General features: G+C 52.9%; 5 protein-coding genes across 8 annotated transcripts; all 5 read right to left on the reverse strand.

Moving 5' to 3' along the window:
* Positions 1 to 27,881: 27,881 nt before the first annotated feature.
* Positions 27,882 to 156,730, reverse strand: EPHB2 (EPH receptor B2). Of its 2 annotated transcripts, none has more exons than XM_021533759.3 (16): positions 156,575 to 156,730; positions 116,757 to 116,821; positions 111,898 to 112,582; positions 72,402 to 72,557; positions 71,735 to 72,070; positions 51,799 to 51,923; positions 45,179 to 45,341; positions 44,495 to 44,603; positions 44,241 to 44,305; positions 42,042 to 42,164; positions 41,421 to 41,668; positions 39,926 to 40,141; positions 37,182 to 37,331; positions 33,138 to 33,331; positions 32,177 to 32,332; positions 27,882 to 29,178 (listed from the first exon to the last, which is right to left on the reverse strand). In XM_021533759.3, the coding sequence occupies exons 1-16, from the start codon at positions 156,657 to 156,659 to the stop codon at positions 29,070 to 29,072; spliced, it is 2,985 nt and encodes a 994-aa protein (XP_021389434.1). In that variant the 5' UTR covers positions 156,660 to 156,730; the 3' UTR covers positions 27,882 to 29,069. The 2 variants fall into 2 exon arrangements, with proteins under 2 accessions (XP_021389434.1, XP_021389432.1); XM_021533757.2 differs by having other exon boundaries at positions 44,241 to 44,308.
* Positions 156,731 to 185,771: 29,041 nt separating this feature from the next.
* Positions 185,772 to 188,189, reverse strand: C1QB (complement C1q B chain). 2 transcript variants are annotated; one of them, XM_021533796.3, is made up of 3 exons: positions 188,100 to 188,189; positions 186,788 to 186,947; positions 185,772 to 186,476 (listed from the first exon to the last, which is right to left on the reverse strand). In XM_021533796.3, exons 1-3 carry the CDS (start codon positions 188,115 to 188,117, stop codon positions 185,908 to 185,910), a joined length of 747 nt encoding a protein of 248 aa, XP_021389471.2. In that variant the 5' UTR covers positions 188,118 to 188,189; the 3' UTR covers positions 185,772 to 185,907. The 2 variants fall into 2 exon arrangements, with proteins under 2 accessions (XP_021389471.2, XP_077644341.1); XM_077788215.1 differs by having other exon boundaries at positions 186,788 to 187,034; positions 188,100 to 188,161.
* Positions 188,190 to 189,094: 905 nt separating this feature from the next.
* C1QC (complement C1q C chain) lies at positions 189,095 to 191,220 on the reverse strand. Of its 2 annotated transcripts, XM_021533795.2 has the most exons (3): positions 191,096 to 191,220; positions 190,264 to 190,453; positions 189,095 to 190,048 (listed from the first exon to the last, which is right to left on the reverse strand). In XM_021533795.2, exons 2-3 carry the CDS (start codon positions 190,442 to 190,444, stop codon positions 189,495 to 189,497), a joined length of 735 nt encoding a protein of 244 aa, XP_021389470.1. In that variant the 5' UTR covers positions 190,445 to 190,453; positions 191,096 to 191,220; the 3' UTR covers positions 189,095 to 189,494. The 2 variants fall into 2 exon arrangements, with proteins under 2 accessions (XP_021389470.1, XP_031362504.1); XM_031506644.2 differs by lacking the exon at positions 191,096 to 191,220 and having other exon boundaries at positions 190,264 to 190,462.
* A 1,002-nt stretch (positions 191,221 to 192,222) lies between these two features.
* C1QA (complement C1q A chain) lies at positions 192,223 to 194,320 on the reverse strand. The gene is given in 4 exon segments (XM_021533794.2): positions 192,223 to 193,199; positions 193,323 to 193,493; positions 194,213 to 194,222; positions 194,225 to 194,320. Coding segments are annotated over 4 exon segments (843 nt in total). The 3' UTR covers positions 192,223 to 192,633.
* Positions 194,321 to 245,837: 51,517 nt separating this feature from the next.
* On the reverse strand, positions 245,838 to 276,256 carry EPHA8 (EPH receptor A8). The gene is made up of 15 exons (XM_031506637.2): positions 275,596 to 276,256; positions 262,966 to 263,121; positions 261,342 to 261,677; positions 258,446 to 258,570; positions 258,159 to 258,321; positions 257,302 to 257,398; positions 256,584 to 256,651; positions 255,990 to 256,115; positions 254,994 to 255,179; positions 254,330 to 254,391; positions 253,754 to 253,963; positions 251,088 to 251,237; positions 249,717 to 249,907; positions 248,586 to 248,741; positions 245,838 to 247,281 (listed from the first exon to the last, which is right to left on the reverse strand). Exons 1-15 carry the CDS (start codon positions 276,239 to 276,241, stop codon positions 247,167 to 247,169), a joined length of 2,787 nt encoding a protein of 928 aa, XP_031362497.2. The 5' UTR covers positions 276,242 to 276,256; the 3' UTR covers positions 245,838 to 247,166.
* Positions 276,257 to 283,893: the final 7,637 nt, after the last annotated feature.

A 283,893-nucleotide genomic window follows, 5' to 3' on the forward strand; every position in this document is an offset into this window, starting at 1 on the left:
GCTCCTCCTGAGGGGACCTGGCAGCAATCCTGCAATACCTGTGCCCTGTGGCATACAGATGGTTTGGTGTCCCTTCCCTCTGCATCTCTTGGTCCTTCTGCTCACCTGCCTCATGTGGAACAATTAGTGCTTTTTTTAATGAATCACAGTCCTGTGGCTCAGTCATCCTCTGTGACACACATGATACCAGGGAAGCAAAGCTCCTGGTGGAGCTGCTGGCAAAGATGGAATAAAACCCATTCCTTTTGATCCTGGAGCATTTTCTGAAGCTTTTATAATTCACCATTGCTGTGACACTGCTACAGGAGCTGCTCTGCTCAGCCCATCAACCTGGAGAAAGTGCTTTTCCCTCTTGAGTCACATTTAGTGTCATGAAGCAGGAGCAAATGTTTGAGTGAAAATGCTCACAGTAATAGAAAGGCATTTTATCTACTAGAAAGAGGTACAAGGTGGTTAGGCCATTATCAAGTTCTTAATGTAAAAAATGCTTTAGATAGAGGGAAACTGGCAAAAATGGGAAAATTACTCTTTATCGAGATTATGAAATGCTTTCCATTAACTGGATCCAACATATGCTCCTTGTTCTACACAATCTATCAGATTTAAAGGAAGATTTCTTCTAAAGCTAATAAAACCATTTTTGAAATATTCACTCTTTGCTCATTTGCATTTGCTTACAGAAAATTGTGTCTACTATAAAGACAGCAAAGCAGTAATTATTTAAATTAGTTTGATAGATGTTTAGTAATGCTTTAATTAAAATATCAATTTTAGATACCAGTAAGTTTGTGAAAAGCAGAGCGTTTAAATGATAATGAACTTTTCTTCAAGAAACAGTTTCATTCTGCACAAATGATTTGGAATGAAAAGCTCTTTTCATATAAAAATTTCAGGCACTCAAACAATGGAACCAGAGCAGAACTGAGGTCAATCTGGTGACCCAGCTGGATCATTATAAGACAGAAAAGGGGCCCATCTCTGTCAGATGAAATATGGGTGGCTCCCCCTCCACAAGAGAAGGGTTTTATTGTGTGGGTGATGCCCAAGTAACACAAACGTGCCTGGAAAATCCCGTAGGACTGACAGACTTTTCTCAGGGATGAAGCTGAAGGTCACTGGCAAAAGGCAAAGACAAACCAACACATCCCTGGGAGCATTTCCTCTCCCAGGCTGCCCCAGGCTCCTGCTCCAGCCTGCAAGGGGTTGGTGAGCCCCGGAATCAGAGCAGGAATTTGCAGGGAGCTGCAGCCTGTTCGTCCAGCTCTGCACATTCATCTCCCCGGATAAATATTCATCTAATCTCTCCATCATAATTTTCCACAATCTCCCTGCTGACTCTGACCTAAATCCTGTTATGCAAATGAAACTGAGTCGTTTCTGTCCTATCCATAATGGGTTTGGAACCCAGGCTATTTGTGTAAATCAGCTCTTCTCTGGATAAACATCTCAAATCCTTTTTCCCACTCTTGTAGCTCTCTATCCAACTGGTCTGCCTGCCCCCCAGCTCTCTAAACTGGCAGTATCATTCCCACTGTGATCCTTCCCTTTCTGAGCACAACACCGTGATCCCTGCACTGCTGAGAGAAAGGCAGAGAGGTATTTACCCAGAGCAGCTGGGGCTGCCCCTGGTCCCTGGAATTGTCCCAGGCCAGGCTGGATGGGGCTTGGAGAAAGCTGGGATAGTGGGAGGTGGCCCTGCCCATAGCTGGGAGTGAAATGAGATGGATTTTAATTTCTTTTCCAGCCCAAACCACTGTGGGATTCTATGGTTCCATGATTTTATGATACATAAAATGTTTTTTTTTCCCTGTGTTCTCATGTTCATGCACCTTAGGATGCATTACTGCTTTCAAGGTCTCCTCTACACCTACATTTCTGGGGGCTTTTCTCATCTTCTCAGGGTTTTGCTGAATTTTAAGCTTTTTTCCCCACCTTCAGAAGTAGTGGTCAGAGGAAGAAGACATGGTGACACTGGGTAGCTAAAGATAAATTCTCATTTGGAAAATGTAAGGTTTTGGTGGGAGATTTGAACTGTAAATGAGCAGCCAGGGGTAGATTTGGTCTCGGATTAAAATGATTATGATTTGAAGTTCAGAAATGTTGAGGATGACAAACCAGGAGTGACCCCCTCCTCCCACCTGGCAATTACTTTAATGTAGAGGGACACAAGCCCTGTTACCTATTGCAGCCTGAGGAGTCATCCTGGGAGCAGTAAAATAGATGTGGAGCTGGCCAGAAAAACAGGATTTCTATCTTTTCTCTATAAACTGTGCTTCTGAGACAATAAATTCCTGAGCGAACAGGAGCAGTAAAGGTGATGGAGGTGTCTGCTGCACTAATGAGCAGCATGCAGGCTCTGTGCCATGATCATGAACCCCGGCAGGGGTGCACCATGTCCTCACCAGAGATTTCGTGCAGCAAGCCTCAGATCCTCCTAAGCAAAACCCAAAATGGAAATATTTAGAGCTTAGTAGAGGATTTTTTGCTAACGAGACTTCATTTAATTAGCAAATCTGTGAGCAGGGCTGATCAGCTATGAGAAAATCCCGTTTGGCTCTCACTGTGCTGATGTTTGCTGTTGGGTAGGAACACCAGGGAAGTGAAGCAAGCCCACAGCCAAGCTGCAGTAATCGCTGAAAACTGTCTGGAAAACTGTCTTTGCCTGAGAAAAAGATGGGGAAATGAAATTCAGCAGTCTCCCACGCCAGCTTTCAAGTGAGGCTGAGCAACGTTTCACTGTTTGATCTTCCACAAACCAGCACCTCCAATATTTCTTTCACTGCACAGCTAAAGGCGACCTTGCTGCATCAGATTGCACCAAACAATTGTGAAACAGAGAGAAGCAGACAGATGCTAAAAATGAAGATAATTCAGCAACAGTAAAGCCATTCCCATTGCCATGAGCTCGTCGTGAACCATTGGGAATTTGTGCCAGCACCTCATGTCTGCACAGTTCCAACCACAGCAGAGTGAGTCTCAAAAGCCATTTAGGGGAAATACCTTTATGCTGATAAAGGGCAGATTTAGATGGGATATTGCTAAGGAATTCTTCCCTGTGTGGGTGGGGAGGCCCTGGCACAGGGTGCCCAGAGCAGCTGTGGCTGCCCCTGGATCTCTGAAGTGTCCAAGGCCAGGCTGGACAGGGCTGGGAGCAGCCCGGGCTATGGAACACGTCCCTGTCCTGGCAGGGGGCTGGAAGGAGATGAGCTTTAAGGTCCCTTTCAACCCAAACCATTCTGTGTAAGAGACGTCAGTGCTACACCATCCTCACAAATGGCATCATCATGGAAAGTGGTAAGGGATTAATCACTGCTGTGTCTCAGAGATCAGCTCCTACTGAGCTGTCCTGTTTTTATTTTCCTAGTGAGCTTTGCATTCTCCAGAAAGATCTGTGCAACTATTTTATGACCAAATCCACAGTCTCTTGTTTCAGCTGTTGTTTGCAAGAGACAAATTGGCTAACAGGCTCATTATCACAGCTGAGGAGAGGAAAGAAAGTCCAGCTGCTGATGGTGGAGCAAGACAACATATCTCCTCTTGACCTTCAGCCCCCTTCACCCCTCCACCCTCTGTCCCTGGAAAAATCCCCACCCCATCGTGCCATGGTGTGAATCAGCACCTTTCTTTGGAGCTCTCCAATTAAGATTCAGCAGCGCTTGGAGAGCAGCAGTCGGCCCACACTGGACTAATTAATTTTTCCTGCCTGAGTAATTACAGTCCAGAGGTGACCATGAAAGCCAAGCAAATCAATTTGTGTTTTACTGAGATCCTCATCAGTCACGGAGCACTAACCAAGAAGAAAAAAATGACCAGGGACAGACCTGGCCCCTGAACAGCAACCAAACAAAGTTGCTCTGAAACTGCTAAACTTCATTGCTGGCAAATGCAGTCTTCAAAACATTTTTGTTTTGTTCTGTTTGGGTTTTTTTTGGCCCAATCACTCTGCTGCTCAAAAATTTAAAATCCATCTCCTTCACTGGCACTCACATTCCCTGCAACTGGCTCATTCCAGCCAAAAATCCTTCAGAGCTCCGTTTATGAAGATGAGTGCAATCATTCTGCAAATGTCTCAGCAAGTGTTGGGAGTGAGTTTCCCACTTTCCAAACAGAGGCAATCTGCTGCTCTGCTGAGCCAGTGCAGTACCACCATCAGCTGAACCTATCTCCCAGGAAAAGCTTTCCCAAATGTGCCAGGGATGCAAGCAGACAGCTGTCTCCACACACCACGTGTTGATATCCTTGTGAAATGTCCTGCTCAGCCATAACAGAGAACATCCCAGAGAAATCTTGTCTCCTAAAGCCAAAGATTCCCATCAGAATTTTTCCAAGGAGTTTATGCAGTCCTAGGTGAGTGGTTTGATTGGTGGTACGATGGAGAAAATCAAGTTTTTCCTACACTGCAAAGAACTAGGACAGAGAGCTCTTCCAGGGGGTGTGAGGATTTGTGGACAGGGCCTGCCTCACCTGGAATGGTGCAGGTGGAGTGGAAGTGCCAGCTAAGAATGACCTTTAAGGTCCCTTCCAACTCAAACCATTTCATGATTCTGTAATAGGATTGTGGCATTCCTCTGCCCAAGCCAAAGCAGGTGGAGGAATCCAATGGGGTGCACATGTCCCAGAGTCACTCTGGAACATCCACTTGTTGTAAATGCAGGCGAACCCAATGGGAACAAATGGCAATGTCTGACTCAATTCAGAAGGCTGAATGATTTCTTTTTTATAACTATGCTAAAATACATCAATATACTATATAGAAGGAGGATACTAAAACTACATACTACTTTCTCTGATTCTAACACAACTCGTGACCCCCTCTGAGAGCCCAGCCCCAGGTGGGTTGGATTGGCTATGGGGCTCAAACAATCCTCACCAAATCCAACCAAGCACTCACTCCAGGTAAGCAATTCTCCAAACACATTCCACATGGGAAAAGCAAGGAGCAGAAATAGAAATTGTTTTCTCTTTCATTTCTCTCTGTGCACCTCTATGAAAAAATCCTGAGAGGGAGAGAAATGTGCTTGCCACATCCACTCAATCTGTGTTTTCATGGCCAGCTGTGGCAAGGACAGTCCTGCTAACGCTGCGTGTTTGGGCTGTCCTGAGGTCTGTCCATGATGGAGGCAAGGAAGGAGTAACACCAGCTTATGCAGGGAGAGTCGCTGTGGAAGTCAAATGTTCCAGATGAAGCCTCAGCAAACACAGAAACAGCATCCAACCAGGGCCCTTTTCCTGAAACACCTGGGCACCAGCAGATACCTGCAGACCCTCCCATGAGCATTGTTGCCAAAAGATTCATATCAAGGGAGACGTGAACGCCCCTGGGGAGTCACACGATGCTGTGCTGGAGCCCATGACTGGGCCAGATCCAAGCAACTTGTCGAGCCCAGAAAGGGCTGGGAGGGCTCTCTGAGGCACGTCACAAAGACAGCAAACACAGAGGAGGGAGCAGGAGCCACCCTTTTTGTCCTGGGGAAGATTTGGGTCTGCCTGGCTGCAGAGGTGTTCTTGGTGGTCTGACAGGAGCTGAGGTGCTGCCCAAACAACTGTTCCTGTTGGTGTCCCTGTTGCTGTCACTGGAGGAGGGTTTGTTTGCAGGTATTATGACCTGGAAGTGGAAATTTAGGAATGTGTCATCCCTAAGGAGCAGCACAGTCTCTTCCTGTGCAGTAAAGAACACTCACAAGAGAGGAAATGATTTAGATGAGCACAAGGAAGCTGCTCGTAGTCAGAACTCTGTGACATGTGGATGGTACTGCAAAGAGCCCAGCAGAAATCCCAATTTCCAGCACAGTGGTCCAGGCATGTTCACCTGGGTCCAGAGGATACTGCTGGTGTGTTAAAGAAGATCTGACAGAAGAATAGACCACAGACTGCAGAGATAACCAAGTTAGAGATACAAGGTCTGGGTGTTTGCATAGGATGGCATTAGGGAAGTTAAAAAGAGAAGTGCAGAACAGAAGATGAGATGAAATGGTAAATTTGAGAAATGTGGTGTTCTGGAGTTTTCAGGGAGAAAGAGGGGATAACAATGGGAGTCAAAGTGTTGGAAGGGAGTGGCAGGACAGTTTTGCCACACCACATTTATGAGTAGCCAGAGGAAGATTTTAATGATCTAAGTTTTCCCCTGTCACTGGGGTGAGGCCCCACCCGCAGTGCAGTAGAGTGCACTGCTACTGGTGTCCAAGGTGAACCAATATTTGGCTACTGCCCCTTGCTGTGTTGTTTAGCAGCGCTGAGAACTGGGCTCCATCCTCTCTGTAACAGCCTTGGGGTTACTGCAGCTGCTCCTTGGAGTCCTCCTGGTTAACCCAACCCATCTCTGTACCTGCCTGTGGACCTGGAATGTGGGTCTGTCCCTTTTCATCATCCTCTGGCTTCTCTCTTTTTTCTCCACATCCCTCTGGAAGCTGGAGACAGTTCCTAAAACTGAGAGGAAATTACTTTCCTTAATCAGCTGGGCAAAGCTCTCTGATGTTGCCAGACCATGGTTTGCCTCATCTGCAATGGGATCAAGCTCTTGGCAGACATCTCACACAAAATCCACAGCTCCCTCAGCAGGACCTGTGACCTTTCAGCAAGACTGAGAGAATCCAACCCTGTCAGAACAGGGAGCTGGCCTGATTCATCCTCTGCGATGTTACAGTGCATGGACAGACCTGAGCAAGTGGAGAAGGCTGCTCAAGGGCATCTGGCTTTACCTTCCCCTTCCAAATAAATGCGTGTGCCTGCAAACACATCTGTGGTGGTGTGGCATGAGCCTCACTCGCAGCCCCTCATGCAGGGGCAGATGGTGGTCTCTGCCACTTACTTCAAGGTTTTGAGGGTGCTCAGATGTGGATCACTGCATGTTGTATTTGAGTGCAGAGTGCCTTTGGAGCTGTTGTGCACAGAGGACAATGCAATTGCTGCCAAAGGCTTCCCACGATGCTCCTGTCACGAACACTCCTGCTTCAGCCACTTCCATCAGGACTCATCACAGGTCAATGGCAGGGGTCCCAAAGCCAGGATCAGTCAGGAGGAGAGCAGGATGGAGTGGGCAGAACACTTCTGCCCCAATACTGACCTCCACATTCCCTTGTCCAACAGGTATTGGGCAATGGGGCAACATTGCCCTGACAGATATCACTACACAAAACCACCCTGCTACACCTGCACACGGAGTGGTCCATGGAGAAAATGTCATTGTCTGGGGAGGGGCCTGGGGTTTGTTGCTGAGGTCCCATAATGAGACTAGATGATGATCAAAGAGACCATCAGGGGTTCTCTGCCCAGATTTGCAACTGGGCACTATCCCAGGGCAACCTGGGATAGTGACAGGCGTCCCTGCCCATGGCAGGGGTAGAACAAGATGGGCTTTAAAGTCCCTTTCCTTTTTCCCTCAAACTGGGATTCTATGATTCTGCTTAAGTCCATGGCCCATCATCCAGAGAAGCCACCTTCTATAAAAAGCTGATCCTATTAACGACACTGCAATTGGCATGTGGGCTTTTTGTTGGGTTTTTTCCCTCCTCATGCACGGAAGCTGCTTGAGGTTTTATTTGGCCACCCAAAATGATGGCTTTTTTCCAGAATGGACTTTTCCTGCCAACACATTTATTTTTAGACATAATTGCTCTTCAGCTCCTCCCGATGAGCGTGCTTTGAGGAAACGCTGCTTTTGGAAAGGCCCAAGCCCCAAGTTCAGCAAGAATGTACAGAGAGGGACGGAATTGTTGGGATTTTTCGCTATGCTCTTTCTCCATGCTTCCTTCCATCATGCCCGCTGCTGTCAAGGCAAAGACTTTGTTGTTTTGTCTCTACCAACCTCAGCAAAGCGCAGCCGGAGGGACCCCGAGGCGCTCTTACCGCAATGAATGGCGCACCAAGAGCTCTTTGTCCTTCAACGCAAGCGACTCTGAGCATGGCAAACCCACCCCGTGGGTCATGGAGGATGATAAAAACATGACAAATAATTCATCAACAAAGTCATGCGAAATTGGTGGTGACAATTACCAAACTGGCACCCCAGAATAATTATCTCTCACTGTAAGACAAAAATCTCCCCAAAATTCGCCCGCCCCTCACGCAATGGCGCTAAGAAGATGATTTCTCTTGACGCGCTGAACTTTTGAACCCGATGAAAAAATTTTTTTTTTTTTACAAGAGAGTCATTGAAAGTTCATTGCCCTTTCTCACATTTGCACCACCAAAGGGACATAAGGAAAAACATCAAGTGTAATATCCGTCAATGTTAGCGAGGCATTCAGAATATATCACCGATGCATAAATAACCCCCATGAAACTCCAGTGGCAGGGGGAGGTTCTGGAAGAATGGAGATACACAACAATATTTAATTATAAATTGTATCAAAATGATTGTCTTTACTCATCAAAGGGTGTCTCACAAGCATTCCTTTGGTTCAGATGTGAGCCTGAAATCCTGGATGCCCCCATCGAAAAGCTCAGAATTTTTCTTGGTTGACTGGCTACTTTTTCCTGCCAAAGCTCATAAAAATCCAGACACCAATTTACTTAACACAAGGGGTGTGAAATCCCCACTTAGGGAAGGTGAATTTAATTGGAAAAGAAAAAAAATCATAAATCCAGGCCACTGAGCAGTTTGAATTGGCGAACTCTCTTGTGACCTTGATTTGTTGTGGTTTTATTTTCCTGAAATGTTGTTCCCAACACATGTTGGGTGGAAAAATCCACTGGAATCACCAAACATTGGGTTTTCCTACCTTTTGTACAGAGCAGCGGGTTTGTACTCTTTGTCCAAGGCAAAGGCTGATGGAAAAATCTTCCTGGTAGGAGCAGAAGGAAGAAGTGGGTAGGAGGAATCCCAACCCTCTCTAGGGATTAAAGATTTGGAAGCCTTTTGTTCTCTTCAAAGTAACATTTCCCACTGTCTTTTCTTGACTTGAGGCTGACAGGGTTGACGGAACCCAGGCCTGGGTCGAGGGTGGCTCCGTGTGGTGGAAAAGTCTCTCCTCCCACCTGAGCTTCCAAAGAAAGGCTCAGCAGTCTCTGTTGTTTGGTCTCAAGGCAGTTTATTGCAAGTTATCTAAAAGATTTTCTTTTGGGGCTGCTGTGGTTTGCTCCCAGCTCAGGCAGAGGCACACACACACCCTGACATCCTCTCTGACCCCGACTGCTTCTTCTCTCCCACCCAGGGTTGCTGCTGTCTTTTATATGGTACATTACGTGTTACATGGTTACAGTTTTCCCCAATGCCTATTACCTATATTAAATGGTGCTTTTCTATCTTTTATATGGTACATTACGTGTTACATGTTTACAGTTTTTCCCCAATGCCTATTACCTATATTAAATGGTGCTTTTCTACTCTAAACCAATCTGTGAGTGCCAACATCACCAAGAACATGGAGGTGAGGAAGGAGAAAGAGGAAGGACAGGGCAGGCCCAGATCCCTCCATCTTAAAACCTCTGACCCCCATGTACAAAACAGAAACCCCCCTGTACAGGTGTTAAACCCCCCCTGTACAGCACTCAAAAATTCTTCCCTCTACTTTGTGACTACTTCTACTATAATATCTAAACTTTTGTGACTTCTTGTTCTTCCTGCAAGGTTGATAAATTGTTCCATGGTTCAAACCCAAAATCACAGCTGTTTCCAGCTGCCTGCCAGGGTCTCAAATGCTTCTGACCTGGACCCAGAACCTCCAAAAATGTCTGAGGGACATTTTGAGTTCCAGCAAAGGTCATCTGATCCTTAGTGCAAGACCAGTCCATGGTCAACATCCTCCTGTGCTCCCCTCAGCCTTCCTGGCGCTGCGTCTGGAATCTGTGCCCCGTTGGGGTCTCTGTGGTGTGGATTCACAGAGTGGTCTGAGGGGACCTTAAAGATCCTCAATCCTTTCCATCCATGGCTCCATGGGCCACATCCCTGCAGCAGTTTTGTCTGAAAGTCTCCGAAGTGTCCCACCACAGACAACGCTGGCACCCAGGGTGTCGAGCACTGCTGCTGCCAATACCTGTGCAAAGAAAATCCTCTGGAGCACTTCCACTGCTATTCCAGGAATTCTGTCAGGGATGAGCCACAATGTGTGCAAGGAAGAAGTTCAGGCTCGCAGGCCCAGTGCTGTCTGTGGTGGGAGACCCGAGAGACTCTCTGACAAAACTGCTGCCCAAAGGCTCTGGATGGAGTGGAAATTGTGATCTTTTAGGTCCCTTCCAACTCAAACCCCTCTAACCCTACAGCACAGACACCCCAGCAGGGCAGAGATTCAAGTCACAGACAGTGCTGTGGAGGCTGAGGGAAGCCCAGGAGGATGCTGACTGTGGTCTTGCACTGAGATCACTCTGACAGCCTCAGGTCTCAAACAGAGTGTGGGAGATGTTAATTGAAGAAAGCTAAAGGCTTCCTAGTCTTCAGTCCCTAGAGAGACACTTGTATGCCTTTCAAACACACACACACATTAAACAATGTGGGTGAAGCAACATCTCATGGAACTTGGAGAAAGCTGGAATTACTGCATCCCCCATTTCTGTAGCACTGCTTGGGCTGTTTGGTGAGGGACCCCTTCAGTGCTTCCACGCACTCACTGCCAGCAACAGCTCCTGCTCTGCCTGCTGAAAATGCACATTTGCTCTTTGCACAACCAATTCCCTCCCATGAGCCTGTGTGGGAATACAGAGGGAGAGGGAAAGGAGGAAAGGAACTGTCCCAGCTGGACAGAGTCTCACGTTGCTGCCTTGTTGCCAGACCCAGCTCCCAAGTCTTGTCAAAATACACCTGGATGGGGACCATGAAACTCAGCGTGGAAATCTTACCCACAAGGTGTGAACATTCTGCACTCCGGGAGTCAGCCACCAGCTCCACAGCTTTCGGAGGGAGTGTCTGTAAGAGGGGCAGGGAGAGCTCCGGGCAACGTTTCCTGTGGGGGTATCGACGTGCTGGCCTGAGGATGGGAGCAGAAACTGTCTGGGGTAATTAAACCCCCTCATCCCGAGCTTTGTGTCAGTCTGACGAGGATCTGCTCTGCGAGAGGGGCCACCCGCACATTCACAGAATCAGCCTGGGGTACCCAGCTGACAGTCACAGCTCCATAATGAAGATAGGCAGTGGAAAAAAGGAAAATGGATACAAATGCAGCAGAAAGAAAGCTGAGCCTCAGTGTGGGACACTGAATTATTAGAAAATGATCTGGCAGATATGCACCAAGCAAAATACTGAAATGGAGATGCTGTACTTGCATAGGAAAGTAGAGCAGAAGGGAAAGGTCACACAGAGCTTTGAATAAACTTTATATTTTGATATAAAGAGCAAGACACCTTAAACCATTATATCTGATTGAGAGTGGCAAAACAACTGAGCAGGAGATTTCCAAGAGGAAAGATCAACTTCTTTCTGAGTGATACAGAATGCAACACCTTTTTTGGTGTTTTGAGAAGTTGCATAATTTAAGTTAGGGAGGAAATAAAGTCAGAGCAACATCTCCAAACACAAAGGCAGCAGAAAAAAACAGAAATGCACACAAATAATTATTTCCTATCTTCAGATATTTTAGACATCTTTTGTTTACTGAAAACCAAGTGCAAACTCAAACTTTCTTTGTACCAGTGAAGAAATAAATTAGGTTTACATCTTTCTAGTGAAAGAAATTAATTATTGTTTAATCTTCCTCCTCTTTCCCCCCTCCCCAATAAATAGCTATTTAAAGGACATTTTAATCTGAGCAAAAGGGTTTCCCATATTTAGTCCCTCCTGCCATTTTCACTCCGCCAGGCTGTGCTGTCCATGTGGATTTATTGTCACGCCACAGCTCACTGAGACTGGCTGGCTGTTACCAGGGTTTGGAGCTTGTTTTCTTTGTAATAATCCACTGCCATTTTCTACACCATCCTGGATTTATGACATTATTTATTCTCTATAAATTCCCATTGCTTTTTTTTTTTTAACGGCAATTTCACCCTTTGTTTCCCCCCAGCAGTCACCAGAACTGCGGGCTGGGGGTGCAGGACTGGGGGCTTGTTGCACTCAGTAAATTAAATTATAGACACGCCCCAGCACACACACATCCATATGTGTCCAGATTTGCTGCTAAAAACACATTTGCAAAGGAAAAAGGAAGAGCTCAGGAAGGATGGAAATCAGTAAAAAAATCGCATTGTTTGGTGAATCTTTTCAACCAGAAAAAAGAGAATTTTTTTGAAGTCCAACCAATCCTCCTTCAACCATTGCACAGAGAATCATCTGCCTGACCAGTCAGACCAGTGACTTGTGACATTTTCACATGAAATGATCTTGCCTTTTATTCAGAATAACATCTGTATTTTAGAGATGATATTTACATTTGGAAAACAAGGAGAAGAAATTGCACTTGGAATTTTTATTTTATTCTACTCTTACTCGTGGGATACATGCATTTGTGGAAGAAAAAAGGATCCTTTTCACCTTGTTAAATTCCTCAGAGATGGTATGCATGGTTTTATTTTTAATTTTTATTTAACAAAACCAACAAAACCCAGCCAAAAAAAAAAAATTAATTTTGATTTGAGCATCCTGCCCTCTCCCCTTGGTTTGGAAAATGAACAATTGATTATTCCCTTTCCACTGCATGACCACTGACACTGCATTTATTTCCCTCTCTGCAAATCTTCCCATTGAGAGCATTCTCAGCTCCATAAATTCTCATGAATAATGTACTAACCAGCATAAACGTGACACTTTCATATATGTGGCCTGATCTGATTAATTGAGAACCACAACATCCTATTATCTATGTTATCTCATCCTGGCAGTTTATATCTATTAGATTGACCTGAAATACACTTTTAATTGATTTTTATCAACAAATCCAAAGAGCTGTGGTTTGATTTTACTGTGCTTGTAGTGAGCCTGGATCTTCACTTAAGTCTGGCTTCATTTCATACTTTGATGGATTTTCCATTAAGATCGCAAGAAAGAACCTTATTTAGACATTAAAATGTTAAACAAAACATGGCATAAAGGACTAAGAGAGGAGAATGCAAACCAATACTGCTAAAATTCTTACCAAAATAAATACACAGTGACTGTAGAAGAAGTTTGATACAATAGAAAATAAAATTAATAATAATTAATTTTAATATTTTAATATTAATAAAATAAAATAAATAATTGTCAGAACTGGGAAACAGCTTGACTAGGAATTTAAAAAAAAAACAAGGAAAAAAGTCCAATTCAGTGCTAATATTCAGTGATAGTGTCGAAGGAGGTAGTTTGAGAGAACACTACAATTCTTCATTTGTAGTCCCTCTGAAGAATAATATTTATCTCTATTTATGTGAAGGATGATGGCCAAGGAGTGAAGCCACAGAATGTCTGGTTGGAGTTGGGAAAGGGGCATTTCTGAGGGGTGCTGCAGCCCCAGGGAGGGGGGGATGTCCCCACTGGGGCTCCCAGACTCACCTGCACAAAGACACGACTGCCCCGCTCCCATGGGAGGCCTGGAACATGTGGGGATTCATCTTCAGGAGGAGGAGATTGCAGATCTGAGCTATTGATGATTCTGAGGTTGTAGAAAGTCTCTGTCTGTCAGCCCCGCTGCCAAAGCAGAAGCCATAATTGGTCTGTGCTGGTTTCCAGGTTGTTTATTCTGTTTATCTCTCACATGTTCTGCTGCCCTGCCCAGCTCTGTCCTGCAGGGCAGCGTGTGGGGCTCTGCCCTCAGTGGGATGTGACAAACATTCAATACCAGAAACTCCCTGGGCTGCATTTACAAGAACGTGCCAATATCTGTCACCTATGTTGGACAGTGTGTCCCCAGCCTGAACCAACAGAAAAATGCCAACACCACAGTGAGACATGGAGGGCATGAAGAAGGAGAAAAAGGACAAGGCACACCCAATTTCCTCCAGCTTGTCCCCTTTGGACCCCTCATCTAGAATCCTAAAATTTTACTTTTGCACCCGTGCCACACTTAATTATTACTTCTATCAAACCCTCAGAGCTTGTAATTCATCCTGTAAGGTTGAAAACTCTTTTCCATGGCCAGAGATCACAGCCAGTGTCTCTGGGGGCTCTGTCCAGGGGGGTTCCTGACCCCTGCCAGGGTCCCAGGGCAGCCAGAGGGAAGCCCTGGATTCCCACAGATTCCCTTGCAAATACATCTGGGAAGACCTGAGGAGTCAAAGCTTTTATTGTGTTTTGCCACCAAAAGTTCACTGGAAAGCAGTTACAGCCCCTAAGGCTGCTGGAGGCTGCAGGGAATTCACGTGCTCTTGGTCTGTCTCTGAGCAAAAACATCATGAAAAGGGGCAGCTCGTGGTGGACACGGCCCAACAATGAGCCAAGATGTTCCTGGTATTTGGTTTGGCTACTGAATGCCCTGAAAGCAAAGAATAAAGGATAAAAAAGCCTTGATGAGAACAACCGAGGCCTTGACGAGAAGAACTGAGGCTCTCAGTGACTTCTCTTGGTGGCAGGAGGATGATGGAGGCTGGTGAGCACAAGATAAAGGGGTGCAGACCCAGAGGAAATGGGAGAAAATATGAAAATATTGGAGGTTAGAAAGGAATTCCTATTCCTGTGAGGGTGGCAGGCCCTGGCACAGGTGCCCAGAGCAGCCGTGGCTGCTCCTGGACCCCTGGCAGTGCCCAGGGCCAGGCTGGATGGGGTTTGGAGCAGCTGGGACAGGGGAAGGTGTCCCTGCCATGGCAGGGGTGGCACTGGGTGATCTTTAAGGTCCCTTCCAACCCAAACCAGTCTGGGACTCTATGCAGCACAAAAGTGTCAAAACTCTGAAAAGCAAATCAGAAAATATACAAGAGGGGAGATAAATATGCAAAGAAGGAACACTGCAGACAATGGATAAGCTGCCTTAAGAAAATTGCCCTGTATCTAATAATCATTGGAAAATCAACTGTTATACAGGAGTCTGCAGACCAGAAAAAGCCAAGGAAAGAAAGAACAATAGAAGCAGTGCCTCAAAATATCAGATTTTATACATTTATGACACCAGCACATTCCAAAAAGGCAGACATATTTTCTTTTACAGCTCTGACTTGCACCAGATAAGGAAAAAAACTGGCAGAGGAACACAAACAAGCAGGAAATTGCATGGGAAGTCAACATCAATGCTCTGTGAACGAGCAGAGCTACAAAGGCTTCACTGCATTGTGCTGAGGGAGAAAGCAAACCCAGAGCTAAGCAAAGAGAAATTAAAATTTCATGCAGGGTCTAAGGCAATGTAAGACACAAACACACCAGAAAGGATATTTATCGGCCAAACAACACAGGAATCGTTACTTTCAGCAGTAAATTAAAGGAATGCTGACATAAAATAAGAGAGAAATATTCCATACAAACCCACAGGAGTGAAGTGGGTAAGCAAACATAAAATATTCAGTCAGGATGATGCATCTACAGCAAGGGGGAAATTGTTTCTGCTACCCAGAACTGCAGATATTGGTGTAACTTCAGAGACAAGAGTTCCAAAATGGAACTGACCTCCCACATTTCCTTTTGCACAGAGAGGAACCTGAATGAGGCTGTGGGAACCTGGACCTGGCAGGAATTGATGTCACAGTGAGCATCAACCACAGCAGCTGGGGCAGAGGGGGCTGGGAAGCCCCCCAGGAGCTTTGTTGGGATCTTTTCAGGGAACAGTGGAGCTGGGAAAGCGCTGAGAGAGGTGCCCAGGGAGGTGGTGGCTGCCCCAGGTCCTGGGAGTGTCCAAGGCCAGGCTGGACGGGGCTGGGAGCAATCTGGGACAGCGGATGGTCATGGCAGGGAGTGGATCAAGATGGGCTTTGGAGTTCCTTTCCAGCCCAAGCCACTCTGGCATTCTCTGACCCGTGGTTATTCTGTGACTCCCCATCTCAGCACAGATACCAGCACTAGAGGGGTCACTGCTGGCGTTGCAGTGAGAGCAAACTCATCACCACATCCCCGTGATGGGAAACTGAGTCGGGAGTCCAGGCAAACCACTCCAACCTGGAGGCTGACCCTCGGGGGGACTTGGTTATGAAAGGTAAAACTGACCCCAGCAGTGGCCACCAGGCTTCATACTGGGTGGAGCTGAAGTCTGGTAAACCAAGGCCCTCCTGGGGCAGAAATCTGGGTGCTTAAAAGACTGCACAGTTTTGGGGATCATGACTTAGCCCCTTGGGGCCTGAGCTCACCTGCGGGTCTCAAGCAGGGATTGCTGAGACCTAGAGCTGCATCCCTTTCAAATTCACTCTTTAGGTCTCCATGACTTCTGGAAATTGCAGCCCTACACTCCCAGGATAGATTCTGATTACACAGCAGTTCCCTCTCAGTGTTTTTCCACTGATTCCCACTGAGTTCTGCCTGACTTGCATCAGTGTGATGGGAGGGAATTCTCAGCTACTCAGCACTCACTGCTGTGTCTTCCTGGGGTGTAGCAGAGAAGCTTGGGGGGGATTTGGGGCTGCTATTGGCACTCTTTTCAAAGTAGATCAATTACTGGGGAATGGATGGTAGGGGCCAGAACAGCACTGTGCTGTCACCTTCCCTTCCTGGAACAGGAAAGGAAAAGCTTACAGCTTGGGAAGTTAAAGTTTTTACACCAGACCCATCCAGCTGAGATTCCTTTTTTAACAGTTTGCTCTGGGAGCAGGGAAGCAGTCTGGAAACAGCCCAGGCACCACGGAACCATGGAATCTTCAGAGCTGGGATGGACCAACAAGGACCACAGAGCCCAGCTCCTGACCCTGCACAAGACAAGCCAATGATCCCACCCTGTGCCCAAGAGCTTTGTCCAAACACTCCTTGATCTCTGTGCCAGATATTTTGCCTGTAGCTACATGAAAGATCCATTGCTCTGTTTTTATTGCCAGCTTCGAGTACAAGTGTTCCACCTCCCAGAATATCTGCAGAGTGTCACTTCTATCAGGTTTGCCAAATGGTTCTGGGCTCAGGAGCCTCCCTGAATTGTTTGCAGGTTCTTTCCCCACTTGGTGCAGATGGAAGAAGGCGTGCAGGACCTCGCAGCACTGGGCATTACCTGGGGAGAGCTGACCAGGTGCTCACCTAGGGCTGGGAGGAGAAACGGGGAGCTGAGAGGGCTCATGGTCCAAAGGGAGAGCCAGGAGGAATTGCCTGCCCCAGGCATCACTACTGCAGAATATGTGGCTTCCTTGGGAAGCATTTCAGGTGTGCCCAGAGAAGTCCTTGGGAGCTGATCCTGACCCCATCATCTGTTCAATAGATTTACAACAGAGATCAGGTCTTACTCCAGATGAAGACAACACTGTTCTCTCATAAACTGACGTGACCAGTAGGGTGGGAGGTGAAGCTTTAATTTAATTTATGGCAATGAGAGCCTTTACTGCCTTCCTAGACCCTCCTCTGTGCTTGCTCTGCTTGTGGACTCGGGGTCGGTGTCAGGATGGGTGAGCACCAGCTGCACCCACTTCCCTACAGCTCAGAACGACCTGGTCCCTCTCAGGGATCCTTTCTCCCAGTCCTTGTACCTGGTACCCCTTGCTGCTCACCAAGGGCTCTGGGGAAGAGCTGTCCCTGCAGGAATCAGGCTCCCTCTCTCCCCAGAACCTTTAGGGCCTTTCCAGGACCCCGTGAAGAAGGAAAAGCTCGTGCCCTGCTCAGCTGCTCACAGCTGTGTGGGGCCAGGAGGACTGGGGCTGCTTCACAACAGATCAAAGCCTCGCTGGGCTCACTGGTTTCGGGCCAAGGCTCCCCTTGCCTTTCCTGCTGACATTTGGGGGCTCTGTGGCTGGTCCTGAGCAGAGGTAAGAGCTGGCAGGTTCAGGCTCTGACCCAGAGACCAGGAGGACCTCCAGTTCCAGCTGTACAGAAGTGCCCTACCACTGCAGAAATATTTGCCTCAATTGCAAAATCACTCAAGCTTCTTCTGACAAATCCATGCAGAAATTCATTTTCCCTTTGGAAAAGAAGTAGGTGGGTGACAGAACCAGACACACGGATCTGTGACTATAAACTAAATTATTGATGTTCTCTTCTTATGAGTCAAACTCTTTATTGCAGCTGAATGTTGGATTATGACAGCCAATGGTCTGTGCAGACTGTTCACTGCATTATTTATATCAATCATCTGAGATACACCTTGTTCTCTTGATGGGGGCTCTTTCAGGGTTGAAAGATCATTGCAGAGAAGAATTTGTGGATAGTAATTAAAATAAAATAAATTTCCATAGGACTTGATCTTTTCACTGATTTACAATAATCCCCTATATATGTGATTTTCCTTCTTGAATTTTTTTGTGGTTTTTTTTTCTTTGTTTTTGCACACAGAATTGTCAAGGGATCAAGATTCCCATGAAAACAGCTGTGATTTACTCCCAACACAGAGTTCAAGCTGGGGGTTGGTTGCTTAGACACTGAAATGCCTTGAATTTCCTTCTCCTCTTTACAATTGCTTGTCAATCCATTGGGCACTGATGCCTCTATGAATAATGAAGAAAAGGAAGATCACCACTGAAGTTCTAAGCTAAAATACTCAAACACGTGCACATATAAATTTGCAATGTTCTTTAACTAAAGAACAATTTAGTGACAAACACAGTGGGTAATTTATTGCTACACTTGAGGGTTAATTATTCAGATTAAATGTTTTAAGCAGGGTAACAATGGTATCTGTTTATCTTGCAGTCATTTACCAGGCACTAAACAAATTATGGGCATGTTTTCTCACTTTTAAGTAATCAATATCGCTCTTCTTTCTTTACCTTCATATTTACATCCAAGCAGAATTATTGGGAAGGGGAACGGTTGGATAAAGCACCTAGAAAGGAAAGCCACAAGCAAATGCTTCAAACTTTACAATTCACATTTATTTTGAAAAAATGTTTTGTTAAAAATACTCCTACAAAGACATTGGAGCAGCAGGTTTCTGTTTCCTTTATAAATACATCTGATTTATTTATTTATTTATTTATTCTCAGTAACATCGAAAGACATCTGACAAAGCCAGGGAAGCCCTGGGCTGAATGGAAGACACATCCCTGTGTAACAAGGACCTGCACATGATCTCCCCATTCACAATTAAAAAAAATACAAATACTGTCATGAAAAGTGTTCTGTTGTCCTCAGGGTCACGGCCAACAGGCAGAAAGAGCAGGAAGCCAGGGCTGGGACACCGTGGAGCCCAGAGATGGGTCCTGGGACTGGTGGCAGGGAGGACAGGACACCGTGCTGACACTCTTGTCTTTGGGTGGCTGAAGGACTCCCCCCATTTCCCCATCCCACTCTGCAGTTCCTTCCAGAGCCACGACCACGAGGTCAGAGCCTGGCAAAGCCTCCTCTCCCTGCAAACCTCCCTGTGCCAGCAGCAGCTCCTCCACAACTCTGCCAAGGAAGGACATTTCACAGCAGATGTGTCACACCGTGTCCTGCGGGAGGACCCCAGCAGCAGACCCCAGCAGCCAGGGCCCTGATGGACAATTCCCTGCCACCTCACTGCCACCTCACTGCCACCTCAGTGTCACCCCCCCCTTCCCCCTGGGACCTTCTTGGGATTTGGTACCTGAGCCAGAAAAAAATCTTCCCTGCAAGGAATCTTTTGGAAAGGGAGCACAGGCAGCTGTGTTGGCTCTCCAGTTCCTCAGAAGGCCGTGGGTGGATGATGGCACAGGAAGGATGTTTGGGTACCTGTGCCCAGCTCATCCTGAGAGATCTCTGAGCTCCCAAACTCCTCTTTCCTGCTCCCCAATGCTCTCAGACCACAGCTTGGAGAGTGAGAAGGGTCATGCGTTTATTTGGGATGTTTTTGGAAGAACCAGGCTCATTTATCCAGCAAGAACTGTGACTCCTCAGCTCTGGCTTCAGGGGCAGAACACCCCCAGGCTGCCCAAACTTAAACCAGGGCCTCAAAGCACTCCCTGGGTAGGCTGAGTTCACATCAATGCAAGCAGCATGGCAGGGAGTGACACAAGGTCAGCAAACCCCTTCCAAAGCAAACCTGGAAATACAAATTGTGTTCTAACTCTGATGGATGTGCTCCTTCTCCTGTGGCAAGAGGCAGGGCTGGAGCCTTTTCCCTGAGCTGCCCTAGGGAGCACTGGCCAGGGATCCTGGCACACCAGATCTGCCTTCATACAACCTTCTACTGCTTTATCCAGGAAGATCTGTGAGGTGAGGGGGATGCTTCCAGAAAGAAAGGGAGACAAAGGGGGGATTTTTTTAATGGGAAGGAATGTAGCTAAACAGAGGTTCCCTGCAGAGACGTGCTGAGCCAGCTCCAAGGAAGGAGCTGTGGCCCAAACCTGAACAAACCACCCAGCCCTTCCATACTGGGGAGGGGACAGAGGGCAAAGAAACAGCAGAGAGAGAGAGAGAGCTGAAGCTGGAGGACAAGCAATGACAAAGAAATGGGTGCAGGAGTCACAGGCTGAAAAATGAATAGAGAAGTCACTGGAGGAGGGCACCCAACAGAAATCTCCAATGCAGGGGCTGTGGATCCACAAAAGAAGAAGCAGATGCAAGTCCCTATCTCTGATCCTTAATTTCTCCCCCTCTGTCTCCAGCAGGATGGCAGGGGATGTGCTGTGATGCGGGGTCTTGGAGGATCATCCTAAGAGGGGAAGAGCAAAGCCAGGGCCTGGGCAGGAGAGCCTGGGGGACCAGGAGGGCGCCCACAGCCCGGCACCAGCACTGCTCTCCTTGTCAGGACATCCACAGGCTGCAGCTCCTGCTTAGTGTCTCCAACTCTCTCACCCTCCAAGGAGGCTTTCCTTCCTCCCCTGCTCAAACCAGGCTTTTCACTGCTCAGATCCCACTCTTGCATTGGACGGGAATGACCACACTTGTCTGTCTGTCCCTCTGCCCATGGCCAATCCCGGGCAGGGGGAGCTGGGCTGTTCCACTTGCCTCCACTGTTGAACAGCTTGAAAGAAAACTCTGGAGCTTGAAGGATGGTGAGTGCTTCTACAGACCTGAGGGACCCAGCCACACCTGACAGCCTCACTCTGAGCAAGTCCTCACTCCAGAACCCGGGAGGATTTTGGGATCTCCTGCAATCTGAACTGTGTTTCTCTGTACTTCAGAGAATGGCCAACATGAAACCTACAGCCCTGAACCTTGGCCACCTCACATGAGAGCTGCACCGTCCTTCACTAAAACCAGGAATTTTCCTATGATCCCAATGCTTCCGGGATCCTAGACACAGAAGCTGGGATTTTTAGAGGGAAAAAGAACCATCAGAGAGCTCATAAACCATCCATTCCTCCTGGAGACCAGAGCTCAGGTGGGGCCAGGCAAGAAGCACTGGTGCACCTAACCTGCCCCTTGCCTGGTCCCCTGCAGCTCACAAGGGTCTGCAAGGGCCAGGAAGACACACTCAGGGACCCTTCAGCTCCAGCCTGACCCTTCTCCCAAATTCCTGGGCTGCTCTGCAGAGGGATAAAAATCCCTGCCCGTGCCAAAGACCTTTTCACTCGTGCTATCAAGGCAGATTGAGCAATGAAGGGTTTTAACGTCCAGATCTAAGTTCTCCCTGGGACATAAAGAACAAATTCATCTTCAGAGCTTGGCCAGCACTCAAAACCAAACCTTGCACTTAATCCCTGCCTGCATCTTATCCTGGAGTCATCAACACTCAATGCCTGCTCTGGGACCCCTCTGGGACTTCCCTGCACTCCCCCAGCCCAGCCCTGAATTGCTCCATTGCACCAAGAGCTTTTTGCCCATTTTAGAAGCTTGTCCCAGTCTCCTTCCCTGCATTTTACTTTGAGGCAGCTCTGACACATCCATTTGGACTCATGGCCAGATTCCCAAACAACCAGCAGGTCACAAGGCAGAGCCAGCCAATGCAGAGGAACAAATCTCACTGTCAGAAACCTCTCTAGAGCAGAGGAAAGGAAGGACAGGGATCTCTCATACCCAGAACTCCTAAGGTTCTCCAGGTCATGAAAGGAGGTTTGAGGTAAGAATGCTTCCACAGAGAGCTTCCACATCCAACACATGATGGATCACCCAGTCAATCTCTCTTTTTGGGCTTTTCCAGTTGTTTGAGGCACTGATGTCCCACTGCATCCCTGAGCCCCAGGGATGCCTCAGGATACACAAGAAATTGGGAGGAAGCAAGTGGTTTCCTCTGACATGGGAAGCCCTCTGGCTCCACACAGAAATCCTTCCCCAGAGTGAAAATGGAAAATCAAAGATGCTTGATGGAGTGTTTGGGCTTTTAAGAGATGTGTCAGTAGAATGTGTCAGTCCCAAGAATACGATTGAATAAAAGAATTTTTGCAGGAATCTTGTTATACACCCTGTGCCCCCAGGCATCTGTGACCCAGAGAAATTGGAAGAGGTATTTTTGTGTCAAGATTAATCTTTTAGAAGTTCATCCAGTCACTTTTTGAATCTCAGAACATTTTGGGTTGGACAGGACCTTAAAGCTCATCCAGTCCCACCCCCTGCCATGGGCAGGGACATCTTTCCCTGTCCCAGGCTGCTCCCAGCCCTGTCCAACCTGGCCTTGGGCACTGCCAGGGATCCAGGGGCAGCCCCAGCTGCTCTGGGCACCTGTGCCAGGGCCTCCCTACCTCATAGGGAAGAATTTCTTCCTAAAATCCAATCTAAACTTATGCTCCTTTAGCTTAAAGTCATCTCTCCTTTTCCTATCAATCCATTTAGTGGTGGTCATCCATGTTCAGCCATGAGTTTCACCCTCCAGCCACTGTGCTCTGTGCCAAGAATATTCTGCTTCCCCTGCCTTCGAGATGCTACTGTCAGAAACAGTGACTGCTGCTTTCTTACCTTTCTCACATCTTTTCTGATTTAAGGGCATGAAATTTTTATCATTGTGGTTTACCTTTGCCAAAACCAAGAATAAAATCTATTTATCTTTTATACCTCCCACAGAGTTCTGGTTGTTACAGAAGCCCTGATCTGGCTGCACCTATCTGTATATTTATTCCTTCATTTCTGTGTGGAGGAGGACAAAAGCACCTCCAGCATTTGCAGAGCCAGCACATTAAAAATTCACCAGCTCGTAACCTTGTGTGAAGGCTCCTGAATGCCAGTATTTGCTAGCAATCAGAGATTTCACATTTATTCTCCACCAGCAAAGGCCAAGCCAGGCTGTGGGTTTGTCACACCATCTGTCCCAGACTGGTGATTTTATCAACCTCTATCTCCCAACCCAGCCCACTCAGCCTGGGGTCAGTGAGCTGAAGTTCAGACCAAAGACCATTTGGGGAAAAGGGGGCTCTGGCTGCCAGCTTCATCCTCAGGCAGAGTAATGCACTTCCCCCAGTCCTCATGGAATCCTGGGATGCTTTGGGTTGGAAAGGACCTTAAAGATCATCTTGTTCCAACTCCCTGCCATGGGCAGGGCTCCTCCTTGAACCCCTTCCATTAATTTTTCTTAACACAGCTGTTTGGCTCTTAAAGACAAAATTTATTCCTTCCCTCCCCAGCTTAGTTGGAATAACCAAAGGATATGGCATGACATCTGTACAAGAGCTCCAGACCGACCCCAGAGGTAGAAGTTGAAGCTACAGTTGCAAGTGAACAATTCCTGAAGTTTACTGGAACAAAAGAGCTGGAAAAGGATCAGCCAAGTGTTTGTTGTTCTTTTTTTCATGAAGGCAAAATGGAGTTGCTGACAAAAAATGAGGCACGCAAGGCTGAGTTGTGGTTTGTTTGCAGGGGTGGCAGTGGGGCACTGGGATGTCCCAGTGGAATCGGACCAGGAGACAGAGTGGCACTGCTGCTGCACTCCTGCAGAGCTCACAGGGGGATTTCTCGCAGAATGTAAGAAGGAGAAAAATGGGAGACATACTGCTGAATGAGTGTTAAGAGAGCAGGAATGCAGATTCAGGAAAAGATTTGTGGGGAGAGAGGACTTCTTGCTTCCAGTCCCAAATTTCTGCAAATAACATTTGTCAGTGGAGCTGGCAGGAGTTTACACAGGGACAGCAAGGAGGTAAATTCCAGGAAATATTTGGAAAGTGCAGGGAGTTTTCTAGGAGAGCAGTGGAAGATTGGAACACATATGGAAGCAAACACAGGCCAAGGTTGTGTCCTGGGAAGGGCAAAGAACTACAAGAAGCACAGACGTCCTGAATAAGTTTAAATAAAAAAGGCCAAGATGTGACTGTAGATAAAAAAAGTTGAATCCTGTATGTGAAGGACTTGCAAATATGTAACATTTTTGAGGATGGAAAAAGACCTACATTAAATCAGCCTCGAGTTAGACATACAGGAAAGAAGATGATTTACATTAAAACAAAAAACTCCACTAAACCAAACCAGACAGCAGTGACACTTCCAGTACTCTGTTGTACATCCAAGGCAGTCCCAGATTTATTGCATCATCAGAGGATACAACTGTTAACGATGCAGCAGAGTTCAAGCCCTGACTCCAGGATTAATATAAATCAGCCTGGCAAATATAACAAGAAGTTTCCTCAGCTGCTCAAACCCTCCAAGAGGTTCTCTCTACAGGCCACCGCTAATCCAGAGCCTGGGTGATGATTCCTGGGGAAGAACCTTTCCTTTAACCCAATTCCAAACCAGCTCCAGGGAGTGTGGGAAAAGCCCTGTAGTGCAGGCAGCAGCTGGTGCTGATGAGGATCCCTCTGCTCAGCTCGGGCCAGGCCACAGGGAGCAGCTCCAGGCAGTGAAGGGAGCAGCGTCCTGGCTTGGGGACGGGGCTCACAGCAGCCAGCACTCCTGATCCTGCCGGGCACAGCTCACAGGGATGAAGCTCTGCTGGGTGCCCAGTCCTCCAGCCCCTGCCCTCACCCTGGCGTGGTGCCCATGGCTGGCCCTGCTGTACAGCTGCAGTGCAGCCATGGGATGGGTCCCTGGGATTAGAGCACTGCAGGAAGCCTGCAGCAGTGGGATACCCTGGGACAGCCCCGTTTATCTGGATCACACGGAAGCCCCAGCACGGACTGCTGCCTTTGGAAGCTGCTGCTGGGCAGGGAGAGTGTCAGGGAGAGGAGGAGCGCCTCAGCTGCTGAAAAGCACAAAACCCCACTAATTCATGAAAGGCAGTTCTGACGTTTACTGGGGAGGAAAGCAGATCCTTTGGGGAGGGGATGTGCAGCTCACAGTGCCCTGTTTTGTGTCCCCACGGCCACTAGGACAAGTGATTCCTCATGGCAGTGCTGTATCTTACAGGTCTGTTCTTCCTTTCTTCTTCACACCCCTGGGCTGTTATTCCAGCAAATGGGCTGGTGGCAACAGCTGGAAGTGACCTACAAAACATATTTTAACTTTTTACTGTCCACATATGCTTTGCTTCCTCTGCTCTGCCCTGTGATGCTCTGCAAGATTTGAACCAACTGAGAACATCCAACCTGCTGAGCATTCCCACCAAACACCCTCCACAGGCTGATCCTCAGCAGGAAGTGGGAATGGGAGAAGGGAAGGGCTGGGAGGTAGCTTGAAAGGTAAAGAGGAAATGTGAAAATTGCAACAAGCTGCCTGAAAATCTCCATGTGATGATTTTGTTACGTACCCACACATGCACACATGCACAAGCACAACAGCATTTCACAGTGTCAATGTTAGCAAGTGCCTTTTCCCCTTGCAACACACTGAGTTTTCCATTAGACTCCCAATTCGTAGCAGTACATTGGGGAGCCATGAAATAAATCTGTTATTGTCACTCCAGTGCCTCTGCCCCCACTCTGCAGCATGTGCCAGAGGCGTTTACAACCAAAGCACTTGACAGGAACTTGGTTGCTCGTGCTCCCAGGAGAGCTGAAGGATGCAAAAACTGCAGAGTTTTCTGGACCATGCCTATTTTAGTCCAGCTCTTCATTAGTCCTACACAGCCAAACACAGTGTCACAGCCATGTCTGGTATAACAGATGGGAAGGTGTTACTTTTAGTACCACCACCACCATGTGATTTTTGGTCAGAAGAAGAGACAAGGATGGGCTTTCTCTGTCCTGCAGATGGCTGCCACAGCTCTGGGGGCTGTGCCACTGGGGCCTGTCCTTCACAGTGGGCTGGGTCTGGCAGGTAGATGTGTCTGCAGCAGCCAGCGAGGAGATTCAGTGCATTGAGACAAAATGTCTCCAGATGAAGAAGACCTGAAGTGCCCTTCCAAGGCCTGGGTGGCTCTGCAGGGAGGCTGCCTGGGCATTGCTCCTCCTCAGTGTCTGCAGGAATGTCGGGGGTGGCAGAGAACAGTCAGGAACTGTCTGGGGAGGACAAGTGAGGGGCATCATGTGCTCCTTCCACATGGCTGCCCCACAGGAATCTGCTGGTGAGTTTTGTAGGCAGAGCTCTCCTGGCAGAGCTCTGGGGCACGAGGTCACTCCTGGCTGTGGCTGGACAGCTGGCACAGCACCATCCTGCCCTCAGAGAGCTTCATGTGCCTTTGGCACACAGTGACAAGTGCTCCTTGTCAAAGCACAGTGGCCACCACGTGGGACAGACTCACCAGGGGAGGCTCCCGCACCACACTGGGGCTGGGCACGCCTGGGAGCCCCTGGCTTCCCTGTGTGCCCTCTGCAAACACCTCCAGGGATCTTTTATGTCCTTTCACAGCTGAGCCCATCACCTGAGCAGGAGCAAGAGCTGTTTGGGTGCAAAGGCATTCCAAGTATCCCTTTGAATACACAGGCTAAACCAGGCTGGATTTAGGGCAGAGCTGCCCCTCCAGGTTGCACCTGCACACCCCATGCCTACACACTCCGTGCCACCTGCCAGCCACGCTGGGGCTGTCACAGGTGATGCCCCGTGGGCACCGAGCTCAGGACAGGACCCTGGCACCCAGCACACACCTCCTGGGTGCCAACACTACAGACAAGTCCAGAGCTGCAAACCCAGGGCTGGATGCAAACACAAGCACAACACTGCACTAGAGATTTTGGATTAACAGGGGCTGGAGGGACAGTTCCTCCACTGAAAGCCCCTGCTGCTGGAGCAGCAAACCCTGGGACAGGGCAAGAGCTCAGGAGAGGAGTCTTGCTGGCAGGGACTGCTCTGATGCCACTCACAAGGGCTTTGTTGTTGGATCTGGCCTGGCAGTAGAAAATGCTAGAAGTATTTAATAAAGGACCTCATATTTTACAAGCAGTCTGGGGAGATGGTGTCTGGCCACAGAGGTCTAGACAGCTTGGGATTTTCATCCACAGCAGACACACTTCCTCTTGGATTCAGCTCCTGGAAAATACAGCCAGGCAGCTCCCAGTGAACGTGCCTTCAACACTCCTTACTGCCAAAAACAAGAGGGGGAGCCCAGGAACGACATGGCAATGGCAGACGAGGAGTTGTGAATGCCAGTCCTGAGGCCACGACCAGGAGAGGGGTGGGAAAATGCCATGAGTGGAATGCTTCAAAGGAGGCAAGGTGGTGTTGGGCACAGAGAACAACCAGGTTCTCATCTGCACCTCCCTGCACTTAGCTCGTGGCATTCACACATCCCAAAGACCTGGTCAGTAACTAAACAATTTTTTTTCAGTTATTTACAAACCCACTGATTGACCATTCAGCTTCACCCACAGCATTTTGCCTCCCAAGAGCTGGGATTGGAGCTGTTGCTGTCCCAGGCTCTCTTTGACATGAGGGGCTGAGCCTGAAGCTGCATCACCCAGAGAAGGGACAGAGTCCCCAAGGCACAGAGCCCATCTGCACAGCCTGGCACCTGCAGGGACCCATCCCCACCTGGAGAGAACACAATCCCCACTCCAAAATCCTGTGCCACGAGCTCCTCTGAGAGGACTGGGCTTGCCCTGCATTTCCCATGCACCAATCCAACCTTCCTCAGCAGCCAGACACTTCCAGAGGGCTCTGAAGCCAGCTGTGGAGTCATCATTCCCTCACAAAACCCATCCACCTCCCCCCTTTCCCTCCCAACCCCCCTGTGATGCTGCTCACCCCCAGGTTGAGCTGGTGGCCATTTCACTTTGGCAAACACCTGGAAACCCAACAGCCACAAACATCTGTCGTGCCACGACCAATTGGAAAGAACAAATAAGCAAACAGGAGGAAATGTGCATATAAAAAACCTTTTTCTCCTGGCATGTGGTCAATAAGCTGCAATTTTTCCTTCCACAGGGAAGGGATTTAACTTCTTGGATGATATGATGCTTGGAGATGTCATTTCTTTTTCATTAAAAAAAACCAAACCCCCAACCAACCGAAAATTTCCAACCCCAAACTCACAAACTGATGTTAACAAAACAATGTAAAAGGACAAATCTCCCAACAATGACAACTGAAAAATAAAGGTACACGTCAGCATTTGTAATCAAAAACTACTACATACTGTACTTGGGAAGTCTTCTGGGAAAAGATCATTGGCATCTAGAAAGGACATCACTAAAAGTCTTGAGCAATGATATGTATGAGACATGATGCCATTGGAGGGTGGATGGACGGACCCTTAGGAAACTGTCACTCACAAAACTGTTCCATGACAAGAGAAAATAAGAGATGTAAAAAGGATTGGTTTTCCCCATCCCCACCCCCCCAGGCATTACAGATTCCTTCTCATTTGTTGGAAACAGCCTCCTCTAGTCTTAGTTTATTTGTTGTGTTTTTTGTTGTTTTTTTTTTAAAAAAAAGAAGTCTTCAGCTTTTGAAGGAGTCCATCAGTTTCTGAGATGCACTTGGTTTCACAGCACCAAAGAGCTTCAGCTCTCCCTGTCTGATGTGCTGACAGGGGCTCTGGGGAGGGGCCTGGCTCATGGCATTCCCAGAGCCCACGGGAGGAAGAGATGTGCTTCTCGTGGCCTCTCCTTGCATTCCTCTTCCTGGGGAAGTCCCACTGCTCCAGAGGTGCCTGGGTCCAGCTGCAGCAGCCTTGTGCAAGAGGAAACATGAAGCTGCTCTTTTCTCTTCCTTTGGAGACTCCCATTGGTCTTGGAGCCCTTTTCAAGAATGCAATTGCTTTATTATTATTTAAAAATATTTTGTAGTTTGTTCGTTTGTTTTTTTTTTTTCAAAATAATTGTCCTTTTTTATTTTTTTTTTTTGTTCCCTTTTTCCATTGCTTAAATTCTAGAAGCTCTTGGCAACTTCTCATTGCTGAGGACAGGGTGTTCCCTCCTGCTGCTGTGATCCTCAGAGCAGCTGCCTGCCTCTGGTCCATGCAGAACACTCAGGAACTGGAGCTTGGACACACAGGGGCAAAGGGGAGCAGGGCCTCGAGGAGGAGGAGCAGGAGGACAGGCAGCTATCAAACCTCCACAGACTGGATTTGGTTCATCTGTGCTCTCATCACCTGGATACTGTTCAGAATTTTCTTCTGGTGTCCTGCTAAAGTGACCCCGACTCGCAGAATGTCCCTTTGGGAGGAAAGGAAACAAACACAAATATCAGGAGGCATTTTCTCACAGTAGAACAAGATCACAGATGGTATTTAAAATTATCTTTAAGGCTTCTTTCAACCCAAACCATTCTGCAATTCTATGATTCTATGATTCCCTGATTCTCTGAGTCCATGAGAATGGTATTTAGAGAGCTGAAGTATCCACAGATTTCTTTCATGAATGCAATAAACAGATGCAAACCTTGTGAAACCTCTCCTCTTTCACTTTTTCTTGCTTACTGTCCAATCTTTGCAATTTCAACCTACCTGCAGCACCCTCAGAGTCCTGAACCTCAACAGAGAGTGTGAAACCAAATGCCACAGGCTCTGCTCTCTGCTTGTGAGCCAATTTGTCTTACATTTTTTGCCCATGTACTGTTTTGGATTTTGGGTTTTCTTTAGTTTTGTGACACACTAACCCATTTTTTCTACCCCTGGAGACACAGGACAGGGATATGCTGCCCCTCCTCAGTGTAGATCTGACCTCCATATGCAGATGATGCTGTTCTTGATGCTTTTCCTTTGAGAAAAGGAAAGGTAAGACCATGAAGTGATCAATTTTTGCACTTAGCCTTTTGTTAAATCATTACAATCTCATTTTTGGACAGCTTCTATTTTTCATAGACATCTGAGAGAAATAAAAGTCATGCCACAAGCATGAGTGTGGCTCTAAATTGGTCCTATCTGTGTCTCCAGCTGAGTTTGCTCTCAGCTCCCCCTTGGTGAATAAATCTGCCATGAACCTTTAGATCTTCTTCTTCCCATCAGCGGATGGGAGGCCAAACCTGACTTGAAGGAATTTCTGGTGCCTTTTGTCCTTGAGTGTTAGGAACAAATGTTTAAGGGGAAGAGTGGCAAAACCTTTGCCATGTTTAGAGTGGAGGTTATTGGGCAAAGAAGGGTAAAGAGGAGCTCCAAAGGGTGGAAAAAACTCTTCACTCATGTGTTTAAACCAGAATAAGACTGTGGCTCTGCACAACCCTGCGATTCCAAGCTTTCTGCCCTGGACATGAAATATTTGATTGGATATTGGGAAGGCATTCTTTGCTCAGAGGGTGGTGAGTCCCTGGCTCACGATGTCCAGAGAAGCTGTGGCTGCCCCTTTCCTAGAAGTGTCCAAGGCCAGGCTGGATGGGGCTTGGAGCAAGCTGGGATGGTGGAAAGTGTCTTAAAGCCCATGGCTTTAAGATGAGCTTTAAGGTCCCTTCCAACTCCAATGGTTCTGTGGCCCTTGAAAGGTAAGTTGGAGTGCCAGGTGTCCCAGCCTGCAGACAAACCAGTGAGAACCCTTTCCAGAAGGTCAGTGTTGAGACCATGTGGGTTTGGTGAACTGAGTCACCAAATCCACATTTCAGGAAACATTCACACTTTGCTGGCTCTCCAAATCTGGATGAACCAGCAGCTCCACTGACATTCCCATCAACTTCTGCAAAGGTCAGTGAACATCAGGGGGTGGTGTCAAGTCCTGTTACACCACAATTTTCCAAGAACAAAGGACTTGGGCCGTCCTCTCAATTGTACACCCAGCCAAGCAGGTGAGGAATGTGGAAAGGAAGTTTGCCAAAACTAGTGGGACATGAGCTGAGGATGCCCTTGGAATTGTGGTGAAGGCTCTTGGAGAGGGACTTGAGGGACATGGTAAGAGACTGGGAGAACTGGCATTTAAGGGACACTGAGGATGTGAAAGAACAGCCAGTATTAGCTGGATTGTCTGCATCCTGCTTGCTGTCAGATACTGCAAATAGCAGAACTCAGGGTTTTAGTCTGATACCTCTCTTTGGTCAAAGTTCTTCCCTACCCTTCAGATTTTGTGGACTCTCTCTGTTGTATAAACACAGCCAATACTGTGCTAAAATCATCCCCAGGGGCTTGGGATTGTACCACAGATGTCCCAAAACAGTCAGGACTACCACGGGAACCTCCCAGCAGCAATAAGAACAAAAAGCCAGAGAAAGTCACAGTGGCTGTTTGAGTGAATGGATTCTGACTCACTTAGATTTAAGATCTGGATTTAAACACAAATCAAAAAACCTCCCTGGCCACCAGGCTCAGAGACATTGCAGCCCTTACAGATAGCTCTAATGCTTGGCCCTTTCTGAGGGTTTCTACAGATACCTGCAGACAGCCACAAATCTTTCAGCAGAAGCATCAAAGTCCCAGCCAGCCCCAAGGGATTTCAAAACCCACCAGCAGTGGGATTTCAGCTGCCTGATTTCTCTGGAAAACTTGTGAAGAATCAGGGGTGCTGACTGTCACTTGTCAATTGTCACTGCAGGATGATTTTTGTAGGTGCAGGACAAAGTTGAAACCACCCCCCCACAAGGAGATCTTATCGGGGTGTGTGAGGGGATGTGGCAGAGGCTGGAGCTCTGGCAGAGCAACAGGATGAGAGGCAATGGGAAGAAATCCATGCCCAGAAAGATCCACCAGAACATGAGGAAGAACTTCTCTACTGTGTGGGCAGAACAGACTTCCCAGAGAGGGTGTGAAATCTCTTCCACAGGCATCATCCTGCGTGAGGAGCTCTAGAAGCTGAGCAGGAAGGTTGGACTGGGTGATCTCCAGTGGTCCCTTTCAACTGTAACCACTCTGTGATTCTGCCTTTCTTAGGCAAAACGTTGCACCACGCTTGTCTCCATCAATACATCAGCCATCCAAGAGGAGTGCAGAGCTCAGAAGTGCTCTGGAGAATTGTCTGATGCCAGCCTGAAATCTGTTTGTCCCATGCAGGGGTTTGGACACCCTTGGTGGGGGTGTTAATTTTCACAGAGTGGTAATGGGGAGAGGAATTCTGTAGGTGCAGAGTGACAGACATATGGTCTGGAAACTGAATAGATTAGAAGTGGCAACACAAAGCAGCAATTCTATACAAGTAAAACTACATCATATGAAAATAAAATCTAATTCAATACCAATTTTGGCAAAACTGCTGGGAATTTCTCTTGTGCTTTGGGACTCAAAGCCTGGGCACTTACTCTACAGTCATCTGAGATACTACATCAAAAGTGGTGAAGCCAGCACTGGCAAAGCTCTCCTTGTACTGGCTCATCTTGATGGCATCCAGCCATTCATCCACAGTGTTGAAGCTGGTGTAATCCGGGATTGTGCGGTCAAGGAGGGGGAGGTTCATCCTGAAACACAGAAGTGAGCAATGACAGACCAAGAGCTGCAAGCACAACTGCTCCTGCACCCTGCAGCAGCTGGAAGCACAGGATCAGCATCATTCACAGTACAGGCACTGGCCTGCATTGTGGAATTCCACCCGGAAATCACTGTTCTGCCAAGGGAAGGACTGTGAAGAGCATGAGGGAAGCCTTTCTGGACCAGTTCATGCAGGAGAGGCAGGAGGCATCAGAGATGATGGGATGCAGCTTTAAATCCTGGCTGCTCATGGGGAGAAAGCTCGTTCTCATATAGGAGCAGTGCTACCCACAAGCTGGTGCAACCCACCCAGCCCAGGGAAAACCCCACACTGCCTCCGGGGCTTTATCTGCTTCCAGTGCAGGGGACTGGAACACCACAACAATCCCACCACACCAGCATCCCCACGCACACAAAACCAAGGTGCTCCTCTGTGTGCAGAGTGCACTGTCCAAGAGCTGCCCAAGGAGAGGGACCTTGGCATCTGTATCCCTGCTCTGTGGATGCCCCAAGGCTGGAAGTGTCCAAGGCCAGCTTGGATGGGGCTTGGAGCAACCTGGGATAGTGGAAGGTGTCCCTGCCCGTGGCAGGGGGTGGAATGAGATGGGCTTTAAGGTCTCTTCCACCTCAAACTGTGATTCCATTATCTTTTAATGCTCTCCCTATAAGGGATCAAACACAGGCCAGGCTCTAAAGTAGCTCCTGAGAGGTGCAGGGATGGTGCCACCAGGGCCCAGAGGACAACCAGACCTGTTCAGAGGAGCCAAAGAACAAGAGGAGGACAGAGACACATACCCAGAGGAGAGAGGTGCCATGGCTTTCAGGCTGTTGGGATTTCGGATCATTTTATCCAAGGTGTTGACAATTTGCCCAAATTTGGGCCTGTGGTTCCGATCCTTCTGCCAACAGTCAAGCATCAGCTGGTGAAGGGCATTTGGGCAATCCATGGGTGGTGGCAGCCGATAGTCCTGCTCGATGGCATTTATCACCTGCAGGAAGAGAGAGAGGCATCAATACAGCTGTGATAAAACCTATTTAATTCATAATCTGCCTTTTCTTGCATCCTGAGGGTGACTGACGTGACTGATCCTGCAGCCTGTACTGCCTTCCCATCTCATCCCCACCTCACACTGTAACTTCCAGCCCTCAGCAGTCAGGTGAGGTGGGAGGTATCCTGGGAGGTGCCACCAGCTTTGCTCAGCCATTCAGCCTGGGTGGTTGATTGTCATGATCAGCTGAGGAGAGGAGCATCCCTGTTGCCCTGTGATCCCACAGCTGCAGGCAGGGGAGTCAGAGAGAAGGATCCTGCTTCCCTTGCACATAGCAAAACAGCTTGCTGGGAAAACATCCCCATCCAGAGAAGGGAGGTGAGTTACAGCCAGGGAGCCTGTCCCTGTGCTTTCCATCCCCCAGTGGTGCTTTGTGCTCCAGCCCATCCAGGTGACAGGGTGGTGCCATGGCCTGGGTGTGCTCAGTCAGCAGAAACAGCTGGATCATTCTGCAGGTCTGTGTAAGTGCAAAACACCATGGGGAGGACTCAGACCCCAGTCAGCAGAGCCAGGCCCAGGAGAACTTGGTTGCAGTGTGCACAGAGGAGCTGCAGCACAGCTTGCCAAAGCCACGTTGCAGCTCCAGGCTCATCCAAAAAGGCTTTGGTCTCTCCTTACTGCTCCACACAATCCAGGAAAATGTCTGGTCTTGCAATGTCCACAAGGGCTGGAGAAAGGACTGGAGGATCTTCTGGAATGGAACAAGGGCTGGAGGATCTTCTTCAAGGGGAACTCCACCTCCCTGCCGCTCTGTACCTGCAGCCCTCAATCCTCTCCTGGGTGACAAACGAGGATGAAGCTGCTCCACTTCTTCCAGGAACCTCTGTTCCTCTGACAGAGGCATGTACAGGCAAGATTCTCCTGCCTCCTTGGCCACGCACAGCACAGGCACTGAAGGATGAGCAGAAGGAGCCTTCAACACCAGAGATGGGCTCGTGCATGGTGACAAAACCCAGAAGTAAGGACAAAAACCAGAACTGAGGATACTGCAGAGATCAGGAGCAGATCTTGAAATGATGAAGTCTCCATGGGAATGATGGACAAGGGAAGGAAGAGTGCCAGACCTCCCTCAGGGATCCTGAGGAAGAACCTCAGTGTCTGTGGCTATTCTCACCATGGGATCAAGGCTGCCATGGCTTTGTCCAGCCATGTCTTGCACAATTCCAAAGACAGAGATCTTCCTGGTGGGATTCCCTAGGGCTGTGCCCCGATCCTGGGGAAGTCCAGACATACCCATGGTGGTGGACATATTGTTGAGTAGGGAGACTACACAGAGAAAATTAAGTATACTGGGAATGGGAATGGGAGAGAAGCAGAGAAGAGCTGGTGGCTGATCCATGCCAAACAATCCAGAGTGTGAGATGGGCATCTGGCAGGGCCTGAGATGGTCTGTGACTCCAGGCAGGGAATGGATAGGGAGGTGCTGCAGGCACTGTTGTGTGTGGCCAAGGTGCTGGGCAGGCTGACATGAGACACAGGGCTGGCACTGCTGCTGCCAAAATTTGCCAGATGGAGGAGTGCTCTCCCAGTTCTGCTGCCCTGGCTGGACACGGTGGTGGCCCCATGGGGCCCGTAAAGGTCCGACCAGAGCTAAGTCCTCTACAAATCACTGACAGGAGGGTGGAGCCAGGGAGTGTTGGTCTCTTCTCCCAGGTAACAAGTGGCAGGATTAGAGTAAATGGCCTGAAATTGTACCAGGGAAAGTTTAAATTGGATGGAAAATTTTCTTCATGGAAAGGATAGGCAAGGATTGAAACAGGCTGTGCAGGGAAGTGGCGGAGTCACCATCCCTGGAAGGCTCAAAAGGTGTGTGGTTGTGGCCACCTGGGGACACGTTTAGGGTGAATGTGCCAGTGCCGTGTTGATGGTTGGACTCAATGACCTCAGAGCCTTTTTCAGCCTCAAGGATCCCACGGCTACTGATGTGCTTTGTGCAGCTCAGGGAAGCTCCCAAGGGTGCTGAGCCCCAGCCCAGCTCCCTGGGTCCAGCTCTGCCCATCCAGCAGGCGCAGGGCAGGAGCAGCAGCGTGCAGTGCCAGGCGCTGCTCTGCTCCCAGCGAGTCCCGCAGGCAGCCCCAGCTCTCTCCGTGTCCTCCGCCAGCCGCCGCCCCAGGCGCTCACACCCCAGGGTCAGGAGGGTAATCTGCCCTCAATATCCGCACGCTCCTCCACAGCAGGACCAGCTGTGCCTAAGTGCTGACAGCTCCTGGGGCAGCGTGTCCTGCGGCACGGGCAGGAGCAGGGCTGGGGACGGTGCCAGGCACAGGCACGGCTCTGCCAGCCCGGCACGGCAATCGCCGCAGCAGCGCAGCCGGGCAGGAGAAACCAGCCAGGGAAGAGCTCCCGGAGAAGGACAAAGGACTGGGGAGGTACAGGAACACCTGGTGCAGGACATGCTTGAAACTGAGGTGACAACAATGGCTTAACAGGAAGGGAATTGCCCCTGCTGAGAAAGGCAGATCCCTAAGTCCCATCCCTCTGCCTCCAAAAACTGATGGAAACATTTTCCTGGTGTGGCAGAGGCTGGGACAAGGCTGTGAATAGCCAAAGGTTCTAAGGCATCATCCCCCTGCTCCAGGCTTAGGAATTCATATTAATAAATTTCCCACCAGGCATTAGGGGGGAAATAGTCCCACTCTGGAAAAACCTGATGGGGCACAGATGGAGATCTACTGAGATGGGAAAGATCTGATCTGCCATAGGGACAGGAGTCAGGGAGAGACAGGAGGGACAGGGAGCTTGGCTCTTGCTCTCTCCCTGTAAGGCAAGGCCTTAGGAGCCCCACAGGATGGGAGAGATGAAGTGCATTCTGGAGGCTTCCAAGGGACTCCCCAGAGGCTGCTCTGAGACACACTGGAAGTCAGGCAGATACTGCAAGAGCCAGGACAAGCTTTCTCCATCCCCTAGGTCCACCCAGGACCTTGGTGTTACATCCTGAATATTCGTGACGTGAGGAAGGGCAGCTGTTCTGAGAGACAGAGTTAGAAGTGGCCTTCTGACACACACATGCAGGTGCAGCCTCTTCACAGCACTCACTGCCACCAGCCAGATGGGCTTTGAGCCCCAGGTACCTCACCAAGAGGACCAAGGAGAATGGAAATGGCATTGCTGCGCTGAGGGCAGGGACTGCAGCCAGGGGCCATCCTTGCACGAAACATCCCCGGAGCAAGGAGTGCATGGAACTGGTTGACCTGAATTAGAGCAGAGGAATGAAATATTTAAAGTTGAGCATGTTCTGAAGTACCTCGTGGTTTTGGTTTCTAGCTCTGTCTAAATTACTTGGCTTCTTACAGACCACAGTCCAAGCTTCCCAAGGGAGATTTAATGACCATGTAGTGGAAGATGTCCTTGACTATGGCAAGGGGTTGGAAGGAGATGATGTTTAAATGTCTCTTCCAACCCAAGTTATTGTGTGGCTTTGTAACAAACTTTCCTGGAATGTCTGTGATCCCAGCAGATGAAGGTCTACTCCAGAGGCTCTCAGCTCAGGGACATCTCCTTTTCCACCCACCTGCTCCCCTTCCCTTTCTTGGCACCTGCCAGCACCCCTGGGGTGCTCCTCTTAACCTTGTGCTGTGCCATCCCCATCTCTGCCACAGCAGCCACCATGGGGCCAGAATAAATCCCCAAATTATTCTCATTACTGCTTCCAAAGGTGTTGACCATGGTCACATCTGCCACAACAGAGAAGGCTCTGGCCATGCCACAGGCTGGGACAGGCTGTGGACAAGCTTTGGCCTGGCAATGGTCCCCACTGCAGTGTTTCTGGCCCTGGTTTCCAAGGACTCACATCCTGGTTGGTCATGTCCCAGTAGGGCCGCTCTCCGTAGGACATCACCTCCCACATGACTATTCCATAGCTCCACACGTCGCTGGCCGAGGTGAACTTTCGGTACTGAATGGCCTCAGGCGCCGTCCACCGGATCGGGATCTTCCCCCCCTGCAGGACACAGACAGGATGGTAGCAGAGAGAGCAGGAGCAACTGAAAAATAGCAGTGTCCACAATATTTGCCTGTGATATTCTAGTAAAATCCCAGATGGAAGGAAGATAGGACTGTCTATCCCTCAGGGTGGATGTGGATTGTCCAGCTGTACTGGAAGCCTGCAATGATGATGACTCTCCCCATTTGATGACCACCCTCCTGAGCAAGGAGCTTTTCCTGTTGCTCACCTTGAACCTCCCCAGCCATGTTTTTGTCTATGACCGCTTATTGTATCATCTGGTGCCACTGCAGAGTTGGCTCTGTCTCTTCATTACTGCCCTGAAGGTCACTCAGAGGTGTCCCCTCAGTCTCCTTGCCACCATCTTATCCAAAGTCAGCTCCTTCCCCCTGCCTCCTGCTCCAGTGATCCTCAGCATGGCAAAATGCCCATGGTGCTAAGAGGGTCTTTAGTATAAAGTGAATGGCCAGGAAGTAAAAATCCCAAATCAATCTCCCTCCATCCTTTTGCTGTCACCTGGCTATCTCCAGAGCAGAATAAAGAGAATTAGAATATCTTCCTCTTGAGCCTTCTACAGCTTCCACTCTTTAAAGTCAGCCATAGACCATTTCTTGGCTGAGTCGTGGTGGCCCAGTCTGTCTGTGGATCTACACCTGATCCAGTGGGTTCTAATCCTTCAGTATGGGACAGGGGGTCACTGGTGGGAAATGGGATAAGACTGGCTGGGCACTGGGGTGTCTGTCATCCAGCTCTGGAGAAATCAGGATTCTTGACTCCAACTGAGGAGTTAAGCACGGAGTAGCACACACAGATGGGGACACAGGGATTGAGGGCTCTGCATAAGTCCTGCCTGCCTCCTGATTTTCTACCAGGGGTTTTGGATTTGAGCCATCCACTCAAGGGACCTTCTGAAGGGAAAATCTTACCTTGTGCTGAAAAAATAAGCAGAAGTGTCTGTGTTTTGTGGCTGTGAGAAGATTAAAAAACATTATATTTTGTCAATGAACAACTGCCATGTCTTATTAAGGGTCTCCTAAGACTTCATAGTACTCAGCCCCAGTACATCCCAGAATAATGAAAAAAGATAATGTTCCTTAATCTTCTCACAGCCACAAACCTCAGACAAAATATTATGTTTTCCACAAAGGGGAAGATGAAGCAATCCATACCAAACAGGATGTCCTCTCCATCAGGCAGGCTCCTGACAGAACTCCTGGCAAGCAGTGGATTTTAAAAATGGCTAAAAAGAAGTCCTAAAGTAGAAATTAGACTTTGGAGGATTATTGTGGGAACTCACTTCAGTGAGACCTCTCATCTCTGCGGGGTCTGACCTGGAGCTTCACCACTGTGAAGACTTTCCTAAGGTCCAGCACAAACCTCCCAGGCCAAAGCTTGTGGCTTCTGCTCACCCATGGACACAAGGTCACTGGGAGACTGATGGTAAAAACCATTTTGCAGAGGAAGATACTTCTGATACAGTAGGTGCACATAATCTGTCATTATGGATAATAAATACCCTGCTACAGTGGCCACAGTTCAAGGAGATTAAATTAGGGATGATGAATTTATTATTAGAGAGAAAAGCTACAGGCATAAAACCAGGGATAGAGAACAGCAGCAAACACCATGTATTTAGTTAACAAAGGGAAATTTAATTGGCTGTAAGGGACACATGAAAAATAAGTGTTATTAGTGTTGGTAAAAAACATTGATTGCTGTGTGAGATGGACGAGTTGACGTCTGAAGCTACACAGATGAGAATAAATCCACACATTTTTAGGTGTTTGTTAGGTATTTAGCTACTGATAACATTTACTAAGAGCTATGCCAGGCATCTCATCACTGCCAGCTTCAAAAGACCCAGGAGAGGTGATTTCCTACAGGTCATGCCCCAGCACTATCAACACTGATTTCCAAGAATTCCTGTCATGGCCATTGATCCTGATGCACTGTGCAGAGCATTTCTGTGTGGTGTTAATGAGAACTGGCTGAGCTCTCACTGAGCAAAACCAAATAATCCTCTGGTCCTGGAGCACCTTCTGCAGCCTGAGATGAGCCACAAGCTCTTGGTGGCACTTGCGTCTATGGCACCAAGTGCTCCTGGGAAGTCGTTACATGAACATGAAGTCATTTTTAGGAGTGTTTTTCTGTTTAAATTGGATACTCTCTGGAAGATCAGTATCTAGTATCTGGCACCCACCCACACTTCCTACACTTTGGTCTGTCCTTCTTGGGGCTGAGCCAGTGAGATGACATGAGGAAGGACAGCAGGGCAGCATGGCTGGACAGTGATGGTAAGAAACCCAGACTTGCTGCCCCGGCAACAAATCTGTCAGGACAGCGTCGCATCTCGAAGGATGCCAGGTGAATCAAACGGGGAGGGTGCAGGGCATGATCCCAGCCAAGGGCTTTGCAGGGACGTGTGTGTGTTTGCAGACATGAGGAAGGCTCAGCTATCCACAGGAATGACAGGACCTCTGGGACCTTTCCACTGCTGACACCCTGCAAAAGTGCTCCCTGCTGCCAAGGGGAGGTCCCTGCGTGCCTCTCCCAGCCCTCCCTCTGCCCTCCGTGGCTGCAGGCAGCGTTACCAGGGCGCTGGTGTAGGTGGGGTCGGAGGTGTCGTCCTCCAGGAAGCGGGAGAGGCCGAAGTCGGACACCTTGCACACCAGGTTGCTGTTGACCAGGATGTTGCGGGCGGCCAGGTCCCGGTGCACGTAGTTCATGTCCGCCAGGTACTTCATGCCCGCGGCGATGCCCCGCAGCATCCCCACCAGCTGGATCACTGTGAACTGCCCGTCGTTTTGCTGCAGGACACACGGACACGGGTGACAGGAGCAGATTCACAGCCCCCTGTGGCCAGGCAAAAACCAGGAGCCTCTTTCCACGCCCATGGCAGGATATGCCACAAGTACATTCCCTGCCAGGGAGGGTGGGGAGTGCAGAGCTCACAGGGGTTGGGAGTAACCTCACACATCCCAAGGGCAACACTATGGTCCTGTCTCCCCAAAATGCCCCCACCCTGCACAGGAGAGCTCAGAAGGTGTGGGAATGCAGAGCTTCCCTCTGGCTGCCCTGGCAGGTCTGGGACCCTGGCAGGGGTCAGGAACCCCCCTGGACAGAGCCCCCAGAGACACTGGCTGTGATCTCTGTCCATGGAAAAGAGTTTTCAATCTTACAGGATGAATTACCAGCTCTGAGTGTTTGATAGAAGTAATAATTAAGTGTGGCACGGGTGCAAAAGTAAAATTTTAGAACTCTAGATGAGGGGTCCAAAGGGGACAAGATGGAGGAAATTGGGTGTGCCTTGTCCTTTTTCTCCTTCTTCATGTCCTCCATGTTTCACTGTGGTGTTGGCATTTTTCTGTTGGCTCAGGCTGGGGACACACTGTCCAACGTAGGTGACAGATATTGGCACGTTCTTGTAAATCCAGCCCAGGGAGTTTCTGGTATTTAATGTTTGTAACATCCCACTGAGGGCAGAGCCCCACACGCTGCCCTGCAGGACAGAGCTGGGCAGGGCAGCAGAACATGTGAGAGATAAACAGAATAAACAACCTTGGAACCAGCACAGACCAATTATGACTTCTGCTTTGGCAGCGGGGCTGACAGACAGAGATTTTCTACAATCTCAGAATCATCAATACCTCAGATTCCGACAAGAAGGCACAATCTATTCCTATTGACCAGGTTACTTCCCTTCAACAGAGTCAATTACCCACTTCAAACCCATAATGAGAAATATCTAGATAGAGCAGCTGGAGGTGGGGTCCTGCTGGGTTAAAGCTGGGTCGGGCTGTCCCTCCATGGGTGTCCATGGGTCAGTCTGGATGTGCACCTGTGAGCAGGCAGGCACCTGAGAAGCAGGCAGTCTCTCACTAGGATGAGTGGACAGACACAACAGAAATGACAGCCCTGGTGCTGTCAGCCCCAGCTCTGTTCCCAAAACACAGACTTCTGGACTATGCAGCAGCTGCCCCAGTGACAGGGAACACCAGGCAGGGAAGGTGACTGGAAAGAGAACCTTCCCCCAAATCCCTCTGTGCTAGCACAGCCTCTAAAGCTACACACTCCCAGATCTCATACCCGCAGGAAGGAGTCCAGTGAGCCATTCTCCATGAACTCAGTGATGATCATGACTGGAGAGCTCTTGGTGACCACCCCCTCCAGGTGGATGACGTTGGGGTGGTCGAACTGCCCCATGATGCTGGCCTCACTCAGGAAGTCTCGCCTCTGCTTCTCCGTGTAGCCAGATTTGAGGGTCTTGATGGCCACAAAGATCTCTCTTTTGCCTGGAAGCTTGAGATGCCCACTGCACACCTCACCAAACTCCCCTGTGAACACAAGGTAGGGTGTTTGAACCTCCCTCACCTCTGCTGTGCCCCCCTAGGGACCCCTGGCCCCAGCTGTGCCCACCCTGCCTGTCCCTGAGCTGAGCACACCCCTCCTGAGCCGTGCTCTCTCCCTCTCCAGCCCTCCAGCTGCACTCATCCATGAGGAGCACTGCACGTGGGATTATGTGCACATGCAACTGATGGTCTTGCTTCTCCCACACTGGACTCCCCTGCTCCTTCTAGTCCAGCCTGGGGCTAAGCAAGAGCTTAGTGGCATCAGTCCTAGTGGCATCAGGCTAAATCCTCCCAAATCCTGGCACCATGAAGGGGCCTGTGCTGCTGCAGGCCAGCCAGCCATTCCCAGGTCACCTACCTGCCCCAATCACCTGCTCAATTTTGACACAAGAGATATCGATTTCTTTTGCAAATTCCCTGACAGCCTCATTGGGATCTTCGTAGGTGAAAGGATCAATATAAATCTTCATCCCTGGAGTCACTGCATAAAGGGAGGGAGAGAGTCAGACAGATGGATGCAACTGGAATGGTTGGCATCAAGGAAAAGAGAAAACTGAGTGATGGTCTTTTTACCTCAGCAAGTTGCATAATCAAAGCATGAAGCAGAGAGAAACAGTTTGAGAAAGAACATGCAGAGCCATGTTTCACATGACTGTTAAAACTGATTTTAATGAACTCTGGCCCACAGGTCATTGTTGGGGCAGTAGGGAGCTACACTGTGAGCCTGGATTAGAAACTGCAGACTCCTCCCTGGGGGATCTGTGACCCTTCCAGGAGCTGTGCAAGCAGGAGGGACAGTCCAGTCTGCCCTGCTCTCCTGTCTGGCACCCCTGCCCATGGCTGGGTTCCCTCCTGGGAGCCCCAAGAGATGTAGTGGGACACACTAGGGAAATCACAAGACAGGTTCCTCTTGCTAGGCTGAGCAGGGGACACAGTGACACGTCGTGGGACAGGCAGTGGCCGAGGGACCTGGTGAGGCTGGACTGCTGCCTCCACATCCCAGCCCAGCCACCTGCACTGTGGGACAGCCCTCACCTGTGCTTTTCCCCTTTCTGTACTCATTTTCTGGCCCCTGGCTCATTCCAAAATGTGCTATTTGGAGAGCAGAGCTCACAGCTCCCTGAATAAGGAAGATTATTTATACGGAGCCCCACCCAGCACCAGACGCTGACTCCCAGCCCAGGATGCTGGTTGCATTCAGGGGGTTCTGCAGGGCTCACAGGCTCCCTGGGCCTTGGCAATTTGCTGCAGTGTCTGCACAGCAATCACTGCTGGGGGCTGAGCAGGGACTGAGCCCTGGCCAGGTGAGATGGGTGAGGAAGGGGCTAAAAGGCACGCAGGCTGTATCAGCTCTGCTGCATCCCATGCAACCAGGCCTGTTCCAAGTGGTGCAGGCACAGGATGAAACCCATCCCAGCATGGAGCTGTCACATCCCACACCAGGCCCCGGGAGAACGTGTGAATGTGTGTTTGCAGCCCAGACTGACAAACAACTGAGAGCTGCATTTACATAATGTCTCCTGAAAAGTGTCATTTTTCCTGGTAAGTGAAAGTGAGGCAGCCAGCACAGGCTGCTGGGGCACAGGGCTGTAGCTCTGCCTTTTGGGATGTGTTGCCCAGGTAAAAGCTGGAGCAACAGTGAGTGCTGAGTGGAAACACTACTGGTATTTTCCATGCTCTGACCAAGGCCTGGATTTGTACAGGAGTAAGGTATTAAAAGAGCAGAAATCCTGAAGCTGCAAGTAGAACATGAGGAAAATCACAACTGAGATTAGGATAAAGCAAGATTAGAGCAAGAGGTCTCTAGTGAGGGGGAGAGAAAGGAATTTCAGAGACATAAAGGCAGGGGTTAATCATAGAATCATGGAATGGTTTGGGTTGGAAGGAATCTTAAATGGCCTCATCTCATTCCACCCCCTGCCATGGGCAAGGACACCTTCCACTATCCCAGGTTGCTCCAAGCCCCATCCAAGCTGGCCTTGGACACTTCCAGGGATGGGGGAAGAAGGATGCACTGGGGTGAGGCAGGGTGTGCAGCAAGGCTGAGCAGGAATGCTGGATGTGAGGGAGTGCCTTGCACAGGGATGTTGGGAGAGGAAGGCTACAAGAGAGGGAATGTTAGGTATTGTATTATATACCTATCTATAGACATATATCATATCTGCTGGGAATCTAGGAGCACTGGGATGGGCTCTGGCAAAGGTCTGTGGGTTCCTGCAGGGGGAGAGCACTCTGCAGGACAGGGACAGGTCAGGGAAGGGGTCTCACTGCTGCCCAGGAGATGGACCAAGCTCAGGAGCTGGAGGAGCAAGACGCAGAGTGGTGGCAGATGCTGCAGCACAGAAGACAGCGATGCTTCAGGGGGTGCTGGCTGTCACAGAGGCCTGGAGGAGATGCCCAGACACCTGATAGCGTGCAGGGCTGAGAGCAGGGCAGGGGTCGGGCTGGGGGACTCCGGAGCTGCCCTGCCCGCACACACATGCACACCCCGAGAGAACAGGAGCACAAACCGAGCAGCGAGCAGCCCCCCAGGGCCGGGGGGGCCCCCGGTACCTACTGTGGCCACTGGTGTAGTGCTGCAGCTTGTCCGTGTACTCGGAGTCAGCCCGCTCGAAGCCCCGTCTTCTGGAAGGGAAGGGAGAGCTGAGCACAGCACGGGCCCTCGGGGCGGGGGCTGCGCTGTGGGGGCACCTCTGTCCCCTCCCCGTGCCCTCCCCTGTGCCCGGCCCGGCCTGCGGTTCCCGGCCTGCGGTTCCCGGCCTGCGGTTCCCGGCCTGCGGTTCCCAGCCTGCGGTTCCCAGCCTGCCCTACCTGCTGCACACGATGCCGATGACCACCACGGCGATGAGGAACACCAGCCCTGCCGCCGAGGAGCCGACGATGAGTGGCAGCTTCTCCTGCACGCTGGTCTGGTACTCGGCTGGCACACGGGGAAAAAGGAACAGGTTACCATGGCACGGGATGTGCCACCCTCACAAGGTCACCGAAGTCAGAGGACGGCTCTGAGCACAGGCCGTGTTTGATTCCTGGCACGGCTTCGGTCCTGGACGGTCAGGACTCCCCCCTGGCTGGGCGATGTGTCCCAGAAGGGAGGTTGGATGGAGCTATTCCTTTTGGGAGGAAGGTTTAGTCCTGTGGATGTGTGCTGTGCCTTGTCCTTGGCCCCGGGGCCAGAAAACTGGCTTGGTCTGCTTAGCAGCACAAATTTAGAAAAATAAGACATGGCTCTGTGTTTGTCATCAGCAGTTGTGCAGGTAGAAAACAAAAATTTTGCTTCCTCTGCATCCAGCTGAGCAGACACATCCCCACAACAGAAAAGCTGGGCAGAAACTGGGGCTTTCCCTGCATGGAACGAGCACCCAGGCCTCTCTCCAGGTCTCGAGTATGATTTGTCAACACACCCTGGAAGGGACTGCCAGCAAGGAGCCAGCTGCTTGTCCATCCCCACATGTCTCCAGACCCTGAGTCACCTCTACAGAGCAGCTGCAGACTCACCTTCGGTCATGGTCTGGAAATACATCTTGCCACTGTAGCGGCCGTAGCCGGCCACGGTGCGCGCCCGCACCTGGAACACGTAGATGGTGCCAGCCTTGAGGTTCTGCACTGCCACCGTGTTGGTGGGGCTCTTCACTGTGGTGGAGTTCAACTCGCTCAGATCCTGCCAGGAAAACACAAAGACATCATCAGAACAATCAGTCTGGAATCAGGTGTAGTGCTCCCGGGAGGGGGAAGGGCAGGAGATCAGGGTGGAGAAAGCACCAAGGTCTGAACAAAGAGCTCTTTGCTCCTGGCAGGGAGACACAGACTCAGACATGTGAGTAAGGATATTCCTGGGCTATTCACCACCTCTCAGGAAAGGCTCTACACAAGAGAGTAGCTACAAAACTCACACTACTTCTCTAAGCCTTGAGGTCAATGGAGATGGAAACGTCTCTCTTCTGTGCCTTTCTCTTAGCACTTTCCTCCTCCCCTGCCCCCTCCTGCTGTGCCTTATCCAGCCTCAGCACAGCTCTTCCCCCACTCCCATCTCCCTTTGCCAGGAGGTAAAGCCCACCTGAACACTGGGTTTTAGACCTCAGGAGAAGTTCTGCTTCCACCCCACTGCTCAGAGCCTGCTTCTCCAGGGGCCACGGCCAAGTTTCCAAGGCTGGAGACCCCAAGAGCATATTTCAACGTGATAATGAGACTATTTCCAAACTTTTGTTCTGCCTCTTATCTGCAGTTTTTTAGCTGAGGACTTCTGCAGTAGAGTGCTGATGGACAGAGGGCAATGAAGGGGCAATCAGGCAGAAGAAAGATCCCACAGAATCATTAAGGTCAGAAAATTCCTTCAAAATCATCAAGTCCAATCTTTGACTGATCCCTACATCATCACCAGCCCATAGCACTGAGTGCCATGTCCAGTAATTTCTTGAACACCTCTGGGGTGGGGATTCCACTGCCTCCTTGGGCAGCCCCTTCTAATGTCTGAGCACCCTTTCCATGAAGAAATTCTTCCCCTGGCACAGCTTGAGACTATATCCTCTTGTCCTTTTGCTTTTTCCCTGGAAGAAGACACTGACACCCACCTGGCTGCACCTTCCTGTCAGGGATCTCATGGTCACAGAATCATGGAACGGTTTCAGCTGGAAGGGGACTTTAAAGCTCATCCAGTTCCACTCCCTGCCACAGGCAGGGACACCATCCACTAGACCAAGCATCCATCCTGGCCTTGAACACTTCCAGGGATGAGGCAGCCACAGCTTCTCTGGGCACCCAGTGCCAGGGCCTCCCCACACCACCCAGCCTGGCCTTGTATAGAGGTAATTTCGTGTCTCAAGCTGTTGGTTGAGCAGTGCTCTGGTGTGGGTGCTGGTAAGAGAGGGGCCTGGCAGGAATGTGTTTCTTCAAGTGTGGGACCAAAACCAAGGGGTGGAGATGCTGATGGCAAATTGCTCTGCAGGGAGTGCAGGGGAACTCTGTGTTCCATGTGGGGCATGGAGGAATAGGGCAAGGGGGAATGGCTTTAGACTGAAAGAGAGCAGGCTCAGAGGAGATATTGGGGAGAAATTTCTCTCTGTGATGAGGGCCTGGCACAGGGTGCCCAGAGAAGCTGTGGCTGCCCCTGGATCCCTGTCAGTATCCAAGGCCATGGATGGGATTTGCAGCACCCTGGGCTATGGAAGGTGTCCCTGTCCATGGCAGGGGGTGGAATGAGATCAGCTTTGAGGTCATGTCTAGCCCAACCATCCTATGATTCTGTGAAACACCTGGGAGACCTCCACTGTTAACACTATTCAGGAACACTTTTCCCTTCTAAAAACTACAATATCTGTTTTATGCATCTGGACTTGATGCTGAAGGTTCCTGTTTGTCACTGGGGTCTGGTAATTAGACTGATGACAGTGAAACGCTCAATTACAGATACACACAGACCAAGGAAAGATGATCCCACAGAAAACTCTTGGCCTCGTCTGTCTGATCAGGCCTCAGCACTCCCTTGGACCTTTCCCAAGCAGGCAAGGAGAGAAACAGGTCAGGAAATGTTCATAGTTTTAGAGCTCAAGGGCTTGGATGAATCCTCCCAGGCCCTTGGAGGGCACTAACAACACAGTTGTTTTAAAATCATTTGTCCAACTCTTTTGGAGAACCTCATCCCTGCTCCTGGAGGACTTTAAATGGAATGTAATGGCCAAGGTGATTGATAGCCTGGGAAATTGATGTCTGCCTTGCTGAGGAAGGTGTGCTTGTGATGTGCTCCCCTCTAAAGCCAAACCACAAGGAAAAACCATTTACACCTCTCCACCCCCCCTTATCAAACCTGTTCTTTCTCCTTGGCATCACCTCTCCAGAACCTGCCCATTCACCTCAAACACTTCTCCCCTTTACCTCTCTGGACTCCTCCAGCAGGCCAAGTGCATCCCAGGTGGTTTAGAGCCCAAATCCAAGCAGAGGTTTGTGGTGTTTGAGGGTTGTTTTTCCTGCTGATTTTGTTTTGAATTTGGAAATCCTAATTCAAAATAACACACTGATTTGGAGTCTTCATCTGGTTCCCCCTCCCACGAGTCAAAGTGAAGCTGAAACCAAAGTCTGATCAACAAAGAAAGAGTCTCTTGAAACATGGGTAGGCTGTGAGACACCCAAAGGATTTACGAAAACTGCTTCTAAAAAGTCACATTAAAAAAAAATACTGAAAGTGAAAAAGCCAAGAAAAAGATGTCAACTGACTGAATTTGGCAGAGTTCCTGTGAGCCTGCACAGTGACATCTGCCATGGCCCCGGGGACAAAACCAGCAGGACACAGCCACCCAGGGCTGGGTGCCAAAGCATCACACAGCTGCATTTTGGGATGCCCATGTGTGGGAGCAGGGTCCTGCCAGCCACACGGGGCTGCATCTGTGGCATCCAAGCACCTGGACTCTCACAGGGATCCACCACTTGTGGGGACAGCCCAAGATTTGTGTCCCCAGCCAGGTATCCCATCAAGTGGGACAAGGAGAAATGGCCTCAAGTTGTGCCAAGGGAAGTGCAAGCTAGATATAGGGAAACATTTCTTCATTAAAAGAGTTTTCAGGCATTGGCACAGGCTGCCCAGGGCAGTGGTGGAGTCCCCATCCCTGGAAGTGCTCAAGAAATGAGATGCTGCACTTGGCAGTGTGGCTTGGTGTGCATCAAGTGTTGGGTGAAGGTTGGACTGACTCATCTTGGAGGGCTTTTCAACTTTAATTATTCTCTGAGTGTTTGAATACCTCTCCCCAACCCACTGAGCCCTGGACAGTGTCCACTCCCAGTGTGGCCCTGGGCAGGGACTGGGACTGCAAGTAGGGTATCCCAGGGCACCCTGGCAGGGTTTCCTCTCCATGTCCTTGAAGTCCCAGTTTTCCTGGGACAGAGACCCCTGCCAGGATTTGGGCAGCACTGGGTGAAGGGGCAGCCCCACCTCACAACAGATGAGAAGCACCAGGCAGCAGCTTTGGCTCCAGGCTTGGGGTTTCTGGTGTCCAACACTGCAGGACAGACTCCAGAATGTCAGAGATTCATGGAACCCCAGGGTGGTTTGGGTTGGAAGGCACCTTAAAGACCATCTTTTTCCAAAGCCCTGACATGGGCAGGGATGTCCCGAGTGAGCCTGGGACCAGCATCTCCAGCATCCTTGGTCCAAGCTCTGGGGACACCCTGTCCTGGGGTGCTGGGCTCTGGCCAGAAGCTCCTGGGCACCAGCAGAGCTCTACTGCTACCTCCACTTCCATACCCACCTTCACAGGTCCTCTCCCCTGCCCTTCAACCCCCAGCCCGCCCATGCCCCTGCTCCAGCACTGACTGGAGACATCAAAGGGCTCCTTTGCCTCCTAAAATCTTGCACTGGTGACCAAATGGGCCTGAACGTCTTCAAACAATTACAAAATGGGTGACTTTGAGCATCATCAAACCCAATCATTTTGCATAATGAGGAGGGCTAATTACTCTTTGCTGTGCCTGACACTGCAGTGGGTCTCCAGTTCCCACACTTCGGGATGAGTTTAGCAATTTTGGATAAAAACTGCTACACCCTTTCTAAATGAAGACAACACAGATTTTTAAATAAGACAAATGGTGGCAGGTGCCTCTTGGAAGTGAAAAAAACCACATTGAGGCGAGGGCTACAGGGAGCAGCCACGTCAGGCATTGTTTGTGCAACAATCTGAGTGGATGTGCTCCAACTCCACGTGAAAGAAACTCATAATGTTGCCTTTGTACAGGCATTTTTAATGGCATCTAAGAATAGAAGTGTTATAAATAATCTGTGAATGGGAAAAAATTACACCTTTGTTTCAGGTATTGTGAACAGTGCTTTTCTGTCAACGCTAAAATAAATTCTTCTATTTTTTTATTTAATGTCTTTATATAGAAGAGAATCTATTAAAAATGAAGAGCTAAGGTGCTTTTTATACACAATGTGTATTCTTGGTGCTATTCTTCATTCGAGCTATTTTCATGAAAATAAAATATAATTTTCTACCAGGGGAAAATTCCACCAGAAAAAACTTAACCAGCTCCAGAGATCTTTGCTGAGCATACAGAAGCACATGGGACAGTTTGTAATGAAATATTTGGAAGGAAATCACCTCTGCACAGACTGGCAGTGGAGTGAGAACATACCTGGGATGTGCCACACACCACATCCAACTGCTGGATTGATGGGAAGCAGGAGGAGGGCACAGCAGGGCCAAAGCCCTGGCACAGGTGCCCAGAGCAGCTGTGGCTGCCCCTGGATCCCTGGCAGTGCCCAAGGCCAGGCTGGAGAAACCTGGGACAGGGGAAGGTGTCCCTGCCCATGGCAGGGGTGGGACTGGAGGGCTTTAAGGTCCCTTCCACCCCAAACCATCCTGGGATGGTTCTCTGAAATACCAGGACAGGGAGAACATCAGCCCAGCTCTGCCCTCTGTGCCAGGCTTAGAGCTCCATGAACAGCAGTGCCTGAGAGTGGGGCCCTTGTCCCCATCATCAGGGACATGCTGTGCCCCAGCTCTGACAACAGGACAGGCAGATGTGGCTGCCTGCAAAGACTGGCCACCACCACCAGCACCATTTTGTACACAAAATTTCCCTTTATTTACAGCCTCCCCCAGAAAACAGAGGAGAGGGAAGAAAGAAAGAGGGTGAGAGACTAAGAAAAAGTTACGAGGAAGAGAATGTACTCCCTGAGATCTTCTGCCTCTACATTGAGGGTCCCCAGGGAAAGGACCCCTCTTGCTTCCCAGATCTGTCTTGTTATCTACTCATCCATCTTGCCACGTATTCTGGGATAATTTCCAAGGGTCAAAATAAATGGCTGTGATTTATGCAATATAGGTCAGGACCTATTTAACAGCTTACAAAGGAGCCCTCCCTCCTCCCCATTCTCCCTCTGGCTCTTGGTGATGAGAAAATAGGTCACAGGCAGGCAGTGGGGGGGATTAATCATTTCTTCCGGCAACTGCTGGGAAAAATATTTTCAGTTCCATTTAATCATAAAGCTTTTTAATTAGTAAGTTTGCAATTTATAATGTATAGTTTATAAGCTCTTGTGCAAGGGGGCAGATTCCTGGAAGGAGAAGTCTCCTGCTCTCCATCTCCCCTGGGCTGCACAGATGAAGTTCAGCCTGGCAGGGCCTGGGACCAACCTCCACATGCTCCTCAGGTCTCTGAGCAGGCACTGGTGGGATGGACACCCTGGCACAGTCCAGACTGAAATCCCTCTGTCTGCCTGGACAGGGAAGTTATGGAAGGAGCAGGTTCCTCAAGGATCAAAGAGCCAGAGCTGCAGGACCCCTTCACAGACTCCATAGTGCAGCGTGGACCTTCCATGGGAGCATGGGACACCTTCTCCCTGGACAACATCTGGGCTCAGGGTGCTGAAGAGATGCCAAACTCACCTTTGGTGCAAATGCACCTGTGGACAGCACTCCAGAAAATCTCCAGGATTGGACACCCACTGAGCGTGCTCCAGCCTGGGACTGGATGTTCCCTGTCATTCCAATTTCCTAGTGATGCCCCAGTAAATGAAAAGAAAAAAATAGACCCCGGACTTTGGCTACCCTGCTCTCCCTCCAATGGGTCCACTTGCCAACAGTTCCGTGGAGGTGACAGGAGAAGCTCCTGAATGACTGTGGGACTCAGATTCAGTCAAAGAAAGAAACTGAGAGTTTCTAGCCAGGCAGACGCCTGAAAAAGAGCTGGAGAGAATGTAAATAATTCTTTATCTCTCTTGTTATTCACATTGTTTATAGTTAAGTTCTATTACTGTGCACCAAGCACTCTGCACCAATGCTGTGGGTTGTTTTCACTTCAGAACCAATGGAGTTGGTCCTCACGAAGCTCTGTATAAAAGAGCAGTGTGTTTTGAATAAATTGGAGTTTTACTCTCACAGCCTTCTGAGTCAGAATCTATTCATTCCCGTCCTGCCTCGACAGCGACAAATGACCAGTGGATTTTCTACACTTGGGCCACAGTGACCATCACTGGGCCCCAAGGATTGAGGGTCACTGTCACCGCCATGACCAAATGCAGCAAGAGAAGTTTCCTACTGAACAACCATGTGTGCCCTTAAGAGAAGCTCTGCACCCCCTCCTCTCCACAAAAGCTGTGGGTGAACCCCGTGAAGGTCCCTCAGTACCTTCTCGTAATACTGCAGCTCATAGTCCAGGATGACTCCATTGGGCTGGTCAGGCTGGGACCAGGACAGGGTGATGCTGTCCACGGTGCGGCTCACCTGGTGCATGATGGACACAGCAGAAGGGGCTGGAAGAGAGAGAGGAGGAGGAAGGACAGTCAGACATCTGCACAGGTAGGACCCTCACCCCAGCAGGAGGGTTATTGCTGTTTGGAGCTCTGCAATTCACTTCCTACACTGGGAGAGCTGTCCAGAGGTCAGGAGATCCTGAATTTTGCTGTTTGTAGAGAGCAGTGAGGGGAGAAAAAAATGGTCCTGCTGAATTGGTAGTTAGAAAACATGTAGGACAACATTTCAAGCAGGCACCTGGCAAAAGGAGCCCATGGCTGGAGCAAGCACAGCGTTGTCCCACCAGGAAAAGTCCCACCAGCCCCATACCATGCACTCCTCCCTGCCTGCCATGGGGAAATAGATGTTTTTTACTTTTTATTTGCATAGAGCAGCTTCCCAAGGCTGAGGCAGGCTGGGGCTGCAAGCTGCACATGCCAGTCAGAGGAGGCGCATCCAGCAGCCTGAGCAGGCAACACAAAGCTGACCTGACACGCTGACAATGGAGAGCTGCCTGCCCAGGCCCCGCTCATCACAGCGAGCACAAAGGGCCCTGCCAGCCTGCAGACAGCAAGCAGCTGCTGTGGGACAGGGCTGTCCAGCTGCTGTGGGACAGGAGTGTCCAGCTGCTGTGGGACAGGGCTGTCCAGCTGCTGTGGGACAGGGGTGTCCAGCTGCTGTGGGACAGGGCTGTCCAGCTGCTGTGGGACAGGGGTGTCCAGCTGCCACAGGACAGGGGTGTCCAGCTGCCACAGGACAGGGGTGTCCAGCTGCTGTGGGACAGGGGTGTCCAGCTGCCACAGGACAGGGCTGTCCAGCTGCCCTGGGACAGGGGTGTCCAGCTGCCACAGGACAGGGCTGTCCAGCTGCTGTGGGACAGGGGTGTCCAGCTGCCACAGGACAGGGGTGTCCAGCTGCTGTGGGACAGGGGTGTCCAGCTGCCCTGAGACAGGGGTGTCCAGCTGCTGTGGGACAGGGGTGTTCAGCTGCCCTGGGACAGGGGTGCCCAGCTGCTGTGGGACAGGGGTGCCCAGCTGCCCTGGGACAGGGGTGTCCAGCTGCTGTGGGACAGGGTTGTCCAGCTGCTGTGGGACAGGAGTATCCAGCTGCCCTGGGACAGGGGTGTCCAGCTGCCACAGGACAGGGGTGTCCAGCTGCCCTGGGACAGGGGTGCCCAGCTGCCACAGGACAGGGTTGTCCAGCTGCTGTGGGACAGGGGTGTCCAGCTGCCACAGGACAGGGGTGCCCAGCTGCCACAGGACAGGGATGTCCAGCTGCTGTGGGACAGGGGTGTCCAGCTGCTGTGGGACAGGGGTGTCCAGCTGCCACAGGACAGGGGTGTCCAGCTGCCACAGGACAGGGATGTCCAGCTGCTGTGGGACAGGGGTGTCCAGCTGCTGTGGGACAGGGGTGTCCAGCTGCCACAGGACAGGGGTGCCCAGCTGCCCTGGGACAGGGGTGCCCAGCTGCCACAGGACAGGGGTGTCCAGCTGCCCTGGGACAGGGGTGCCCAGCTGCTGCAGCCACAGCTGGACCCTTGGCTGGGCAGACACTGCACTGGCCCAGCCATGCCTGCCCTGGCACAGCTGCCCAGGGAGATGCCCTGATGAGCCCACGGGGCAGGCATTGGAGTGTGGAGCTGCCACCTCCCTGGGAAACTCTGACCGGCTCTAGCCCGGCGTGCTGGGCAGGGGCAGGTGAGCCAACAGCTCGGGCTGCTTCCAGTCCTGCGGGGCAGGAACCTCATCAGAGCCTGCAGCTTCTCCTGGGGGGAGCTCCCATCTCTGCTCTGTGAGCAGGGACAACACCCAGGGAAGGGCTGGAGCTCTGGCAGGGAGTTTAGGTGGATATCAGGAAAGGTTCATCCCCCATAGTGCTGGCACTGCCCAGGCTCCCCAGGGAATGGGCACAGCCCCGAGGCTGCCACAGCCCCAGGAGCATTCAGACAACGCTCTCGGGGATGCCCAGGGTGGGATTGTTGGGGTGTCTGTGCAGAGCCCCAAGTGGGACTCAATGATCCTTGTGGGTCCATTCCAAGTTGGGATATTCTCTGATTGTAGGTGCTGACAGCAGAGCAGCCGACACTCCCCACCCCTGCTGCAGGGCTGACACCCACGGCTGCCTGTGCTGCCGGCTCTCCCTGCATCCCAGAGCAGTGAGACGAGCCCTCCCTGCACCCAGCCTGCTACTGGCACTGCCTGCTGCTGGCACTGCCAGCACATCCACCTCAGTGCAGGGCTACCCAGACCTCACCGAGTGCCAGCCCAGCCCTGAAGAGCTCCAGCTGCTGTGAGCGTTAGCCCTGGCACATCTGCCAGCACAGGCTCACCACTGCAGCAGCTTCAGGGCACAGGGGAAGCCTCAGGGGCAGGAGAGGACTGGAAAGTGGCAGCATGAAAGCTTTTCCATCACTTGCATGCCAGGCCAAATGGATGCAGAGAGGTTTGCACTCAGATGGGCTTTTCCCAAGTCCAACACTTACAATTTTTCATGGAAGAACAACTCATCTGGCAGCTCTGAGAAACAGCCTGGAGAGCAGCACCCAGAGGAAGGCACCTCTCACCCAGCTCCAGGCTGGCTCCCCTCGGCAGCAGGGGCAGTGACAGGAGCTGTGCCAGCTGGGGTTGCAGTGGCAGGACTGCAGTGCTTGGACGAGCATGGCCCCAGCATGTTCCTGCACATCACAATAAATCACCACTGAGCAACTTCTCTCCAACACACCAACAAAAGTCATTTTTCTGATCCACCATCTGCCTCTTCACTGCTGCTTGTCTGGCTCAGAGCACCACTGTTCTCAGGATGCTCAGTGTCTGGATGCCAAGGGGCTGGGTTTGGGTAACACATGATCTGCCACCACACTGCTGCACCATTTTCCTTCACCTGTCTGTGTTTCCCCACTCCTGAAGGAAGCTGTGATGTGGATTAGCCTCAGCAGTGTTGTCGAACTCCAGCTTTGTCCAGAACAAAACTAGAAGGACAGTGGAGAACTTCCATCCCTGGAAGTGTCCCAGGCCAGGCTGGATGGAGCTTGGAGCAACCTGGTCTGGTGGAAGGTGTCCCTGCCCATGGCAGGGGTTGGACCACATAATCTTTAAAGGCCCTTCCAACCCAAACCACACCACGATTCCAACAATCCTGAGGCCAATCCTTCCATCCATTTCTTCTTAAGCAAAGCCCCATTACCCAACAGTATGAAGCCCTCTGTGTCACCTCAGCCCGTCCCTCACTCCGTGGCACTGCTCCCCTCCTGCCTTGATATCCCCATCCTACTGCTTCAGGCCACATCTTTCCAAACTCCTGGGAATAGTTTCTCATGCTGGTGTGAAGATAAAACACAGGTAATGCCTCTGGAGCCTGTCAGCTCTTGCCAGAACTCATGCTTCCTTGTTGAAACAGATTCTGTAGGACATCTGCAATTTTCAAGACAAACATCTCTGTCTCTGGAGACCAGGCTTAGAAGGAAGATGTGCCCGTGCTGCGGATGCCCTGTGGCAGGGATGACACTGGTGTGAGGGAAGCACACAGCCTGTGGTGTCTCTGCCACCTGCTCTGGGAACTGACCCCACATTTACACACCGGGTGTTTCCAGGACAGGGGCCACGTACAGCCAGGGCTGTCCCACAACACCAGGACGTGGCAGCATCCCACAGTTCAGGCACAGGTTCTGCAGCCTTCTGGAGAAGCTCCTCAGCTCCAGGTGCCTGCTGGTAGAAGTGAGGTCTCTGGGATGTTCTTCCAGTTCCATGCACTGCACCCCAGCCTGGCAGTCCAGCACTTCTCCAAGGCATCTCCTGCCTCTCCTGAGGGAGATGCACAAGACAACAGCTACAGCAGGACATGTGTGACTCAGTGCTGCTGGTACCTGGTGAACCTGCTCCTGTTTGGCTCAGCAAAAGACCCAAATGGATGAGGCGGGGCTCATCTAAGGAGCCTAATGAGGCAAATGTGCTGCACGGTGGGAGGAGGCAGGTGAGATGAATGACTACAGCAACCTCAGCACCTTTCCTACACCTGGGGCAAGGGAGTGGCTCCGGAAGAGCAGGAACCTCCCCAGTGCATGTCCTCAGTAACTGCTCCTCTTATCAGACACCAGGGGAGTGTGCAGCAATGAAATCACAGGAAGATCTAGGTTAGAAGTGACCTCTTGATGTTTCTGGTCCCACGGGCTGGCAGAGTAGTTTCAAAATCAGATCATTTTGCTCAGGATTGTGTCCAGATGACACCTAGTGAATCTGATCCCCATGGATGGGGCTCCCATAGGCTCTCTGAGGAGCAGCCCCCAGCTGCCTTGTTCTTTGGGGCAGAAAGTTGCCCTCACATTCCACTGAGATTTTCCTGGCTGTGTCCTGTGGATGTTTGCACCATTCTCTCCCTCAATGCCCCTCAGCCTCCTCCTCTCCAGGCTGACCAGACCCAGCTCCCAGCTGCCCTCACCTCTCATCCTCCAGCCCCAGCCTCAGGCTCCAGTTTGTCCATGACTGTGATATGGGAGCCCCAGAGAGAACACAGGACCCCAGGTGTGGTCCCAAGACTGCAATCCCGAGATGGATTGTTTCCCTCTCCTGGGAAACAATCCCTGTATGGACTTTTTGCTAACAGAGCACAGCACTCTGCAGTGCCACAAAACCTGGTTCTTTGTCACACCCTTCATGCAGCTGAGGGCCTGGGGTGCACAGAGAGGCTCCCAGTCCTGTGAACAGGGATGGGCTGAGCTTGAAACCAGTTTAGAGAAGCCAACCAGACTCAGAGTGACTTTCCCAGGTCTAGTCAGCAGGAACAGCTTCAGCTGGATTCTGACACGATGCCCAGGCAGCTGACTGTGCCCTGTGACACAGAGGAGATCAGATATGGACAGTGCCCACTCTCAGAACCTTGATCACCCTGTGACGTCACCACGAAGGTGTGAACAGAAGTGGATTTATCCCGATGGGGTGTCCAGGGGTACGTTCCTAAAAGTGCAAAAAAACCAAACAGACCTTCCTTCATTCCACAGCTGATGGAAACACTGCTCCTGACTGAATGCCTTAAGCATCAATGTCATTTGATTGCACAGATTTCTCAGAACATTCTGAGTTGGAAAGGATCCACCGAGTCCATCTCTGAAGCCAGTGGTCCATATGGGGATCAAACCCACACCCTTGGCATGATCAGTGCAGGGCACTGAGGCAAACCCAACCACTGCAGTCCTTGAAAGGCACTTTCTGCATCCTCTTGATCAGGGATGGCCTCAGATTCCTCACAGTGGAGCCCTGTGGCTTCTCCGAATTGCTGGAGAAATAAACCACACCAAAACCACCACTGGAGTGTAAAACAAGCTTAATGAAAATCCACTAATGTACAAAGCCAACACGTCCCACACGGTGACCCCTGTGAGGCAGAGGCACGGGAGGGGTGCCAGTGACACTTCCGTGGTCACCACCCCGAGCCCCTGCACGGCCACACAGCACTGGGCACAGCCAGACCCCTGCCCAGGCTGGGCTGGGCGTTTTGGCACTTTATCTTCATGCAGGGACTGAGCAGACTTCTGTGGATCTGCTCTGCAGGATCCGTGTGGGGTGCTGCCTGAGCTCAGGAACTGGAAACACTTGGGCAGGATGGGGTCCAGGAGGTCCCCCCATGCTCAGGTCTTGCCAGCAGAGCTGCATGGCCATCACCCTCCTGAAGGAATCGCCCCTGAGCTTTGCCAGGGCTGGAATGGCACAACACCATCAGTGTCCTGGGCTGATCCCACAGCGTGGGCAGCAGGTCCAGGGAGGGGATTCTGCTCCTCTGCTCAGCTCTGGACAGAACGAGCTGCAATTCTACCTCCAGCCCTGTGGTCCCAGCACAGAAAGGACATGGAGGAGCTGGAGCAAGTCCAGAGGAGATCATGGAGATGCTCCGAGGGCTGGAGCCCCTCTGCTCTGGAGCCAGGCTGGGAGAGCTGGGGGTGCTCACCTGGAGAGGAGAAGGCTCCAGGGAGAGCTCAGAGCCCCTCCAGGGCCTGAAGGGGCTCCAGGGGAGCTGGAGAGGGATTGGGAACCAGGGATGGAGGGACAGGACACAGGGAATGGCTTCCCATTGCTAGAGGGCAAGGATGGATGGAATAGTGGGAAGGAATTGCTCCCTGTGAGGGTGAAGAGGCCCTGGCACAGGTGCCCAGAGCTGCTGTGGCTGCCCCTGGATCCCTGGCAGTGCCCAAGGCCAGGCTGGACAGGGCTGGGAATAACCTAGGATAGGGAAGGTGTCCCTGCCTGTGGCAGGGAATGGAATGGGATGGGCTTTAAGGTCCTTTCCAACCTACACCATTCTGGGATTTGAAGACACTTCAAGATATTGTCCTTTCAAACCAGGCTGGCTCAATGCACCAGGTGGACATAGCCAGGCATAGCTCAAATCCCACTACACAGCACATTTTCCATGAAGGCATCCTTATGGAAAAACTGGGATCTTAACTCCTGCCTGCCTGACTGTCTCCCAGGAAGGCTCAAATACCCACTGGAGAGGAAATGTGTGGTCCCAGTGGGGTTTGGCAAGGGAAGCACCAAAGCCACCAGGCTGTTTTTGGCCTTCTCAAAATTACTGTAGCAGCTTCAGCCTCACACAGGCCAACGCTTCTGGAACCACGAGGTGGGTCTAACCCCTGTCAGGGCAGGTCTGACATATCCTGCTGCTCTAATCCAACAAAAGGGTCACAGCCAAGGAAATGCAGCCCATGCCCTTGGCTTGGTCCCAGAGCTGTGTGTGGAGTGAGTGCCAGCAGGGCAGACACAGCCCAGGCTGTGCTGCTCTGGCCTCTCCCACGGTCACTGTCCATGTCTAGCTGAAGCAGCTGGATAGATGATCGTTGTAGGTCTTTCCAACTGAAATATTCTATATTCCATCCCATTCCACAGACTGTGCTGAGGAAAGGGATGACCCAAGAGGTCACACAGAGCAGGGAAGAGCTGTGAAGGCTGACAGGACTGAGCCCTCCTGTCCCACTGCCCCCTTCAGTTCCCTGGAGCACCAAATCCCAGCAGTGCTGCTGGGATGGGACTCCCAGAGCTTCTGGTCCAACACCACACCAGGGAAGGGAAGCTGTATTAGGTAAATCTTTAAACTTGCAAGGATGGACCTTCCCTCAACAGCCCCTCTGTATCAGCACCCCTTAGTCTATCTGATTAGCTCTAGATAAAATCCCAATTTCTGGTCATAAAACACATTCCTTCTCTGCCCACATCCCTGTAAACGAGCCCCACCACGTCCTGCCTCCCAGGCAGTGTAGCTGAGGCAAATTCAGAATTAAAAAAATGTCTTCTAAAGGAAAAAAAAAAAAGGAGAAGAGATCACAAGTAATGGTCTGAGTCCTGATTATGAATCTGAAGCCACTTCTATGAAAGAGCTTGCTTTTTTTTTGAAAGAGCTTTTGCTAAAGATCCCAACCAGGCACATCTCTCTTTACAGCTTTACATCTTTGACTGAAAGCATGTCCAGGCTTCCCTGTGACAGAGCTGCTCTCTGAGGATGCTGTGACATGAGGATAACACCTCCCAGGGCACAGAACCAGGGAGCTCCCTGGCTCCAGAGCAGCACCTCAAAGCTACTTCAGCAGCCAGTGCTAAGGAAAAGCAAACCCCAGGTGGCACAGATCCATCACACAAAGGCAGCTTAACCTGCCCTGATCCTCCACAAGAGGCTTTGGGTTCTGTAAGTAAGGATTTGCCTGATCTCCTGCAGGGACAAAGGGGGGTGTTGGTTGCACCATGAAACCTCAGGCTTGGCACAGCCAGAATTTGACTTTCATACAAATAGCTGCTTCTTTGGGACTTGCTGGAAGTGATGAAAAGTATTAAGGGAAAGAAGGAAATGGAGAAAACAGGAAGGAACAAAATGTGTTTTCCAGGAAAAACAATCACTTTTTAATCACAGGAAAACCTGAAGAAGGTCACAGCAAACTCAGGGCAGCATGATGAGACAGCACAAGAGCACAGCAATTTAGCAGAGAATTGGGAAAAGCTCCATAACACCCAGGTCTGAACATCTGCACAAACCCAGGCAGAGCTAAAAATAGCTGAAACACTTGTGGTTGACCCCCTGAGTATGCTACAGACACACCCCTGCTTCCTTTGAGGACTTCAGATGATGCTGGGCCTACCATTACCTCTGGGGAGGTTTCCCTCAAGCTCTCTTTGAAAACACACCTTTTATTTTCAGGTTAAAGTTATGGACTTCAGTTTCCAACTGCAGGAACTTTTCTGGGTTTTGTAGCTAAATGAAGGAGGAGTCTAGAAAAATAATATTGTCATCATGGAAGAGCTGAAAGATAATGAAGATATTTCCTTTTTGTCTGTGGAGTGTTGGAATTGGAAGATCTTTAAGGTCCCTTGCAACACAAACCAGTCGATTCCTTTCTGTTTTCCAAGTAGTTTCCTGAGCACTTCACACATTTATCAGCCTGATGATGCCCTCCTCTACCTTTGCAATTTTTGTTAATCTCCTTTTCAAACACAAACCTCAAAACTGAGTTCAGTACCCAGGATCTATCTCTCCAGAGACAGCATCCACCTCCTTGCTGAGGTTTGATATTCCTCTGAGTGTGTCCAAGGTGACACTTCCCTGCCTCAGCTCAGCCCTCCAGAGCTGCTCTTCCCTCTCCCCTGGGCACTTCCACTGGGTATTTTTGGCTGTGCCTCCCAGCTCAGGGAAGGGAGGAAGCTGTTCCTGCATTTCCTATCATCCCAGTTCTGCTGGGAGCTGGGTGAGAGATCCCTGATGCATCCAAAATTCATGTAATTGGTAAAACTCTCTCTAAAGCTCAGGGAAACTCATTAGGAGAAAGCTGACAAAAAGCAGCAGGAGAGCATCACACAATGAAGAATTGTTTTGGGGCAATGAGAAATAAATAGGCCCATTTTCCTCCTTACTTCTATGTCTCTGAGTTGATTTGAGGGTTCTTAGGTAGCTCACGTGTTCTGTCTGTCCAACCCATCCCCACAACACCACAATTCTGAGATGTCCAAGAGCCCCAGGACATCTTCCTCTTTTATTCAACAAGAGCTTCCATCTGGGAGCAGGTCCTTTCTCCCAGGCCTGCTTTTTCAACATCCTGAGCTCACCTCCCTTCTGTCTGACCTCTGTCTGCCTCATCCCTGGCAGAGTCTAAGGCCAGGTTGGGCAGGGCTTGGAGCAACCTGGGATAATGGAAGGTGTCCCTGCCCATGGGAGGGGATGGAATAAAATGATCGTCAAGGTCCCTTTCAACCCAGCCCAGTCTGGGATTCTGTGATTTTATGAGTCAGTGTATTCTGGTTCATCCCATCCCAAAGGACCCATCAGGGCATCCTTGTCAAATAGACTTTGATAGCAGAGGCAAATTTTTTGTGTCAGGTCCTGATTCTTGAGCCACCACGACTGCCAGTGGTTTTTAGGAGGTCTGGTTCCCAGTGAGCCAAGCCCACATTGAGCTTCACACTGGACAAATGTCCATGGCGCTCCAGGGCCACTCTGCAGCCTTGGTGCTGCTGTGAACTGTGGAAGGTCACAGTGTGCAGGCTGGGAAGCTGGACCACTGCTGTAAAGGGAATAAAATGGGAAAAGACACTGCCATCAGGCAGGGCAGCACTGCAGGGAGCAACCCAGGGGCTCAGACTCCACTGGCAGCACCTTCTGGGAGTGTCTGGTGGGACTGTGTGGCTCCAGCCTGCAGGGGCGACACCAGGATCTTTCCACAGCTTCTCCTTCATCATCTTCAGACCCATTTGAAAGGTTGCCATGCAATCTTCCTCCCACTCTGCAGCCAGACCCCATCACCTGCCAGTCCCAAGGCTGAGCCCCTGCTCCTTGCCAGTGGGGCAGGGCTGTCGAGATGCCGGTAAAATCAAAGTGCCCCGTTCCTCTGCTGGCTTAGCTGGGAGAATCAGGTTACAGGCAGCAAACCCCCTATCTCTGATCACTTTAATTCCACTAACCCATGTCATGTCAGACAGAGTCAACATTTGCTCTGGAAAACACTCACGACTCAGAGAGAGCAAAGCCAGCCCAGCCCGTGGCCTCTCCCTGGCAACACTTTGAAATCACCCAGGGGAAAAAGCGAGGTGAACAGCTGGGAGCTTTCCAGCATCTCCTCGGAGCCCTCCTGACAGATCTCGGTCCCTGGAGTGTCAGGTTACTGGAGGGGGGAACTGCTTTTATTATAGGAAGGTCAGCAGGGAATTCTGGCATTTTCAATTACCCTGTGCAGCAGCGGCTGCGGTCGGGGTCAGGATTAACTGCCTGACCCGCGGCTGAAGACAGAGTGGCAGGGAAATGCACCATGATGCTGCAAGGCACCAGCCAGTCCAGAGGCCACGGGACAGGGCAGGGAATGGGGAGATGTGGGGCAGAAGGTTCTGTCAGAGCAGAATTTCTGTCAGAGCATCTGGCAGGGGATGCCTGTGACTGTCCTGCCACTGTGGCGAAGGGGGAGACTTGGAAAACCTTGGGGGAAGGGGGCAAGCTTCCCTCTCACTGCCTTCACCCAGCAACTCAGTCTGAGTGGGTCACCCAGGTAGCTCCAACAGGTGGGGAACAGGATTCCCTGAGGGTCCAGAGCAAGGCATTCCCCAGGACAGCATTCCCTGTGCACACCCTGTGCAGTGAGGCTGGAGGTGATGCTGTGCATCAGCCAGGACAGTGCTGAGGTCAGTCACGGAGCAAGGGCTGTCCTGACCTTCAGTCCACAGGGCTTGGTGACTCTGGGCTGGGGATGCAAGCTCCAGCAGTCTGGAAAGCTGTGTTTGAAGTGGCAGGAGCACACAGGGCCTCTGTGCAAGGCTTCAGGCAGGTGGAGTAGGCACAGGGGTGGGGGTGAGCTCTGTTTCTCCAGCATGGGCAGAGGGGACAGACAGGACAATTGACCCCACATTCAGAGAGCTGGATGTCTCGCACCACTGTCTCACCCACAGGACACCTAATCCAAACCAGCCCTCTCTCCCTGCCCCGCAGAACCCAGTCCCACACAGTCCCCAGCAGGTGACTGCCACTGTACAATGGCCCCACTGTCCCCACTCCAGATCCTACCACTGACCCCCTGTTTTTTGTGCTCCTGTTCAGCTCAGAGTCCAAATGCATTCAGGTATTGAACTGAAAATCAGTTTCTCTGGTTAAAACCTCCCTCATTTTTTGATTTTCTGGGTAAAACTCTCTCTGGCCATTTAAGCACCACAGGCTTTCACATCATGGGCCCCCCTGGAGAATGCATATGAACTCAGATGCCTTCCTCCAACACGAGCACTGATTGCACCACAGTGAGGAAGGGAAGAAGGGAGGATTCTCCTGACCTGCCCTCTCTGGTGACCCTACTTTGCATGGGAGGTTAGGCTGGAGACCTCCAGAAGCCCCTGCACAAGCACTTGTGTGTCTGTGACTCTCCTGATAAAAGGGTTCACTATTCCTTGGACTATTACAACATTTATCCCCCCAGTTCCTTTCCCAGTTCTGCCCCTTTGATGCCATGCTCAGGAGCCACACACTTTTGGAACCAATTCTCTCCAGCAGAAGTTGAGGAAAGCAAGGAATGGCAGATCTTTAACAAGCAACATTTGCCCTTCAAGGAGTAAAACTTCTCCGGTCTGGGATATTCCTGGACTTGCTGGAGCTCTGGAAAATTGGTGTTTCACAGTGTGTGAGGTTTTTGTTCTTGAGGTTCTTGGCAAGGTGGCCCCATCAGACTGGTACCCACGCTGTGTCAAGTGTCTGGAAAACTTCCCAGTGGGCCCAGCCTGCAGCTCCTTGAGTCTGTAACTACAAACCCTGGAAAATCTTAAAAACATGGCAAAGCAGCCCAAAGCTGGTCCTGGCTGCGGCCCCACTTAAATCAAGGCAGGCTTCGGTGTAGATTACAGCCTTTGAAGCAGTTGCTAATGCCACAAGCCCATTGACTTGGCCCGGGCAGCCGAGGGTTTGGCTGTGTTTGAGCTCTTTGTTCAGGGCGTTTGCAGCTCCATCTGCCTGTGTCACCCGGCCTGCAGGGCTTTGTTCCCACACAGAGGAGCTGCTCCAGAGGCTCCTGGCACCCCCCGCACTGCTGCCGGAGCAGCTTTGGCCTCACAAGGTGCCAAGGGTGTCCCCACCTCCTGGACCCCTCTGCATGTGGAAAACTCATCTGCTCCAGATCATGGCATGTCCCCAGCAAACGGCTCTTGGGAAGCAGGGACATGGTGGGATCCACACCCCCCACCTCCAGCCTGCCCCCCAGATTTTCCATAGAAAGATACTTCCCCAAAAAGTGCCAATTAATTGCAAAGATAACTGCCCTTAGGAACAACATGACTTCAAAATTTCAAACACAGAAATCTTAGAGCTGTAGTCCTTGAAAGAGTGATGTCTGCTGCAGAGCACCCATGGAATCACAGAATGGTTCAGGCTGGAAGGGACCTTTCCACCCCCTGCCATGAGCAGGGACACCTTCCACTGTCCCAGGCTGCTCCCAGCCCTGGCCAGCCTGGCCTTGAACAGTGCCAGGGATCCAGGGGCAGCCCCAGCTGCTATGGGCACCTGTGCCAGGGCCTGCCCACCCTCACAGGGAAGAATCCCTCCACAGTATCCCACCCATCCCTGCCCTCTGGCAGTGGAAGCCATTCCCTGTGTCCTGTCCCTCCTGCCCTTCTCCCCAGTCCCTCTCCAGCTCTCCTGGGGCCCCTTTAGGCTCTGGAAAGGCTCTGAGCTCTCCCTGGAGCCTTCTCAAAGTGAACCCCCCCAGCTCTCCCAGCCTGGCTTCAGCCCTTGGAGCATCACTAAGTCTTGCTAATTTGTAACTGAACTTTTTCCCTTGATTTCTTGCCTGGCAATCTCCACCAGTTCCCTGTGTGTAGGGGAAAATTTTGGAAATACCATTTTTTCTTGGGAAGAGCATTCCTTGCCCAGCCCTAGCAATGCAGCTGCCTCCTGCACCCCTGCCAGGGCAGGGATGGCCACGGAGCAGCCCATGGAAGGCCAGGCACTGTGAGCAAATTCCTGCGTGCACAGGGGCACGCAGAGACTCATCCCTTCCCACAGGGACCCCAGTAACCCCCAGGGTCCCCAGGAAGGACTGAAGGACACCCGGCCAGGAGGCTGCAGTAATCCCTTTGCTGTAACAGCCAGCCTTCCCACCTGCCCCAGGGCACTGCCCCGGGGCTGTGTTTGCCAAGGGCAGCAGGAGAGATCAATCAGCCATCTGGAACACAGGAGGACAAGGAGAGCCCTGGAGCCTTCCCATGGGCACAGCACAGAGCAGGGATGGTGGCACTCGGGGGGAGCCCCTGGTTCAGCAGAAGGGACTTTCCACCCCATCCATCATGGACAGACTGTTGTTTTCTGACCAAAGCAGCTCCAGATGCACTGGAATAGCATTCTGAAGCCCCAGGCAGGTGTGGGAAAAATGATCCTCCAACTCGTGATGTAATTTATGCAACAGGGAAGCCTGGGAGTCAGCAGGAGGAGGAGCCCACAGAGATGGTGGCGGGCAGGGAAGGGCATCTGCTCGGGAAGCTCCAGCAGTGCAGCCCATCCCCTGCTCTGCCAACATCCCCCAGCTGCCCACCACAGGAGCGGGAAGAGGCTCCTGAAGAGCCAGCAGCTGACAAAGCTCCTGCCATCTGCTGCAGACAGTCTCCAGTGGCAGAGGAGAAGGGATGTGGGCATGGCAGGATCTCTCCTGGGCACTTGCTGCCAGCTGCTGCAGACTGGGGTGATACAGTGAAGGCAACAGGTTGGGGCAACAAGAGAGGGGAGGAGGGCAGCAAAAGCCAAGCCACGTCACATTTTGGTGGCCATCAGGGTGACGATGGGTGAATGAAGAGGGAGAGAAGATAGATGACGGAATCAGAGGGTGACACGGGTCCATGGAAGGCAAGGTCTGGATCTTAACTGGGGTTAGAGAAGCAGCCATGAGCATGTCAAAGTGTCAGGAGGTTTGGAGTGTGACACCAGGCCAAATCATCACAGAAACACATCCAGGGAAGTCTCCAAAAGATGAAACCTGGGATTTAAGTGACCTCAGGACAGCAGTCCAGCAGACCCTCCAGCTTGCTCTGTCACACAGAGAAACAGGCTTTGTCCTAGTTCCTCCATGTGTGAGATGGCTCCAGAGCTCAGGAAATTTCTGCTTTTCCCCCTTTTGTGTCAGTTTTCTACACAAGAAGTACCCTATCAGGTCTTGAAACATCAAGAAGTATGAAAGTACTTCTGATGGACCTCAGTCACCTCAGCTCAGCTGAGGCTTCCCCACTCAGGTCACTGTGGTCTCCAGTTTACACAGCTCCTGGACAGACCTCACAGAACCACTTCCAACTTGCAGTTTCCCAAATCAAATGTTTTCCTGGTGTCCTGACAGACAGAGTCTCCTGTATTTCCTTGATTTCAAATCAGTGATTTCAAATCAGTGATTTCACTGGGAACACAGGCACGTGTACAAGGGCCTGATGGGCTGCCTGTCTCTTGATGGCTCAAGACTGGTTCTCTTCTGAAAGTGTTTTAGCTAAATCCAGGAATGAACTGGAGAAAAATTCCCATCCCTAGAAGTATCCTAGGCCAGGCTGGACTGGGCTTGGAGCAGCCTGGTCTAGTGAAAGATGTCCCTGCCCATGACAGGGGCTAGAATGAGCTGAGCTTTAAGGTCCCCCCAGCAAAACCGGATTTTGGGATTCTGGGATTTGAACTGGCATTTGGGCTGATCTAAAACATCTCTGGGCTAGAACCTTTGAAACTTAGTCAAATGAAGAGCAATGGCCATAAATCATAGGTTGGGAGGGTCAGGCTGGACACTGGAAGAAGTTCCCTCCCCAGGAGGGTGGTGCAGATCTGAGACAAGTCAGAGGGACCATGGGGAGAGCTCTGCCTTTGGAGATAACCAACCAGTGTCTACCCAAAGCCACGACTTTGTTTATGTACTGCTGGCAGCAGCCCTGCAGTAGTGGGAAGCTGGATGAGGAACCCGAGATATTCAAATGTTAAAACCTCCTGCTTTTTATTCCAGAAGGAAAGTGGAGAGTCAAAATCTTGTTGAAGTTCAAGGCCAGCTTGGATGGGGCTTAGAGCAACCTGTGCTAGTGGAAGGTGGGACTGGGTAATCTTTAAAGTCCCTTCCAACCCAAACCATTCTGGGATTCTATTATAAACAAATACTCAGAGCTTTGAAGCCCTGGAAAGCTCATTCCAGCCCTTTGAGGCAATTTCTGCACTTTCCCAGGTTCTGGTTTCACAGACAATAACTCTTGGCTGCAGCAGGGCCCAGCTGAGCAGCAGGAGAGAGAACAGGAGGAGCCACTACTCCTGCTCGTGTCCGGAGCAGCACGGGCTCTCCTGTGCCTCCCTCACAAGAAGGGAGGCAGACACATTCTCTGATGCACAGTGAAAGTGAGAAGATAAAAGCAAGACTCCCTGTGCCCCAGGCAGTACAACTCTTCTGTCCCTGTCTAGCCAGCAGCATCACTAATGTGACAAGCAAACAGCAGGCTGGCATGGCTGGTGAGCAGGTCTGGTGCTCCCCCCTCATCCCTTCACCTCCCCTGCTCCCCGGCCTCTGCGTGCCCCTGCTGCCTTCGCCAGCACAGCTCCAGGACCATGGCTGCAAGGGAATTGTTTTGATTGAAGGTGAGGGGAAAAATCCTCCTTTCTGGTGCTCTGCACAACCTGGGATCTGTCTTGCCTGTGCTCCATCGCTCACAGATGAATTCCAATAGGATCAGTCTGGGCTCAGTCCAGTGCTAGGAGACCCCAGCAGAGCAGGGCCATGGCCCATGTCCTTGCTTTGGACCGTGGTCACCTGTCCTTGAGCTCATGGGCTCCTCCAAGTCCTGTCAGGACAGCCCTCCCCAAAGACCCTGCGTGGCTGGGACACAACCTGGGCTGTGAGAACCACTGAAATTCAAACCCCACTGATGCCTGGCATGCGCCTGGGACAGAGCTGTGAGCTGCACATCTTCCTGGCCAAGACATCTAGAGAATCATGGAAGATTGGAAAAGACCTCCAAGATCATCAAGTCCAACCTTTGACTGAATGCCACTTTGTCCACTAACCCATATCACCACGTTGTGACATACTGCTGTAAAATGCCACCCAGAATAATGATGCAAATAATCATAACAACTTTTCTGGATCTATAGAGGGGGAGAAATCATCCTGATGGGTTTACTGGGACAATGGATTGGTTTCCTTCACCACACACTCCTTGTATTCCTTCTGTAAGGGCCATTTATGGCTCTCTGTGGCTGTTTGCAGCCAAGAGCCTCTGACATCAGCACTAATCCTCCCTCCTTATCCCCTGTGACAAGAGTTCCTCATAAAAGGGACACATTCCCAAGAGCCTGGATGCTCTCTTACCCCCACCACTGGGAGGTCTTGAATTTGTCTCTGGATACTCCAGAACCTAAGGCTTCTTCCTCCCTCCTCAGATCACAGAAGCCAGTTACCAAGAAGTGCCCATCCCACTGCTATTAACTCATCCCTGACCATGGAGCCTTTTCCTTCAGCTTTCCCAGGGCACTCAGCCTGTCCACAGTGTGCATGGAGCCTGCAAATCCTCACAGCACCGAGGCTCTCCCCACTCCCCACCCCTCCCCAAAGAAAGGCCACAAATTAGTAGGCAGGGGCTGCCAGCAAGAGCTGGTGCCTGGCAAGGCTCTCAATCAGTCAAGTGTTGTTATCCAGAGCCCTGGGCCAGGCTCAGCTCCTTGACCCCTTGGGCTGCTGGCATGGCTCTCAGCCCCACTCTTGGCTCAGACCATTTGTTGAGGAATGGCTGGGAAAAGACTTTTGATGACACCCAGGCTCTGCCATAGTCCCTGCAGACAGGACTGTGGCACCTGGAGAATCCTGGATTTCGCTCCTGAAGGGATGCTGAGCTTGGGGAATGAGGTACTGCTCAGCTGCAGGGTGTGAGAAGCAGGAGTGCAGGTGAGCTAGAGGTGGAGGAGAGCCTGCTGAGAAGAGCAGAGAGAAAACCCAGCCCGGGTCAGAGGTGACAGAAGGTATTGCCCAGGAAGGCAGGTGGATCATGTGTTTTGGGATCCAGTTTGCTGGAAGGGGTCACGTCCATGGGATGATGGTCACCCAACCATCACCCAGCACGTGCCACCCACCTGGCCACACTCAGGACCCTCCTTCCCTCTGGCTGCTCTAAAGGGGTTTTCTTACTCTCACAGGAGATTTTTCCTGGGATCCCAGAATGGTTTGGGTTGCAAGGGATATAAAAGCTCATCACCCCTTCCATGGGCTGGGACAGCTTCTACTATCCCAGGGTGCTCCAAGCCACATCCAGCCTGGTTTTGGGCAATTTCAGGGATGGCACAGCACAGCCACAGCCTCTTCACCTTCTCAAGGCCTCTTCACCTTCTCAGGGGAGAATCCATTCCCAATATTCCATCTAACCCTGCCCTCTGGCAGTGGGGAGCCATCCCCGCTTGTCCTGGCACTCCATGCCCTTATAAAATGTGGGTGCTGAAGAACTGGTGACACCTGAAGATTTTGGATGCTGCTGGTCATGGGGCATGTCTCCTCAGTCCTGCAGCACAGAAGGACCCCAGCACTCACCCTGTGCCCTTTGGGGAACCAGGGGGGTTTTCTTTGCTTCCTGCAGAGCTGCAGGACCCCGAGGGGTGGTGGGCACTTTGCTTTGTCCAGCTGCAGCAGGAGCACAGCCCCATCACACACCCAACAATGGAGCCCCAGCTGGCTCCTCCATTCAGAGCCAAGGCAGAGGGAGGCTCATCCTCCCTCTGCTCCCTCTCCTCTCCCCCAACACCCCCCATTTTCCTATCCCAGCTCTGCCTTCCTGTCTGCAGCTTCTGTTACCAACTGCTAATGATCTACACCAAGGCTGCCAGGCGGTGCCGGTGCGAGTGTAAGCAGAAGAATCCAGAGCCTCTAATTACAGAGGAATTAGCAAGCAGACAGTTAGTGTTTAGTGCTAATGAATAGATACATTAAGGGAGACATCACACGGGCTGAGAAGTGTGAGCCCCGATAATAAAGGAGTGTCAAACCAGGAAAACACAAGGAGGAGCAGGCAGGGGACTGAAAAGGATTTGCCTTTGACTCAGCTCGCTGGTTTTGCTCAGGTGGGAGCAGGCACGGGTGATACATGAAGGTTCAAGCACAGCAGAGAAATGCAAGTACGAAATATGAGCATCAAATGATTAATCCATAGTACAGGACCATGGTGGGAGAGTGCAGAACCCCTTCCCAGCTCCAGGTAGCATTACAGCCACCCCATCTCCATCAGGTAAAGGAAACTGGTCATCCAGACCCGTTCCCCTCTCCTCCCTGGGGCAGACCTGCCTTCAGGGCTTCAAAAACACCCTGGCCCCACTCCCGAGCAAGCTCCAGATCAGTGAGCACCATAATAATTCACCCAGGCATTTTTGCAGGTTCTCTCTGTCCTCACGCTCTGGAAGTGATGCCCAAGTAATGCTCACCTGCCCTACTGCTGTTTTACCCCACCCACCATCCCTGGAAGCCAGAACACACCATGGCCTCCAGGCAATTCACCCATGCCTGCCAAATTCAGCCATGGGGGTCCAGTGTCTCCAGGGCAGCTGCAGAGGGACCAGAATCTCTCCTGCTCCCAAGCAGGGCTGTGCCTCACTGGCATCCTTCCACCTCAATCCCATTAAGCCAAGCCCCAGCCCCGGCCTGTGCCCAGCTCCAGATGGCTTCCAGGTGGGCTGGAATGGCAGTCTCTGGCCAGCAGCTCAGTGGGGCTCCCTGCCCCTGGCACAGCTGCCAGGGCTGCTGGGGACCCTCCCAGGATAGCACTACCAGCCATCCCTCCCCCCAGCAATGCCACCCTGCACAGAGCTGGAGACCCTGACTGAAACCCTCCCAGCTCTGTGCTTCAGCTGCTTCACCAGGTGACCCTGCACGGGAACTGGAGCAGATTCCCAGACTGTTATCCCAAACATTGATCTCCCAGCCCCTCTCCTGTACAGCTCTCCTTTGCTTTCTCAGTCTGTCCTGGCTTTCTCTACAGTCCAAGCAGGGACTGCAGCTCCTATCAAAACGCTGGAGCCACCTCCCCTTCCCTCCCCAGGAGCCAGGAGTGTGTGCAACACTCTGGTGGAGCTGCAATGATGCTTCCAGACACCAGTGTCAGGCCCAGCCACACCCAGTGCTGCAGAGGGATGCTGTGACACCAGGGGACAGTGCCACAAGCTGTTTGCTGCCATGATGGGGAGGCAGCTCTGCCCTGGGGCACGCTCCAGCTTTTCAATGGAATAAGGGATATTTTGACACTCAGGACTTGGGATTCACTCAGGAATTGCCAGGCACTCATCACCACCAATATTATGGAATAAGCAACATCTTACCCCACCTCTTGTCCCCTTCCAAACCACAGAGGCTCAGCCAGCACTGCCCAGAGATGTGCCCACCCCTGATGCCTCAGGTTTTAGCTTTTCTATTTTTCAGATTCTATTCTGCTTTAATGTGTAACTCTAGGCATCATATTAGGGGATAGTAAACTCTCTCCACAGAATAGGTAGATGAAACAATTCCTTCTCTAGCTGGGGACCCAAGGACAGCTGATCCAGATCTCAGGCCCAAGAGCACGAATAAGGTGGACTGAAGAGAGAAAACAAGAAGGATGGGACTGCATGGGCTAAAGCTGGAACTGGACAATGAACTCCAATATGCAAATGGACCAAAACTTATACAAGCGAGAGACCCCGTGACCGGTCGTGCATTTTGTGACCATTTTGGGTTGTGCTGCCCAAGGTGGATCTATTTGAGGCCTTTCAGCAAATCCCTGCTTTATTCTTTAGCTGTGTCAGGCCTCTGCTCTAGCTCCGCCTGCTCAATGCCCGACCCCAGCGCGCGGCGCCGGAGCGCTGCCGGGGCGGGCGCCGGCCTTACCGGCCTGGTTGGTGGTGATGTTGACGGAGGCGAACTGCGGGGAGAAGGGGCTCTGGTCGGTGACGCCGTTGACGGCCTGGATCTCGAAGGTGTACTGCGTGTGTGCCAGCAGGTCGCTGATGTAGATGCGGGGCTCGGTGAGGCCCAGCTGGCGCGGGGCAAACTGCACGTTGTCCCCGCAGCGCGTGCAGGCCCCGCGGCCCGCCCCGCAGCTCTTGCAGATGATGTTGTACACCAGGTCCTCCCGGCCCCCCGAGTCCCGCGGCGGGCTCCACTCCAGCATCAGCGACGTCTCGTTCACGCTGGAGATCACGGCCTGGGGGGCGGACGGGATGGCTGGAAAGGGAACAGACAGGAGTGTGAGACAGCTGCGCCCTCCTCCTCCCCATCCCTGGGCAGCACTCTGTGAGCCCAGCTGGGTGCTTCTCCGGGTGTCAGGGATGCGTGCAGCAAGCTCGGCATCCAAAGGTAAGAGTGGGAGCGAAACCTCTTACCCCAGTCTAATTTGATTGTGTGAAAGTCCTGGAAAAATTTATCAGTTGGTTTGTGTAGCGTCCTTCAAAACCCCACTGGGACAGACACCTTTGTCAAGCATCCCTCAGTGCTCTGACTGAAGCTCATCTCCTGTCCCCACCTGGTCCCCTCCCAGGTGCCCAGACCCACGTACTGGTGCATGGCATGTCCACAGGGTCGGCGTCTGCCCGGTAATATCCATTTCGGCACACGCAGTTTGTGGCCCCTTCCGAGGTTGTCCGGCTGTTGATGGGGCAGTGGACACACCCTTCATCCCCCTGGCTGGCCTTGAATGTTCCCGAGGGGCAGCCTGGAAGAGAAGAGAGCAGTGGTGAGCAGTGAGAGGGGGCTGGGGGATGCCTGGAGCCCAGCACTGCTGCCAGAACAATCCCCGGGGCACTGCAGTCTCCAAAGGAAATCTTGACAACTGCAGGTGAACACCACAGAGAAGGAGCAGCTGGTTGGAAGGCCCTGAGGAGGCACCTGCAGAGATGGATCCCCACACAACACCTCCGTCCCCATTCCCCAGCCATGAGTGCAGAACAGGGATTGTAGAGTGCAGAGGGAATTTTTAGCCACTGCTACAGAAGAAGATGTGAGTGGCTGTACCAGGTCAGACCATGGACACCAGAATCATCTCCCCAACAGTGACTGTCAGAGGGCTTTAGGCTGGATATCAGGGAAAGGCTCTTCCCCCTGAGGGTGCTGGGCACTGCCCAGTCTGCCCAGGGGATGGGCACAGCCCTGAGGCTGCCAGAGCTCCAGGAGCCTTTGGACAAGGCTCCCAGGGATGCACAGGCTGGGACTGTTGGGGTGTCTGTTCAGGGTCAAGGGTTGGATTTGATCCCTGTGGGTCGCTTCCAAGTCAGGATATTCCATGATTCCATGACCACCCAAGGAGCAGGGCATGAACCAGGTGCACGTGCTGCCCACAGCACTTCCCCAGTCCCTTCTAAGATGCAGCTCCTTCCACTCAAGACCCCATGAGGGTGTTTGTCCCACTATGTTACCCCTCATTTTTTATTCCCTGCAAATGTCCTGCACCTGTTTTACCCATAAAGAGCCCTGTGCTGTAACCACACGCTGCAGGAAGAAACTGCTGCTCTCTGCTTCAAAGCCAAGCTGCCATTCTTGATGCCATCCCACATTTCCATTGCTGGTGGACACTCAATCACCATCTGCCTTGTCCACAACCTCTAAAGTTGTCCAAATCTCTGTCATGCTCCACGCTGCTTAACAACATTCATTGGTTTATTCTCTTCTTTTTTCATCAATGCTCACATTATTTTTTAATCACTGACTGTGAAAGCCCCAAGATCTGAGTTGTGAGGGACATTGGGCCAGCTCCTAGCTCATCTCCATGCAGGTGTATGTGAATTGGTCTACTGGAAGATGCCCCTGCCCGTGACAGATGACCTTTAAGGCACCTCCAAACCCAAACCATTCTGTGATTTCACCATTCCATGAACCTGGGGTTGTTTTCTCCCATTTGTATCACCTCAAGTCTTTTGAATTCCAATTGCCTTCTCATTCCCTGGTCCTTTTGCAACTCTCCAGAGACTTTTGTCTTCATGACTTTGTAGATGTGGCACCTGGGGACATGGAAGTGCTGGGTTGATGATCCTACGGGCATTCCCAACCGTAATGATTTTATGACTCAAGTAAATTGTTGGTTCTGCTGAGCAGTAACAGCGGGCTGGGCTCTCCCTCCAGGCTCTGAGCCCTCAGGGGTGAAGAAGATGCTCCATAAGCAACAGCCACTCAACCCCACGTGTGTCCAGCTCCACAGGGTGGGTGAGTGGGACACGGGGGTGTGTGCTGCCTAAAGCAGACAGTGGTGAAGGCTGGACCACACAGTGATCCAGCACTAACAGACTCAGCACTCATGGATAAAAGCTATCAACATCAGAATGTCCCTTCCAAGCCCAGGGATCACCAGTGCCCAAAGAAAGTCTCAGCTCAGACCATTCCTCTGTGGTTACTCCTGTTGTGACTTTCTGTTGCTGTTAATTCTTACACAGCCTGAAGAGCCTGGGGGGAGCAGGTGGTTCCCGTGCTGAAACAAGTTTAACAAACTTCTCCTTGAGTCGCCTGCCAAGGCTCCCAGGAATGAGGCAGGTCAGAAAACAGCCTGGGAGAAACATTCACTGGGGCTGCTGTGAGCAAGAGCCATTGCTAAGAAGTAGGTATTTCTTATTTGGGAGAAAAGGAAGAAAAGAAGGCTGTTTTTTTTCCCTTCAGTTGTCATCTCCTTTCCTCCAGAATTATCCTCAGTTTCCAATGAGAAAAGCTCTACAGAAAAATTCCATCAGCCTTCCTGCTTGCACTGTCCCTCCTCCCTCTTATGGTCAAAGGAGCTGTTGAAAAACAGGATCCTCCTCATGTTCCTGAATCTTTCCATCGATCCCTCACCTGTTCGATTCCATTCCTGACCCACTCCCCTTGGCACCAGCCCATCTCAGAGGGTGTTAAGCTGTTGGGAGAGGTGATGGCTGGGCAGTTCTGCATTCCACAGAAGCAATGGGGACATGATAACAGGCTTCCTGCACTAATACCAATATTTGAGACACACAAAAGACCAAGAGATAAAATTGCTCTCATCTGACAGCCCAGGCGAAATGCAGGGTCATTCCAGCAAGGATAGTTTCAGACAAGGGCCTCTTTCACCTTCCTGAGGTTTATTTTAAAAATAGATACTTTCCTATAATACTTTTTCTGCATCAAGATAGAAAGACATCCAGAAAGTGCCCAGGCTGTGGAGTGTAGTGACTACTCCAAGGGATAAAAACATTCCCCACATTGGCCCTGACACAGGTCAATGGCTGGAGAGAGATAAAAACTGAGGCTCAGTGGTTGTTCCTCAAAAATACCAAGTTGGGACACTGAAACTCTTTCCATGAGACACCAGAACACAGCCAGAAGTTTTGGCAAGCCCCTTCCTCCCCAGCAGGTCCTGCATGGGATAAAATAACCCTGGAAAAATCAGAACTTCTCTGAAGTTAAATGTTCTGAAATCACGTGTAAGACAGGAAAATCATTGAAATTTGATGCAAAGTCCTTTTTTGTTCTTGATTTATTTTTTTTCCAGTAATGACAACCTTCAGAAGTAAAATAAATGAACATTGACTTCAAAACTGATCTGCTCCCTCCAGGTGAGACAACAGATTTTCTTTGGAAATCCACCCAAACTCTTGTTTCCAACATGAACAGCAAATCAAAAGTGAAATCTTCACACAGGGGCTAAAATCCCTCCTGCCTGAACAATGGGAATGTTCTCACCATGTGCTGGAAGCGTCACAGAATATCAGCATCATGGAATATTCTGAGCTGGAAGGGATCCAGAAGGATCATCAGTCCCACTCCCGGTCCTGCACACACCCCAACGATCCCACTCTGTGCCTCAGAGCAGTGTCCAAACACCCCTGGAGCTCTGGCAGCCTCGGGGCTGTGCCCATTCCCTGGGGAGCCTGGGCAGTGCCAGCACCTCTGGGGGAAGAGCCTTTTCCTCATGTCCAGCCTGACACAGACATGAGGACAGCCCAGTTTTCTGCCCTGGGAGGTGACAGCAGCTCTGGGACACTGCTGCTTTTCCTTAGGCTTGCAGCAAGGACATCCCTAGAAATTTGTGATGGGAAAGAGGGAATTGAAACAGTGAAAGCACAGAAATTTCTACTTTATCCAAGCCTCCTTCACCCCTCCAGGACGATTTTGGTGCCAGAGGCTCTGGGCCCACCACTGCAGCAGTTTCCCCCACCCTCAGCACCGATGAGATGCTCCCAGGGGCTCCCAGGGACAGAGGGACCTTTAATGCTTGGCTGCTGCACAGCTCCATGGATGGATGCTCTGGGGGCAGCCTGCAGTACTGGCTGTGGCTCTCTCCAGCAAGGCTGGGAATGCTGAGCAGCACCAGGGGTCCTTGTTTCCCACTCCCTCCCTCCCTCCCAGGGCATGGGAAGGTGCTCGTGCCTGGGGAAGGCATGTGCTTTGGGAATCACAGAACAAACTGAGCTGGAGAGACCCCCAAGATCCTGCCCTCCCTGCAGGGGATGACACCAGCACATGGGAGGCAAGGCCACCTCTGCTGCTGGCACCAAGCCTCCAGCCCTCCTGTCCCAGGGCAGCTCAGCAGGGAAAGGCATCCAATGGCTCAGGGAAAGCCTTTGGCCAAATGTGCAGGAGAGGCCACACAGGGGTTCCCTGTTTCCTTCTCACTGCCTCTCCCTAACCGAATGTTTAATTAATCCAGTGTGAGCTGGGCAGGCTCCAACCAGGCTCCCCTGCATCCCAAACTGCCCTGGCCTTCAGAGTCCACCCCAGGCCCCTCCTGGAAACAGCTCTGAGCAGACACCTTCCTCCTGCAATAAAGTCCCTAAATGGCACCTTCAGCCCATGGTGAGGGCTCTGAGGAAGGAAGGATTCTTCTCACCCCTCCACCTGGCCCTGTTTCTCCTGGCAGCAAGGATCACTGAACTCCAGCAAGGCATTTTTAAAGGCTGATGGAAACCAGGCAGCCCTGGCTGTCAGGATCTGCCAGGAGCCTTAAATCCCCAGCCTTATCTCCCCACTGGCTCCTCTCTCCCTGCGGGGCCGGGGCTGGGGGCTGGCTTTGCAGCTCTCCTGCTGCTGCAGGAGCCAGGGCTTCTCCCCTTGGCCACATCCTGCCTCCTGCCCTCCTCTGTGGGTTTGGGGGCTCCTCTCCATGCTTTTGGGACTCCTCTTCCATGCTCTTGGCGTCCCAGCCCCACAGCCCTCCCTGCTCCCCCTGGCATGCTCATCACCCCACAAACCCTAGGTGGGTGCCTTGGCCCCACACCACAGTGCTGCTCCCACTCTGAGCCCACATAAAACGAGTCCCAAATGAGTCCCACAGATATGCTCTTATGGAGAACAAGGAAAACAATGTCCTGGGCCAAGCCAGGAGGAGCATGGCCAGGACACTGTGGGAGGTGTTTTCCTTTCCTTGCCAGGCACTGGGGATGCTGCCATGGTCAGGCTAGGATTGCCCAGTTCAAGGGTGGTATGGAGAAGCAGGAGAGTCCAGTGGAGAGTCACCAAGACGGTCATCCCGGGGCACAGGGCAGGACAGGTGGGAAGAGCTGGATGGGGGAACTGGGGATCCTGTGGTAAGGGGGGATCAAACTGCACCTGATGAAGATAGGCTCAAACACTTCCAGGCTGCAGACTCTGCCACACAGGACAAGGACATCAAGCTCAGACAGGACATTATGAAAAGCTACTTCTCCAAAAGATGGTGCTGACCTGGGAGAAGGGTGGTAGAGTTCTATCTTTGGGGAAGATTGAGCAGAATTCCATGGCTGCCTTGAGCTCACACTGGTGGCACCTCCAGTGCAAATGGACACTGGACATGAGACCCCAGACCCTCCTTGACCAGCACTTCTGGCTCTTTGCTGTTTGTGGTGTGTGGGGTATTTCCTGGAATCATGGAATGGCAGGACAGTAGGGGTTCTAAGGGACCTTAAAGCTCATCTCAGCTTTGATTACCTTCCACTGTCCCAGGTTGCTCCAGGCCCTGTCCAGTCTGGCCTTGGATACCCACAGCGATGGAGCAGCCACAGCTCCTATGGGTACCAGGGCCTCCCCACCCTCACAGAGAAGAATTCCTTCCTATTATCCCATCTAAATCTACTCTGTTACAGGTTAAAGCCATTTATGATCTGTGCAGAACTATTACGTCTAACCAGCTCTGAATTTCCCCCTTTTTCCTTCCATCAACGATGCCCAGTTTGGAAGCTGAGGTGGGTGCTACAATGACATTGTCACTTCTCCCACATTCTGCTCCATTCTGTCCCTTGCACCTCGACCCTTGTTTTCAATTCTGCACCCAAACAGGTATCACTTTGTCTCACTTGTAGAGCTGTCCCTTCTCTGCTTCTTCCTGTTCACTGTCCCTCACCCGATGGGGTTTGTCCTGTTAGTGAAAGGGTGGCCTTTGGACAGCCCAAAGCAGCAGCACAGCCTTTGGATCTGCCAGAACCCCGGCCTGGTTCAGGGGCTCCATGTGGTGGAAAAGTCTCTCCTCCCACCCGAGCTTCCAAAGAAAGGCTCAGCAGTCTCTGTTGTTTGGTCTCAAGGCAGTTTATTGCAAGTTATCTCAAAGATTTTCTCCTCGGGCTGCTGTGGTTTGCTCCCAGCTCAGGCAGAGGCACACACACACCCTGACATCCTCTCTGACCCCGACTGCTTCTTCTCTCCCTGCCAGGACTGCTGCTCTCTTTTATATGGTACATTACAAGTTACATGGTTACAGTTTTCCCCAATGCCTATTACCTATATTAAATGGTGCTTTTCTATCTTTTATATGGTACATTACGTGTTACATGTTTACAGTTTTTCCCCAATGCCTATTACCTATATTAAATGGTGCTTTTGTACTCTAAACCAATCTGTGAGTGCCAACATCACCAAGAACATGGAGGTGAGGAAGAAGAAAGAGGAGGAACAGAACTGGCCCACATTCCTCCATCTTAAAACTCTGACCCCCATGTACAAAGTAAAAACCCACCTGTAGAGGTGTTAAAACCTCCCTGTACAATATTAAAAAAATTTCCCCTCCACTTTGTGACTACTTCTACTATAATATCTAAACTTTTGTGACTCCTTGTTCCACCTTCAAAGTTGGTAACTCATTCCATGGCCCAAACCCAAAATCACAGCTGTTTCCAGCTGCCTGCCAGGGTCTCAAATGCTTCCGACCTGGACCCAGAACCTCCAAAAATGCCTGAGGCACATTTTGAGTTCCAACAGGTTCCACTTCCAGTTCTGCCCTGGTGTCCCCAGCCTGCAGAGTGCTGCTGGGAAGAGGGGTCAGTCAGCCTTGAGGAGGCAGGGGTGACACCTGAGCCCTTTGGGTCCTGGAGCTGGCTGCTGGCTCGGCAGGGGCGAGGAGCTGGGACCTGCAGTGCCAGCTCTCTGCTCTCTGCCTTCCCGGGGCACACGGCCCCTCTGCTTTCCTCAGGCATAAACTGAATTAGCAGCCTGCACTCTTACCTCATCCTCAGATAAGCAATTAATGCCACTGCCAGGTGCTGTCACTGCCAACAGCTCTGACAGCATTTGGAAAGCAGGGGAGGGAAATACAGGAGGGAAGACAGGGTTAAATGAGATTAACTGGAGGGGAACCTCCATGATGTGGATTACAGAATTGTCAATAAGGGGAATGGTCCCAATGCAAATGTTCCTGTTTAACCTCATCATTCTCCATGGGATGGGAATGGAAGCAAGACAGCAAAGGCTGCAAAAGCATCCTTCTGGCCTACAGACTCATCCCCTCTGACTGAGCCAACACCCTGCACCTCACCAGCAGCTCCAGGAGATCACCTGGGTCCCATCACCTGGCACTGCTGCTCTGACCTCACAGCTGGAGGTGCCAGCACTCCAAACCCCACATTCCCTGCAACAATGCTTCCCACCAGCCACCTCAGCTGCCCCCTGCTCCATCCCAGGCTCCTTCAGACACAACTCCCTCAAAAGTGTCCTGCCACGTGTGCCCTGCCTGTCCACAGCTCATGGTAGTTTAAGAGCTCACATCTTGTTCTCAGCATCATCTCCTCTGTCCCTTGGTCCCTGGGTAGAGGGGCAGTGCTGGGACAGCATGGGGCTGTGACAGGACCTTAGTGCTGGGGTGTCACAGAGCTTTGGAGAGGACAGGGCAGGGCAGAGTGATGCCCTGCTCTGGGAGCTCCCCAGAACAGACCACATTGGAAGGTCTTGCAAGGGCCAAATACACCCTGACCTCTGGCCAGGCCGTGCTTGGCCCAAAGCTCCACAGACCCAGGCCAAGGGCCAAGGATCAAGGCCCAGCCTTTGGACACAATGGGACAAACCAACAGCACTCATCACACACCAAATCCAGGCGGTACAGTTCCCTGCTCTCCTGAGAGCATTCCCAGCCTTGGGCAGGACCAGTCTGATCCCAGCCCTGGCAGCTCCCTCCCAGTGCTGTGCTCCAGCAGCAGCGCTGAGCTCTCACCTGGGAGAAGCTTTGTACCAGGGGCTTCCCAGCAAATTCCCCCTGCAGGTTCCCAGGGTTCACAAGGTCACTCCCTTCCAGCACTGCTCCCAAGTTCAGGCATCTGGTGAGCCCAGCACACCTGTGGGTATCACACCTGGAGTCCCCCTGTCCTGCTGGGGGGAGGGCACATCCATCAGTGCTGATGGGATTTGCTGTCAGAGAGAAATGCCTGGAATTTCCTACCTGCCTGGTCAGCCTGGTTCAGCCTCCCCAGCCTGTCACGGTTCTTAAAGAGAAATGTAAAGTTTTCTGTCCCTGCCTGAGCATGTGGGACTGAGATATCGCCAACATCCTCAGAGTACAGATGGAGAAGACCATAATCCAGCATTTATCCTGTCAGGGCCATCCACATATGGGGAGAGGACTTCCCTGTCCCTGTTTGGGGTCAGTCTCCCCTCCCAAGGAAACAAGCAAAAGAACAAGAGGAAATAGCTTCAAATTGTACCAGAAGAGGTTTAGATTGAATCTTAAGGAAAATTTTGTAATGGAAAATATGGTCAGGTTTTGGCTAGGCTGCCCAGGGCAGTGGTGGAGTCACAATCCTTGGAAGTGCTCAAAAAGCACATGAGAGTGGCAGCTGGGGACATGGGTTAGTGGTGGCCCTGGCAGTGCTGGCTTAATGATTTGATTCAATCTTAGCAAGCTTTTCCAGCCTTAATGATTTCAAGATTCTCTGGTTCTATTCCAAGGAGACGTGGATCTGTGTGTCCATCATGCCACTGTAGACCAGGAGTGGCTGCAGCCCAGGGCCTCAGCTCACTGCACACCTGCAGAAGCCTCCGTGGGAAGCTGAAACCAGGGAGTGAGTTCAGAGCTCAGGAGCACAGTGCTGGTGGCAGCAGATGCCTTCAGACTCCTGGCTTGTGCAGACACCTGAAGAGCAGCCCAGGATGTAGCTGCTCCAAGGCCCAGCTCAGTAGCTCAGTGCTGTCCTGAAGCAGGACATTCCCCACCCCAGGAATGCCAGGTGATGCTGGCCCAGGAGCAGTCCCAGTGCCAGGCATGGGGGGAGCAGGACACTGCCAGGGCCTGCACAGCATCAAGCTCCAGCCCTTGTCTGGGCAGCCTGGCACACACAGAAGGAACCAGAGCTCCAGGAGCTGCACAGAGGCATTGCCTGGGAGCCCTGGGGTGACTTGCATGGAGCAGGGCAGTACTGGGGCACTGCTTTCATCTCTGGGGTCCCAGCACAGAAGGACATGCAGCTGCTGGGCTGAGTCCAGAGAAAGACACAGAGAAGCTCTGAGGGCTGGAGCCCCTCCAGAGCCAGGCTGGGAGAAGTGGGGGTGTTCACCCAGAAAAGAGAAGGCTCCAGGGAGAGCTCAGAGCCCCTTCCATGCCTAAAGGTGGTCCAGGAGGGCTGGAGAGGGACTTGGGACAAGGGATGGAGGGACAGGACACAGAGAATGGCTTCCCACTGCCAGAGGGCAGGGATGGCTGGGATATTGGGAAGGAATCCTTCCCTGTGATGTGGGGAGGCCCTGGCACAGGATATCCAGACAGGCTGTGGCTGCCATTAGATCCCTGGTTGGACAGGGCTTGGAGCAACCATGGGATAGTGGAAGGTGCTCCTGCCTGTGGCAGAGGTGGAATGGGATGGGCTTTAAGCTCCCTTCCAACCCAAACCATTCTGGGAGTCTACAATTTTATATTCTTATTTTAAACATGCTGCTCAGGCCAGCAGCACATCCCTTTTCTCTTGATGTAAACACTGAAGCACTGCAGACTCATGCAGCGACTATTCTGAGCCAGCTTTCTCCAAGAGGTCCCCTGAAGAATTTAGAATCTTCATATTTTGTTACTTTGTTTGGTCTTGTTTAATTGTTTCCCCAAGCTTCTGCCTGGGAGAGTTGTGCCTCAGGAGGGAGGCGACTTTAACCATCACAGGAACGCTTCCCAAGGATTTAATGCAGGGAAAGGAACAAACCAAGCAGGCAAGTGGTGACATCAAAGTTGCACTGATGGAAAACCCCTAATCCTATAAACCCTTCCTGCTTTAATTGGTGTTAAAACAAAGATAATCTTATCTCAGCCCTATAAAAGAAGGGATAGGATGTTCTTTCTAAAAGCCTCTCTAAAAGCCCTCATAAACTTGACAAACATTCCATGTTTCCAGCCCAAGGAGAACGACTTTAATCCTAAAGGAAACAGGAAAGCAAAAAGGGAGCTTTTCCTGGACAAGAGCCCTTCAAGTGTCCCCAGCCCTCTTGGTCCTGGTGCCAATCTGGAGGCACACCCTGGCACTGTGGGGCTGCAGGGGACAGGCACAGAGCCCCCAGGACCAGACCCAGCCTGGGGCACCCGAGCAGGCACGGAACAGGCAGTGTCTGCACACTCCAGGTGTGAGCAGAGCCAGGAGCAGACCCTGCAGGGACAGACTGTGCCTCCCCCTCCAGGTACTCCAGGTGCATCTGGGGCTGCTCAACGTTTGAACCCGGCTCATCTTCACTCCCTTGTCTCAGATGCTGCAGGAGCAGCTTCAGAGCCTGAGATGGGCCTCTGAAGGGATCCCCACTGAGCCAGCAGTCCCACTCCAGTGTGCAGCCAATGGCACTGCTATTCCCAAACTGCCCTGCCTGGGCTTCCCCCAGCAGCAGCAGCTCCCCTCCCCATCTCCAGCAGACCCCCTGTAGGTTCCCTTCCCAGGGCACAACAGCTTTTCCAGGTGGAGCTGGGGATGGCCAGAAAGCCTTGGAATGGAAGTGGACATGTTTAATCATCACATTTTAATGCTCCTTAGCACCCAGTTGGGAAAGTTCAAAGTGCCAGTTGGTGTGGTGCCAGCAGCCACTTTCCAGATGACAACACTGCTCTGTGTCAGCCCTCGGTGCTGAGTGGAACTGGCAGAAGAGTGATTAAAAATGGGCATTATGGCAGGCTAAGTCACTGGAGAAGCTGCACAGAACCTTTCCTTCCTGGCCTGCAGTGAGCAGAGAAGCTGTGGGGAGGCAACGCGGCCTGGGAAGGACAAACACTGTCCACTGTGCTTCCCAAAGTGCCCTGAAGGAGGCCTTTGAAAGGCAAAACCCAAGGAGAACCAGCCTTCCTCCTAAAAGAGCTCCCAAGTGCACTGGCAATGAAGAGCTGTTCCAGTTTGGGCTCCCCAGTACAAGAAAGGACTCGGGGAAGGCCACCAGGATGCTGGAGCACATGGTGGGCAAGGAGAGGCTGAGGATGGATGTGAGCCTGGAAAAGAGAAGGCAAAGGAGAGACCTTGCTGCTGACTGCAGGGTGAAAGGAAGGTGGAGCCAGACCTCAGGAGGGCAAGGCTCTAGCTGGCACTATGGAAAATTCCAGCTTGACACAAGAATGTTTTTCACCATGAGGGATGGTGGAAGAAGGACCAGAAGCACAGGGATCCACATCCTCAGAGACGGTCACAGCCACAGCAGGAACTGAGCTGCTTTTCTGTCACTCCAGCTGCCTACAGCTAATTGAGCTTCCACTTCGCAAGGTCCAGGAATTGTCTGTGGGAAAAAAATTCACTTTTCCCTTAGCTAAAGCAATCCCAGCTGAAGAGAGGCCCCTTCCCCACAGCGGAGCCCCTGGGTGCTGCCATCACCACGGCTCAGGGACTGCAGTGCCAGCCTGTGACTCCAGTTCTGCTCCACAGCTCCATCTGGCCCTGCCACCTTGGATTCCCTCACGTCCCAGCAGCCACATCTCTGGTGCTCAGACGTTTTCAGGGCTTCCCCAGGAACCTGAGCTGCAGCAGCTCCATCCGGCAGCGAGCTGAAATTGGAACACTGTGTTTGTTCTTGCAAAGTGAACTGCAAGTATTCCCCAAAATCGCTGCGTCTGCAGGCACCCATGTGCTAAGAAAGCTGGGGCTCCACTGAAACAGGCCCCTCATGGCTGGGATCATTCAGGCTGGAAAAGCCTTCTGAGATCCTCGAGTCCAGGTGTCAACCCAGCACTGCCAGGGCTGCCACCGAGTGCCACATCCACAGATTCACTGAACAATTCCAGGCATTGTGATTCCACCACTACCCTGGGCAGCCTGTGCCAATGTCTGATCATCCTTTCTGTGAAGAAATTTTCCCTAATGTCCAATGTAAACCTCCCCTGGCACAGCTTGAGGCCATTTCTCCCTGTCCTGACCCTGATTCCCTGGGAGCAGAGCCTGTCCCCCTGGCTGTCCCCTCCTGTCAGGAGCTGTGCAGAGCCACAGGGTCCCCCCTGAGCCTCCTTTTCTCCAGGCTGAGCCCCTTCCCAGCTCCCTCAGCCTCTCCTCTTGAGACTTGCGCTCTAACCCCTTGACCAAGGAAGTCCATGGAAGGAAGACAAATCACTGTAATCAGCACATGAATTTTTGACACAAAACAGGAAATACAATGTGGGGCTGTACAATGAAGTCTGAGAAAACCACTGTCAACTGCAACTCTTCCCAAAGAGCAGCTTGAACCATCCTGCACATGAGAACCACCAGCGTGGCCATGTCAAAATCACCCTGTGCCAGGAGCGTGCATGTAAGGAAAGCTAAACTAGGGATTTTAAACATTATTTCCTAGGAAATCTTTTATAAAGCCTCCCTGTGTTGCATGAGTGTAATGCCTGCCACAATTCATGGCTGAACAAACACCCAGGAGCAATTCCCACTGTCTGCATTCCCTGTGCACTCCATGTGTCATTGGGCTGTAGTGCTCGTGCAGCATTGAGGGCTGTGAGGGATCAACATCAGAGGGAGGAGGCTGAGCCCTTGGTCCCCAGGCCCCCATTCCACTGATAACTTTCTCTAAAAGGATGCTCTGATGAGGGAAAAACATCAGCAAATAATTATCTCTCTAAATCCATCAGGAGCAGTGCTTAATGGAGGGATCTGAGAGCCAAGCATGCCAGAAAACAGATGGGAAGAGGCAATTTTCAACAGCTCATAATTCCCATTATTTGGGTGGGTTTTGCCTGCATCCATCAAAATGCACCTTCCACATCTGAAAGCTTTCTTCCACCAGATTTCATACTTCCAAACCCCTCGACTTTTCTACTCCCACTGGAAGGCAGTGCAAGGAACTTGAGCTGGAAAAGATGTGAGGTCACTTCAAGAGGAGGTTGGGAGATGCTGGCTAGTGTCAGCTGTGTGAAGGTTGAACCAGCCCCTGCCTCTGTGCATTTAGAAATAATTCTCTGTAAATCAGGGTCTTCCCTGCTTCCCAGGGTTCTCCCACTGCTCTCGAGGGCTGGCTGCCAGCCCCAGCATGAGCACGGAACAGGTTCCCAGAGATGCCAACAAGGCCATCAAGGACAGAGAGTACAAATGAACCACTGTGAAGAATAACCAAAATAGCTTCAAATAAAGTTGCTGCTGCCCCCAGGAAAAAGGCAATTCATATTTTTACAATAAAAAATTAATTCTGAACCAAAAATGACAGTGAAGGACTAAAAGTGCATTCTAAAAAGTCATGAACTGGTAGCAGTGGCTTTAAATTAGTCAGCAGAAAATACAGCAGTTGGTAAAAGCAGTGGAAAGAACAGGGCCCTTAAGATTAACAGCAACAAGATGAAAATCCAGAACACAAAAAAAAAAACTAAGCCACAGTCAAGAGATGGGCCTGTACCCAAAATATGAGAAAATCATCCACTATGCTACAGAAGGAAAGGGATATTTAATCATATAGTGTGTGCATAGAGAGGGATTCTTTCATAACTAACGCTTCCCTAAATTTTTCCATTCCTTCTGAAGCAGGAGGAATATCAGCTATGGGCTCTCAGAGCAGGATTAGATAACTGGGACCCAGGAGCTTTCAGGCTCAGCCAAGGAAACTCCGTGATGAGGCTGCTGGAGTTGCTGAAATCCAGCCTTGTGAGGCCACTGCAGGGACACGTGGATCATCCCATGCCAAAGGACCCCCAAGGGCAGGAGTGCTCAGCTCTCCTGGCCAAGCTGATGGCACTGCTCCCAAGGGTGAAAAGTAGAACAAGTGACTTGAAGTGAAGTCCCCTGATACATTTCCTTGGTGTTGTTTGGCCCTGCAGAGTGCACTCAGACACTCGGAGCATCCTCCCAGTCACATTCTACACAACGTGGAGCTTGGCACTGTGTGTCACAGAGAAAGCAGGGTGGGAAACAGCAAGGGGGCTGCAGAGACCATACTGAGTGTGAGAGCCCAGCATGGAGCTGCAGCAACGGATCTCAGATGGAGAGCCCTTTACTCTGCTCTGGTGAGACCCCCACTGAATGCTGCCTCTGGCCCTGGAGTCCCCAGCACAGGAACAATGTGGAGCTTCTGGAGTAAGTCCAAAGGCTGGGGCCCCTCTGCTCTGGAGCCAGGCTGGGAGAACTGGAGAGAAGTGCCTAAAGGGGCTCCAGGAGAGCTGGAGAAGAACTGGGGACAAGGGATGGAGGGACAGGACACAGGGAATGGCTCCCACTGCCAGAGGGCAGGGATAGATGGAATAGTGGAAGGAATTGCACCCTGGCACAGGGTGCCCAGAGCAATTGGGATCCCTGGCAGTGCCCAAGGCCAGGCTGGACAGGCCTTGGAGTAACCTGGGATAGTGGAAGGTGTCCCTGCCCATGGCAGGGGTTTGAATGAGATGAGCTTTAAGGCCCTTTCCTACCCAAACCATTTTGGGTTCTTTGAAGGCAAAGAGTGCCCAACACGTTGGGTCAGGCCTGCATGTGATGTGAGAACTTGCACAGGCAGCATGGCACAACCAATTCCCTCTGCAGCTGTGTGAAAATACAGAGATTTGGGGCTCTTAATCCTCAGCCCAAGCATCAAGCTCACTTGGCTAAGAGAGGTCCCAGCAGTCGCTCTCCAGGGACCTTCACTGCCTTTCCCCAAGGTTAGCCACTCCCAGAGCCCATGGCATGTCTGGGGCTGACACCAGGATTTCCTCTGTCTGCAGAGGAGAAGGGGAAGGCAGCCACGCTGCCTCGCTGGGAAGCAGCTGGGGTATTTGGAAAAGGGGCTGTGGTTGGAGAAGGGTTTTCTTCAAAGCACAAGGCTCCTGGAGCAGTTCCAGGCGGAGCTGGAGCAGGACAGATGGCAGAGCCCCACTAATCCAGATGGGCAAGCCCAGCCCAGCACTGCGCAGCTCCCTGGGACGGGGCCAAGCGCCAGCTCCCGTTTGCAAGGCCCCACTTGCTCGTGCAGATTAACCCAGCCCCGAGAAGGTCCCGATGGGAGACACTCCTGTTTGGGAAGATTTGAGCTCTGATTGATGAAGGATGTGGGACTGGAGCAGAGAGAGGAGAGCAGAGCCAGGCTGGAGCACGGGATGCACATCCCAGCCCTCTCCTGCTGTAATCCTCACCAGCAGAGTGCAAACCCCTGAAACTCCCCGAGCTGACACATCCTCATCCTTCATCCCAGCAGGAGCGTGCTGCAGTGCCAGGATGTTAACAAGGAATTGCCTCATTAGCAGGGGAGGACCTCGTTGTTCTCAACAACTACTTGTAAGGAGGTGGTTGTAAGGTAGGGGTTGGACTCTTGCACCAGTAACAAGTGATGGGACAAGAAGAAATGGCATCAAGTCATGCCAAGGAAGGTTTTGATTGCAGATTGGGAAAAATTTCTTCAAGGAAAGGGTATTGGACCAGGCTGCCCTGGGCAGTGGTGGATTCACCTTCCCTGGAGGTGTTCAAACGAGGTTTAGATGAGGATCCCCCAATGGCAGGGGACAGACTGGGACAGGCTTTAAGGTCCCTTCCAACCCAAACCACTCTGTGATTCTCTGACTGGTCCCTCCAGGCAATGAGAAGCAAATCCAGGCGGGCACAGCTGTGCCAGGGAACCCTGCCTCTCCCTGTGCCCCAGAGCTGGGATACACCAGGCTGCAGGCACAGACCAGCAGGAGAGGCTGCAGGCAGCTCGTGGTGTGTCCCTCCCCCTGCTCCAGCCACACAGCCTGGCTGGGCTGGGGCTGTGCCCCGGGGACTGCTCATCCCGGGGCAGCAGCAGCACACAGAGCACGCCAGGGCCCCTGTGCTGGCCACCACTGCCCTCCAGTCCATCCCAGCACGAGCAGTGCCATGGCACTGGAACCCAGATGCTCCCAGGACTGCTCTCACTGGTCTAGAGCTGGAAATTAAATTAAAACCACGACAGGGACAGTTAATTAAAGCAGATTAGTGCGAGACTAATTAGGGACGCTGACACTGCAACCATCAAGCCCTGTGATGTTAATTAGCTGTTCATTAATGTCAGCTCCCTGCTCAGTACAGAAATATGAACTGCTGATCTCCTGGGCTTCACGTGCAGCAGAGCACATGGGATCACTCAGCCACCTCCTCCAGGGCCACGTCCTGCCTTGTCACCACCCTGCATAGACACTGTCACCAACAACAGTGTCACCCTCACCCCCCTGAGACTCCCACCAGCAGCCAGCACAGAGACACAGCCACCAGTGTGCTGTCCCCAGTCTGTGCCCCGTGGCCAGGGGTTGGTGACAGTGGCCAGTGTTGTTGGTGACAGTGTCTCTGCAGGGTGGTCCCCCACACCACCGTGCACAGCAGGACACCCCAGCACCCCCGGGAGGCCTGGCCGTGTCCCTCACAGACACCATCCCTGTGCCCTGGCAGGAAGCCGAGTGGTGCCCAGCACCCACCCACAGCACTCCCTAAAACTGGCACCCACTGACTTCCATAAGATGGACAAACCTTGTTTCTCCTCATCCTAAGCCTTGAAAAGGTACTAGGAGATAGAATTATGGAATTGTTCAGGTTGGAAAAGCCCTCTAAGATCACTGAGTTCAACTGTCAACCTAGATCTGCCATGTTCACCTCTAACCCATGTCCCCAGGTGCCACATCCACACTGTTTTTGAACACTTCCAGGGGTGGTGACTCCATCACTGCCCTGGGTAGCCTATGCCAACACATGATCACCCGTATCATGAAGGAATTTTTCCAATATCCAGCCTGAATTTCCCCCAGAGCAGTTTGAGGCCATTGCCTCTCCTCCTGGGAAGAGGAAATGTTCCCTGGGAGCAGAGCCCGACCTCCCCCAGCTGTCCCCTCCTGTCAGGGAGTTGTGCAGCATGAGAAAGTCCCCCCTGAGCCTCCTTGTCTCCAGGCTGAGCCCCTTCCCAGCTCCTTCAGCTGCTCCTGTAGCTCCAGACCCTTCCTCACTCCATTTCTTTCCCTGGACACGCTCCCATCCCACCACTGTGGCCAGAGCTGAGACAGAGAGAAAGGCTGAAGGAGATTGGAAAAGCACAGAGATCCTTGGTAGGGATGACACTCAGGACTGCAGGGAGCACAGCGGGTGCCCCAGGGAGCACAGCCTGGGCACAGGGAACGTGCACAGCACCTGCTGGGGGAACACACACATGGGGAGGAATCTAAACACAGGAGCTCGAGGCAGGCAGAGGGTTCCAGGGGACACAAAAGGCTACTGGGAGCTGCAGAGAGCACCCACAGCAGGAACTCCACACATGCTTGTAAGGGCTCTACACATGGCTGTAGGAACTTCACACACAGCTGTAAGGACTCTACATGTGGCTATAGGAATGCCATACATGGTTGTAGAGACCCCAAAAATTGGGCTGTGTGGGGCAAAGCAGGGATGTGTGGGGCACAACAGGGCTGTGTGGGGCACACACAGTAGCAGTAGGAAGCACAGAGGCTTTGGGAAGCACACACAGACTGTAGGGAGCACAGACAGGGGTAAAGAGAGCACGGTGTAGGGAGCAGAGGATGTAGAGATACACAGAAGTGTAGGGATATCACAGAGGGTGTAGGGATAACAAACACAGGGTGTAGGGATAACACACACAGGGTGTAGGGATAACACACACAGGGTGTAGGGACAACACACACAGGGTGTAGGGATAACACACACAGGGTGTAGGGATAACACACACAGGGTCCAGGGATAACACACACAGGGTGTAGGGATAACACACACAGGGTGTAGGGATATCACACACAGGGTCCAGGGATAACACACACAGGGTGTAGGGATAACACACACAGGGTGTAGGGATAACACACAGGGGTGTAGGGATAACACACACAGGGTGTAGGGATAACAAACACAGGGTGTAGGGATATCACACACAACTTGTAGGATAAGAGAGGCTGATGGGAGCTCACGCAGGGGCTGAGGGAGCCCACCAGTCGCTCTCAGCTGCTCCCCCTCACAGAGCAGCATAAGCCATGGGTACCATGCACTCCACTGCACCCCAGCCTGCTGACTTCAGCCCTCTGTGAGCTCTTTGGCTGCCTGGTGTCACCCCAGGCACAGGGCCTGCCTGCCCCTCACAGCCCCTAGCAGGGTTATGGGGACACAAGAGTGCTCCTGTGCCCAGTGACAGTCACAGTGTTGAGTGCTAAGCTGTCACCCAGGGGAAATGCAGCTGCAATGGAGCATCTCCGAAAGATACTCCAGCTGCTGGGCTGTACCAGCCCCCACACCTTGTACATCCCTCAAATACAGCCACCACACACCCAGAACCAAGCTACATCTTCACATCTCATATTGAAAAACCAAGGAAGGTGCTCACACCTTCTCTAACCTGTATCCTACTCCAGCACCATGAGAATCTCTTTGGATGATGCATCCAACATCAGCACCCCAGGCTGCTGGAGGCTGTCCTTGCCATGGCAGTGGGTGGAACAAGATGAGATTTAAGGTCCCTTCCAACCAAAACCATGCTGTGATTCTGAGTTTTAGCCAGCTCTGGAGGAAAAAGGCATCTCCTGTGGCTGTGCAAACTGGTGATGGGTGGGAGCCAAGAGGGTCCTAATGGGAAGCAATCAGACTCCACTGCTCCTCCTCCCCCAGAGCGTATTTTCAGAAAGAAACAAAACTTGTTTATCTTAACGCTAATCAATTTATAGCAATCAAAATAAAACCCATTAGGAGCCATTCTCCATTTGAATTTCAAAGAGGCTTCTGACCCCAGGAGGCTCCCAGCTGATTGATTAGAAATTTCTGACACTAATGTGTGTCTTCGAAGGGTCCAGTGTGGCTTTAATTCCTCTCTCCTGAGACACTGATCGTGTGTTAACATCTGTCAGCCCCTTCCTGCACTTAGGGGAGGGGAAATTCATGAGCACATGGAGTTGCCTGGCACAGCTGGGGAGAAGGCAGCATTTGCTGGCTTAAACAGCTTCCAGGAATCCCTTGGGGCAAATTATTTGCATGATCTTTTTCTCCTTGGGCAAAAAAAGAGCTGAAGTGCACCAAGAAATGAAAAGCAGTGATGCAGAGCGGCGGCACAGTGGAGGGTTGGAGCTCAGGGCTGGTATTTGGCTTTTGCATCCCAGCTTTGCCCCTGACTCCTTGCATCTCTTAAAGCCATAGGAAACATAGGATGGGTTGGGTTGGAAGGAACCTTAAAGATTCCAACTCCCCTGCCATGGACAGGAACACCTTCCAGTCATCCCTGGCTTCCTCCAGAAAAACCACAGATGGCACAAGGGAAAGACAAATCTCAAACCCAAGACACATTCACATTGTTCCCAGGCTTTTCTTTTTAACCATATTCCTAGTTTGGAAACTGCAGCCTTCACTTTTGGTGGGCAGGAATTCATATCCTTCAAGGGTATTCCATGTCCCAAAGTGGACTAGGATCAGTCCTGAGCAATCCTGCTCCCCCTCTCTGGAGAGGAAACAGGGGAACAGCAATGAAACATGCAGAAGAGGTAATTTTTATCTGGAGAGGTGATTTCTGTCTGGAGATAGATGTAGAGAGCAGCCTTCATCCTCAAGGACGGAGCAGACTTGGTCCACCAGTGGTTTGTAAAGTGGAGATGGACCTGTCCCCATTTAGGAACAAACTTAAAGCACAGAGCTCCTGGTCCTGGCATGGGGTCCTGCCCAGCCGGGGAACATTTCCCGCATGTGCAGGCACCGATGCTGCCCTGCCAGACCTCCTGCCTTGAGGGCACCACCCTGCTGACCACAGACCTGGCTGGGCAAGAAAGGGCATTTTTTTGATGGGGAGACTGAAATAATTGACCCAACAAGGGAGGGATTTGACCCATTACCCCACACCTCTTTGTCTGATGCAGAAAAGCTGAGGGTGGTCGAACACTCAGGCTCGGGCTCTATCCATGGAGGGAATCCATGGGGGGACAGCACTGGAACAGCATAATCCCTCAAATGCTTTTTCATCTGCACAAAGGAGAGGGGTGGAGAAAGGGTGGGAGGAGAAGGGGTAAATCTGTCCCTGCAAGGGGAAGCAGTGAGAGCAGCAGGCAGAGGCTCCCGGCTGCCTCCCCACTCCCACCCATCCCCACCCATCCCCACCCATGCCCTGCTGGGGCTCCAGGCGGCACGGAGCATCTCTCCCTCTCAGCAGATTAAAGCAGCTAATCTGCTTAATGAAGGCAAAGCAGCACGGCGCTGCTCTTTCTTCCCGCAGTAGGGAGGAGGGACAGGAGGCACCGGGGGCTGCAGGAGCCACTGGGGGCTGCAGGAGCCACTGGGGGCTGCAGGAGGCACCGGGGGCTGCAGGAGCCACCGGGGGCTGCAGGAGCCACCGGGGGCTGCAGGAGGCACCGGGGGCTGCAGGAGCCACTGGGGGCTGCAGGAGCCACCGGGGGCTGCAGGAGCCACCGGGGGCTGCAGGAGGCACCGGGGGCTGCAGGAGCCTTCGGCCTCGCCCCACGCCGCCCTGCCGGCCCTGCTGCGCCTGGGACACGGAGAACTGCGGTGGGGCGGCCGCAGCGGTGCAGGGATGCACGGCAGGGCTGCAGGAAGCCGGGGCTGTCCTGGGATGTTGCTGTGCACCTGCATTACAAATGGCACCAGAGCAAGAACCAGATGAGCTTCACAGGTCCCCTCCAGCCCAAACCAGTCCGTGATGGGAAGGATGCTGCGCTGGGGACGTGCTGTCCTCGGGCCCTCCGCGGCCCAGCAGGCAGCAGAGGAGAACATCTCTCCAGCCTGACACCAGAGGCAGGAACCACTGCTGCCAGGGCTGTCGCTCCTGCTCATGGACACCTCCCTCCTTCTCCACCAGGATCACCAGCTGGGCATCCCGGTGCCTGACGGAGCCCAAGGCTGGACCTGGAACCTCCAAAAATGTCTGAGGGACATTTTGAGTTCCAACAAGTGCCTGCGATGTCAGTGGGATGGGGAGGCACGGAAGGGCTGCTGGCAGTATCTGCACAAAGGTGCCCTCAGTGGGTGCTGCCAGCAGGAGCAGGGCAGAGGACACTACCCGTGCTCTCACAGGCACTGCTGGGTCTTCTCAGCAGCCCTGGGGCTGGGCCCGCCCCAGCCTTGCACAGATTTGGGGTTCAGGGTCCTGCTCCTCACCCAGGTGCTCTTTGATACCTTGATGGACGATCCTCAGCTAAAGCCCAACACCAAGCAATGAACCATCCTGTCTGACATGCTCCAAAATGTGGAGAAGTCCCTCATCTCATTAGCTTGCTCTAGTGGCTAATCATTTAGAAACACATGCCTAATTTTTTTAATTTGTTTAGCTCCAGTTTAACCCTACCAGTTCTTGTTATCCCTTCCTGTGGCAGATCAAAAGCCCTTCAGGGGCTGGGCTTTCCTCTTGGTAATCATCTCACCTAATCTTCATTATGAGAAGTCACTGAGCTACTGAGCTTTTCAGTCCCCAATGGAAGGGCATTTTCCATGGCTCTTGGAAACAATTTGTCTTTCCCTGTAACATACTCCAAGTTCATTTTTCATATCCCACTTGAACACTGGAGAGTAGGGTGGTCTGCTCCCCTGGAGGAATTTCTGCTCACCTGGAGGCATTTTTTCTGACCTCAGGCTACAGGACACGCAAATTTTGCATTTAAATTCTTCATCTGAGATGTGGCTTGGCATGACCTCCCAAACTTCCTCCCTTGCTGCTCGCTGTTTTATCAGCAGAGATTTTCCACTCCCTATTTGTTACAGCAGGTCTGGGTACTGCTGACCCATGCTGGGCTACTCTGTCCCCTCATGTACCTAAAGATCATATTTAGAATCACAGAACAGTTCAGGTTGGAAAAGTCTTCTGAGATCATTGAGTCCAACCCAGCACTGCCATGTCCACCACTTAAACCATGTCCCCAGGTGCCACACCAGCAGTGACTCCACCGTCCTGGGAAGCCTCTCCCTGTTTGACAGCCCTTGCAGTGATGAAATCTTTCCTAATATCCAGTGTGAACCTCTTGGCAAAATTTGAGTTCTTCCCCCTCATTTCACCCCTTTTTACTTGAGGAGCAATCCCAAGAGCTCAGCCTGGCCCCAGCACCCCACCAGGGCTCACTCTACTTCCAGAGAGGAAGTGGTGCTCGGGTCAAGTTGGCATCATGGTCCTGGCACAGAAGCACCCATGGCAGCCCAGCAGGGATGGTGGGAAGGCACCTCTGAGGTCTCCAGACCACTCTCCAGCTCTCAGAAAGGCTCAGTCCTAAGGGCTCAGGGCAGCTGTCTGTAGCCAAGCCTTGGAAATGCCTGAGGATGGTGATGTTCAACATCTCTGGGAAATTCTCTGCTTTTCCAAAGCCCATCCTGAGCTTCTCAAGCTGCATCTTGTGGCTGCTATTCCTTCCTACCTGGCACCCTCAGTGGGGGCCTGGGCCCTTCCATGTTTAACAGCCCCACACAGAGCTGTGGCTGTGCTGAGGTCCCTTCTTGGGTTTCCTTCCCCAGGCTCCCTCCACTGCGCTGAAATCAGCTTGGGCCAAGCTCCAGCCAAAGCAGCAGCAGTTCAAGCCACATCCCTCCACCATTTCACACAGCATGTGATCCAACCCTGCTGCTCAGGAGCTGGGAAAGAGCCTCCTGAGACACGAGATAAAAGCTTCTGGCAGCCCAAGAGCACAGAGATCTGAAACAGAGGTCAACTCATCCAAAAATCCCCATCCAGCCTGAAAATCACAGAATATGCTGAGCTGGAACAGACTTACAATGATCACCAGTCCAACCCTGGCCCTGCAAAAGCACCCCAACAATCCCACCCTGGGCATCCCTGGGAGCCTTGTCCAAATGCTCCTGGGGCTGTGGCAGACTCGGGGCTGTGCCCATTCCCTGGGGAGCCTGGGCAGTGCCAGCACCTCTGGGGGAGGAACCTTTCCTGATATCCACCTAAATCCCCTGACAGAGCTCCAGCCATTCCCTCAGGTCCTGTCAGTGCTGCCTCTCCTCCGCCCTCATGAGGAAGCTGTAGCTGTGCTGCGTGTCCCCTCGGTCCCCTCCTCTCCCAGTGGCATCCATCAGGCCCACCAAGGGTGACCCCACTGCACAAAGCACGGATGGCATCCCCACATGGGCACAGGCTGAGGTGGGTGCCAAAGATGTCATCCCTGAGGATGCTGAACAAGGGGCTGCCCTGAGCACGCCACGGGCTGGGTAAGAGGTGACGAGTGGCACGGGACAGCCTCCCGGTGTCCCCAAACCAGCCAGGTTTGCCAGGGCTGCAGTCACTGGCACTGAGTGACAGGAAGATCTCCAGGTGCCGAATGACTGGGCAAGAACACGGCAAATGAAATTCAGCAGTGACAAAAGGAAACGAATGCACTTGGGGGAAAAGAGCCCTAATTATACAAACACAATGATGGGCACTAAATTAGCTATTAACATGCAGGGAGGGGATCTCAGCAGCACTAGAGATAATGCTCTGAAAACATCAGTTCAAAGCTCATCCATCATCAAAAAAAATGAGAAAATGTAAGGAATTATGAAGAAAGGAGCCCAGTGCAGAGCAGGAATGTCATTAAGCCATGCGTGGAGCCACGGCTCGAACGTGCTGGCAGTGGCGGTCACCCCGAGACGAGGGCGTGAGGGAGCTGATCAAAATGATCAGGGACACAGAGCAGGCTCCACATGGAGAGTCAATCAACTCAGAGCTTCCACGTGAAAAGAGGCCACTCAGGGAGGGATATAAAGCCATCAGGAATATGGGGGACATGAATGGGAATAGATTGCTTGCAATTTCATACGGTGTGCAAGGACATATTTTTTAACATGGTGAATAATTAAATTGCATAACTTACTGCCACAGGCACCCTGGGCACTGGAAATATGAACAGCATGGCAGGGGACAGGAGGAATCATCACTCATCCGCTCCTTATTTCTCTACTGTCTGGCCAGTACCGAGCTCTGCAGACCAACCAACAGCACAGTGCTCCTGGAAAGGTCATGTTTATCCCTCACACATCGTCCTGCCCAACACATGGGGACCTCTCCCTTGGACACCTCCTGGATGTTTCTGGGTCTGCCCAGACCAAGTTCTTGGCACCCCCTCTCTACCCAGTCCTGCAGCCAGCAGCTTCCCAGGAGACCCAAGCTGGTGGATGTCCACGCTCCAGCCCCTCACACAGCTCCCGGTGAACCACGCCAGCAATGCCAGCACCTGGAACTGAATGTGAAGGGGCTGCCAAACAGAGAGACTGCGGGGCAAGAGAGAGATGCCATCTCCTCAGGAGAGCAGCAGGATCCTCAGCGCTACGGAGACTGCACTGAGTGACCTGGACTCTGTCCCTGAGACCCCAGCATCCATGATGTCACACTGTGAACCATGGACTGTGTCCCTGGAACCCCATCATCCATGATGTCACACTGTGAACCATGGACTGTGTCCCTGGAACCCCATCATCCATGATGTCACACTGTGAACCATGGACTGTGTCCCTGGAACCCCATCATCCATGATGTCATACTATGAACCATGGACTGTGTCCCTGAGACCCCAGCATCCCGTGATGTCACACTATGAACCAGACTGTGGCCCCCAGCATCCCGTGATGTCACACTATGGAGCGTGGACTGTGTCCTTGTCACCTCAGCATCTCAGACATGAGCACAGGAGCAGGATCTCTGGAGCCCTGGTCCTTGCCCCTGCAGTGTGTGCCTAACCCTGCCCACCCACCCCCTGTGCTAAATCACAGCGCCTGCACGAGCATTTAAACCTGTCCTAGGAGGCTGCTCCAATCCTCTGCTGGCCTCCCAGAGCCTTTTGTGGAATAAGAAACAACCCCAAAACAGATCAAAGATATCCACAGAGAGGCTGTTTAAGGGGAAAGAGCTTCTGGGCTTCCCATTTGAGAGGTATGTTTCCCTTCATGCTCAGCCCAGTGATTAGTGCTCTCCAGGGAATCAGAGCTGCAAAATGAATTTGAGAAGACAGAGCAGTGTCAGGCTGTTAGAGGCTCAAAAAGGATCTTGGCTCCCCTGAGCCCCAAGGCTGAGCACTTACCATTCACATTTAACAACCAAACGCTTCCAAGGCAGGAGAGGCCTCCCGAGTGTCCCCGAGGACACCATTAGCACCTGGAAAGGGAGAAGCCACGGCCTTGGCAGCGCTCAGGCCTGGCCCCGCTGCGAGGCAGGCTCCCAGACAGCCTCACGCGCCGGGCTCGTATTTTTGGAAACAGCGTCCCGGAGGGCTGCCGTGGATGCTGCTTGTTCTCCTGCCAGCCCTGACTGTTTTGGAAAGTTTGGTTGAGCTCCGTTTGGCTGCCTCGGAGTTATTCAAGCACAGAAAGGGGCTCATTGCTTACGGGAGGGTTCAGATTGATTTTTTTCCGAGCGCGTTTCGGGTGAGGAAGCCCAGGTTTGGGCTGCCCGTGCGGCTCCTGCAGGAAGGCGCTGCAGAGCCATGGCCAACTCAGCAGAGCCATTGAAAAGCGGGAATTGAGGGCTGTGGGTCTGCTCTGCAGCCGGGCACGGGGCCCCAAACTCGTCCCATTCCCGTTTCCCCGTGCTGCCGCCGCGCCCGGCAGCCAGAGGTTTGGCAGCGCAGGCTGGGCAGGGGCAGGCAGGGCTGCTCCAGGCTGCACCACGAGCCCCAGGAGCCCGGGACACCCCTCCTCTCCTCAGCTGCTCGCCAGCCCAAGGCTGATCATAAAGGAACCTCTGTGCGTCTCCAGGGAAGCGGGACTGGAGAGGGGCACAAAGCCTCCCGCAGCTGTGTGTTTGCAAACAACCCAGCCGAGCTGTGAAGAGGGGCTGAAAGCAGTAATTGTCTTTAATTAAAGGAGGTTGGAGGCATCTCAGGCTTTGACAAAAGACATTTCCAGTCTGCTAGCAGCTCCAGCACTCAGTGCCACTGCAGCCACAACCCGGCCAGGGGTTCAAAGGCGGCGGGTGGCAGTGGGGACATGGGGACATCAGGCCAGGGCTGCAGATGCAGCAGTGCCAGGGCAATGCCACACACCCGCAGGGCACCAAGGAGGATGCAGGCAGCCAGCAGGATTTAATACCTGGGACCCCTACAAACCTTGAGCTTGGCACCAGATGTGGGCCAGATGTGCCTGTTTGGGGACCCAGCAGCTGCCTGAGGCATCCCACCCTCCTGGTGGACCTGGCTGCACGTGTCTGTGTCCAGGGGTGTCGTCTCAGCCCTGTCCTGGTCTGCTCTGGTCCTCCCTGCTGCACACAGCCAGGCCACAGACCAGACACCAAGAGTGCTGCTGCTGCTGCTCCTCCTAGGCTAATTAATGAATCCTGCTTATTAGTGATCTCCCTGGGCTGGCATGGAGCTCTGTCATGGGGCTGCACCCCTGCAAGCTCACGTTGGGCTCCACAGCCTGAGCTGACACACACCAGACCCACACCTGCATGGATGCTGCCCCCACAAAGCCCTTTCCAGGACCAGCCCCCACTCCCAGCTGTGCTCTGAGCACCAGGGAGATCACAATATCACAGCTCAGGGTAGCAAAATGTCCTCTCTCCCTCCTCTCCCCCATCCTTTGGAGCTGAGGCTCCCCAGGGAGGGCCTGTTGCTCACCATCCTCTGCTTCCTCCCTCCCACCTTTGCTTTTGGCCTTCTAGCACATCAGCATTCAGGAAATCACTACTCTGGTTTCCATGGAAACCCCATCATGGCGGGGGCAACCCCAAAATATATGAAGCAGTCAGTCTGGGGCAGCTTTAATGGTCCCACATGTCCTGCTACCCCACCCCTGGCTTTGCAACCCCTTCCTGAGTTCCCCCAGAGCCCTTCTGAGCCCTGGGGTCAGGAAAGCTGGGATGGAGGGAGGAATTCTGCTGCCAGAGAAACATCACTGCCCCTCTTCTTGTTTGCCTGGAGAAGCTGCAGCTGCCCCATCCCTGGCAGCGCCCAAGGCCAGGCTGCGTGGGGCTTGGAGCAGCCTGGGATAGGGGAAGGTGTCTTGGAGATTACCAAGCCAAGGTGTCCCTTCCCATGGCAGGGGGAGCACTGGATGAGGCTGTTTCTTCAACCCAAACCATCCCAGGATTCTTCAGGCAGGAGTGAGCAGCAAACCTGCACGTGGATTCAGTCTGAACCCTCTGCTCAGCTCTGCACACTCTGCTCCAACTATTTTCCCACGTGTCCCCTCCATGCCATGCTCTCACCACTCCATGTCTGCCTTGCACCTGGAAGTGCTGGAAAACCAGCCCTTGAACAAGGATAAATCCCCACCATGGTTCCTGCAAAGGTGCAGACAGCCAAACACCCAGAATCACATCCTAGAGGACCCACCCTGCATGCTGGGCAGGTCCCCATGTGAATATTTTTGCCTGGGAAATCCTGGAAAGAGCAGCCACGCTCTAATTCAAGAGACACAAAAACAAACTGGGATCACTTCCATCTGTGCCAGACAGCAAAACTTTCAAGAAGAAGAAAAAAAAAAAAAAAAAAAAAAAAAAGACCAAGTCTAATTATAGGGTATCACGAAGATACACACGCTCAGATTTGTCACTCTTTTCCAGATTAGCCCTACACATGGTGACAACGTGAGTGAGCACCAGGCAGTGACATTCCTCTCCTGCTTCATAATCCCCTTTGGAAAGCAGGAACAGCAACAGAGTAAGCACTCACTGGGGGTGAACCAGAGCTTCCTGCCATTTCCTTTTATAGAATCCCTGTGGTTGGAAAAGCCCTCCGAGATCATCGAGTCCAGACATTAACCCAGCACTGTCAAATCCACCACTAAACATGCTCCCAGTGCCACATCCACTTGTTGTTTAAGCACCTCTAGGGATGGGGACTCCACAACTGCCCTGGGCAGCCTGTGCCAATGCTTGACCACTTTTTCCATAAAGAAATTTCCCTGATAACCAACTAAATCTGCCCTGGACCAACTTGAGTCTGTTTCCTCTTGTCCTATCCTTCATTCCCTGGAGCAGAACCCGATCCCCCTGGCTGTCCCCTCCTGTCAGGAGTTCTGCAGAGCCACAAGGTCCCTCCTGAGCCTCCTTTTCTCCAGGCTGAGCCCCTTCCCAGCTCTCTCAGCCACTCATGCTCCAGACCTTTCCCCAGCTCCATTCCTGTCTCTGGACATGCTCCAGGAAGGTCCTCAGGCTGGGATTTGCCTGGATGGAAACGCAAAGTGGAGAAAACCTTGAGATTACTTTTCCTACAATGCCTCTCTCATCTCTTATTCTTCAGCTGGTGCCACAAGTTCACTCCCAGGGTGTAAATAGAGAGTAAAACACCACCACTCCTGCCTGGATCCATGTGGGAGCTGAGGCAGGTGATGGTACTGTGCAGGTGACAGGATGGCAGTGCACACTGTCCCCATACCAGGACAAACAGACCTGCAAGGGCAAAGGAAGGCAGCCTTTAATCCATCACTGAGGTGCACTGTAGGGCAAGGGGAATGAGAAGCTTCTCTGGGAATGAGTCATTCCCCAAATTCTTCTATTCCTGTTTCCCCCGCTTTTCCTCATTCTATTTTATTAATGAGGCTGCACATATGCACTGAAAGGCTCAGAATTAATTTTGCTCACCGTGCTGCAAGGAAAGGTCTGCAGCAGGAGTATTTCCACTGGGATAAACCCTCCTGAGCTTCCTGCCTTCAGCTCTGGGAATCCTCTGGGTGATGGCTGGCACGAGGGACCAGCTCCAGCATCCACTGCCTGGGCAGCCTGAGGAATCTCCTCCTCCTCCTCCTCCTCCTCCTTCCTTGAGATCTCTGAGAGCCAAAGGTGGTTCTGTAGGATCCCAAACCACCTAGGAGGGAGTGAACGGGGAATCTGCCAAAATAATCCTCTGGGATCCTCTGTGGTGACAGCAATATGGACAGACACTGCAGAACTGTCAGCAGTACATGAGCTGAGGGATAAGGTAAAAGGAAGGGAGGGGAAAGGGCAGAGAAAGGCTTGGGAAAAACAGTTGGTTTCCACCGAAATGTCTCAGGAGAGGGATCAGCCCCTCAGAAATTCCAGGTTAGGGGTCTGATGCCCAGCAATGTCCTGCACCCTGCCTGTTCCAGACCTGGGCCACTGCCTGCAGCACCTGCCCCCATCCATCCATTCTACACGTCCCAGGGGGATGCAGACACCTTGTCCAGGAAGGGCAGTCCTGAGGGGCAGGCACAAAGAGGAACAGTGTGATGGGAGCCACTCCCTGCTGCCCAAGGGCCAACACAGCCCTGATGCTGCACAGCCCCTTCCTGCCTCCCCCTGGAGCCTCCTGGAGAGCCTGGGCCATAAAAAGGCAGATCTGGGGCATTCCATGGAGAGTGCTGTCTGCTGTTCCTGAGCTACTGCAGAAGCCACTAAAATCTTTTCCAAAGCCATCCAGGCTGGCAGAAATGCCATAGGGAACAAAGCAAGAATGTTAGTCTGCTCCACAGGCTCTACTTCTACAAGCCTGGAGGATTTGGGCATTTTGATAGTTTGAATGACAAACCCTTTCTCACATGATCATTTATTGTTCACGCTGCTCCTGCTCCTGTCCAGCTGTGGGTGTAACACCCAAAGGACTCTTGGGATCATACTGTTTTGGAAATTGCTGGCTGTGGTTTCAGCCTTAACAGTGGTTTGAACACAGGGTCTCTGTGAGCTCCAGAAGTGCCAACAGTATGAAAGTGCCAATAGACTCTAAAAGTAGCAGACTGTCATCATTGAAAACTGTCAGTGCCCAAATCCTGAAGATATTCCCTCAAAATGCACTTTGAATTTGCTCCTGGTCATAGGAGTTATTTCCAGCCCGTGATCTCCAAGGGGCCCTCACTTCACGGGGCAGGGATGCCCATCCCCAGCTGCTGCTGGTGCAGCATCACTGTGGAACCCACAGCCCTTCATGGAGCTGGGGCCAGTCCAAGTGCCCGGGGAGCAGAGTCATACACTCAAGCATCAAGGCTCCCACTGGCCAAGTGAAAACATCAGTTTCTTCTAAGGTCTCTCTGGTTCCTAACGCAAGGAGCAAAGCCAAAATCTCTGGGTTACCTCAAAGGACTCCACGAAGATGCCAACTCCCTGGCAAGTGTCATTTCAACATGCTGAGGAGAAGAGATCTCAGTTTTTGAAGATCTTGCTGCAGAAACCTGGAAAGGCTTCACAGGTTGTCACAATGTGTTCACACAGGTCCCCTTTTGGATGCCAACGCGCAGAGCTGGTGGCTCCAGGTCTGACCACAACCTTTTCCTGCCTCCCCCTTCCAGGCTGCTTTCAAGACCAATAACTTCTAATTTCCAGCTCATGCTATTCCCTATTCCCCATTTTCCAGTCTTCAAGACCTGCCATCCTGCAAACTGCCGGTTTCTCTGGTTCTACAGCCAGTTTCCCCACTATTGGACTCCAGCAAAAGCATTCAAGCCAGGTGGGCAGGGGGCTGCTGTCCTATGGGAGGAAACCTCCTGCTGGAGCTCACAGCAGGGACAAGTCAAGGATGTGGCTCACAGCCTCTTCTGTTTAAGCCCTTGGGAAGCAATCAAAGAAGGTCCTCAAGGATGGGGAAGTGTTGGAACTCAAAATGTTCCTCAGATGTTTTTGGAGGTTCCAGGCCCTGGTTGGAGGCATTTGAGAACCCTGACAGGCAGCTGGAAACAGCTGTGATTTTGGGTTTGAGCCATGGAACGATTTACCAACTTTGAAGGTGGAACAACAAGTCACAAAAGTTTAGATATTATAGTAGAAGTAGTCACAAAGTAGAGAGAAGAATTTTTTAGTATTGTACAGGGAGGTTTTAACACCTGTACAGGGGGGTTTTGGTTTTGCACATGGGCGTCAGAAGTTTTAGGATGGAGTAATGTAGGCCGGTCCTGTTCCTCCTCTTTCTTCTTCCTCACCTCCATGTTCTTGGTGATGTTGGCACTCACAGATTGGTTTAGAGTAGAAAAGCACCATTTAATATAGGTAACAGGCATTGGGAAAAACTGTAACCATGTCACACGTAATGTCCCATATAAAAGATAGAAAAGCACCATTTAATATAGGTAATAGGCATTGGGGAAACTGTAAACATGTAACACATAATGTACATATAAAAGACAGCAGCAGCCCTGGGTGGGAGAGAAGAAGCAGTCGGGGTCAGAGAGGATGTCAGGGTGTGTGTGTGCCTCTGCCTGAGCTGGGAGCAAACCACAGCAGCCCCAGAAGAAAATCTTTTAGATAACTTGCAATAAACTGCCTTGAGACCAAACAACAGAGACTGCTGAGCCTTTCTTTGGAAGCTCGGGTGGGAGGAGAGACTTTTCACCACACAGAACCCCTGAACCAGACCTGGGCTCCAGCAGGGAGGGTCTGGAGGGGGAGGCAGGAGGTATTTAAGTTCCAACCACCCACACAAGAGCTGGGCATCACAGAGCAGCATCACCAAACTTAAGGTCTCCTTCAAAACATGACAGTAAAAGTGTATTTTCCTTAGCCAAACCTAATTAAACCTCGTTTGAAGTTTGGTCTGTGTTAACAGAGCCATTGTATGAGCTATGAACACTTTGATTCAATTTCCCGACCTTTATGGGTACTTTTCTGTACACTTCCCAGTGATAGATTACGTTTCTAAGGCATAAGGGGAACAATAACAAGTTTCCTTGGAGCTAATTAAGCTAATCAAGGTTTATAGATTAAATTCTCTGTAAGGTTTTTGCCTAGTGTGGCTAAAATCAAAGAGCTGTGCTCTAACTGAGCATATTTGACTCATCTGAAATCAGAAAAACTTTAAATCAGCACAGAGAATGTCGGAGGGTATTTCCCAAAATTAAATTTACAACACAATCTCTTGGCTTTGGCCCAACTTGCTGAAAATCTTCAAATGAAAAAGAAAAAAAATCCTCAAAAGCAGTATTTTCTCCAATTTTCCTCAAGTTATATATGATGAAGCATATTCTCCTCTTGCCCTATAAAAAACAGCACCACAAGGAATTCAAGGAAAAAATCCTCCTTCTTCCCCCCAAGATCTCTGAGAGCTTTTAATCAAAGGAAAAAACTAATGGCAAAACCCCACATTCTCTTCATTTTATGACAATAATGAGTTAAAATCCTGGAATCCTGGGCCTGAATCCCAGCTATTCATTCCAGCTCCTATTAATGTTTACCACTTTTTTCAGAAAAAAAAAAAAAGAAAAAACACCAAAAAAAAAAAAAGGGGGGGGAGGGGGGAAAGGGACGCCAACGAAGGAGAGAGAGGAACAAATGCTGCTCTCCCCCCATCAGCACACGATGCTGCCAGAGCTGCTATTCCCTGCTCACATGGGTGTAGCAGCACCAGGAATGTGGTGTTTGATCCAAAATGCTGTTTCATCTGTAAAAATAACTCCTGGGTACACATCAGCTCCAGGAACACACCCGTGTTACTGAATGTCCCTGTGCCCCAGAGGGACAGAGGGGACCCAGGGGGACACAGAGGGGACACAGAGGGGACACAGGGGGGACACAGGGGGGACACAGAGGGGACACAGAGGGACACAGAGGGGACCCAGGGGGACACAGAGGGGACACAGAGGGGACACAGGGGGGACACAGGGGGGACACAGAGGGGACACAGAGGGGACACAGAGGGGACACAGGGGGACACAGAGGGGACACAGAAGGGACACAGGGGGACACAGGGGGACACAGAGGGGACACAGAGGGGACACAGAGGGGACACAGAGGGACACAGGGGGACACAGAGGGACACAGGGGGACACAGGGGAACACAGAGGGGACACCACCCCCAGGTCTGCTTTCACTCCCCTCCCCACATCTCCTCGCTGATCCCAGCACAGCGGGAGGAGGGAGCAGCCCATCCTAGAGTGGGAAGGGGGGGCAGAGACCATCCCTGCAGTTCTGTGTGATCTTCAAGGTCCCTTCCAACACAGATCATGGTGAGACCCTGAGCAGAAGGATGAAGGAGCTGGGGCAAAGGGTCTGGAAGCAGCAGCTGTGGCAGACAGTGGCAGTGCAAAACTGCACCATGTTTCTCTGAGGAATGGCCATCATTTCCATCAGTAAACTACTACTGGGTTTTGCTGGACCTGAGGTCTTCATCCTTCCCTCCTACCCACGGGATTCGTGACCTGCCCACACTGATAAATGAGAAGATGCTGCTCTCTGGGCTCCTATGGACTGCTCCCAGGCCATCTCGTGCATCCTGCTGAGGTGTTTCCTACACCATCACAGCAGGGCTGGGAGAGCTCTGCAACCTCCTGCTGCTCAAAATCCACTCTCATGTCCTGGAAAATCTCATCTCCATCCTTTCTCTGTAGAGAAAATACTTCTGTGGAAGGTCTCAGTCCATTCCTTGTCTTGAAAGCAAAATGAGAAAGGAACTCTCATTTCCTTTGTTTCCCAAGAAGGTGTAGCTCCTCAGAAGCTGAATTTCATATTTAAGGTCCATCTCCCTCCTCTGGTAGCACATCTTTTGCCTCCCTCCTGGACCATGTGTGACCCTCCCCGTGAGATCAGCATCTCTTGGGGCTTCACATCACCAGCAAATCAATACCTCAACCCCCCTGTCTGACACCCCCTTGCTCTGCCAAGCTCCCCTGGGTCCCATTCCAACCTCCCAAAGCCCAGACTCCAACAGGAATGTGCAGAGGACAAGCACCAGGCAGGTGTGGAGTGGCTCCCAGTGAGCAGCTGCAGTCTCCACCACTGCCCTAATTGGACTGACAACATGGAGAGGTCAGCAAGAAGAATCAAAGCCATGGAAAGAAAGACGCTGTATTCCTGCTTCCCAGACAAAGAGGGAGGAGAGGGAGAAGCCCCAAAAGCAGTATCCAACAATGCCACCGAGCCCCGGCCGGCTGGGAGCATTCACATTGTCAACAAGCCTGTAGAAAAGGCAGACAAATTCCTGTTTTGTACTTGGGAAGGAGCCAGGTGATGTAATCATCTTTGAGGATGATGGTGGAATACTTTCCATTCCAGCAGTAACTCAAGATGTTAAATAGCAGCCACTAAAGTTAAACATTGCTAAATCAGCCTGTCAGGGCAGCACCTACCTAAGAGAGTGTAGGTGATGGACTGGGGCACACTCAACACTCACTTTCCACACGCTGTGAGGTAACAGGGTGTTTCAGAGTTGGAGGAAAAAGCTATTTGCTAAATGAGACAGTTGTGGCTATTTTAGAGTTGCAACATCAGTACCAGTCAAATAAGGCTGTGAGAGCTCCAGGACTGGGTCAGCGAGGGATTAAAGGAAGGTAGGAATGGTAGTGCCAACCTGTGTGCACTTAGGGAAAACAGATTAAGGCAAATTAGCCTTGCACGGGTTTTTGATGCAATTACAAGATTGACTGGGGGGGCAATGGCACTAAGATCACACACCCAAACCTCTGCAGAGCCTTTCCCTGGCTAACACATGGGATATTTTGATTCTGAAATCAGTGGCTCCACCGACACCATGGGACATCCTTGATGAATTAAAACTTGGCAGGCAGACACGGCGCGGCCGGAGATCCGAGCGGGGCTGTTGCTGCTGCAGCCAACAAATGTGGTTCGTGCCTCTGGGCTGTTTAACATTTTTATCAATGACCCAGGAGAAAGCCCAAAGTGTTCCCAATAAAGTTAGCTGTTGACATGGAAGCTGTGGTGTGGTAAATACTGAGAATGATGGGTTCCCAACACAGCAATCCCGACACCCTGAGGAACTGGGCACAAGCAGGGAACGTGCATTTCAGTACAAACGTGTCAAATCACATCTACAGGGACGAGGATTCAGTCCCAGTTCGCCCAGTCCCACAAGAAAGGATAAGGATCCTTCAAAAGAACCCAGAGAAATGCCATTGCTGAAATGGTTAAACAAAGGGGGATGCAGGCAGGGGGAATCTCAGCATCCCTTCTGGCATGCAGCTGATCGCCACGAGCGCATGTATGTGGGGAACTGGATCTGCCAAGGGAAAGGCTAAAGCAGTGCCAAGGGCTGGGAAGAGCCAAAAATGTTGGCTGAAAACCTTACCAGAGGAGCAGGGGCCAAAGATTACCCTTAAACAGGCGCAGGGAGCACAGAGGTGTGGCGATGGATGAAGTTCTCTGAGGTGGGAGTGCCAGGCCCAGCAGAGTAAGAAGGCAGGGACAGCCTCTGGAAGCATTTAACGGGCAGTTCTCTGTCTCTGGAAACATTTCCAGAACAATTGGCTGTATGTGCTCCAGTTCAGCCAGGAATGCTTCCTGGAAGAACTCGATTACCCCTAGAGCCTTACAATGTATTGGCTGGGTCCAGCACTATCAGAGGAGGCCCAGACCCGAAACAGGCACAGAGCCATGACAGCCTTTTATCATGAAAACATCACGTCCTCATGGGCCGTGACTGGGAGACAGCTCGGACAGGCCCTGCTCCAGCACACAGGGAAGCTGCTCTCAGCCCTCAGCACATACTTGGCCCCCTCCAAATCCCAAGTACAGCATGGCTGCTTCCCACCCTCTGTGCTGGAGGGACGGATCAGGGTCCTTGTCACACGTCCTTGTCATGCCTGAGCCCACGTCACTCACACCTGGTGGGGTGGTGGCAGATCTGCTGCCCTGGACATCAAAATCATGGCAGGGAAAGGGACCCTGCTGAGCCCTGGGGCTCCCCTCAGGGGAGGCCCAGCTCCACCTTAAGCTGCAAAATCAGAGAATCCCAGAATGGTTTAGGTTGAAGGGGCCTTAAAGCTCAGCCAGTCCCACCTCCTGCCATGGGCAGGGACACCTTCCACTACCCCAGGTTTCTCCAAGCCCTGTCCAACCTGGCCTTGGACACTTCCAGGGATGGGGCAGCCACAGCTTCTCTGGGCAGCCTGAGCCAGGGCCTCACCAGCCTCCCAGCCAGTAATGCCTTCCGAACAGCCCACCTATCCCTGCCCTCTGTCCACTTGAAGACATTCCCCCTTGTCCTGTCCCTTCATCCTTTGTCCAAAGTCCCTTTCCAGCTCTCCTGGAGTCCCTTTAGGCACTAGATGGGGCTTCGAGGTCTCCCTGGAGTCTTCTCCAGGTGAACAGCCCCAGCTCTCCCAGCCTGGCTGCAGAGCAGAGGGGCTCCAGTCCTCAGAACATCTCTGTGGTCTCTTCTGGACTCCCTCCAGCAGCTCCACATCCTCCTGATGTTGGGGACCCCAAAGCTGGAGGTGGCATTGCAGGAGGGTCTCACAAAGGCACGGCTGAGGGGCAGGGAACAGAGAAGAGAGCCAAGGAGAAGACAGCTGCCAGCCTGAATCTGACTTGGTTTCTCCTCTTCCATCAGGTCACCAGCTCCACTACTCCTCAGAAAGGCCTGTGACCCCAAGGGATGACACCAGAGGTCTCTGACTGCAAGAGACTGTCACCACCAGCTTCTGCAGGGCAAAAAAACCTTGTCACCCCAGCAAGACTAGGACTCCTGTGCTGTAGGAGCACAACAAAGAGAATGCAGGGAGCAGAGATGCCCTGCTGTGATGGAGCAGAGCTGCAGAAGGGATGAAGGGCTGAACTGCAGGCAGCAGCAGCCATCAGCTGCTGGCTCTGAGCAGCACGGGCCGTGCAGGCAGCGTGCAGCCGCTGCCCAGCACAATGGCCCTGCCTGCGCTGTGGCTGAGCGGAGCCAATGGATGCGGGAGGCAGAGGGAGAAACGCGCTCAATGTGCTGCATGGGAGGGACGAGGAGGGGAGGGAAGGGGGGAGGCGCAGACAAAGAACAGGGAGATGGAAAGAGAAAAGCAGGCAGGGAGCAGAAGGTGAAGCGGGGAGGACGGGGCTGGGGAGATGTGTGCGTGCAGCCCCTCGGCAGCGCGGAGCCGGGCAGCGATGGAGAGCAGCGGGCAGCCAGCCCCTCGCAGGGCCCTGCAGGAGCGGCAAGCCAGGCCCAGCGAAATGAAAATCTCTTAACCACACAGAATTGTTAACTGCTCCCAAATCCTTTTGTGCTGGGGCTGCGAGCTTAGAAGAGCTTAAGCTGTTAGATGCATGAACTTCCTCCATAAATATCCCTTGTGCACACTGCCGCGAGCAGGCTGGCGCGCTATTAGCCAGATGAAAAACCCAGCGGAGGAAATGAGCAGCTCCTTCCAGCTGCACAGAGGGGCTGTCCATTCCTTGGGATGCCCTTCTCCACCTGGACCCTTTGGTGGGGCAGGACCGTGTCCCCCCATCCTCCCTGCTTGGGTGCCTGAGCGTGTGAGAGAGCTTTGCCCCCAAAGCCAGCTCAGATTTGCTATTGTTTTTCTTCTGGAAAGGGGCCCAGATTCCCTCCCACCCCTGGAAACACGAGCAAACCTGCCAGCCACATGTAGGAGTGAGTCCCCCAAGCCAGGCGGCTCCGCCGCTCCTCCGCAGGGAGCAGGGGCAGGGACCCGTGGGAAGGACGGCAGGGATGCAGGGATGCAGGGATGCAGGGATGCAGGGATGCATCCCGCAGGTCCTTCCCGAGCAGAGCCGGGGCCACCAGCCCCTTCCCAGCCCTTTGTGGGGCTCACGGGAGGGCTGGGAGAGGACGGGGATTCCACGGCTGTCCTGCCAGCTCTGCGTCTGGCTCTCCTCCCAGTCCCCACTCCTCTTCTGCAGGCTGCCCGGGAAAAATGGAGGGGCACAATCCCGGGCTCCCATCCAGCCCTGATCACACCCCACATGAGAGGGGGAAGGGAAAGAAGGAACGGGGAAGGCAAGGGCAAAGACCAAAGGGAAAGGGAAAGAAAAGAAGAGAGAGAGAAAGCAATAGGAAGGAGAAGAAAAGGGAAATAGGAAGGGGAAGAGGAAGTGAAGAGGGAAGGGAAGGGGAAAGGGAAGGGGAAGGGAAAGGTGAAGGAGAAGGGGAAAGGTAAGGAGAACGGAAAGAAGAGAAGAAAAGGGAAAGAGAAGGGGAAAGAGAAAAGAAAATGGAAGAGTAAGGGAAAAGCAAAAAAACAGGGAAGGGGAAGGAGAAAGGAAAGAGGAAGGGGAGGCAGCTGCCCCGTGGAGACGATGGGATGCCGGCCACGGCGTGATTAATGCGGGCGGGGAGCGCGGGGCCGGCTGCAGAAACAGCTGCCGAGGTACCGGACCTCCCAAAATCCTGCTGCTGCTGCTGCTGCTGCTGCCAGACAAAGAGGGACCGGCCTCTCCTCCGGCTGGCCGCTCCCTGTTCGCTCCCCCGAGCCCTGCGGACAGGCTCTGCAGGAGGGGTCCTGCCAGGGGAGCCAGGCTGGGCTCGCAGCAGCACCGCGGGGCTCCCCCAGAAACCCCGGCTGCATCCCAGCACAGTCCGGGAAAAAACCTGCCATGAATCACTGGGGCTTTCTGGTGTTGCTACAGATGCTTCACTTGGGAGTTGTAAAACCCCCCGTCTGCCCTTCGAGGCCGGGATTAGCCGGGCTCGGTTTCCAGCAGTGCTTCCTTGCTGTCCCCATCCCCATCCCTGCTAAGGCTGGAAGACACTTGATCTGCCCGAGCTCGGTGGGAAGAGGCGTTCAATGGCTAAGCGTGGAGTAGCTGAAATAATGGATACAAAATGATCCCCACAGCACACCAGGACCTGGATTTTGTGCATAGCAGCCCATCCACCAGCAGCAGACATGGAGCCATACAGCCTGCAGTCCCTACTGAGCACAAGCAGATTGTCCATTCCCCTCTCCCACCTCCAGCACCTTCCCCAGGCTTGGTTCTACCTGGCCAACCCTTTGCAGCCAGAAGAGAGGAGACACAGCTCCTCCCTTGGCTCTGCAATGGCCACCAACGTGTCTATAATGGATCTCAGAAGCGCTGGCTCTGCTTGGAGTGTGCCAATCCTATCAGAACCACACGCAGATTTGAATGTTCTGCCAGGACAGGAGAGAAAGAGCCTGTTTGCCAAACTCTGTGGTTTGCTCCATGTATGGCACAGCTGCAGGTGCCCATCACACAGCTCTGGGTCCCCACCTCCCTCCCAGCAACCCTAGGAGCTCCCTTCTCAACCTTCTCGAGCCCATGTATGGCTGGACAGGATCACAGACATCAGCTCAGGAACGGGGGGGCTGAGCCTCTTGCTGGCCTGGGGCCACGCTGGCTCCATGGTGCTCATCCGAGCTCAGCAGGCACTCACAGAGTCTGCTTTGAGCATCCACAGGGGCAGGAGAGCATCTACAGAGGCAGAATATTTATAGGGCAGGAAACCTCTGGCTGTTGAGGAGCACAGGGACCAGGCAGCTCTGAACAGGCCACGACCATCTCCTACCCTGGGCCATTTGCACATCACCAAGAAAACACTGTAGACAACTTGCTCCCTCCCACTGTACCCTTTTGGGACCCTGCATTCCCACTCCCCTCGTCCAAGAAGAGATTCAGCCCATGCCAAAGCACACAGCAAAACCAACAGCATAACAGCCCCAGTATTTTGGAAGGCAGATGCAGATTGGTGACATGCACCACACATGTGTGCCTCCAAAACCTGGAGAACATGGATAGCACCAGTTACGGGTGCCCAGCAGCCCTGAGGACCCAGAGGTCATGCACAGCCTCTGCAATGGACGGATGAGCCTGGGGCAGGGAGCGAGGAGCTGGGAAGGAACCAGCCCCCACACATGCCCCTCTGCCAGCCCTGCCCAAGGAGTCCCTCCCAGACGGTTCATGCAGACCCCAGCTGCCAATCCCGGTGCCCCAGCAGCAGAGGCGAGCCCGCGGGCCGTGGTTACCTCTGCAGACGGTCCCGTTCTCCACCGACTCGTAGCCGGCCCGGCACATGCAGCGGCCGATGGGCACCAGCCACTCGCCGTCCCCGTTGCAGTACAGCTTGATGGGCACGTCCACCTCCTCGGCATTGGCGATGCACGTGCCCCTGGCTGCCACCAGCGAGGTGCTCTCTGCTCCCGACAGTGTTTCTTGGAAGACGGCCCCGTTCTGGATCACACGGGGACATTTGCGGTAGAAGACACGGACGGCAATCAGGGACATGCAGCCCCCGTAGTCCTGGAAGGCCAGGTAGAAACCATTCTTGGAGACAGGCCCAAAACTGCGCACCTCAGTGTTGATCTTCATCACCCGTCCACCTAAGTCCACCTGTGAGAAGCTCTCATCAGCAGCAATTGTGTCCACCTTCATCCAAGGATTCTCCATCCAGTTGGGGAAAGTCTTGGTGGCCGAGTCAAAGTCCGACTCAAAATAGTAGAGGTTAAAAGTCTCCTTACAGGAGCCTGGGACATTGGGGATGCTGCTGCAGTCCCGGACAGAAAATTTCATCTCCACGTGGATGCGGTGTGCTCCTCGCCTCCGGATGTACTTGGTCCGGAGCCAGTTGTTCTGGCTGGATTCAAAGACGTTGCACACCTGGTAGGTGCGGATCGTGTTCATGTTCTCATCGTACCCACTCACCTCTTCCCACTGCGGGCAGGACACAGACAGTCAAGGGGCTGCTCTGAACAGGGCTCCCCACCCTCCTGACCTCCTCCAATCCCCACCGTGTGCCACGAAGGCTCTGCCAGCACCAGCTGCCCCTTTCTGTGCCCACCCCATCCCAGGCTGTCCCACAGTGCCTAGCACCTCATGCCAGCATCCCCCTGCAGGTGCCCTGTACCTGCCTGGGCAGAGTTTGACCCACACCATGCTCCAGGGAGGACAAAGGGGTCCCTCGTGGCCACCTTGCTGCCACTAGCACCATGCTGCATGCCTGGATTCAGGGTCAAGCCTCTCTGCTGCTGGAGGGACAGCAAGGCCACTGCTCTGCAGAAATGGTTTTAGTAGGGACTGTGCCCATGGCAGAGTTCAGTGCCTTTAGCACAGGGATACCCACCAGTGCCACTATGGCTACAGACATGGCAAACAGGACCTGCTTCCTCAAAGCCATAAAACCTCCTGCCTGGCTGCAGCCAGTGCCTCTTCCAGGGGCAGGATGGGACCATGGCCAATCCTGCTGTGCTCCCATAAAGGGAGGTGCTGGGTAAGTCCCACTGGAGCCCTCATCCCTGCCCCTTTGATGGTCAAATGCTCCTCCATTTGGGGCTCCACCAGCAGGAGTGCTGATGTCCCAGCTGTCCTGAACTGGATCTATGGGATGCAGACATGGCTACGAGTTGTGCCATGACAGCAACACCCTTCTCAGCAAGACAGCTCAGAGCTGATAGATTTCCCCATGGGAAGCTCTGCCTAGCTCCCCCCAGATGACTGACTGCCAGCTCTGGAGGAAGCTCTGTAGAGATACAGAGGAGAATATCCTGAGCTGGAAGGGACCCACAAAGACCATCAAGCCAACCTCATGGCCCTGTACAGTCATCCCAACAATCCTCCTCCTGTGCTTGAGAGTGGTGTCCAAAGGCTCCTGCAGCTCTGGCAGCCTCGGGGCTGTGCCCGTTCCCCGGGGAGCCTGGGCAGTGCCAGCACCCTCTGGGTGAAGAACCTTTTCCTACCATCCAGTCTAAACCCTTTTGACACAGTTCCAGCTGTCCCCTTGGGTCCCTACAAAGCTCAGGGCTGCTGTGACATCATGTGGACTTCTCCAGCTCTCTGCCCTTTTCTCAGGCTGTTTTTTCCCCAAATCCTCCAGCACTGGTTGTCTCCATTCTGTGTAGGATGGGGACATTTCAGAGAGGGAGATGCAGGACATGAGCTGCAGCCTGTAACCGGTCACTGCTCCTCTGCAGGGAGCACCAACAGGGAAGGGTCTTTGTGTGAGGAGAACCCTCAGCTCACAGAGCATCTCCCCCTGCCCAGCCTCTGCCAGAGTGCAGAGCATCTCCCTGCAGTCCCATACCCACCTAGGGTGATGCTGGGCAACGGGGACCAGAGTCCTGCTGGCGTGTGACACAGTCCTGGCCAGCTGGAACTGCTCCTTCTGAATTTGTTCATAAAACTGCTCAAGTGGAAGCCGAGCTGTTTCCCATGGATGCTACACCCCAAGCACAACCCTGCCCTGGATGCAGGATCACAACCAAGGCAGGGCAGCAGCACAGTCCAAATCCAGCACCAGTGCCAGGACCCAATCCAGGGAAAATCCTGCAGGAGCAGAGCACCCCCAGCCCCTCAGGTTGTAAATGGCCTCACAAGGGCACCCAGGACTGGGGAGAGAGGCTCAGGAGATGGGAGACAGATTGCTCCTCACACATCAAGGCTCAGAGCCCAACAGAAGGCTGTCAGGGAAGATCCCCAACAGCTCCAACCACTTCAGTTTGGCAGTAGCTGTAAAGCTGCTGCCAGGGCTGGGGGACATCCCTGCAAAACACAGCCGGAGCATTTGCTTTGTTTTCCAGAAATAAATTCTGCGTGTTAGTGGAAAATTGCAGGATCTCCCTGCTTTTCAGGGCACTGGTTGGGAGGGAAGTGAGGGAATCAAGGACAAGGCATGCGGAAGCAATTCCTTCCCTTGCCCTGCCTCCGATTTGGCTCTCCCTCACCTGGACCACTCCAGACACCCACCTGCAGCTACCAAGACAAAGAGACCCCCACCCACACCTGCTCAACCCCCTGGTGGGGAAGGACACAAGCCCAGAGAGCTCAGCTTTGGTCAGGCAGGAGCAGCACATGCTGGAATGCAGGTTTCCAGGACTTGGGATGAAGAGGAGATGCTGAAGGCAGGGCTTGGGGACATATATGAATAGCACCAGAGTTTCAGAGCCAGACGTAATGCAACTGTTTGGGCTTTGGGGTCTCTAATAATCCCCAAAAAGGAGCACACAGCAGCTTCTGTCTTCCGGGTGATGCTGGCTGCACCCAACCTGGCCAGTTACCTATGAGTAGGATGCACTGCCTTGTCCTGCCTGTGGACATGAGGCCATGAGGGTACCGCAGAATTGTCACCCATGATGAGCACAGAGCAGGACATGATGTGCCCAGATCCCCCCTGAGGGCCCTGCCCAGAGGGGGAGACCACCAACCACTGGAACTGCACTGCACTGTCCAGAGAGGCATCTCCACCCTGATGGGGGACCTGGGAGCACCCTGGGGACCAGGCTCGGGACCCCCAGTCTCCTCCCACATCCCTGCCACAGCAAGTGGCTGGCTCCAGACTTCCCTTTTCCCAGATGGGAAAGTCACCCCTGTGCACCAGCCCCTGCGCTTCCTCGACGCTTAATTAGAAGCCTCTCCCTTTCTCTTGGCTCTCTAATTAACATGCCGGGAGCTCAAAAGGAGGCAGCAGCACAATAACCCGGGGAGACGGCTTCCAGCAGGCCCCAGCCTCATTACGGCCGGGCTGGGGAGAGGGAGCAGGGCGTGCTTCACATATGGAAACACCGCAAACAAGCAAGGCTGGGCCAGCAGAGAAAAAGACTTGACCTCTTCTCCCCCGCATTGTGTGCCCGTCATCCCCCTCGGCGGGCACTGGCGGGGCTGGGGCAGCTCTGCCCTTTATCATGGTGATGGGCCGGGCCGGCAGCGCCCGTGCCTGGCGCGACACCGCGGCCACGCTGCTCCGGCTCGGTTTAATCTCCCCACACAAGGCTTTTCTTGGCTGTTTCTTTTCTTCTGCCAAGTCGGCTCAGATCGAGGGCATGCTGTCAGCCTGGGGTGAGGTCCACAGAAACGTCTTCATCCAGCCCCTGCAGAGGGTGGATGGAAGGCAGGACGGAGCCTGAGCCACCACTGCCATGCACAGGAAGCATCTCCCGGCTTTGGCCAGGCTGGACTGGGCTACCAAGTGCAAGGCAGCAGGTCTGGGGGGCTGGACACTGTGGCTGCTGCTGGTTACCACAGCCAGAGGTGGGCAGGATGCTCTGAAGCACCATGATACCCCACGTGGGGCACAGCAGTGGCTCCACTCTGGTTTTCCCCCATGAGCAGAAGGGTGCAGAAATCACAGAATCACAGAATGTTCTGAGTTGGAAGGGACCCATCGGGATCATTGAGTCCAGCTCCTGACCCTGCCCAAGACACCTCAAAAATCCCAGCCTGTGCATCTCTGAGAGCATTGTCCAAATGCTCCTGGAGCTCTGGCAGCCCTGGGGCAGTGACCATTCTCTGGGGAGCCTGGGCAGTGCCAGCACCCTCTGGGGGATGAACCTGATGCACTGTCTTGTCCAAGCTCTTCTTTAAAAGAGCTTCTTTAGGGTGGTCTTCAAACATGATTCAGGGTACACTTGGCCCTGGTAAAGAAGACAGATTGTTCTGCTGAGCCAGCAAACACCATCCCATCTCTCCATGGGATGCTGGACATTCCTTTCAGGACCTGAGCCTAATGCCCTCATTCTGCCACAAGTAACAGGCAATGCAATAACACGTGAGACACTGGGGACAAATTATGGTGGCCTTGGCATATTGTTTCTTCCTCTCCTCATTTTTAGGTGGCTGCATGCCAGCTCTGTGGAGACTACGATTCCTCTAGCACCACACTGTGTGGGTGACTCTGTGGGTTGAGAATTACATCCCCTAAACACTGGGGTATTTTTTGGAGTATCATCTCCTAGAAAACTACTGGAAACCTCAACTGTCACCTCCTTTTGTGCTCTTCCCACATGGCCAAGGCACTTTGCATCAGTGCCTGACTTTTCCTGCCTGACAAGCCTCCACATTCAGGTGCAGAAGAGACCCCAGAGCAGCTCCAGGCCCCCATTAGCTGATGCCTTACCCCTGATGGAGGATGCACGGTCCAGCCCAGCTCTGCTGTCGCCGTGGTGGAGTCCATCAGTGTCTCTGTGGGAGGAAGGGGAAACAAGGAGTCACTGGATGCTGCTGAAAGGACTGAGAAGATGGAGAGGAGCTAGCCCAGGGCTGCAGGGCTGGAGCCCATCCCACACTGAGCCTTTTGGCCACATCTCAGCCAGAGGACCCAGGTATTGGTCCCTCCACCCAACTGCTCCCCACCCACTGCCCACTGCTCCCTGACCCCCATGCAGAATCATGGAATCAAAAAATGTTAAGACTGGAACTGACCTCCAAGATCATCAAGTGTAACCATCAGCCCAGCACCAAAACAATGTTCATCACTAAACCACATTCACAAGTGCCACATCCACATATTTTTTTAACATCTCCAGGGATAGTGATTTCACAAGTGCCCTGGGCCAATGTCTGACCATCCTTTCCATGAAGGAATTTTCTCTAATATCCAATCTAAACCTCCCCTGGCACAGCTTGAGGCTATTTCCTCTTGTCCTGTATCTTGCTCCTTGGAAGCAGAGCCCAACCCCCACCTGGCTGACCCGCCTGTCAGAGTGCAGAGCCAGGAGGTCCCCCCTGAGCCTCCTTTTCTCCAGGCTGAGCCCCTCAGCCACTCCTGGTGCTCCAGACCCTTCCCCAGCTCCATTCCCTTCTATGGAAATGCTCCAGCCCCTCCATGTCTTAATTTTCATTAGGGGCCCAAAACTCACCCCAGGATTTGAGGTGGGACCTCAAGGTGCCCAGAACAGGCAATGTCTCCTGCTATGAAAGGGGCCTCTTCCATCCATCAGCCAGGCTGGATTTTCCTCCTCTCAGTCCTAAATCCAGGTACCCCAGCCCAGTTCTACCCCTACAGATGAGAAGCAGCCTGAGCAGGGATCCTCCATCCCCTTCTAGTTTCCTTTCCCAAAAGCAGGATATTTTTTTTCTCAGCACTTTGTATAGTAGGGAGAATCCTCAGAGATGCAGTAGGATGTGGGGAGGAACACCACTTTTAGAACTTAAAAGCACTAAAAAATTAAACCACTGCTAAAGCTGATTTTCCAGATGATTTGGGTTGAAATAGGTCAGGTGCTGCTACCACTGACCAGCACAGACAAGTCTTCCTAAGCCACACAACAGCAAAGCCTCCTCATCCTTACTGCAGCTCAGGATACTTCCAGCACTCGAATTCTTTTCATCCCAAATAGCTGCAGGTTGGTTTAACTCCACCGATGGCACAAGGAGGGGTGCTCAGGTTACGGTACCCCAATACCTGGGCCAACATGAGCAGGTGAATGTGCCAGCCAGCCCCATCAGAAATAAATGGGACAGACACTTGGAATCGTGGAATCATGGTTCCAAAAGCCATCTAATATTGAGTCCAACCACTACTGCAGCACTGACGTGTTCAGCACTAAACCATGTCTCTACGCACCACATCTACACACTTCTTTAACATTTCCCAGGGAGTGTTCAAAAGTCTTTTTTGGACACTTCCATGAGTGGCTTCCAGAGTCTGGGTAACTCTCTGTTCCTCCAGTTCTGCAGCCACATGCTCATGGCAATACAGGGATTTTTCTGCACCACACCCAAAGCTGACAGTTTAAGAAAATAGGACAATATTCCTGAGTTTAGGAAATGCAGTTGAGATATTCTGCCCAAAGGCCTCAAAACACTGAGGCTGGACATGAGGGGAGCATGGTAGACAGACTGCACAGGGCAGCACATGGCCAGTGATTCTGTGCTGAGACCATGGTCATGCCCAGAGGGGAAATTCTGTCCCTCTGCTCTGCTGGGGCAATGTGAATCTGCCCCTGATTTCAGCACATGCCCTGGGGATGCCAACTGCACTTGCAGGGATGTTGGGAAGTGTCCATCCCCCACACACTTCGAGTCCCAGAATGGCTGGGGTTGGGAGGGACCTTCAAGACCATCCAGTCTCACCCTCCTGCCATGGGCAGGGACACCTTCCACTATCCCAGATTGCTACAAGCCCCATCCAACCTGGCTTTGGACACTGCCAAGGGTAGTGGCTCCAGTCCCAGAATGGGAATGGAGAGTTACTGGATGTAGTCATGTCCTTCTGCTGTCCTTCTCCCCACCAGAAAAAAAAGCATGCTGCCACAAACTCCCCAAAAGCATCTCCACCTTCTCCACTTTCACTCCATTGAACAAAAACAAAGGGAGAAAAGCTCAGCCTTGAGCAGATCCATCACGGAGAGCCAGGCCTGGATGCAGAGCTGACAAATGCTCCGTGCATGTGACCTCCTGTTCCCCACTGGCACCCCAAAAATTGCCTCGGCAGCACTGTGCTCCCTGCACCTACTCCTGGCAGTAAATCCTGCTCAGACTGTGGCTTGTTCATTACTCCTGGTTTGAGCCAGCGGTTTCCAGTTCACAGGAAACCAGGATTTCGAAATTTGGTTTTATTCCAAGAGCAAAAAGCAAAAAATAGTTCTTTTCAATTTTTCCCACTAGGAAGAGTTCTGGAAAACAACTAATCCCGAAATGTTGTGGGTCAGATTTACAAAATTTCTTTTTAAACTGAGTATTTGTTTACACAGGGCAATAATAGTGTTTACTTTACCAGAGAATCTTGCTTTTTCATTAAAACACCAGTGGTGTTTGATCTGAAAGGAAAACAACATTTTTCACACAGTACTAGCAAGAAGCTTTAAAAACCCCCTGAATTTGTTACTTTATCTTAACTATCAATGACAGTGGTGCATAGTAAGTACATTAATAGCAGTGACTAAAATGGAAAAGAAGATATACTCTAAGTCATTACAAATAATTCCCCAAATAAACTTCATTTTTTGAAGCATTTTGCATTTTTAAAAGCCTTTTATTTAATGAAAACTCAGTGCAGTTGAAATGTGGTGTTCAGTACACCTCTGCTCCCACCCCCTTGTCCTCAGCTGAAGGATCCCCTTGGAGCTCTGCATCCACTCTGTCTGGCCCAGAGAGAAGGAGGAGAAGAAATTCATGGGTTTTAAGCAAGTTTTTCCAATGGCAAATTATCTTCCCATAAAAAACACCAGATATTCCATTAATTTTAGTCTGGATTTACACCATTTAGCTGCCAGCTATTGGATTTCCTTTTCTTTCTACAAAGACTCTGCAGTCCAAAACTTTTCTCTCTTGTGGTGCTCATGGGTGGCAAATGATCCATCTCCAAGACAGATAAATTAGCTCAGTTTCCTTCTTCTTCCTCCCGAAACCAGGCTGCTGTTTGAGGCTCTGTTTATGACCCTTCATTGTGCAGGGGGTCCCAGGGCTGTGGTCCCCATGGCACTCAGCTGTAACACTCCAACGTGCCCCTCTTGCAGCCGTTTGCAGAGCTGCTGCCCAGGCTGAAGTCCTTTTGGAGATGGGGTTACACTGAGAAGAAAATGCCTGAACTACAGAAAATTGGCAATAACTGGTCCTCTGAAGCATGGTGACCCTGCAGGGTCAGCACAAGTGGATGTGAATCAGAACCATAAGACCACAGAATGGTTTGGTTTGGGAGGGACCTTAAAGCTCATCTAGCTCCATGGGCAAGGGCACCTTCCACTGTCCCAGTTGCTCCAGGCCCTGAGTAATCCAGAATTACAGAACCATAGAATAGGCTGGGCTGGAAGGACCCACAAGGATCATTGAGTCCAAATCCCAGCCTTGCACAGGAACCCCAACAACCCCAGCCTGTGCCTCAGAGTGTTGTGGAAACACTCCTTGAATTCAGAGAGACTTGTGACCACTGGGGAGCCTGTTCAGTGCCCAACCAACCTCTGCTGAAAAACCTTCTTCTAATACCCAACCTAAAACTCCTCTGACTTAGCTCCAGCCATTTCTTCAAGTCCTACCATTGCTCATCAGAGTGAAGAGATTGGTACCTGCTCCTCTGCTGCCCTTCAGGAGGATGACGAAGAGCACAAGGAGGTCTCTTCCAGTCTCCTCCAGGCTGAACAGACCAAGTGACCTCAGCATCTCTTCATACGACTTTCCCTCCAGACCCTTCCCCAGCTTCATGGCCTCCTTTGGATTGGATGTGCTCTAGTTGCTTAATGTATTTTTAATATTGTGGTGCCCCACTCTGCTCCAGGACTTGAGGTGAGGCTGCCCCACTGCAGAGCACAGCTCCCCTCCCTTGCCTGGCTGCCGGTGCTGTCCCTGATGTCCTCCAGGACACGGGTGGCCCTCCTGGCTGCCAGGGCATTGCTGACTCAGATCCAGCTGGCCCCTGACCAGGACCCCAGGTCCTTTCCTGTAGCTGCTCTCCAGCCTCTTGTTCCCTGGTCCACCCACACATCCAGGGTTGCCCCATGGCCAGTAAGAATCTGGCACTTTCCCTTGTTGAGCTTCACATGGTTGGTGATGGCCCAGTCCTCTGTGCTGTCGAGGTCTCTGCAGGGCCTCCCTGCCTTTGAGGGAGGCAGCAGCTCCTCCCAGTTTTGTATCTTCTGTGAACTTGCCTCATATTCCTTCCAGTCCTATCTCCAAGCCATTAGATGCTGAAGAGCTCAGGGCAATGACAAGGCCCTGCAGTGGCAGGTCACCGCTCTGATGTCATCCCAGTCACTGTCACCCCTTGTGCCTGACCTGTGAGCCAGGTTCTCGCCCATCATGTGATGTGTTTATCCAGCTGGGGGCTGGACAGGTTGTCCAGAAGGATACTGTGAGAGACAGTATCAAAAGCTTTGCTGAAATCAAAACAGATTCCATCTCCTGGCCTCCCTTGATCAATCAGGTGGGCTTACCCTGTCACAGAAGGAAATCAGGTTTGATAAGCAGGACTTCCCCTCATGAAGCCGTGCCAGCTGAGACCAATGACTACGTTGTCCTCGTAGTGTTTCTCAGTATTTCTCAGAATAAAGCTCTCCATTGATTTTACCAGCCAAAGAAGTGTAACTGAAAGGCCTCTAGGGTTTCTAGGGTCCTCCTTCTTGCTCTTCTTGAAAATTAGGACAATGTTCACTGACTTCCAGTCAGCTGGGACCTCTCTGAAATCCCAAGACTGCTCAAAAATCACCAAGAGAGGCTTTGCAATGCCATCAGCAGCCCTGAGAGGATCTTGAATGCATCATAGAATCCCAGAGCAGTTTGGTTTGAATGGGACCTTAAAGCTCATCCCATTCCACCCCCTGCCATGGGCAGGGACATCTGCCACTATCCCAGGTTGCTCCAAGCTCTCTCCAACCTGGCCTTGGACACTTCCAGGGAAGGGGAGTCTGAGCAATTTCTCTGGGGAACCTGTTCCAGATGCTCATGGACACTTCTGAGTGACAGGCGACTCCAGGCCCAGGGACATCATTTTGACAAAGTTCTGCCACAGGTGCGAGCTCCACACAAAGGGTGCTAAGCCCCGAGGCTGGGACCCCATCATCCTGCTGAGGCAGCTCCTCCACCTGCAGTTTCCACTGGGCTGCCCTGCTCCTGCCTCTTCCGTGCCCACGGTGACCCACGGTGGGCTGACATGGCCATATCTCCCCCACAGCTTCCCTGGTTCTACCTGGGGCTGCCCCATGCTCATACAAGCACATGGGCACATAACAGGACCAGCTCCTCTGCTGGGGACAAAAAACACAGACCAATTCCAGGCTGGGCAACCCTAAGCCCAGCTGTTAATGCCGTGACCACCACCTTGGCAACTTCACTCATTGTCACAGCCACTTTCAGGGTGCCATCCTGCTGCTTTGGCAGCACCAGTAATAGGGTGAGAGGCTGATGCCAGCCCCATAAAGATCCCCGTGTTACCCAGGACATGGAGCAAAGGCACGGGGGAGTGGCAGGGGTGGGAGCTTGGCCCCTGGCCCACCCCTGGTGGCTGCGATAGCTGCAGCTCAGTGCAGCGCTCCCTCCACAGCGGTGTCTTCTCAACGCTGCTGCTTCTGTTCTCCCCTCCCGCGTGTTTATCTGCAGCTTCACACGCTGCCCACGGCATTCTAAAGAAATGTGCAGCTGCTCCACAGCAGCAGGCGCAGCTCTGGCCCCTTCCCACCGGGAACCGCGCTGCTCCCCACGGGACCCTCGCAGACCAGTGCCCATCCTGTTCACTTGGAAGATGTTTTCTCTGAGCAGCTTCCCTCAGCACTGGGGGCTGTCCCTGGCACTGCTGCCTGCTCCAAGGGCACACCGTGGCTCTGAAGGGACACTTGGCACCTCCAGTCACATCATCAGCCCCACCCCACCACTTCCAGATGCTCAAAGCCACGCTAAGACAGTGTCATGCAGAGAATCTGCTGTGACAATACCTGGGTGGGGGTTTCTGTGCTTCCACATGGTCTTCTTGCTGCTCAGCCACAAGTGAGGTGAGTGTGGGGTTCTCAGCCACACCAGCTTTTCCCATCTGGCCAGATCAGGAATGAGACTGGTGGACAGAACTGGGAGGGGGCAACAAGTCTGGGATCATGCTGGGTCCTGGTGGCAGCAGGACGGGCTGGCCAGGAGTGGGGATGGAGGGGGGCAGGACCAAGGGAGAGTGGAAGAGGCTGGAGGTGAAAGGGATTAACAGAAGAGCTGTGCATGTTGCAGACACACTTCTCTCCATCCAGAAAAATTACTTGCATGGAGTTTTGCCAATTCAGACCAATTTGGAGTATCCGGACCTGAGTTTCTCAGAAGTTCTGGCAAATGCTTCACATTTACAGGCTCCAAGCTCATCCAGATAAAGCAACAGCTGGACAAATAAATAGCCCCACAGACAGCTGGAGCCTCCACCCTCATTTTTCCACCCACAACTTTTTCCCTTCCCCTTTCACTCCTCGCAAAAGCTTCTCTTTCAGGGTCAGACACTTGCCAGGATTGTAACCCTGGTCCAGTATTATCAACACAGGGAGCAAGCTTCTCGTGAACCCATGACCTCATCAGCTGTGGCCAGTGCTGGATGTGCAAAGCAGGCAAGAAGCTCCCAGCCCGCTCTGATGGGCTGGGAGCAAAGTCATCCTACGGCAGAGACAGTGGGAGATCCTTCCTTGTCACCATGCCCCTTACATGACCTGAAAACCCACTTAAAACACCTCATCAGCTCCAGGTTGGAGGGACACACAGTGTTAGAGCCCAGTCAAATGAAGCAAGACCAGGATCTGCACTGGAGACACCACAGGCATCCACCACATGGAGGATGAGCTCCTCCATGTAGGAACATGTGCTTCTGGAACCACGCACCTATCCTGGCCTCAGGCACAGCTACCACATCCCAGGGCAGGGGGCTGGCTAATGAGAAACCCGTCTGTCCCTGCCCGAGGAGCCCTCACCACAGATCTCTACCCTTCCCCAAGCTGAAAGGCCCCTCTCTGCCTCCTGTGCTTTGCTGGAGCCTGATTATGATATTTTTGCCAGCACGAGCTGAGAGGGGCTGAGCAAACCCAGTGGCCCTTCCCTGCAGCCCTGAGCTTTGCTTTGCCTGGCCGGGGGCCAGCGGAACAGGCTGAAACCCAATCCCCCCGGCCGAGCGCTGGCGCGGGAACAGCTCCCTGCATTGTGAGCCGGCAGCTCCGGGATGCTCGGGATACTCAGGGACCCACTCACACTCCAAGAGGGAGAGTGACTGATAGGCAGTGAAAAGAGGAGGCTGGCTGAGCTACGATGGGGACCCCGACACACCCTGCTCCCGGAGCCCCAAAGGCCAAGCTGAGGTCAGCCACAGCGGGCCATGCCAGTGGTCCCAGTGCTGGGACCCAGCACTGAGGCACCTGGTCATTCAATGACTGAAAAGTCAAGTCCAGCCAGACCCAGATACCTAAGAATTAGGATGATGTCCATTATCTCCATTGCACAAAGTGCCTCTGACCAGCCAAGCAGGATCCAGGCTGATAGTCCATGGGGCAGGGAGAGCTGACCCCAGAGATACCACACAGCATTGGCAGGGGAAAGATGTCCTCAGTCTGGGGGAGTCATGGAGCCTTCGGGGCTCCTCAGTTCCCTAGGACATCAGTCACAGCTCCTGCACGCCCTGTGAGACAGGAGCCAGTGGGGGAGCAGGGGATGGAAGCTGGTGGGGCTCAGCAGAGCCTGCTGGGTCACTCTCACCCAGTTACTGGGTGGTGCTCAGCTGCTTGTGACACTACGGGTCAGAACTGGTGTCAAACATGGGGATGGCCTCAATGTCCTGCCCTTGGCACAGCACTTCAGCAATCCCAGGTGAAACTCCCCCTGCATTTCCATGAGGGAAATGCCATGAGCTGGGCTATGCTTTCCCATTCCCAGCAAAATCCCTTACTCTGACTGCCCACACCTTGAGCACCATTCTCAGGGGACCGAACCCAGAGCTGATATTGCTGTGCAGAAAGAAACCACTGGTCTTTAGCTCCCAGCCTTGCTAGACCAGAAAACACGGAAAGCTGGGCTTGGAGCAGAGCTGCACCTGGCCATGAGAACCCTGGCAATGGCACTGGGTGAGCCGGGAGCCAGGGCTGAGCACAGCCACTGCCAAATCAGCTCCCAGACCTCTTCCCAGCTCCTCCTCTCCCCGTGCAGGCCCAGGGCAGGCACTGCCCTGCAGGGTGCTCCACTGCTGGAAAGCTCAAAGCAAGGAGAAGCCAAACTCAACAGCCCACGGGGTCCTGCAGGTCACCCCAGCACGTGTCCTGCTTTCCAAGCACTCAACTGACCCATCCAGGACTGCCCCTCTCACCTGCCTGGCTGGGAGGAGAATGAGAGCTCCAGGTCTCAGAAGGGAATTCTGATTTTGTGACCTCTCAGCCCCTGCTAAAGGATTAGGTGAGGCTGGATGTGAGGCAGGACCACTCTCCATCCGGCTGCCACATTATCCCACTCGTGGCTGCAGATGCATCCTGTCTGTCCCAGCTTCCCCACACCAGCTGCTCCACAGGTCAGCAGAAACAGGAAAACCCCACCAGAGCTCTCTGGGAAGCTGCTCCAGCAGCACCAGGGACCCACAGGCAGCATCTGTCCCAAAAGAAGCTGGGACTTGTAGGTGGTCTGAGTTCAGGCGAGGGCAGGCTGCTGGGAGGAGTCAATGCAGATGCCAAATGCCAGCAAGCAGAGCCTTCCTGCTGCTGCTGGGAATGCAGGAGCCACACAGAGGAGACACACATGAAGGCGTTTAACAGCCACTGCTACTGTCACTGCTGATGGCTCTCTGGTGGCACTGACCCCATCGGCTGTGAGGTACCCTGTGGGAGGCTGTCCCAGGGTAAACTGCTGCATCTACTCTCATCCAGGCCCAGCAGAGACTGAATTCCCCAGTAAGCCTTTTTCCAAGAGGATGGAACACAGCCATGTTCCTTCTGAGAGCCTCCAAGTCGCTCTTCCTCTCTTAGGGGTGCTCTGAGAGGTTGGAATCCCATGCCCAGAAGCTCCTGGGCCCCAGCCCCAGAGGAACCATCAGCCTCCACCACGCAGAGCCCTGGTCCAGCTGAGTGTTGCACAGCCACCCCAGGGGGATGGACACTGGTGTCAGCACTGGTGCCCAAACACATAGCCACTGTCACTGGTGTGCAGGAGCAGGTGCCATGTGCAGCTCCTGGCTGCAGCATCCTGGCCAAAAGCTGCTGTATAACATAATATATAACACATATAACATAACCTCCTCCCACCACCATGCCCTGCAGCCTGGCACAGGGTGTAATGCCCAGGGTGCAGGGCAGCACTGCCCAGACCCCTTTGATACCCACAGCCACTCTCCGGTGTCCTAAACACAGCATCCTGTATTCCCAAACCCACTGTCCTGTGTCCCCGGGCACAGGGGCAAGGACCTCAGGAGACCTGGGATGCAGCAGGAAGGCTGGAGGCTGCAGAGCATCCCTGGGTAAGGAGCACATGCTTGGCTCTTGGACACCATCATCTCTTTCCTCACTAATCCCGGCCCATCACCTGATGTGAAGAGCATGGAGGGGACCAGGAGGGCTGACACAAGCCCAGAGCACGGCTTTGTGCCAGCTCTGTCCCTCCTTCCCTTGGGGCCACCCCCACCCACAGTGGGGACAGTGAGCACAGCCAGTGCCACCTCCCAGCACCGCTGGTACTGAATGAGGTTTTGTCACCCTGCTTGGTGGCACAGGCTGCAAGTAACTCGCTCCCAGCAGGCTCCAGAGTCCTGCTCAGAATCCCAACTGAGCTATCCTTAATGGGCTTCAATTTTAATTTGTTTTTATTGGAAAACACAGATGGTGACCCCCCCGCTCTCTCCCTGGCCTAAACATACACAGGATAATAACATTTACAGGGAAAGATGTTCTCTCCAAGCAGCCAAAGCTGCAGCAGAAGTCCCACCGCCCTGCAGTGACACACAGCTGTGCCCCACAGCCCTCCCCGGGCTACCCAGAGCCACCAGTGGGGGGAAGCAGGACCAGGGGCCAGTGAAGAAGAATTGAAGAGCAGGATAAGTCCCTGGTGCAGCCAAGCTTCTCAGATTGACTGGGAACCTCCTCTGTGACCAGGTCTCTGCAGAGCAGCAGCAGGCACCCCAGAGCAGAGGGGTGCCCAAAGCTGCTGCCAGCACTGCTGGCCCCACAGCTGGAGCCAGCGCCTGCCTGCAGCCCATCCAGCTGCTCCAAATTCCCCTGACTCCAGCCACCCCTGCAAGAAGTGCACGGCAGAGCCCAGGGTGGCTGTGGGGAGGTGATGGCAGTGCAGGGACAGGCAGGGACAGGCAGGGACAGGCAGGGACAGGCAGTGCTACAGGCATCAGGCCACACCTGCACCAGGACCCAGCATTAGGGCTCCCCAGCAAACAACAAGCATCAAACACCTCTGGGCTTGTGCCACATTAACCCAGAGCCTGTGGGTGCTCCTGCCCCTCTGGCACTGCTGGTGCCCCCTTCTACACCCCCCAAACCCCAAAGGGTGAGCAAGGATGCCCTCTGGCACACACATTGGCTCTGCGGATCTACCTATCATTCCTGCTTTTGCCTGTTGTTACTGACAAGCTGGAAACGTGCTTTTGATTGGCAGTTCCAAGCAGGAATGGCTTGGGAGGAGCTGCTGTCTTTTGTCAAGCATGGGAGGGATCCCCTGGGCATCAGGGGGCTTCAGCTCCTGGCTAGAGTAAGCTTCTCCCCAGGATTGATGCAGGACAGCCCAAAACTCCTTCAAGGAGCTTGGCTTCCCTCCAGTCCCTCCCAAGGCCAAAGCAACTCCCCACTGCCGTCCTTTTCTGTCTCCAGGAGTTTGCCAGGAATGCAAACCCTGCATCCCCTTCAACCCCACCGTGGCAGATAAAGCACCAGAGGAGCCAGCAGCTGCAGGTGGTGGGAATTTTTAGTGAGAGGCAAATGTTTCCTTCCTTAGGAAAACCCTCAACACTTCACCATAGTGAGGGCTTCCCTCCTCTCCTCTTACACACTCATTCACCTTCAAAAGCAGTAGGTTGAACTGAGAGATGCTCTATTGGTGGGTGCTAGTGGTCCTGCTTGGGCAAGGGATGTGCTGGATCCCTCCCTCCCATCCATCCATCCATCCATCCATCCATCCATCCATCCATCCATCCATCCATCATCTATCCATTCATCCACCCATCTGTCCAGCAGCTGCCTCCCACTGGAAAAGCAGCTCTGGAGCAGGCAGGAGATGGGCTGTGGGATCACAAGGAGAGAGAAGCCCCTCTGCCATCACCCACAGGGGCTGCAGCAAGGAGCTGGGGACCAGGGATTGGCATAGGAGTGAGGGATGTCCACTCTGGGATGCACCTGCACTCTGCAGGCCAGCCTGGACAAGGCAGCAGTGCCAGAGCTCACCCTAGGTCTGGGGTTCTGTGTGGTGGAAAAGTCTCTCCTCCCACCTGAGCTTCCAAAGAAAGGCTCAGCAGTCTCTGTTGTTTGGTCTCAAGGCAGTTTATTGCAAGTTATCTAAAAGATTTTCTTCTGGGGCTGCTGTGGTTTGCTCCCAGCTCAGGCAGAGGCACACACACACCCTGACATCCTCTCTGACCCCGACTGCTTCTTCTCTCCCACCCAGGGCTGCTGCTGTCTTTTCTATGGTACATTACGTGTTACATGGTTACAGTTTTCCCCAATGTCTATTACCTATATTAAATGGTGCTTTTCTATCTTTTATATGGTACATTACGTGTTACATGTTTACAGTTTTCCCCAATGCCTATTACCTATATTAAATGGTGCTTTTCTACTCTAAACCAATCTGTGAGTGCCACCATCACCAATAACATGGAGGTAAGGAAGAAGAAAGAGGGAGGACAGGACAGGCCCAAATCCCAAATCCATCTTAAAACCTCTGACCCCCATGTACAAAACAGAAACCTCCCTGTACAGGTGTTAAAACCCCCCTGGTACAGGACTCAAAAATTCTTCCCCCTATTTTGTGACTACTTCTACTATAATATCTAAACTTTTTTGACTTCTTCTTCTTCCTGCAAGGTTGGTAAATCATCCCATGGTTCAAACCCAAAATCACAGCTGCTTCCAGCTGCCTGCCAGGGTCTCAAATGCTTCTGACCTGGACTCAGAACCTCCAGAAATGTCTGAGGGACATTTTGAGTTCCGACACAGCAGCAGCTTGTGAACCAGTTGTGCAGCTCCTGGAGCTGGAGGAGAGGACAGGCCGGGTCCAGGCTGCCCCGGGGATGCAGTCCTGGAGACCCCAGCGCTGGTGGAGCCTCGTTTCCTCCGGAGAAGAGCGGGTGTGAGCAAAGCTCACCCGGGAGCAGAGGAGGAGCACTGCACAGGTACAGCCAGCCCAGAGCCGGTTCCACGGCTGTGGGAAGGGATTTCTGCATGCATCAAAAGAAACACACCCGGAGGTGGAAAAAGGGCAATTTCCACAAGTTGAAAGGGATTATTAGCAAAAATTGATCAGGGGGGAAATGTAAACAAAAACAATGAAGAGTAATTACAGCTTATGGCGGCTTTGCCAAAATGTCATAAATCTGCGATCATAAAAGAAGGCGTCTTGAGTTCAAAATTATCTTGGCTTGGAATAAAAGGAAAAAATTGCAGTAAAAATAAACATATTGTATAAATTAAACCCAGGGGAAGTTGGCAGCAGCGAATTAGCAGCTCTAAGATGCAGACAGTCGCAAAAGGATGTATTAATGAAAAAATTGACTGCCAGGAGACAGAAAGGAGGGAAAAAACCAAAATTTTAAATACACCAAAATCAAACATAACCAGAGCTGTGGAAAGGCAAGTTCATGGGGATGCTCAAGTGTGAAGGCAGCAAACACAGACACCCCAACTAAAACAAGGGCACAGCCAAGAAGGATGAGCAGCTGTGGCAGCTCCGGGGCCCTGCAGTACCCAGGAGATGCCCAGAGACAGAAACAGCTGAGACCCCTGGCTGGCAGCATCCCACTGCCCTGGGCAGCTGCCCAGGAGCAAGGGCTGCGAGGTGGTGGGCTCAGGACAGCAATTCTGGAGTTGTTTCCTGATGGCCACATCAGCCCCAAGACAAACATTTGCTCTCCAGCAGCAACGTGCTGTGGTCAGCCCTGCAGACCTGCCCGGCCACGACAGCCCAGCACCAAGAGCTGCCCTCTCTCCTTCCAACACCTTGTGCCCTGCATCAAGCAGGGACAGGGCACTCCCAGGGTGGGGAATGATTCTGTAGCATCTCATAGGGCTGGTGGAATAAAGCTCAGGGGTCTGGTTCAACCCCATCCACCACAAAACGGGGGCAGCTGGGATCAAGTCCCAGTGCCTCAAGGATTCACTGCCAAGTGATGTGGACACATCCAGCTGCTCAGCAAACACTTCCTGGACCAGGGGAATCCTAAAGCACCAAGTGCTGCCTGCAGAGAGGCCACGGTGGCTCTGCAAGCACTGCTGCAGAATCCATCCTGGTCCCCCAGGAATAGTCACCAAATCCTGGGAGGAGAAACAGCCCAACAGCTCTGTGAAAGCCACAGCAGTCACCCACACAACTCAGCCAGCACACCAGCAGGTAAAACCACAGAGATGACCAGGGCATTAGCCAGGATACAGGACAGCAGAATGAGCATCAGGGAGGGGCAGACCCAGTGCTGAGAGCTCTGCAGGCCAAATTCCAGGTGGTTCACACCCTGCAGGCTGCACTGGAACCTCCCTGCTCTGCGTCTCAAGTGCTTTGTGGAGGTGCAGCAGAGGTATCAGATGTAGCCATGAACCTGTGGCTCCTCTGCAGGCTGGGGCCACCCCAAATAGCACAGAAACAGGACAGCAAGGACAGGCCATCAGGAGTGTCCTATGGGCAGGAGCCCAGGTGGGGAAGGACAGACCAGGGCCACTGTGCAAGATCCCTCTTTCATTCCTCAGTGGAAAAGGTTTCTCTTTCACTGCCTTTTCTCACTGTGGGCAAAAGCCACACCTGTGCCAGGAGGAGAGATTGCTCTTCTCCAGAGGCTGAGAGTGGAACTGAGGCACAGAGCCCCTGGCACTGCCTGCCCTGGAACAGGCTGTGAGTCAGTGAGCCTAGAGCACCCTGTCCCCTTGCCACCATCAGCACCACTGGGGCCTGCCAGCACAGGAGACACACCCAGCACCTGCAGGTCCTGTGTGACCTGTCCCTGAGCCAGGCTGTGTCTGCAGCCTCTCTCTGGTTGCATCTTGGGGACCCTGGAAGGATCCTCCAGTTGCATCGCTTCTCCCTCCCCACTCTGCCAAGAGACAACATCCCTGCACCTTCTGAGGATGCAAAGGATTCCCAGACAACCTCTAACAGCTTTGCAGAATTTAGTGTTTGCTGCCTGAGCCTCATAAAAGTACCACACTTCCAAAATGTATTTTACAGGGTGACCGAGGCATTACCTGGCATCAGCCTTGACATGGGAAATCAGGTGAGAAGTGCTGTGCAGCGAATGCCCCATCCCCCAAATTCCCTACTCAGCATGAAACAGCCTTTATAAATCAATGTCTGCAGGAGGAAAACACGTGAGGGAGCAGCAAGTTTATCCTCCCCTCGCTGCTGCACTCCCAGTGATCCCTGAACCCCACAAGTGTGATGGAAGGGATCTCTCCAGGGCTGATGCCCCATCCACTGCTCAGGGACAGTGACCTGTGGGATGTGCTTGAGTACCCAGGGATGCACCCAAATCTCAGCGAGCAATAAAAGAAGAGGACACTGTTCTTCTCCCATTTCCTAGCACCACACTCAGTCCTCTGGCCCTTCAGCACCCCCATCCTCTCCCATGCTCCTAGGACATGGAGCCCCTGGGAGCATCCTAGAGGGGCAGCTGCTGCTGAGCAGCCATGGTGGCCAAGCCACGGGAACCCCAGCACCCTGCACTGCTGTCAGAGATGCTGCAGCACAGGGATGCACAGGGAATTTGTGGCACAAACACATGCAGCTTGGGCTGAGTGGCCACAGTGATGTAGTCAGAGCAGGAGGCTGCACTCAGCTCCCTGTGTGGGCATCACTGGCACCACAGCACGTCCCACAAACATTGGTGAGCCACCAGTGCTGAGGTGAACCCAGAAGCTGCAGTGTCACCACAGCCCAGGTGTGACCCTCAGGTCACCTGTCCCCAGGGCTGTGTGCTGACAAGGTGAGCACAGCCTGGGGCTGCCAGTGCTGCCAGGCCTACAGGAGGTGCCTCTTGCTGTAACACACCCAAATGCAAGGGCAAGGCTCCCCAAACCCCATGTGCTTGGTAGGCAGAGAAGGGGGTCCCAGCCAGTCCCAGCCCTGCCAGCAGGATTGATTTAATTACATACTGAGAAGAAATTCTTCCCTGTGAGGGTGGGGAGGTCCTGGCACAGGGTGTCTGGAGAAGCTGTGGCTGCCCCTGGATCCCTGGAACCAGGCACGACCAGTGAGCAGTCCAAGGTCACTGGAGGACAGGAGTGGACAGGGCTTGGAGCACCCTGGGATAGTGGAAGGGGTCCCTGCCCATGGCAGGGGGTGGGACTGGATGAGCTTTAAGGTCCCTTCCAATACAAACCATTCTGGGACTCTGTATCTGCCCCCCATGGCACTGCAGCAGCCTGGGCAGTGGAAAACACGTCCATGGGGTGAAAATCACCTCCTTGATCCATGAGCAGCACCCCTCCCTCCTGCAGGGGATGCAGCCCTCCTCCATGTCTCCTGATTTATCCTGCCTGGAGAAGTGAGGCGCCAGGGCCAGTGGGATGCTCTGGGCTGCTGGCCCCCTCCACCCTCTCACACTGCCCAGGATTTATAGACGGGTAAAAATCCCTTGGCTGAGCCTTTGTTTACTTTGCTCAGAGAAAATAATTAACTCTTAATGTAGTTCTGGTGTCCCTTCCCATGGCAAGGGAATGGAATGAGATGAGCTTTAATACTCCATCCAATCCAAACCATTCTGGGATCTCTGATTCAAGGAACTTGGTGAAACCTTTAAGCTGTCCCACTCCAAGCACAGCACACACTTTAATACTCCCTGTATCACAACACAGCAGTGCCAAGCCTCAGCTCCACACACTCACTGTCCCCGTGCCATGATGTCCCCAGGCTGGGACTGATCCCAGGGATAGTGTGCAGGAGCAAACCCTGCACCCAGGAGCCTGGGAAAGAAGCCATGGAGTGATGGGAGAGGTGGAGGGCTGGGGGAGCATCCCTGCAGGAGTCAGCTGTGATGGCTCTGGAGAGCAGCTGGCTTCCAGCACAGAGCAGCTGGGAGGGTGTGAAACAAGACCATCAGAGACCTCTGGTGCCTTTCATCCCTGCAGATATCATGGATTTGCTCAAGGTCACTCTTGTGACAAAGCTCCCAAAGATCTTGCTCTACAGAAGCAAAGGTGACAGGAGGGGACACCCAAAGAGCTCTGCCACCACCAACCAGGTGGGTACTGTGAGGCAGCATCTGGGATGGAGCTGAGCTCAGCTGGGATGGTGCCTGGAAGCAGAGCCCCCCCCCCCCCCCCAGCATTCCCTACAGGGATGGCACAAGGCTGGCAAATTCCCATTCAGTGCTGAGGGATGTGCTTGCTTTGGCCAGTCCCTCAAAAACCAAGATGTTTCTGCTCCCTGCAGAGCAGAGAAACATCAGACCCTGAAAAACACCACTCTGAGCACCCCAAACCCACATGAACAAAAGAGCTTTACCTCCTCTGTGCTACAGGGCACGGAAGCACCAGGCACTGACCCACCCAGGCAGGGGCAGCAGGTTCCAAACCTCTGTGGCCAGGAGCTGTTGGCAGCAGCTCTGGCTGTCCTGGCCAGCAGCAGCCACAAGGACAGGGGAACAAAGGCCACTTCCAAGCTCCATCGATCCTGAAATCACCGGGTGAGGGGGAACATCTGCTCCAACCCTGCCCAGCTCTGGTGCAAGGATTTCCCTGTGGTTATTCAGGCAAGGGTGAATTTTCAGCAGGAAGCAGCCAATCCTGCTGTTAAATTCTCAGCATGGAAAGACCCAGCCCCATTTGTGCCCGTGGGGAGGAACCAGGAGCAGCACTGGTAAGTGCCAGTGATTCAGCCACGGCCAAGATCCATGTGGTCAGAAGGTGACAGAAGGATAACCCAGACCAGCAGCTTGTGCCCAGCTATCTCCAGCCTTCCACTTGAAGTATTCAAGGCCAGGTTGGACAGGACTTAGAGCAACCTGGTCTAGTGGAAGGTGTCCCTGCCCATGGCAGAGGGTGTGACCCAGGCTGCCTGGCCAGAACGTGCCTGGGATAGCTGGAGATGGAGGAGTGTTAGCCAGAGGGAAGAGCCCTGGGGGTCAAAACCAGTTTATGAGAAATCAGGCACCTTTGATCTACAGATCTGAGCAATAGTGAATCAACTCCACCCCTGGGTGATCTGCTGTACAGTTAATTAGACACGTTATTAAAAATATGCTCCTCTACCAGGCTGAATTAGTCCAGCTTCCAAGCCACAGAGTCCTGCCCTGTCTAATTAAACAGACCTCGATTAACAATCCTTCCTCCAGGCCGCTGCCCACAGACAAGGCAGCAGCAATCTCCTGGACAAGGCCAACAACAGGCAGGATTCCACACCTTGAGTCATGACCATTAAACTGGTTTATTTTTATTTTGATTCTCCTTTGGCTGTGGACACCAGAAGCAGATCCAGAGGCCCCCAGGGCTGGCCTCATTGTCATAAGGACAGAACATGCAGGATGCCCTGGCTTACCAGCTAAGGACCTGATCAGCTCTTTCACTCCAGGAGTAGCCATTTCCAAGGTGTTTTCAGAGCCAGAGATTTCCTTGTTGCCCTGGTTATGCCCCATAGCTGAGGACCACACTGTGCTCACAGATTCATTGTGGCCATACTCAGACCCACTGCTGTTCCCTGATGTGCCAAATTCCCTCAGGTGTAACCAATCCATCCCCTCCAGCCTTTGCAGCTCTCCCAACACTGGTACTCGCTGTAGATGGGAAACTTGGAGTATTTTCCTCTGACCACCCTATTTTAAGCCCCTCCAGGACACACCTGTAAATTCATCTCTTGCTGGAGCATGGTGGGACCCCCTCCTTACTCCTAATGCTGCAGAACTGCACATTAAAGGTGTGAACCCCTTTCCTACCTCTGCAACAGCTCTTGGGGTGGTGACTCATCTGTTCCCTGCTTTGAAAGCACCAGCTACTGCCCACAGGCTTTTCTCCAGGCTGAAGCCCTGTGTATCCCACGTCTCCATGGAACCCCCTTCCTTATGGCCAGCCTGAGCTGCAGCTGTATCCTCGGGGCAGCTTTGTGTCCCATGATGATGCAGAACATGTCCTGCTGCTGCCCTGTTCCCCCAAACCCCACATCTGAACCCGAGGGAATGGCTGAGGCTGTGTCAGGGAGGTGTAGGTCTGGTATCAGGAAATTCTTCCTCCAGAGCATTCTGGGGCACTGACCAGGCTCCCCAGGGAATAGGCACAGCCCCAAGGCTGCCAGAGCTCCAGGCACAGGGCAGGAATTGCTGGGGTGTCCTAAGCAGGGCCAGGAGTTGTACTCAATGTCCTTGTGGGTCCCTTCCAGGTCAGGAAATTCCATGGTTCCACAATTCTGTGAACCCCACATCTCCACTCGCAGCACAGAGAAAGTACAGTCACCCTAGGAGAGTCTTTCTGTGGATTTATTTTTCCCCTTGGCTCACAACCCTGTGGGTTTCCAGAGCTGACTGTTTCCAAGCCAGCAGCTCCACCTCACAGGAGACAGCCCAGATGCCCAAGAGCCTCGTGGGGCCCACGCAGGCCGGGCCCACCCTCCCCACCATCCTGACCCCTGGCAGCTGGGAGCCCCTGCCTCACCCCAGAGGCTTTTAGCAGAAACACAGAGTCACCAAAGGCTGCAAGTGGAATCCATTACACAGCATTTAGTACAAATCATTTGTATTTCACAGCCCACAATCCTTCTGATTTCACAAGGAAAGGGCTGTTAAAGACCTTGCTGCAGCCAGCAGTGAGGGAGCAGGGATGGGGAGGATTCCCAGGTCTGGGATGGTCCTGCTCCCACACCTGGTCATCCTTCACAGCCGCATCCTCCATGCGTGAGATGCTTTGGAAGTGGGAGGAGACAGCTCTGCTACCTGCAAATAATCACCCTCATCTGAGTCAGGAGATTTTGGAAGCTGGGAAAAGATTGCAAATCACTGCTCCAAGGGAAAAGAATTATAGAATCCCAGAATCACTTGGGTTAAAAAAAAAAAAAAAAAGCTCATGCCGTTCCAGCCCCTGCCATGGGCAGGGACACTTTCCACTGTCCCAGGGTGCTCCAAGCCCCATCCAGCCTGGCCTTGGGCACTGCCAGGGATCCAGGGGCAGCCACAGCTTCTCTGGGCACCCTGTGCCAAGGCCTCACCACATTCCCACTGAAGAATTTCTTCCCAGTATCCAGTCTAATCCTTCCTTCTGGCAGTGGGAAGCCATTCCCCCTTGTCCTGTCACTCCATGCCCCACTGAGCAGAACCTCTGATGCTTCCAGTGTTTAGTGTAGCATTACTGTGAGGAATTCTGGATGTGTGCAGACATTTCCAGTCTGTGCATACAGAAAGGTTGTGAGCTGTGCCTTATAGACAAATAAACTTATGGATTAGCTCCTTTTCCACCTCCTCCCAAGTGCTTCTTTCCCCAGCCTTTGGAGACAGCATCTCTGGGGCAATGGGACTGGAACATTCAGGCAAAGTTATTTGTGTACCATCAACACCTGGGGTAGAATGAGAATCAAAAGCATGGTTTAAACCCTGAACATGGCCATTCCCAGAGAGATGCAATTTCGTAAAGGAAAAAGCTGGAAGTAATGAAGGGAAAACACAGCCCTCACCCACACTCAGCTACGTAGAAGGGATCTCATCCCATAAAACAAGAACAGTGACTCATCCCATAAAATGAGAACAGCAAGTCACTCCAGGGTGGACATCTTGACCCACAAGAGACCATTTTAAAATACAAATCGTGACTTGGGGTGTTCTAGTTGGATATTAACAGATCATTTAGGACATTGCTTCCCCAGGAGGGCTGTCCAGCCCCAAGTCTGGCCACCGGGGACCCGAGGGATGTCCAGCACTGGAGGTTTCCAGGAATGGCTTCCCAAATCCACATCACCTTTACCACTGCTACAGCTGGGGGCAGGGCAACCTTGGGGACAGGGGGACCTTGGGGACAGGGAACCAGAGCTGGACATCTGCTCTGATCACAGATGGAGCTGATAAATCTTGCTCTTCTAGAAGGTGAGAGAGACAGCAGAATCCCAAACTACTACTATATATTTATCCCAGCCACTATCTCATTCAAACATCCAGTGCTCCCTTTTCCTGGAAAATGGAACTACAGCTGCAGCTCTACCTTTTGCCCTAGGAAGGCCATCTGGGAATATCATTCCTACACATCTCCCCATGAGCCCCCTGAGGATGCGGGAGCCCCCCACAACCCACTACCAACACCTCTCCTCAGCCTAATCCAGGATGTTCATCTGCTGAGTATCAGAACTTTGGTGGGGGGAAATAGAGCATTACTTCCTCTTCATTGTGGTTTGGAGCAAAAACCCAGCAGATGCATGAAGCCAGCAAGGCAGGAAGAAGGCAGGGGCTCCCTAGACTAACACCAGGCTCAGCAAGTCTGTGCCTTGGCATTCCATCCCGAAAATCCAGAGGCTCAGCCACCCTCCAGTGGTGCCAAAAGGACTCTCCCTCCTTCAACAGCAGCAATGCATTGAGACAACAGGGCTTACACAGCCCAAAACCAAGAGACATCTGAAAATATCTGACAGGTGCCACCTTCACAGGTGAAGGCTGGTTTTGCCAGGGCAGTGGATCCTTCTCTGGCAGCTAAGCAGGACATGATTCCTGCTAACAAAGGTCATTGCATGTCCTCTCAAATCCACCATCAATGCTCTTTTCTCAGTCCTAAAACAACCTGTTAGCTCACCTGATACTGTGCCTCACCCAAGGCTGAGGAAGTCCTGGACTCCCCTCTCCATTTCACCAGGAAATCTTGGCAGGGCTCCTGAGGAGGAGGATGGTGAGAGAGCCAGGAGAGGTGAGTGCAGAGTGAGCAGCATGCCTGGCCTGAGCTGCCACAGACTGCACTGCCACCTCCCCACACCATGTGTCCTGCAGCTCCCTGCAAAGGATGGGATCCACCCTGGCCATCGCTGGCACATCAATCCATCAGCTGGGACTGCTCCACACTACAGGCCTGGAGCACACGAGGGAGCTGGGAAGGGGCTCAGCCTGGAGAAGAGGAGGTTCAGGAGGGACCTTGTGGCTCTGCACAGCTCCTGACAGGAGGGGACAGCCAGGTGGGAGTCGGGCTCTGCTCCCAGGGAACAGGGCCAGGAGGAGAGGGAATGGCTTCAAGCTGTGCAGGGGAGGGCCAGGTTGGATACTGGGGAAATTTCTTTATGAAAAGGGTGGTCACATATTGGCAAAGGCTGCCCAGGGCAGTGGTGGAGTCACCACCCCGGAAGTGTTCAAAAACCATGTGGATGTGGCACTAGGGGACATGGGTTAGTGGTGCATAGGCAGAGCTGGGTTAACGATTGAGTCTGGTGATCTGGAGGGCTTTCCCAACCTCAGTGATTCTGTGACTCCATGAATTGGGAAGTTCAGCAGTAGAGGATGCTGAAGAAGACCCCCCAGTTCACCCTGGCTCAGCTGAGCCCCCACTGAAGCAGTATAAATCATAAACATGCTCAGGACATGCCTGTCACAACATGTCATGACACATGTGCTAGGAAGCCAACACGTGATGACACAGTGCCCGTGACCCAGCTCTCACCAGCACATTTCTGCCTCTCCCCTGCCTGGAGACACTGGTACCTGTCAATATCTGTCACTGCTGCACTGTATCACACCCTGCCAGCGGTGAGGACAGCCTCATTACATAATTTTAATGCACAGAGTGCATGAAAGACCCTGAGGTATCCAGTTCTGGACCTCATAATGGCATGGACTGAGGGCTGAATCACTGGACTGGAAGCGTGGAGTTGCCTCAGCACTGATGACCGCAGTGTGTGTGGGCCACAGGGAGAACAGGCCAAACCTGAAATGGCTTTGCCTGTTCATCCAAACGTATCAATTTCCAGAATCTCATCAAATTTACAATCAGAGTCAACCAGGAAACAGAAGCAAGAAGTGCAAATGGAAACCAGAGGGGTTTGGGACTCGATCTTTAAGGTCTCTTCCAAGCTAAACCATTGTATGATTCGGTAAAAATGTTTAAACTATTATATATATAAAGGCAATCTAGGAAAACAACAACTTCAACAAAAACCAGCCTCAGAGGATCAAAGTCTTTGTGACAGCCATGCACACAAAAGACAATCCATGAGAAATAAAAAGAGAATAAGCACAATCCATATTTTATTGTGACTGGCAGGAAGTGAATAAAAGAAACCTCTGGAAAACCCAAGTCTGAAGACAAGAAAAAGTTATGATGATCTTCTTTTCAGCACACAGAAAAAATGCTAAGTAAAAATGTTAAAATTAATGGAAACATAGAGAAAAGCATTGAGACAGCCCAGGGCTTGAGGTGCTGTCACTGACTCGAGCCCTACTTCAGTCCTGCTCCACTCCCAGGGCGATTAACAGTTTTTTTTCACTCTAGGCACAGTCAGAACTTCCCTCCCTGCAGTTCCTGCTGTGTGAAGGGTGGCCACGGTCAGCCAGTTTGTGTCTTTATTAGGAAAGTGGGATGTTATTCCACAGCCCTCCAGAGGACAGGGCTGCTTCCTCCCCTGAGTAACCAGGATTCCTTAGCTCATACATAACTAACGAGCCAGGGAACGTCTGGCTGTAATTCCTTAAAAATCACACACGTTTGCAAGCATTTAGCAAATAACTGAGACTTTGGAACAGATGCAAGGGGGCCACGTGGTGCCCAAACAACTCGGCTGTTTTCTCCACAGACAGTGGCCTTGTGGAGGTGGGAGAAGCCCCGGCCATCGTTTGTCTTCATTTCTGGCCATTTCAGTGATGACACTTCCACAAACAAGCCCAAGAAACCATGACCATATCAAATTCCTGTGCAACACCTCCACAACAGACATGAAAAATCAAGTTCTAGGACAAGCCACTATCAAACTGGGAGAAAACCACAAGAAAACTTCACAGCCTGGTTCCTGTACTGGTCAGAGTTTGCAGGAGTAAGTGGGCAGTGGAATAAACCTGGGTAGCTCTTTCCAGCACTGTTTCCAGAGAGTATCACCACTCCCTCTGTTACCTCTCCTGTCTGAGGGACCATCACAACAGATGGAGCTCAGAGTCATAGACCTCGTGAACTCAGTGGACATTTTCTGGACAATTATGGGCATTTTATGGGCACCTTAGAGGGATGGCCCACAGACTGAGGGATCAGACAATCACCAGGGTTGAAAAAGCCTTCCAAGATCGTTGACTCCAACCACTAATTCAGTACTGCCAAGTTCCCCACTAACCCGTGTCCCCAGGTGCCACACGCACACACCTTTGAGCACTTCCAGGCATGGCAACTACACCGCTGCCCTGGGCAGCCTGTGCCACGGAATGCTATCTGTGTATTATATCTGTGTGGGAATAAGCTGCCAGCTGGGGTTAAAGCACAACAAAGAGAGAAAACTAAGAAAATCCAACACATTTCACAGTGACAGACCCAAAAGACTCCAAACATTAAGAAGCAAGAGCCCATGAGGGAATGCCTGGAGAAGAAAGCTGTGAAGTCCTTGAAGACACTAATGCAGAGCATCTCAGAGCAGAAGGATCACGTCTGGTGGATGCACCAGGATTAAAGCGTGAGGGAATGGCAGGCACTCAAGGTCTCGCTTGGTTTGAAATCACTTCTGGGGAAATAATGAAAAAGCTGATGTAATTCCAATCATAAAGAATTAAAGAACAGGAGTATAATTAGCACCAGTCAACATACTTCTACAAGAAACAGGTCTTGTCAAACAAATCTGATTTTATTCTTCACTGAGATTACAAGTCTGATTGGTGAGAGGAGCTATGTATGAGGCAGGGGAGTGTCTGAGTGCTGGAATCAGGAGATGTGAGGGCAGCCGGGGAACAGAGCCACTGTGCCAGCCACTGCCTGCACTCCAGATCAAAAAATATGCTACAAAAGGCATTAAGAACTGATTAGGTGGCAGGTTCCAAGCAATAGTTCCCAGTGCTGGACCTCAGTGGGCTCCACAGGAACCACCCCTGGATTCATTTCTGCCTTAGTCAGCATGATGGGGAGGGATGAAGGAAACCACTGCTCAGGTGGGTAATGCCCTTGCAGCCTTGCAGAGCATTCTCAAGTGAAGGATATGGGATTCACTTTCTTTAGCATTTGCCATATGAAAAAATAATGCTCCCACTTTAATGCAGTTGTTCATTTTCTCCAGATAGTAACAGAGAGAAAAGGGCCTCTGAGGACAGGCTTATGATTGAGATCAGCCAGCCAGGCAGGTGAGCTGAATTGCCCTCAGCAGGACACTGAAGGGGGGTTGCTTCCAGCTTACATTAGAAATCCCATTTTTGTGATGATTAAACTGTTCAAATCATCTTCAAAGAAAATTTAGGGGAGTAAAACCCTTAAAATTAATTAAACTCAGCGGTGAAAACCATCAGAAAGCCTGATCTCCTCCAGCAACTGCCCTGGAGCTGGTGTGGCTCAACAGATGTAAGCACCAGACAGGCAGGAACAACTCCAGATGGTCCCAGTGGCACGGTGGCACTGATCAGGGACAGCCCCTCGTGCCCAGCTCTGGCACCACAGCACGGCTGCAGCTCCCACCAGCAGACGTTCGCTGTGCACGGAACAAGCGGATGGCTTCAGACCCTTTCCAAGCAGGCAGGTGTCACCCACAGGACTGCCACCACAGCTGGGACCTCCTGGCAGCCAGGAGGATTAGGGCTTTTCCTTCCCTGCATTGCTGGGAGAGCAGGAGCACAACGATGGCTTTAAGGTTTCCAGGAGAGAGGTGACTGTCCCAGGCAGGAGCATCCCATGCATCAACAGCTCCAAGGAATGACCAAGGTGTGTGTACCCGCCTCAACAATGCAGCAAGCAGGGTAAGGAACACTCTCATCACCACCTAAGTCTCCTGCCTGGGTATCAATCCATTCCCTGCCTCTTTGGCTCTCCAAATGATGAACAAAACTCAAAAGCACATCAAGAAAGTCCATGGATGGTGTTAAACTAGGAGCCCTTCCATGGTTGGCATCACACATGAAGGACATGGTGAGGAAGGTGAAGGTGGGAGCACACCTGATCCCTGATTATCTGGTCCCCAGATGAGCTTTAGGTTTTTTAAAAGGTTTGGGGACCTTTAACTCTGGAGCATTACACAGCTACAGCAGAGACAAGACAGATCTGAAGTGTGCTGGGAGATGGGAGAAGGAGTCCCAGGTCCTTGCCGGCCCCAAGACAAGGGAAAATTTTCAGACCCCAGCAAAGAGCAAATCCCTACAGAGAAAGCCCTCAGTGATGGGGAGGGAGGAGCTGCTGTTGTCACTGCCTTCTGGGCTGCTTTTCACCCGCTACCTTCCCAGCCAAATCCTCTGACATCCAACACTGCCTCTGCCAAGCCAGCCCAGTTGGGTTCCCCCACTAAAGCAAGCAAAAACCCATTCTTTGGGGGCTGCTTTATATCACTGCCTCCCCCTCAAAAAGGTTTAGTCAAAGCAAATGTCAGACCCATTAAGTGCGAAGGACCTCACAGCCAACACAGGAATGCTGGGGCTTGATGGACTGTTTATAGAGTCTTTTATAGGAAGGATGGGTAACCTAATCCCAACTACAACATTTTTTATGCTGCTCTGTGAGGGTTCAGCTGTGATTAAACTGCTGGCACAGTCCCATGCCACATAAAACCATGGAGACCAACTATGTCTCATCCCCACCAGAGCCCTGCAAACGCAGGCAGCAGAAGTACTCCAAGTATTAAAGGCTGGTGAGCCCTGCTTTGGGGATCCCCGCTCACATCTCCACTGGCCTTGTGAGCCTGAGACACCAAAACAAACCATCTCTACTGAATATTTACTCTGACTGCAGCCCAGAGCAGGGCAAAGGGTAACCACCTCTACAGGACTTGGTGTGGGTGCAGGACATGCAACAAAACCACACTCTCAGCAGTGGGCTTCAATGTCTTCCTCTCCCAGAAGCAGCCCCAGGATGAGCACAGAAGCCTCTACCAACCTCTTAAAACACTGGAGAAATCACAGCAATATTTCCTGCTTGGTTAAAACACTTGGTTTTGAGCCAGCCTCACTAAACTGAGATGTTCCAAGCTGTGGATCACCCGCTGTCTCTACCAGACTGACGCTCCATGGCTGCAGCTAAGACAGCTGTAGCTAAGCAGTCTCCAGCATGGGCAAAGTCCTCCCTGGGAGAGGACATCCAAACGTTCCAGCAGACATTGACCCAGGAAACCAAGCCCACCTGGGCCAAACCACCCGAAGGGTGTGCAAATTTAACTGTCTGAGAGGGAAACAAAGATTTGCAGGTGGAGAGATTGGAAGGGTGGGAAATGCCAGCCCAGGCTTGGCACAGGGTCGCATGAACCCCACGCTGGAGGGCAGGCAGGTGTAACAAAGCCAGGCCCTGCTCCAGACCCTCTGCTTAGCTGGAAGGGAAAAGCCTGGGGGCTGGAGCAAGGGCAGAGCTGTAACACATTGATGAGGACGGGATGGAAGATGTGCATTATCAGAGTGTGATCATTGATGCTAGACCAGCAGGGTCTCCCCAGCGCTGCTGGTGGGTGGGATTTCTTCAGGCAATGTGAACATGAAGTTTGTTTCGTTTTATTTTTATAGAATTGGAAGAGAAGCCAGGTTTGCCTTTTTTTTGTTTCTATTTTTGGGTCTGTTGACTCATCCATCAGTTTGTCTGTTCACCCTTGTGACACTTCCCTGATATGATGCATTGTCTCCCTCATGGCCACCACACACCCACCCGAGGTGGGCTCCACCACCCACGTTAGCCCACAGCCCTCTCGAGAGCGACAGCTCTGGAGCATGCCAAGCACAACAGTTACCCAGTGACTTCTTCACTGAACAAAACCCACCAGTACCTCAGAACCCCTCACTGAGCATCCCCACCACAGCAGCCAGGAGAGGAATGTGCTCTCCCCAGGCTTTTTCTCTCAGATGGGACTTGGGCAGCAGTTTTATTTTAGTCCTGGGCAAGTGTATAGCACATTCCTGCCACCAAAGGGAAGGAGACTCCAAAGCGTTTTCAGGTGCTTCACCTGAGCCTGTGCACTCACAGGGCTCCTCCTTCAGCACAGACCCTGACACGCCACCAGGGAAATGGGCACCTTGATGGTGACACATGGGGTGGGCACATCACCACAGCTCCACCAGCTGCTGGCATCCCCAGGAGGGCTGAGCCCTTCTCCACCCCTCTGGCCACTGAGCAGCTCAGGACTGGTAGATGACACACCCAAGGCTGACCTCACAAATCCCATTTTTTTCCCTTTTCCCTATGTAGCCCACACACTGAGGACCTCCCAAACACAGTAAAACGCCAGGTCAGCTTTCCAAGGGTTCAGCACCCACAAGCAAGAGCTCAGGTCATATTTAGGCCACCCAAATTACAGGGCAAGGTTTCTGCTGGAGGGTGACCTGCTTTGTCTTTCCCAGCACAAAACCCCATGGGCAGCCCCTGCCATCCCATCCAAGATGCCACAGGAACATCTGGGCTCCAATGGCCCCTCCTGTTGGTCCCAAATGTGCTACTCCCAAACCTACCACAGCCCCTGGCAGCGTGCCCTTACACTGCCCTTACACATCCCTTACTTCTCAGTCCAAAATTCAGCTCCCCTCCCTGCAGCCCCACCTTTTCTTACGCAGGGACCAACAGAAACTGGGAGAAGCAAAGCAGCACCGTGGGACCCAGCCTGTAAAGATTGAACTTCACCCCCAACCCCCCAGATAAGGAAGGATGGGCTCCCGGAACTGCCAGGGATGAAAGGGAACGCCGCAACGGTCGAGTTGGCTCGCTCAGCTTTTGGCTTGTGCCCATTTCCCTGCCATGTGCACACCCATGAGCCATGGCCTGTCAGACAGGGACAGCCACTTGCTCAGCAGCCCAGAGGGACCAGCCTGGCAGCGCCTCAATTGCATGTGCCTGCACCTTCTGCCTGTCCCACAAACCATAAAGCAGTGGAGCAGAAGAGACCTACCCAGCCACTGCCCAGAGCATCAGCATCAGCAGCCTCCCAAGTGATGCAAGGTTTAGCCACAGCTGGGAACAGGGACCAGGCGAGACATGGGAGCAGCTGACAGCAAACTCAGCATTTCCAGAGGATTTGTATCAAAAGCTGCTGCTCTAAAGCCAGAACAGGTGTCAGTCACACCAAAATCTCATGGCAGCTATTTAATGTGATGGCATTAAGTTTGATACCAGATTAAAAAAAAAAAAACAAAAGCAATGTGAGCAGCTCCTCTACTCTTTATTTCACCTACAACCATGAAAATGAAAAGTGAGGGGCCAAGAGGAGGAGAAAAGCAGGTGTATCAGGGCTGGCTCTGTGCAGTACCAGTGTAGCCACACAAAGGAGGTAGCTCCCCATCCCTGGGGATGCTCCCAGCAGCCCCAGGACAAAGCCACACCAGGCTGTCACCCAGCTGCCCCAGCTGGGCTCAGAGCAGCACACCCCTAGCCCTGGATGGCTCCACCAGCCTGAGCTGGCCTTGTCCCCCCTGCAGATTTGTGAACAGCCTGCTGCCCTGAGCTTTGTACCGGGCATGACATGGAGCAGAGCCCACGCTGCCTCTTCAACACCTCCCACCAGCCAAACACCAACCCCTGCTAATGCTGCCAACATCCTAATTAGCACCTTCCCTGTGCCCGCCCTGCTCTCGACTGCTCTGCAGCTGTCCAGACTCTCAGAGGTTCACCAAAGGTGACAGGGGATGGGGACAAGTCCTGGAGGTGCTGGGCACTCTGTCCCCTCTAGCCCACGGTAGCCCCGCTGTGAGTCTGTGACAAGGGATTTCCACACAGCATCCCAGCCACGCCTGAGTTTACCCTTCCAGAGCCTCGGGGACTATCCATCACCCTGCAAGGCAGGCAGAAGGAGTCGGGCTTTCTCCAAGCCTCATCAAATCACAGGATGGTTTGAGTTGAAAAGGACTTTAAAGACCACCTCCTTTCAACCCCTGCCATGGGCAGGGACACCTTCCACCAGAGCAGATTGCTCTAAGTCCTGTCCACCCTGGCCTTAAACACTTCCAAGGAGTGGACAGGGTGTGGACAGGGCAGCTCCAGGCTCACCAATCCATGCATTTGCAGCTATTTCCATGGCTGGAAGCTATCCCTGGTGGGGCTGCTCTGCTCTGCTCTGCCTGATGCCAACCCTCAGTGCCCCATGCCAGCAGCCAGCCTGGGGGATCTGACCCTCCATCTCACCTCTCAGCACACTCCAGCACTGGCTGATCAATACCCTGCCACCAGCCATTCCCCACATACAGGCAATGAAAATATTTTAATTGCTCCCCAGACAATGAAAATATAACATCCTTTATAAGGGAAAGCTTGCTTTCCCTCCCAGAGCAATGCCCAGGGAGCCACAGGCCTGCTCCCATTTACCACAAAGGTGTCACAGGGCGCATACAAAGGCTGGAGACACAGAACCAGTGCTCAGACACCTGCAAAGGCACTCTGCAAGCAGCCTTGGAGGTACTGGGATCCTGCAGGAGAGATCACTCAGAAGAGATCCACAGGAAATGCTTTCCCAAGGCTGGCATGCTGCAGTTCAGTCCCTGCAGCCTGGCCAGCCCCCATCCCTGCAGGCTCTATCAAGCCCGGACATCTTGTTTCACTCCATCCATGCTGCCCCCAGGTCATGCATTTCTCCTGCTCCCTTTATCCTCTGATACCAGACAGGCTTAAAAGTAAAACAAGGCCAAGATTTATGAAGTGAGGCTCACGGTAAAGGTTTCTGAGCCGCACTTGTGGAGCCTGGAAACAGGATTACAAGCAAAGCAAATCATGAAACGCGATCGTAACCCCGGCACGGTGAGATGTGACCCTCACATGCTCCAGCCCAGCTCACTCCTAGCATGTGGTGTGCACTGCCTGGGGGCTGCCTGGCCAGCACAAACCTAGTTGTGATGGCCCAGGGCTTCTTTGACCTCCATTCCACAGCACTCAACTCGTTTGGGTGGCCCAGTCCTGATCCTCAGCACACTTCCTGCCACACCTCACCTCAAACCAGCTGCACAGGCATTTGTCAGACCAGAGCACTCCCAGCTCTTCAAGACCATGAACAGGTGCTTTGGACCCATCTCATAATTCCATGGTGAATTTACTGCAGCCTTCCAGTGCCTAAAGGGGCTCCAAGAGAGCTGGAGAAGGACTTTGGTCAAGGGATGGAGGGACAGGACACAGGGAATGGCTTCCCACTGCCAGAGGGCAGGGATGGATAGAATATTAGGAATGGATTGTTCATTGTGAAGGTGGGAAGGCCCTGGCACATGCTGCTCAGAGAAGCTGTGGCTGCCCCTGGATCTGTGGAAGTACCCAAGGCCAGGTTGGACAGGGCTTGGAGCAGCCTGGGACAATGTGAGGTGTCTCTGCCCATGGCAGGAGTGGAACAGGATGAGCTTTAACATCCCCTCCAACCCAAACCAGCCAATGATTCTATGATTCTGTGACCAAGCCCCCCTTCTGGAGCATCACTCCCACCCAAAAGTCTACTGCCAAGGCAAAGCTCTCAGGAAAGATGGATCTCATGAGAAAGGCTTGAAGCCAAACTCACAGAGGCATCACTTGGGGACATTGACCAGCAAGTGATGGGAGTCAACAGCAGGGACCAACGATGCCAGTTCCATCCAGGAGTACCTGCCATGGCCACCAGCATCTCCCTGGGAGTGTGGAGCAGTGGAAGCAGGCAGATATGGGTCCTGGTAGGATGCACACATCCACACTCACACCTGTTTTGGTGAAACCAACCACATACCTGGAGACACTTCAGCAGCCTGTTCCTGCCTGGCTTGTCCCAAGACACATCCTGTCCCACCCTCAGCCTCAAGCAGCCCAAAGTGTGTGGGTTCAATGGCCACTTTGCAGGAACTAGTGGCCTCTTGGGAGGCTCAAAGAGCAGGATGTCCTCTGGGGACCAAGAAGCATCCAGGGATTACAAGTCCCCTGCTCCACGGCAGTGCTCCAATCAGTTCTCCCTTGCCCTGAGAGACTCTGGGATAGGCAGAACCTGCACTGTCTCACCCCTGCTTCTCACCCATAGCCTGTGCATGAGGACTACACAGGACGGAGATGCCTTCTCTCTCTTGTAGGCCTCTGTTCAACATGTTCAGGCTCACAGAGGGTCCTGACAGGAGATCTGGATGGTCCAGCCTCCTCTCTGACAATCCTCACCCTCCCTGGTTCTCCTCTCCTCTGCTTCTCAGCAGAGCAGTGCTGCAGAAGCCTTCCAACACAGGTCCCTCCCTGGACATGCAACCAGAGCTCACCAGGCTCCAGCAGGGCTCCACACACTTTGGGGACATATTTAGGGAGCTGGGATGACACCTTCCATAGAGCAGGACTCACCTCAGCCTGCTGCTGGACAGACAGAGTCCAGCTGGGCACAGCCTGTGCATCACCAGGGGCACAGCTCATCCTTCAGCCTGCTGCAGCTGGGTGTCCCCATGTCCCCAAAGCCTGGGTGGGAGCACAGGAGATTCCAGACCTTTTGCCAGCCCCTCCTCTCCTGGGCTGGGGGTTTGGAGCCAGCTGCAGGCTACCCAGGAGCCCAGCAGCTGAGCCCATTGTTCCCTTTGTCTGGCCCTGGGAGCACCAGCCCGCAGCGGCTGGAGGCGTCCCCTCTGTCCAGGGACATTCCCACAGCTCCAGGTGTCCCCTCTGCCCAGGGACATTCCCACAGCTCCAGGTGTCCCCTCTGTCCAGGGACATTCCCACAGCTCCAGGTGTCCCCTCTGCCTAGGAAGGTTCACACTGCTTGGGGTGTCCCCTCTGTCCAGGGACATTCCCACAGCTCAGGGTGTCCCTTCTGCCCAGGGACATTCCCACAGCTCCAGGTGTCCCCTCTGCCTAGGAAGGTTTAGCCACATGCTCAGCCACATTTGCCACCCCCAACCCCCTAAGCTGCCAGGCCAGGGCCAAGCATCTCCCCTAACCCAGCCAACAGCCCCCCAAGGTGAACCCAGGGCTCAGGGAAGTTCCTCTCCTCCCCAGTTCCAACCAGATGCTCTTGGCATCTGAAACTCCGAGGAGTTTCTGCAAAGGCAAGCACCAACAGGCATTTTCCAAAGGACCTTCCTTGGCCATCTGGCCAAAATCAAGATTCTGTGGAAGGTTAAAGGTGTCCCAAGACACAAAGGGCTCAGGGCCATGAGCACCCAGAGCGATGTGGACCTCCCCAGCACTTTGCCTTGAAAGCTGCAGATCTTGAAAGCCAAACTGGGAGTTGGGGGCCAGCCAGATCCCACTGAGCCTGGACACTCAGTGTGGGAGCCCAGAGAAGGCATCCTGCCCTGTTTCCTTTCAAATACCACATCTGCCACGGGAGGCTGAGCCAAAGGGATTCCTGGTTTCCATCCCACCTCCTGCAGTGCACCAGGATGCTCAGGGAGCACCCAGAATCAAGGATACCCAATGCCCCTGATAGCCAGGACAGGGAGGGCTGGGCTTCACCCTGCCCTGCCTCCACCCTCCATTGCTCCTGGTGGGAAATGTTCTGCTTGAGAACTCCAGAGAGAGGGGAAAACTATAAAATAAAGAATCATCCCCCTTTCATCACCCTCTTCTTTACACCTCCCACCATCCAATGCACCTCTGTGCCCCCTCCCTCCCCAGGCTGCATCTTTCCCGGAGCCCCTCTCCCCGGTACTTCTCCTGTACAAGCATCTTCACTCCCTTTCCCAGTCTTTCCCAGTTCAGAGCTGATGCTTTCAAAGAGCCATCCACAATGACTTTAAGATCTCTTTCTCAAAATGCTAATAAGTAATTTAAAGACTGCCACTGTGCATGCATGGGTTTAGGGTAATTTTTTCCATGTGAATCCCTTTTCATTCATCCCTGACTACATTTAATCTGCCACTTTATAGCCCAGCTATCCAGTGTCATGAGAGCCTTTTGCAATATTTTCAAGACAACTGTTGTTTTTATCATCCTGAATAATTTTGTATAATCTGCAAACACTCTTCGCCTTCCCATTCCCACCCCTCTCTGCTTTATGAATACATCACCAGCGCAAGCCTCACGCTGACCCTGTCCAGTGGGAAAACTGACTCTTTGTTTCCCTTCTTTAAGCAGATTTGAATCCATAAGAGAGCCCTTCCTCTAAAATTACTGCTCTGGAGTCTCCTGGATCACCCAGGGAGATCTTCTTAAAGGATGCTCATCGCATTTACTCTGGTTCAAATATTCATTTTATTGACTTGTTGTAAAGTGTGAGTTCTCCTGCCATCACTTCAGAACAGTCTCCCAGCCCTGCCCTGGGAAGCAAAGCTCCTTGGCAGGAGTCCCTTTGGCCACTTGGGGTGACACCAACGTCATCCCCCTCCACCCCAAGGGCTCCATCCTGCACATTTAACTTCCCAATACCCATTTGTGGAGGAGAAACCTGGGGGATAAACAATTTCTTCTCTCAAGTTATTTTTCAAACTCCTCTCAGACTGCCTTATACAGCTTCATATTCACCAGACCATAGTTTATGATTTTTTACTTTCTTCTTTTAGATACCACTTGCACTTTGTGATGAACATTTTTTTTACCTCCAATAACCTCCTCCAATTTGCCATTTAATCAAGTTTGGTTGGTTTTTGGTTATTTTTAGGAAACTCATGTTAAGTGGCTGCATGAATTTATTCTGAGGTTTAATTTAATTTCCTACATCATGGGCAAGTATTTTCCTATTATAGCTTCTCCCTTCACAAAGTCAGCTCCTTCACTTTGCTTTACTCAGAGATCATTACTATGTGGTGTTTTTAAGTGCTGGTTGCTTTATGGATGCCATGGTCTGGTTCTGAGACAGGTAATGTGGAAAGAAGATAATTTATTGGATCAACTGAGAAAGCTTCACCAACTTTTGGAGCTCCCCAGCCCCTCCTCATGCCCATTGGGAGACTGAATCTGTTCCCGTAGAGCTGATCTGATGTCTCGTGTGTGGTTGCTCGGGTTAAAACCAGAGTTCTTCCTTCTGTGAGCTCTCCAAAGAACCACAACTGCTCTCAGCCACTAAAACCATCATTTCTGAATGTGACATTTAGGGAGGCACAGACCAGCCCCAATTACAGTTGTGTTTTCTGCCCTCGTGGCCTGCTCCATCTTCCTTTAATGCTTGGCAATCAGTGCCACACTTCCTGTCAGACCTGATACTGCTCCCTTCATCCCAAGCAAGGAAATTCAGGGAGGGGCGAACAGCATGATCCTCACTTATTCCTTTTCCTCATCCTGATTATCCCAGGGGCTGGCATGCCCTGCACAGCCACCCGTGTCTGCACCCTGGCACAACTTGCCATCCATCCAGCACATTCCAGAAACGATGTAAACCATTAGCAATATATCCCTGCACATCCCCAGGCACCTCTCCTTCCTCACACCCTCCCTCCTGCTGTCACCTGGCCTTCAAGGGGTCCCTGCCCTCCTTCAGCATTCCCAGTGCTCCCTGAATCCCTGGGTACAGGCTGGGCAGAGCTCCTCGAAACTGCCCGTGCTGCCTCTCCCTCCTTCCCGCCCAGCCCACACCGCACTCAGCCCCTTATCACTGGAGGCCCCATCCTTTCCCTTATCTAACGGCTGAACTTTTGCCTCTGAGCATCTCCCCACTCCCCCCATCCCAGCCAGATCCAATTGGCAGCTGTGCTTCACCCCGATCTCTCTATAAACCAGATCCAGGTATGGGAGGGATTACAAACAAGGCTGGGAACTGACGGGGCTCTTCCTCGGTAAAAATGGGATTTCGGCAGGATGGGAACCCCACTCCCAGCCAGAGCCACCCTCATTCCTATCCAGCAGGGCTGGTGTGTGGGGAGCGGGCACGTTTTGGGGCAGGAGTGGAGGGTTCAGGCTCTGTTCATCCCTCGCCCCAAAGCAATCACGCCTCGGGAGCTGTCACAGCCTCCACTGTTTACCCATCTCCTCGGGCAGTTTCCTGAGCCCACCCCTCTTTCCAGCAGCTCAGGTATGTGTACACAAAGGGCCCCGACTAGTGCAGGCAGGTCCTCAGCCTGTCTCCAAGGGGACGGCTGCTCCCATCCCTGGGGACAGCCCCAAACCCCTTGCAGCATCCCCAGGGCACAGCTGCGTCCCCTTCACACCCTCTGTGGGGTGACACAAGGAGCTGGGGGACATCAGTGACCACACCAACCCAGAAACCTTGTCCCCTACACCATCCTCTCCCTGTGTTTTGTCACCCAGAGAAGACGGAAAGTCAGCAGGTATTGAGAGAACTGCTGCTCCCGCCTGGAAAAGCCACAGATCAGAGTAGTAAGGGCAGAATGTTTAAATGAGACACCGATTTATTTGCTTTCCAAAAGGAGCTTTCCCTTTTGCTGCCCCTATAATGCAAAGGGCAGGTGGGTGCAAGGAATGTGCCTTGTCAAAAATTAACCCAGGAAATGGAGGGGAGGGGAAAGCAGCAGGAGGGAGACGGGTGGCACAGGGCCAGGCCGAAACCACAGACTCTGCTCTGCTCCTCAGTCCCACTTGTCCCAAAACATTTGCTCCCCTCCTGCTCTGAGGAGAGTGTTTGCAGATCTGGAGCTCAAGGTCGCAGTAAGGATCAGCTCTTGACAGATCCTGTGTTTTTCCCTGGACCTGCTGTTCTGCTGCATCCCTCCGGAACATGCTAGGTTGGCTGGGAGACTCCTGCAAGCTCCCATGGTCCTGGCACACCTGGAACATCCATCTATCTCCATGGAGCACCAAGGTCAAAGCAATGCTCTGGTGTGACTGTAACCCTGAAGGGACAGCTCAAGTCTTCCTCTATGGAGACCAAAAAGATGGATACACAAAGTCCCAAACCAACCTGTGTCCCTGGCATCTCCTCACATCCCATGTGGAGGTGCTCAGCATAGCTACAGGAGAAGAGACTATGTTTTAGCATTGCAGTATGTTACAGCATAAGTGAAATTAAACATACTGTATACTACAGAATCACAGAATATCCCAAGTTGGAAGGGACCCACAAGAATCCCACAAGGATCATCCAGTCCAAATCCTGGCCCTGCATAGGACCCCCTAACAATCCCACCATGTGTCTGAGAGTGCCGTAAATATTATATATATTATAATTCACTATTAAATATGCAGAAGCACTGAAGTCCCGTTTCCAGCTTGCTTGGAGGATGGGCAGGGACGTCCGTGTCTAGCACCTCAGCCACAGCATGCCCTGGGAAACCCAGCCCTGGAGCCAATACAGCCCTCCTGCCCCAGTATCCCTCTCCAAGCCCAAGACTGGGCTCAGGATTAGGACTGCTCAGCACAGCTGATGCTCAAATTCGAGTCCCCTCACCCTGATCCTGTTTCTCCACAAAACTCATGCCGGGCAATTCTCCATCGCCCACTGGAGCCTGTCGCTGCCTCCGTGCTGCTGGCTCCGTGCTGCCCACACCCTCACTGATAGCAGGGCCATCTCGTGTCTCCATTTGCATTTTTGGCACAGGGCTGGCTCTCCTCCAGTCCTCGGGAAGCTTGCCAGCACCACAAGGTTTGTGAAAAGTTAACTCCACTGGGGTGAAGAACACCATCGGGTTGGTTTTCCCTCCTTGCACGTGAGTTAGCCAGGCTGTTGATTTTAAAATACCTCCATGTCCTTCCCAGCTCCCCCCAAAATACCTCGGGAGCGTCAGTCCTGCGATCGGCGCGCAGCCTACGCAGCAGGAATACAAATTGGGGCCGCTAGCGATAGCGGCGTTACCAACTGGTGTGGGATCCAGACCCTTCCAGGACTCCTTTGTTCTTGACTTTCTGGTTTGGGTTTTGGTTTTTTTTTTTTGAAAAACACACAAAAAACTTTCCTTTGAGAAGCCTGAACTTTCTCAGCTGCAGACACATTACCTTCCAACTGCCTTCACAACTATAGGCAATTCCTAACCTCTGCTTTATGTATGTTGTCATCCACCTCCCTGTTTTCCATACTGATTTATGTTTCACGTTCTTTTTACATTTCCTTTTAACAGAGGCGGTTTTAACCAAACAGCCTTCCTTCTTGAGCCCGAACCATGCGTTCTGCTGGCCAGTGAGCAATCAACTTCCAATTTCCATGCACACTCCTGTTTATATTTCCTTCCCTATCGGCTTTGTTTCTAATTAAGGTTTGTTAAATGCAAGTGAATATATAGCGCACAGAGAAATATAAAGCATGTAGATAAATAAACACCCCACACACAGCCGCACTGACTAAGGCTGCGCTTTCAACCACGGATCCCAAAGCACTTTGTCATGTTCATTAACAAAACCTCGCGGCTCCCTTGGGAAAGATGCTTGGATTATTTTACGCCTTGTAATTAGGAAAACTGAGGCACAGAGGAGACAAGTGAAATTACCAGCAGTACAGAAACGCTCTCTGTGACATAGCTGAAAACAGGACTCAAGAGGCAGGATCCTCCAGAATTTTGGTCTTCCCCTGAACAAGCCTTTCAGCCCCCATTTTGGCCCTGGAATATGCTGGGGCTGGTGATGGAGGTTCCCTGAAGCTGTGGGAACATGGTAGGTCCAGCCACTACCTCCATGGCCAGCAGCTACTGTTGGTCCATCTGTCCACACCAAAGGGATCCAGAGTATTCAGAGATGCAGGTGGACACCACATCCAGGCACTTTGGAAGCGGTGGGAAGAGGCAGTTCCAGAAAGGAAGGAGCAGCGGCACGCCCAAGGAGCTGCATCCCACATGTCTTCACCTTGCCATCTTTCCAGAAGCCTTTTCCTGGGAGGCTAGATTAGGGATCTGGCTGCCCACACCAACACTGAGAGCGACCATCGCAGCCCCAGGACACACACACATGTACACAGGGCAAGAGGCAACAGCAGGAGCACAGGGGGACCACGCCAAACCCAAACCAATACAGTCAGCCCCGGCTGGGAATGGCCGCTGGAAGCCCACTGACCATCTCCCTGAGACAATTCCCATCTGTGGAGGAGCACACCTTAGAGAGATCATCTTGGGTGGGTGAACACCCCAGCTGCACTGGCCAGCCCCTCGTTCCTAGATGTACTCCCCATCCCTTGGCACTCATGCATCCAGTGCCTGCTGCTCCTGCCATGATGGTCGGAAAGCCGCTCATGTTCCAAGAACGTGCACGGGAGCCCTGGGAGCCAGCCACTGACCCACAGCACCTCTTGGGCAGCAGGAGGAGGAGGAGGGGCGGAGTGCCACCCCATCCCTGCCCAAGGCACCCGGCACACCACACTTGGCAGCACCAGCTTGTCAGGGTCAAGTGCGCATGGGCACCGCTGGCCAAGCCCAGACCCCGCTGGAAGTGTCAAGGCCACCAGCGGATGGGGCCAGACGTCCTGCATGGACACGTATGCTCTCACAAACATGCTCCTCACCCCAACCCTCCCCCCCATAATTAAAACCATGCTGGGCTCATTTGAATAGCAGAGCTGGCGAGCACTCTCCGCTGCAACGTAAATAGTCCTATTTATGCCAAGCTCCCATATTGTAAATATCACGATGTATAGCTGGCCAACCCATGAGTCATCTCCCAAAACTCCAACTTAATAAATGGTGCCTCATCCGTGCTCCAGACAAACACCGTCCGAGTGGCTCCCATCGCCCAGCACGCACAGGGTCAGCAGTGGCCACCCAGCCTGCGCACCAGCCCAACGGAGCCGGAGGAACAGCGGAGCCGCCCAACCCCTCCACCATGACCCTTCCACGATGGACAGGCATCCCTGGACCACGCCGCTCCAGGACGAGCCGGTTTTTGGCCTGACACCTGGCCCTCGCCCCTGCCCAACCCAGTTCTCTGGCACTTCCCTGGGTGTCCGTGCAGCGGGGTGGGAGCAGGCTGGGATGGCTGGGGAGCAGGTGAACGAGTCTCCCCTTGCACAGACCCCAGCGTGGGGCTCCCACCCTGCGCCGGCCCCGCACACCCAGCCCTGGAGCTCCCCACCTGCCGCCTCACATTGCTTTGTCTGAGCACCGGGGACCTCGGCGGGGAGCTCGGCTCCTCCTGGGGAAGCCGGGAACGCCACGACGCCGAAGGGGAGCCGGCCACCAGCTCCAGAACGCCGGTAAGGCCTGGCGGAGGGGCACCCCAAAGAACCTGCCGGGAGCAGCAGCGGGCACGGGGCGGTGAACGCCGGGCATCCCCGGGGGAACCTCCGCGGTACCCAGGGATGCCCACTCCGGCGCAGGATTGGCGGGGAGAAGGGCGGCCAGCGATCGGGAGGGTCTGGGGGCGGGGGGGAGCGTACAGGACACACCGGGCTCCGGCGGCGACATCTCCGGCTGGGGTAGCACTTCCCCAAACTTCGCCTCCCCTCCGAAGGGCGTGCGGCGGGGAGGGGGGCAGGGGGCAAAGTGCCATCCCCCAGAAAACGGGGAAAACCCGGAGGGGGCTCGCCCTACCCGCGGGGCCCCCGCCCCCCGCGCGCCCCCCTTACCTTCCACGGCGGCGAGCAGGGGCAGGAGGGCGAGGGGCAGGCAGCAGAGCCACAGCGGCCCCATGGTGCGCGCCGGGCCGGGCATCAGAGGCGGCGCGGCCGGCGCTCCATGGAGGCGGCGGAGCGCGGAGCGGAGCGCAGAGCCCCTCGCTGGGGCCGCCGCCGGCGCGGGCACGGCCGCGGGCACGGAGCGCTCCGCCGGCCCCGCCGCCGCGGCCGGGCCGAGCCACCGCCGCCGCCGCGCGGGGGACGCCCCGCGCCGCCCGCCCCGCCCCGCCGCGGCCGCGCTGCTCCGGGGGCGGCGGGGGCGGCCGGGGGGGGCGCGGCGGCGGGGGGGGCGGCGGGGCCGGCGGCGGGCGGGGGGCGGCGGGCGGCGGGCGGGCGGCGGCTCCCCCCGGCCCGCCGATGGTTTCTCCCGGAGCTGTCGATCATCCAGAGAAAGCCGTGATTTCAGCCCAAATCCGCCTCGCCGGGGCTCGCTGCGCCGCCGGCACCGGCGAGGGGCGGAGGGCCGGGGGGTCCCGGGGGATGCCCCCGCCGCCGCGCCCTTCGTGCCGCCCGCGGCCACGGGCCGGGCATCTGTCCCGCGAGGCTGAGCCCCCGCAGCTGCCCACCGGGGGCCCAGGGCGGTGAGGAGATTCTCGTCTGGAGAATGGGACGCGTGCAGCAGGGTTTAAAAAAAAAAAAAAAAAAAAAAAAAAAAAAAAAGGAACAAAAATCCAAGGAGTTGGTAAATCCGAGCTCGTTGTGGGAAGCCGTGAGCGCCCGCACCCTCGTCCTCCGCCATCCCCTGGAGCCAGCCAGAAGAGAACGGGAATCCCCCCACTTCCCATGTGGAGCAGCTGTGACTTGGTCACGAGCCCCATTGACACTGCTGGGGTCAAGCAGGACCTTCCTAGAAAGTGCAAGGTGAGACCCAGCTCCAATTCTGCATCTCAGCACTCAACAGGCCCCAACTTTCCCAATGCCTGGGAACCACATCTGCCCTGTGGGCACCTCATGATCCACACCCTCTTCAGGGCGTAGTGGTGAGGTTGGGACCAGTTGGTCTTTAAGGTCCCTTCCAACCCAAACCATTCTGTGACGCTATGACATGTGGCTGCTGCCAGGACTCTTTACCCCAGGAGGTCCCCCTGCCACCTGACATCTCCTCCTCACCTCTCTAGTATCCATGTTGTACCCAGCAGTGCCCTCTGCTCACCCCCCGTAGCTGTGTCCCAATTACTGCTGGTTGGGCAGAAGATTCAGGTGCATCCTGAAGGAAGCACTTGTGTCCTGGAAGATCTTCCTAGGGAGGTCACGTCCTGCACATGGATCTCTACACAGGCTATGCCAGGTTCATAGGCCAGGAGCTGAAGACCCACTGGACTTTGAGGATGTATTCCTGTCCCTCAACTCGCCATGGAAGGACATGGAAAAAACAGTCTAGGCTCCACTGTGCTCTTCTTTATCCCTTTGATGCATCAGCAGCTTGAGCACCTTGGGTTCTCTGCCTTGACCCACCACAGGAAATGATCCCACAGGAGTGGTTAGTGGAGGTCGCAGCTCTGTGATGGTGTTGGCCATGTGCACGAGCCAAATTATCTTCCCCAGCTCAGTGCGGCCAACCGCAGGCTCTGGTTTGCTTTGGAGTTCCTGTCACTGCAGATGTTGCTGCTCATCCACGTTGGCCCCACATCCAATATGAGAACCCTGTGATCCATCTCCATCCTGTGTGGAGAAGCTTTCATCATTAGAAGCTCTTTTGGGGTCACTCTTGGATTGAGGAAGGAGTCGGAAGGCCAGGACAGCCAGTAGCTTCTCCTTCCTTCAGATGTATTCTTCTCCAGGGCAAGAATCCCAAGGATCCCCAGCAGTTACCTACCATTCCAACGCTGTACCAGGCTCCCCCACTCCCAGCCTCCTCTCACTCCCTGCTGCTCTGGAGCAGCCAGCATTTCCCATCAGATGTCTAAAAGCACTCACCATTTCCAGACTCATCATATCCTCATTTCAGTCCTCCCAGATCCCAGGGCTGTTGTGTCGTCCATGTCCCTGAGAATCCATCGATTCTCCAAAATGGAAGCCTGGAGTCCAAGAGCAGCAAACTGTGTGTTTGCCAGTGCCCACTCAGCCCCTCAGAATTTTCTTGAAGCTCTCCAGGACTGCACTGCCAGACACAGTGGGAATGTTGTCCCAAAGGAACAGTCACTGGAGACCTTCTCTCCTCTCTTTTGGGCTTCCCCTTAGATTGTTGCTGATGGAGATGGACCTTGGACTACGCAGACTTGTTTGGATGCTGCACTGACTTTGAAACTCTTACATGCTCCTTGAAGCCTGGTTTGTGTCCTGAAGATGCTCTTCATGGCCAGTCATGAGCTGTGAGCACTGGTCCCATCTCACTCCTTCACTCTGCTCCCAGGAAGGGCTTTCTGTGACAGCTGCATTTTTTGGCACCCATGGGAAGGCCTGCCAAGGTTCCACTGCCACCCTCACGAAGTTGCTGTTCCTGGTGCAGGCATTGTCACCAGTATCCACCTTGTGATGTGAATCGCACAAGCTCCTCTGGTCACCATGCCCCAATATCTGAGCAGAGCAGCAGGTGCCACCAAGCACGGTGCCATGACAAGTGACTCCAGACTCCTCCGATGTCCTTCTCTGCACCTTCCACTCACTCTGCACCAGACTGAGCGGCTTCAGTGGAGGCTGGCCATGGCCCAGGGAGCACTGTGTGTCCTCACTGCTGTCCTCAGCCACACTGTGAGCTGATGCTCCCCTTGCTGCCATCTGGTGACAAGTGGCCTTGGAACTGTGTCACGTGGACATGGCCACCATCAGGCAGCTTGGATGTGGCCAGCTTGGAAGCCAAATTACTCTGGTTTTGCTGGTCCTTGCTGCCCACAAGTAACCCTTGGGCAGCTTTGCCACAGCACACTAAAGCCCTGCTGCAGAGAGCATCAGGTACAGCCTTGATGGGGGTCACAAAAATGGGACAACCACCCCTCCAGCTGGACCCACATTTTGGTTTACCAAAAGATGGTTCCCAGGTCAACAGGGCCAGGAGAGATAACATCTAGGGGGACATTAAAACCGGTTTGATGGTGGCCCATTTAATGCTGCATTTTCAGTTCCTGTTGCAGAAAGAAAATGGTCATTTGCATTGAAGCCCTCGGCTCATCACACCTGGAGGAGGTGGCTCCCTCTCACCTTCTGTGAGGTTAAAGAGATGCAGCAGGTGACACTTGGGAGTCAAGGGAGGCACAAAGAAAGCAGCAAGTGGTGACACAGGGCTGTCAGGCACAGACTCAAGACTCAGGGCAGTGGTCTTTGGGGATTCCAAGGAGCCTCAGCTACCAGAAAGATTCAGGAGATGCTTCTTTGGTCCAAGGAAGCTACTTGGTCAGTCTCAATGCCCCAGCTAAGGGGGAGAGAGGTTTATGTGGGATGGGAGAGATGGAGAGTGCTGGCACCTAGAGTAAATCTGCCTGTAAAGTCCCACCAAGAGCAGACAGGGAACCCAGGGATCTCCAGGGCCATTGAGAGATGTCCTGCAGAGTATCAGCACCCTGGGTCCTGAATCAACACCCTTGGTCACACCTCTACATGCACGAGGAAATCTTTCCGGGTCCTGGCTGAATCCCTTGGGCAGCAAGGAACCTCGAGCTCACAGGGGCAGGTTGGGAGGAGGAAAACACAAGCATATTTTTACAGAAATTGGAGTCTCTCTCCCTGCAGCAGAAAATCTGGTAAAAGCAAAACCCAAGTGAAAAGCAGCTTCAGCTGCTCTGGCTCTGGCTGTGACGGGCTTGGCCCCAGGCCAGTGAGTTAATTCTGCCTATTAACTAATACTATAGTATTGTCGGTAAAGATTCATTGCTAAACTTATGTTTTTAAGATATCACTTATCATTTAAACACTTAACTCCTGATCCCCAAACATGTACAGTCACCATGTAGCCCTGCAGCCATGCCGCAGATAACCAAAGCCACCACTGGCTGGAGAGGCTGGGCAGCGTTTAACCCTTTTCCCCCTCTTTGTTTGAATGATAAATTGTCTGGAGTAGCACTTTCCAGAGCAGAGCGGGCCCTCCCACTCAGGGACCGCTTATTATCACCTACTTAATGTTCCCCAGCTCAGCAGGGATGGAGGAACTGTTCCCAATAGGGGATTTTTCTAACCTCTGTGAAGGGTGTGTGAACAGGCAGAAACCCCATGAATATCTGTGATTGCAGCCTGTCACCACCAAGGGCCTCCCTCTGTCCTTCCTTGCCTTTCCCCGTCACCCCAGGTGCTCTGCGGGCTGGGAACAGGCAGGTCTGGTCCTTCAGGTGGAAGGGTGAGAGCAGCAGGGTCTCCCCACCTCCAGGCTGAGCCCTCGGTGCTGCCCAGCACCTCTCAGCTCAACATTCCCACTCTGCTCTGTAGCATAAATCGACAGTTTCCAGGGATCTCGGACCTCTCCCGCATCATCCCAGTGCAAAGCAGCGCCTTTTCCAGTTACACCAGTCACCAGCCGCCGCTCAAGCCGGCATTGGCTGCAGCCCCCACCCTTCCCACCCCAGCGGGGACACTGTGGGGAGCTTAACTAAAGATGAACCTTTTCCATCCCCGTGCGCTTGGCGAGGCTGCCCGGCCCTGGGTGGCTCCTGCTGAAACGCGACCCTGGGCAGCCCCCCGTCACTGAACCTGTTTGTCCCGCTGCGGGGACCCGAGGACGGGAAGCAGCGGCTCCCTCTCGCCCGCAGCTCTCTGCGCCGGCAGTTCCGAGCTCTCTGCATTGGGGCTGCGGTGGGCATGAGCCCTGAGCGCCCCGGCGGCGGCGCGGTGACTGGGGCAGGAGCCAGGGTGCGCCGGGCAGGAGCCAGGGTGACTGGGGCAGGAGCCAGGGTGACTGGGGCAGGAGCCAGGCTGCGCCGGGCAGGAGCCAGGGTGAGTGGGGCAGGAGCCAGGGTGCGCCGGGCAGGAGCCAGGGTGACTGGGGCAGGAGCCAGGGTGCGCCGGGCAGGAGCCAGGGTGAGTGGGGCAGGAGCCAGGGTGCGCCGGGGCAGGAGCCAGGGTGCGCCGGGCAGGAGCCAGGGTGACTGGGGCAGGAGCCAGGGTGCGCCGGGGCAGGAGCCAGGGTGAGTGGGGCAGGAGCCAGGGTGACTGGGGCAGGAGCCAGGGTGAGTGGGGCAGGAGCCAGGGTGCGCCGGGGCAGGAGCCAGGGTGAGTGGGGCAGGAGCCAGGGTGACTGGGGCAGGAGCCAGGGTAACTGGGGCAGGAGCCAGGGTGCGCCGGGCAGGAGCCAGGGTGAGTGGGGCAGGAGCCAGGGTGAGTGGGGCAGGAGCCAGGGTGAGTGGGGCAGGAGCCAGGGTGCGCCGGGGCAGGAGCCAGGGTGAGTGGGGCAGGAGCCAGGGTGACTGGGGCAGGAGCCAGGGTGAGTGGGGCAGGAGCCAGGGTGCGCCGGGGCAGGAGCCAGGGTGACTGGGGCAGGAGCCAGGGTGCGCCGGGCAGGAGCCAGGGTGCGCCGGGCAGGAGCCAGGGTGCGCCGGGCAGCCGAGCATCGTCCTGCCCGCGACCCGGGAAAGCCCCGAGCGAGGATTTCGTCCCTGCGGGGAGCATCGAGGAGTGCGAGCGATGCTGTTGCTCTTGCTGTTGCCATGTCTGTAGTCTGGGACTTTAGAGCCTTCGACTAGATTAAGAAGGAAAAGTCAACTGGTAGATTGCAGAAACGATTTGGAGAGTTCTCCGCTCAGAAAATGAATGAAACTTTTGAATGGTAGCCATGGGAACAAATTAAAGAGAAGAGGCGCTTTTGAAGCTTTTAAAATAGATTTAGAACTGTAGAACTGAGCAGGAAATTTGGGATATTTTGTTCAACAGCTAATTTGAACCCAAATTCAGAATTGACAGTAACTTTTGGAAAAATAAAGTTCATAAAAGTACCTTCTTGGGGACTGCAAAGATGTCAGGTCTTCTTGAAAAATTTGTTTTGGTAAATAAGCAGGACCATAGAGAGGCAGGAAGGAAAAAAACATTTTAAAAGAATGCAAATTTAAATAAAACCATATATTATATATTTATTTTTAAACAAAAACAAGGATTCCCTGATTTATAGATTTATATAATCATTAAGGTTGGAAAAGATCTCCAAGATCATCAAGTCCAACCTTTGATTGAGTACCAGTACTTTTCCAGAATGTAGAGAAATGTGACAATCAAGTATACAAACTATTACTTTATGTTTAAAAAAAAAATAAATTAAAAGGTTATCTAGATGTACAGCAAAGAAAAGGTGGAACCTTTGCCAGAACACCAGAATATCATGTTTTATATAGAAACTTAATCCAAAATACTTTACAGCCATGAGATATGACTGGCAGAAGATGGGGTTTGTATTCTGGAAAATATTTTCATTTATATTTTCATGTTAGTCCTTGGTTATAGCCAGAAATAACAATGTTAGAGAATAAATCTCCCCAGGAGATAACCTGTGATGAAAAACTACCAGGCATTACCTACTGACTGGTAACACGACATAAAAGGATGCTCGATTTAATTGCTGTCATTTGTAAGGGTTTGCAAAAGAAAAGGATGTAACCCAAGCTATTTTGTGACAGGGAACCCAAGGTCCAGAAATCTTACAGAAAATAGCTTTAAAGTTGTTCAGAGAAAGGTGGAAAAGCTGAAAAGTCAAACTCAGGTCTGTGTTTAATACTATAAAATTACAGGGTGGCATCCTTGAAATTGAGAATGCTGAAATGGCATTTAATAGGAAACTGGGGAAACTGGGGAGAAAACTACCTGGGTTTAGTCAGTGCTGGTGTTAAATATAGGAGCTTTGCAAATACTTATGGACACTATGAAAAAATGCAACATTATGTGTTACACTGAAGGCACTCCTGAGCTAAATGCCCCAGTGGCCTGAGCTAGCAGAGGTTTATGAGAAGGCAAATACAAGATCAGAGGCAATGGTCTGGTGTGAAACTGCTCCTTTGTGCTCAGAGATGCTGCAGACAGAGCTGAAGGAGGCAAGCACAGCTCCTTCCACAGCAGAGGATGGAAAACACACGGGTTGTCAGCGGGGTTGAGTGGGGAGCCCTGAGTGGGAAATGTCCCTGTCCACGGCAGGGGGGCTGCAACTGGGTCATCTCCAGGATTCCTTCCAACCCAAACAATCTATGACTCTATGACTCTATGACTCTCTCCAGGTATTTCCAAAAGGAAGCAAGCTACAGGAGAGGTGGTAGCCCAGAGAAAGCAAAGAGCAGGCAACCCCCCCACCCCGCCAGGGTCTGGAGATGAAAGGTCAGGAGTCAGCAGGAGCGGGGCTCATGCTCTATGATTTGCATTTCCCATTCTCCCTTTGGGTCTAGGAATATCCATAACATTAAGGTCTGGGCTGAAAAGGGTCTGGACTGGAACAATTCCTGCAGAGTGATAGAAAATGCATGCACAGGCTCCTGCCTCTGATATTGACTGACTTACTTTTTATTTTATTGAAGATTCATGAGAATAATAATCTCTAGCTGCAAGGTATCATAGAATCATGGAATTATAGAATGGTTTGGATTGAAAGAATCCTTAAACCACATCCCATCCCACCCCCTGACATGGGCAGGGACACCTTCCACTGTCCCAGGTTGCTCCAAGCCTCATCCAACCTGGCTTCGGACATCTCTAGGGATGGGGCAGCCACAGCTTCTCTGGGTAGCTTGTGCCAGGTTTTTACCACCCTCACAGGGAATAATTTCTTCCCAATATCCCATCTAACCCTTGCAGTCTGAAGGCATCCCTCCTTGTCCTGGACATGCCTTGTCCAAATCCCTCTCCAGGTTTCTCCCAGTCCCCTTTCAGGTACTACGTGTCAGTAAGGTCTCCCAGGAGCCTTCTCCTCTCCCAGCTGAACAACCCCAGCTTGCCCAGGGGCATCTGAGGGATGAAGATGGGGTGTGCTGAAGAAGCACTTGGCCATGGGGACAGGAGCATGGTGGGAAGGGACAGGCAGCACTTTTGGTGCACTAGCACTGTGGAGGTGGTGGACACATCTTCAAGGAGGGAGAGGCAGGAGCTTGTACGCTTGTACTCAAAATGTGAGGAGGCTTGGGGGGTCATTTTCGGGCTGGGCAGAGGCAGGGACACATCCCTTCAGGGCTGGAGGAGTGCTGGCCATGGCACGGGAGCAGGACCTGCTTCATGTCTGTCTGTGGCTCTGGCAGGGAGTGGGAGGAAGCAGTGCCCAGCTAAGCAACGTGGGTGGAGCACAGCTGCCCCTGGAACAGCCTGGCCAGCTGCCCTTTGGGTTGCTGACCTGGCAACACGAGGGACCTGCCAGCCAAAGCGTGCCCAGGCGCTGCTGGCACCCTGGCACGGCACCACTGGGACGGAGCAGTGATGGTGGAGAGGCCGTGGCACAGTTCCCTGGCACAAACACCAGCACGGGACAGTGATGGTCTCAAAGGCCATCCTTTCATCCAGCCCTGCAGTGTGGCCCATTGAGGAGGCTCTTTGCAGATTTCCCCCCAAGACTTGGTCCTTGCAGCTGCTGGGATCCCGCTGGCCCACTGGAATCAGCATCCTGCTTGGTCCCTGTGGAATTTCTCCTTGAGTGCTCCTTTGGGGATTCTCATCAGCACCTGGGACTGCTGATTCCTCCTGCACTCACTGAGGCGTCCCTGCTCCTGCAAGGACCAGGAGCACAGCATCAGGGCTGAGCCCTCACCATCCTGTCCTGGCACTGGGAGGGGATGGGCTGCCTTGAAGGGCGCTGTGGGGTCGTATGAAAAGTCCCTAGGAGATATAAAGCCCATGTATTAGAGGGCAACTGGAGACCCCTGGCTAAGTGCTGTCTGCCAGAAGAAAGTCCATGGGGCCTCTCCAAAGGGGAGTCCTGCTTCACAACCCCTCAGAGCCCTCCAGAGTGGCCGAACACATGGTCAGTGCCATCTTTTCCTGGCATCTGCTGGGGGTTCCAAAAGCATTTCTTTAAGTTCTTTGATGAAAGATTTTTAAGGAAAGCAGGAAGCCTGAGAGAGTCAAGGGAGTTCCTTGTCATTTTAGTAGAGTAAGAGATGGTTGCAGACAGAAGTGAGCAGAGGGAGGTCACCACCCCATCCTGCAGGGTCTGAGTTGTCATGTCCAACAGCCCCAGAAGTGGCAGGAATAGGGGTGAGCAAGGAGGTGACAAAGGATAAGTGATGCCATAGGGGAAACATCCATAACTTCACTTGCAGAGTGACAAGCCTGCTCCCTTCTCTGTCTTCTCCCAGGAATAAATCAAAGCCATCAAATGACACTTGTGTGAGATCCAAGGTCAGGGTCTAAAAGATTGGGGTTTGGGATCAAAGGAGGTGATTCTTCACATGGATGGAAGGTGAGCTGTTGACCTCCTCAGCAGGGCTGGGGACACAAAATCCACAGGGATTCAAGTGCAGGCTGGAAAAGTCCTTGGAATGGAGATCCAGGAATTTAGAACACACTGGGAAATCCAAGGAAATTAAAATAGCTGGAAAGTCATCAGTACAGATCTTCCTGGACTTCTACAGCCCCCCAGCCTGTCCTCTTTCATCTGTTAAAATCCTTCCTGGCCCCTTGGGAGATGCTGTGGATGCTGGAGACTTGTCCCCTGGGCTACACCAACCTCTGCTCTGAGCCACTGCAGGGGATCCCTGCCATCAACATGGCACCGGTGCAGGATGGGGACCTCCAGCACATCCCTGCCAGTTGCATTCATGCACCTAAGAGATTTTTAGTTTGGGTTTACTTTGCTTTTTTTCTTTCTCAAGGTGTGTTTTTTTCTGTCTGGAGAGCTGAGAATGTCAAGAGCTGGAGTTGCTATGCCAGTGCTGGGGTGGGGACTTCAGCAGGAGCTGAGGGAGCTGGCACAGGGCCCTGTGAGAGGGAGCAGGAGGGGAGAAGGAGCCAGCTCCGAGGGGAGTTGAGGGACGCTCATGGGTGCTCCAGAGCCTTCCTGCCTTGGGATAGGGAGGCAGGGATGTGTTGGGCTGGCACTGTGCTGAATGCATTGCTCAGCAGGAATACTGGGGAGGAAATAAATCAGCCTCTGATTTACCTGGGAGGACAGATACTTCTTCTCAGCTGGTTTTTAATTTGGACTCAATTTCCAAGCCTGGCTGTTCAGATGTCTCTGAGATAAGTGATCTGTGTAAAGTCTGAGTCAAACAGGATTTTCCTTCTTTTCAGACAGCAAAGCTGTGCTCTGTAAATGCAAGTTCCAGCTAATGAGGTGTTAAGTGTAGAGAGAATCGCAAGTACTTGAAGGCAGGATCCAGCTGGTAGTAAAACCAACAACCAGCACCAAGATTGTCCTCAACTTCCAGGAAAATCTTCAGACAATAAAACTGTACTGAGGGCAGGAGCGAGGGAAAACCTGGGAAACAGAACCACAAAAATATAGCCATGTGTCATGCTACGGCTGCATCCCGTGGCTACACACGTTCCCTTTCCTCCATCCCAATGGAGGATGGCAACGGAGAGACAGCAACAGTGGCTTTTAGCTGGCAACCAGGGGCCAAGTGGGGCCAACCCCCAGAGTCCTGAAATCCCAGCGTTTGCTGAAGAAATGTCCGCAGAAGATGCAGTGAATCCTGCCAGGGAGGTTGAGCACAGGTCTCTGCTCCCAGGGAGAAGGGATGCTGTCTTCTGGGCATGAGCTACTGTGCCTTGCAGTGTCTGCAGTGCTGAGAGGAACAGCGTGAATCTTGAAGCCAAATTTATCATCTGCCCATTTTGTTTGCCTTTGGAGCAGCTCAAAAGCCCAGCTGCATGCACACTCCGTAGCCCTGGTGTCTGTCCCTCCACAGCAAAGCCACCTCCATCTGTCCTTGTGTCTCTGTGGAGAACAGGCAGCCCAGGAGCAGCAGGACCACCTGGCACAAGGACAGAGAGGATGCACAGGCTCCACAGTGACCTGGTCTTCAGGACACTTCCACACCACAGAACCAAAAATCACAGTGATCTTCTCTGAAAGGGATTGTCTTAGTGTTCTGCTATTGACACAGGCTCAGCTGGCACATCAGATGGACATCAGGGTTAGGGAGCAAGCCCATGAGGAGGCTGGAGGAGACCAGGTGGGGCAGAGAAGTACGAATGTCCTACAAAGGCAGTGTCAGGACACACAGATGTCTTAGCAAGGGACCTGAGTAGGGAGGCTCAGAAACGTGTAGGAGAAACACAGCAGGCTCCCTAAAACAGCAACTGGTGGCAGATGTCCTGCTTTGGACATACCAGGTGGTGCTGGGACATCCACAGGACCTCATGGCAGATGGTAGAACACTGTCAGCTCCAACACTCACTCAGTGCAAGAAAACCTGGGGTTGCAGGAAATCCCCTCGAGGGTTTCCAGGACCTGCCACATCCACCCTGACCTAGTGCTGATGACACTGCAGGAGGTTGGCCCAGAGACCCCATACACGTTCCCACCACCACCCCCAGGATTTATGGGTATCTCCTGAACTGACCTTCTCTGGGACACAGGTTGTGCAGCAGCAAAAGGAACAACCTGCACTCCCTGAAGCAATATGGATATGGATATGGATATGGATATGGATATGGATATGGATATGGATATGGATATGGTTTAGTGTTCATGGTATTCAGTCAAAAGTTGGACTTGATGATCTTGGAAGTCTTTTCTAATCTTAATGATTTTGTGATTCTATTGCTGTCTCATTGCAGCAGGTGGATAAAGATGTACCTCTGGAGCAGCACAGATCTCAGGAGCAGGGATGGGAGAGCTGGGAGAAAGGTCCAGCACCAGGACCTTCACTGTCATCCAGCATGGGATGGCACTTGGTGTTGGCTGAGCAAGGTCACTTGGGGATGGAATAACACAGGGAATAACACAGGACTCGCAGCAAGCCAGAATCTCTCACAGCACTGGGGTTTATCTTTAACAACAAGGGCAGCAGCCCCACTTTGCTGGAAAATAGCTGCCCAGCGCTGGGATCCCGCATCCTCAGCCAGAGCCAGGCATCCTGCGGGAGCCGAGCCGTGTTATCTGCCCGAGGGGGATTACGCTGTGAAAACGGCTCGTTGGGGATTGTGTATTAACAGGATATGCTCGGCTGGTTGACAGGAAGCAATAAAGTAATTTGAAAGAGACTGGGAGAGAGTGTGTGAGTTCCTGCGTCTGTGTTAAATCACGGCTCTAGATAAGCAAACAGCGGCCCCGGAGCGGGAGGAGCGCTGCCAACAGGGACGTGGCCAGCGCCAGAAATCCCCGGGAGCTGCCCAAGTGCATCTCAGAGGCAGCGGGGAAACCACTGGGGCTGCAATTACAGCTCTCCCGTGCCCTGCTCCGGGCTCTGGTCCTGCAGGATCCTGTCCCTGCCCGCCCGCTCTGCACGGGTGCGAGGAGAGAATCCCTCTGCGGCTGCCGGTGGGAGCCCGTCCACCCACCCTTAGGAGCTCGGCGATGGAGCTGCTCCTCCCAGCAGCTCCGGGGCCGCCGAAGGACGGGGAGGAGAGCCAAGAGCAGGAATCCGTGCGGCTGCGAGGAGCCGGGAGCTGCCGAGAGAAGGGCGAGGCAGCGGCTGGGGGCAGAAGGGCTGAGGGGAGCATCGGTCCCTCGGCGTTTGGCGGCCCTGCTCGCATCCCGCCCCGGGGAAGAGGATCCTGCGGATCCTGCCCTGTGTGTGCCAGCCAGCACAGCACCTGGCACGCCGCTCAGCCTCCCACATCCTGCTGGAATCACACGGCAAAATGTCAGCAGCGTTTATTGCTCTCGGAGAGGCTCTGCTGGCCTCCAACAGGGGATGCTTGAGGTCTTCTGATGCAATCTCTGGTCTTTTTTGTGAGGGATCCACTTTCACACACCGAGTGATTGCCCAGAAGCTCCCTGCCACAGGATATGAGCTCCACGGGATCAACAAAATGTGTCTGCTTTTGGTGGGGACTGAAGACACTCAAAGCACTGTCTTCAGAATAATAGAAATTAAAAATCACATGTGCTGTCTTCCACCAGGTGCAAAAATATCCAACCCAGAGCCTGGATCAGTGTTGAATCTTTTTTCCCATGTGTCAGGTGCTCCTGACTGGGTGATGGGCAGGAAATGGGATGGGGCTTGGAGCAACCTCTTCTAGTAGAAAGTGTCTCTTCCCACGGCAGGGGAGATGACCATTAAGGTCCCATTGAACCCAAACCATCCTGTGGTTCTATGAAAGCTCCCTTGGCAGTGTTTTTTGTCAAAAGCTGTATCTCACTCTGAAGCACCTCACATTGTCCTTGTCAGAGAAGATCTCCTGCTGCATAGAGCACTGTCCAGTGCACCCTGGGCACCACTGTGCCTGACCAGCACCTTCTCATGGGTCCTCACACTCCTGCAGCTCTGCTATGAGAAGGCTTCCCTGGAAGCCGAGGCCACGATGCATATGGACACCTGCATACATTGGAAAGTAAGTCCATGGCAGCAATTTTCACAAGCATGTTTGTTGCATTCTTTGGGGCATCACAAGCCCCCCCTGCTGATGAGAAAGTGGTGGCTGGGACAAGTGACTGCAGCCAAAATGGTCAGTCAGAGACTGTGAGGTAGTGCCATGTCCTCCACATGTTCCTCATTTGCTTTTTCAACATTCCCTCCCTGATCCCTGCACGAATGCTGGATCCCCAGTGGAGTCATTGATGATGTTCTTACACCCCTCCTTTCTCCCACGCACCTCAAAAATTTTTGGAATATCCAGGCAGGACAAACACAACTTGTTCCCTGCCTGTGCAAGAACTGCTCCAGCTGGCTCTTCCAAATGCAGGCAGGCCAGCCACAGCTCAGAATTATCTGATGGTCACACGCAGCAGCCAAACCCCTGAGCCCTTCCCACAGTCCTTTCCTGCCGTAACTGGAAGGGCCTGGGCTGTACTGGGGAGCCAGCTGGCACCTGGCTGTGTGCGTGGGTAGTCCCAGAGCCTGAGATGTCACCAGAAGCTCAGGTGATATGCTGTGCAGCCCTTCCCACGGCATCACTCAGCAGACTGGTGTGGGTGGCCCGTGGTGGCCTCTGGAGAGGCGGTGCCCTGCACCCTCCTCTCCTGGGTCTGTCACAGTTTTGTGTCTCACGCTGTCTCACCTTGCAGAGGCAGTCGGCCTCACACCGACTGTCTGACCTTCATCACCAGCTTGGCACCAGGAGTTACCTGACCTGCTCCTGAGTCATCTCTACATGCAGCTGGGAGCAGCAGCCTCCAGAAAATGGATGTGCCTGCTGCTATCCAACCCAATCACATGGCCTGGGAGCTGCTTTGGAGCTCCCCAGGTGGGAACTGGCTGCCACTGCTTCAGTCCTGCACAGTTTCCTCAGCCACATGCTTGGAAGCCAGAGGAAACCTGATGTGACTGCCCAAAGCAGCCACATCCCAAGCTCAGCCCCACTCCTGAAGAGACCTGGGACACCCTGATCCTCTTTGCCTCTCCAGCATTTTGTCCTCCTTCCCTTACGCCCCCACCCAGCTGCAGGAAAGAGATGATCTCCCAGTGCATGACCCAACCACCTCACAGCAGAATTGGAAGGGCTCCTGGAGCCAGGCCACTGGAGAGGAAGGACCACTCCCTGTACTGGACCTGCTCCAGGCTGGAAGGAGAGACTAGTTGCCTTGGCTGCAGTAATTAAATCCTTCACCCAAATGAGAGAGAACATCCCATCCTCCCCACTCCCCCCACAGTGCTGCAGTGTGCAAATCCCTGGCATCACTAGACAAGCACATCAGTCATCCCCCAGGTGGGTTAGTCTAGATTTAAGTTGCCTGGGCTCTGTCTTTGCTGTGTCTGAGACTAGGCAGGGCTTCCAGCTCCTCTGGGTCAGCTGTCCAAAAACTGCTACCACACTGACCTAACCTTTTGGATCTGCTAAACTAGGTCTGAGAACCTCAGCCCCTCAGCTCTGAACTGGGGGGAGCAAGGAGAGAATTTCTGCTGTAGACTGACCTGGTTTAGAGACATCCTTGTGCTCACCAATGCACAAAGGCTGCAGGATGGGTAGGAAAAAGAAGAGGCAAAACCCATGGGAGACAGGACATTTTCCATCCTGCAGCACCAAGAACTGGGTATTAATGTGTGTTATTTACTGAGCCAGCACCTCCCTACCGGGAAGGGACAGGTGTTTCCTCCAGACCAGACTAAAATATCCCTGCCATTCCCCTGTCTTCGGAAGAAATTCTGGTCCTGTAAGCTTGGCTCAGCTCATGTGGGATCAAGCACCATTATGAGCTCACTGGCTGCCCACCTGTCCAGGTCACCTCCAGTGAGCCCCTCCAGTTCCCATTAGGTCTCCAGTGGTGAAGGATTCCTCTGTGCCCAGGATGCCAGCGTGGCTCTCTTGCCCAGAGACACCAGGCTCTCTCCCTGCCCACCCTGCTCCCATCTCATCCCCGGGGACTCCCGCAGCCCCCAGCAGCTCTGTCCCCCTCCCCCATAAGTCAGCCCCATCCCCGGCAGAGCAGCGTCCCCCCTCCCCGCCCCTGCACGGGCATGGCTCGGCCTTTCTTCCTTTTCATCCCTTTCTGCCTCCCTGAATGCGCTTTGCTCGCTCTGGGGCAGGGAGAGCCCCGCTCCCCCCGGCTCCCGGGGATGCCCCGGCAGATGGGGCCGGGATGTGAATGTGCACACAGTGCAGCCCCTAAGAGGATTTGCTGGTGCCCCTTTCATTGCGAGCCTTTGTGTGCTGCTCCACTGCGGTGGGACGCCCCCGAGTTCTCCCCCGGCTCCTCTCTCTTCCACTCCAGAAGAAAAGAAAGCGCCTATAAAGGCCTCGTTTGTCCGCCTTGTTTGAGAGCACCATATTGCTGTAGGTGCCGCGGTCCCGGCGTGACAGCGTCGCCCCTTTGAGAGCCGGGGACGTGCGGCTCCCTCCCGGGAGGGCCCGAGCGGGCGGCTTAGCCAGGCGCTGGGAAAAAAGGTTTCAGTTGCATTTCAATGTCCATTGAACCCTGAATCCCCGGCGATGGTTTTTCCAGAGGCTCCGCAGACAGACAAAGGCACGGAGGAAGAGGCTGGGAAGATGCTTAGCGTCCAGCAGTGGGTGAAGGACCTGCTACCCCCCGAAATCCCATCCCGGAGAGCTGAACAGGGCTGGCAATGCTGCTTTTCCAATGACATCTAGTGGTAAAGCCAGGCAAGGAGGAAAACGTCGGCTGGGTTTTCCTGGCTTGAGCGCGGCACCTCCCGCTGCGGAGTTTTGCCCTTTGTATGGCAGCAGACAGCCCCCGGTGAAGAGGGAAGCACAAAGAAGCTGCACGACAGCCTCGGCAGCCCCGGGGTGTCAACCAGCCCCCCTGAAACGGGCGCTGCTCCCTGGGCCTCGTCCCGGATTTTCTGGGCTGGAAGTGGAGGTATTGAGCAGCACCCTGCTCTTGTCCTCTGGCTCTGCGCTCCAACACGTCCCCATGCGTGCTGCCAGCAGGTGTGTGACACACCTGGCAGGCCTGGGAATATTTCCAGTGCAGGCAGAGTGCGGCAGCCACAGGCAGTGACCCTGCAGCACAGAATATGGCTCCAGGGATGCTTGCAGGGCATCGCACCCCAGCTGAGGTGGCCCCCCAGGACCCATGGTGGTCCCGACAGGGGTCTGATGGGGTGGCCAAGGCTAAATAACAGCCTGGGCTGCTCACTGTTTAACCAAAGTGTATTAAGTCATCAGGAAGAGCTTCCATACCTCACTGGACACTGGAAAACCCACTCTGGAGAGCACACACTGGAGAGGTTGGTCATTAATGTCTCCACTACAGCACTTCAGAGCCATTTCTTATGGCTCACTGCACACCAGAGCACCACACTGCTGGACCATGAACTGCTGATGGATGTTGTCCTGAGCCAAAAGGGACCACGGACCCAAATCCTCTCTTGCACAGCCTCTTCTGCAGCAGATCACCTTGGCTTCCCTGGTACAGGGTACCCAGAGCAGCAGCGGCTGCCCCTTTCCTGGCATTGTCCAAGGCAGGGTTCGATGGGTATTGTGGTCTGTTTTGCTTTGAATCCATGTTTTCCCCCTGTTCTCCTCCCTAATCCCCTCCCTTTCCCAGTTGCTAATTTTCCCAAGCCCTTCCCTAACCTCCTCCCTTCCAAGTTGTCAATCCTCCCTATCCCTGCCCCTTTCTCCAGAGAGTTCTGTGTCTGTCTTGTTGCCTTCAATACCCCATTAGTTACTGAGTATTATTCACCACCCTGTTTTCCCTGATAGGCTCATAAGCTATTTGCCCACCTTATATTCCTCCCTTATCGTATCCTCACTGATTCACTTTCCTACACCCCTACTCCTGAGCTGCTCTCTAAAACCTTCTGTTCACCCTCCCCAGTTTTGTCTGGGAGTCCAGTGTCAGAACTCAAAATGTCCCTCAGACATTTTTGGAGGTTCCAGGCCCAGGTCAGAAGCATTTGAGACCCTGGCAGGCAGCTGGGAACAGCTGTGATTTTGGGTTTAAACCATGGAATGATTTACCAACCTTGCAGGAAGAACAAGAAGTCACAAAAGCTTAGATGTTATAGTAGAAGTAGTCACAAAATGGAGGGAAGTATTTTTGAGTGCTGTAAAGGGGGGTTTTTGTTTTGTACATGGGGGTCAGAGGTTTTAAGATGGAGGGATCTGGGCCTGACCTGTCCTCCCTCTTTCTTCTTCCTCACCTCCATGTTCTTGGTGATGTTGGCACTCACAGATTGGTTTAGAGTAGAAAAACACCATTTAATACGGGTAATAGGCATTGGGGAAAACTGTGAATATGTAACACGTAATGTACCATATAAAAGATAGAAAAGCACCATTTAATATAGGTAATAGGCATTGGGGAAAACTGTAACCATGTAACACATAATGTACCATATAAAAGATAGAAAAGCACCATTTAATATAGGTAATAGGCATTGGGGAAAACTGTAACCATGTAACTCGTAATGTACCATATAAAAGACAGCAGCAGCCCTGGGTGGGAGAGAAGAAGCAGTCGGGGTCAGAGAGGATGTCAGGGTGTGTGTCTGCCTCTGCCTGAGCTGGGAGCAAACCACAGCAGCCCCAAAAGAAAATCTTTGAGATAACTTGCAATAAACTGCCTTGAGACCAAACAACAGAGACTGCTGAGCTTTTTTTGGAAGCTCGGGTTGGAGGAGAGACTTTTCCAGCACACGGAACCCCTGAACCAGGCCTGGGTTCTGATAGTGCCCCAGTGGACTCTCTCCCTTTATTGGGAGAATAATTCATCCCACCTTTTAATTCTGGGAGAGAAAAACTAAGTAAAACCCAGCACACAAACAGCTTTTAAAATTAAATACATTGAATCCAGAGTCACAGAGACCAAAATGGGTTATTAATAAATTGGTGATGCTTCCATCTTCCTGGGCTTGGGGTGCTTGAGTACTCTGGTAGAGGCCCTTGGCGTCACCAGTGCACAATGTTCAGGTATATCCAATGTTCCTGTACTGGATTTTATGACAGGTGAAAGAAAATTAGGGAAAAAGCAGGGAAAAATGGAGACAGAACCACACCAAATGTGAGAGATTACATCCTTTGTGGGCCATAGGATGAGGACGAAGCCTGTCCAAAGAAGGAGAACAAGCCTCCTGTCTAACCTTCAGGTCACCTCTTCCTTCTCAGTCATGCTCTCTGTTGTCCTCTGAAGTCTCAGTCTGGCAAATACCAGGAGTGTCCCTCTCCATGGCCTTTTGGGACAGCCATTGGTGGCTGCATGTTGGAGCTGGGAAGGGAGAGTAGCTACAGCATTTCCCAAACATTCCTGGCATTAGTTTATCTTTCCAAAAAGGCTTTTCTTTCCTCTCTTTTCCCTCTCAGTGAGGACACTGAACAAACACCAATAGTTTCAGCTCCTTGCTCTCCAGCAGCCTGAGGGACCTGTGCAATGGAGGGGGAGACTGAAGGACTGAGACAGAACTGCCTGAACACATCCTGAGCCTGCGGACAGGGTTGGAGCAACTCTGGTGGATCCATATGGATGTCAAAAGGAGAAATCCATCTACTCGTGGCCATGCAGCCCTCCCCAGGGGACCATCCAGTGCTGAGGAGGGCCAGCTGATCCTTGCCTTTCTCCAGGGAGGAGGTGCCCAGGGTGACTGTCATGGTTTGACACTGGCACAATGCCAGTGCCCCCATGAAAATGCAATCTCTTAATTGAATGTTGTGAAATGCAATCAAGAACAGAGCAAAGCAGGCCCAAGCTTAATAACAGAAAAAAGACTTTATTAAGCTACTACTATAAAAGAAAAAAAGAAAGGAAAAAAAACACACACAAAGACCAAAATGAAAACCTTGCAAAGCACTCCTCCTCCCACCACCCAACTCCAACAAACCACAGTGAGACACAATCTGGACCCCAATCAGGTTTCCACCCTCCAGACAATCGATACCCAGTCCATTGAGGGAGAGAGGAGCCCTTCCTGTGCCACAGACCCCCCAGGAAACACAGCTCCACATCCTGTGTTTCCATGTCACACATGGCACCGCCCAGAGAAAAAGTTTGCCATGGTGACCCTTCTCCTTTCCATGCACAGTGCTCTCACCACAATGCATGGATGGTCAGACTGCCTTTAGGATTTTTCCTTTCAAGGATGCCCTGCCAAGAGGGGGAAAAAAACAACAGTTCAGTTTTCATTTTTTGGGACCACAGTCCCCCCCATTTTCCCCTGGGGCAGGGGGTCCAAGAACAGAGATCTTCTTCTCTTCTCCTTCTTTGAGACAGGGGGCACCACCACAAACCCCCTAACTTTTCTCTGTTCACTTCTGTCTTTTCCCAGCTGAAGGAGGTCTCTTGGCTCACTGGCATCCCCCTAAAATACAGTCTCTCTTGGAGGAGAAAAAATTGGTTCAGTTTTGTGGCCAACAAGGAAAAGTCCAGCCAAAGAAAGCACTCCTCATCTCCTCCCACCTAGAATTCCTCCTTCTAACATCCCAGGGTCTAAGCTGTCTCTCCTCCTCTCTTTCAAACTGAGGAGGAGTGAAATTTCACAAAGCTTTCATTTCCCAAGGAAGGGTTAAAAGTCCTGACTCCCTGGCTGGCTCAGGGCCCAGGCTCCAGCTCCCATGGCAGCTGGGCACCTTGCAGCCCCCTCGCTCTTCTCCTTCCCGTGGTGAGCTGCTGATAAAAACTGCTGCTGTCTCTTTCTCCCTCTCTATCTCTCTCGACTCTGTGGGGGGAACGGAGACATCCCAGATTTCTCCACCCTTCCATCTGCAGGGGCCAGCCCGGTTCCAGCCCCTCGGCCCTTCAGCCTTACCTTGGTCAGGCCATGGGCCTTCCCCTCCCCACCCATCCACGGCCAGGCAGGGGAGAGGCTGCAGTGCCCGATGCCAGAACCAAAGAGAGCGAGTTCCTCTGGGAATTCTGCTTTCAACCCCTCTGTGTTCACAGAGGCGTGTCCACCTTCAATTGGTCAATATCCAAATTGACCTCTTCCTTCCAGAAAAATTCTTTTTCCGTGTCAAACCACGACAGTGACCCATGTTCTTCCCCCACATCCTGGGGGACCATGCTCCTCTGCAGGTAGCAGGTGACAGCAGTGGCAGGACCACCCTGGAGCTCTGCAGAGCTCAAGTTTCATAACAGGAGCAGAGGCCAATCTCAGTGGCTGCTGGGGGCTTCCCACTGCTGGTGCCAAGTATCACCTGGAGATCTCCAGGAGCCAAAACTCTGCACAAAGCCCTCATGTTCCCAGAACCTGACTCTGCCCAGCCCTCGTGGACACTCTCAGGCTGTGATGTGATGTATGACACAGGGTCACCTCACACAGCAGAGGACATCTGGCCATGCAGCCCATGGCAGGGGTGCATCCCAAGGGTCCCTCACTCAGGGAAGGGCCGGGGTGTCCAGCTCCCTCCCAGGGATGTGCAGGGTTGTCCAACTCTCTCCTGGCTCTCCTGGAAATGGCACTGATGACCCATTGCTGTTCCCGTCACCTTGATGACTGCACATGCCAGCATCTCCAAACAAAAGCTCTCCTGGCACTTCATGGGAAGAGGAGGGAGCACTGGGCAGTACCATACAGCCCCTGTGGAGCTGCCACCTGAGCTCTCACCCCAGAGCTCCAGTCCCTGCTCTTTCTGAGGAAGCCAGGACAGCAGGCTCACAGATACTCCTTATTTAAAAACCAGATGGGAATTCCAGGTATGTGTCCATGCATGCTGCATGCATTTGCCTGTGGACTCATCTTGCATGTGGCAGTGTCTTGCTGTGCTGTTGGCTTCAAGCTGCCTTACTTGATATTTTCCCCCCTCTGTATGTAATGCAAGATTTTAGGGCAGAGTGAGGCTGTTGAGTGCAATCCTGGCCTCTTCCAGCCTGGTGTGGCTCTAGCCCTGACTGCTGGAAGCGTGCTGGGTGTGCTCTGTGTGGTGTTTGTGTGTTCTGAGTTGGTGCCTGTGCCCTGTGTGTTAATTCCTGTGAGCCTCCAGCCTGCCTCGTGTGAGGCTGTTACACTGTGATATGGAATAACTCACACAAGTAGGTTAGATGTAAAAGGAAAGAAAGACAACTTTAAAAAGTAAACTTTATTTTTTGACTCCACTATATATACAGTAGTGAAAGTGACAGTGGATTGGAGGGTAAAACTGTTGCCTCTCCAACCACACTGGTCAAACTGACAGTCTATCAATTCTCTCGACTTACAAAGAATGTAAAACAATCATTGTTTATATGAACAGTGTAAGAAAACTCAGTAAAAAGTTGTAAATATCAGAAGGCATAAGAAGCTTTCAGAAGAACTTTAAAACTCTGAAAAGAACAGGGTGACATGGATCCATTTGTGACAGGATGGGGCTGGAGGCTCAACTCAGCCTCTCAGCCTGTACAGCAAACCGAGGCTGAAACCCACACACGGCTCCAGCGAGGCAGACAGGAATGGAACAAAGGCTATGGAACAAAGCAGGGCTGTTCCCCCTGTGGGGAAACTGAGGCATTCGGGGGAGAGTGTGGGTGTGTCGCTGATTTGTACCCAGTCACTGATTTGTTCCTGGATACTGGCAGGACCCAGTAGTGGAAATAAAAAACGTTTGCCTTTCCTTTCTCTTGGAGAAAACCTTTGGAGAGGAGAGCAGGGCTGTGTGAGGCTCTCCCAGACCTGCGTTGTCACAACTTCAGCGTTGGTTTGGGGATTTTGCCAAGAGCCCGGTCCTGCATCACAGCAGAGGATGCCCGTCATGGCAAAGCATCCCCGTCACGGCACGGGATTCCCAGAATTACAGAGATCCCAATCGCATCAGAGCATTCCCAGAGCGACAGAAGACCCTCAGCAGAGCGTCCCACATGGCTCCTGGTCTTAATGGGTGGGGGACAAATCTGAGCTCACTGCGGTGCATCCTCAAGGGGTTAAGGACATGCTCGGGGCCAGGCAGGCCCAGTCCCGCATCCCTCCCGCATCCCTCCCGCCGCGGCACCGGGCGATGCTGCTCGGAGCCGGGCGCAGGAGGGCGGGAGGCAGCGGCAAGAGGAGCGGAAGGAGCCGAGCCTCGACGTCCAGGCGATCTGCGCCTGGAGCTGAACCAGGCCACGCTTCTCATCCCGCACATCCCCATGGAAACCTCGGCCCCGCCGCCCTTCCTGGCACCCCGCCCCATTGTTGGCCACCGGCGGCCGCGCAAGTCCGGGGGACCAGCGGGGCTGTCCGGGGCTGCTCCCCGTACTCAGGGCACCTGCCGAGGCTGCCCGAGCTGCGAAAGCAGGGACCGAGCCCTTCCTCCCACCCCCGCCTGCATCCACCCTTCTCCACAGCATGAGGAATCCCCGGCAGCATCCCCAGGCAGCATTCCCGGGGCTCATTCCCGGGGCTCATCCCCGGGCAGCATTCCCGGGGCTCATTCCCGGGGCTCATCCCCGGGCAGCATTCCCGGGGCTCATCCCCGGGCAGCATTCCCGGGGCTCATCCCCGGGCAGCATTCCCGGGGCTCATTCCCGGGGTTCATCCCCGAGCAGCATTCCCGGGGCTCATTCCCGGGGCTCATCCCCGGGCAGCATTCCCGGGGCTCATTCCCGGGGCTCATCCCCGGGCAGCATTCCCGGGGCTCATTCCCGGGGCTCATCCCCGGGCAGCATTCCCGGGGCTCATTCCCGGGGCTCATCCCCGGGCAGCATTCCCGGGGCTCATTCCCGGGGTTCATCCCCGGGCAGCATTCCCGGGGCTCATCCCCGGGCAGCATTCCCGGAGCTCATTCCCGGGGCTCATCCCCGGGCAGCATTCCCGGGGCTCATTCCCGGGCAGCATTCCCGGAGCTCATTCCCGGGGCTCATCCCCGGGCAGCATTCCCGGGGCTCATTCCCGGGCAGCATTCCCGGAGCTCATTCCCGGGGCTCATCCCCGGGCAGCATTCCCGGGGCTCATTCCCGGAGCGCATTCCCGGGGCTCATCCCCAGGCAGCATCCCGACGCCTCCGGATCCAGCCCCGGGAGCATCTCTGCTCCCTGGTCCAGCCCTGGAAGCATCCCAGCCCCTCGATCGGGCCCGGGGTGCGTAGGGTGCCCCACCACGAGGGGCTGCAGCCGCAGGGTCGCCCCCACCCACCCTGGTTCTGTGGTCTTGCCTCTCCTGCGCTCCCCTCCCAGCACGAGTCCCCTGAATGCTCCATTTGAAGCTAATTCCGGCTGAAATCTGGTTTGCTTTCCAACGTTGCTGCTTTAAATTGGAGAGATTGACCTTGTAGCAGGAGGTGACATGCAGATGCACATCAGCAGCCCGTCAGAGCGGCGGCGGGGGCTGCGGGGGGTGCGGAGCCGCCTCGGGGACACGCCAACTATTTTATGAGTAATTTAATATCTGGAACACAGAGTTTTCATTCCCAGAGATCTGCTGGGGAAAGAAAGAGCCTTTCTGCAGCCCCGCGAAGGCTGTTCCTCATAAGGAGGCAGAGCAGAAAAAAAAGGGCTGGGATTTAACTCCTTGGTGGCCAGCCAGCGCAGAGCCTCCCGGCTCCCGGTCCCTGCAGAGGCCAGGAAAAGCAGGAATTCCCTGCGCACCTCTAAGTGGGAGAGAAGCCAGGCTGTGTTGCTCCAGGCAAAAGAAGCAATTGCTCCTTCCCATTCAAATTCAAACGCAAGCCTGGGTGAGGATGGGGGGGACAAATTTAACAGCAGCGCTGAAATGAGATTTGAGGTTGGAGCTGTCTGAACTCCCTTCCCTGTCCCAGACAGGTTCCTGCTGTATCAAACTCCACAGGAGTCTCCCTGGGGCTGGGACCACCCTGCAGTGGAACCAGTGCACCCAGAGGACCCATGCAGGTCCTGCTGACAATGTCACCGTGTGTGACCTCGGTGCCATCAAAGCTGCAATTTGCTGCTGGGTCCCTTGTGATGCCTGTGACATCCCAGCAGTCACAAGCCAGTGCCCTGTCCCAGCAATGCCTCTGCCCAGAGCATTCCAGCACCTTGGCATGGCACTGAACCCACACAGGGACTCCCATATGGCTCCTGATTGATGTTATGGTTTGGAGAAGGGGAGAGAAGGAAGAACTCAAAAAAATCCCCCAGTGTTTCACTCCACAACCTGGCCCAAGGGCAGAGGAGATGGTGGAAGCAGCTGCCAGCCTGGCAGCAGCAACTGTGGCCCAGGGCTGTGAGGCTGGAGGGAAGGAAATGCTCGTGGGCTGTTCAGGAGGGAGCTGCTGCCAAGGGAATGCCTCCCTGCACTGAGGAGCAGTGGCATGAGCTACGTGGGAGAAGAGCTGTTTGGAGGGGCTGGCATGGGAAGCTGCTCCAGGAGGCCCTGTCAGGCACCCTGGCTGTGGCTGGTGCTGCCAGCAGGGAGAAAGACCAAACAAGGATGGTTTAGGAAGGGCTTGGTTACAGCAGGTACTGGGAACTCCTGGGCTCAGTGCAAACAGATAAACACCTCTGCAAGCTCCATGATGTTTGCTGGTGATGTTAGACCAGACTGTGGCGCTGACATCCCTGGCTCCATCTCACTGACAAACAGCATGGTTGTGTTTTGATTCCTCCAGCTCAGCTTCATTTCCATGAACACTGACAGACACACCCATTTTCCACCACGCTGGATTCTGCCAGAGTCTTGCTCATGCCAAGACTGGAGCTTTGGCACAGAGAAAACCTCCAAACCCCCAGTTAGATAATGCAGGAGAAACCTCCATGTAATTTTCTTGCTGGTGCCTATTGCTCTGTGCCTGGGAGCAGGAAGATTTTATTTTAACCCCTGACAGCTCTGTTGCTGTCTTTGCCCACAGCTGTGCTCCCGGCTCCCTCCCTGTCCCGCTCAAGTGGCCTCCAACAACAGAGACCAAAGCACCCCACGGCTTCTCGGCAAAACACTGACATCCCTGAAACTCCTGAAGTCACCTTGAAACACCTCCTGCCCCAGCTTCAGCATCTGCTGAGCACCTGCCCTTGGTGGCAGCCTGGCACTGCAGGTGAGGGAGGGCTGTGGCTGGGCCCTGCGGAGGGACTGCAGCTACCTGGAAAATAAGCCCCAAAGGGAGTGAAGGGAGCAGAATGTGCGTGTCAGGGGACAGCTGTGGAGCACACACAGAGTGCAGGGAGCGTGCAGGGCAGGGGGAGTCACACAGGGCTGGGTGTGCACAGGGCGAGTGTGCACACAGGGGTGGGTGAGCACACACAGCACAGGCAGGAGCGTGCCCAGAGCCCCCGGCCAGCTCTGCCCATCCTGGCTGAGGACAGATCCTGCAGGTTTATTCCCCGGTGCAGCCATGCCAGGTTGAAGCACTGGGCTCAGGCACACGCGGGGAAGGTGTAAGGAATTAATTAAAGATACAAATTGGCCCTTTCCTGAGTGCCAGTGACCGTGGTGCTGCCCTGACCCACCCTTAACACCCACAGCACCTGACCCTGCACAAGTTTCTCTCCAGCTCTCCTGTTAATGGTTGTGTGATTCCAAGATTGCCCTGTTTCCATGGAATAATGAACCCCGGCCCAAAGAGCAGGGCAGGAGATTCAGGAGCAGGGCTGGGTTGGGACTGCCAGCACAGCACACAACCACTTTTGGGTTTTCCCGATGTGGCCCTGAGCAGCACAGGGGGTTCAGCAGAGGGACTGAATTGCTGTGCACAGGGGGAAGCAATCTCAGCTGCTGTGCAGCGAGCCATGGCAAGGGACATTTTGGCTCTGGCCTCAGTGAGTGCTGTAACAGCTTGAGAGGAAGGGGCCTCGCCAGCTGAGGCGGTGCAGGCTGTGGCTTTGGGGCTTCCTACAGGGTCAGAAATTGCTGCCCACCCTGAGCTGCCTGGGAAGAACTGAAGGGTGGAGTTTTGTGGACCAACAACAGCTCCAGCACCCTGTGGGCCCCTTTCCTCATCCATTTTGGATACCCAGGGGCTGTGAGTCTAGTGGCAGCCTGAGGGGAGCAGGCAGCTGCCATCCCATGGGGTCACTGCCAGACGAGGCATTGCTGGGTGCTGGCTGAGACCCATGGGAGGACACGATGCCCTCTGCACCTCTGGGCAGCAATTCCCGTGAACCTCTGGACAGGAATTCCCGTGCACCTCTGGGCAGGAATTCCAGTGCACCTCTGAGCAGCAATTCCCGTGAACCTCTGGGCAGGAATTCCCGTGCACCTCTGGGCAGGAATTCGCGTGAGCCTGTGGGAAGGAATTCACGTGAACCTGTGGGAAGGAATTCGCGTGAACCTGTGGGAAGGAATTCCCGTGCACCTCTGGGCAGGAATTCCTGTGCACCTCTGGACAGGAATTCTTGTGCACCTCTGGGCAGCAATTCCTGTGCACCTCTGGGCAGCAATTCCTGTGCACCTCTGGGAAGGAATTCCCGTGCACCTCTGGGCAGGAATTCCCGTGAACCTCTGGGCAGCAATTCCCGTGCACCTCTGGGCAGGAATTCGTGTGAACCTGTGGGAAGGAATTCCTGTGCACCTCTGGGCAGCAATTCCTGTGCACCTCTGAGCAGCAATTCCTGTGCACCTCTGGGCAGCAATTCCCATGCACCTCTGGGAAGGAATTCGCGTGAACCTATGGGAAGGAATTCCCGTGCACCTCTGGGCAGGAATTCCTGTGCACCTCTGGGCAGCAATTCCCGTGAACCTCTGGGCAGGAATTCGTGTGAACCTGTGGGAAGGAATTCCCGTGCACCTCTGGGCAGGAATTCCTGTGCACCTCTGGGCAGGAATTCCTGTGCACCTCTGGACAGGAATTCTTGTGCACCTCTGGGCAGCAATTCCCGTGCACCTCTGGGCAGCAATTCCTGTGCACCTCTGGGCAGGAATTCGTGTGAACCTGTGGGAAGGAATTCCCGTGCACCTCTGGGCAGCAATTCCTGTGCACCTCTGGGCAGCAATTCCCGTGCACCTCTGAGCAGGAATTCCTGTGCACCTCTGGCAGGAATTCCTGTGCACCTCTGGGCAGCAATTCCTGTGCACCTCTGGGCAGCAATTCCTGTGCACCTCTGGGCAGCAATTCCTGTGCACCTCTGGGCAGGAATTCCTGTGCACCCCTGTTTTCCAGCTGTTAAGCACCGTGAGCTACACTTACAGCTGCTGGTACCTGCACTGCCCTCTGACTTTGCCCAGGCACAGCCAAGCCCCCAGAACCTTTTTGACTCATGCTGGTCAGACATCTCTTTCAAGGATAACACCAGCTTTTTTCCTTACATTTTTTCAAAAATCAAAAATGATTATATCCATTACCTGGAAAGGCAGAAAGCTTCAACTTGGTGTCCAACAACATCCCAGGTCCCTTCCTGCAGAGCTTTCTGCTGCCAGTGCCTGTCCTTTGACACACGATTGTCCCATGCCAGAAGAACTTTGCCTTTGACTCTATCAAATATCAGTGGGCTTCTGCCAGCTCATTTCCCAGCCTTCAGAGCTCTTGGAAAGGCATCCCTGACCTCCAGTGTATCTCTGTTCCTTGGCACAATGTCTCCTACCTGCTGAGGGTTCAGGAGGCTCAGGTGTGTGTGCTACCAGCCCTCTTTTGGGTGTCAAACACCTGCTCTTTCCCCCCACCTGCCGTGCCCAGCTCAGTTGTATTTGTGATGCTGCATCTCCAGCTGTGAAACGCCGCGGGTTCGGTGGGTGCCCTGTAAAGGCCACGCAGTGCTTTGGCACTGGGGAATTCAGAACGCAACACCCAACACCTGCGCTCGGACCTGCGAGCAGCAGGCTCTGGGGACACGGGTGCCTGAACCCCGGGGGACAGAAGCCACGGAACTTGCTGCAGGAAGGATAAAGCTCCGAGGTGCTCCGGAGGAGGAGGAGGAGGAATGAACCGGGCTAATCCTGCCCGCTGCCTCCTCCCAGACCTTGTGGGCACAGCTGAGCCCCTCGGAGCGAGGATGCTGCCGCTGCCCGGCGAGGGCTGAGCCAGTCTCCAGTGCCACCTGCCGGCAAATCGCCCGGATTTGGGCAGCTCCGAGGGGTCGCAGCAGCCTCGGTCCCTGCCCTGCGCCGGGGCGGGGAGCAGCCCAGAGCCGGGGGCCTGGAGACCTCGGGGTGACGGTCCCCTAAATCCTGCCCAGAGCACACGCACCTCCCCAAGCTCTTTTACCATCATCCTTTCCATCCCGACCCTTTCAAATCCTAGAGTCCCACAAAAAATTGCTGAATGCCCCATGTCCAGGCCCACGAGATGGGCTGGGGGCTGCAGGCAACCCACCCACATGGGTGCAATGATGGTTGGCACCTGCCCCGGGAGCAGGGCTGTCCCTGGGCTCCTCAGCTTTAATTCTGGATATTCCTGGCTCCACAGCTCTGCTATTGATAAGGGGCAGGCCGGGAGGGCTTGTCTGTGCTCCAGGACGTGGAGCACAGCTCTGTGCTGGGGTTTGGAGGCTGTAGTGGAGGTGTCCTCCACACCACCCCCATCATGGCATTCAGTTGTTTGGCCCACACTGACCTGCCTTGCCCTGTAACAAGCTTTGACAATCTTCTGTGGGTACTTCTGTCACCACAACCAGCCCAAAACAAAAGTCTGAGTGAGGTTGGTGTCCCCAGATCCTGCTACTGCCAGGACTCTCCAGTACAGCACCATCTCCAGCATCTCCCCACCTACCACCAGTATCCACTATGTCATTGTCCTGCCCCCAGCTAAAGGCTGAGCTGCCTCTCCATGTTTTCCTAACCCTGGGCTGGGACCCTTTGGGTGGCTCTGTACAGAGATACTCAGCCTGGTCTGCAGCAGGAACTGCATGACTTGCCAGGCTCTACTCAGCAGTAATGAGATGCTAATGACCCTGGGCTGCACCCAAGAGGGTGAGAATCAGTGCCCTGGTTGTGTGAAAATTATTTGTGAGGAAAAAGGCAAATCCTATACAGAAAGGGACCAATAGTGCAAAGAGCTGTCATTTATTGTGCAAGAATGGCAGCAGTGTGCTCCAAGCACCAATTTGGGAGCAAAGAGTTTCCAGGGGCATCCTCAGCTCTGCAGGGACTGCAGAGATTGGTCACAGACACAGCTCCAGTGGGCTAAGCCTCAGGGACGATGAGGAAGCCAGAGAAGACACTGTCAGACCCTTCCAGCCCCACCAAGGAGTTCTTCTCTGTTGGTTCCAGCCAGACAGACTCGTTCATGGCCACCTTGAGCACCACACCACCCGTGGTGACCTGGAAACTGTTCTGCACAAAGTCACAGAATGTCACCACCCTGTCGCCCCTGCTGGCACCCTGGCCCTTTTTGATGCTGAGGCACAGGTTGCCCCGGGAGGTGACGTGGTAGGTGAAGTAGTAGATGCCGGGCACGCGGCAGGTGAAGCGGCCGTAGCGGTTCTCGTAGTGCCCGTTCTCGTTGGTGATGATGCGGTCGAAGCGGACGGGCTGCTCCCGGCGGGGGTAGGAGCTGATGCTCCTGGCAGCGGAGAACGCGGACTTGAAGGTGACCTTGTAGCCACCAGGTTCTCCCATGGGGCCAGGCATTCCCCTGTAACCTGGAACACCCACTGGACCTGGGATGCCACTGGGACCGACCTTCCCAGGCAGTCCCGGCAGTCCCGGGTCTCCCTTCTCCCCTCTCTCTGCTCCACTCTGGCCAGGGGGTCCTAGGAAAGAGGAGGAAGAGTCGTTGTGGTCACAGCCAAGCCCCATTTGTCTGCAGAGAGGGAGCACGAGCAAGGACACCTGTGCTGGGTGTGGGCCAGTAGAGACCCTGCCCAACAGGCAGGTGTGACACACCTTGCTGTCATCCCCCTCCTTCCCCAGGTTCCTTGGGGTGTTCCATCATCCCCACCTGACAAGACCTCAAAGAACTGGTGGAAATGGGTTGCTTTCAGGACCACGTGCCTGGCACTGTCTTTCCCTGATCTTGGCATTCACAAGACAGTGCTTTACCCACTTGCAGCCTCTTCCTTACCTTGCTCACCCTTTGGGCCGTTCTCCCCATCCCTGCCATTGCTGCCAGGCTGTCCTGGTAATCCTGGGATGCCTGGGATGGTGCCGTAGGTCCTGCAGAGCGTGTCACTGGCAGGCTGCCCTCCAGCCAGGCAGATCAGCATGGCCCACATGATCCACATCTGTGGGAGCACGGAACGATGTCTGGGGCTTTCCTGGGTGGTGGGAGGGCTGGGGAAAGCACTCAGGGCTGCTCTGAAAGATGGTGACTGCAAACAAGTCTGGGTAATACCATCAGGGAGGGAAAGCATCCTACTGCAGGGCCAAATCCACTCTCCTGCTGGCCCTGGAACAAAGGACCATAACCCTTGGGCTTGCAGTCTCTTGTCATTCTTAAATCCCCAGTTTACAAGTGCTCGCAGCTTCAGCAATGTGAATATTTGGGACAAGTTATCTCAGAGATCTGATGTCCAATGTGGCCATGCTGCTGCCTTGAGGGAGAAATTCCCCATCTCCTCTCGGGATCATCTTTGCAAAATAAAATTATTACCCAACCAGAGCAGTTTTGTCATCTGCAAGGGAACAGTCCTTGCCTTCTACCAGCATATCTAAGGGACAGTGCTAGTCCTTGAAGATGACAATGAGCCCCCAAACCTTCCTCCTCCACCCCACAGGTTCCCCTTGTGTCCCGTCACACAGCTGCTCAATGCCAGAGGCATTTCTGTATCTAACAAGCCTCACTGGGACAGTTATCTGGGCTTCCATCCCTGGGGTCTTCCCTTCTTCCTGCCCTGCCTGCCCAGCTCCTTCCCCCAGACCCTGCTGTGGGCGCATGTGGATAAGCACTGGGCATTTGGGGGCTGTATCTGGACATCACAGCACCCCAGCCACAACTCCCCCACCTCAGGTGGATTTTCCCAGTGCTGAAGCTCTGGTGCCAGCAGGACAAAAGATTGGTGAGTTGGATCCTCCAGCCACAGCCGTTCTGATTTGGATGTGGCAGGTACAAGGACTGATGCACAGGCTCCCAGCCACCAGAAAACAAGATCTCAGGGCAGGAGAACACCTCCAGGGCACCTTTCAGTCCCTGATAACCCTTCTGGAACTCTGCCATCTCTACTTTTATGCTTTCCTTTTTCTGGGTGGAGCAGGAGGGGTCAGGGTCCCATCAGGGACCTCCACCACCCCCAGCCCAACACCTCCACCCCCAGTTTCTCTTCTGCCCCAGGCCACAGGGAAGTGCCAGCGATACAGGTGACTATCACCCTGCCAGAGCTGGGTTCCCCACGTGCTCCTGCCTGCGGAGGGAACTTTGGGCTCAGTCTTGCTCTTACCTTGATCTCCTTATTCATCAGGTGGGGAGATGGAGCAGTGTCCAGCACCCCAGTGTCCTGCTCAGAAATGCCCGAGAAGATAAGCAGAAGTTTACTGCAAGGGTTATTGTGAAAGGATCTGGGACACATCCCCTTTTTATCTTTAGCTCCTGTCCTTTTTCTGTGGCAGTTTCAGATCCTCCATGAATGCTGCTGTCAGCTGAGCAGGACAAGCTGTCCCCAAATAGCACCCTGAGCCTCTCCAGCCAGTCTGCCCTGCAGGGTCCCTGGGTCCTGCTCAGGGGTGCTTGCTATGAGTTTAAGGTAACCCCTCAGAGCTGCAGAAAATGTGCATGCACTCAGCCAGCACCCCTCAGGCTGCTCTGCACGCTTCCAGCTCTGCAGGTCTAGGGGATGCTGCAGGGTCTCAGCACCCATCACCTTGATCCATGCCCCTGACTCTCCAGAATATTGTGCATGGGAAGTGATTTTACTGTGGGAAAAGCATTCCCTGCTTTGGCTACTGCCTTGTGGAAATGAAGTACAGGATGTTCGGAGAGGTGACTGCCTGTTCCACCCTTCAATGTATGACACCAGGAGAAATCCCTGCTGGGTTTTGGTGGGCTCTGCAGCCTCCACAACCATGAGCTTCTTTGGTCTGGCTCAGGAAAGCCAGAGTGCTTCCCCTACCCCATCCTGGTAGGGACACCAGGGATGTCCCAGCCATGGTGTAGGGATTTCCTTTGCAGTCTGTGCCCTTGTAAAGCTTCGGAGGGAAGGGAAGAATCAGAGCCCTTCTTGGATGAGTCTTGGTGCCCTCTGGATAGGAGCTGTGTGGGGACACCCTGTTCCTGCAGCAGCCAGGGTCCCACCCCCTGTGCAAAGCCGGATGTGGGTGGGGTGTGGTGGTCTCTGATGCCAGTGAGGCTTGGGGACATGTTGATGCCACGCAGATGGCCAGATGTCATGTGCACATTTGTGCACACCACAGAGAGGAAACAACACACTGCACCGGGTGCACTGGGGAAGGTTTTATTGACTCTTTGCACGGCCAAATCATGGCAAAGGGGTTGCTGCAGCCTATGCCAGGACACCTGTCTGAACCTGAGGCAGCCCAGGTAGGGAGGGGAAAAACACAGAGAGACCTCTGAGGTAATGTGGGGTTGGCAAGGGGGATGCACGTGGCAGTGCCAGCAAGACCAGGAGCTCAGCACCATCACGCTGGGTGCAGATGTACCAGATGTGCCTGTTCCCCCTGTGCAGCAGCTGCCAGTGCTCATCCCCCAGACCGAGGGCAGGTCTGGCTGCTGGGATTAATGCCCTCCCTGCGGAGGAGCTGTGAGGAGCCCAGCAGCGAGCAGTGTCTTCAGGGCAGGTAGAAGGCATCGGGGTGCTGGGGTGAGCTCTGCTGATCCTCTAGTCAGGGAAGAGCAGGAAGCCTGAGAAGATGCTGTCGGAGTTGGCAATGCCCACCATGCCGTTGTAGTCGTTCACTCCCAGCCAGACCTCGTCTGCAGCAGCCAGGTGGAGCAGCGACCCCCCTGAGCTGACCTGCATGGTGTTGGTCTTGTGGTCGCAGAAGCTGGCTATCCTGCTCTGGTTTTTGTGCAGGATGACGCAGAGGTTGGCTGTGTGTGAGCTGTGGAAGATGAAGTAGTAGACCCCAGGGAGCCTGCAGGTGAACTTGCCCGTGGTGGTGTTGTAGTCGTGGTTGGTGTTGGTGATGACATTGTTGAAAACCACGGGGACGTTCTTCAAGGGGTACTGGCTGGTCTGCCTCGTCACTGAGAATGCTGACTGCTGCTTCTGCTTGTAGCTGCCCGGAATTCCTGGGGGGCCGGCATCACCTGCCTCGCCAGGGATTCCCATTGCACCAGGGAGCCCAGGGATGCCAGGCTTGCCTGGAGGACCAGGGGGGCCTGGTTCCCCTTTCATGCCCTTGGGTCCTAGATGTGTAGAAGCTGGGATACCTGTGGGGTGGTGGGGCATGAAAGAGAGTCAGTGACAATGGCAGGATGTGGGGAGAGGCTTCTCTAGCCCCTTCCTTTGGGCAGGAGAGTGCTGTTGCCTCTTCCACCTGGTACAGAGGATGCTCTCCACATCCTGCAAACCAAGGCAGGCCAGCCATTGAGGACTCAGTGCCCTGCTGCAAGAGCTCATGTGGTTTCCCTCCTTTCTCACTCACCTGGTTCCCCTTTGGCTCCCTTCAGCCCATCCCGGCCATCCCTGCCTGGCATACCCGGCATGCCTGGCAGGCCTGGAGCTCCATAGCAGTTGTGAGGGTTTTCAACAGTCACAGCAGAGCCCAGATCCAGGAGGAGGAGGGTGAGGGCCAGATAGAGCTGCTCCCAGAATCTCTTCTCCATTTTGGTTTTCTGTAGCATGGAAAGTGAAATAAAGTGCTGGAGTGAGGGGCCACACCAAGGTGGCTTGCAGGACATGGAGAAAAGGAGGATATACCAGGAACACCTGGATGCCATGGGTGTGTCCTCAATGTCCCACCTATACACACTGCAGGACAGTGGGGAGGTGGATATGTGGAGATGGGCCCCACATTCATCTCCAACACCAGGGCAGCCCCTGATGGCACAGCGTGACTTGGACGTTCAGTCCAGATGGAGCCATGAGGTCTGAGGTACCCATGGCCAGCCCCAAGGCCATGGCCAGCCCCAAGCCCTCTGAGTCTAGTGTCCCCAAACCCTGAGATGCACACGCTACTGCAGACTGGCACGCTGTGCTGCACCTGGGCTGGAACTCCCTGCATGCAGCTGATCTCCCTCCTCCTCCAGCAGCAGCCTGACTGTCCTGGCTCTATTCATCAGGATCAATCCTTCCATCAGCTGGTGCATCCTGTCTCCATCACATGTGTGTAGCCGTCAGTGCCTTTGCCTCCATCCTCTCCTCCTCCTCTCTCATCCACACCCTTCTGTCATTCTCCCCCTTTCCAGCAGTGTGCCATGCTGCTGGACCCCCAGTCCCACCCTTTCTCAAAAAGGGTCCCCTGCAGCACCTCTTACCTCTGGTGGGGACCAGGGATAGGAGCCGCTGCTGATCCCGCTGGGCGCGTGGTCACTGCCAGCACAGCGCGGTGGGTGCGGTCCCTGACACCCTCGTGGGGGAAGTCACAGAGTGAGGAAAGGGTAAAGGGCCCTTGTGAACACAGAACCCGAACTGTTCCCTGCCAAATTTCACATCCTCCTCCCTGATGCTTTCTGCTGAGACAGCACTTTGTTGGCTGTCCAGCGAAACCTGTACTGGTGCCACTGCAACAGGAAGGGCTGGAAGGACAGAGGTGGGACACAGCTCAAAGAGATGCAGCAGAACCCCCCAAGCCACTGCAGGGAATAGCCCTCCCCAAATTCCCTGCTTTCCCTCTTACTTCCCTTGTTTCTGAGCAGAAGGGAATCTTGGGAGCAGAGCCTCAGGCCAGCTCCAGTGGGCTGAAGATGCCTGTGGCACTGAAGGGCTGCTGCAAGGTCCCTGCCTGGCTCTGATGGAAGATGCTGCACCCCTAAATAGGACTGGAAAATGTTTCCCTTTGTGAGTTTCTGATCTGCAGCTTTCCCCATGCTCCACCAAGTTCTGCTGGGTGCTGGATTCGGTGAGGATCCCTTATTGGGGTGCTGCTCCTTGCAGGTGACCCAGCCTCCTCCTCATTGCTCCAGGAACGTGGATATTTGAGTGCCCAGTGTTTATGGAGCAGCTTCCCTGAGGAGCAGTCCCAGGGTATGGAATCTGATAGCAGCTCCACCACCATCAGCCCACAACCTCATGAGTGTCCCAATGTCCCTTTCCCTCCTTGCTGTAATGCCAGAGGACCACAGCTGCCTTTTGCCTTTCTGGGAGAGTTTCAATGCCAACTTGGGACCATGTGGGTGAGGTGCAGGACCTGCTGCCTGTGTTTTCCCCTGCAGGACAGCTACCTTGGGCTCGGCAAGGAAGGACACACATAACCCTGTCCCAGATATTTCTTTTTCCTCCTGGAAGTGTCAGCTCTGACTGGACACTCCATTCCTCCCTGTCCTTCTGCATTTGCAGCGCCAAGGACAAGCTGGAATCACTTCTCTCCTTGTCGGCTTGGGAAGGGGTCCAGGATATTGATAGTTTGGGGAAGATGCATGAGTAGAAAAGAAAACCCAAGGAATAGTGATAGAAGTATTTATTTATACATTTATATGGGAAGGTTGTGACAGGATATGTCCCAGTGTCAGGAAGATTTTTGCAGTGGTTAGTGGAGCAGAAGCAGCGGCAGGCAGTGATTTCCCACTGAGGAGCAAAGAGCCACAGCTGGTGACCACTGGGAGTGGAGCTTGAGTGCCCAGGAGGAGAAAGGGCTGAGAGTCCACAGCCTCCAGGATAGTGCAGGCAGGCTCAGCATGCAGGTGAGTGCTGCACTGGTGACCCAGAGCTTGGCAGCTGTGACACTGGTGGAAGCACAGAACACTTTTGGATGCTGAGTTTGGAACAATCCCCAAGCGCTGTGGCACTAAAGCATCCCACACACCCAGAGGGAGCAGCCAGGCAGGCAGACACCCCACGACGCTGTGGGAGTCCCTCAGGCCATCTCTGGGGACACCAGGAACCCACTGAAGACGCTGTCGGCCTCGGAGCCACTGTAAATGGAGCTGCCCTGGGCGGGGTTGGTGGTCAGGGACACCTGGTCACCCACGGCCAGGCTGAGCACGCTGCTGCCCGAGTTCACCTGCAGGAGGCCGCGGCTGTTGTCGCAGAAGCTGACCACGCCCAGCCCGTTCCTGGTGATGCTCAGACACAGGTCTCCGCTGGACACCACCTGGAAGGCGAAGTAGTAGAGCCCGGGAATGCGGCAGGTGAACTTCCCGGTCTGGGGGCTGTAGGAGTTCTCCTGGTTGGTGATGATCCTGTCAAACACCACCGTCGTGCCTGCGCGTGGCGGGGACAGCCTGGAGGCGGAGAAGGCGGGATGCGGGTGCCCCAGAACATCGCCAGCTTGCCCTTTCTGCCCCGGTGGCCCTGGCACCCCTGGCAACCCCCCGAGGCCAGGAAAGCCAGGTGGGCCACGCATGCCTGGTTTGCCAGGAGGCCCTGGTTCGCCTGCATCCCCTTTGGATCCCTTGATGCTCAGGCTCAGCGCTGGTCTCCCTGGGGAGAAGTGGGGAGGAGAAGGAGTTCACACACATCTGGCATCTCCTGAGCTGCTCCCACAGCCTGGGATGCTCCTGCCAAGAGGCTCCCAGGCCCCCAACATCCCCGGCTTCCTCTTACCTGGTTCTCCCACGTCACCTTTTTGCCCTGGCCTCCCATCACGGCCAGGGACTCCAGGGGAGCCGTTCTTGCCATCCGGTGCCCTACACACTCCATCCTCCAGCAGGGCCACACCCAGCACTGCTGCCAGGGTGCTGGCTGCCAGCAAGACTCCAGGCTGCATCCTGCTTCCTACAGCACAGGGAGGAATTGGGGCTGGAGGCAAACACACAGATGAACCTTGGTCACAGATAAGCAAGTGCCCTCCTCATATACATCCACAGATCTATTGAACTGTCCAGTATGGATAACAAGACACCACGTGCAGGGAAAGGTTTTGAGGCTGTGTGATCTGAGATCACTGATTGCACTGAAAATCTCTAGCATGCCCATGGCAGAGCTCTGGGATTGAAAAGCCCAGAACATGGAGCATGGCACAAACCCTTTCCTCCAAGTCCTGGGCATGGGTAGGGGCACCTCAGATGCCTGTGAATGATATTTATTCGAGTTTGGGGGGAGAAGCACTGCTGTGTGGGGCAGTGGTCCCATCGGATAGAGAGCACAAAGGAGGAAAGGATTCAAAGATACACTACAGTGATAAACAGGAAAGGGAAAAATGGCAAATGGGATCCAAACCTCCAACACGCAGAGCTGGGAGAGAGGACATGAATCTATCCCAAAACCTGAGGTTCTCAGCCTGGGACAAGTCTGCAGAGACCAGTGATGTCCACAATCACACAGAGCAAGGACAGATTCCTGCAGATTCCTCTTCCCCCGGCATCAGGTTCTCCCTGTTTTTCTACTTTGAACCATTGTGGAGGGGGAAGTGAAGAACAAAGGAGGACAGGGAGCAAGGACTGGAAAGTGGTGGCAGAAGAGAAGAGTGTCCCCAGCTGTTTGTGGTGAATTACCTTGGTGCAGAGGCTGAAGACAGGGCAGTGGGAGCAGCTCCGTTTGCTAGAAGCTCTTCTCTGGGAGTAGGGAGGAAGAGGAGAGGGGTGGGAAGGATGAACTTGCATGCACTGTGGTTTGCCTGGTTGGAGAAGAGATGTGTTGAGTTTCACTTTCCTGCTAAGAGAAAGAAACTTGTTCCCCTTTCCACGCTTGACTCTGGCTTTACTGGAAACAGCTTGCTCAGGAAGAGTGCAGCACCACTGGGCACCGAGCCTGGCCCAGCAGCAGGGGCTGGTGGTGACTAGGCACAAAGCACCATGACTGGAGGATGCTGAGATGGCAGGAGGGGACAGGTGATGGGAGCACCAGTATCACAGCCACCCAAGGGATGCTCAGGACAGCAGATCACCCTTGAAGGCTTCTGCTCTGGATGATGGGCAGAGTGTCTGTCACTTTGTCATGGTGCTGCTGGGTGCTGACCCCTCCACACGCCCACCTTGGCACTGCACTTGGATGGAGCAGGATCCAGCAAAGTGATCATCAGTGCCTGTGTGACTCAGCTGGGCCTTGAGTATTTTGGTTGGATATAAGGGAAAGGTTCTTCCCCCAGAGGGTGGTTGGGCACTGAACAGGCTCCCCAGGGAACAGTCACGGCCCCAAGGCTGCCAGAATTCCAGGAGTGTTTAGCCAATGCTCTGAGGCACAGGGTGGGATTGCTGGAGTGTCTGTGCAGGGCCAGGAGTGGGACTGATGAGCCCTGGGGGTTTCTTCCAACTCAGGATAGTCTGTAGCCCAATGATCTCCTGCCTGCTGCCCTCACTTCAGTGCTTTGGGGACCTAGTGTGTAGAGTGGGAAAAAAATGAGGATGTCTGGCACTGACAATGCTCTAAGCTTCCTTTGGGTAGCTGTGCCTTGCACCAGCCAGATCTGAGCAACCCCAGGAGCTGCGTGTGGCCTCAAGATCTGCTAACTGAAATACCAGCACCTCCTATCACTGAGTGCAGGCAATGAGTGCAAGGGTGCACATTCAGCTCTGCTGAAAAAGATCCCCAAAATGCCACCAGTGCCCAGACCCCATCCCATAGGGATGGGAGGTGTCACAGTGACTCTAGCAGGTGAACATCCTTGGGACACCGGGGACCACCCAGGCCACCCCATGGGGGACACAGTGGGCAGTGAGGAGGGGCTTTCTCATCCATATCCCCATGAGTCCTTTCAGGAGTCCTGTGACAGCTGCCCTGACCTGGAGATGGGGCTCAGGGGAGGATATCCAAGGAAAGAGGATGGTAAGCAGACCTGGGATTCAGGTGACTCCAAGGTCAAGGGGGGGTTAACGAACCCCCTATCCCCTCCACCTTTTGCTTCCTTCATTCCAAGGGAGGTGATGCGTCATTTCCAAAACAGCTGAAAAAGGCAATCACCAAAACTCGGTCCAGAGACCTTTGACAACAGAGATCTGTCACTGAGCTGGTCTTTAATTCATTGACTAGATGCCCACTTAATGAAATTTATTACACATTTTTAATAAAAATGTTACCCCATAATAAATCAGATACCCAGAAGAAATGTGATCTTAATTGTACCAGCAGAGTTCCCCTATCAACCTGACCTGTAACCATGTCAAGACAAGACGACAGGTGAGTTGGAAAGGCCCTACATTCTGCCAAATGGTGTTTCTGGACAGTAATTGTATTTCTGTCCTATTGCCCTTCTCAATACACAACCCAAATTAGAGCACTCCATCATTTCATCCAGCATTGATTGATGGCTCTGTCCTCATGCTCCGTGTCCTTTGTCTTGTGCTGTCCCCTTAATCCCATTTAAATGTTCAATTACAGGGACTGGCTGTGGGTTTCCAGCATCTCCTAGAAGCTGGTGTTGGTCCAGGTGTTCCCTTCCCCAGGTCCTTGAGATTTCTGAGAAATGTTTAGCCCCACACACTTGACTTTCAGAATTGCTGTGGTCAAGCCAAGACTTCCTGTCCCATCCTCTGAGCAAATCCTCCTCCTCCTCTGGATCTGCAGCTGAGACATCCCAGACTGGTTTGGGTTCGAAGGGACCTTAATGCTCATCTTGTTCCACCCCCTGACACGGGCAGGGACACTTTCCAACCTGGCCTCGGACATTTCCAGGGATGGGCAGCCCAGCTTGTCTGGGCAAACTGTGCCAGTCCCTGCCCACCCTCAGAGGGCAGATTTGTCCCCAGCATCCAATCTGACCCTGCCCTCCGGCAGCCACCTGCAGAGACAGCCGAGGCTCCGGCGGTCCGGCCGCAGGGAGCCCGCGGGAGCAGCGCAGGCCGCCGGCCCGGAGGCTGCTGCGGCCGCAGCCGGCAGCAAAACGCGTCCGGGCCCGGCTCCCCCTCCCTCCCCGCCCGGGGGCCCGGCCCGGCCCGGCCCGGCCCGGCCCGGCTCTCCCTCCCTCCCCGCCCGGCAGGCCCTCCCCCCCCTCCACTCCGTCCCTCCGTCCCTCCGTCCCTCCCTCCACTCCGTCCCCCCGTCCCTCCCTCCCCCCCTCCCTCCCTCCCCCTCCCTCCCCCTCCCTCCCCCCCTCCCTCCCCCCTCCCTCCCTCCCTCCCTCCACTCCGTCCCTCCCTCCCTCCCTCCCCCTCCCTCCCCCTCTCCCTCCCTCCCTCCCTCCCTCCCTCCCTCCCTCCCTCCGTCCCTCCCTCCCTCCCTCCCCCTCCCTCCGTCCCTCCCTCCCTCCCCCTCCCTCCCTCCCTCCCTCCCCGCCGCCCCGGGGCCGCGGGCCCGGTGGCAGGGCCTTGCCGCGCGGTGGCGCTGCCGCCTCAGGCACCGCGGCCCGCGGCGGGCCCGGCCGGTGGCGCGGCGGCCGCGGGGCCCCAGCGGCTGCCCCGGAGCCCGGGCCCCTCGCACACCGCTGCGGCACCCGCGGAGAGCCCTTCTCCCCCAGCAGCCTCAAACAGCCCTTCCCCAGGCTGGGGGCGGTTTGGCCCGCCCCGGGACTGGCGGACAAGGGGCTTTGCCCGGTGGGACCGGGCTGTGGCGGGAGGGGCGGGGCCCCCGCCGGGTTCTCCCTGTGTGGCAGGTCCGGCAGAGCCCCGCAGCAGCATCACGGCCGGGCTCCAGCATGGAGCAGAGGCTGAGACCATGCAGGGAACCCCAGATGACATGGATGCAGAGATCACTCGGAACAGCCAGAGGATGTAGATGTTCCATAGAGCCCCAGGTGTCACAAAATCATCCCCAAAGGGGATGGTGCCTTGGTACCTGGGGAACCTGAGCACGCAGGTGAGCATCCACATGATTTTAGGGCACCTGTTACGGCCTCTTGGCAATGCTGCACACCCAGGAACTCTGCTCCAGATGATTTTTACCCCGAGCACCCCTCCTCCTTTCAGCATGGGGCAGTTCCTTCTCCTCTGGCTGCTCTCCCAGCTGGGGATGCCAGGTGAGATGGGTCCGTGCCCTCCCAGCCCTTCATGGAAGGGAAGTGCCCCCTGCGCAGCCTCCCCCGTCCCAAGTGCCTGCAGGCACACACGAGTTGCTGACAGCAGACAACAGGGAGAGATGCTGCTGCGCTGCCTTCCCTGCTGAGGATCCCTGGGGTGCCAAGCTGACAGGCAGGAGCTGCCAGAGGAGGATAAATCAGGCAACTGGCACTTACCTGTCCTGAATGGAAGGTAGTGATGGAGATCAGCAGTGCTGGCAGGTAGCACACACGCCTCTGCTGCCAGTCACCAGCATCCCGGTTGGCCACCTGCACCCACTGGGAGGTGAGGACAGCTCACAGCATCCACCTTTCTGCAGCCACTGGTGGCTTAATGGTGCCCGAATAACCACCCAGATGGATGTTGCAGCTGTTGAGCTGGGCTGTCCCAAATAAAATCAGAGAATTATGGAAGCATAAACTTCGGAAAAACTCTAAGATCTTGGAGTCAAAACATTAAACCAGCAGGTTAATGCCAGGTCCATCACTGAACCAGGCCCCCAGGTGCCCACATCCATATCTCTTAAACCCCTCCAGGGATGGTGACACCACCACTGCCCTGGGCAATTGTGCCAGTGCCTGTCAGTCCTTTCAGTGAAGGAATTTTCCTTAATATCTAGCCTAAACCTCCCCTGGCACAACCTGAGAACATTTCCTCTTGTCCTGTCACTTGTTACCTGGAAGAAGAAACTGACCCTCACCTGGATCCATCCTCTTGTCAGGGACTTGTGGAGAACGATGGTGCCCTGGAAGGATTTAATGAGGTGTCAGGTGAAAATCGGGCTGCAAAGCCAGTTGCCACACTGTGTATCACTGTGTGGCACACTGCCATGCACCAGAAATGTTTTCAATTGCTGTCCCAGGGGATGAGTTATTCCTATGATGGATGCTTGTACAGAGCAGGTGTGAGGAAGAAACACAGGTATGTGGTTTAAGAGCCAGGATTTCAGGCTCCAACCCTTGGTAGCTGTCTCCTGTCATTGGTGCACATCTCTGCTGGCTCATGGGATGAGAGGAGATAGATGAGTGCTGAGCAGCCGTGGGCAATGCTGGGAGAGCTTGTCCCATCCTTCTCTCTCTTGTTCCCTGTTGAGGATATCAGGGCTTGTCATTATTTGACATCTATTGGTTAATTTGGCTGATTGTTCCCCATTCTTTAATGTATCTGTTATTTATTTATTCTCTGGTGTAACAAGCAGTTCCAGATTGATCACTTTGGCATGTAAATGAGCTGCTCTAGTGCTTGTCACTGAAATTTGTAGATTGGGGGAGTTTGCAATCAAACACAGCCGGAATCTAAATTACAGCATTTCAGGCAATAATAGCAGGGAGAAGACAGGAAGGATGTGCCATAAATAAGATGGTATCAGAGCAGGGTGCCCTGAGCTGTGCTGACAACATGCCAGGAGCCCCAGGGTGAGCTGCAGGAGTCCCTGCTCTGCAGAGCTGGGCTGTCCTGGCAGGGCTGGCTCCTTCCCCAGGGGAGAAGGGCAAACAGAGGAAGCAAAAGGCTTTTGGGAATGGTAGGGTCTGGATGGGGAGCAAAGGCTGCTTACGCTGGTCTCTGAAGAGCCCAGCACGGGGAAAGTGTTTACAGGACTACAGGCTGCAGGGAGCCTCAGGACTCTTGTATGGGATACTGACTTGACTGCCACCATGGATCATGTTTAGCCTTTTCCCACCTCCGTTCAAAGTCAATGGATGCATCCTGGATGAGATTTTGTCCATCCCAAGGTCAGTAAGAAAGATCACACTAGGTAAGTAAGGCATCAAAGTGCCCTAGGCCTTCCTGCATCCAGCTGGGATGAGATCAGGGAGCCAACCTGGACCTTTGCAACATTAGGGGAGAAGAGGCTGTACCCTTCCATGCCAGGGTATACCTGGAACAAAGTCCCACCAAAGAGCAGTGATGTCCAGCAGGCAGTGGGCTGTGGATCCCAGCAGAGCTGCACAAAGCACCTCAGGGATCCCCAGTCCAGCACCCTGCTCATGGCAGCACTATTCCAGCATTAGATCAGGGAGGATGAGGCTTTGCCTACCTGAGTCTGGAAATCTCCCAAGGACAGAGATCGCCATTGCTCCAGTGACCTGTCTTAGATCTGGACCACATTCAGGTGAAGAAATGTTTCCTGATGTCCATCCTAAATATCTGAAGGCCCCCTGTGTGCCCACCATCCCTAGTTATGTCATTTGGCATCACTGAGGTGTGTTTGGCTCTGTTTACTTGCAATTATTCCCAAGCAGCTGCAGCAGAGATCAGCTCCCACCTTACCCTCCCCTTCCCCTGGCTGACAGCGAGGTGGTCTCCCCACTGCTGATCATAAGGATGAACAATTTCCCTTTAATTTTGCCACACTCTCCCCGGTGCAGCAGTTTAGCTCGTCTGTGCTTTGTTCGCATTCAGCCCAGTGCCCACTGATTCCCACGCTAACCCTTTCCCTACTCCAGCAATGAGTCCTGAGCCTGTTCACCCCTTAAGGAGAGACCACTGTAGCTCCTAAACACCCCTAAAGGTTTAAAAATACCTTGAAGTGCCATTTTTACAAGGCAACAAAAAAATAAAAAAAAACCCAACAAAAAACAAACAAAAAAAACAAAAAACAAAACAAAACAAAACAAAGAAAACAACAAAAAAATCCAATTATTGTTGTCCTTCTTTTCCCTCTTGGCTTTATGCTACGGGTGGAGGGGATGAGGCTGTGAGACACATCCTGGACATGGTGGTATTCTCTTCAAACCCCATGTGATGGCTATACTGGAGGGGAGGCACAGGATGCCACTCTCTGGGCTGTGCGTTTTGCTGCCTCAGTTCTGATTCTGTGGGGTTTGGACTCTTTAGGGCCTTTAGGCCATGGTGAAGACCATCAGGAATTTCTCCACCAGGCAGGGATGTGCTCATCCCAATGGATTGGGAAGTTTGGGAATCATCAGGCAGTGGTTTGCAGCAATGTTGTGCTTCCCCACTGGGCTGGGATGACCAGCACCGATCCTCTCTGCACCCTGTGCCCAGACAGATCCGTAAAGCTACTGGAGGTTCATGCCCCCTTCCCAGACTTATCTCCATGCTCTGACCTGCTTTGCCTGACACCAGGCCTTGGAAATGCAGTGGAAGTTTCCTGCAGGTGAGCGTCAGTGTTAACTGGGTCATGGCAGCTGGGGGTCCGTGCTGGCTGCTGCCAATTACACCTCATTTCTGTTCAAACTCACTTTCCACAGGGGCTTTTCTGGGAACTCAGCTCCCCTCTACCTGCCCTTGGCTGCTGGATCGATGTGAACTCCCAGGCTCACTTGTGTTTTCTGCCCAATTTGGAGGGTGGCTGATTGCTGATCCTGAGGCTCTGATTGCCTCTTCCCGTGGCCAGCAGGGCCCCAGCGTGTGCCTCAGGCTCCTTCAGCCAGCCTTGCACTCAGCTTTCCCAAGGAATTCCCAGCAGTGCTGAGCACAGCTGGGATGGATGTTTCTGAGGCAGGGAGGTGTTCAGCCTGCATTAGGCTGGAGGCCACGCTGCCCCCCGCTCCTGTGCTCTGAAAGCCACACACCTCAAGTGGAGGGAGTCTCTGCCCATGGCAGGGGGTCAGAATGAGGTGGTCTTTAACATTACTTTCAGTCCGAGCCAGTCTGGGATTTGATGACCCTGGTCTGATAAACACAGACCTTCAGCAGCTCTGATCTTGGTGGCTCTTTGTCTCTGTTCCCCATGCAGAGGGCAGCAATACCAGTATCCTCAGTCCTGGGGTGTCCCACACGCTTCTGACATCCTCTGAGGCACTTCCATCAGCTCAACAGCTCCCTGCCCTCCATGGACACATCCCAACCTCTCTGCTTCTGCTATCTCACCCTCCTCAGCCACCTCCACTGCTTCCCACAAGGACACAGTGCCTTCTCAGCTTGGACAGACACTCCCACTTGCAGTGGCATGAGCCACTCAGGATTCACTCCCGTCCAAGTCCTCTCCTGCATGCAGAGGTCAAACCTATGTCCTTGCTGCCAACTGAGAAGCAAATCAATCAACAGCTCAGAGGCCACTCCAGACTCTTCATGTGGGGGCAACTGTGTGGCAGCCCCAGCACTGAAGTTGTTCTTTACCTGGACTTTTAATTTCAGAGCTCCAATGAGGGATGGGAAGAATCCCAGCCTCTAATTACTGACTTCCCTGTAATTGATGCAAGTTACTGCCAGTGTGTCTAGTTTATTGCACTTTGGGGAAGGTCACTCTGAACACTGTTTTTCTAAACACCCCAGTGGGTGGTCCAAAGTCCTGAAACAGCTCCACACTCCAGATCCTGAGGAAAGTTTGCATTGGTGGCAGAAGATAGCTGTGATCCTGTGGCCTGTGTATGTCACCAGAGTGGGGAAGCACAGAGCATCCTGAAAGGCGGCTACCTCTGGACAGTGGGTCCTGGTCCTCTGGATATTGGGAAGGAATTTTTCCCTGTGAGGGTGGGCAGGCCCTGGCACAGGTGCCCAGAGAAGCTGTGGCTGCCCCTATATCCCTGGAAGTGTCCAAGGTGAGGTTGGATGCGGTTTGGAGTGGCCTGGGATAGTGTCCCTGGAAGGTGTCCCTGCCATGGCAGGGGCTGGGACTGGATGAGCTTTAAGGTCCTTCCAACCCAAACCAGCCTGGGCCTCTATGATTCCATGATCTCATCTGGTTGACACAGAGGTCCCAGCATGAGGCCAAGCACAAGGTGATACATGCAGGACCCTACAGCTGGGCTTCATGTGGCATTTCACTGACAAAAAGACTGCACTTTTATTTCCAGGTCAGATTCATTCTGTAATGGGACATATTTGATTGCATTAGCCTTCATGATGAGGATTCAGGACTGGGCAGTGGGATCTCTAAGGAGCTCTAATTCTTTCAATAATGCCTGATTTTTTTCAATTTAATTTACTTGAAAAAGCCAAATGAAGCCTCTCATTTGCCACAATGATACAAGGCGATTAGAGTTTGTGCCTCCCATTCTTGGTCCTGAGCTGGATGAATCTCCCAAATTCCCTAAAAGCCATATTATTGGTATGTGTGTCTCTTTTCAAGTGTCTCCTATGCTGCTCTGATGTAGCATCCCCTGGGTAGAGTCATATCCTTGCACTTGCAGCAGGATGTGCCTCACCAGGGCTTAAGAAGGAATTTACTGAGCCTTTAAAATTGTCTCCCTCACTAATTAAGGACTAGGTTTCAGGTTCAAAACATGCACTTAAATAAACTGCCAAAGTGCATTTCATTAATACTAATTAATGATTTTAATACTCAGAAGCCTTTGCTCAGGCCCTGTGATTGATGGCAGCTCTGTTACCCTTCTTGTTATCCCTGCCTGTGCAGTGGGGACAGGGACAAGGACCTGTCCCTTTGCCTGCTGCCTCGACATCCAGGCTGGGCACCATTCTGGAAGGTTTTAAGTGCTTGATCAGAATGTAAATGAGTGACAATTCTTGCTGCAGATGGACAAGTCTCCTGAATATAAACTCTGTGTTTTGGGTGTGCAGACACTACAGCAGAGTGTGCCAATAGCCAGAGCTGGTGGAAAACAGGCTTTGCAAACCACTGGAGGGAAGAACTGGGCAAAGTGGGCAAGAAATTGCACTTCACACCCCTGCAAAGATCCGTCCACATTCCTGCAGGGCTTGGACAGCTCAGGGGGCACAAAGAGTATTCAATGCCATTGCACTTGAGGAGGAACCAGGAGCATTTCCTAGAGATGCTGAGGGAAGACCTTCCATCAGATGCACACATGGAACTGTGCAGATGGTCATGGAAATGTGAATTAACGGGGAAGGACCCTTCTGCATTGCCAAAAAACTGCTGCTGAGTCTGAATGTGGAGGCTGCACCCTGGACTTGCTCTCTGCTTGCTGAAGGATCTCTGCCAAAGCTCCCGAGAATTGGGGTAGAGATAACTATCAATTTAGAGACCAGATAAATGTGATAAAAGCTTGTCTGCACATGCACAAAGATGCAGGAAGAGACAATGTCAGGAGGGGGAGCTCAAACACTACCCTGGGGCTACCCTGATACTCCCCAAAGGAGACCCATCAGCCCACCAAATGTCCAGAAGTCATGGTGGGCACAGGACACAGCACCGGGTGGGGACCCAGACTCCGAAGGAACAACCACCTTGTCCATGGCTCCTTCCAGAGGCGTCCCAGCAGAGCCATCTGTTCCAGTGTGGAGGTGTGAAAATCATCACTGGAAGTAGCTCCCAGGGTCACCTTTTGGACCAAAGATGTTGCTGCCCTGGAGTGTGAGATACAACATGGGATGGGGGGCAGAGCACTTTTTGACTTATTATGGATAAACTGGGTGTCTGAGCCGAGCTGCAGGAGGGATCAATGTTGCACATAGGTGTGTGTGTGTTTATTTATATTCTCTCTATCAGACCTGCATCCTGCTCAGCCCCAGGAGGAGCAGGATGAGGCTGTTTGGTGCTGTGGATGTCTGTCTGTAAGCTGTGTGGCCAGGCAGGTGTCCAGGTGTACACTCACACAGGTATAGAGGTGTACATGCAGTACAGGTGTGTGCTGTACACATCTTTAGCCTGACTACTGATAGATCTGGGGACAGGCAGCTGCAGCAGTCTCATGTCTCTCAGCTGCTGGACCCAGCATAATCTGCTCCCACTAACAAAAAAATACTGAAGCCAACATTTTAGTGAATAAGAAAGTGAGAATCAGCAAAGGAACTACCCACACTTGTCTCTGCTGTGTCCCTGCTGTGGACCCTGAAGTGCTGCATCTCTGGGTGTACAGGAGGGGAGGGCAAAAAATAATCTTTTTGGAGAGATGGCCAAGAAATTCTGTCCATGATGTTGTTCTTCCAGGAGACGAGCATGCTGCTGCTCCTCTGGGATCGCAGCAGCTGAGTGCGTGACATGCAAAGCCTCCCTCAGCATCCCAGCTACGCTGCCGTTTGGAGCTGGAGGCAGACGAGCGCTGTCTGCAGAACTGCAGTGGCACCTGCCTGAGTTTTCACTGACACCTGGCTCCTCCACAGCAAAATCCTCGTTCCCACTCTGGCCATTCCCTTCTCCCAGACAAGAATTAGGAAGGGATACTCCCTTGCTTTCAGGAACTCTGATAAAAATGTATTTTTTTAAGCTCCACTTCCCTGAGTGATGACATTAAACATAATACTCGTTTCTGCCTAAAAGAGGTATATTTTTTCCCATCTTGTGAAGGAAGAACCTCAAAAATGTTATTAAAAGGCTAGTGCCAGCTTAGACATCAAAAGCCGGGAGTGACAATCCAAAATTAATAATAGTTTTTAATTCACACCTGATCTGAAGCTGGAATAGGTTTGGAGCAGAGCATGTGGCTTAACCAGCACCCAGGGTGATGCTGAGAAGTGTTTCTAAATTTCTGGGAGACTTAGGGACACTAGACTATGTAGGGTGGCAGCATTTCCCAGATGGCTCTGGGGTCCAGATGTGTCCTGAGCAGCAGCTGTGACCTTCTGTCAGCCCTGTCCTTTGGCTGGGTGGGGATGGGGCCCCTTCCCTCGTGCTGTGCCTCAGGGCTGTGACTCTGACAGCCTGGTCCCCGGGCTCTGCTGCAGCTCCTCACCCTTTATTAAATATCACACTTTGCTTCAGATGCTGATTAATTTCTAATCAAATCTGTTTTCCAGTGGCCATCTTCAAGCCCCCAGGTCTGCACTGCTGAATATCCTGTGTCTCTGGCATCTCTGAGGTAGCATTTCTGCTGTGCCCATGTGCCTCAGCCACATCCTTAGCAGAGCTATCAGACAGTCACAGAATCCCAGACTGGTTGGGGCTGGAGACAAACTTAAAGCTCATCCCATTCCACCCCCCTGCTATGGGCAGGGACACCTTCCACTATCCCAGGCTGCTCCAAACCCCATTCAGCCTGGCCCTGGACACTTCCAGGGATGGGGCAAGCACATCTTCTCTGGGAACCCTGTGCCAGGGCCTGCCCACCCTCACAGGGAAGAATTTCTTCCCAATATTTAATCTAAAATTATCCTCCTGCTGCTTTCTCATCCAGCTCTACAGGGTCGCTGCAGGGTGGGACAGATGGGAGCCATGACTGTGACATCCACCCAAGGGAACACTGGCCAGACCGCAGGCTGCAGGGGAGTGCTCCGAGGTACCTCTGTAACCAGACATCTTCCTTTCATTGCTGTTCATGACATATTTGCACTTCCCTGTGCTATCGGGGCCCTGCTGCGTGCACCCCCAGAACCCTGCAGGAAGACTGCAGTCCTAAATGGTCCTTCATGGGATGGTCCCATCAGAGGAACATGGAATCATCATGGATCAGGCTGTTCAGTCTGGAGAAGTGAAGAACTTAGAGCCCCTTCCAGGGCCTAAAGGGGCTACAGGACAGCTGGAGAGGGACTTGGGACAAGGCATGGAGTGATAGGACAAGGGGGAATGGCTTCCTACTGCCAGAGGGCAGAGACAGATGGGATATTGGAAAGGAATTCTTGGCTGTGAGAGTGGGGAGGCCCTGGCATAGGCTGCCCAAAGAAGCTGGGGCGGTCCCGGATCCCTGGAAGTGTCTAAGGCCAGGTTGGACAGGGCTTGGAGCAACCTGGGATAGTGAAAGGTGTTCCTGCCCATGGCAGGGAGTGGGACTGGATGAGCTTTAAGACAAAACCAGTCTTGGATTTTGTGATCCCTCCAAAATGCAGTGTCCTGGAACCAGGCTGTGGGAGGAGGAGCAGCTGCTGCCTAATCGTGCTCAGGGGGTGTATTTGGATCAGATTGAGGACAGATAAATCATCTGCATTCAAAGTGCTCTCCTTGTGCACAACTGGCTCATGTGACAGATACGGGAGTCAGGGAGCCGGGGGGGGGGGGGGGGCGGGGAAGGTTTTTCATACCTGAGATTAGAGAAGTGTCTGACAAGTGCTTACTCTGTCAGCCAGAAGTAAAGGACCCCTGTATGAGTGAGCAGCTGCACTGGGGAAAGGCACTGCTGGGACTTGCTTTCCTTGCAGACCCAGGACCTGGCAGCACTAAGGGGCCAGTGGCCAGGGAGGAGCTGCAGTGTGAGGGTGGTGCCTGTGACACCTGCACACAGCTCCCAGCCTGTGTCCCCTCTGTGCCTGCTGCGTGAACACGGAGGCACCTGCCTGCAGCCCCTTTTCTGTCTCTCCCAAACCTCCTCACCTGCTGCCTGCACCCATCCCTGCCTCCCTTCCCTGCCCAGTATCTCCTGTGACAGATGCAGACAGCACCAGCCAGAGGGGAGAGCCAGCTCCAGCTGGGTGGTGGAGCTGGAAATAACCTTTTGTTAACCATTTTTAGCAGTTCATTTGGAGATGCATTATTTTGCCAGCAGAAACTTCAGTGTGCTGTTTATCCCTCTTAGGGGAAGGCTGTTATTAGTGCAAAATGAATCAGCATGGATGCAGCTCCTCAGCAGCTCTGAGCCGGGAGTGCAGCAGGAGGGATGCAGCAAACACAGAGAGAGCCTTCAAAGTGCCATTATTAATTCATGCTCACATTCATTGGAAGGACACATTCAATTGTGGCAAATTCAGCTGCTTTAGCCACTTTGGTGCACGGGGCTTGTGGGAAGGAGCTTTGTGAGTGCAGGGCCAGGCTTGGCCTGCAAAGACAGAGTGAGATGGCACTGGTTTGACTGGGACTCTGGCAGGGATGGTGGCCTTCACATCCCCAGTTTGCAGATACTGGGCACAGAGGTGGAGTCATTGTGACCCTGTAGGCAGGGATGGCTCATGGACATGGATATTCACAGAACCCCTCAGATCATCTCCTTCAGCATTCACAGCCTCCTTCAGCTCTCATTGCACAGACTGCACCACATTAAGAAAGGGTTATATAATACCCTAGTGCCCTCCAGTCCAGTGCCCATTCTGTGGAGGCTGCACGGAGGTTCCCACTCCATAGGTAGGGCATCCTGGTACCACAGATGGATCCTGGGCCTGTGCTGACACAAATCCCTCGTGCCTTGACTAAGGGACTGGTGCAGGGTGCAGCAGGAAGGCTGCACGTACATGATGGGAACAGGAGGCGTGGGAGATGCTGGGCACCCAGACACACAAACACACCATAAATGCAGGTATAGCACAGACAGGCACCCACTCCCAAGCACAGATACAACACTTACTGTTCTCTGCATTTGTCACTGAGGATTGTAACTCAAAATAGACAGGGGTTTTGTATTTTTAACAAAAATGTGTGCAGAGGAAATGTGTCCATGACACTGAGAGTGTTTGGTGCAGGTATTTTGGCAGCTGATTTACAGCTTGTCTTCCTGCCTAATCCCTGACTGCTCTGCCAGCAAGCCTTGATGGACAGGTTTGGAGAGAAAATTGAATGGCAGCCTAAGGACGCAGGATTCCCAACACTGGAATTTGGTGAGGGGTGGGATTTTGGATATTAGCAGCAGGGTGTCCATGCCCACCCTCTCCAGGGCAGCCATAGAGGGCACCTCCATGTGCTCCATGCTTTACCATTTTTGCCTGGAGTATCACCCCAGCAGCACTTGGGATGATCCAGCCTGGTCCCTCAGCAGCAACACCAGCACTGCACATGAAAGGGGAGGAGTATCTGGAAGGTTTTCCCAAGTGGGGGTGCCCAGCAGGAGCAGGCTGGGTTAAGTGACACCAGAGCTGTCACAGGGAAGGGAAAGCACATCCCAGCCAAGCCCAGAGTGATGCAGCTGAGGAAGGGAAGAGAAGGAGGAGGGAGTGGAAAACATCCTGCATTCCCACTGGGGCTTAAACCTGCAGCCCTATAGACAGAAGGCTTTGGGAACATGGATGGGCCACAAGAGAGGGGTCTCAAATAGGAGGCAGGTTGGTCAGAAAGGCTCAGACCTGCAGCTGGTGCAGCGCTGGGCACAAGGAGGTGCTCTGGACCCAGCAGAGCCAGGCTGTAAGGATGACAAACCCTTCCCACAGCACAGGTTGATTGGAATATTTGCTTTGTTTTGCTGGCCTTTGCTGAGGTACTAATGAAGTGCTTTGAGGCACAGCAGCAGTGACGGCGTCTCCTCAGCACGGCGGTGGCTGTTGCAGGGGCTGGTGCCGCATGCTCAGCGTTGTGATCCATTATTTACAGCAGAGAGCCAGACGTGTGCTCCGCTTCACAAACAGGCATTTTAACAGGACCACAGGCAAGGTCACACGTGGGGAGCACAGGTCACACCTGTCAGACAGGCTGTGTCCTGGAGAGCAGGGCCCTTGGAAGGGGACTGCAGGACAGCACACCTCACAGAGGGGCAGTTGGTGTGGCCACCAGGGCAAATGCAGTGTAAGAGGTGCCATAGAGGGGGATGACCTCCCTGTCCTCGTGTCTGACTGTGTCCCAGAAAGATGTGATATGGCTGATGGCTTTCTCAGTTCCAGCAGAGGATGTTTCTGGTGCTGTGCTGGGTGCTGCAGGCAGATGGGCTGATGAAGGTCAGGCATGAGTGATTTTGTCATAAAGACAGAGACTCCAGACCCAGGCAGATGCTAGGTATTGCCTGAGGTGTCACTTAGATACCAGCTCCACAGAGGTGTGATCTGAGACCCGCTGCCCAGTTGTCCCATCACTACCATCACCTCATCCACAGCACAATTAGAGCACTCATTCATATAATGGTATCAAAACATGGTCAGACAGAAGCTCAAAAACCTGAAACTAGAATGTGTCCAGGGGAAAAAAACACACCATGTAAATATGGATATTCTTATCTTCGGATCCATTTGCTCCTACAAACCTCTGTGTGCTACTCACCCACTGCCACAGGTGATGTGAACTCCTTCTGATTCCGCTACTCCTGCTCCATGTGCTGCTACCATAACGGTTCAGAGGTTCTGGGGTCCCCAGTAAAAGGAGAATATGGACCTGTTGGAGAAGGAGAAAAGCCTAGAGAAAGGCCACAAAGATGTTTGGGGCTGGAGCCCCTCTGCTTTGGAGCTAGGCTGGGAGAGCTGGGGGTGTTCACCTGGAGAAGAGAAGGCTCCAGGGAGAGCTCCGAGCCCCTTGCAGGGCCTAAAGGGGCTCCAGGAGAGCTGGAAAGAGACTGGGGACAAGCACCTGGAATGCCAGGACAAGGGGGAATGGCTTCCTAGTGCTAGAGGACAGGAATAGATGGGATATTGGGAAGGAATTGTTCCCTGTAAGGGTGAAGAGGCCCTGGCACAGGGTGCCCAGAGAAGCTGTGGCTGCCCTGGATCCCTGCAAGTGTCCAAGGCCAGGCTGGACAGGGCTGGGAGCAACCTGGGATGGGGAAGGGGTCCCTGCCTGTGCCAGGGGTGGAATGGGATGAGCTTTAAGATTCCTTCCAACCCAAACCAGTCTGGGATTCTATGATTACTGCTCTAGGTCAGAGCAGAGAGTGGGCAGGATGGGTTAGGGGAGACCAAAGAGGCAGGCGCGAGGGCAGGGAGTGAGGGCAGGGGACAGCATCTCTTGATGCCCATGGCTGGATGGATGGAGGGATGCAGACCATGCAGGGAAACCCCTTCCTCACCCTTTATCTTCCCTGTGCAGCTGGAGGCCACGTGCTGTGCTGGCTGCAGGGAAGCCATCGGTCTGGCTGTTTGTGCCTGGGGCCAGCACTTAGGATCAGGACGGCACCTCCAGGGAGATGTGGGTGACACTGATCAGTGGCTGGCAAGCTCTGGCTGGGCCCAAGTGTTGGCTTGAGGCACCTGGAGCTGCAAGCATCTGTCCATATAGAGGTGCTTTGCTGTGGTGGAGCCCTCCTCTTGCACCAAAGAGGACCTGCATCCCTTTCCTTCTGTGACTCCCACGTGCAGGTCTCTCCTCTCTGTTCTGTTTCTCTGCCTGAGCAGAGTTCCAGGTCCCTCTGCTGCTGCACAAGCTTTCATGGCAAACTAATTCTGGAGTCACTAATTTAATGATGATTAATGACAGGTACACCACCTTTTCCTTCCTCCTTTTATCGATTGGGGAAAAAAATACTGGAGCAGAGCGGATATTAATTAATTCTCTCAAGTGGAGGGGAAAGTAATCAGACTGAAATCAGACTGAATGTAGGACTTGCGGGTGAGCAGGAGGATGTGCTGAGTGATGAAAATGTGAGATGCCCCAGTCTGGCTGGGCTGGGAGGGACAAGGCTGCTGAGCAGATTGCCCTGGGAAGGGCTGGCAAAAGTGGATGTAAGGCACATATCCAAGCCGGACCTGCCCACCTGGGTCACGCAGCCAGGGCCTACACTGGGAGGGAGTGGGGATGATGGGAATTTGGTGCAAAGGCTGCCGTGGATTTGGCCTGAGTGGCCTTACCTCTGCCCGGTCTCCACTTGGGCTCTCTTTCCTACAGGCTGCATCACAGCATCACATTGCACCTCGCTGGCAGTGTCCAAGGCCAGGCTGGATGGGGCTTGGAGCAACCTGGGATAGTGGAAGGTGTCCCTGCCCGTGGCACGGCTGGAACAGGATGAGCTTTAAGGTCCCTTCCCACCCAAACTAGCCTGGGATTCTGTGAGCACCCAAATGGGAGGAACTGTCACAGAAAGTCACATTTTGCAAATCTCTGTGGTAGCAGATTTTTTGTTTCACCTGGGTATGCCAGAGCAGAGCTAATCAAGGCTGAGGAGTCAATCTGCTAAGCATCTACATGTTTTAAACCCACATATCCTCCAGGAACATCCATTTCACCTTGAGAAAATACCTCCTTCCCTCCTTCCCTCCTTCCCTGCAAATCACTTCAGAGGCAGGTCAGGGCTGAGCCTCACAGCTCACTGAGGCTTGGGGCTCCAGCAATCTCCCAAGTATTTAAGCATGACTAATTGGCTTGTGCCTTCCATACTAGAGATTTAAAACCTGTATCCTATTCAAGCACTGGTCAGACCCACAACTGCCTAATTTCTAATAGCATGCACACTCAGCCATCAGACAGGAGACATTCCAGAGTGCCCTTTCCCTTTGCAGTCTAGTGCAGTGTCACCTCACATTAGGACTGGGACCATGAATCCTAAACCTGTGACCCCAGTGAAGCAGTCAGTGATGCCGTGTCAAAATCTTTTGACATTATGCTTCAAAAAAGAATCTTAAAGAAAATGAACCAAATTAAATAAATGCAATTAAACAGACATTTTTCATCAGAAGAGAGGTTACTGACTGGGTCCACTCCAGGATGTGAGCAACCTTGTGTTCATAAAGGACAAGAGAAAGTTTTCTGCTGAAATCTCCAGTTTGGGCAAAGCTATGTGGGTCAGGTTGGGTTGGACTGAGCCAGCAGTGAGGGCTGTCCTCCAGCTCTATGGGGAGAGCAAGTCAAACACAGTCTTTGGAATGGCTGGAAAGAGAAACAAGAGCAAACCAGCAATCTAGTTACTGCTCCTGCACCAGCAGTAGAGATCATTTAAAAGAATCATGGAATATCCTGAGCTGGAAGGGACTCACAAGGATCATCCAGTCCAACCCTGGCCCTGCACACACCCCAACAATCCCACCCTGGGCATCCCTGGGAGCCTTGTCCAAAGGCTCCTGGAGCTCTGGCAGCCTCGGGGCTGTGCCCATTCCCTGGGGAGCCTGGGCAGTGCCCAGCACTATGGGGGATGACCCTTTTCCTGATATCCACCTAAACCCCCTGACAGAGCTCCAGCCATTCCCTGGGTCATTTCACTGGCTACCAGAGCAGAGAATGGAGCTGCCCTTCCACTTCCCTGTGGGAGGAAGCTGCAGACCCCAATGAGGTCTGACCTCAGACTCCTCCAGGCTGAAGAAGTCAACTGAACTCAACAATTTAAACACACTGCCTTCAATGCCCTGGAGACAAGGTGTGGGAGTTTGCTGGATGTCTGTGGGGATGCCTCAAGGGCATTGTGGGGGCAGCAGGCTGGAGGGAGCACTTCCAGCAGGCAGCAGACAAGCATGGAGATGAGGAGAGGCACAGCTTTTTTGTAGGGTGGTACTACAGAAAATGGGCCCCAGTCAGAGCCCTTATGTCCCGTCACTTGTGCCACCACCTCCAGAGACCCGTGTGACAATGAAGAAATAATTTTTTCCTGTGTTTTGTGGAAAGAGCAGAGTGAACTCAACTTCTGAGCCAGGTGCTGCTCTGCAATCCCCAGGGCAGCTCTGGGGATACTCACTGCTGTGTGCCATGGGGACAGTGAGTCACACACTGTCACAGCAGTCACAGCAGTCCTTCCCTGCCAACACCCACACAGCAGCAGGAACTGCCTTTGAGCTAAGGGCTCTCTGAGAACCCCTCACCAGGGTTCTGAGTGACCCAGTGCTCAGTGACCTCAACTGCAGAGGTTCAGTGTCTCTCAGGGGATGTGGGCTGGCATTTCTGAGCTGGACTTGGGCCAGGATGTGCAGGAGAACACAGAATCATTCAGGCAGGAAAAGGCCTCTGAGATCATTGAGTCCAGACACCAAGGAGAGAGCAGAGGGGAGGGTGGGATGAAGGTGGGAGAGAAGGAACAGAGGACCATCCCTGATCCCTAACTGACATCCCAGCCTCCTGTGAGGGAAAGAGGTTAATGGAACGATGGCACTAAGGGGCAGAGGTAGGATCCCTTCTGGCTGCAGCCCTGCCCAGCTGAGAGACAATTGTTAAGGGCTCTGAGTAGACTGCTCTGGTGGAAGGTGTCCCTGTGCCAAGGTGGATTGCAATGAGATGACATTTAAAGTCCCTTTCCAATGCAAACCATTCTGTGATTCCATGATTCTGTAAGTCTAGAAGGGGGATGTGTTGGGGTTGACTCAGTCCAAGATGAAGATGAGTTAGAAATAAGGCCATGGGAAAACCCTCAGACCTATAGAGAAACATAGAAGTCTGTCCCAGACTTCCCCAGTTGTTTTATGCAAATTTGTGCTAGAAAGTTCTCTGTTCTCTCCCAGTTTATTTGCTCCCAGTTACCTTGATGCCCTTGACTGGTTGATGTGCCCCTGCAATGTTTTCTATATCCTTTCCTATTGGGCTTTACTCTCAGACCCCACATCAACTCCATGTATCTCCCTAACCCCAATGTACCCCTGCAAAACCCTGGACCCCCAGATTTGGCTTGTGCTTCTACAACGTTGGTTTGTCTTATCATTTGTTATTTTCTAGTTATTAAAGTGTGTAGTTCCTGAGCCACTAGACTGGACATTTATCTCTCTCTTCAAAGTCACCCTGTTGGACTCCTGACACAGTTGCCACTGGCCCAAAGCTGTCTGGACCTAGGACCGGGACACAACAGGGATGTGTCCCCGAGGCTCTGGGAACACCCAGAGCACATCTCGACCCTGCGGCGAGCAGTGATGCTCTCGGAGGTGGCGGGTCCCACAGCTGTCCGTGCTGCCTCCTCTGCCCGCAGCATCTCTCAGCAGAGGCTGTGCCTGCAGCTGGGCTCTCCAGGGGCCGCGGGGCAGGAGCAGCCGGGCCTTGTCCCCCAGCCTGGCCGCTGCTCCCCTCGGGGCTCGGCTCCCAGGGACCCGCCGTGGGCGCTGGGCCCTGCGCAGGGCAGGACGGGTTTGTAATTCATTATTGATGTCAGGAGCGGGGAGTGCTCTGCAGGACACAGAGGATGTGGGGAGACAGGCTGCCTCTGCCTGTGCTTCTGCAGCAGAGCTGCTTTGTGATAAAACTTTAATAAATTGAAAGACACAGTTTCCATTCCATTGGTAATTAACTTCTGCTGCTATGTTCCCTCCTAATTGTCTCTATTACTCCAGATAAAACTGAGATCAATAGAAACCAAATTCTGGAGTCTGGGAAAGTTGCAATTAATTAATTATCTCTCTCTTGCATGCATCCTCCATCTGCTCATAATGAAATGAGACAGGCTGGTCCTTATGAAGATCCTGGGCCCTCTGTGACTGCTGGAGTCCCATGGAGACTTTGCAGTGGGCTGAGCAGTGTGTCCTGGAGCAGAAAAGGGCAGAGGGATGGCTCTCACTGTGCCATTGCATTCCTCCTGGGTGTTTGGCCTCTCCAGGATAGATTCCATGAGAGACCACTCCACTTCTCCCAGGGTGTAATTCCCTCAGGCTCTGCAGTTTGTGCTGGGACACAAACACCAGGAAGCACCTGAAAGGCAGTGGTGTGACCCATCTTCTGTTAAGGCCTCTGACTGTGAACAAGGCTGAGAAGAGCCAGAGCGGTTCTCACATGGCCTCTGAGAGCCTCCTGCAGTCTTTGGCATGCTCCATGACACATGGACTGAACCACCTGTCCCCAGAGCCAACTCATCTTGGAATCCTCTGTAAAGGCTGGAGTATTTCTCACATGCCTCCTAATTCTGCTGTATGTGGAAAATGCTTTTCTGGGACGCTGTCAGCTCTCCAGAGATGGGAACAGAGCTGGGGAAGGGTCTGGAGCACCAGGACCCATTGAGAGAGTTGAGGGAGCTCAGCCTGGAGAAAAGGAGGCTCAGGAGGGACCTTGTGGCTCTGCACAACTTCCTTACAGGAGGGAGCAGCTGGAGGGGGTGGGCTCTGCTCCCAGGGAACAGGGACAGGAGGAGAGGGAATGGCCTCAAGTGGTGCCAGAGGAGGTTTAGGTTGGATCTAAGAAAGGGCTTTCAGGCACTGGTACAGGGTGTCCAGGGCAGTGGTAGAGTCACCACCCCTGGAAGTGTTCAAAAACCATGTGGATGTGGCTCCTGAGGCTGTGGTTTATTGGTGAACACATCAATGCTGACTTATGGCTGGACTCGATCTTAGAGGGCTTTTCCAACCTTATTGACTCTGTGATTCTTTATGGTTTTATATTCAGCAATGCCCTGCTGTGAGCCAGGACAGCAGCAAGTCACATCTGCAACCTGTGCTGACATGGTGGCCAGGCCCCTCCGGTGTCCTGTGTCCCCTGGGGCTCTTGTAGGAGACAGCTGTTACTGAGAGTGGACACTTGGTAAGGATTTGTGTTAAGTTATTCCACTGCTCAGAGAAAAGAATGCCTTACCCATAAAGGTGAACACAGCAGACCTCAGAAGAGCTGTACCATGGCCACCATCCATCAGTCACAGATGGAACTTCCTGGCCCAGACACAGGTGCTGAGTCTTGCTGCTCCACTGCCAGGCACTCCTTGGAAGCTGGAGGATTTCCTCCCATTGAGTACTAGTGGGTGCTGTCATGTTTGCAGTGTCCCTGACCATGGCAAGATGTTGGAGTCCCTTCTGACCTAAACCTGTCTGGAATTCTGTGATTTTATCATTCTCCATGCTTTGAATTGCCTGTGTTTCAGGGTGTACAGGGAATCCCTGCAGGAGGGCTGATGCATGGGTCCCTGTGTCCCAAGAGCCCATCAATATTCCCCTTGCAGAATGGCTCTCCGTGGTTTTCATATCATTTGCTGGGATGTGGGTGCTGCTAAATTGAGAATTTAAGAAGAAGCACTCAGGTGTGCTGCACTGAATTTCAACACAGCCTTCCCCTTTCACCAGTGCCAAGGACCTTCCCCAGCCCCCTCGCAGCACTTGTCTGTCAGAGGAGCCTTTGCAGGCACAAAGCTGCTTCGGGAGCCTTCCCACCACAGCAGCTGCATGCCTGAACCCCTCCCATGAGAGAGGAGAAAGGTTCAGGAGTTCCCTGGCTTCCATCAGTCTCCAGGGGACAATCTGTGGTCTTGTCCTACTCTTGGTGCAGACCCTTTCAGACAAAGTCTTTGGGTCACCCTGATCTCTTAATTTTCCTTTGGCAAGGGGATCCTTCCTGGTCTTGTGGGTTTATTTTGGTGTCTCATGAAGATGTGGGATGCAGGGAAGAGCTGGCTGGAGTTTCAGTGTACCCAGGCAAGTCTGCAGATCTGCTTTTCCTGTGGCACCTTTAGGTGCCTTAAACATCTTCTTTAGGCCTTAAACGTCTTCCACATTTTGGACTGCAGAAACTAGCCCTAAGAACACTGGCTGCAGCTCCACCTATTGTCCACCTCATTGTCCACCTATTCATCCCTGATTGCTTCATCCAGGCCCCAAAAGTCATCCTTTGCCCCCAGAGGTTCCTACCCCAAAAACTACCCTCTCAGAAGAGAACAAGGGGTCAAGACACAAGAAGCCAGGGGTCAGTGATAGGTTGGGCTACCTGAGCTAAGCCCAGTTCTCCACAGTCATGGCAATCACAGAATACCAGAATGGTTTGGGTTGGAAGGGACCTTAGAGATCATCTCCTTCCACCCCCCTATAATGGGCAGGGACAGCTTCCACCAGACTAGGCTACTCCTCATGGATGTTTGCCCAAAAGTACATTCACTGCACTTGGAATTACAAAATACTAATGAAAAGAAGATATTTTTGCAAAGCTTGACAGGTATCAAGAAAGAGAACTGACAGCAGGCAATTTCTCTGGGGAAAATTCCAGTTAATCCCAAGAGAAAGTGTACAAAACCTATAGTACAGAGGGAAAATAACAGCATCTCTGGCTGGGGGAGCTTCATTCACACCTCAGTTACAATGACAGATGTGTCAGGCCTAACTGATCTTAACCCGTGCATCATTCCAGCTGTTTCACTGCTCTGGCAGGGAAGACAACCAAAAGACTGTGTTAGGGAAAAGAAAAAAAAACCAAAGATAAAGGAAAAGATGGTTTCTGGCCCTGCAGGTGGCCAGCAGGAGCTGACAAAGAGATGCTGGCAGGCAGTGATGGACCATCCCTTTGAGCCTCTCCAGGGGATGCTGTTATTCTGTGTGTGATGCAGACTAGCATTTCCAGCACCAGGTTGACTCCTTCCTTGACCCTTTGCTTTGGAATTAATCCCAAACCTCTTTGTCCCATTCTCCCTGCTTGGGAACCCATTCCCCTTTGTGTGTTTGTGAATCTCTTAATTTTCCATGTCACCGTGGTTACAGGCAGTTTATGCAGATTTCATATGCTAACAGAATTGTCTCTGAAATCGGATAATCCCTTTCCATATTTAAGAGATGGTGATCTCTGTTCCAGACCCTGGTTGTGTCAGGCCAAGGTCCCTGTGCTCCTCCACTCCCTAAATCCTCCCAGCACTGCTGCCAAGTGCCAGAACTGGAGATAATGATGTGAGTAAGATCTTAACACCGCCTTGTACGTCCCTGTCTCTGCTGCAAACGCTCTGTCTGCTGCATTGTGTGCCCGCATTAGCCACAGACTATTGGGAATCAAATTAGATTAGAGGAAAAAAGAGATATCAACTATCCTTGATCCCTGAGGTTTGAGACCAATTGTTTGTGACTAAGATCTTCACTAAGCCTGATTTGAGAGGCACATATAATTTGCCTGGAGTGAAACAAATTAATGGAAAAGCCTCTCAAATGAGGTAAATCCATTCTGGGGTCTTGGTCATGGTTATTAGTCCATAACTGCCTCTGCTATCTTTCAAAATTATAAACCACACTTTTAGAGCAGCACCAGACTGCTTTTTAAACCTATAAATGGAAGGAGTGTTTAAAAATATGCAAAACTTCTGCACTGCTGTATGTTAAGGAGAAAAGCTCCTTTAAACACTTCACCACAGCATTGCTGGTTTGAAACATCTACCATGCTTAAACTGCAAAGTGAACCAGTTTCACAGAAATTAAAAGAAAATAAGGTCCAAATGCAGAAAAGAAAATTGTGGCCAGACCTGGGCAAATTAAGTCTCAAACCATTATGAATGGAATTAAATATTTTTAAGAGCAACTCAGCAGCTATGAATACAACTCCCCCCCATATTAGGAGGTCAGGCAGCCAGGAGCGTCACCTCTCCTTGGCTACATTTTAGCAGAGTACATTGGGAGCACATGGCTCCACAAAAAAATAAAGTTAAACCTTTGCATGGTGTTCTGAACGCCCTCTGATCAAGGAGATTCCTGCACCACAAGAGATTTTCCAGGGGATAAACACAAGAAACTGCTTCAGAGAAGTGTCAGAGGAGGTGTTGGAGCAGAATCCCAAACACGGCTATGTGGGACTCAGGCAAGAATCAAATCAGAAGAATCAAATCAGCTACAAGCTCCAATGTGCAACCTCAACTGGGTGTTGAAGGTGACATGTGACACTGAACCATACAGAATTCTCTGTGGCCACCTAGATGGCTTATCACCACCAGGTCTAAGTGTCACACCAAGCAACAGCAGTGAGGAACAGAATAGACACCTTGATGAACAGAATTTATTAAGAAAATGCCTGGGATTTTCTCTAGAGGGGAATCAGGTCTCTCAGACCTTGGAGAGATCTTTGAAGTGGTGAAAAGGAATGTGGAGGACTACGTGGACAACACCACGTCCTTGGATCTCTGTGCCAAGGTACCGCAGAAGAGACTCCTGTGCTAAGAGGACGTGGCTCAGCCCTGTGGACTGATAACGAGCTTGAAGGAGAGAAAACCAGAACTGAAATGAGATGTCCAGTTTCATGATGCGAGAGCTCACCATCAGGGCCAGGAATTCTGGCAGAGTCCCAGACTTGGTAGTATGTTTGTAACAACCAAAGGAGACAGTGAAAGCTGAGGCAGCAATATAAATCTATTGAGAATGTTTGGATCTGAAAGGGAATATGAAAAGCTGCAAAGAAAGGCAAAATAGTGATTAGCATGGAGATAAAATGACTCTGAGTCCATGCCCCAGACACAAAGTCATTCAGGAGGAAAGGAAACTCAAGCTGAATGCAATAACGGGCTCCACAGAAAGAATCTTGCAGCTACATGAAACTCCCCAATTGTACCTTGAAACTGTCCAGTAGCAAAGGGAAAGGAAATTCATGAAGGAAGATATTGAGAACAATAGGGAAACTTTGCTACAGCTCCAGTGACCTGAATAGCACAGGCAGTTCTTGCCTTGGCACCAAAAACTGATTTCTTACAACAGAAACAGGGCCAAAGGAGAGAGGTGGGATGGTGGGAGAGGCAGACCAGGTACGTGAAGAGAGATAGAAGGGCTGGGAACATAGGCTGAGGGAGAGGAATGCTTTGGAGATCTGTGCAGTCCTGCCAGGTGTGCGATGATGAAGGGCTGTCAGCTGGAATTGGGAAGGGATGTGTTTCTGGAGGACAGATTTGCCAAAGGTGGCGTGCTGGCTCTGGAGGTCCCTGTCCTGCCAAGAACTGTGCTGCTGTGGCCACCTACAGTGTGCAGCAGCAGGACCAGCCCAGGCAGAGCCTGTTGGCTCCATGTTGGTCCTGGATTCAACTGCTGCATGAGGGACAGGTTGGGCAGGCAGCCACAGCCTGCTCAGTGCCCCACCATGAGCTGGAAGGGGACTGGGAAAACACACACCATGAGCAGGCAGCAGTCCAGCCAAATCCAGCCAATGAGTTTGCTGGAAAATTGATTCCCTGAATTGCTCCTTTACTGCAGATAATGAAAAATAGAGAAGGGATTGTAAACTGCTAACAGGAGAGAAGGGCTGATTTGTTCTGCCTTGGGTTTGATGGAGCTTACCAAACCCACGGAGCCTCTGCTCCCCTCCAGGTGACACTGGGATGTACCGGCACCATCCCAGACTGACAAAGATGTTTGCAGGGCTCCACATGAGAGGGGTCCAATCTGATCTGAGCTGCTGCTGACACAGGACAACTACTCACAGGATGGAAAAGATCCCTCAAGAACCTTCTTTATGGATCATGATCTTCCCTGGAGCCAGGGAACACCCACTGAGACACAGGCCAGAAATAATCTTCCTGTCCCTGCTGTGCCCACAGACCCTGAGATGGCCAGAACAAGGTGCCAAAGTGGCACAGGAGGTGCTCCAAAATTTGGGCATCCCCAACAGCCTGTACAAATCTGCCCTAGTCCTGCCCCTATCCTGATTTAGAGCACTCATGTGAACAGCAGCTCCGTGTCTTTTAAGTCATGGCTGTGAATGTTACTTTAATTCCTAATTTGAAATCCTGTATCTTTTGTGCTCCTGGTTGCCATCCCTTCTGTCAGCTCCACCCCATCCACACTCAGCCTCTCTGCTCTCCTAAACAGGGATGTTTCTGTCTGGCTGTGCCCCAGACACCTGGTTTGTCATATCCAGTGTGCCTTCTCACCTCTGCAGGCCTTGCCAGGCACCTCACCTTCTCTAAGGCAGAAATTTACTGTCACAGCCATTTTCAAGTCTGCTGTACCCATGTCTTCCTTTGCAGTTCCTCTGGCTGTTCCCTTCCTGCCTTTGCACTCACCCCCTCCTGTCCATCTGCTGCCAGGCTCTGAATTCTCCTTGTTCACTGTTCCCCCAGCCCCTGTGGACGTTCCCCTCCTTTTGTCTCACACCTGAATCGCAAACCCCTAATTACTCCCACTGTGCTGCCCTCCTCTGATCTCGCTGTACAACGCCTGCCTTCTTCTCTGTCTTCCCAACACTTTCTCCTTCTCATACTCTTCCTCCTCACTGCTCCTGACAAATATTCCCTTCAGATCCTGGAGGTTCTGAAGGCTTTGCTTGGCCTTTCCTCACCCACCCTCTCCACTTCTTTGGGACCACGCCTGCTCCCTGCTGCCCCATCGGTAACAAGGCTGGGGCTCATTAAAGCAACAGACCCACAGCCCTGTCAGGAAATGCCCTGTAAAGAACAGGCCAGGACCCTGCTAGCTGAGCTGCTGGCAAATACAAAATGGATTGTGGAAAGAGCAAAGTCCTTTTTTTTTGTTTCAGTGCCATAAATTGATTCCACTTAGGGGCCTTTTGTGCTCTTCTCCCTTTTCCATCACCCAGCCAGCATCTCCTGCAGTGTTTGTGGAGTCCTGTGGAGCAGCACGATCACTCACCTGTGTGGGGATGCCATGGTATCCCCTGAGGACCTGAGCCCATGGAGCTTGGTGCCAACTTAGAATGAAGCAATTAATTTTCATAGCTGAAAACCCTTTACATCTCATCTCATTCTGCAAAAGATGCTGATAAAGCCACAAATTCCACAAGGAAAAGGGTTATCTTGACAGTCAGTCTTGTTTGCTCTCCTCCCATGCAACTCCCCCGTCTCTGACAGGGCAGAGCTGCATCTCCCCTGGCACAATTCCAGCCCAGAGGATGCTGAGCACATGTGTGTGGGAGACAGTGCCTGGTCCCATTGTCAACTGACAGCACGTTGACATTGCCCCTTGGTGCTGGAAAGCTGCAGCTCACCCGGCCAACCCCTCCCATGCTGCCAGGAAAGATGAAACCTGCAGCAAAACTGGGGCTGTTTGTTCGCAAATATTCTGTTTTGCAAGGGAGCTGAGCGGGGAGTGGGGATGGGAGTACTTGAAAAGCAAATGAACTTATGTTTTATGCTTTTTAAGATGTCTAACAGAGTACAAAAGTTCATCTTTAATAGGAGGGCAACACAGGGTGCTTAGAGCTGCGGTTTGACACAGATACAGAGCTCAAATGCCTTTGAAGTATCTTCTGATTCCTCATTCTGCCTGAAGTAACTTTAGATTTATGCAGCAGATGGGAAATAGTCCCTCGTTACGTGGCTCTCCAGCGCTGACTCCAAGATAAGGCAGCCTCGCTGCATCTGCACTCCTCAGAAGCGCTGTTAGTGCTTTAGTCTTCAGGGGCCTGAATTTGTAGTTTGCATATTTTTCTTCCTGTTTTTCTCTAAGATTAGTCTTGATAAGTCCAACATGTTGTGAGACTCTTCAAAGGAGAATGAGGAGGAGAAAAGTTTGTCTGCGGAGTAGACGTGGTTCATTTCAATGCGTTTGAAAACAGTTCTGTGGTTTGGGGGAAGAGCTTTCGGAGAAGCGCTGGGGAGCGGCCTCGCGGTGACCCCAGCCTCGCACACGCCGGCTTTGAAGGAGTCACTAAAAAAAAGCTTCTGAGCGACTCTCAGCACTACAAACCACACCCTCCGCCTCAGCCGGGTCCGTGCGAGCGGGGCCGCTCCCCGAGGGGGCTGCGGAGAGAGGCCGGGCCGGGCCGGGCCGGGGACGGGGACGGGGACGGGGACGGGGCCACCCTCGGCCGGGCCGGGCCGGAGCTGGGGCCGCCCTCAGCCGGGCCGGAGATGGGGCCGGCCGCAGCTGGGCCGGGGATGGGGCCACCCTCAGCCGGGCCGGAGCTGGGGCCGCCCTCGGCCGGGCCGGGCCGGGCCGGAGATGGGGCCGCCCTCGGCCGGGCCGGGCCGGGCCGGAGCTGGGGCCGCCCTCGGCCGGGCCGGGCCGGGCCGGAGATGGGGCCGCCCTCGGCCGGGCCGGGCCGGGCCGGAGCTGGGGCCGCCCTCGGCCGGGCCGGGCCGGGCCGGAGCTGGGGCCGCCCTCGGCCGGGCCGGGCCGGGCCGGGGACGGGGCCACCCTCGGCCGGGCCGGGGATCCGGGCCGGAGATGGGGCCACCCTCAGCCGGGCCGGAGATGGGGCCGCCCTCGGCCGGGCCGGGCCGGGCCGGAGATGGGGCCGCCCTCGGCCGGGCCGCCCGCACAGCTCCGGGCTCGCCGAAGGGACGGCACCTCCGGCACCTCCGGCCCCTCCGGCCCGGCTGCCCTTCCTCTCCCAGCCCTTCTCCGGCCCTTCGGCGCTCGCAGCCCCACGTCTGGGAGGGGAGGCGAAGCTCGCCGCTCCCCGCCTTTGCGCGGAGAGGCTTCACTTGTTGGCAGCACAGCCTGGAGAAGAGCAGGCGCAGGACGGACCCTCCAGCCCTCCACAGCTCCCCGTGAGGAGGCTGGAGCCCGGATAGGGCTGGGCTCTGATCCCAGAGAACAAGAGATGGGATGAAAGGAAATGGCCTCAAGCTGTGCCAAGGCAGGTTTAGATTGGATATAAGGGATTTTTTTTTTTTTTTTTTTCACAGAAAGGACTGTGGAGCATTGGAACAGGCTGCCCAGGGAAGTGGTAGTTTCACTATCCCTGCAAGAGTTCAAAAAGTATGTGTATGTGAAACTTGAGGATTAATGGTGAGATCATTGTGGTGGTTCTGGGTTGATGGTGGGACTTGATCTTAAATGCCTTTTCCAACCTTAACAATGCTATGATTCTATGATTTTCATGGACTCTTTAGTCATGTTATGGGTAGTAAACATAATTCGTGCCATTCCTTGTATGAAATATATAATATTGAATACTTGTTAGATTATGCTCATTTGTACTAGCCGCGCCCGCCCCACTCCGGCGAGACCAGGTGTATATTGGAAACTGATTTACAAGACGGAAGGTGCGGCTCCCCAGGAGATGGGCCATGTCTGGATAGATACAGAGACCCCAGGTGCTGATCCTCACGTAAAGGACCCGAGATGGATATCATGGAAATCCTCGGTGTGAATGCAGCGTTCCTGTTAATTTCATCACGGGATTCAACAACTCCGGACACTGAATTGTTCTCCCTCATCACCAAAAAAGAAAATCCTATTAACATATGGACTCTGAATAGAAGAAAAGACTGATTGCAGAAATCTTGGCCTCAGGTGGAATTTTCCCTATAAAAACCGATTGTGCCAGGATGGAGGTGTGTGGACATGGAGGGAAACCTCTGCTGAGGCTGACCTCTTTGTTTCACACCCAGGGCCGACCCTGGTCTCAGCTCTGTTCTTTCCTTGTGGTTAGCTAGATATAATTTAATTGCAAAATAAATATTTTATTTTTTCATATTAATTTGGCTGGACAAATTTTCATGTATAACTGTCAGGACAAGGCTGATCACTTCTAAGGGCTGGCCCATCTCCTGGCAACTGGTCCAACTCCCAGCAGAGCCCAAGCTAGCCTGACTTAAGGTACTTTCCCCACAGGGCTCTTACTGCTCCCAGAGATGGTTTAGGGCACTCAGGTGCTCTCCCAGGGCTTGGATTGGGTTGTGCCTGGCAGGTGCTGGGTAGGGCAGAGCAATGATGCCATGACAGTTGTCACTGGGAAAGCTTGTATATTATATCACAAAGTACCTACAGTAACTGAAACTGTGCAAACCACATTTATCCTGGCAGGACTTGCAGCTGTGATGGAATTTTCTTTGTTTCCAGTTTGAAGTTTTCCCCAATGACCAGATGCTGAGGGTTGTGATGTTTACCCTCCTGCATAAAGCCTTCTTTCACATTCAGTTTGGCATTTCTGCTCGTTGCAAGATTTCCTGGAATGCACCATGCTGGAGCATTGTCTTCCTCAGATCCTGCCCAGAAACTTCCAAAGTCTCCAGTGCCCCTTGCCCCTGCAGGGACCCATCCAGACACAAGAATCCTGTCGCTGAGATGGTGATGCAGGAGCTGCTCAGCCCGGGCAGCCAGAGGTGTCTCACAACCTCCTGAGGCTCAGTCACCACTGCAGAAGGCAGGTGGGGATGTTTAGGACAAAGCTGCCTGACACCCCTCTCAAGCATCTACTGCTGCCCTTCTCCTGGGGTGCCCTGCAAAAACTCCAGGATATATCTATATAGATACAGATGCCATATATATTTATATATTATATTTGTATTAAACATATACATATATACACATATACACATATATACATACATACACACATATATGTATGTATTATATTAACATATGGCATGACATCATGCTCAGCTGCATGCCCTGGGCTACAAGACCAATCACAGAATCCCAGAGTGGTTTGGATTAGAAATAACCTTAAAGCTGATCTCTTTCCATCCCCTGCCATGGGCAGGGACACCTTCCACTATCCCAAGTTGCTCCAAGCCCCATCCAGTCTGGCCTTGGACACTTCAGGGACAGGGCAGCCACAGCTTCTCTGGGCACTCTGTGCCAGGGCCTCATGACCCTCAGAGGGGAGAATTTCTTCCCAATATATAATCCAAATATCCTAATATCTATCCTAACATCCTAGTTCCTAATATCTGGGGTGGACACTTTGCCTATTTATTGCTGCCCTGTTCCAGCCAGACTGTTCCTGCCTTCTGCTCTTGGTTAAAAACCTTGGAATCCATCTCAGCCCAGGTAATCCAGGCATCCCTGAAATTGCCTGTAAGAGGGGGGAGAAGATGAGTGGGCTCCTGTAATTGGGACAATTCTCCCAGTCCATTTCCTGTGATGTTTATGCCTCTCTCTTTGTCTCGGGTGTTCAGAGCTGGCTGATCGACACGGTATTTATGATTTGTTTGTACAGTAATTGCTGCTTAAGATAAATGATTCATAAAGTCCTACCATAGTCTTGGAAATGATGTAAACAGGGAGAGCAGCTGGAGGACAGCAGTGGGATGCTAATGAGGGACCACCAGGGGGAAGTAAATGCAAAAAGACTGGGGAGGAGGGGGATTAATGCAGTCCCTGATGCTGAAGAGCATCCAGTGCTCATCTGCAGCACAGGGCAGAGCCCAGGCTGCCTCCACCCCAATCCTGAAACAAGAGGTCTGCAAGAGTCACTCTGAGCAATGAAGGATCTAAGCACTGGAGCAGGAGCCAGTGTGGGCTGCTCTGAGATGGCAGGAATGAGCCAGGACACGGAGGGGACAGGACTGGACAGCCAGCCCAGGCCCTGGGGGGCAGGTGGGACTTGGGATCAAAGACACCCAGCTCAGCTGAGCTGGAGCAGGTGAGGAGCAGGCTGCTGCTGAGCAGGAGCACAGGTCCCCTGCTCACCAGCTCTGCTCCACCCCTCTGCCCGGCTGTCACCAGCTCTAGCTCCAGGTGTAACATCTGCAGTGTCAGGACACACCAGAGGGGGTGCAGGGGCAAAGAGTAGAGACAGCCCTGCTGCCAGGTGCCCAGAAAACACCTTGGGGAGTGGGAAATTGTTATCCCACATACCAACATATGAAATTCTGTAAGAGTGTGAGTCATGGGGGGTGGTGGGTGGGAATCCTACTCCAGCCCTGGGACCAGTCTGAGGACAGATTACAGGAACAACCTTCTGGGATCATGCTTCTTTGACAGGAGGCAGGAGCCACTTGGTGATAGGCATCTGACCTGCCTCTGCCTCTCTGTTCTCCTCTGGCTGCCCAGGGAGTGTGGGTACTCAGGGGGGAGGTCTCCAAAAACATTCTTCTGAGCACCACTTGGAAGATATCAGCTACAGGGCAGCACCTGGAAACAACTTTGAAGAAGATTTACATGTGCTGAACATCCCCTTTGACCACCCTCAACTCCAACACAGGCATCAGCCCATGGAAAGGCAAAGGGCTCCCCCTGCCCACTGCTGTCCAGACACCGTTCATTAATAACACAGAGGCTGCAGGGCAGGTGTGGTATTATTCAGCCTCTCAAAGAGCTGAAACTCGTCACCCATAAGGACATGAGAGAAATACATTCCTTTACTTTCTATACAGCAGCTTCATCAGGCTGAAGAAGCCAAGCCCAGCCCTGTCAGCGCCCATCCCTCAGTGTTGGATGTGGATGAAAGGCAGTGCAGTGTCAGAGCTGCAGTGGCTGTTCAAGGCACGTTGCTGTTGAAAAGCGAACTTATCATTTGTGATCATTTGGGCAGAGCAGCTTGGAAGTGGGGAAGAAGGATGGAAATGTCAATTTGTGGGGCACTTCCATTGTCTCTGACTGTGGGGTCACTATGGCCACTCTGTAGGGTGTGAGCAGAATGCTGCACCCAAGCACAGCCAGAAATCCCCTCAGTGCTCATCCCCTCCAGGCTGATCAGTGGCTGGATAAATAAACACATATAGGAAGAAGATGGACTACAAATAACAAGCTCCTGCAACACCCAAGTCAGTGACACAGAACAGCAAACCCCTCCTGCTGCAGCACAAGACATTTCCTACCTTGTGTTTCCTGGGTGTTGGGATGGTGTGGTGCCCCAAAAGGAGGATTTTGGGCTGCATGCTAGCAGGATACTACACATGCATCTCTGCAGCACCATCCTCTGATTGCAACGCCTCCAGAATTTTGCCAGTCCCCGAACCTCAGTGCTATGGCCCTTTGCAGAGAAGCTGGGACCTCCTCACTCCCCAGAGAAGCCCTTGAAAGTAGCTGGGACATGGCCAGTGATGGTGACAGCCAGAGCAGACAGTGATGGTGACAGGGCCAGCCCGGGGCTGCTGCAGGCTGCCATCCTGGGCCAGAGTGCAGGCAGAGGTGAGAAGCCAGAGTACCTCTTGATTGCCAAGAAGATCTTGCAAACCAGACCAGGGGCTGGAGCTTGGATGCAATGCAAGAGCTGAAGTCAAACTCTTTCAGATTGATTCCCAGTTTTAAGGGCTCACACTGTCAAGCAAACACGTGATGTTCAATGGCTATATGTGAACCCCAGGGCTGAGGAGAGAGGCAAAGCACAGAGCTGTGCTCCTGAACTGCCCTGGGACCAGAGCTGGGATGAGCTGAGGCAAATGAGCCTATTTTCAGGGTGCTCTGCCCTGTGTTCAGATGAATATGCAGGATTCCAAGATTATCCAAGTTACAAATGACAGGACAAGGGGGAATGGCCCCGGGATGCACCAGGGGATGTTTAGGCAGGATATTGGGAAAATGTCTTCATTGAAATGTTGGTCAGGTATTGGCACAGGTTGCCCAGGGCAGTGGTGGAGCCACAGTCTCTGGAAGTGTTCAAAAACCGTGTTGATGTGGCACTTGGGGATGTGGTTTAGTGGAGAACATAGCAGTATTGGGGAATGCTTGGAGTCGATGATCTTAGAGGGCTTTTCCAACTGAACAGTTCCATGATCTTATGAAAAAAATTGCTCCCTGCAGGCTGCATCTCCCTGCCACCCCCAGCTCTCTGTGCCACCCGACCGAGTGCTTGGAGAGGACAAGAGGTGGCAGCAGCTTTCAGCACTGCCAGACCCCTGTGGGAAGGCCAGTCCTGGCCATCCCAGCCCAGGCTCTCTCAGCCCCCTGCAGCCTGAAGCAAAGCTGGGAGCTGCTGTGAGGGGACACTGCTGGGAGTTCCTGGTGCAGGCAGCTCCAAGGCAGTGCCATGTCCCTGTGCCTTTGGAAGGTCTGGAGCTGATGCTGAGCTATAGGAGCATCCATTATCCCAAGGCAGCACTGGCCTGCAAATCCAGGACTTAGCTGAGCTTCCAGGGAACCAGAGAGCCCAGCCAGCCACCATGATTTAGCCTGAAGAGAAGAGACTAAGCAACATGCCTAGTGCTGGCTCTGCTGGACCCCAGGAGCTGTGGGACAAATGAAGAAAATGACAGACTAGAGGGAAATTAATAGAGCAGAAAATTTGAAATGATGTGGAAATAATTTCCCCAGCTTAAGGAGAGCTCCTTGTATGTTTAATTTCAGAATGCAACTGTTTTTGTGTTGCTAAATTACAGTATCAAAGCGAGGGGCCCTGCCTGGAGCTGACGGGACATGGAGACTTTCCCATGCCTGTGGTGAGCTCTCCCACCTGGTGCAAAGTAAGGGCTGGGGTGACCTATGTTTGCCATAGGGTAGGGGGCAAGGAGCTGTCATGGCTGTTTTGGAGAAGTCCAAGTGCTGCTTGTCACCTCCATGAAGATTTGTCCCATTAACCTTTCATCCCTAATTTAGGGCTGCCAGAAGCAGCTGGGGGGGAGGGCAAGGGGATATAGGGGCTGGGAGGTGTCTGCCGACTCCTTCCCCCCACTCCCACACTCTGCTCCCCCTCTGCATGGGGATTTCTGCCCACTCTGCTGTACACAGCCAGGCTTGGGAGCTGGAGGAGCCAAGAAGGGTGGAGAGAGCTGCCACAGTGGAAAGGGAGGAGAGGGACACTCCTGTTTCTTGGAAGCCTCCTGAATGCACCCATTGTGGGGGTCTGGCCCCAGCTGACAGGATGCTGCAGTGCTCTGATCTGAAAAGTTCTCCCCACTCCTGCATCCACCTGCAGGCTCCATCCTGGCTCTTGAGCCAAAGATGCCAACTGCCTCTGCCAGGACCTGGAGGACTTGAGTGGAACTCTCCCTGGGCACATCCCCAGCCTAGGGATATGAGGTCACCTGTGCAGGGGCCACAGAAAACAGAGACTGCAACGACCCAGTGAAGAAACAGGTCCATGACAATGGTGCTCCTGCATGCCAGCCCAGCCCAGGGATCCCCAGCTCAGGCTGGGTGACAGCCATGGGCTTACACTGCCAGTGAGTGCCTGGGGAAGGGGGCAGGGGGAAGATGCTCTTTCAGAGGCTGGAAATCTATTGGGAAGTCCCCAAGGAGCCTCGGGGAGTGAGGAATCAGCTTATTTCCTGACAAAAGAAGTTTTCAAGGTGTCCTTTAGGCTTCAGAGCACAGAGTGAGATTGATCTGTGCTCAGCCCCCCAGAGAAAATCACCGGTCTGGATTTTCTCTTTCCTCACACACAAATGGGCAGGAGCTGCCCACATGTCCCTGCCAATGGAGGCAGGAGCAGGCAAGCCCCAGGAAGCAGGGAGAAGGGAGACAGATGGGGTGTCAGCCACATCCAGCTCTGTTCCCCCCCTCTGCAGCAAACACAACTGCTAAGACTCCTGACATGCAGGGTGTGCAGGGCATGGGCAGGGAGGGACGGAGCCCTGGGGTGTGGGCAGAGGAGCAGGTGTGTCCCGGCTGGAGACGTGGCCCCTAATTTCCCTGGGGAGAACGCTGGGAAAAGGGACAGCAGCTTTTTGCAACTAGAGCCCTGCAGCCCTGCCCTCTGCATGCTCCAGTGCAGCCTCCACCGTGCATGCAGGACTCACAGATCTGCAGCCCTGATGGGACACTCCCAGTCAGCACAGTGGGGTGGCAGCTGCTGTGCCGCACAGCACCGGGCACCGGGCACCGGGCATCTGCACAGAAGATGTTCATCTGTCAAGGGGCGCTGCAAAATTCCCTATGCACATGGGCGGAGCTGGAAGGACCAACCCGAGCGGTCTCTGCCCTCTTGCTCTGAGTTAGAACGCTCCAGGCACTCTTCCTAATCAAGCTGAGTGGAAGTTTCAGTCTTCCTAGGAAATACCTGGGTTTCCCAAGGCTGCATCCACAGCCCAGTTCATCTCTGCCTGTTCTTGTTTCCGCCCTCAGTGCTGCGTAATCCCCCAGCACAGGGAGCTCAGTGCAAGCTGCAGAAATTCCACTTTTGTTACAGCAGATGGAGTCCGAACCTTGGAGAGGGAGAGGGAGAGGGAGAGGGAGAGGGAGAGGGAGAGGGAGAGGGAGAGGGAGAGGGAGAGGGAGAGGGAGAGGGAGAGGGAGAGGGAGAGGGAGAGGGAGAGGGAGAGGGAGAGGGAGAGATGCTCTGCAGCCACAGCCTGTGTGGGGCTTGCCAGCCATCCCCTCTGACCACAGCAGAGCACAGAGGAGTGTCCTGCATGTCCCAGGGTGAACATCTCTACTCTGATAGCACGGACACGGGTAACCAAAGTTCCTCCCTCCAGTCACCCCCTTGCACACACCAGCTGTTTCCCCTTTGGTACACGAACATCAGACACATGGGATAGTGCTTCCCCTCAGGTTAGAACATTCCCTGTTCCAAACCCATGACTTTCCTACCTAGATGGAACCTCTGGGGCATCTCCTGTGCTTGGGTGGCTGCTGCTGCTATTGCCTCACCAGTGTGTCTGCTGTGCTTTACTTCCAGCACTTGTAGCATGGAGAGGTGGCCCCCTGGCAGAGTCACTCTGTCTGCAGGGGGGTCTGTCTCTCTTCCCCAGCATTCTGAGCCCCAAAATGAGCTTGCTGGGGAGCCTTGGCTGAGTGTGGTGCATGGCCAGTACATGCAGATGAACTGCACCACAAATGCATAGAGAGGAAAAACACACAGTGAGCCCTCTGTGCATGTAAACGACCCCAAACTGAAGTGCAGGAGATGGAAAAATAGCCTTGGATTTAGGAACACCCTGTGACAGAGTCTTGTCCACTCTGAGGCTGGGTCTGGGAGAATGGGTGAAGGACCACGAGGAGCTGCAGCTTCAAGGGCAGAACCACTGTACCCAATGGTTCTTAGCCCAGCGCAATGCCAGCCACTGTCAGCTGGAACTGGAAGAAGACAGACAGACCCTAAAGCCTGGCCACAAGACCTAAGACTGACAAATTCAAATCAAAAAAGAATGTCTAAACCATACTGGTGAGGTGGGATGGCTATGGCTGGGACAGTCTTCTCCCACCAGTGGTGCCAGTCCAGGAGATGCTGCAGAAGGAGAGCCATGAAGGTTTCACCAGTGGCCTGGGGCAGGGAGGCAGTGAGGGGTGAGAGGCAGAGTGATGAACCTGCTCTCCCACTGCTCCCTGCCCGGCACAGCCCCGTCCGCTGCCCGCTGCCTGCGGGATGCTGGCTGGGAGGAGGACGAGCCCTGGGAGACGCAGGGCGAGCGTGTGTGTGTCAGAGAGGCCCCTGGCCGCTCGCTGTGTTGTGGCAGCAATAGCGTGTAAAGCGCTGCCTGTGCGAGAGGAATCGCGTGTCAAGCGCTCCCCGGGGCTGCGGGATCGCTGCCGCCGCGCCCGCCCCGCGCGGGGCCGGGGCAGAGCAGCGGAAAGCGGCTGGCAGCGGCATCTCCGCAGGCAGCCCACCTGCCGGGCACAGCCAGGCTCCCCCAGACTGGTGACATGCTCCCAAAACCTTCCCCGCCAAGCCAGGGGAGGCAGTGGGAGGTGGGGGTAAGAAGTGGGTCAGTGCATTTAGGCTGCTCATCTCAGCTCTCATCCTGTCATAACTCCATTTATTCCAGCAGACTGGCTTGACCAGTAGCGTGCTGGAGGTCATTCCTGCTCCAGCACATCGCCTCCCCTCCGTGTGGGCAGCAGGTCATGGAAACCCCTGTGCCCTTGGCTGAGGGCATGGAGAGCTGGGGGACATGATCCCCCATGGTAAAGGTGCCACTGCCACATCTCGAGCGGCACCCAATTGTCACAGCACATGTAGGCAGACTGAAAACCATCCCTGGATGCAGCTGGCAGTCTCTGAGTGGCACTTGTTGAAGGCCAATGAGTCAACCTGTAAGAAAAAAGGCCAGAGCTTTTCCCAGAGCAAACAAACCCTAGAGAGGATGGACTGGATTGTTCCAGCAGGGAAAGAGCAAAATCACACACTCCAGAGAGTTTGGTGCCGGGGCTGTCGTGAAACAGGACTCAAAGATTTTTGTTGGAAGGGCTCCCTGGAGATCCACAGTCCAGGCCCCAGCTCCAAGCACGGCTACTTCAAAACTAGATCATGATAGCCCTTGAGCTGAAAATCTTCACCAGTGCAGATTTTTTGGCCCTCACCAGCACTGCCTTGGAAATTTTACACATGCACACAATTAACAGCACAGGTGCCATTCAGGGAGTCAAAAGGCAGAGGAAGGTTTTCACCTCACCTCCAAAATTACCCATTCCTTTTCAGAGACTTAAGCATTTACACTTGTACATTTGCAAAATTCTGGTGCCTTGGATGCTTCCTGCAGCCGGTTGCCTGGGAAGAAGACTACCAAGGTCCTGCCATGCATGAGCCATGTTCTCATGTGTGTGGATGGAGCTAGGAAGGAATGGCTGCTCCTGCACAGAAAAGCTGAGGTGAGTTGGGATGCACAGAGTTTCAAAACTGAAGGTACACATCAGCTCCAAGGTTACTCTGGGAAGGCACAGGGACCGAGAGAGGCACAAGAGCACTGCAATCTCTGCTGTGTCCCCTTCTTTCAACCCCTCAGAGCAGCTCTGGGAAGCTGCTAGCACTCATGTTGTCCTAGATAAGTGAAAATTTGAACAGTAGGAACGTCCTTGCTAGGTACAATTAGCTGCCTGAAATAGCCCAGTGGAATTCTCCAGAGCCAGGCCTGGTCATTAGGAAAATCATCAGGATCTTACTGAAGAGAGAGCATTTGGGAGCCTGTTTGGGAGCCAACCCTGTGTCCTGGAGCAGAAGCAGGAACTGTGTCCTTGGCGCAGGAGGTCTCTGGCTGCACACCTTGAATTGCATCCTCCACACCAGGAAGGGTCCAACCACCTCTTTCTGAGCAGTGCTGCTCCACATCTGACCATGCCCAGTCCCAGCCTGTGGTGAAGACCCCTCTTGCATTTGGCGTGGGAATGAGCCCCAGGAGTGCCAGCTTAGGGAGAGGAGGCAGGCAGATGCCAGCTCGCTCCAGAGCTGCAGGAGATGGCAGGAGCAGCAGTGGCAGGGCCAGGGCAGGCGGGAGGAGAGGCTGGCTGCATGCAGCGGCAGCAGCGGCAGCAGCGGGTGGTTAATCAGCCGGCTGCTTCCGTGACTGAGCTCCGAGCTCACAGGAGAGAGCTCCAGAGAGGAAAAGGCTTCTCACTCATGAAAGAAACATCAGGGCTAATTGAATGCGGGTCCAGCCCAGCAGCACGCGACAGGCCACGGTGCCTCATTCATGTTTCATGCTTTGCTCCACTTTGGCAACATAAAGCATGGTGCAAAAGGCAGGGGAGCTCTGCCTGGCATGGGGAGAACCCCAGGACCATGAGGAATGGCCAGGGGAGAGGGGAGCCAAGGGCTGAAGCACACACGGGCTGGAGTTGTGGGAGGGACTTGCCAGTGAATCAGTGATGTCCCGGGTAAGCTCGAGGCAGTGCTCACCCGATTCAGGTTCTGGCTTCTGCAGGTCAGCAAAGCAAGTGGGTTGCATGGGAGTCCGTGACTGTGGAAGGCTTTTCCTGGCCTCTGGATTTGGGCAGTTGCTCTCAGTGCTGCTAGAGGTGGGTGAGAGCCCAGAGAAGTCCAAGCACATCATGGCTAGCAAGGTGAAAAGAAGGCAGCACCTATGACCGACAATGACTGAGGTCTGTTTGCCTCCCTACAGCATCTCTTTAGGGGCTTTATCCTTGTCTGGAAGAGACTGTGGGGGACCCTACTGATGTGAGGTGGGGCACAGGGTCACTGCTGGTGCTGGCAAGGCAGATTGCAGGCAGGATCCTCAGCCCATGGCAGGAGCTGGACTGAGGTGCTGGAGTGTATGCAGAGCAGTGGAGCTGGCGAAGGACTGGAGTGCAAGTCTGAATAGAAACAGCTGAGGGAGCTCGGGTGCTCAGTTTAGAAAAAAGAAGGCTCAGGAGGTCTCATCACTCTCTGCATCCACCTGAAAGGAGCTTGGAGCCAGGTGGGGGTCGGGCTCTTCTCCCAGCTACCTGTGCCAGAGGAGGTCCTGGTTGGATATTAGAGAAAATTTCTTCATGAAGGGGCTGTCAGGCATTGGCACAGGCTGCCCAGGGCAGTGGTGGAGTCACCACCCCTGAAAGTTTTCAAAAAACCTTACAGATGGTGCTTGGCTACAGGGTTTAGTGGCAGCCCTGGATGTGCTGGGTTTAGTGGTTGGACTCAATGATCTTAGAGGGCTTTTCCAACCTTAGAGTTTCTATTATTCCAAAGTTTCTGCTGTGCAGCAGCAGAGCAGTTTCTGCGTGTGAGTAGCTATGGGGAGACTTGGCTGCAAACTCCCAGCAGGAATGATGGAGGGAGGCTTGCAGGGAACCCATGATGAAGGGCTGATAAGCAGGAAGAGATAAAGCAGGATTAAAGAACACACAAGCTGGAAGTTAGACAAATGGGCAGGGAGCCATCCCCACTCCTCTTGGAGCTCTGACAGAAGGCACAGAGGAACAAGACAGGAAACTCCCATTTTAGCTCCACTTGGCCCATTCCTGGTGCTTCTCCCCAGTATGCTCAGACCAGCACAGCTGCTGGTGGCAGCTGGTGAGCCAGTTACTGGGAGAGCCTGCTGCCTTTCCCTTTCCTGTGCCAGGTTTCCAACTCCCAGCAGCACTTTCTGCTTTGGCCTTTCATAGAATCACAGAATCATTAAGGTTGGAAAAGCCCTCTAAGACCATCTAGTCCAACCATTAACCCAGCACTACCAACTCCACCACTAAATCATGTCCCCAAGTACCTCATTCACACATCTTTTAAATCCCACCAAGACTGCTGACTCCACCACTGTCCTGGGAAACCTGTGCCAATGCCTCAGCACCCTTCAGGGAAGAAATTGTTCCTAATATCCAACCTAAACCTCCTTGGCCCAACCTGAGGATGTTTCCTCTTGTTGTATCTTATCCTTCCCCGTGGCTCAGGGATGCCATGGAGATTGCGTGGAGAAGCAGCTGATTTTGGTGTAAATATCACTGGTGCTGGCCCAGAGCAACCCATGGTTGTCTGCAGGACACTCCATCCATTCCACCACTGTAGGAACATGCCCCTTGTTGACAGAGTGACCAAATTATTCTCAGTTTGCTTAAAAAAGGTAAAAAGCCCAGAAATTTCTCTCCCAGTTTGGTAGAAAGACACTTCATAGGACCTTTGGGACTTCACCTCAGACCTGGGGCTGTCTGACTGGACAGAGGCCAAAAGGTCCCACATAAGTGATTCACTAGAAAAGGAAGAGAACAGAAGAAATAATTGTTTTTGTGGGGTGTTTTAGCAGGAGCAAGAACCTCTTGCCCGTGGCTCAGTTTTTCTCTGTAAGAGCTTTGCTATTTGATCTTTTATTAAACCTTTTTCTGTTTCTACCACTACCTCAGAAGCCATCCTGCTAATTTCATGCGATTCGAGGCAGCTGGGCTATCTCGGGTATGATAGTTTCTCTGAGAGCTCAGAAGACCTGCCTTGAGGAGAAACCCATCACACCCCCATTCCAACCCTGCCTTGCTTCCTCCCCTACTCCAAGTCTCTGTCAGGACCACAAAAACCAGCAGAGCCCTGCAGTTGTGGCAGCTGGTGGGTCCTGCCCTCCCCAAGGGGTGTCTTGGCCACCAGCCGGCTGAGCCCTCGAGCTGTGCTCCAGGGGTGATCAGGCTCCTTGCTGTGGCCAGATATGTGGTGGAAGCTCCAAGAGTAGAGTGCAGGCATGTGCCAGTGAAAATCCTGGGGACCCCTGTACAACACTGCTGTCTCCCTGGGACTGCAGCCTGCTTTCAGTCAGAAGCCACCTCCTGGGTTCCCAAAGCTTTCCATCCAAAACTCATGACTTGTTTTGGCACCAAGGGCACTGTCAGGCAGCTTCCCCCAGCTCTGTGGTGCCAGCAGGGCAGTGGCAGGTACCTTCTCCCCAGAGCAGGTCAGTCCTACATCAGGAAGACACTGAGGCAGGAACTTCGCCAATCCAGGCTCAGGGGTAGCAGAGAGATACCGTCATGGGGGAAGAGAAAAGGAAGGACTGCCATGGACAGCCACTGAGGCTGGGGCTCATCAGGGATTGCCAAGAGGCTGTGGCATCCCTCATCCTCCTCCCAGAGCCACAGAGGATGCTAAAATGTTCAGGGGTAGTGGCTGGAAAGGTGATTGAACCCTCCAGACTCCAGGCCTCCCACAGGTCTGGGGTGTTAGGCAGCATCCCACGCTGTGCCCTGTGCACAGGGAAATGGCTGAACTGAGGACCAACAACGCCACACGTAGCCTCCAGCAGCAAGGGGCTCACCTGAGGGCAAACCCAACCTCCTGGAGGTGACCCAGGGCAGGTGTACCTGTCTTGGCCCCATAAGCTGCAGGTTTGGATCCCCAGCTCTGCCCCAAGGGAAGATACTGAAACCACAACAGGGAAAAGAAGGATTCAGGACAAACAAACAAAAATACCATCAATTTCCTGCATGGCCTCTCCAGATAGAGCCTTCCCTACCTCCTCTGCCCACTGAGTGTAAGCTCACTGTTGCATCTGCTCTCATGTCCTACGCCTGAGCTTCCAAAGCCCACGGAAAGCACAGGCACAGTGAGAGACAGCCACAGCAAGATCTGTCAGCACAGGTGCCTCCCATGGCCACTGTACATGCTTTAAAAATGGAATGTCACACCAGCTGTAATGCTGGCCCTTGAAAACCTGTCCTGGGTGCCACCCCTGTGTACCAGTGTACCTTTTCCACTGCTCTAAAATTCCACAGTGTTCTCCAAGCCCCCCAACACCCCTTGCAAAGTTCTGGGATGTAGAGAGGCTTGAAAAGTAAATGTAGATACAGACATGGAGTGGATGTGAATACAGACATGGTAGTGGACCTGGAAAATTGAGAACAAATGATGCAGGACTAGAAAGAAGCAGCTGGTACAGAGCCCCTTTTCTTCCCAAGACTGTTTCATCAGGCTGGTGAAGAGCTGGGCCTGGTGCTGCTCATCTTTGAGTTGCTTCTTTTCACCCTAACAACTTGTTCCTCAGCTCAGGCCCTCCCCATTGAATCACAGAACCAAAGAGAAGTTTGGGTTGGAAAATTCCTTAAAGCTCATTCCACTCCACTCCCTGCCATGAACAGGGACACCTTACACTTTCTCAGGTTGCTCCAAGCCCCATCCAGCCTGGCCTTGGACACTTCCAGGGACAGGGCAGCCACAGCTCCTCTGGGCACCCTGTGCCAGGGCCTCCCCACTCTCCCAGGGAAGAATTTCTTCCCAATATATTTCTTCCCTATATATTTCTTCCCAATATATATTCCTAATAAACTAAACCTAGTCTCTTTCAGTTTGAAGTTATTCCCCTTTGTCCTGTCACACTCTGCCCATCAAAAAACCTTAACCCTAACTCTTAAAATCCCTCTTTTTTGTAAGCCACCTTTTAGTACTAGAAGGCCACAATGAGATGTACCAATTACAGGCTGTGAGAATAAAGGTTTTTTCAGACTGCACTGGAGCTCTGGAACACAACAGGATCCAGCTGTGGATTTTCAGCAAGGGCAGGGAGGGCTCTGTTCAAGGATAGGATCAGTCCCTGTTCCAAAGCAGTCATGTCAGGTCTTTGCTGCTGAAACGAGGATGTGTAAAAGCTGCGGATGAGATTTTGTCAGTGGTGGGGAGAGGATCAGACTGAAGGCACAGCTTTGCAGGGGCAGGGAGCTGGCAGCTGTCAGCTCTGGAGGGCTCATCAAAGCTCCCCGAGCTCCCAGGAGCACACCCCGAGCATTGCTCAGCCCAGCCACGTCTGTCTGTCCATCCTGTTCTCCCAGAGGTGGGCGTCTCTGACAGCCTCTCTGCAGAGAGAAAACAAAACCCAGCTCCCCCCAGCCCAGGCCTCTCCTGAATACATGTGTAGGGAATTTCAAATGTGCTGCAACTCGCTTTTCCCAGGAAGGGGCTCTGTGCTGCCATCCTCTTGCAGGCAGTGAATTGTCCCTGTCACAGCTGTCCTCCTCGGGCACTGCCCTGCTCAGAGGACTCTCAGGGAGGTGAAACAGGACTCACAGAATCTGAGGCTGCCATGGGCAGGGACACCTTCCACTGTCCCAGGCTGCTCCAAGCCCCATCCAGCCTGGCCTTGGACACTGCCAGGGATGGGGCAGCCACAGCTGCTCTGGGCACCTCTGCTAGGGCCTCTCCACCCTCAGAGGGGAGAATTCCTTCCCAATATCTAGTCCTAATATCCTAGTATCTATCAGAATATCTAACATCCTAATTCCTAAAATGTGGAATGGGCACATTGCCTAACCCTGCCTTCTTTCATTTTAAAACTATTCCCCCATTTTCCTATCACTACATGAGTACCATAGAATCCCTGACCACCCCAGATGTTTTCCCACCCTGCCCATTGCCCTCAGTGGGCTGTGAGGAAGCTGAAGGAGAGGAGGTGGAAGGCTTTCAGGGAGCAGCTGCACACAGGTCAGGAGAGCAGGTGCAAGGGAAGGGTGTGGAAAGCAGAGCAGGTGAGCTGTAAAAAGTCTCGCGGTCGCTTTCTTCCAGAGCAGCATCTTCAGGCTCTCTGCAGGCTAGAAGCAAAGCTTTGCCCGCCGGGAGCTGTGCCAGGTCCCTGTTCCACGCCTTCTCCCGGCCATGTGCAGACACAAGCTGAGGCTGCCGCCGTCTTTCCTGCAGGGGCACGGCTGGCCCGGCGCTGTCAGCTCTCCCGTGCCGCCTGGACAAACGCCAGCCCCTGCTGCGCTGCCTCCGCGGCACCCGGCGACACTCGGCGGCTGCTCCAGGGGACGCGGGAGAGGTGCGGCTCGGCGGGAGGATGCTGCCTGCTGCCAAAGCGCCCAGCCCTTGTTGCTGAAAAGGTGAAAGGTGGGGAAATGTCTCAGAAAGCTGTGAGATGACATTTAGGTGCTTTATGTGCAGCATTTATCGATGAGTTCTGCTGCTGAGAGAGGTTTCGCTGCCTGGAAATGTCATAAGATGAGGCAGGGCTGGTGCAAGGGACCTCGAGGTTCTCCTGCCCAGCATCATGTTTATGGTGTCACTGCCGCTTGTCGCAGGTCAGGTTGGCCTGCAGCACTGTGTGTCCCACCCAGGGCTGTAGCATGTCCTGGCTGAGCATGGCTGGAGCCCTGCCAGCCTCCCCTGATGAGATTCTCCTGCTGCCTCGCCACTGCCAGCCCCAGCCCCGGGGGCTCTCTGGCCAGGCAATCCCAGTGTCTTGATCACTGTCAGACACAGTGTAGGCAAAGGATCCGAGGCATGGAGGGGTGAGAGCTCAGTTTCTGGCTCAGAAAGGAGCAGGACCAGGAAATAGAGGCAGGAACAGCAGTGAGGAGTGGCACACCTCCCCTCAGGCTGGATGTCCCTTATCCTGACAAAGCCTGAGAGGGGCTGTGCTGGGAATGACAAGCCATGTCTGTGCCTGTTCCCTGAAGTACCAGAGCACTGATAAATGAAAGGACCTGGAAAAGCAAGGAATCAGGGAGAAAGGTCAGGTATTGATAGGAGAACGGGCTGGGTTTTTTTGCTTGGTAAGACCACGCACAGAAATGTGCCCATGGGCAGAGAAGGGGCCACAAGTCCCATACTGTTTTCCTCTCTCTGAGCAGACATAACAAAGATTTCACTAGAGCTTTTGTTTCCTTTGCAGAACCTGTGCTAAATAAACTTTTGCTTCTATTTATGAAAACTGCTTTTCCACACCAGGCACAGCTTGCCCTGGGCTCTTTTTCAGCTACTGCCCCACTCAGGCCTACATTGACTTCCCTATGCTCCTTATCTCCCGTTCCTCTTCCTGCCTCAGCCACATCCTACTTCACCTGAATCTGTCCTATCCACCTTCCTTTTCCCACCACCCATGCCTCCATCTCTCCTGAAGAACTCCACTCCCTGAGCAAGGTGCTTCCATGCAATGTTTACACCTTCTGTGACAGAACTGCAGCAATGGAGCTGGTGGACTTGTGTCTCCTCTGAAGTATCTGGAGTCAAGGAGGCTGCTGCTCTGCTCCCGAGACCCTGCAGAGCTCAGAGATTTCCAGGTCTCCAGCAGTGGAGACCTCTCCCCACACCCCAGCAGCGTCACATCAAAGAGCACAGCCTTTTTGTTTAGGCCCTGTTTGAAGTTTGCTGCTAATTTTTGCTATGCACGGAGTGGTGTTTGGCTCCTGCTTGTTCCTGGAATAAATGCTCATTGCATTGCTCTTAAATGATTGGAGACCTCCAATTTTAATCTTTTATTCATAATCTTCTTCCAGCTCAGATACAGAAAAAGCATGTAAATTCAAAACCTGCAAGAACTGAAAATTTCATAAGTGCTGCTGACCCTTTCCTGGCAGCTCTGAATGTGAGAGAAAGAAAGGAATTGTAATGAGGAACCTCATTTTTGATAACAGGTTTAGAGGACCCAGGCGTTAAATGGGGTTTCCCACATTCCTGCTGTGTGTCCATGAGAGATGTCATCAGTCCTGCTGGGCAGGAACCATAATCGTGCTGCTCCTGCCTCTTTGTCATCTGCCTCTCTGTCATCTTCTGCCTCTCTTTCAATTCCTGCCTCTCCATCTCATCACCTCTGCGCTGAGGCATGAGCTCGCCCGGGGATCACCTGGTGACTTTGGGACATCCCTGCCTGTGTTGCCTCACCCGCTGATCCCCAGGCTCATGTCCCTTTGGTCACCAAAGCCCTCCCACCCAAACTGCCTCTGTCCTGCCTTGCTCCCTCAGCTCCTGTCCAGGCACAAAGCCCACTGCTCCCCATGGCCTGCACCACATCCCTCACCTCTCCTTCTTAGAATCATGAGATCGTAGAATCATGGAACAGTCTCAGTAGGGAGGGAGCCACAGGAACCATCCAGCTCAACTCCTGGCCCTGCCCAGACACCCCAACAACCCCAGAGAGCTCTGGCCAAAGGCTCCTGCAGCTCTGGCAGCCTCGGGGCTGTGCCCATTCCCTGGGGAGCCTGGGCAGTGCCAGCACCCTCTGGGGGAAAACCTTTCCCTGAGCTCCAGCCTAAACTTCCCCAAGCACATCTTTTACCATTCCTTTGGGTCCTTGGTTCACCCATTCTCTGCACCATTCTGTGCTTGGGAAGGAATATTACCTGTTGTTACTTGCTCAGTGCCACTCCCCTGCCCACTCCCTGCAAGGACCACTTTTCAGGACAACTTTGTGAGAGAAGGTTTGGAAGGCAGGGAGGAAATGAGAGACGTGATGAGTAATAAAGAATCTTTAAGAGTAAAAGGCTCTGGGGTCAGGCAGACAACAGTGAATGCTGGGAGCAATTTCACCGTCTTTCAGCATTAGCAAAATGAAAAAACTTGTCGTGGCTGGGATTCGAGACCAACAAGTTCCAAAACCTTTACCCTTTTCACAAGTTTCTCATGTGGTGTGCAACCCCTTTGTACTTTTAACTCAGTAAACAAATTCTTACTTTTTTTTTTTTCTTCTGGAAATGAGCAGGATGGTGTGTAGGGAAATACTTCCAGCTCTGCATCCAAAACCTTTTCTGGCACTTGCAGATTATCTGCAATTCCATTCTGGAAGGACCATCACAAGCAGAAGATGTGCACTGGGGTTTCCCAAAACACTACTGCCAGGAGTTTTCACCCAGGAAAGTTAAGAGGCTTTGTTGTTTGACTGGATATTGGGGATTTTTGACAGCCTGTTCAGGAGAGGTTGCTGTATGAGGGCCCAGCAAACTGCCGAGGGGGCAGGGATGAGGATCCTGCTCACAAACCCTCCCATCCCAGGCCGCAGGGGCTGGCACATAGGTCCCTGAGGAGCTGGGCTCTTGGGCTGTCCCCTGGCACTCCCCTCAGAGTGGGATGCTTCAGGATGCATCCCATGGATGGCTGGGGCCACCTGGGATGTACATGGTGTGGCTGGGGGTTCAGTCAGGCTGCTTAGTCCATGTTTGCACCCAAAGGAGAGAGGGAGTCCCCCTCGCAGGGAGGGGATGTAGTGCCATTGCCTTCCTCCTTTCTCCTGCACAGCAGGTGACTGCTCTGAGATGTGAGTCCTGGTCTCCTAATGTGGGACCTGCCTCTCTGCTCTGAGTCCTTCCCCTTATTCCCAGGCCTGCAGCAGAAGTCAGGGCAGCTGCAGTCCTGGTTCATCTCTCCCCAAGCCTGGCTGGCTTGAGGTGGGGAAACTTTGGGCTGGTGGCAAAGCAGGCACTTCTGTCATCCTGGGATGAGCGATGCTATTATCTCAATCCTTGATGGTGGTTTTCAAGACATGACCTATAGGACACTTCAAAACCCATGCAGAATTTAACCCATAATCCTTCCAAGAGCTAAAGCAGCAGCTGGGGCTGATATTTCTATCTTACACCAAATTATCCTGAGTAATTTACTTGGACATGATGCTAAACGACTGCGCTAAAAGCAAGGAGAGAAGGTGGTTAGGAAATACAGCCTTCCTTGGCAGGCTAAGCTGCTGTGTGATCAGACGGGAATCGGATCAGGAAATCCGAAGCCGAGTTCACCATCTGTTCCCACCAGCCCCGGAACGATCTGACCCCTCAAAGCTGCGCAGGGCTGGCACCGCCGGAGCGTGGGGAAGCCGAGGCGGCGGCTCCGCAGGGCTCGGCAGGTCCAGACTGCCACCTCCAGGCACACGGAGCTCACGGAGCCTCCCTGCCCAGGGACACGGCCCCATCGGCGGGCCGCTGCGCAGGAAACGCTTCCGAGCGAGTTACTGCAAGCCCGAGCTAGCGCTGGTGTGAGAAGAAAAGAAAAGCTCTTTTACCAGGGAAAGACCAGCTCCCAGTGGTGCAAGATGGGATAAAATCCTCTTGGGGGACATTTAAATAAGTGTGAAAATCCTGAGGTCTCTTTTGGTACCAGAAGGGGTTTATTTGCTGGTGTTATATGAATGAGGGTGTCCATCACCCCTCCTTGGATGGAAGACTTTGCCTCTTGACCAGCCCCTTCCCCAGCATCCTCTTCCCAAGGGGTTTCCTGCTGAGCCACTCTCTCTCAGCCATCAGGATCCCTGGGTGCCAGCCCTGGCTCCAGCCTGGCCAGATGGGAGTGCAGGAGGTCTAAAAACATGGTTCTGTGTCCTGGAGAAGTGTCTCCAGTGATGAACCTTTGCCAGGACGGCAATATTGTGGCAATTTATTTAAAAATGACACAACTGTGCCTCATCTTCCTGAGGCTGTGAGCAGGGTGATGCCCTGGGCATGATGCTCACAAGTTTTGACAAAGTGATGCTGTAGTGGCCAGGCCCCTCCCCACACAAAGCCAAGCACAGCAGCCTGGCTGAGTGCCCCTGCCCCTGCCCAGGGAAGGAGCCAGGCACCAGCATCATCCACCCTTCCAAATGTTTGATCTAAGAAATGTAAGAAAACCTTGTACATTTTGCACAATGTGGACACTGACTTTATTAATAACTGAAATAGAGTAGTGAAATATCTGTCCTCAGTGAACAGGAATAGGTCCCAGCATGCCCAGGCTGTCCCACTGTGCGCAGTGAGAGCACTGGTCCAGGAGCAAAGTATGATGTAGTTGCTGCCCCTGCCTGCATGATGTGATGAGGGTCTGAGCAGAACCTGCACAGGTGTGTGCACTGCGCAGGCACCTGGAGGGACCTTCAGAGATTCCATCTAAGCATATTTATCACAGAATGGTTTGGGTTGGAAGGGACCTTAAAGCCCACCTTTTTCCCCACCATGTGCCACAGGCAGGAACACCTTCCATGATCTCAGGTTGCTCCAAGCCCTGTCCAACCTGGAATGGGGCAGCTGGAGCTTCTCTGGGTAAAGGAGAAGGGTCAGGGTTATAGTGATGGGAAATGTAAATGCAGAAATGGGATAGGTGAAGGGGAATGCAGAGCACAGGACTTGCAAGCTCAACCCTCAGCACAGGGGACCCTGACCAGGAGCAGCTTGTCCAGCCTGAGGGCCTGTGCTTCTGTGAAGGGGCACCGGAGAGAGCAGCGTGAGGGGGACTGTGGGGAAGGAAGCTCTGCGTGGGCTGACAGGAGAACCTGACAGTGTGCAGGCAGGCTGGGGCAGGACAGAGCCCTGGGCAGCCAGGCTAGCCTTTCCTCATATCTGGGATGGGGAGCAGGGCTGGGGCCAGTGAACGCTCACCTCTGTCCTTGAAGTCAAGGCTGGGAGCATGTGAGCAGGCAGTGACAGGTTTAGACCCAACCCCACCCTGTGCTGTGGGGCCCTTTTGGTTTTATAGGGCATTTCCTGAAAATGGTGCTTTCTTTGTCCTGCAACTCATTTGCTGGTAAATCCTTCTCTGAAGGGCAGCTGGAACACAGCTCAACACCTTCAGGAAGAGTTTTGCAAGCAGACCTACAATATACTTCAGCTCAGACTTCAGGAGATGAGGCCTGAGGTTTTACTGGTTTGGTTCTTTGGTGTTATCTTCTTTCTAAAAAAAAAATTCTGCATCTCCAGAAGAAGGTAAGGCTGAGTCTAGGAAAACCTGCGAGATACCCCTGAGGTTCAGAAGAGCCTTTGCACAGAGATATCTTGTTCTTGCATCATGTCCTGCATGAGACGCTCTTACCTAGCAATGGCTTGGTGGTTTTGGGGAATCCTGTCCTCCACAGCACCCCTCCCCTGGGAGCCTACAAACATCCTCTAGGCTCCTCCCTGTCCCTGTGGGCCCATCCCATGGACACTCTTGCTTTGCAGGGAAGCATCCTTCACTTGTGGGATGCTTTCTGGAGCAAGGGAGGTGGTGACTAGCTGAGCATCTCAGTGCAGCTCAGTGACAATAACAGGCAAGGAGATGGATCATGGAAAGAGGGATTTTTATTGTCCAGGGGAAGTGCACACTCTGAACATAAAAGGCAAACCCTGCCCCACCATCCCCACAGCCAGGAGCAGCCCAGTGACCCCACACTGCAGGATCTGACTCATGAACCACCTGGAAAGGGGCCATCTGGCAGCTCCCAGCCTCAGATCCTGCAGCCCATCTGACTGGGGTTGCCCAGCAAACCTGAAGGACACAGGTGTGGCACGGGTCTGACCTCTGCTCTCAGCACTGCGTCCATGGTGGAGTCCCAAATGTTGGGAAGAGAGGACAGGGCCAGGACCAGCCCCCTGTGCTGCAGGGCTTGGATGAGCTTCATCACATCCTGGCTGTGGGGAGGGAGTGTGCCAGGGCTGAGTGCAGGATGCAGGGTGCAATACAAATGAAACAATACATTGCATCTGTCCCCCTTACAAAAAGCTTCCATAGGAAGAAGTAAAGTACCCGCCATAGTCAGAGAATCCATCAGCACACAAGTGCTCTGCATGGAAAGCCAAGCCAGCCCTGGACAGGCTGGTTTAGCTAGGATTATTGCAGCTGAGAAATGGCTTTAACCCACCCCCCACCCCCCTTGTGCCCAAACAGGCCTGGCAGGAACAGCCCTCAGGCCACATCCCACCAGCACCTGCATTGAGTGATGCTGGGTTTGCTGTGCTGTGGGAAGGACAGGGTGCTGTGGGTCAGGCTGGGCCCTGCAGGGAGTGTGGCTCCTCTCCAGTCTGTCTCCCCTCCTGTCACCCCCCCCACCCCAGCCATGCTCCCAGCAAGTGTTTTTTTGCAGTGAGTTCAGCCCCTCAACTGAGGCTTCTGTGCTTTGAGACCATTTTGTGTACTTAACATCCTACTTCAGTAAAACAGTTCCCAAACCCATAGAAAATTTTATTTACACTAAAAGGAAACCCAGAGCCCACAGCCTGCCCCACTCTCCAGTTCATCTGCCCCTCTGCACCCAGCTCAACCTCTTGGGTCAGCTCCACACATCTTTGGAGTCCACTGCTCAGCACAAGGCAAGCTCACCCAGAGAGATGCTCCTGTGGAGGACAGACCACTCTCCTTAGACACTGGGGTCACCAGAGCCTCTGTCCCAGCCACAGGATGCTGTGATTGCAGCTGGAAATACTGTCAGGACCCCTTCTCTGCAGGTGATCCAGCAGCCCTGGGCACTGGCAGCCAGGCGATGGCCCAGCTCTTGGGTTTCTCTAGGACAATATAGGAACAAAGAGTTGTTTCTCTGTCCCTCCTTCATGTGACGTGGGAGCACACTCCCATTCCTCTCTGTTCTGGGGGAGGCTAGGATGATTCTGCTGGCAGAGAAACCTGAGCTTGTGGCCCTAGAAAATATGTCTGGGCTGCCTGGAGGGCTGTGCTGGATCTGTGGAGGAGTAGTGCTGGTGGGTTAAAGAGGTGGAGAGTATCCTGCAGCACTCCAGGGCTTCTTGAGTCTCCAGGCTGAAGGCCCTGGACAACTCTCCTCCCAGCTGGGAAGTATGGTCTGAAGGCAGAGCCAGCTGTTCCTAGCACTGCCATGGTGTATTCTATCTCCTGCCCTCCTGCTCTTGGTAGAGGTGGACCACGAAGTCACCTTCAGGCTGGTGCAGTTCAGGAGGTCCAGGCTGGAGTACACTGGGTGGTACAGGAAGCAGGGCTGTCTCTGCTGTGTGCAGTATGTGGAGCCCTGCTCAGTTCAGAGATTCAAGGAACTCCCCAGCTGCCTGATCCAAAGGAGCTGTGTGCCATGGCAAGCCCAGCCCACTGCTCCTGGTTATTGCTGATGTGTCTGATACCCCTCCACCTGCAGGAGCAGCTGGACCATCCCATTAGGTGAAGGGGTTATCTACTGTCCTGCATAGTTGTGGGGAGATCCCCAGTCCCACAGGGAAATAGCAGAGTCATGATGTGTCTGCTTGGAAGGCTGCTCCCCCCTTCACCTGGGGGAAGGAAGCAACAGGACCACCAAGGTATCTGGAACACCATGTTTCCACCAATGCTGAAATCACAGAGATGCTGGCAGGGCTCCAGCTCCTGGTGCCCTTGTTCCTGCTCACCACCCTGCAGCCCCTTTGCCAGGGTAAGTGTTAAGGAAGGCCTGATGCAGCTCTGCAGAGCTTTTGGTCAGAGATGCCTCCTGGGGCCATTTGTATTCAGCAGCTGGGATCTCATGGCCTGGATACTGCTCAAGATCTTCTTCTGGTGGCCCATCATGGTGATGCCCAGACTCCGAACATCCCTGGAGAACAAAGACACTGTCAAAGACACCTGTGCTGGGCCCCAGGGAGACAACTGCACCCATGGACCAGCCCAGGAGCCTGTGCCTGGCTCTTCTCCACTTGCACATCAGCACAAGGCTGGTCCTGCTGTGGGTCCGTGGACGTCCTCCCAGGGACAGAGAGGCTGCCATTCTCTTGGACATGTGCTCCTGACAAGGCCACTGTGACAGCCCTGTGGGGAGTAGGAGGAAGATCACTCCTGACAGGCTCGTAGGTGACAAGATCGATGCTGTGAAATTGGATTCAGTTTTAGTGAGATGCCCTCAGATAACCCAGTCAGAAGTATGGATGATGAGCCTTCCCCATTCAAGAGATTCTCTGATGTGCATGAGAAACACGGATCACTATCAGCTCAATCCCAGAGCAAAGGCCCCATGTACAGACCCAATCAATGCACATTTGTTTGTGTCTCTGCCTTCCCTTTCACTGCCACAGGAACCAGTGTCCAGCAGCTCCATGCCTTTGGACAGGGAACAAGGCTCCTTAGAGGCTGAACAGGCTGTCACTACTCGTAACAGTAAGGGATGAGTGATGTATAAGGGTATAAGGGCAGGAGCTGGCATCGTTGCCTTCGTTTCTGGTACTGCTTGGATGCTCCACCTTAGAAACTCCCTAGAAAGGTGAGAGATCAAGTTCCTTACAGCAGGAGGGTGGTGAGACAGATCTTTTCCAGCTCTCCTTACTTAACCCACCCTTGGTAATGTGTTAATGACCTTCCAGTGATGTCTCCCTCCTGGCTGCACTGAGCAGGGAGCCAGTCCTGTGCACAGGGGTCTGACAAAGCTCCAAGGTACTGCCCAGCTAGGATTGTTTCCCAGTGATCCTAGACAAGCTGTGCAGAATAGCACAGCCAGACTCTAGTCCAGAGGTGCCTTCTGCAGGAAAAACAAAGATGAGAAGCACAAGGAGACAGCAACCTCTTGCCTGACCCTGCTGTGACCTAGAGGTTGGGTTAGCTACTCAACCTGGAGCACCTTGCAACCTGAATTACCTCCTATGGGCCTATGGTGACATTGGAGAGCCACCACAGAGCACTGGAGGTGACTCGGAGTTCACAGGTTCTCAGTACAACTCCCACACCTTCCCTCAAAGTTCAGCGCAGCCTTGCACACTGCCCCAGGCCTCAACACCGTGTGCCTAGAGATACATCCTGAGCACCAAGGACCAACTAGAACAAGCCAGCAGAGGCATGGTGGTCACTGTTTGGGGCTAGCGGGTTGGTGCGGGGACACACAGACAGCGCTGTTTGTTCCCTGCTACTCACTCGATGTTCATGTGCATCACCATGCCCAGGGAGGAGTACCCGGCCATGGCAAAGTTGTCCCGGTAGTGCCCCAGTCGGATGGAGTCCAGCCAGTCCTCCACAGTCAAGCAGCTGGTCAGGTCGAGGAGACCCCTGTCCACGCGTGTCTGGGTGAACCTGGGAGCAGAACAGAAGGGTTAGACCAGAAAAGTTGATCCAAGGTGACCAGGCTGTGAGGACCACCTGAATGCACCTGTATAATCAGGAAAACATTAAGGCTGGAAAAGCCCTTTAACATCATCAACTTCAACTGTTGACTCAGCACTGAAAGGGCTACCACTAAACCATGTCCCCAGGTGCCACATCCACACCTCCAGGGATGATGACTTCACCACTGCCCTGGACAGCCTGTGCCAGGGCCTGACCACCCTTTTTGTGAAAAAAATTTCCCTAATATCAAACCTAAACCTCCTGTGGCCATTTTCTCTTTTCCTCATTCCCTGGGACCAGAGGCCAACTGCTGCCTGGCTGCACCCTCCTGTTATAGAGTTGTGAAGAGCCAGAAGTTCCCCCTGAAACTCCTTTTCCCCAAGCTAGCCCCTCCTAGCTCCCTCAGTCTGAAACCAGGGTGCTCCAGACCCTTCCCCAGCTCTGGACACACTCTAGCCCCTCCATTTTTGTCTTGTCATGAGGAGTCCAGGACTGACCCCAGGATTCAAGGTGGGGCCTCACCAGTGCCCAGCACAGGGGGGAAATCACTGCCCCGGTTCTGCTGGCCTCATTATTCCTGATCCTGGCCAGATGCCATTGGTCTCCTGCCCACCTGGGCACACAGCTGTTACACAGCTAATCTCCAGATCCTGCAGAGCAGGACAGAGAGAGCCCTAGCATGCAGGTAAAGGCAGGGATGCTGCTGCACAGACACTGCTGCACTTCCTTGGCCTTGGCATGGGGATGCTATGGTGGGAGCAAGGCAGTGAAGTGCAGGAAGTTCCTCATTACCCACCACAACCTATGTCCACAGGCCCTGTGCATGTCCATGCTCCCAAGGGCAGGAATTGGTGCTACAGCCAGTCAGAACTGCAAACCACATGCTCTGAGAAGTATCACATTCATTTGCCCCTGCTGACACAGGCATTAGGGAGCCCTCACCTGTTCAAGGTGCCTGTGCACTTGAGATTGTCAGGGTTGCGGATCAGCTTGTCCAGGACGCCGACAATCTGGGCGAAGCGAGGCCTCTCGCTGCGCTCCTTCTGCCAGCAGTCCAGCATGAGCTGGTGCAGGGTGGTGGGGCAGCCCATGGGGGCAGGCAGGCGGTAGCCTTCCTCCACAGAGTTAATGACCTGGAAGGAAGCCACAAGCTGCAGTGGAGCTGCACCCCCATCCGAGGGGAAGCTCCGTGAGAGCTGCTGGGCCCATGGGATGGGAAGCAGAGGGATGTGCACAAACTCCGTGCTAAACAAGTGAATGGCTGCATGCAGGCTCTGTGCAGAGCTGGCAGCAGGCTGGACATCACACGCATACAGGAAATCAGTGCTATGACAACAGAGTTGTTCAGTGGTCCAGTGGCCTAAAATATTGCAGCTTCCCTCCAGCAGACAAGCCACACGGACTGCACTCACACTCAGTTTTTCTACAGCCAGGATGCGGCACTGGTCAGCAAAGCTTCAGATGAAACGCTGCTTGAAGAAATTTTGTGGAGGAGGTAGTGAAAACCACTGCATTCATGCCCTACTGTTACCAAAGCCACCACAAAATAAAAAAAAAAAAAATAGGAAGAGAGTGGGCTCCCAGCACAGGGGGAAATTTATAGTACTCATAGGTAAAAAAAAAGAGTCCTATGGTTCTGCAGAGCCAAAATACTCATTTTACTGTCTCCTTTTCAAAATTTTTCCCTTAGGTTGTGGTCAGGATTATAACATACATTTTCCTTCAGATTTTATGCTACTCTTGAGGTGAGAATGGCTCCACACAACTCGGACAAGCCCAAAGCCTGCAGCTGGGTAGTGCTAGCCTTGAGGCTCTCAGCAGCCTCATTTGGACAGTGGAAGGGATGGACGCCCAGCACTGGAACTGGCAGGCTGGTGCAGTGAGACTGCAATAATCCTAGGGAAGCCCTGACCCCTTCCAGGGACTGGGAAATGTGGCACAACATGAGCTGACTCTCTCCAGCCAACAGAAAGGCAGGATTGTGGACAGCCACAGCCAGTGTGGCAGTGACCTCCCTGCCTGCATTTGTACCGGGAACAAAGCCAGTGTCCCCAGGAACGGGGCAGGATTGGGAAGGGCCAGCAGGCAGGTCAATATATGAGCTCTGGCCACTGCTGGGTGCCACAGGACTGCAAAGGCAAAGGCTGTGCAGTGCAGGGATGGACTGCTGTCGCCAGAGAGGGGCCATGCACCCCGTGCACAGCCCTGTGGGGATGTGAAGAGAGGCAGGAGCTGAGCGCTGGGCCCCTGTTCCCAGGCCCCTGCGGGATGGCCTGGGGAAGGGGCAGGAGGGGCAGGCTCGGCACCACTCACGTCCCGGTTGGTCATGTTCCAGTAGGGCCGCTCGCCGTAGGCCAGCACCTCCCACATGACTATTCCATAGCTCCACACGTCGCTGGCCGAGGAGAACTTGCGGTACGCGATGGCCTCGGGAGCTGTCCATCGGATCGGGATCTTCCCCCCCTGGAAAAGGGAGTGAGAGTGGAGGCTCAGAGCAGGCAGGGCTCAGCATCCCGAGCTCTGCAGCTGGGACAGCTGTTGGACAAGCAATAAGCTGGGGTGACATCTTCTAAAAAGGACTGAGGAGGTAATCTGCCCAAGATAAACCCAGAGGTGTATGTGAAGGATGACTTCAAGGTATTTCCAGCAGAGCAAGGACAACACTGTGCTCTTTTACAAGGTCTTCATGCACAGTTTGGTTCCCCAGTGCTCAAGAGACAAGAATTCAAAGTGATGAAGAGGAGCCTGGCCACCAGAGCACACAGGCACAGAGCTGACTCTCTGTGCAAGCAGAGTCTGACTTGAGCAGGCAGGAAGAGTGACGGGATGTGCTTCCTGTCCTTCCCTGCTTTGACAGACAAGGACTGAAAAGGCAGATGCATTCAATTAAAGGACCATGCTGACAAAAATCGACAATATATGGACTAAGAATGCTTTTAAGCTGGAAATGTGGTTGCCAGCCATCTGAAGAGGAAAGTTGCAGTGTAGGGAACATTGGCTGGGCTTCCCAGAGCATCTGGGGCAGGAATGGTGTGCCACCACCATTCAGGGATACCCGTGTAGGGAGTGTTGCCTCTACCCAGCTGAGTCCTGCCTGCTCTGGCATGTGCCTTGTTAAGGACTGAAGATGGACAATGTGTTTTCTGGGAGAGTTCCTTGGGTGAAGCAATCTCCTGAGCGTGTTGAAGACAACAAAGGAGGAACACAAGTTTCTGAGCACAAAAGAAACCTCATTTGTGGGGTGCCCTGACTGAGACCTCACCAGAGCTCCTGACTCTGCCACTGCATCCTTGTGGTTCAGCTCTGCCCACACTATGCACTATCCAATCTTCCTCCAGACAAGCCAGGTCTGGTGGGTTTCACTGCACCAAGGTACCTCAAAGCACCAGAAAACAAGCAGCAGAAACCTTCCCCAAAGTTAAATTATCTGGAATGACATGCTATTTCTTGAAATACCAGAAGGAGCAGATGAATGCATAAACACACACACACACAGTGAGCCACTTTGGCTCAGCTTCTTCACTTTGCTGAAGCCAAGCAAAGACCATGAAGGGCCACGTTCTTTAGGCTGGGCCTTGGTGTGCTTATCCCTCAGAGCTACAGCTGCTCTGCGACATGCTCAACATAAGCTACCCCAAAGAAGCCTGAAACTCTTTCTGCTTCTGTAGTTTTGGTCTTTCTGAGATACGATGTTTGGACTCCTCCACTACAGCTCCAAAATAGCCTCCATCAGGAACAGTCTGTCCACTAGATGTGTTCCAGGGGAGCACACTAATTCTTTTCATGGCTAGAGAAGAGCAAAGAGAGATAATTTTATTTAGCATATTCTATGTATTTAATGAAAATGTATTTAATTTGGCTCCTGATGACCTCCCATGGAGGAGGACATCAAGAAACAGAGCTGCCAGGTTGGCCAGAAAAGTCTCAATAATGGTTTCACAGACAAAAGTATCCTGCATGAAACAAAACCACAGGTTGCAAAATCAATACCCACTTTTTTTGCATCCATGAATGAGGCACAGTCACATGGAAAAAAGAGTGTGTGGCCACAATGCTGAAGGGTGGACCAGAACACCCTGCTATAGATTGATGTCTCTAGGACAACTGAGGAGTGGATGGAGTTACACAGCCTAGGGAAGGACTCCAGTGGGGACACAGAGGCCATGCACACCCATGGGAGCATTGGCTGGGGATGTCTGATAACTCCCTGTCCTGACATCCTGCTGCTCTTTGTTCACTGCACACTCAGTTCTGGGATGTCCCTGTGTGAAGGACAATGCATTAAGGCTCAGGAGCTCTTTGGGTTTGAACTGTTGGCCCAGATACCAGCAGGAAGGGATATCATAATTCCTGCCCCACCTATTTTGACTTGAGTGCTGTAGCAGTCAGAGGCCCTGCAAGGCCTCCCTGGTGGTCACTCGCCTAAGAAAAAAACACCTAGTCATGATGACTGGACCCAAGATGCCCCTCTTCCACATTCAGACCCTTGTTACCTCTCTGTAAGCCTATAGGTCATATTCTCCTCAAATCTGGCAACTGGACAATTTCCAATACCCCTGCACCCTATATAAACCCCCATTTCTGCCCTGTTCAGCGGAGAAGAGCTGTCCCTGCCACCTTCACTGAAACAAAGGGACACTGCTGTGGAACCGCATACAGCCTCCTCTCTCTTCTCTCTCTCTCTCCCTGTGTGTCTGCCAGAGGCACTTGCAAGCACAGAGCGAAATCACTGAGAGCTGAACTCATGGAGCTGAAATCACTCCAGAGGTGCTCGCTAAGTTTGCTCATGGCTGGGAGCTGAGCCGAGGGACCCAGACAGGCTGAGCCTGACAGCGCAGTGCTATCCGGACACCCACAGCAGCGGCAGCCCGGGGGCCAGGCAGACCCCTGGGACCCCAGGCTGCCTTAGAGAATCTCTGACTTTTCCATGAGTCAGAGGCCTGGGGCAGCAGCAGGGACCAGCTCTGTGAGCCACCCACCGTGGTGGTGTACGCAGCGTCGGGGTCGTCCTCCAGGATGCGGGAGAGGCCGAAGTCGGACACCTTGCACACCAGGTTGCTGTTGACCAGGATGTTGCGGGCAGCCAGGTCCCGGTGCACGTAGCCCAGATCAGACAGGTACCTCATGCCTGCCCCAATGCCCCGCAGCATCCCCACCAGCTGGATGATGGTGAATTGTCCATCGTGTTTCTGGAAAGGAAATAACCCAGAGTACACCTGTGGTGCTCACCACCATCCTGTTGGTGCTGCTGTCATTAAACCAGTCCCCCAGTGCCTCTCGTCTTTGGCTTTGTACCTCCTCTGACCCCAGTGCCTCCTGCTTGTACCCCTGCCCACTTCCTGCCCTCTCAGTGCCTCTGACACGTGCTCAGGCTGTTGTCCCTGCTTTTGCAGTGGCATTCCAGGGAGCCAGACACAATGCCTGGAGCCTGTGTCTGCTGGAAAGGTGAGAGCCCAGCATCCACAGCTCTCTCTAACACAGTGGCTGTGAGGCTGAGGAGCAGGAACCAACCCCAGGGGATGTGCAGTGAATGAAAATACAAACTTGCTCCTTACCCTGAGGAAGGTGTCTAGTGAGCCGTTCTCCATGTATTCAGTAACAATCATTACCAATTTGCCTGCAGAAGACAAGGGAGGTCAAGTTAGCAGAGAAGTCACCTTCCTCCAGGAAGCCCCATGCCAGGTTTTCACTGGGAGAGACATTAATTGAGGTCTGTGGGTCTTCTGCAGCCCCTCAGGCTGCTGTCAGCCCTGCAGGACTGGCCCAATGATGAGGATGTGGCAACAACCCAGACAGGTATCCCTCCCTCCAGGTGCTATTGATATGGCTGGGTCACTTTCATTACCCTGCTGAAATTTGCATGCCATTAGTGTGAGGCATTGCATCAGAATGTGCCTTTTTGGAGAAAGACTTCAAATTATGATTCAATACAGGCAGCCTTTAAAATAAATGCTTTTGAGTAGGACATCTCCCAAACCAACAACGATCTGGAGCACACTGCAGAGCATGGTGTGGAACTGCCATGGGGAAGTTTGTTCTGGAAGAGAAGGCAAGGAGGTGGCTGTCCCATGTAAGTGCACAAATCTGAAAAGCTACTGGGCCAGTGAAGGATGGAGTGTACCCGAAAGTGAGCCCTGACTGCCATCTCCCAAGCTGCCTGCAAGGAGATGGATCCCAGCTCTGCTCCACCATACACTCCCTCCCCTGCCAGCCACATACTCCTGGTGACCACCCCCTCCAGGTGGATGACGTTTGGGTGGTCGAACTGTGCCATGATGCTGGCCTCAGTCAGGAAGTCTCGCCTCTGCTTCTCTGTGTAGCCTGCCTTCAGTGCTTTGATGGCCACAGGAATCTCCCTCTTCCCTGGCAGCTTCAGGCGGCCGTAGCACACCTCTCCAGACTCCCCTGCAAGGCAAGCGAAAGTGGGGGCATGGAGAACTCCTCAGCTTCTTGCATTCACCCACTAACACCATGAATCATCCAGTCTGTCAACATACTCACAGCATGCCTCAGCCCCTCTGGGTTTCAGTCTGGATTTCAATCCCCTCCACCCCCTCCAGGATTCAGTCCTCTGAAAGGATTGATCAGCTCTTGCTTCTAGTTCAGAAAGGGTGGGAACATCAGAAACCACCTCTATGCAGTGCCTATCACTGAAGGCAATGGGCCAAGGGCAGTGATTACAGTGGCACTTGTTTTATTGCTTTTAATGAACAAATTTGAGTATCTCAGTGCAGCCAGGATGACCTTCACCATTCCTCTGGGTTAGGCCCTCAGAGTGCTGCTGGTGAAGTTCCAGCTCCAGCTCTGCGCTGTACTTTCCCAAAAGCCCCTGTTCCTATGCAAAACTCTCCTTTCTTCTGCAAATGTGCCATTTTGCTTGCAATTTCCATTTGCATATTGTCACTCCATTTTTTTTCACAGGTGCATGTTTGGAAAACCAAGGGGACAGGGTGAACCATCTGCTGTGTCAGCCTGAGCTGCCACTCCCACACCCGCTGACCAGCAACCCCCTGCACCAGGCTGCTCCAAAGGGTTTCTTTCACTCCCCCAAACCCCCACTCTATCCAAGGTTTTGATCTCACAAGGATAAGGAGCAGATGAAGCCCTGCTGAGCACAGCTCTGATCCCAGCGGGCCAGGGGCACGGCACAACCTCAGATCATGGATTTCCCTGAGCAGACACCATGCAAAGGGGCAACTGGGCACCAGAACTCACCAGACCCGATGACCTTCTCAATCTTGATCCGGGAGGCCTCTATTTCACGGGTGAGCTCATGCACAGCTTGGCAGGGGTCCTCGTATGTGTGGGGGTCCACATAGAACTTGGACTCAGGGAACTTCACTGGGGTTTCAAAGGGGAGAGAGGGGATCAGCACTCTCAGGCAGCCCTGCTGGGAGGAGGGACACCCAGCCACAGGGCAGAGGATGGGCAGGGGCAGGACAGGCTGAGGAGCCAGGGAGATGCAGCACAAAGAACCCTAAATCACACTTTGGCTCAGCAGTGTCCTCAGAGCAGTTCAGGACCTGGCTGCCCAGGTGTTCTCCATATGATTGTCCCACTCCATCATGCCCCACCCCCGCCCCTGGCCTGCTGCTCTCTGGGGTGATCCTGCTGCACTCTCAGTGCAGAGTGTAACCCCATCATCAGGATGCCTCTGGGATCAGCTTGCCCACTCAAGTCTCCTAAGATATGTTCCCAGAGGAGGCAAGATACAAAACCCTTCCTCCTGGAAACCACATAACTGTCAGGGGGTAACAATCCATCTCTGCCCATCCATAGGACTGGAGTTCTTCTCAGAGGGTGTCCTACCTTGCCCATTCTGATAATGCATCTTCTCCTCATCAGAGTCCTGGAAAGCCTTGCTGTACCCACAGTGCCTGCCACAGGAGGACAAGGGTCAGAATAGAAGCCCCCATGCCTCACTCCCACAAGCATTCCAAAGCCAGGGTAGAAGGCAGTGCATGCTGGGACTGTGGGCAGCCAGAGAAAACGCTTGGTCATCCACCAGCTGCATCCCTACATTGCACTGGACTGACACTTTGGTCTGGATCAAAATGCTCTCCAGGGGCTCTCCAAGGCTTGGTAGTGCTAAAAGCACGTGTTCCACATGCCTGGTTCAGCCATGCTCATACAGATCACATAGTCTCCCTTGGATCTGTCTGCTGTAGAAAAGATCTCTCCACCCTTGACCTACCCACCAGTCCATCTAGTCAGCTCCTGTACCGGTAGTAGTTCTGGTACTGGTATTGCTATTGCTCATGCTACTGATATTCCGTATATTATATATTATAGTATGCACACACATTTATTACTATTCATCCTGCTAGAGTGAAGGGAAGATCTGGAGACTGGCTCTGCCAGGGAAAGTGGTGACCCTTAAATGAAGTCTCCTGGCTGCTTATTAACCCTGGACCTACAAATGCTCTGGACAATCTGAAAGGAGAAAAGTTGTGCCCAAGTTATCCCATCCCTCCTGTCCCAGTTGGAGACCTCCAGAAAACACCACTAGCCTCCACAAAACCCTTACCTCTTCTTGCAGATCAGAACCACCAGCAAGATGACAAGGCCAGTGATGAGTGTCAGGCAGATCCAGACAATTGTCATCGTGTCGTACCGGAGAGACACTGGAAAAAGCAGGGTAGGAAGGGGATGAGCTGGAGTGGGGAATTCACTGCTGAGCTCAGGAATGTACCTACCCCACGATCTTCAAATACAAAGCCTTGGGCTGACAATGCAGTCATGGCCTTTCTTCAAAGATGAAGCACTGTCCCACATTTCCCAGTTGTGAGCCTCTCCCAGTGTACAGGGACCATTTATATGTGGGAAAACCAAGGAGAGATCGGAGAAAGCCATGGTGACACAGCAGACCAGTACAGAGAGGATACTGGAGCCTCAGGACCTCTCCAGGTCTTCCCTGCCCTAACTACTACATCTTTCCTCCCTCTTCTTTCTGATGTATAAGCATAGAATCAGAGAATCATTAAGTTTGGAAAAGACCTCTAAGATCACTGAGTCCAACCATTAACCCAGCATGGCCAAGGCTATCACTTAAAGATGTCTCCAGGTGCTGTATCAACAGATTCATGGAGCACTTCCAGGCATGGTGCCTCTACCACTGTCCTGGGCAGCCTGTTCCAATATCTTCTTTCAGTGGAGAAACATTTCCTATTATCCAGCCTGAACCCTGTTTCAACTTCAGTCTGTTTCCTCTTGTTCCAAACATGTCAGGAATGCAACCTCAAGCAATCCCTGCAGGCTGAAACACTGGGGAGATGTGCCTTCAGGCCCCCTCTCTGTGTGGGAGAGGAACAGTGGAGAAGGGCATCACCAGGCCCCATGTTCCCTGCCCCACACTTCCCACACCCTACACCTGCACACACTCACCCGGCTTCCCCGTTTCCACCTCCACAGTCTGACTGAACCTCCCGCAGCCAGCAGAGGTGCGAGCGCGCACCTGGAAGATGTAGCGGGTTGCAGGCTTGAGCCCAGAGATGGTGGCAGTGGTGCTCTTGGATTTCAGAGTTGAGTAGCTCTGCATTTCCTTGTCCTGGAGAAAATCAACAACAAAACCTTTTCTGCATTAGCACAGCAACCACAGAGTCTTCCAAAGAAGCCCCTTGTGCAAAGCCGGCTGATAGCAGGGGGCTCTCTGAGAAAATGCTCAGTGTTACCTTCTCATAGTACTTGATCTCATACTCCAGGATGATGCCGTTGGGCTGGTCCGGCTCTTGCCACAGCAGGGTGACACTGTTCTGGCCTGTGCTCTCCTGATGCACCACCACCACCTGTGACGGGGCTGAGGACCACACACAGGGGGTTAAGTGCCTGCTGAGTGGGGGCAGCAGGAGACAGCAACAGAGAAGGGTAGAACCAGAGCCCCAGGCAGGACCCCTGGCTTAAACTAGTTTTCTCGTTTAATTAAAGCCATGTGGAGATGAGTGCTGTGATGGGGATTGCAAACAGGCTTTTCCTTGTTTTGGATGCATCAGTTTCTTTCCCATGGAGTAAAGCAGCTCTGAGAAGATGAGAGGAGGGCACTGTCCCAGCACAGGCAGGAGGGGACATGAGTGATTTGCTGTGATCTGGAGCCAGAAAGGAGAAGGACCAGTGTGGTTGCAGGTCGTGGAGATTGTGGAGGCCAGTGGGCCTACACAAAAAGGGTCCATTATGGTTCTCTTTGGATGGACAGACCCTAAGTTGGAAAAATCTCCCCTGTTCAAAGCGACTGAGCAGAGCGTCTTCCAGGATGCTTTGCTGTGTATGCAAATGTACCCAGGTTCAGCCTCCCTGGTTGGTCTGTTGGCCTCTCCGCCCCTTTTTCCGTATATGCATATGCCCTAGAATGTTCTCCCTTCCCTGCTTCCCCATTGGCCCCATTCTGCTGCAGTGTCCCGCCCCCTTCACCCCATTGGCTGCCACCCTTGTCCAGCCTCTGTACCGCCCTGAGCCCGTCAGCCCTGCTGCTCTCCTCTGCCCCCCTTGTCCCCCGTATTTAAACTTGGACCCTCCACTGTTCCTTTGTCTTTGTCCCTGGATCCCCTTCGTGCGTGGCTGGAGTAAACCTCCTCCTTGGAACTCCACACAAAGACCCTTCCCACTTTGCTGTCGGTGGTTCTACAAAAGCTGCCAGAAGTGTGTGTTGAGTGATTGTGTGTGTTTTTGCCTGTGCCACTGAGCATCTTTGTTACTGGAGACACTTCTAGAAGGTCGCAGCACTGCTGCCTCTCGCTCACCGCCAATGGGCTGATGGCTCTGACAGGAGAGCCCTAACAGCACTCCGTCCCCTCTTGTTCTGCCTGGGGTAAAGGGAGAAGGGCATGGGAAGAGGGAAAGGGGAGATGGTAAGTGTGGTCAGGGTCTGAGCACCAGTCTAAATTTGTCCTGGGGGTGCTCTGCTGCCCTGGGATATTTGTCATCTTCCCTGTCCTGAGCTGGGAGGCTGTGAATCAGTTCTTGTACCTGTAGCCATGCCTGAACTGTAGCTGTCAGAGCTGGAGGAACCAACTCACCAGCCTCTTTTCCTACTGGGAAAATACCCACTGGAAGTTACCCAGAGTGTAGTGGGTGCTGTGATGGCCAGGTGCAGCCACAGGGTCTGACTCATGGGAAGGTTTCAGGCCCCACTTGTGCGCTTCATTGTCAGGTGAAATATGGGATGTGGCATCTCTGGGCAAGACAGAGCTGCAGTGGCTATGGCTGCAGTGCAGAGATGGCACCAGAGCACCCCAGAGACCAAAAGAGGCCACAGGGACTGCAGCAGCAATTTTAGCTCTTGGGGGCTGACTTTTCTGAGAGGCAGAAAACGCTGCTGGTACAGAGCACCCTGTACCAGCAGGAGAGATGGGACAGGGTGGGATGGTGGGAATCAGTTAAACTGCATGAGCATGGGCAATGCCTTTACTCCAGACAGCCCAGGAATCTGTGCTGCATCTGCCTCAGCCATTGGGGCTGGGGGGACAAGGGTACCAGCACCCAGGAGATCCCCTCATGCAGTGTCCCCTCAGCTCCCTGGAGGGCAGAGGGCTCTGTCACATGCAGCAGCTGGAGCACAGTAGCTGAACTACTGAATTCCCAACCCTGCTGCTTTCATGGCACCTACTCAGAATTCATTTTGCAGCTGAGTAGTCAAAATAGGAATACTCAGCACTTCCTGAGAGCATCTCCATCTGAGGCATCAGGCTGAGGCAGCTCATCTGCACTCGGAGGAATTGTGAGGGATCAAGCCAGCGGGACTGAGCCATTTCCACATGCTGCAGAAGTGCTACAGGCTGGCATTAGTGACAGAGGGACCTGTTCTCATGCCAGCCATGAGCTATCCAGAAGCTCCCAAGTTTCTCCCACTGGTATCCCTGCCATGAGACCAGAAGAGGCTCAGAATCATGGGAAGTTCTTGTGGGCTCATTTCAAATTAGGAGGACTGACAGGGAGGGTCAGTCCCTGCCTTGATCCCTCTGCTCACAGTGTACTCCATGCAAAAATGCCACGGAACAAAGTCCTATCCTACCTGGACTAGAGCACTGCTCAGAGGAGTTTCCTGAGGAAAGATAATTTTGGAGTGAGGAATTTGCAAAGGTGAGACATGCATGAGAGAGACTTTTTCCAGCAAACATTCCTGTCACTTGCTGGGGCCTGGCACTGGTGTGAGGTAAGAGCAGAGTATGAACTGCTGCCTGGCCCTTTGGGAGGGACAAAAAATGAAACATTCATACTCCACTTAGTGTTCCTGTCAATAAACAAGTGTTCTCCGTGTCCCATGTCTCCTGCAGAAAAGGAGCCTCCAGCACTGTCTGCAAGCTGAAGTGAAGGGAAGGGAGAAGGAAAAAGGACACCATGAAGCAGAAGCAGAGAAGGGTAGGAGTTATCTTGGTCAACTTGTCCCCAGCCCATTCCAGTTCCCTGAACCCACCTCCAGCAGCATAGAGGACACTGGTACCATTTCTTGGCTGTCCCACGCCCATCACCAAACCAGCCCTTCGCTGCTATGGCAGGTTCTGGCTCCTGCAGACACTGCCTGGAGCAACATCAGCATCACCTCCACAGGTCAAGGGGTGGGTCTGCTCCTCCTACCTGCCTGGTTTGTCGTGATGTTGGCGACCGCGGCTCTCCTGGACTCCAGGCTGAGGTCGGAGACACCGTTGACGGCCTCCACCCAGAAGGAGTAGTTGGTGTGTGCCAGGAGGTTGGTGACGGTCAGCGCTCCCTGCACCAGGCTCATCTGCTGGGGCACGAAGCGGATGCTGCTGCCGCAGGCCTCGCACGGCCCCGCGTCCCCCGCGCAGCGCCGGCACTGCACGTTGTACACGATGTCCGCGCGGCCGCCCTTGTCCAGGGGCGGGCCCCACTCCAGGGTCACCGAGGTGCCGTTCACACTGGAGATCAGGTTCACGGGAGCAGAGGGGGGCCCTGGAAGCGAAGCGGGCATTCAGGCAGAGCGAGGGCTGCTGGAGTATTGGAAATGGTGGAGTGTGGGACCAATGGAGATGTGCCTTGGGCAGCAGGACCTGAGTTCACAAACACTGCTGCAAGGAACACAGAACTGCCCAGAGCAGCAACTGTGCCGGACATGAGAGAGCAATGACACGGGCAGGCCACAGGGTGAAGTGCCTTGGAGGTAAAGCAGTCAGGATCAGGATGCCAAATGCCAGACAGCAAGAGCTGATGTTAGTTCTGGAGGAAGCAGGGCAATGGTGAAGCATGAAGATTTTCAGAGAGAGCCACAGTTGATGAGCTGGATATGCTCACCTAAAGGGAAAGGTGAACTCACATTTCCTTGGCAGGTTAATAAACTTGGGTTGATACCCTTAGGGAAACACAAGTCAGGTGCTGCATATCCCTCCTTCAGCCCGGCCTCAGCTAGCAATGCCACACCTATCTGTCCTCCTGGACCATCTGCAGAAAGGAGGACTCCCCCTGGGATGTTCTTGTCCCCTTTTAATTGCCCTGGGCCCCTCAAACCAGTCTATTGCAAAGATGAGCTAATATATATAACAAACCCTGGTGTCACTGTCCACCCACAGAGGAGCAACAGTTGCACTGACCCCATGGCTGTCCCGGGCTGTCTGAGCATCCTGTGCACTGCTGGGAAAGGAAAGCTGGGGTGGGGCTCCATCACTTCTCCCAGGTAACAAGTGACAGGACGAGAGGAAATGGCCTCAAGGTGTGCCACAAGAGGGTTAGATTGGGTATTTGAGAAAATTGCCTCAAAGAAAGGACAGTCAGACATTGGAACAGGCTGCCCAGGGAAATAGTGGAGTTACCATCCCTGAAAGTATTCCAAACAATGTGTGGATGTGGCACTTGGGGACATGGTTTAGTGGTGAACGTGATGAAGGTACTGGGCTGATGGGTGGACTTGACAAACACAGAGGCTTTTCCAACCTTAAGGATTCTGTGACTCTCTGACTCTGGTCAGTGGTGTTTGGAGAGCAGCAGGATGGGGGTGACACAGAGGCAGTGAGGGAGTGCAGCTAAGGAGGGCTGCATGCCAGACAGACACCCAGGGTTGTAAGGCTGGTGGAGCATCTTGGGCAGCAGGTACAGGGCCAGGGGAGAGAGCTGGGCTCAGCCAGGAGTAGCAGCCGGGTCCAAGGATGCCACACGTGCCCCAGTGCAGCACAGCTGGGCACAGGCCAGCCAGGGGTATTCAGGAGGTACTCAGGGGATACTCAGGAGATACTCAGGGGGTACTCACGTGTGCAGGCAGCCGAGGGGGGGTCCTGCACGGCGCGGTAGAAGCTGCTGTCACAGTGGCACACACGAGCTGCCCGGCTCTCCGAGTGGCTGTGCAGGGGACATTTGGCACACAGCTGGTCCCCGGGGGCTGATTTGTAAAATCCCAGCTGGCAGGCTGCAGAGAGAAGGGCAGAGGTCAAAGGGATGTGCCTGGATGAGGACCATCCCACAGCTCAGAGGATCCCACCAGCACAAAGTTCAGCTCTGTTCTCATGAAGTGCACAGGAAACCAGCCTTTCTCCCCTGCACCTGGGTGAGCCCCCTCCAGCAGCTCATCTGGAAACTGGGTTCTGTGGAAACTTCTGTTCCCCCAGCTGCACTTACTGCCATCCTGACGTGTTCCCCACTGCTTCACAAGCAAACTTGAGTGCCTCTGCTGTTCAGGAGCTTCCTGCAAAGCTCCAGGTATTCTTGCCCCTATGCCTGCTGTCCAGCTACTCTCTGCCCTCGGGACAGAGAACACTGCAAGGTTCAAACCATGCAGCTCTAGAAATCTATTGGCAACTACTCCAAAATACCATTTACGGAGCAAATTTACAACACAGTCCTCACTTCATGCTGGTTGCCACAAACACTGGCTATGCCCAGGTTCCCAAAAGCATGTCTGTGGGAGGTTTCACAAATTAAATCTCCACATCTGAGACATGGTACATGTCCCTCTGCAGGACCCTGCGGTGCTGCCACACTGAGCAACAATTCCCTTGCACAAAACAATAGAGCAAAAGCCTCTCTTGTTGCATAGTGCAGCAAAAAGGCACTGCATGCCTGCTGCCCTCTCTCTGGAGGCAGAGGGACAGTCAGGCCAAATGACACAGCCTTGGAAAAAAGTTTTTTCTGATGATCCAACCCGCCTGCATTTCCTCTGCCTCCTCCTGATGCAGGAGGTCATCCCACACCCATCACTCTGCTTCATCCTACCCCCTTCTCCCAGCAGCCCCTCAGGTAGATCACTTGTCACACAAACAAACACCTTGTCTCTCATTAAAAAATCGATTTGTTCAAGAGTGACATGTGGCATGTCACGTATCTGTCTGGCGGTGGAAGGATCTGCCCTCTCCTGCAGACTTAGATTCCAAATAAGGGCAAGCAGGTTCTGTCTGGGTCCCTGTACTCATGAGGTACTTTCAGGACTAGTTCTAGTGATTCAAGGATTATTCCTGAGTCTGACTCATCTCTGTTTTTTCCCACTGAGGTAGTAATACCATCATTTTCTCATCTTTACCTCCAGTTGTCAGATCTGCATACAGCCTTAATCTTTGCTTTCAGGTATGTAAAAGATTTTTTTTGTGATCCAGCATCCTCAGTGGGCTGTGTCCCTCCATGCTGCTTGTTCTGTTTCAAGGTGTTGATTTGTTTTCTTATTAATAACACTCCTTTTCTTGCCACAGATCTCCCTTGACTGATTCTATCAGTATATTCCACCTATCACACACTGCACAGTGACACAAGGGCCTTTTTATAACTGAGCTACTCTAGCAATGGCAGAAGGCAGTGGGGAGCACTTGCTGGTCCCTCTTCAGGCTCTGTCACCAGTTTCTGTGGCACTTTTAAACCAAATTCTCTGTTAACAGCAGGGGAGTGATACCACTGGCAGGACAGACACGTGCTGCACATGCCAGAGGTGGTACCACAGGCTGGTGTCACAGGCTGGTGTCACATCTTGGTACAGCAAAGGCCAGCAGTTCCAGACTTTGTTCCTAAATTTCTGCTTCTCCACTCCCCAGAGGGCATCAGGGCAAGGAGCAGAAATGCCTAAACTTGGGGATGCAAGGGAAGGCAGATGTGAAATGGCAGCAGCTAGGGGCTAGTTTTGTTTCCCAGCTCTTCTGGCACCTTTCACCTCCTCAAGGGCATCAGGAGAGGAGAGAACACAGGGGCTGCAGATTTCAGGGGAAGCTTGTTGTCCATTTCCAGCTGAACAGCAAGCCTCCCAAGGACAGCCTCAGACACTTGGCAGGCTCTGGTTCTGACTGATCCTGATGATACCAAGAGATTCAGGCACTCTGCCCTTGCCAAGTGTCGCCTGATGCAGCACCCTCCAGTCTGCAGCCCATTGGTTTGGGTGTAAGACTGAGATGGGCACAGATACACCCTGTTCTCATGCAGGGACAAATCTGGGAGGCAGCCAGCTGGTGGGAAAAAAACCCAAGCAAAATCCAAAATAAATCAGAAGTAAGAAAATTTCCGTTTTTCTGTGGGGGGAAGAATGAAGACTGCATGACCACGGATGGGAGCTGGGCAATGGGACAGCCCCAGTTGGTGCTGGGCAGGTGCAGGACAGGGACTGCTGCCTTTAACTTGTGTCAATGTCCCTTGGACCTGCAAACCATCATCTCTATCCAAGCAGCAACCAGCAACTTGTGACTTCAGAGGCACTGGAGTGGTTCCCTCCACCACTATTTAATTAGGGCAGAGAAATCAGTGCTACCTGAGGTACGGAGGAGACAGGCAGCAGGAAGGATGGGAACACGAAGCACAGCAGTTTTGCACAGAGCAATTGTAATCACTTAGCATTTAATGCTGTAAAAAAACCATTAATTACCAGTAGCAATGAGTCACAATTATTTTAGATGCACTCAAGGGGAAAATTATACTAAATGACAAATTACAGGTGAATTTGTGCACCAGGGCAGAGCCATCGGGAGCCAGCTCCCAGCACATGGACAGCATGAGCACACAGGGAGGGCTGGGGAGCACCTGGTGCTGCGACAGGCACTGCTTGGGGTTCATGCACCTCTGAGTGACTCAGTGCCCACTTTAGAGGGAAGCAAGACACATGTGCAAAGCTTTTCACAGGCACAGGAGAGGGCACCAGCTCAAGCCTGCACATAGTATGGGATACCTTCAGTACAGGATGCCAGGCTCTGGATTGAGCTCGCTCATGCCATGCCAGTGAGATGTGTAAGACCAGGAACCTCCCAGGTTAGCTCTGGGAAGAGCAAACAGCAGAGAAGTGACCAGTAGGAAAAATTCAATCAAGTGCAGCAGGTCTGAAACACACTGGGCTCCACAGCCATGGTTGTGGCACACAGAGAAGCCTCCCAAATCTGCAGCCACCCAGCAGAGAGGTGCAGAGTGGCTGTTCTGCTGTCTTCACGGCAGCCAACTACAGCCACCTGCCAGAAGTGCCCTCCCTGGAGCCCTGGGGAAGGTGACAGTTTCTTTTATTCCCATGATTTGATGTAATTGACACCCTGGCTCTGAATCTGAGGATCTCAGGTGAGATCTCTTTGTGAGCCACCAGAAGTGCTGCAATGTCCTCAGTGCCAGCCCTGGCTGCCTGTCCCTGCAGTTTGCTCTCACATGCACAGTGTGGTTTTGCAGTGCTCGTGGGACAGGAGCAGCCTTCACCTGCCACTCAGCTCAAGACTTGCACACTTACATTTTCCCTGCAGCCCAGACACCTGGGTGATCCTAGTGTCACCAGCAGAGCCTACAAAACCCAGTGCTGAGCCTGTGCTTGGCAGAGCACATCTCTAGCCCTGTATCACACAAGGGAGTCCCCAGTGATCACTCCAGACCTGCCTGGGTCTATCCCATGGGGCTTCCACTGATTCCCCCCACCCTGCACTGCACACCTTGCCTTTTCCCAGCCCACCAGCCCCACTCTCATGCATCACCTGCCCAAAGGACCCCACAGCACAGGCTTGTCTCAGGAACAGTGAATGTGGAAGGGCCCTGCCAGCCATCTGGAGCTCAGTCCATTTGTTTCACTCCCTCTCCATCATCTGGGGACAGGACAACATCTGCTAATCAGCTGGCAGAGCTCAAGAGATGATGGATGGACCTGTCAAGGATAAACTAGCAGGGAATGAGCTGCTCCTCTCCCTGTCAAGTGGCTGCTGGAAGCAGTGCTCTGCAGGTGGCCCTGCTGGGACCACCAAGGGTGCCCCAGTGGGGCTGCAAATGAGAGCACTGCCCCCATGTCCCTCTCTCTTGGCTCTGTCCTCTGCCCAGGAGGTCTGGGCAGGGTGAGGGCATGGCTGAGGGTGACATGGGGCAGCTCTGTGACACTGGTGCCACCCTCCCTGACCCTTCAACAGATCTGGGCATCTGCAAGCAGCAGAAGAGCAGTCATGTATCTCCCTTTGGCCATGCTGGGAAGAGATAGAGATTGAAATAAAGGTGTCACAGCCACTGTGACAGCCAGAGACAGGCACCAGTCCCAGAGCCCCCAGGCTGCACAAGCCGGCACAGAAAATCCCAGCCTCCTTTCAATCCAGTTTCAGCATGATGCCTCAAATCTCAGCTCCCATATGACACAGACACTGAAACAGAAGCCAGTTATTCTCAGTCATGTCTTAAAATGACACGTTTGCCTCATTGCCCAAAATCTTCTGTTTTAGTAGGGCTGTGCTCCCCTTTCCCTGCAATCCCAGGTCAGCCCAGGGTCTGGGCTGTTCAGTGGCCTGGAGGGAGTCTGGGGGCCTGCCTAGGCTGGTGATCTCAGTAATCTCCTGGTCCAGAGGTCATGCCTCATCCTGCAGCCCTGCTGGTGCTCAGGTACCCTCCTTGTGCTGCTTGTCTCCACACTGCCTCAGCCCTGGTCACCTCTGGCCCCTGAGCACCACATTAGCCCGTCCACAGCCCCACTCCCACCTTGCAGCTCCTTTGCACAGTTCACAGATCTTCCCACTCCCAGTACAACCCATCACACCACTACATACCCCTGAACTTGTCTCCTATCACTCCAGACTCCACCTCACATCACTTCCCCACTCCTTGGCCCTTCTTCTCACAATTAACCCACTTCACACCCCATTGTACCTGAGTCTGATTTCAGAGGGGGAAACAGGACGAGTTTTTTACCCATTAAGGCTTTGCAAGGCCAGCAAGACCCTGTGTTTGGGGCTCCCAGCAAATGGCACAGATAGCAAAGGACACCCTGCATCCTTCTTGGTAAAACCCAGATTTCACTGCCACCAGAACAAGTTGTATTTAGGAGGGTCCTGCCCTTCCAAGTGGAGTAATTCCACTGCAGTGCTGGAAAAACTGGAACCACAGTTGTACAGACTGGCTGCATCCCAAACTGGAAATCTGCACACTGCTGCCACAGAAAAATCAGCAGGTGTTAGAGTCACAGAATCACTTGGAATCACACCTCTAGCATGGAATTCCATAAATCCCAGAACGGTTTTGTTTGGAAGGGACTTCAAAGATCATCCAGCTCCCCTGCCCTGCCATGGACAGGGACAGCTTCCACTAGACCAGGTTGCTCACATCCCCATTCAGCTTGATTTCAGTACTGTTGGACACACCCCCACCTCTCCCACATCTTAAAAAAATAAAAAATAAAAAATAAAAGCAGAAAACACCCACGTCCCTGTTTGCTGTGAGTGCTGCCCTGCTGCCTGGTGCAGACATCCTTCTGTGGGAGTGGAGGTGAGGATGTGCAGACCTGTGTAGGTGAGACAGCCTGACATGCTCAGAGCAAAGGCTTTTTTATAAAGCCTATCCAGAGAAAGGCTACAGCTTGTTGGAGAAGAATGGAAACAGGCAGCCTAGTGCCAGAATTAGAAAAAAGCTGTTTCCCAAACTCAGTCTTGTCAAAGAGTTTTAGACAGAAGTGTCCAAAGCTTCTGAGAAAACCCCACAGATTTCACCAAACCAAAACCAAACCCTGAAAACACAGTCTAGAGGAAGGGGTGTCATGCCTGAAGGTGACAGTGCGGGAGGTAAATCTGTGTCCCTGTTGTGAGGCATGAAAGAGGAAAGGAGACACAGAACACCAAGAGCTTCATCCCATCCCTGGCAGGAGCTGGAATGCAGTCTGGGGGCCATGTGAGCCCTCTCAGCACATCCATATGGCTGTGGATGTTAGAGGGGCTGAGCTGCAAAAGGAGGGTGCCCAGCCCAGCCCTTGCCCCTGCGCAGCTGAGCTCCACCAGCCTTGGATCTTTCTCCTTGGAGGAGTGGCAGCAGCAGCACCTTGTTTTCAGAGGGGAAGAAGCCCTGACACAAACAGTGCCGTGAGTGGCATCTGGAGCTCCTGTCAAGGGCAGAACAAGTTTCTAGCAGGGCCCTACTGCTCTGTGGAATGAGGAGAGTCTTCTCCATGCAAGGCAATCTCACCTAGCCTCTGAATGTGCTGGTGAGGAATTTGAGATCTCCACCCCCCACTTTGTTACACTATCCCCGGTGTAAGGACTAGTGCAAAATTCCAGGTCTTTCTTGTGCTCTGTGTCCAAACTCCCCAACAACAGCTTCCCAGGTACCTACTGGAAGTAGGAAAACACTGGAAATCCAGAGGAACAGCCTGTGTTCACTACCCAAAGGCAGCCAAGTTTTATGGAAGAGTTAAAAAAAAAAATCCCCTGAAAAAAACCACATTCCCAAACTGGTGAATGTCCTCATCCATCACAGCCTAGCTGCTTTTTACCACTTCTCAGAGGGCCACAGAGACCTCCTAAACACAAATAAAATTTGATTAATCCCCATAACTACCCTGAACTCCAGCTCACTATCATTCTCACCCTTCATTTCTGTCAGCGCCAAAACACAGAAAACTCAGAGGAAAAGAGGCACACAAAATATTCAGCTGAGGACAAACCCTGTATTGGTGTGCTGGTGAGATACAGTGGTGCTCTTCAGGCACCTCCATCCTTTTTGTTTGTTCCTTAGCAGAGAAATAAATAAATGGGTTTAGGTGCTGGGGTTATGCTTTGTTTTGTTTTCCAAGCAAATGCAATTGGCCACTGCATTTTAGAGGTGGGAGTGATGCTGGAGATCCTGGTATCACCCTGTCCTGCCTCCTGCCTTCTCCAGCGAACTCACTGGGCTGAACTAGCTACTCACACACAGCCCAGCACCCCTGGGCTTCAAGTCTAGAAGCCAGGTCTGTGACAGTGAGTTGGAGGTCCTGATATGAGGCAAGTGTGAATCCAAGGATCCCACCCCAGGGCTGGATAAACCTCTGGAGAAAGAAGTCTTTCCTAATGCAAAAAGAAAGAGAGCAGGTTTAGACGGGATACTGGGAGAAATTCTTCCCTGTGAGGGTGCTGAGGCCCTGGAAGAGGCTGCCCAGAGAAGCTGTGGTTGCTCCATCCCTGGAAGTGTTCCAGGCCAGGTTGGTCAGGGCTTGGAGCTGTCTGGGGTACTGGAAGGTGTCCCTGCCCGTGGCAGGGGGTTGGAAGGAGATGAGCTTTAAAGGTCCCTTCTAACCCAAACCTTTCTATGATTCTGTGTTCCTAGATAGTCACAGCTTAAGCATCTTGGAAGACAAATTTTTTTTTTTTTTTTTTTGAGGATGCAGAGCTTTGGGATAACCAAGCGGTGACATGATCTCACCAACCAGTATTCCCTGTATTTTACAGAGCAGCTGATGGCCTTGCAAACTACAATGAAAATCTTGTGAGTCACCAACATTTTGATTCCCCTGTCTGGCATCACAGAAAGGACTTTTGCACCACTTTGGAACTGTTTCTGCTCCTGGCCTTGGAAGCTTTGTCTTAGTGCACCCATGGCAAAAGCCCTCAGTGTGGGACACCTGGGGCATTGGTGCCACCAGCTCTGGGTACCACATACAGCCAGGTACCCAGACAGCAGGCAGAGGATGCTGCAGGAAGGTAAGGCTGTGGCTTGGGCCTGCCATGTGTGTGCTGGGACTTGCACAGAAATTCCTCTTGAAATCCACACCAAGAAAACGGAAACATCTTCCAAGATGTGTGCTTGGAGCTGCAATAACAGGGTATTCTCATAGAATCATGGAATCACCAGATGGTTTGGATTGGAAGGGACCTTAAAGCCCATCTCATTCTACCTATGGCAGGGACACCTTCCAGCAGACCAGGCTGCTCCAAGCCCCATCCAGTGTCTTCACCTGGCATGTGTCTGTTTAGGTGTTTCCAGGGCTTTCCCTGCCCCTGTGCCAGGCTTTGCCCCCAGCACAGTACATGGGATGCAGCTGGTTTCCCCTCCTTTCACACAGCTCTGCTCCGCCCTTGCCCCACCAGCTGTGGGACTTCCTTCGTAATGTCCATGGATACAAAACTGTATTCACAAGCACATAATTACCAAGCTGGGTATTTTCTCCTCTTAATTAGCAATGCTGTAGTGCTTTAATTGCTCGATTAAAGTTGCCCACAAGGAAGTTTTAAGGTACATTAAATCTGCTGATTGGTTCATCAGCATGAATCTCACCAACTGGAAAAAATTAACTGGCTTCCAGATTGCTAACCAGACTCTCCAGACCCATTTCAACCAGCTGTGTACCACAGGAGGCACGAGAGAGCTCAGCAGTCCTTCGTCTGTTCCCACCTCTCCTTCAGTTTGAAGGCTGGAGGGGAAAGGGTCCCAAGCAGTGGCAGTGTCCCTCTCTCGTCCAGAGGAAAAAGGCCATTTTCTTGCTGAAGCAGAGCTGGGTAAAATCTAACCCAGGGCTGATCCTCGTTCAGCCACACACAGCAGACCTGTGTTTGGTGGCTGTTCTCACTCAGACTACAAACACCCATCCTCATGTACAAATGGGCTGCTGGAGCAAGAATTAGGAATTGCTCAGTTCCTGCTCTCTCATCCCCATTTTCCATCTAAAGGGAACAGCCAAACTGAAGGTCCCAAGAATGGAGGGAAAGCAGCCAGTGCAACCAGAAGACCCAGAGGAGAAGAGGCCTGTTTCCAAACTTCAGACAGAAATGTCTGAACAGCTCCTGAAAGCCATGGATATTCAACAAAAAGAAGCTCTTTGGGAGTGGCATTTCTGCTAAAGGCTCATCCACCCACTCTGACAACAGGAAAGATGGTCTGCCCTCTTTTCCACCTGATTATTAACAAAAACCCTTCCTGGGGGATTCTGTGCTTCTGGGGGTCTCCCATGTCTGGATGCTGGATGCTGGATGCTGGTTTGTGTCAACTCCCAGAGAGCAGCACCATGATCTATAGCCATGGCACTGCTGCCGATGCTGCAAACAAACTCTGCACAACCTGTGAGCAGCTGAACTGATTTTAGCCCAACTTGAAGTTTTGCTCACTGATAGCTGGTGAGAGATGCAGCCCAAGAAATAATTCAGACTTTACTCAAAAGGCGGACCCTGATGCAAGGACCATGGATTTACTTGGTGTAAGGACCAAGGTCTATCCACCAAGGACCACCACCAAAACCCAAGGTCTTGGTGGCTCAGGAGCCTGACAGCCCTCCCCAAAGAGGGGCTGACCATGGCTGGTAGGAGGGTTGTGGTTGAAGAGCCACTGCCCCCACCTGCCTGACACTCCATGTCCACCTCTCCATCCATCCACACACAGGACAGGGTACTCACGCCCCAGTTCTCAGTCTTTGGGGTGGTGGATTATGTGCCCTTCCCTGCCCAAAGAAGCACAACCAGTCTCCCCTTTCCCATCCCTCTAATTGCACTGACCTTATTGAAATGGGTATCCATTTGTCCTGCACAGCAGCTGCATATAAATAAGCCAAATTATGCTGATTGTCTCCTTATCTAATAAATTGCTGGGACAGATCCCTTTCCCTCCCGCTCTTGCTTATTCTGCTGTTTAGGCAGAGCAGTTGCTATTTGCTGTGTGTAAGAGTTGTTAATGTGTCGTATGTGGACTGTTGCATTTCAAGGAGGAAAGAGCAGTCTGAAGTTGTGGGTTAGAGGGTAAGGGAAGAAAAGTCCTTCAGAACCTTGAAAACAGAGGGAAAAACAAGTGGGCTGTGCCGTGCCAGGAGTTTTATCCTTTGGGTGGCTGTGGCACAAGATGCTGTGGGACTAAATGCTGGGAATATTAGGAGCTGGCAGACCCCAGGATGGCATCAATAGATGTAGGAATTCCAGCTCAAATCCCATTTCTGTCCAGTAACGTACTGTAGCACATGTGCCCAGGCCCAGCTGGAGAAGGGGAGAAGGGGGATCTCTGGAGAGGAATCTGGCAGAGGCATTAGGCACAGATACAGGGACAAATGTCTGGTGCGTGGGGGCTGTGACACATTCAGTGCCAAGCCAGCTGGCACCCTCAGATGATCCTCATCCCAGTGCCCCCTCAATCCCATGGAAATTGCCCCTCACATCCTTATGGTAAACAGCAGGACATCAAAGCAAGGCGAAATGTGGATCCTGCTGGGATGACTGCAGGAGTCAGAGACCCCAGACACATCCCCCGCCCCTGCCCCAAAAAAGGGCAGCGAAGGATCCAACATGATGGATGACAGCAAAGCCCCATCCCTGCAAGGCCAGGCTGGACAGGGCTTGGAGCTACCTGGTCAAGTGGAAGGTGCCCCTGCCCATGGCAGACAGTGGTATAGGATAAGCTTTAATATCCCTTTCAACCCAAACCAGTCTGGGATTCTACAACTCTGTAATGGGGATGAGAGGCAAAGAAGTTCCTGATGTTCCACATCTTTCACCACATCCCACCTCACCTCTTCCTTCCCAGGTCTGTGATACTGCCTTACTTCTCTGAAGGACTGGGAACAGACCTGGCTATGGTGTGGTTTCCTGAGCTGTCTTCCATCACTCTGGCAGGCCCTTAGAAAAATGAATGTTAAAGAGGAGGGGAAGTAGCCTCCACTCTTCAAATATCTTTAGCTTTGACAAATAAGGCGTCCGGATGTGAAAGGCAGAAGGAAATTAATTTGGAATCATATTTTAAACACTGCCATAGAGGCAAAGAATCTTCTCTAATTTCTTCCCCTTCACACCTCCTTTCCCTAAGCAAAAAATGAATTTCCCTGATATTTATAGAAAGATTATTAGGACCACAAGGAGTGATTTATACCATCTCATCCCTGTGACCGAGAATGAAAAATTGCTGGGGCGACAGCCACTGGAATCCTGCTTTTGTCTGCCTGACAATTAAAACGGCTAATTCCCAACTCCAGCAGATCCACTGGGCTTATAAATCATCCCCGAAAGGCACTTTTCAGCCTGAAAAATTAACTCTGCCCCTATCAGGCACAAGATCAGAGATTTGCATCTGTTTGCCTTCATATGTAAATATATGTCCTGCTGCCCCACCAAAGGAGATGCAGGAAAGGAGGTGCTGCCCCTCTTCACTCAATGTCGGGTCATCGAACTGTGCTGGAACCAGAAAAATGGAACAGGAAGGGCAGGAGGGTGAGACACCACTGAGGTCAGAGAAAGTCCAGTGACATTTCTGTCCTGTTTCTGATGGCACAAGGCTTGGAGAATTTTACCAGAGAGCATTGCTGGGTCTGAGTCCGTCTGTGGGACCACCTGGGGACACATGCTGGACCACACTTTCTCCTGTGCCATGCCTTTGGTAGGAGCAATCCCACTAGAAATGGGCAGGAGGGCAGAGAAGGGGCTCTGCCACAGCTTCATTGCCAGGAAAGAGCAAACCTACCCAGGGAATTGTATGAAAATGAGGCAGGCAGAGCCCAGCACCAATGCCACAGCGTTGCTCAGCCTCCTGCCTTTGGGGTGGGGATGTCCTGAGGCAGAGTGTGCAGTACAGGACTGCTGGAGGGGAATATTAAGAAGGGCTGTTTTGTCTGTCTGAGCCAACTTGTAGCTCCTTGTAGTGGTGAGGCTGGCACAACCAGTCAGGAGGCTCATGCCAGTGCCCCCTCCTGCAGTAACACATGCCTGGCCCCACATACATCTTGCACCCACTTTTCAACATTATGGAAGACCTTTTCTGAGTTATTAAATCTATCTCAGGACAACTTTCAAATCGACTGTCATAGGCAGGAGAAGTTTCAGATAAAAGCATTCATTCTGCTCATCCTTCCCACTTTGTAACTGGAGACCTGCAGGAGCCAGTGTGGGTCCCAGCAGCCCCTGGATCCATTCCAGTCTGGTGTCGGACATCCTAACCTTGAGTCAAGCCTCCCCAAGACAAATGCTCCACTTGACGTTACCACAAAACTCAAACAAAGGCCCCACATTCATATTTGTGCTGCTCCCCCCCAACACATCCCATGAAGAAACAGAGAGCAAACAAATCTGTGTGGAGGGCTCTCCCGGGGAGCCCGTGCTCTGTATACACACATCCCTGTGCCTGCTGCTGGTCACCCCACTTCCTTATCACAGTTTGTACAGTCGGCAGCTTGAAGCTGCCCAGCGGCACTGAGGGCCCCTGGGAAGGCTCCCCACACCCCCGGATGAGGGGATCTGCAGCAGCCCCGGAGGTGAGGGATGGAGGCAATGACCTTGTTCCATGAAAGCTCAGTGTTTTCCTTTTGGCCTTTCTCCCTTTTAAACCCATTCCAGAGGCAAGTCTTATGGAGAGGCCAAGTAGTGCCTTGTTGGAGCACACCAGAGATCTCAGCACCAGTCAGAGCTTCTGGTTGCACTGAGCTGGGATCTCTGGGCCAGTGATCCATGGTACAGAAAGATGGAAGTAGAGCAGCCCCTGTCCTGATGCCAGCCAATCCCCATCCAAAAGCCCTGCCCTGGGCACCAGGACCTGTCAGAGCCACAGGAACTCCCAGAGGGTTTGTCAGTCTTACCAGCCACACATTTTGGAAGCATGAAGCCAGCCAGCAAATGCATGGACAGCCCTAGGTCTCCACAGAGACTGTCTGTCCCAGTTTCTGTGAGCAGGCGTCTGTCTTCAGCCCTTCCCCAAAGAGGCAAGAGCCCCTTGCAGCCACCCCTTCCCTTGCAGGCACTGCAGGCAAGAAGTAGAGACTCACCCATGCAGGAATCCCTCTGCTCTTCATAGCCAGCACTGCACACACACTTCCCGATGGGCACCAACCACTCTCCCTCAGCACTGCAGTACATTTTGGGGGTGTCTCTCTCCTCCGAGTGGCCCACGCACTCTCCTCGCACTTCCACCAAGGAGGACGAGTCTGCCCCAGTCACAGCCTCGGAGAAGGATGCCAAGTTTCTCACTGTAGCTGGGCACTTCTTGTAGTACACCCGCACCGAGACGATGGCAATGCAGGCACCTATGTCCTGGAAGGCCAGGTAGAAGCCCCTCTTGCTCAGTGGCCCCACACCCCGCACCTCTGTGTTCAGCTTCAGGCGCCGCACGCCCAGGTCCACATTGGTGAAGCTCTCATCTGCTGCTATTGTGTCGATCTTCAGGAACTGGCTCTCCCGGGTGCTGGTGCCCAGGTCCCGGTCAGACTCCATGTAGTAGAGGTTGAAGGTCTCCTTGCAGGTGCCCAGCACACCTGGCATGCTGTTACAGTCCCTCAGCGTGAATTTGATTTCTGCATAGACCCGCCGCGCTCCGTCCCGCTGCACCCAGTTGGTCCGGAGCCAGTTGTTCTGATTGGGGGTCATGACGTTACAGACCTGGTAGGTGTGGATGGGGCTGAAAAACTCATCCATTTCATTGATCGAATCCCACTGTGGGACAGAGAAAACAGGTAATTCCAGATGTTCCCAACCCCTGGGGGAGCAGGGAGCATGCAGGAGTGTGTGCCATCTCCCACCGCCCTGCTCCTGTGTCTGGACAGGTCACTGCTTCCACGGGGCAAAGGGATATGAGGAGCACCCATTATCTGCAATAATTTGGGCAGTGACACCCAGTAGTAGCACTGTGGGAGGTGCAGCCCTGCTTGCAGAAAGGAACACTAGCTGAGGTCCTGGCAGAAGCTGATGGCAATGTGTGTTTGGGAGGGCTCCAAACCCTCCAGCTCATGTCTGCAAGTTCTTTTTCTTGGTGCTGTCTGTCATTTCCAGCAGCAGCAGGAACCACCTGAGTTGTGCTCACCTGGATCTCCACTGGCTCCTGCACAAGAAAACTGGGTGCTTTTCATATGGAGAAGGAGTTTCAGGGTGGATACCAGAGTGCTCATGTACTGAGCACAGGACTGTCAGCAAGAAATGTGGACTCATGGGGGCTCAGAGGTCTCTTCTTCCCTGCAAGGTGGTGGCAGTGTGGCTCCTCAGTGTGAACCCACAGTGCCCAACACAACTGAGAGGCAGAATCAGGGCTGGCTCTGGGAACCGGGACATTCATGGCTTGACAGCTGAGGGGTGAAAATTCCATATACCTGTGGCTGCAGGGCAAACCTGGGGAGGAGATACTGGCAAAAGCAGGTTGCAGCAAGCAGGATTGCAATGGAGGGGGGTCTGGATGAGTTTAGAGGAGTGAGTTTATGGGTGTCACATAAGGGAGGGATGCTAAGTGGGTTTAAGTGATAGGAAGTGAGAAGAAGTGGTAGTATTTTGGAGATGAGTTCCATAGGTGAGGAACGAGTAGAACTTAGCTGTTGCGAGCTACATGACACTTCTGGGGGCTCAGTCTCGGCTCGCATCTCCCCCTTCACTCTCACCAAATGCCTCACCAGGACACACAGACTTTTGCTGCACTTGGGGCTTCTCACCACCTCTTTAGCTCACATTTCTGCTCATACCAAATATTCCAATCACACCCCATGGATGGGTCTGGGACCACTGAATTCTTAGGAGAGAAGAGGAGGAGAAAGAGAAGCAGAGGAGAACTTCAAACCATCTAGCTTTTCCCCAAACTTAGAAACAGGCTTTGAAGTCCCACCCCCATGCCCAAGTCCAGCTGTAAGGGACAGCCTTAGATGCAATGCTGCAGAAACTGGGGAAGGCACTGGCACTCCTGCTCCTCTGCCTTCCAAATAATCACCACCTTTCTCCCCCCAGCCTCAGCATCCCCCTCCAGCCCCTTCCTGGGGTCCTGGCTCTGCCTGGGAGCTGGCAGGGAGCAGGTCCCCACCTCGGCATCACTATGTACCAAGCTGTCTGTGGGCATTGGGGAGCCAAATAAATCCCCAGCCATGCTGCACAGAGCAAGAAAACAAATCTTTCAGGCAGCATTATAATTACATTAAATTAAACCCTCTGACAGGACAAAAATGGTGTTTTCTTATGCGAGTGGTGACTTGTGTTTCATTAGCCACAGAACAGCAGTCCTGAGAGAAGGATGCTCAGCTCAAAGGTGAGCCTGCAGCCTTCACCCCAGTGATGTGGGAGCTGACAAGATCACTGGGACAGCAGCACAGGGACAGGGCACAGCTAGGAGAGGGCAGCACACCTCCAGAGCATAAGAGATACAGGAAAGAGGTATCAGTGATACCTTCAAAACAGTCCACTCCCTCCTCCCCTCTCAGATGGGAATGTCCGTCCTTGTTTGACCTCCCTGACCTGCTAATTCTGGGGAGGTGTTGTCATGCCTTCTGCTCCTGTGAGGGTGATGAGAGCAATTACTGCAGTCTTATACATCTCCAGTTTTTGCCTGCATTTAGGAGAAAACTGCTTCTCTGTCCTAAAGAGTTTAAAACAACCTGGAAAAGGCAGCAGCTCCATTTACAGGAATATGCTGCAAAGGGGGTCAAAATGAAACCATTCCCAGATAAGAAAAATGTTTTGTGATGCATTTAAAAAAATTGTCTTCTGAATTTCCAGGAATGCCCAGGCTTGTCCTGGGATCACTAGGAACATGCGCTGCACTCCAGTCTCAGGGCCAGGCTACAGGTCTACTTGGAGGAGGGATGAGGGCAGCAGCCCTCAGCTTCCCAAGCCCAGGGACGAGCCTGTCAAAGGTGCTGTGACATCCAGGACACTGCCGTGCTGCTTGGTCGGGGGCACAGGGGAGTGCATGCAGCACCAGGCAGGCCCAGCAGAGCAGAGCAGCTCCTGCTCCCACACCTCAGGCTGCTGCGGTGCTTCCGAGGGGGTGGAAGTCGCTGTCGAAAGTAATTGAGCACAAATTAACACAACATCTGTTTCCCGTCTTTTCCCTGCTGAGTTTCCCGGGGGAAGTGAAGCAGAGCTGTGCATGGGAGGAGTGTGAGGGCAGAGCTGTGGGGGTGAGCAGGGATGTCCCCACAATGCGCAGCCATCTCCCCTTGGCATTGTGTGTGGGGTCAGGGCTCTCTACGAGGGTCTGGCAAGGGAAAGATGAGGTTATTGTATGCACCAAAATGCTTTGGCTCCAGCTTGTCTGGTTGGTTTTGGTCTCCAGACATTCACTTCTCTCCTAAATCTGGCAGAGGAGATGATGCTCACTGCTGCCATGTCCCCACATGCCTGTGGCAGTCCCTGAGCTGGCAGCATCCTCCCTGTTGACAGAGCAGGAGATAAATGCCCACCTTCAAGCACCAGCAGCAGTTGGTATCAGCCACACCTCATGAATTTGGAGAGTTTGCATATGCATTATCACTCTTTCAAACTTAGTTCCATTTTGCACAGCAGCTGCACTGTCAGTTCTGTCCCACAGTCCCTTGAGATCCCCATCTGAGACCAGCCCAAAATGCCACACTTGGCCAGCAGGGAAAGTGCTCTAAGAATGGGGCAGGCTGGCTACCAGGCCTCGTGGCTCCCATGCCACAGATTCATCTTCCCAGCGTGTCACAGGGCAACCAAGGTCCCAGAGGCCCTGCCAGGTCCCAGGAGTTACAGGGCCTTTGGGATCACGGAATCCAAGAAACTATTTGGATTGGAAGTGACCATCTTGTTCCAATCCCCTGCCATGGGCAGGGACACCTCCCACTGTCCCAGGCTGCTTCCAGTCCTCTCCAACCTGGCCTTGGACACTGCCAGGGATCCAGGGGCAGCCACAGCTGCTCTGGGCAACCTGTGCCAGGGCCTGACCACCCTCACAGGGAAAAGTTTTTTCCCAATATCCAATCCAAATATACCCTCCCTCAGTTTAAAGCCATAATCCCTTATTCTATCACTGCTTAACTTTGCAAAAAGTCCCTCTCCAACGTTCCTGTAGGCCCTTTAGGTACCTGAAGGGAGATGGAAGTGCCTGCTTCAGGAATCCCCATGACTGGAGGGGTTTTTCTGTTTCACCTTAGTTCCAGGCTCTGTGGGCAGGAGGGGGCCTCTGTGACACTGGGTACCACTGGTTTAAGAATGCAGGCACCATGCACTGCTGGCTCTCAGTTCATGGGCTGAAGTGATTTTATGAACCAAAGCTCAGCTTGGCCCCACCAGTGTGATAAGATCCCCCAGCGAGATGGAAATGAGGACATCATAATTAACGTGGTGAGCGCACACACTGGGGGATGGTGTGATTGCATCTGCATTCAGAAGTTTGTCTAATAGTTTAAATTAAAGTCAACACCAGTTATAAAATATTTGCCAGATTATGAAAGGCAAGAGATGAAAACAGCAGATATCTGGGCAGCTGAGTAAGGTCTTATAAGTCTCCCAGGGCCTGTGTGGCACAGCAGAGGAGAAGGAGGAGGAGCAGAGGAGAGACTGTGTCCCCCTGGCGCAGCAGCTCTGCCTCCCACCATCCTTACAGTGCAAAGGAATGAGTGTTCCCAGCCCTGGGGCAGCTTCCAGGAGGGATGCCAGGTCTGCCTGGCATAGCAAAGCTTTTGTGGCCACTGAAACATCCAGCATTTTCCTTCCCAGCTTGCCATGTCACCTCTTCACACCATTGTCACTGGGAGAGGAAAAAAAGAGAAGGCTGTTATTGAAGCTATAAATCATTAGATGGGAGGCCTTAATGGAGATAATCCCCATGAAATCAGTCACTGCTGTGGCTAAGGAGGGATTTTTCAGGCAGTTAACTACCCTGAGCTTCACTGCAGGTGATTAACTACTGGTAGTGACCAGCATCTGGGGAATTAGCAATAACCCAGGATTTACTGAACAAGCACTAGGAGATGAGCTTTTATCTCAATTATCAGTCTAAATCTTTATTTTCCAATGTTCAATTCCTACACTTTTTTTTTTCTCCAAAGAAAATTAATTTCACCACAGCTTGAGCTGTAACTTGCTGGATCCAGCTAGAGGCTCCAGCTTGGAATAGAAAACCAAGAAAGACAACAGGGACATCAAAGTGAGAGACAGCAGAGACATGGCCTAGGCACATGGGAAAGCCCCCCTAGATCTTGGTGCTCTGAGAAGAAGAGATGAACTTGAAGGGGGGTGGAATAGAAAGAACATAACACAGCTCAGACTGGGGATGGGATTTTAAGGAGTGGGCTTGGGGCAGAGGGAGACCCTGATCCATTACAAATGAGGCTCATCCCAGCCATGGACTGGCTGTTGGCTGCAGGATCAGACCCAGGCAAAAAAAGTCCCCTGGTATGCAGGCATGGCTATGAAAATAGCTAAGTCCCAGGGCTGAAATCCCCATTCTTAATGCCCAAATACTGCTGGGAGACCATCCTGTGGCCGTGTCTGTGCTTTCAGCTGGGGGTTCCAGCAGATCTGGTGCCTTTCTGACAGTGCTGGGTACTGTAGGATGAAGGAGGAGCACCCTTGGCTAACTGTGCCCAGGGATTTCAGGATACATCCCTTTCTGAGGAGCAAAGGGGCAGGGATGGGGAGCTCCAAACTCCTCTAAGTTCTTTCCTAATTCCCACCAATAAAGCCAACATGGAGCATGCCAGGTGGGATTGCTGGGATTGTACAGGGCCAGGAGCTGGACTTGACGATCCTTGCGGCTCCTTCCAGCTCAGGACAGTCCATGACTGTGACAGATGCTGGGGCAGCTGCCTGGGTGGCAATGCCCAGTAGCTCTCTGGGCTGACCCCATGCCCTGCAGCAAGAGGGAAACTGTGGGGCCAGCACAGAAGATGCTGGTGGGTGTGGATGGGGAGGTCATGGGCAGCATGGGGGGCCTTTCTCCAGCACTCAAGGTGCTCCTATTCTAATTAGCTTTTGCAAGGCATCATTCAAGCTCCTTAGATACCCTGTGTCTGTACAAAATCATTTCCTGTTTGACTTTGTAAATCAAAGTAGACGATACAATAATTATTAATAATATGTTGACTTATCTCATCAGTGTTTTAATTAGTCAGTAGAAAGGCAATTTGCAAAGGGGCCGATCAGACTCCCTCTGATCCAGCAGGTCACATGCCAAGCAAGGAGAAGGGAGAGAAGGGCACTGGGGCACTGGGGCATTTTGCTGGGGAGAATACAGGAGGCATGGTGAGGGAAGGAGTTGACCACACTATAAGAGTTGAATTTTCAATGCAAAGGGAATTGTTCTGGGAAAGGAGTGAGCTGCAAAGCTCCTGGGAGCCCTTTGAAGTTATAATTGAGAGGAACCGCAGCCTGCGGGACAGGGATGCTCCCAGTGACCCTTCTGCTTCCTGCACGTGTCTCTGGGGTGGAGGTGAGGGGGGGGGATGCAATTAAACCCCTGAGCAGCAATTACAGCCAATTACCCCTCAGTTAATTGTCTGTCAAGAGAAAATGTCAAAACAGGGCAGGCATGGCTCCCTGATGGCCTGACATTCCCCGGGGCCCACGGCACTGCTGACCCTCACTGTGCCCATTGCTCCCAGCTCCTGCTCCTCTGCTCCCGCTGGCCATGCAAAACCCATGAGAGAGGGAAATAAACTTCCCAGAGAGAGGGAAGTGGCCTTCCAGTGAGGCCAGTTCACCTTGCCCACAAGTGTGATGAAAACATCAGAACTTTGCAAGTGGTACCCGTCCGGTTTTGCCCTGGCTGTGCAGGCAGCTCTGGGCTCTCCCAGTCAGAGGAAGAAACCTCTGAAGCTGCTGCCTTTCCTCCAGGAGTGACAGGACCTGCATGTACCCCAAGGGCAGGGCATAGGGCACTAGGCAGTGAGCTAGCAGACACAACTCCCCTTCTGAAGATTCTCAGGATGAGGACCAAGGCTCTGTGCTGCTTAGTGCCATGAAAAGACCCAGGCTGAGCTACCCATCTCCTGCTGTCTGTCACCCATGTGGTGGCCCTGGGGAGAATGGAGATGTGGGTAAAGCAAAATGAACATGACTTCAGCCAGCAATGCTGTCCCTTGGCAGGAGGATGGTGTCCCACAGATGGAGCAGACACGCTGTGGGGAAATCCTGCACTGTGGTCCAGGCAGGACAGCTGGCAGGTAGCAGGGATGGGTGGGGGTGGGCAAACTGCCACCAATCTTTCAGCTAGAGTACCTAAATTAAGGAAATGGCAGCAAAAATAACTACCTCAATGAAAATCTGGCTTCACAGTACAGTGCCTCTATACAAGCCCAGCCCAGGCCTTCCAAAGCTACAGCACGAGGCAGTGGGCAGGAACAGCCCCAGGGACACCCAAAGCACTGGGCACAGATAGTGACCAGCAAAGGGAGTTCCTTTCTTAGTGCAGTTCCTTGCTCCTTTCTTAGTGCAGGGGTCACACCAGATTTCCCCCACCTAAGCCTGAACTGCACTGTAGGGGCTGCCTGGGAGGCATCTGCTCAGAGCCAAGGCATTGGCACTGACAGCAAGTATTCTACCCCAGCTTTCTGGAGACACCAGCACCCTAATGCATCTCCTGGTTGACAGCAAACAGATCTGAGGGCAAAGCCCCTACTCAGAAAGAACCTGGAGGTGAAGGACCAGCAGGGAGGTAAAGGAATGAGATGCGTTTTCCAGAGTAGTGGCCCATGAAGAGCCATGGTCCAGACAAGTGTTTAGAGGAGCCATTTAAACATCCAGCTGGAAAAAGATATGCAAAGTTGAGGGTATTCAAGACAGTTTCTACACAGGTATGTGGTTATCCTGCTGGTAACAGGGCCACAATTTGGGCAAAAGCACAGGGTATGTGCACCGTGGAGTTACCCCACGACTGACTAAGGTCCTGTAGGACTCAGCAGCATGGCCAAGAGGTGGCTCTGGTGTTGGGTGTTACACAGCACTTAATGTTGTGAGCCTTTTTGGTTTTCTTTTATGTTTTTGGCATCCAGTATTATAATTTTGTTTTATTCTTTGTTATATTTATTATTTACTTTTTAAAAATTTTACTTACTCTTTTATTGAACTTATTATATATATTATTCATAGTATTATTATTTATTTTTAATAAACATCACCAATAAGATGGAGAATTCAGATGTACTTGTGTTCAAGAGCTGCTGGTGAAGGACTGCTGGGCATCTGCTGTAGAGAGCCCTGAGACTCAGCCCCAGCCCCTGACCTGACAGTCACAGCTGACAATCCAAATGGGTTGGGGTTCTGGATTCATCCCTGGATTCGTCAATGTCCAGCACAGGATGCTGCACCTTAGCTGGCCATGGAAGTCCCTGATGTGGTGAGAATGAGGCTCCTGT

Source organism: Lonchura striata, chromosome 24 (genome assembly GCF_046129695.1).
Source record: "Lonchura striata isolate bLonStr1 chromosome 24, bLonStr1.mat, whole genome shotgun sequence".
Classification (NCBI taxonomy): domain Eukaryota; kingdom Metazoa; phylum Chordata; class Aves; order Passeriformes; family Estrildidae; genus Lonchura; species Lonchura striata.

What these genes read in the sequence shown, in the direction of transcription:
- EPHB2 (XM_021533757.2), bottom strand. Translation starts at nt 156,659, where the DNA reads ATGCCCGGCCCGGCGCGCACCATGGGGCCGCTGTGGCTCTGCTGCCTG. An exon ending in TGTGGACATGCCATGCACCA is followed by an intron (nt 72,071 to 72,401) that starts GTACGTGGGTCT and finishes TTCCCTTTCCAG; the next exon opens with CCATCCCGTCCGCCCCCCAG. An exon ending in AGCTGCAGTATTACGAGAAG is followed by an intron (nt 45,342 to 51,798) that starts GTACTGAGGGAC and finishes TTTTCCTGGCAG; the next exon opens with GATCTGAGCGAGTTGAACTC.
- EPHA8 (XM_031506637.2), bottom strand. Translation starts at nt 276,241, where the DNA reads ATGGATGAGTTTTTCAGCCCCATCCACACCTACCAGGTCTGTAACGTC. An exon ending in AGATCAAGTACTATGAGAAG is followed by an intron (nt 258,322 to 258,445) that starts GTAACACTGAGC and finishes GATTTTCTCCAG; the next exon opens with GACAAGGAAATGCAGAGCTA. An exon ending in GGTGGAAACGGGGAAGCCGG is followed by an intron (nt 257,399 to 258,158) that starts GTGAGTGTGTGC and finishes TGCTTTTTCCAG; the next exon opens with TGTCTCTCCGGTACGACACG.
- C1QC (XM_031506644.2), bottom strand. Translation starts at nt 190,462, where the DNA reads ATGCTACAGAAAACCAAAATGGAGAAGAGATTCTGGGAGCAGCTCTAT. An exon ending in GGGAGCCAAAGGGGAACCAG is followed by an intron (nt 190,049 to 190,263) that starts GTGAGTGAGAAA and finishes ACCACCCCACAG; the next exon opens with GTATCCCAGCTTCTACACAT.
- C1QB (XM_077788215.1), bottom strand. An exon ending in CGGCCCAAAGGGTGAGCAAG is followed by an intron (nt 186,477 to 186,787) that starts GTAAGGAAGAGG and finishes CCTCTTTCCTAG; the next exon opens with GACCCCCTGGCCAGAGTGGA.